The 277,744-nt window shown below is 45.1% G+C and overlaps 4 protein-coding genes across 9 annotated transcripts; 2 read left to right on the top strand and 2 right to left on the bottom strand.

Annotated features, from left to right (window-relative positions):
* Positions 1 to 41,016: 41,016 nt before the first annotated feature.
* Positions 41,017 to 96,275, top strand: PCP2 (Purkinje cell protein 2). 2 transcript variants are annotated; one of them, XM_060238352.1, is made up of 4 exons: positions 41,017 to 41,327; positions 67,704 to 67,827; positions 68,391 to 68,554; positions 96,057 to 96,275. In XM_060238352.1, the coding sequence occupies exons 1-4, from the start codon at positions 41,232 to 41,234 to the stop codon at positions 96,126 to 96,128; spliced, it is 456 nt and encodes a 151-aa protein (XP_060094335.1). In that variant the 5' UTR covers positions 41,017 to 41,231; the 3' UTR covers positions 96,129 to 96,275. The 2 variants fall into 2 exon arrangements, with proteins under 2 accessions (XP_060094335.1, XP_060094336.1); XM_060238353.1 differs by lacking the exon at positions 96,057 to 96,275 and adding an exon at positions 82,649 to 82,779 and having other exon boundaries at positions 41,026 to 41,327.
* Positions 96,276 to 100,118: 3,843 nt separating this feature from the next.
* Positions 100,119 to 102,824, bottom strand: LOC132573042 (protein PET100 homolog, mitochondrial). Its single transcript, XM_060240719.1, has 4 exons — positions 102,661 to 102,824; positions 102,045 to 102,131; positions 101,292 to 101,324; positions 100,119 to 100,542 (listed from the first exon to the last, which is right to left on the bottom strand). The coding sequence occupies exons 1-4, from the start codon at positions 102,685 to 102,687 to the stop codon at positions 100,462 to 100,464; spliced, it is 228 nt and encodes a 75-aa protein (XP_060096702.1). The 5' UTR covers positions 102,688 to 102,824; the 3' UTR covers positions 100,119 to 100,461.
* On the top strand, positions 102,755 to 139,084 carry XAB2 (XPA binding protein 2). Its single transcript, XM_060240718.1, has 19 exons — positions 102,755 to 102,838; positions 105,421 to 105,569; positions 106,645 to 106,768; positions 116,523 to 116,720; positions 117,351 to 117,485; positions 117,653 to 117,817; positions 120,441 to 120,585; positions 120,946 to 121,097; positions 121,950 to 122,069; positions 124,185 to 124,316; positions 125,226 to 125,357; positions 126,644 to 126,757; positions 127,734 to 127,896; positions 128,300 to 128,490; positions 128,649 to 128,771; positions 130,763 to 130,934; positions 131,017 to 131,143; positions 138,446 to 138,558; positions 138,743 to 139,084. Exons 1-19 carry the CDS (start codon positions 102,794 to 102,796, stop codon positions 138,802 to 138,804), a joined length of 2,562 nt encoding a protein of 853 aa, XP_060096701.1. The 5' UTR covers positions 102,755 to 102,793; the 3' UTR covers positions 138,805 to 139,084.
* A 1,094-nt stretch (positions 139,085 to 140,178) lies between these two features.
* CAMSAP3 (calmodulin regulated spectrin associated protein family member 3) lies at positions 140,179 to 209,781 on the bottom strand. 5 transcript variants are annotated; one of them, XM_060240712.1, is made up of 19 exons: positions 209,563 to 209,781; positions 169,055 to 169,320; positions 160,942 to 161,076; positions 160,502 to 160,600; positions 159,878 to 159,910; positions 158,779 to 158,826; positions 156,794 to 156,932; positions 156,238 to 156,377; positions 155,548 to 155,641; positions 154,329 to 154,380; positions 152,757 to 152,833; positions 151,918 to 151,990; positions 149,053 to 150,766; positions 147,543 to 147,679; positions 145,438 to 145,664; positions 145,133 to 145,229; positions 144,104 to 144,222; positions 143,710 to 143,828; positions 140,179 to 141,866 (listed from the first exon to the last, which is right to left on the bottom strand). In XM_060240712.1, the coding sequence occupies exons 1-19, from the start codon at positions 209,708 to 209,710 to the stop codon at positions 141,564 to 141,566; spliced, it is 4,020 nt and encodes a 1,339-aa protein (XP_060096695.1). In that variant the 5' UTR covers positions 209,711 to 209,781; the 3' UTR covers positions 140,179 to 141,563. The 5 variants fall into 5 exon arrangements, with proteins under 5 accessions (XP_060096695.1, XP_060096696.1, XP_060096698.1 ...); XM_060240713.1 differs by having other exon boundaries at positions 152,757 to 152,830; XM_060240715.1 differs by lacking the exon at positions 158,779 to 158,826.
* Between the last annotated feature and the right edge of the window lie 67,963 nt (positions 209,782 to 277,744).

Genomic DNA, 277,744 nt, shown 5'->3' with positions numbered 1-277,744 from the left:
ATGTCAGACAGATGTTGGAAATGTAAACACCATGAGGGTTCTTTTTTTCATATGTGGTGGACTTGTGAAAAAGCAAAAAACTTTTGGCGGATGATACAACAAGAAATTTCTAAAATTCTGGGTTATGATTTCAAGAAAGTTGCAGAGACTTTTCTGCTAGGATTACAAATAGAAAAATTTCCAAAAGAAGATAGGACTTTAATTTGGTATCTGCTCTCAGCTGCTAGGACATTGTATGCGCAGTTGTGGAAACAAGAAAAAACACCAGAGAAATGGGATTGGATTGTGAAAGTTTTATCGTGGAGTGAGATGGATAAATTAACAAGAACTTTGAGAGACTATGATTTGGAAGTGTTTAAAAAGGAGTGGAAGAAATTTAAAAAATATATAGAGTTAGAGTGGAACGTAAAAAGACACTGGACAATTTTTTAATATGAATGAGAAGAAAAGGACATTGTATTTTGATGGTTTTGGGTTACCTTTATATTCGGATTTAAATACATAACTTCGGGGTAAGTCTAATAATGGAGGGAGGGGGGATTGAAAATATCATATGGGTTAGGGATAGAAAAGACATAACTAAACATTGTAACCGTATGTTATTAATAAAGTGTTAAAACACAAAGGTCCAACAAAACTCGCCACTTTTTTTTGTTGAGTACCACCTGGTGCAACTCCTTGACTGAAAAGGACTACACTTACTTTTCACCAAGACATAATATCTATACAAGGATTGATTTTTTTTTTCTAGTTTCTGTCTTTCTGCTGAACTCTGTTCTGTCATCTGAAATAGGCCCTACCTTGTGGTCTGATCATGTGTGGGAGAGTTGCTCTTTGAAGACCCAGTCAAACTGCTCAACAGACTTCCATTGGTCTCTCAATAAGTCTACTATTTGTAATGAAGAATGATTGAAGCAAATTGAACTTAACAGCCAGAACTACCTGGAGTCTAATTGCAATGCATCTGTCACATCTTAAGCCATCCTCAGAGGACATCTCATTTCCATGACATCATTCCAGAAAAGAAGCATGGAGGCTTTCAAATCCGAATTGAAACAAAGAATTGCAGAATTAGAAAAGCTGCACAAAGAAAGAGGAAGCCAACAAACCTATAAGAAACTAACTGCTGAAAGAAAACTTTTCTAATTAGTTGAATGCCCCCAAACCAGAAAACATCTGACGTTTGTAAAGCAAAAGTACTAGGTCAATTCTCCAAAATTTCTGAAACTCCTTTCTTGGAAACTCAAAGGCAACACTATCTGTACTATCCTACGTCACTATTTTGCTGCATCATATTGTTATGCCATCTGGTCCTGCTGAACTATTCTGTTGGAGAGTATATTGAAATTGGTTTTACTGTAATGCTGTTTTATTGGTATGTTGATTTTATTGTGATTTTACTATTCATGTTGTACTCTGCCCTGAGCCCCTCTGGGGAATGGGTGGAATATAAATAAACAGATAATAATAATAATAATAATAATAATAATAATAATAATAGTCATCCAGATATGTAAATGCAGCCTGAGATAGTACTTGAAAACTGCACACCAATTAAACAAAACTAAAAAAAGCTTTGCTGACTTTTAACTGTCAGGTTCCCTGACAATATACTATATTTTTTATGTATTCACAAATCTATCCAACACACGTTGTAGTGTCTACCTTGCAGGCTTACTTGTAACCATATTTTTCCAAGCTGTGCAGGAAGCTGGCTATCAAGGGGAGCTGGCTTATCCAATCAAACCTGCTACTGTCATTTGCCTGCTATTGTCATTTGGCATCTGAAATCACCTTTATAAAGTTTATATCTCCGGTCCCTCATGTTACATCTTATGGCATGCATGATCCCTCCTGACAAAGTGACATTTATGTCAGAGCCGGCCCTCATAACAAATGAGTTTGACACCTCTGTGTTTAACTTAATAACCTGGACAGTTTAATTAGTACAGACAGGTGCATGCTTTAAGGCCACTGGTTCTATTGTGCTACTGTAATAGGAAGTAAGTTATCTTAGCAATTCCATGAACATTTCAGCAGAGCAACTATATTAGGGTTGTGGTGATATAGAAGCTTAAACTTAATCATCTGCCTTTAATTAATTTCAATGCTTTTTTTTCTTATTATTGAATACATCTCCCTGATGTTTACTGTTATCCATCATGAAGTGTTCGAAGTATTCCATCCCTATTATCCAAATAATAACAACAACAGATCTTGTAAGGCAAAAAAAATACTTTGCACTGCTCACCTGACTGAGCCATGAATTGCATGCAGTTCAGGACAAAGACAAGACCAGGCTAGGCCTGTTTTGTGAAATCAAAGAAGCTAAGCACGGTCAACCTTGGCTACTCAATAAACTCTGACATACAAATAAACACTACTAAGAAATCCCTTTTAATTAAACTTTTAACAGCTACTAAGACAGTAATCGCTCATTGTTGGAAAAGTCAGTCTAACCTAGCTGTTGACTCTTGGCTTCCCAAAGTCTGGGATCACATCATGATGGACAAGATTCTAGACCAATCTGATCCTTACCAGGCGTACACCAATTATATCGCTACTTGGTATCCCATCCTTGAGGGATAATGATCCATTTTATATAAACTCTATCTCAAAACAAAGTTTACAAAGATATTTCACTACTTTGATTATTTTCTAAAGATCATCATCTCTCCTTAATAATAATAATAATAATAATTTTTATTTATATCCCGCCCTCCCCGCCTAGGCGGCTCAGAGCGGCTAACAACAATTCTTACATTAACATAAATGGATAAAACTTTAAATTTAACAATTAAAAATTAAACATATAAAAATCAGTTAGTTAAGTTAAAATACACCTTAACAGAACCAGTCATGTTACAACATCTTGCTAATCTATTCCCCAGATTCCATTAGTTATGTTTATTTTAATTTAATTTATTGTATGTTATTCCCAGGATATATGTATGGGTTTTTTGTTTTTAAACTACTCTATTTAGTCTAACAAGATAAGACTCATACAAATATATATATATATATTTGTTTATATCCTTTTCCTTTGCATGTTTGTGTTGTTATGCTTATCACCTTTGCATTAAGCAACCATATTCTATATGATTTTTCTATGCAAGGTGAATTACTCTTTAATAAAATTGATGTTTATTTTTAAAAAAAAGATCCCTGGCTAGTATTTGGATGGAAGACCACCAAGGAATAGCAGGGGCTTGACACAGAAGCAGGTGTTGGCAGACCACCTCTTAATGTTTCTTGAATTGAAAACCCTGCGGGATCACCATCATTCAGCTGCGACGATGGCAAAAGAAACGACAAAGGACACTTTGTGGAAACTCAGCACTGAAGTCACCTCTGGCCCAAAAGGAATCAAGAGCAACACCACCTATGGCTGCAGGTGTTACTGTGAGTGAATTCTTTCCTGTCTCACTCAGTGGTTCTGTCTGTAACGATGTCTTCTTGTTCTCTCCAGGCAACAGTATCCATGCCAATACTGCCTATTTGCAGGGATCACAGTGCCATCTCTTTTAGAGATATTAGTTAGGTTGAGATTTAGAATTCACTATGGTCCTGGCAACTGATTCCTCTTGAGAGTGGGGATGGGGAGCGGCTTTTGCTATTTTTATAGTTTTGCAGCTGGGCACTAATGCCATCTAAAACCTTGCAGGACTCAAAGCTGTTTAAAGAGTGACTTTAGAGATGTTCTATTGCTTGAAATGAAATCTCATTTCCTAATTACTGGAGAGGTTCCAGCAATACCTCCTGGACTGCTCCTCTCTGTGCCAGCTAGTCTGTGTAACAGGAAGGTGGGGTTGTCACCGATTAATTTTCTGAATAACAAAAAAACTTTCCTCAACAACAGCAGGCCTTTGAATCTACCCAAGCCTGCCCAGGAGGCTAAAGGAAGTATTCTAAACCTAACACTCTGCATCTGTCCTCTGGATCACACCCCTCTTGCCTTACAATTCCTCCTAAACTGGTATCAAGTCTCCTTGAAATTAAGTTATTAATCATGAAGCTGAGAAGGGTTAACAAGCATTCAAACTCTTTAGAACAGAATGTTCAAAACCCAAAATGAAATGCTGCCATTTATCCTCATTTCACTTCATTTATGGATGGATTGTCAAGTTTCAGGTGGTAGTTGGAGATCTCCTGGGATTACAACTAATTTCCAGGTGACAGAGATCAGTTCACCTAGAAAAAATTCCTACTTTGGAAGGTGGACTATGTCATTAAGGCCCGTTGAAGTCCCTCCCCTCCCCAAACCCCATCCTCTTCAGAGTCCACCACCATAATCTCCAGGTATTTTGCAAGCCAGAACTGGCAACCCTATTTATGGTCTTCCATTGTGTTTGCTCTTCCAATAGTCTTGTGTGCAAGGGAAGACTGGGACCTGAAAACGACCCACAAAGAGCCAGCCTCATGGCCCCTGAGACATTGAAGCATAAGAACTGCTTCCCTCAGACCTGGTCAGAGATGATGACAGATGACGGCTTTCCTATCAGCTCTTTCTGAGTTGTTGCCAGCTGGGTACAAGCCAAGTGGCCTTTCTGTTACTGTCTGGTACTATCAACACCACTGGGCCACAGCTTGGCTAACTTCTGGTCACCAGTAGACCACTAACAACCAAATAGAAAAACAGGTGCTCAGCACCCTCATTTGCATTGGCTCTATTCAAGTGGATATTACCTGATTGGCTGGCTCAGCAAGGGAGGCCAATCTGAATGCAGCTGAAAGAAGCCTCTTAAACAAAGGATCTCCGAAGCTCTCAATACGGTTCTTAAAAAAAAACCCACGGACATAAATGCTCACAGGAAAAAGCACCCCATGGAAACATGTCCCCGTGGAAATAAACCCACCCAGAAAGAAGCCCACATGGAATTGGGTTGCCAAGTCCCATTCAAGAAATATCTGGGGACTTTGGGGGTGGAGCCAGGAGACTTTGGGGATGGAGCCAGGAGCAAGGTTGTGACAAGCACAATTGAACTCCAAAGGGAGTTCTGGACATCACATCTAAAGGGACCAAGCTCGTTTTAAATGCCTTCCCTCCATAGGAAATAATGAAGGATGGGGCACCTTCTTTTGGGACTCATAGAATTGGACCCCCTGGTCCAATCCTTTTGAAACTTGGAGGGTATTTTGGGTAGAGGCACTGAATGCTGTGCTGCAACTTTGGTGCATCTACCTCCAAAAACAGCCCCCCCCAGAGCCCAAGATACCCGTGGATCAATTCTCCATTATACCATTTTTTTAAATTAATTCCAACTATGTTTATTGATTTCTTCCTTCCAGATACTTGCCAGAGTAAGTCCTGCTTAACTTCTTAGATCTATGAGGCCTTAACTACTTCTTCTATTTAAGAAAGAGAAGCTATCACAGAGCAGGCAGTAATTTGCCTAACCCTAAAACTGTTAAGCATTGTGTATTCAACATATATTAAAGAAGCCAGATCTTAGAAGTGTTACCTTTATATTATAGAATTCAGATTGTAGAGTTGTTACTAACCCAAAGTTAAAAATGTGAGCACATCAAAGTAGCAGCCCCCACCTTTTTTCTTTCGCTTTTACTAACAAATGCAGGAATGTCCTCTTTGAAGATAAGTCCTCCTGGGACTTGTTCCCAGGCCCAGCCAGGCCTGAACCCAGGATGCGCTAGCCGCAATATAGATAAGAAACCCAGAGTGTGAATTTCACACGTGAATGTAGAATTGTTTATAGAACCTTTGATGTGCCATTTTAAAGCATGTATTCTAGTGTTACAAAGTATTAGTTCCAATCTTCAGGTCGAATGAGCCACATGGATTATCAATAAACCTAACTTTGTTTCAAACCCAAGGACTGGTTATTTTGAAATCTCATGCTTGACATTTTGGAACTGATCCTTTATTAAGAGTTCACCTGACCTGGCAACTTTTAAGCCGGATAGCTGAAAGAGCACCAGACAACAGAGAACCTACTGATCCAGTAGAAGGAGTAGAAGTGCAGACCCTCCCCCCCCCCAGCACATCGTTGGGACTCAGAGAGTCGGGGGCTGCGGATCCCCTCTACATGTACAACAATTATTCATCACCGCTCAGAAGTGGGAGCCGCGCACCTCCACAGCACTAATGGATGAAGTGCCAGCACGCCACGAAATCATCCTATCGAGGCTGGTGCGAGAGAGCAAAGGTGGCGGGAATCCCGAGGGAAGCTGGGAGGATTGCCCCATAAAAGATTAGGATGAGCAGGGTGGACCCCGACCAGAGGATGGCCGTCCAGCTGGGTCCGAGTCAGAGGAGGAAGATGGGGGCAACCCAAATGAGCCGAACATCCTGGAGACCGTGAGAGGGGAAATGACCGCTATGGCAAGGGAGCCATGGCTGGAGATGGACCAGACTCCTGGCATGGTTGACAGAGATGGAACCATTCTTTGATGGCCTTGTCCATGCCAGGCCACCAGACGTAGCTGTGGGTGAGTGTCTTCATATGCACAATGCCTGGGTGGCCAATGTGCAGCACCTCAAGAACTTGCTGCCATAGCTTGGGTGGCATGATGACTCAGTTTCCCCACAGCAGGCAGCCCTTGTGTACTGAGAGTTTGTGCTGCTGGGAGCTGAATGGCTGGAACTCTTTGGCCATGCAGTCCTCTGGCCACCCCCCTCCACACCCAGTTGAGAACACGGGCCAGGGTGCGATCCTTGGCAGAGCGGGCAGTGATGTCAGAGAAGTGGACCAGTGGGTGAGGCAGGTCCTCGAGCAGCAGGATGTGGTGGGCTGGAAATGGGGCAACAGCAGCGTCCAGTAGCAGGAGACAGGTGAGAATGTCAGTGTAGCCCAACACCTCGCACAATGTTGGGGGACACAATTGGCCGGGGACAATGTTGACATTGCACTGCAAGCACTTGACCTTGAACTTACCCCTGTGCATCACGATAATTTCAGTTCTGGTGGTGGCATCATCGACTGGCAGTTGTTGGTAGGCCTGGGCAAGGTTGAGTTTGGCAAAGATCTTCCTGCCGTTCAGCGATGCCAAAAGGTGACTGATGACAGGTACTGGGTAGGCGTGTTGCTGCAGTGCCTTGTTGATTGTGTATTAGTAGTCTGCACAGATTCTGACCACTCCATTAGGCTTGAGCAGCATGACGATGGGTGTCTCCCACTTGGCATGTGGTATGGGCTCCAGAACCCCCTGGTCGATCAGATGGTCCAGCTCCTTGTTGATCTTTAGCTTGAGCACGAAGGGGACCTGGTGAGCCTTCAGGCAGACAGCTGGGTTGAGGCTAAAGAACATGGGTGGCCTGGTGTACTTACCCAAAGAGCCGTCAAACACAGCCGGGAACTCATTGCAGACAGATGCGATGCTGATCCCAATAACACAGATGCCTAGTGGGCTGAACCATTCCAGACTGAGCAGGCTCTGCAGGTGGCTTTGGGCAACCACCAAATGAAATGGCCCATTAATGTCCTTGTAGGCAACCTGGAATGTGCCAGTGCTGTTGCCAGCTGTGTCCTGTTGCCAGCTGTGCTCGGTAGCCCTGGAAATCCTTGAGGAGCAAATTGAGGCAGCAGCCATATGACTTGGGGCAGATGCTCTGGAACATACTGGAGGAGACGATGGACAGTGCAGACCCAGTGTTGACTTCCATTTCGCAGGACATGTTTTGTAAACTCACTGTCACCTTGATTTTGGTGCATGTTGGTGGGTGTAGCATCAGGATGGGGGTGCTGTGGGTTTCAGCAGGCATGGCGGGGCATATAGAGAGAGTGTGGCAGTCTTCTTGGCTTCCTGGTGGTAAGTGGTTAGACTTCCTGGAGAGTAGCAGTGACTTGCGATTTGACCTTGGCAATGCGTTGTGGGGCTGTGCAGAGTAGCAGCTGTGGGTGATGTGCCCCAATTTTCCACAGTTCCAGCATTGCATTTCCTGGAAACTACATGTCTTCCTGTGGTGGGACCCTCCACAGCTGACACAAGGGGCCCACTGGAACAGCTGTGTCCCCTCTTGCTTCCTGCTGGTGACCTTTGTGCACAGGACTTCATCATCATCATCCTCATCCATAGAGGAGAAGTCCTTGATGCATCCCTGGTGGGCAGCCTCAGACTTGCAGGAAGGAGGTGGGCTGCGTGTCTGGTGCACCTCTTTTGTTGATTGCTCAGCAGCTTCTGTGGCAATGGCCTCCTCTCAGGCTGTCTTGAAGTCCAGCTGCTTTTTCACGAAGAGCCATTACTGGAGCTTTTCATCCCGGAGGCCACAGACGAGGCAGTCCTGGAGTGCCTCCTCCAGGTCGGAGAGGTTGCAGTGCTGAGTGGCTTGTCAGAGGGTAGTGACGAACCTGGACACTGATTCTCTGGGTACTTGTTCCCTTTTGAGGAATGCATGGTGGCAGGTGATCTTGGACGGCTGGGGACAGAAATGGTCTCGCAGCTTGTTCTTGATCTTGGGAAATGTCACTTTCTTGAGCTGTGCCAGGGCCACAAGTGCTCAGGTGATCTCAAAGGTGGCCAGACTGCAGAGGCTGAAGGTGGAATCGGTGATCTCTTCATCCGTGAACTCATTGGTGGTGAGGTAGAATTCGATTGGGTGATGTATGCTTCCCAGTTGGCAGCAGCTGGGTCAACTTGGCAGTCATGCTGACCATCCACACTGAAGTGATTGAGCAGTTGCATGACGGTTGGCCGAGGTGACAATTCCTCACTGGCGAGTGATTTCACTGTGTTCTCGAGCCTGCCTGCCCATGCATGAAGTGTGTGATTCAGCTGTGGTCCTGGGGCTGTATACCCAGGCAGAATCCCTCGTTGCCAGTGAATTGTAGTGGGTTCAGATGCTAGAGTGATTTCAGCATAGCTCTATATTTCTGAGAAATACTACTGAACACACACACAGCAAACCTCAACTATATAAACAGAAACTCCACCCAAAACACGCCTCTAGCAATAAACAACCCAATAGAAAAACAGGTACTCAGAACCCTCATTTGCATGGGCTCCATTCAAGTGGATATTACCAGATTGGCTGGCTCAGCAAGGGTGGACAATCTGAACGCAGCTGCAAGGAGCCTTTCAAACAAAGGATCTTCATTCAAAGCTCTCAATACACTACAAAAAGGAAAGCTAATGCTTAGAACAAGCTGAGGCTAGCAAGAGATGCTAAAAACAACAAAACAGGGTTCTTTTCTTATGTTCAAAGAAAAAAAAAGAGCAAGGACATAGGCCCCTTGTGGAAACAGGAAAATCTACCATGACCCCAAGATCTCTCTCTTGGTCAGTCTCTGCCAGTTCACAACCCATCAGCTTGTATTTGTAGCTGGGATTCTTGGCCCCAATGTGCATTACTTTGCACTTGGCCACATTGAACCGCATCTGCCACGTTGACGCCCACTCACCCAGCCTCAACAGATCCCTTTGGAGTGCCTCACAATCCTCTCTGGTTCTCACCACCCTGAACAATTTAGTGTCATCTGCAAACTTGGCCACTTCACTGCTTACTCCCAACTCCAAATCATTTATGAACAAGTTAAAGAGCATGGGACCCAGTACCGAGGCCCTGCGGCACCCCACTGCTTACCGTCCTCCACTGTGAAGACTGCCCATTTATACTCACTCTCTGCTTCCTATTAATTAGCCAGTTTTTGATCCACAAGAGGACCTGTCCTTTTACTCCATGACTCTCGAGTTTACTAAGGAGCCTTTGATGAGGAACTTTATCAAAAGCTTTCTGGAAGTCACGATAAACAACATCTATTGGGTACCCTTTGCCCACATGTTTGTTCACCCCCTCAAAGAACTGTAACAGGTTAGTGAGGCAAGGTCTTCCCTTACAGAACCCATGCTGAGTATTTCTCAATAACGTGTGTTCATCAATGTGCCTACTCATTCTGTCCTTGAGAATGGTTTCCACCAACTTTCCTGGTATTGAAGTCAGACTGACTGGCCTGTAATTTCCCAGATCTCCTCTGAAACCCTTTTTAAAGATGGGGGTGACATTTGCTACCTTCCAGTCCTCAGGAATGGAGGCAGATTTCAATGAAAGATTACATATTTTTGTCAGAAGATCCACAAGTTCAACTTTTAGTTCTTTCAGAACTCTTGGATCTATGCCACGTGGACCTGGTGACTTGTTTTTAAATTTGTCTATCAGTTGTAGGACCTCCTCTCTTGTCACCTCCATTTGACTCAGGTCTTTCAACACCCCTTCCAGAATAAGTGGTTCTGGAGCAGGCAAACACTTCTCATCTTCCACAGTGAAGATGGAGGCAAAAATGCATTCAGCTTCTCAGCCATTTCCCTATCCTCCTTCAGTAATCCTTTGACCCCTTGGTCATCAAGGGCCCCACTGCCTCCCTGGCTGGTTTCCTGCTTCTAATATATTTGAAGAAATTTTTATTGTTTTGGTTATTTTCCCATTTTTTTGTGGGGGGAAATATTAGAAAGTTTGTCAAATCTTCAACAAAATTCTCACAGGGGGGTTGAAAAATGGAGCCCAGAAATAAGTACCTTTTTTGGGGGGGTGGGGGTAAGAAAGAAAGAACACAATAAAATTTAGAGATTCTGGAGCTCCACTCTTGTGAGCTCCTGCCCAAAATGAGGACTGCTTCTCTCTATCCATCAGTTTTTTTGCTTAAACAAGCTACTGGGTGTTTGATATCATCATCTTGTAACAACACTGCACCTAAAGTTAGCTGTGGTGATGTAAAACTTTTTTGGGGGGGAGGGTAATTTGGTAGTCTTAAAATTGGTTATTAGTGCTTGTTTTGGCATGGTAAAAACTTCCTGGCATCTTTCATGCTAAATTATTTTGTCTAAATTTTGGCTCTTGGTCAACTTATATAAGGGTATTGCTATCTGTCCAAAATTAGGAATAACTCTTCTGTAATAATTCACCATTCTGAGAAAACATCTGACTTGTTTCTTTGTCTGGAGAATATCTAAGTTCTGGATGGCCTCACAGTGATGGTATTTTCCCATTCCCCACTCTGTGACTCAGATAGGTAACCTCAGTTAACCCAAACCGGCATTTGTTAGCCTTAATGTTAAGCCCTGCCTCCTTCAATCTATTAAGCATGATTTCTAAATGTTTTTAAATGTTCTTCTAAGGGTTGGCTAAAAATAGCAATATTGTTGATATATGCTAATACAAACTCATTAATTCCATTTAACAGTGAATTAATTACCGTAGTCTTTGGAATGAGTCTAGAGAGTTCTTCAAGCTGAAAGGCAAAACATTAAACTCATATAACCCATCAGAGGTCATGAAGGCAATTTTGCATTGAAATGCTTTCTGCATCCCATTCTCCATTGTTTATTGTGATTTTATTGTTGTGAGCCGCCCTGAGCCTTCTTCAGTGGGGAGGGCGGGATATAATCAAATGAAAATTTAAAAAATAAATAAATCCCTAATTGCCAAAACCCTTTACAAAGATCTATGCTGGATATGATCTTGGCTGCTCCTAAGGCTTCCAATAATGTATCCACCCTAGAAATCAGGTAAGCATCGGCAGGGCTTTTTTTTTGTAGCAGGAACTCCTTTGCATATTAGACCACACACCCCTGATGCAGCCAATCCTTCTGGAGCTTATGGTAGGCCCTGTACTAAGAGCCCTGTAAACTCTTAGAGAATTGGCTACATCAGGGGTGCGTGGTCTAATATGCAAATGAGTTCCTGCTACAAAAAAAGCCCTGAGCATCACATTTGTGATTGCATTCAACTTCCTATAATCTATACAAAAGTGGATGGTGTGATCTGGCTTAGGCACTGTAAAAACCTTGCACCTGGTAAACCGGCAGTTCTGGTGGCCATCCCTTCGAAGGGACGTGTCGGAATTTGTAACCAGCTGCCCGGTGTGCATAACGGCGAAAAAGAGAGGGGGAAAGCCCCTCGGTCTGCTGCAACCGCTGCAAGTCAGAATTCAGCTGACTTGACAGGCACTGGTGCCACTGGTGAAGCCCATGGACTAACAGATGGCTGTATAATCCCTAGTGCTAGCATTTCCTTCGTATCTCTTCATATGTTGTTCAGTATCTTTCCATTTACCTTATAAGGTGGCATTCTAATAGGCAGGTGGTCTCCCCGGTCTATGTGGTGCTCAGCTAAGTGTGTTCTGCCAGGTTTAGAGGAGAACAGACTACGAAATTTCTCTAGGAGCTTATATATTTATTTTTTTATCTTAGATTCTATTTGATGATCCCACACTAGCTGTTGAAGAGTATTCTCCCCCCCTCCCATCTCTTCCAATAAATCCATAAGGGTGATATTATTATACTACGTAATAGGCGACTTCCTCCACATCCACCTGTCCGACTAGTTGTAAGGTGCTGCCTTCTTTAGGGTAGTAAGGTTTCAACATATTCATGTGTACCAACTTCTATCTCTGGTCATCTTTGTCCCTAGAGATAGCATCTCTGAATAGGTCTCACCTGTCCCTTGATACAAACAGCCCTTCCCAGGCTGCTTTTAACTTATTAGTTCTTATAGCTAAGAATGCCATCACTTGCTCTCCCACTTCAAAAATTTTTTCCCTGGCATTCCCGTTATACCAGAGTTTCTGTTTGGCCTGTGCACTTGCCATATTACTCTATGCCTGCCCCATATTACTCTATGCCTGCCCCATCAATTCTTCATTTTTTCCTTTGATGTTTAACACTTAATCTACCACAGATGTTTTTGTTTCTGACATTTTCCCTTCCCATTCCTCCTTTACTAAACTAATGGGTTCCTGAGGATAATGCCCATACATCAGTTAAAATGAGGAGAATCATGTGGATTCTTGAGGTGCCTCTTTACATGCAAAGAAAAAATAGGGAGCGTTTGCTTTCGAGGCTTGGGCACTTTTGCCCTTAGTTTTTAACAAGTCAGTTAGGGGCAGGGTGACCTCTGTAAAATAGTTGATAAATCATCTATAAAAATGTGCAAAACCAAGGAAACTTTGGAGGTGTTTGCACGTCCTGGGGGCTTCCCACTTGACGACTGCTCGCACCTTAGCGGGTTCCATCCCCAATCCTACTGTCAAGACTCGATAGCTTTTGATAAAAGACTCCAGAAAGCTTTTGATAAAAGCTTTTGATAAAAGACTCCAGAAAGCTTTTGATAAAGTTCCTCATCAAAGGCTCCTTAGAAAACTTGAGAGTCATGGAGTAAAAGGACAGGTCCTCTTGTGGATCAAAAACTGGCTGAGTAATAGGAAGCAGAGAGTCAGTATAAATGGGCAGTCTTCGCAGTGGAGGATGGTAAGCAGTGGGGTGCCGCAGGGCTCGGTACTGGGTCCCATGCTCTTTAACTTGTTCATAAATGATTTGGAGTTGGGAGTGAGCAGTGAAGTGGCCAAGTTTGCGGATGACACTAAATTGTTCAGGGTGGTGAGAACCAGAGAGGATTGTGAGGAACTCCAAAGAGATCTGTTAAGGCTGGGTGAGTGGGCGTCAACGTGGCAGATGCGGTTCAATGTGGCCAAGTGCAAAGTAATGCACATTGGGGCCAAGAATCCCAGCTACAAATACAAATTGATGGGGTGTGAACTGGCAGAGACTGACCAAGAGAGAGATCTTGGGGTCGTGGTAGATAACTCACTGAAAATGTCAAGACAGTGTGCGTTTGCAATAAAAAAGGCCAACGCCATGCTGGGAATTATTAGGAAGGGAATTGAAAACAAATCAGCCAGTATCATAATGCCCCTGTATAAATCGATGGTGCGGTCTCATTTGGAGTACTGTGTGCAGTTCTGGTTGCCGCACCTCAAAAAGGATATTATAGCATTGGAGAAAGTCCAGAGAAGGGCAACTAGAATGATTAAAGGGCTGGAGCACTTTCCCTATGAAGAAAGGTTGAAACGCTTGGGACTCTTTAGCTTGGAGAAACGTCGACTGCGGGGTGACATGATAGAGGTTTACAAGATAATGCATGGGATGGAGAAAGTAGAGAAAGAAGTACTTTTCTCCCTTTCTCACAATACAAGAACTCGTGGGCATTCGATGAAATTGCTGAGCAGACAGGTTAAAACGGTTAAAAGGAAGTACTTCTTCACCCAAAGGGTGATTAACATGTGGAATTCACTGCCACAGGAGGTGGTGGCGGCCACAAGTATAGCCACCTTCAAGAAGGGTTTAGATAAATATATGGAGCACAGGTCCATCAGTGGCTATTAGCCACAGTGTATGTGTGTATATAAAATTTTTTGCCACTGTGTGACATGGAGTGTTGGACTTGATGGGCCGTTGGCCTGATTCAACATGGCTTCTCTTATGTTCTTATGTCCAAAATGGCTACACCATCCTTTCCAACTGTTCTAGGCAGGCCAAATATTTTGTGCGTGGAGAAAAGGCCAAGCAGCTTTGGGCACTCTCTGCTTTGCCTGAGCAAGCATCATGTGAGTCCTGTGACATGCTCTCTGCCCGACCAATCCTGCTCCCAGCACTCCGGGTCACTGACCTGACCCACAGCCCGAACTAGATAAAGCCCAACGGCCTCAACCAGGCCTAATCCCTCACTGCTCGCTGAGAGCAAAACAAGCACATTCCTCTCAGACTGAGCATCCACAAGGGACTGAAGAGAGGGGCGGAGGCTTGGCCGTTAGAATGCCCAAGCCCCACCCCCATAAAAGTGCGCCTGAGCAAGGCACGCAACATCCACTCTTCCCTCCAGGGCGGCAAAAGATCCCCGTCAGCCGAGCCACGATGCGGCCGGTCGACAGAAATTCCAACCTCCAGCCGAGATGTGGGACCTGTGAATAGCAATTGTGCATTTACTGGTCAAAACGACTGTCAATGCACATTTGAGTTCCTTTCCGTTTACTAGCATAGAGTTACTTATAGGGAAAGAGAGAGGTGGTTCATTAACAGGCATCAAATTTTGCAGCAAGTGTTGTGAGAATGCCCTAGAGTTCTTATTACAGTCCCACATCAATTCAGCACATTAGGACCCTGCTTTTCTTCCTACTCTCAGGAGCCAACCCCTCATTAAGTTATTCCCAACAGTGCACATTCAGAGAATATCACTTTAGCTATGCTGTGCTCATGGAAAGTAGAACTGGATAGTGGACAGCCAACCTCTCTGCAATAACCCTGTGGACTGCACACCTGGCAGAGAATCAATGCAACCAGAGCAATTTCATTTTATCAGCCATTCATAGACCAGTGATCAGTTCATCTGTTGGGACAGGGAAACTAGGCTTTGTGGTCTCTGCATAGTCACATCATTTGTATATGAGCAAGCATTAAGGTGGAAGGTTTTGATAGAAACAGAGTGCCCTCACATTCCCCTCTCTTGGCTGATGTACTTCATTCCATGCAGAACGAATACTTTTCTGAGTGTTTTTCTTATCTTATCTTCTTATCTTATCTTTTGCAAATGGTAGTAGGCAGCAGGAAAGATCTTCATCCCTTGTCATATCCCTTTAAAGAGAGAGAGGCTGAGCTCTCACATCTTTAGGACCAGCTTTGCTTATCAATCCACCAATTTTTCTTTTCTACCATCACTCTCTAGGGTTGTTAGGTACCCTAGAAACTTGCTTTAGATGGGTTGGCAAAATGCAACACTTGCTGATATTAACAAGGCTCTAGGGGTGTGCATGACGCTCTGCAGGCCTTGAAGTTAAAGATTACATGGTGTTGCAGACAGCAAGGAGAGTAGTTCACTACAGACAGTGCATATGCATAGTGTCTCAGGACCAAGGGGGCGCTTCGGTGAGTTCCTCTGTTATTTAGAAAGAACAGGTACTGTTGGTATTCTTTTTTCTTTGCAAACTGTTCTTAGAGTCTCTTTTCACGTTGTTTCTTATGTTAAAGATGGTGCAGAGTGGTAAAACTACAGTACTGCAGTTGGAGCCCTCTGCTCATGACCTGAGTTCGATCCCAGCGGAAGCTGGTTCAGGTGGCCGGCTCCAGGTTGACTCAGCCTTCCGAGGTCAGTAAAATGAGTACCCAGCTTGCTGGGGGGAAAGTGTGGATGACTGGGGAAGGCAATAGCAAACCACCCCGTAAAAAGTCTTCCGTGAAAACATTGTGAAAGCAACGTCACCCCAGAGTCGAAAACGACTGGTGTTTGCACAGGGGATCTTTTAGGCAAATAATAATAATAATAATAATAATAATAATAATAATAATAATAATAATAATAATAATAATAATAATAATAATAATAATAATGGCAGGGACATTGCCCTTGTTTACTGATACTTATAATGGGAGCGGAGGTAGCCTAGACCTCACTCAGGTTGATGTTTCTACTGCTTGATCTAGAAATTTAAGTGTTTTTTAGTCCATGGACCATGTCATCTGCGGTAAATTGGATCGCTGACTTTTTCAAGAGGCAAGGAAGTAACAAACGTATAGCAACCTGTAACAACAGATGGGATGTTGGTATGAAGAAGATATTGGATTTATATCCCGCCCTCCACTCCGAAGAGTCTCAGAGCGGCTCACCATCTCCTTTATCTTCCTCCCCCACAACAGACACCCTGTGAGGTGGGTGGGGCTGGAGAGGGCTCTCACAGCAGCTGCCCTTTCAAGGACAACCTCTGCCAGAGCTATGGCTGACCCAAGGCCATTTCAGCAGGTGCAAGTGGAAGAGTGGGGAATCAAACCCGGTTCTCCCAGATAAGAGTCCGCACACTTAACCACTACACCAAACTGGCACATTGATGTGTTTGCTTCTTCAGCACAATCATTTAGCACAACATTGCCTGATTGTACTAGGTCCATTTCCCTCAGTTTTCTCTCCCCCATGATCTCCCATGTTTATTAGTTCTATATAATCTCCTCTGCTAATCCCAAATCCTGATTATGTCCAAGGTCTCTGTCTGTGCCCCTCGGTCTCCTTCACCCTGCCCAGCAGTTACTTTGATGAATGTTTGTGAAAGCAAAGCATATTCACCCAAATGGATTTTGAGGGAACTCTGTAAGGAATGCTGTACACTGTGTGCTCAAAGGGCAGGAACCCCTTATGGTTGGCATTTGTGGTTTCTTAGGACTAAAATATACTCTTGTATAACATATTCCAATTAACTGGTAGAATAATTATTAATATTGTCTTTCATTTAGATGTATTAAATGGGCTTTTATATTACAGCCTGTAATGTTCAATAGTCCATTTTATATTAGTTCTAGGATACTAGAATCTGCAGTAGTTCCAGTCCAGGTTTTACTCCTATCTCTACAAAAGCTGCCTAGAGGAACTGCTATGAAGGACTCTGGTAGGCCTTGTGGACCTTCATTCACTTCTCCTGAATAAAGTTATTTATTAAAAAGACCATCAGCATCTTCCTAGATCTTACACATCTTGCAGCATCTTACACAGCCATTAAAATGTATTCAAACTGATGAAATATCTTTGGATAAGGAGATAGGTACTAGACTGACAAATAGCTACAACAGGGAAAGGGGGTTTAAAACATTGAAAATAGTTGTGGTGGCATGGATCCTATCTAGCAGATGTGTTGCCCCTCTTACTGCAGCCCCCTGGGTCTCCTAAGATAGTTTGGTGTGGTCAGTGGCAGACTGGGTCTAAAAATATTGGTTGACAGGAGACATTGGTGGCCCAACCACAACTCTAAGGCTATCATTAATTTTTATAAGAAATAAATAAAATTTTCAAAAATACAGAAGTGGAAAAAAGGTACATTTCAAACATTTGCAAAATAAATGTGTGTGTGTGTGTGTGTGTATATATATGTGTATATATATATATATATATATATATATATATATATATATATATAAATCTGACTACGTATAGCTTTTCCCTTCCCTAAGACTGTAAATTCCAACCCTACTAGAAGACTGGGAGGATGTGGCAGAATTTTGGATTAAGGGAGACTTGGCCATTTATGCATACCAGGGGTGGCCGGTAGCTATGTTTTTTGCCTACAACTCCCATCAGCCCCAGCCAGCATGGCCAATGGCTGGGGCTGATGGAAGTTGTAGGCAAAAAACATCTGGAGAGCTACCATTTGTCAGAACTTGGATGAACTTCAGACGAGTCCAATACTTGTTACAAGTTAGGATCTTTATCGAAGAACTACAGTACTAGAGCAACGAAATAACAGTAATGCTAATTCCTGGCAGTTGGTTACGTTTTATGCCATCAGCAAAGCACAATAAAACAATCATTCACACGGTCTCAGACAAGTGTCTCTTCTTCCCAGCCTTCGTTATCAGAAGGGAGGATGCTCCCCTGTTGTGAAGGCCAAACGGCCTGTCTTCAAAGGGCACCTGTGGATGTTAAGCAGAGACTATCTGCCGCCTGCCCTACTGCCCTAAATATTTGGCATAGCACAGGGGCCAGGGTTAATTGCTGTGGTCAGGCACGCTATGTTATTACTAAGTTACAGCATGGAGTCAGTTTGGTCAAGGCAAGTAAAGCAAAAGTTACAAGTTCTGACACCATTGACCACCCTTGATGTATACGGTATATTGAATACATTTATGTATACAGTATATTGAATAAATGCCAGTATAAGCAGACTTTGATGTCTTCCTATGAAGCACTGCAGTATCTCCAATGCATTCTTCCCAAGCCCTTTCCCCACACATAGCTCATATTCCTTTAGCCAAATACACTAAGCCTCAAGGCTGAATATCTAGATATTTTTGTTTATACATCTCCTGCTCTGGCTGGAGGCTGGACCAGGAGATACCAGAGGCCATACCATCTGCTAGAGGCCAGACCATCTATGTTTGCTTTAGATTCTCATTAACCACTCACTTTATCTATTACTTTATCTATTTATCTCATTAAACACTCACTTTATCTATTACGGTTTGTGTTTTTGCTTGTTTATCCTCTGACTGATTTAGCTTAATTTGGTTGGACTGTTACTTCAGTAATTTTGCACTTGTTGATAAAATAAGTTCATGACAATTTAGCATGAACACAGATCGCTGAAGTTATCAGTGTTGTGTTTAGTAATAATGCCTCGTGAGTTTGCATCTAGGTTTTCTATTCTTGCTCATTTGTTCTCTCTTGCTTCCTTACTCAAACTAGTCATAGGATCAATTTTTTTTAAAATTCCTAATTCAGCAAGGGAGAGTCATCTGCACATCTAATGCACATCTCTCTTTAAGTATTTGAAGGGCTGTCACTTAGAGGAGGGCAGGGAGCTGCTCCTGTTGGCAGCAGAGGAGAGGACTTGCAATAATAGGTCTAAATTAAGGGTGGGAAGGTCCTCGATGGATATGAGGAACTTTTTTACAGTAAGGGTTGTTCAACAGTGGAATCAGCTACTGAGGGAGGTGGTGAGCTCCCCCTCACTGGCTGTCTTTAAGCAGATGCTGGATGAACACTTGTTCAGGTTGCTCTAGACCAAGGGTGTTGAACTCATTTAGGGAGGGACGGTGGCTCAGTGGTAGAGCATCTGCTTGGGAAGAAGAAGGTCCCAGGTTCAATCCCTGGCATCTCCAAAAAAGGGTCCAGGCAAATAGGTGTGAAAAGCCTCAGCTTGAGACCCTGGAGAGCCGCTGCCAGTCTGAGAAGACAATACTGACTTTGATGGACCAAGGGTCTGATTCAGTATAAGGCAGCTTCATATGTTCATATATGTTCATTTGTTATGAGGGCTGGATCTGACATAAGTGAGAAACCTGTTGGGCCGGGCCATGTGTGTCTTAAAATGTATTGCAAGTATTGGAGATATAAATTTTATAAAGGACACAATCAAACACAATTAAAGATTTTGTATCTCTCCCATGTGATTGAGGGAACTGGGCAAAGAAAGTTCTGGCTCTTTCTCACTTTCCCCAGCAGATGAGGAGGGGACGGAGCCTCAGCCAGTACAAGGAAAAGAGGCTTTGCTCTGTAGCTCCTGTGCGATTGAGCAAGCCTGGCAAAGCAAGCTGTGAATCAGAATGAAACAAGAGAGAGGTAGAAGAAAGCAGACTTGCTTGCGGGCCTGTTGGGAACCCCCGGGGGGGCTGATCTGGCCCCTGGCTGCATGTTTGACACCCCTGCTCTAGGCTGATAATGTGTTGAGCAGGGGGCTAGACTAAACGGACTGTATGGCCCTTTCCAACTCCATGATTCTATGCAAGTATGCATCCTCATCTGAATCAACATCTGCATCCTACTGAGATTGTGAGGTGTGAATTAGAATGTGCACATTCATCCAAGGCAACCAACTGAATATGCCTCTGCTCAAGTAGGGACTGCAACTGTTAACCTATGTGCTTATCAGAAAATAGAAGGGAAAAGCAGTCACTGAATACCAGCCTCGCTAGGCTGGATGGGATCTGGCTAGAACCGAGTCTTTTGTAGGAAGAGAAAAGAACACAGGCGTGCACTAATCTGTTTTATTGAACCTCAAGCAAAATAACAGAAAAGCTCAGAGCATAGAAAACACAGTGTATACTGAATAACCTTAAGCTAAGAAAGAGAATTCTCTTGACTGCCTTTTGAAGGCCCCCAAAGTGGCAGTTAGGAGGTAGTCCCATACAATGGAACACTGGCAATATTTATACTTTTTTGCAAGATAAAAAGACATACCGTATTTTTCGCACCATAAGACGCACTTCCCCCCCCCCAAAAAAAAGTGGGGGGAAAAGTGTGTGCGTCTTATGGAGCGAAGGTACGTACCTTCCGCCGGGGGGGGGGTTGATCCGCTGCCTCCGCATCTGATCCTGGTGCTTCCCCCGCGCCTGCCTGCCTGGCTCCAGCTCTGACACTTACAGCAAGTGCCAGGATCGCTCCCTCCGATCCCAGCGCTTGCTTTAAGCATCAGAGCTGAAGCCAGGCAGACAGGCACGGAGAAAGCATGCCGCCCCCTCCACAGCCGGCGCTCGCGAAGCGCTGGGTTTGCAGAGGGGGTGGGTGCTTCCTCCGTGCCTGTCTGCCTGGCTTCACCTGATGCTTAAAGCAAGCGCTGGGATCGGAGGGCGGAGGGAGCGATCCTTGCGCTTGCTGTAAGCATCAGCTGAAGCCAGGCAGACAGGCACAGAGGAAGCACCCGCCCCCTCCGCAAACCCAGCGCTTTGCGAGCGCTGGCTGTGGAGGGGGCGGCGTGCTTCCCCCACGCCTGCGTGCCTGGCTGGGAGACAAGCGGCGAGATTGCTCCCTCCGCCCTCATCGCAAACCCAGCACTTCACAGGGAGCAATCTCGCCGCTTGTCTCCCAGCCAGGCACGCAGGTGCCTGTGTGCTTCCCCCGTGCCTGCGTGCCTGGCTGGGAGACAAGCAGCGAGATTGCTCCCTGCGAAGTACCGGGTTTGCGGTGGGGGCGGAGGGAGCGATCTCGCCGCTTGTCTCCCAGCCAGGCACCTGCATCTAATGGTCCGGAGTGTCTAATGGACCGAAAAATACGGTACATCAAAATGTTCCTTGGGAATGCCATGAGCTCACCAGTAGCCAGACCCTTTCCCATGATGGCACCATAAAACCATAAATCTTGTTATCAGACAGATGGAAAGCCTCTAGCCAGACCAGGAGTTGTATAAACAAAAATATCTAGATATTCAGCCTTGAGGCTTAGTGTATTTGGCTAAAGGAATATGAGCTATGTGTGGGGAAAGGGCTTGGGAAGAATGCATTGGAGATACTGCAGTGCTTCATAGGAAGACATCAGAGTCTGCTTTTACTGGCATTTAAATATACTGTACACATAACTGGCCAAGTCTCCCTTAATTCAGAATTCTGCCACATCCTCTCAGTCTCCTAGTAGGGTTGTCAAAGTATGGATGTGCATCACTAAAAATGAAAATTGACTCAGTCACAAAAACAGAGAAGATCCCTCCTCAGGTATTAGAACAGCAATCCATTTAAAGCTGTCAGTTCAAGATTTCAAAAGAAGAAGAAGAAGATATTGGATTTATATCCCGCCTTCCACTCCGAAGAGTCTCAGAGCGGCTTACAATCTCCTTTACCTTCCTCCCCCACAACAGACACCCTGTGAGGTGGGTGGGGCTGGAGAGGGCTCTCACAGCAGCTGCCCTTTCAAGGACAACCTCTGCCAGAGCTATGGCTGACCCAAGGCCATTCCAGCAGGTGCAAGTGGAGGAGTGGGGAATCAAACCCGGTTCTCCCAGATAAGAGTCCGCACACTTAACCACTACACCAAACCGGCTCTCCAAACCGGTATTAGAACAGCAATCCATTTAAAGCTGTCAGTTCAAGATTTCAAAAGCATAGAATAAAAAAGGGATTGTTCCTGTTCTATGGATTTCTATAAAGCTGTGGTGTTCCAAAATTAAGTGATATCATTGGCTATCCACGCTCTGATTAGATACATGTTAAAGTGATCTATGTAAGGCTGGTTTTGAAGATGGTCTGAAAACTTCAATTATTATAGTTAGTTAATTGGCAAGACTTTACAGAGAACATATCACATCTGTCTTAAAGAACTACATTGGGTGCAATTGTGTTTCCAGGCTCAATTTAAATTTATAATTGAAAAACTGGAATACATAGGACTGGAGTATCTGAAGGACCACTTACTCCAATATCAATCTGCCTACCACCTGAGATCAGAATTAAGTGGAAAAAGAGGTGCCAGAACTCTGAGTAGGGAAATGAAGAAATACATAGGTGCCCCTCATTAACTTTTAAACATTTTTTGAGAATTTTCTCTCCATAAAGAGGTTCCAGAACTCTGTTCTGCTGTGTCCACCCCCCCCCCCCAAAAAAAAAATCCCTGCTCCCTGCAGACACAAAGGTGATGCCTCTTGGGTTCATCTGAAGCATCTCCTGCTCCAGTACTGTAGAGGAAAGCCAGGATTGGTTCTCTTTGTTTGGGGAAAGGGGTGCTTTGTCTAAGAAGCCTATGGGCACAAGAAAACCCATTGGTGGGCACCATAGTGCCCATGGATTTCACAATCAGGACCACTGATCCAGGGGACAGTCAACTTTTCCAAGTCAGATTTGACTGTTGCTGGAAGACTGACACTGGGAAGGAGAGGAAAGCGAATACTTAATAGCATGTCCAAGAGAGTAATAGTTCAACTGGGGCTTGTCCAGCTATTTACACTGCTCAGTTATGTTTGTCTTTCAGCGTACCAAATCCCAGGCCATTATTGTGAGGCACCATAACATCACCAGCAAACTTGAAGAAATGTCTGCCCAGGTAGGCAGCCAAGGACTGTGAGGCTTTGGGAGGGGGGTATTCTAAGAAAACATTTAAAATTGTTCTTATCATCTTGAAGAGCAGAAATCAGGAGCCTTGAGAAGTTTATTGCTGGCTCCTTATGACAGCAATGGGAAAATCCAAATGGTCAACAGGGAGAGGAGCAAATGGGGAGGAAAGTGACAAGCACAGTGTATAGGAAGGGACAAGGGTTGTTTTGTAGAAAAATAGGTGGTGGAGCTCATCCAGGGATTGTTATGCACCTGCACCTACTATTCACCGGACAAGGTGGGGAGAAGGAGGGGGAATCCTCAGAAAGGTTCAGGAGCTGTGCTCCTGAGAGCTCCTGCTGAATTCAAGGCCTGGGAAGGGATATTGTGTAATATAGAGGGGGAATAAGGAGCCAGAATCTCAGTTCCTCCCCCATCAATCCATCATTCAGTTGATCTCCTGATTTTGACATTTTCTAAGGTGCTGAAGAAGAAGAGTCTTGAAAGTCCACAGAGATCCTTCCTGTGCTCACTCAGAGTGCTTTCCTTGCCTGGCTATCAATATCAAGTTCTGCCAAGTGCCTTTCTTGGTGATGATGATACCAGCACCTGCTATGCCAGCACTAGGACTGCAAAGATGCCTCTTTCAGTGAGTGAGTGACATGACAGCATAAGACTTAAGGGGTTTGAGAAATTAAAAAAGACTCATTTAGGAAATGGGGCCTTATAACCAAGGATGAATATATACAAATAACCAGTGGTTATGTAGAGAGAGAGTTAGGAAAGCTAACGCTCAGTATGAGTTGATGCTAAAAACAAGAAAAAAGGGGTTGTTTTTTATGTTCAAAGTAAGAAAAAGACCAAGGACATGGTAGGCCCATTGTGGGAGCAGGAAAGTGAAATTATAACAGGTGATGAAGAACTGCTCAGTTCCTACTTTTCCTCAGTCTCCTCTTGTGAGGGAAAACGTGCTCAGCATGGCAAAACAGTCCTCATTTTGGGCAGGTGCTCACAGGAGCAGAGCCCCAGAACCTCTAAATTTTATTGTGCTCTTTCTTTCTTAACCCCCCCACCCCAATACTTGCTTCTGGGCTCCATTGTTCAACCCCCCCCCCCGTGAGAATTTTGCTGAATTCTAAGATTTGACAAACTTTCTAATATTTTCTCCCACCAAAAATGGGGAAATAAGCAAATCATATAAAAAGCAGACAGATGGAAATCATCATCATGCCACTGTGATCACACAGGAGAAAGTAATTTAAAAAGTATGATGAGAGTAAGGTTTTATTATGACAATTATAATTCAACAAGCATTTTAAGGTAGATGCTGAGCTGACATAATTTAGGACACCTTCCAGTGATGTCAGGGGTGTGTGGCATATGCAAATGACTTATGCAAATGAGTTGTGCTAATGAGCTACAGCACTCTCTCTCTCGGCTTGGCTTCGCGAACGAAGATTTAAGAAGGGTGCAATAGTCCACGTCTGCTGCAGGCTCGCTGGTGGCTGACAAGACCAATGCGGGACAGGCAGGTCTGGCCACAGTGGCTGCAGGGAAAAGTCTGATTTAGGGTTGGTGCTGTAGCAGTGCGATTCTTCCTCAATCTCCTTTTGTCCTCAAGACCAGCTATGCGTGCGTTCTCAAAAGAAGAAACAGCCTGGTGGATGGTGTGCCTCCATGCTTTGCGATCTGAGGCTAGGTCAGACCACTGGTGATGGTTGATGCGACAGGTGCCAAGGGATTTCTTCAAGGAGTCCTTGTACCTCTTCTTTGGTGCCCCTCTATTTCGATGGCCGGTGGAGAGTTCGCCATACAGGGCAATCTTGGGAAGGCGGTGGTTTTCCATCCTAGAAATATGCCCTGCCCAGCGCAGCTGCGTCTTCAACAGCAGTGCCTCGATGCTGGTAACCTCCGCCCGCTTGAGAACTTCAGTGTTGGTCACAAAGTCACTCCAGTGGATGTTGAGGATGGTGCGAAGGCAGCGCTGATGAAAGCGCTCAAGGAGTCGCAGGTGATGACAGTATAAAACCCACGATTCGGAGCCGTAGATGAGGGTTGTCATCACAACCGCTTTGTAAACATTGATCTTTGTGCCTTTTTTCAGATGCTTGTCGCTCCACACTCTTTTGTGCAGTCGGCCAAAGGCACGGTTTGCCTTTGCCAGCCTGTTGTCAATCTCCTTGTCAATCTTAGCATCTGAGGAGATGATGCACCCCAGGTAGCTGAACTGCTGGACTGTCTTCAGAATTGATTCACCCACAGTGATGAAGGGAGGGTGATAATCTTCCTGGGGTGCAGGCTGGTGGAGAACTTCTGTCTTCTTCAGACTAACTTCTAGGCCGAATAGCTTGGCAGCCTCTGCAAAGCAGGACGTCATATGCTGCAGAGCTGATACCGAGTGGGAGACGAGTGCAGCATCATCAGCAAACAGTAGCTCTCGGATGAGTTTTTCCATTGTCTTGGAGTGGGCCTTTAGTCGCCTCAGGTTGAACAGGCTGCCATCGGTGCGATAGCGGATGTAGACACCATCGTCATCATCTAGATCTACTGCGGCTCTTTGAAGCATCATGCTAAAGAAGATCGTAAAGAGAGTTGGCGCGAGAACGCAGCCTTGCTTTACACCTGTGCCTATTGGGAAGGTCTCCGAGAGGTCGTTGCAGTGTCTGACTTGGCCTCGCTGGTCTTCGTGTAGCTGGATGATCATGCTGAGGAACCTTGGGGGACATCCTAAACGTTCCAAGATTTGCCACAGGCCTTTCCTGCTAACGGTATCGAAAGCTTTGGTAAGGTCGACAAAAGTCACATACAGAGCCTTGTTCTGTTCCCTGCATTTCTCTTGGAGCTGCCTGAGAACAAATACCATGTCGGTGGTGCTCCTGTTAGCTCTGAAGCCGCACTGGCTCTCTGGGAGGAGTTCTTCTGCAATGGCGGGCACCAGTCTGTTCAGGAGTATTCTGGCAAGGATTTTGCCTGCAATGGAGAGCAGGGTTATCCCCCGGTAGTTGGAGCAGTCTGACTTTTCCCCTTTGTTCTTGTATAGGGTGATGATGATTGCATCGCGAAAGTCCTGTGGTAATTTGCCTTGTTCCCAGCAGGTGACAAGTACTTTGTGAAGTGAGCTATGTAGTACTGTGCCCCCATGCTTCCAGATCTCTGGTGGAATTCCATCAACTCCTGCTGCCTTGCCACTTTTCAGTTGCTTGATGGCTTTAACAGTCTCTTCTAGAGTGGGGATCTCATCCAACTCTGTTTTCACTGGTTGAAGTGGGGTGAGGTGGATTGCTGAATCTTGAACTACGCGGTTGGCACTGAAGAGAACCTGAAAATACTCCGACCACCGGTTCAATATGGATGCCTTGTCTGTGAGGAGCACTTGGCCGTCTGCACTACGCAAGGGACTCTGAGTCTGATATGATGGACCATATACTGCCTTCAGGGCTTCGTAGAACCCTCTTAAATCACCAGTGTCTGCACACAGCTGGGTTCTCTCAGCAAGCTTGGTCCACCACTCGTTCTAAATGTCTCGAAGCTTGCACTGGAGGTTGCTGCATACAGCGCGAAAGGTTGCTTTTTTCCCAGGACAGGAGGGCTGAGCAAGATGTGCTTGGTAGGCAGATCTCTTTTTCGCCAGTAAATCTTGGATCTCTTGATTGTTCTCATCAAACCAGTCCTTGTTCTTCCTTGTGGAGAACCCGAGAACTTCTTCAGAGATCTGCAGGACGGTAGTTTTTAGGTGTTCCCAGAGTGCTTCTGGAGAAGGGTCTGTGGGGCAACTGGGGTCCTCAATTCTTGACTGGAGTTTTGCCTGGAAGGCAGCTTTAACTTCGGCTGACTGGAGACTGCCAACCTGAAACTTCCTCCGAGGGATACCTCCTCTCCTGGGTGTGGGTTTAAAGTGAAGACGGAGATTGCAGCGTACAAGACGATGATCCGTATGACATTCTGCACTGGGCATTACTCGGGTGTGTAAGACATCTTGAAGGTCTCTCTGGCGCACCAGAATGTAGTCGATAAGGTGCCAGTGCTTGGACCGTGGGTGCATCCAGGTTGTCTTCAGACTGTTCTTCTGCTGGAAGATAGTGTTGGTGATGGTGAGCTGGTGCTCCATGCAGAATTCTAGCAGGAGGCGCCCGTTGTCATTGCAGTTGCCAATGCCATGTTTGCCAAGTACTCCTTTCCAGGCTTCCGAGTCTTTACCTACTCTGGCATTGAAGTCGCCAAGGATGATCACCTTGTCCTCTGTAGGGGTCTTCCGTACGAGGTTGTGTAGATCAGCATAGAACTTGTTCTTTTCTGCAGGATCTGCTTGAAGGGTTGGGGCATACACACTGAAGAGTGTTGCATGCTGCTTGTTTTGAAGTGGGAGGCTCATGGACATGATGCGATCTGAGTGACCTGTTGGCAGGTTTTCGAGTTTGGAGGCAATGGAGTTCCTGACCATGAAGCCAACGCCAGAAAGGCGGCTCTCAGCCTTTGACTTACCTGACCAGTAGAGGGTATAGCCAGCACCGTGTTCTTGAAGACTACCTTCCTCAGGGAAACGGACCTCACTGAGAGCTGCTATGTCGATATTCAACCTGAGAAGTTCGTGGGCAACTAGAGCAGAGTTCAGGGTGACCACTGTCTACTGTGTCAAGCATGGTTCTGATGTTCCAACACGCAAGCTTTAGTCTTTGCACACTTTGTGAGGCAGGTGCATGCCTTTTCTTTGTTGTTATTTTTTGACCGCAAGTAAAGATGCCCGTTGACCGTGGCTAGCCAACTGGGGTGGAGGAGACGAGCTTTGTTTAGGCCACCTTTTCTAGGCCCCTCTCCGTGTGGAGCAAGCAGTGCTGTCCCTAGATAAGGCTGCTTGGTCGTTCAGGGTGCTGCCGAAAAATGCTTTCGTCTCCGGGTTAGCATCAGGCGACCAATACCCTGAACCGCCTACATGCAGGATCGGGACTGCGGCTTCCAGTGGCACCTTCCACCTGCCGTTTCGCCCCTTGCCCATCGCTGCAGGACTTGATGCGTTGTGGGTTGTGTATGTGGATATGCCCTTCAGGCCTGCGCAGAGGAATTTTTTAGGTGAAGCCCAGTGTGCACGGTACTGGCTCCACCCTTTCACCTGGGGGTCATCTGCCATGGCCCAGTAAGCCGGGACGCCGGCAGCGAGTCCTCCAGGTGGTAGGTGTTACATTAACGAGCTCTATCTGCCCGGGTTTGATGTTAGAGTTTTCCTTCTCTTAGGCTGGCAAGGTTGGTGGGCCCAGCCTGCCCATCCGGTTATACCGCCGGACAATTCGGTCGCACCATGACGTAGCAAACTCTGTGAAAAACGGGGGGGACCAGCGAGAAGGTGTTGCTATGGATGCAGTAATGCAGGAGAGGCCATTGCAGTGACCATCTGCCAGGCATAGCCAGACAGTGACCACGCGGCATTCACTACACCGGGAGAGGAGAGGCTATGTATTGCGCATACACTTAACCTGGGGGGGTAGGATACCCAGAGGGAGCCCACCCCCCCACCTACAGCACTACTTTTCTATAAAATGACCCCTGCACGTGTAAACTTTATCTTCAGGATTTATGGATAAGGGAGTGTTTTTACTGGATTTTTCAGGTGTGTCTATTGATCAGTTGGAGTCCCTGGCTTATTCCCTCTCTGAACTGGTTCACAACAATGGCCTGGGATTTGGTATGCTGAAAGACAAACATAACCGAGCAGTGTAAATAGCTGGACAAGCCCCAGTTAAACTATTACTCTCTTGGACATGTTACTAAGGGGACATGTTCAAGTGTTTTTTATTTATTTATTTTATTATATCCCGCCCTCTCCACCAAAGGCAGGCTCAGGGAGACTTGGGTTGGTTCTTTGAACACTTGTTAACCCACATAAAAAGCACTATCTGTCCTTCCAGTGTCCACCTTTATTATCTTCTATATTCTTAACCTGTCTCTTTGTAATTTCAGTTCTCTCACACATTCCATTCCTTTCCTCCTCTTTCCTCTCTTTGATTTAGAAGCTGGTTTATAAGGGAAGTCTTTCTTTTCACAGTGGTCCCAAAAACCTCTATTAAGTGTTAATTTACCTGCCCATTCTGCTCCTGGTTGACATTCTCTGGAAGCTTATATATCACCAGAAGCCTGATCTCTGAAATAAAAATTGATCTAAAATGATTAGATCCCTTATTCCCTCTTTAGAGTTAGCTTTGGCACAGGGCTGGTGCTAAGGGATCTCCCACTAGAGGCAGACCCCTGCACCACACCCCCCCCTCCAGCTCCCTTTTGGGTTTTTTATAGTGTGCGCCACAACGACATCATCGTAAAGGGGAACTAAAAGTGACGTCATCGTAAGGGGGACTACGATAGTGCCGCCGTGCCACCACTTTCCCCCTGCACTACACTCTTTGAAGGCTTCCTTGGAAGCCTCCAAAGAGCGTAGTTTTTAAAAGGTGACCAGCCGCTTTCAACCTGAAGGGGCTGGATGGCTTTAAAACACCACGCTCTCAAGCACCCGGCGCGTTGTTTCTGCTTGCTGAGGGGCTGAAAGATTTCTCCAACCCCTCAGCAAGCAGAAACGAGGTGGCAGTTTCAGTTCCGAGCGCTCTGAAAGTTAAACCCCACATTGTTTCTGCTTGCTGAGGGGCCGGAAGATTTCTCCAACCCCTCAGGAAGCAGAAACAACATGCCCCTGAAGAGCTGGTGCCCTAGGCAGCTGCGGAATGTTGCCTAATGGATGTGCTGGTTCTGCAGATCAAATCCACTTATCAAAATAATCAGTTAGTTTGGCACTAAAGGAATTAAATGACTTCTCTTTCTGAGACAATAAGCTTCTAAACTTCTTTCTGAAGTGATCAGCACCTAACCTGAATCTGTCATATACTGCTTCTTTGTATTCAGCATAGGCAACAGGTTTATCTGAGGAAAATGTGTTATAGAGCTCAGCCAATTCCCCTCCAGTTAAACTGGGAAGCAGACAGCGTCTGAACAGTGTTGTTGTCTCACCACCATCCTGAATCCAATTGCTTCTCAGTCCTTATTCATTCAAAAAAAATGGCTGTGATTACTAAGAGCCATCATGATTTTCTGAAGAACAAATCATGTCAGACTAACCTTAACTCCTTTTTTGAGGAAGTGACTACCTTGCTGGATCAGGGGAATTATGTAGACTGTTTATCTTGATTTCAGTAAGGCTTTTGATAAGGTTCCACATACTATTCTTGTTGACAAGTTGGTAAAATGTGGTTTTGCTCCTGTTACTGTTAGGTGGATCTGTAACTGGTTGACAGATCACACCCAAAGAGTGCTTATGAGTGGTTCCTCATCCTCTTGAAGAGGAGTGACAAGTGGAGTACCACAAGGATCTGTCCTGGGGCTTCTGGGGTTGGATCATGGAGAATTGAGTCGCTTCTCAAAGAGGAGCGGACTGGAGCCTCTGTTCTGGGCAAAGAAGGCGACCCCAACGTCTGTTGCCTACTTTTCTCAGTGAGGGAAAAGGCCAAGACATGCTCAGGGAAATTCTGAGGGGATTAACTTTGGCTGACGAGGACTCCCAGTGGGGTTCCTTTTAGGCTTTGAAAAGTCCCCGGCAAAGAATTGCATTCCAGCATCTAAAGAGGGTCTCCATGGTCATTAAATTGACTTAAATTCATCACGAGTCAAACTTTCTTTGGACTATTCTAATATCTAAATATCTATCTCTGGAAAGAATGGTGTTTAGAAGGATATATTTGGCTTAAAGGTAAGAAGATCTTTATCTATCATTCCAGGACTAAAATAAACCTTATATGAGATAAGGATTAAAATTTGGGACTAATTACAACATTCTAAAGTTAAGAAGAAGGAAAGGAGGTAATTTCGGGACTTTTGATATTCAAGAAACAAAGTTATAAGCTGAAAAACAACTTATGTTTGGAACACTTGTGGTTTCTGTAAAAAAAACCCATTGTCACTGAGTTGCTGATCTGGAAGACGTCACAGGAAGTGGCATCATACAAGCATCGTGAGATTTCTCAACCATCGAAAACGAGACTTCGTGGCAAGAAAAGCAGGAAGGCGCCATTGAAAGAAAGGAAATTGTCAAGCCTCCTGACCTTCTCTAGGACTGAACCATAGAAAAACTTCGGCGGCCATTAAAGGAAGGTCAAAAAAATTAAAAACTTTTAAAAAGAAGAACGAGACTTTAAAAATCAGTGGAGCCAGCAGGTGTTTTTATAACAGGGTGAAATATATTGGACTATCTAAGTGAAAGTAAGTTTGGTGGACCTTAAGAGAAAAAAGGAAAACTTTTTAAAAGGGTCAGAAAAATCGTGGGCGCCATTTTGTGTAAATTATAAATTTCAAAAATTAATATCTTGAGCTAGGAAGCTCTGAGAACGATGATTTTGGGCTCACTGAAAAGGGCATGTTCTAATCTATAAGATCCTGTGGTTCAATTTTAATTTTGTGAGACCAACTTTGAAGCCTATTTTTGTGATGGGAAGACAGTAATGTCTGAACACAAGCCAGGACTGAAGCCAGCACGTACGAGGGCCAGTTCATTGGAGGAAGCAAAAATGGCTAAAGTACAAATACAAGAGCAATTGGAGGCTATGGAGGCAAGATTGGTCAAAGTGATAAAAGATTTAATAACTGATAATAAGAAGCAATTTATTAAAGAATTTTAAAAAGATACTGAAGCAAGTGCAGAGGTGGTAAAAACGGAAATTTAAAAAGAAATTGAGGATCTCAGAAATGACACACAAGCAACATTAAACAAAGTGCATGTGGTTGAAAATAAAGTGAAAGATCAAGATTCCATGATTAAAAAATTGCAGGAGAAAGTAGTTCTACAAGATTGTAAATTAATGGAAGACCAGATACGTCTGAGAGGGGTACCTGAAAATGAAGAGTCTGATCTAAGGACATATATAATAAGAATCATTGCTGAATTTTTGGGTATGGATGCTGATGAATCTAGCTAACTTTATGACTATATATATAGGGTCAATTCAGTGTATGCCAAGAAAAATAAGTTGCTAAGAGACGTGGTAATAAGATTTCTATCAAGAGATATGGTGGGAAACATCTTAAGTAAACAATTTGAAAAAATATTGGACATAACATTGGAAATAGATGATAGCAGAGTAAGAATCATGAAAGAGTTTCCAAGAAAAGTCATAAATGACAGAAGATTGTATAAAAAATTAACTGACAAATTGCAGAAGAATGACGTGAGATACAGATGGATACTGCCAGCGGGTCTAAGTTTTGAATATGGAGGAAAGAGGATTACAATTACAAATGTTCAAGAACTGAGGAGGTTTTTTGAAAAACATAGGGGATTTGGGGATACAGAATAAAAGAAGAATCACTATGGATTACAAATTAATATCTTGGAATGTAAACAGACTAAATTCACTGCAAAAAAAAAGAAAGGCTACATTTCATTGGATTAAGAAACAAAAATGTAGTATAATTTCCTACAAGAAGTGCATATTAAACAAATGGATTATAAATTTTTATGGAATAAACAATTGGGAATGGAATTTTACTCGTTGGCTAAGGAGAAAAAAAGGGGAGTGGTTTTTATATTAAACAAGAATTGGATCCAAAGTTGATTTTTAAAGACAATGATGTGAGATATTTAGCAGTGGAAGTGGTGTTGAATGACAAAAAGACGTTATTGGGACTGTATGCCCCAAATGGGGTGAAAGATGCCTTCTTTATAGATATTATGCAACAATTAGACCAAGTGACATATGAACAAATAATGGTAATGGGAGACTTTAATGGCACAGTTAAAAATATTTTGGACAGATCTGGGGGAAAAAATGAGGGGAAATTACCAAAATCATTTTTTTAATTAGTGAAACAAGAAAGTTTGTAAGATATATGGAGGAAATTTAATCCTAAGGTGCGTGACTATACCTTTTACTCAGCAAGGCACAACTCTTTCTCAAGAATTGATATGCTACGGACTACAAAAGATCTTGGACTTATAACGAAAAAAATAGAGATTCTTCCTAAAGTGGAGGCAGATCATAATCCATTAATGTGGATGGCAAAATGTGCAAAAAAGACAAGGAGGTGGAGGATAAATGAAGATTTGTTACAGAAAACAGAAATAGTGGAGTCTCTAGAAAAAGAAACTAAAGCTTTCTTACAAATAAATGAAAATGAGGACATTCAATTTCAGACAGTGTGGGATGCTTATAAAGCTGTAATGAGAGGTATTTTAATTACAATAAACAATAAAGATAAAAGAGCTAAAGAGAAACAAATGCTGGACATACAAAAAGAGATTGCAAAGAAAGAAAAGGAACTCAAAAAAAGACCGGGAAAAAAGAAATTTATAAGGGAGATTACAATATTACAGAATCAATTGAGACATCTGTTAAACAAAGAGGTTGAATGGAATCTCAAAAGACTGCAACAGAAAGTATATAAGTTATTATTGAAATGGTCTACAGAAGAAGAAGTAGTAAAGTCTCAAATGGTCAAATGGGCAATCAATGTGAACAGAGAAATACAAATGGAAGCATGGGAGCACCTTTGGAAGAACTCAATGAAGATATCAACTTGTCAAAGTATCAAAGAGAACTGTTTTAAGATGATGTATAGGTGGTATATGACTCCGAAAAAACTGGCTAAGATAAGTAAGAAAATGTCGGATAGATGTTGGAAATGTAAAAAACATGAAGGTTCTTTCTTCCATATGTGGTGGACATGTGAAAAAGCGAAAGAATTCTGGAAGATGATACAACAAGAAATCTCCAAAATTTTGGGCTACGATTTTAAGAAAATTGCAGAGACGTTTTTACTTGGATTACAATTAGAAAAATTTCCAAAAGAAGATAGGACTCTAATTTGGTATCTGTTATCAGCTGCTAGGACTTTATACACGCAGCTTTGGAAGCAAGAAAAAATACCAGAGAAATGGGATTGGACCATGAAAGTCTTATCGTGGTGTGAAATGGACAAATTAACCAGAACACTAAGAGACTATGATTTAGAGATATTCAAAAGGGAGTGGAGAAAATTTAAAGGATATATGGAGAAAACTTGGAAAGTAAAGAAACATTGGACAATTTTTTAGTTGTAAGAATATATATATTGAACTTTGAGCAGTTAGAAGTGCCTTTAGTATTGGTTTGAATTTATAACCTCGGGAAAGTCAACATTGGAGGGAGGGGGGATGGAAATGTCATATGGGTTAATGTGAAAAAAAAATTAAGAAATAGTTAAGTTTTGTAACCATATGCTACCAATAAATTGTTTAAACCACAAAAGACTGCAACAGAAATCTTTTGAAGGAGCAAATAAGCCTGAAAAATACCTGGCTTGGCAAATGAAAAAAAAGGAGCATAAATTTATTAACAAAATTGTTTTAGGAGGTAAAGAAATTGTAGACCAAGCAGGAATTAAAATGATAAATTATAAATATTATGCTAAGTTATTTCAAGGCCAAAAGGTGGAAAAAAGAAAAATAGATGCATATTTACAGAAAATTCAGGTAAATCCCTTGACAGTAAATATGCAAAAAAATTTAAATGAACCAATTGAAAAAACAGAAATTGAAATTGAAGCAGCAAATAAATTCAATTATATTGGAAAAAGCACCGGGTCCAGACGGTTTTACAGCAAAATTCTATAAAGTCCTCGCAGAGACATTAATACCAAAACTTCAGAAACTGATGAATATTATAAGGATTGATGGGAAGGAAGCAGTAATTTCATTGATACCAAAAGAAGATAGAGACAACACAAATGTAAAAAATTATAGACCAATTTCACTACTTAATAATGACTACAAAATATATGCTAGGATATTAGCAGAATGACTCAAACAGCATTTGAATAATTTCATCAAAGAAGAGCAAGCAGGATTTCTTCCCAGGAGACAAATCAGAGATAATATCAGAACTGTTATAGACATTGTTGAATACTATGAGAAGCATCCTAAAAAAGAAGTGGCATTATTCTTTGCAGATGCAGAGAAGGCTTTTGATAATGTGAATTGGGACTTTATGTTTGCAGTGATGGAGAAATTGGGACTAGGAGAAGATTTTATAAGAATGGTTAAGGCGATATATATTGAACAACAAGCAAGACTTTGTATAAATGCAGATTTGATGGAAAAAAAATGATAATTAGTAAAGGAACAAGACAAGTTTGCCCTCTGTCTCCATTGATATTTATAATGACACTAGAGATTTTGCTTATGCAAATACAAGAAGATAAGGAAATAGAGGGGTTGAAATTGAAAGGATTTTCTTACAAATACAGAGCGTTTGCTGATGATGTAATGTTTATTAATGAAAATCCCGTATATGTAACACCATTGCTGCTTCGTAAGATACAAGAATATGGAGAACTGACAGGCTTCTATATAAATAAAGAAAAATCAAAAAAATTGTGCAAAAATATGACAAAAGTCAACAGGAAGAACTGCAGAGTGCAACAGAGTGTGAGGTTACTTCAAAAGTAAAATATCTAGGTGTGGAAATTACTATGAAAAATATAGACTTGTATAAAAATAATTATGAGAAGCTCTAGCATAAAATTGATGGAGATCTGATAAAATGGAATAAATTGAACTTGTCTATGCTGGGCAGAATTGCTGTAATTAAAATGAATGTTCTACCAAGAATTATATTCCGATTTCAAACAATTCCAATTGTGAAGGACAATAAACAATTTAGTAAATGGCAAAGAAAAATTTCAGAATTTGTATGGGCTGGGAAAAAACCAAGACTCAAAATGAAAATCTTAACCGATGCAAAAGTAAGGGGAGGTTTCCAATTGCCGGATCTAAAATTGTACCATGATGCAGTGTGTTTGGTGTGGATTAAGGAATGGATGAAGTTACTAAATAAGAAACTGTTAGTTTTAGAAGGCCCTGGAAATATTTTTGGTTGGCATGCATATATGTATTATGGGAAAAATAAGATGGATGGTTTTTTCTCACATCATTATATAAGAAGAAATCTGCTAAGAACCTGGTTAAAATACAAAAAATATGGTGATGAGAGAAAGCCGCTATGGATTGTGCCAACGGAAGTAATAAAATTATCTTCAGAAACTGAAGAAGGGATGTGGTTAACATGTTGTAACATGTCGATATCTTCATAGAGTTCTTCCATAAATACTCCCATGATTCCATTTGTATTTCTTTGTTAAAATTGATTGCCCATTATATTATTTGAGATTTAACTACTTTATCTTCCGTAGACCAATAAAAATTTATAAATTCTTGAAATCAACTTTTCATTATCAACCAACAGCATTCTTTCCAATTCTGTTTGCTCCTGTATTATACCTTCATTTTTGATGTCCTGTTCCACCAAACTCTTAATTTGTTGCAGTTGGAACCAATTATATTTATACAGTAATTCTTCAGCTGATTTTAGTTCCACCTTTCCTCCCTGAATTTTTAATAGTTGATTAAACGTTAACCACATCCCTTCAAACGTTTAATCAACTATTAAAAATACAAGGAGGAAAGGTGGAACTAAAATCAGCTGAAGAATTACTGTATAAATATAATTGGTTCCAACTGCAACAAATTAAGAGTTTGGTGGAACAGGACATCAAAAATGAAGGTATAATACAGGAGCAAACAGAATTGGAAAGAATGCTGTTGGTTGATAATGAAAAGTTGATTTCAAGAATTTATAAATTTTTATTGGTCTACGGAAGATAAAGTAGTTAAGTCTCAAATAATATAATGGGCAATCAATTTTAACAAAGAAATACAAATGGAATCATGGGAGTATTTATGGAAGAACTCTATGAAGATATCGACATGTTACAACATTAAAGAAAATTGCTTTAAAATGCTATATAGATGGTATATGACACCTAAGAAACTGGCAAGAATGAATAATCAGGTGTCAGATAGATGTTGGAAATGCAAAAAGCATGAAGGATCTTTCTATCACATGTGGTGGACTTGTGAATAGGCAAGACTATTTTGGCAAATGATTCAGATAGAAATGTCAAAAATTTTAGGTTATGACATCAAGAAGTCTCCAGACTTTTTTCTGTTGGGATTACAAATGGAAAATTTTCCGAAACAAGATAGAACGATGGTGTGGTATCTGCTCTCAGCTGCAAGGACATTATATGTGCAGTTATGGAAGCAAGATAAAATACCAGAAAAATGGGACTGGATTTTAAAAGTTATGTCTTGGAGTGAAATGGACAAACTTACAAGAATCTTAAGAGACTATGATTTGGAGAAGTTTAGAAAGGAATGGGAGAAATTTTAAAAATATGTTGAAAAGTATTGTAAGGTAAAGGGACATTTAGTGACTTTTGACAATAGCTGAAGCTTTGTGGAATAATGGACTAAATCCTATTAAGAAATAATTTCCTTTTGTTATAAAGAAATAATTTCCCTTGTTTTTATTATAAAGGTGAAAGGATAAGAATGAAGATGGACATATAGGGTTTGACTTCTCATTCTTTTTTTTTATTGTGATAAGGCTTTAATATGGAGATTCTTGGTTTGATAAAATTATCTTGTATTTTTACCAATTTAAGTAAACACCAGCGGGGGTCAAAAAAAGGGGGGAGAGGAGGAGGGGGGGAAAGTGTAATGTATTGGTATAAATTTGTATTGATTCTCTTATTTCTTTAAGAATGTTATAACAATATATTGCAAATTAATACAATTGTTTTACACAAAAAAAGGATCTGTCCTGGGACCTGTTTTGTCCAACATCTTTATTAATGATTTGGAGGAAGGAATAAAGGGAATGCTTATTAAATTTGCAGATGATACTAAACTGGGAGGGGTTGCAAACACAGAAGAAGAGAGAGAGATAGGATACAGGATGGCCTTGACAGGCTGGAAAACTGGGCTAAAACAAATAAAATGAATTTTAACTAGGATAAATGTAAAGTTCTGCATTTAGATAGGAAAAATCTGACTGCCTCATTATAGGATGGGGGAGACTTGTCTTGGCAGTAGTATGCGCTACAAGGATCTAGGGGTCTTAAAGGACCACACACTGAACCTGAGTCAACAATGTGACGTGGTAACTAAAAAGGCAAATATGATTTTGGGCTGTATCAAGAGAAGTATAGTGTCCAGATCACATTAAGTGATAGTATTGCTTTACTCTGCTCTGGTTTGACCTCAGTTAGAGTGTTGTGTTCAGTTTTGGGCACCACAATTTATGAAGGATATAGACAAGCTGGAATGTGTCCAGAGAAGGGCAGCGAATATGGTGAGGGGTCTGGAGACCATGTCCTATGAGGAAAGGCTAAAGGAGCTGGGTAGGTTTAGTCTGGAGAGGAGATGACTGAGAGGTGACATGATCACCATCTTCAAGTACTTGAAGAGCTGTCATATAGAGGATAGTGCGGAGTGGTTTTCTGTTGCCCCAGAAGTTTGGACTAGAACCAGTGGGTTGAAATTCAATCAGAAGAATTTTCAACTAAACATTAGGAAGAACTTCCTGACAGTTAGAGTGGTTCCTCAGTGGAACAGGCTTCCTTGGGATGCGGTGGGCTCTCCTTCTTTGGAGACTTTTAAACAGAGGCTAGATGGCTATCTGACAGCAATACTGATTCTCGGAAGTTATTCAAATCATTAGAAGGTGGGCAGGAAGGATAGCATTAGTGCTTAGTTCTCGTGACCCTTTCTTACACTCCCAGGGAAATGCTGTTTGCCACTTTAGGGTCAGGCAGCAATTTTTCTCCAGGCCAATTTTGTCAGGGATCCTTTTGTTTTTGTTTTTTTTGCCATCTTCTGGACATGGAGCAGGTGTCAGTGGGCAGTGTTGGGAGAAGTATTTGTTAATTTCCTGCATTGTTCAGGAGGTTGTAGATGATTCTGGAGGTTCCTTCCAACTCTATGATTCTACGTGTCTCCTGTGTCCCTCTATCATGCTACTGTGCTTATCAAACACGTTTACAGGACAGCTCCATTCCCCCTTCGTTATAGATTGCCCGCAAAGGTTGATTTCTCTTCCCTGGCCCGATGCTGTTTGGGACCCTGCAGCTGAAGTTTTTTGATCTCATTGCCTGTTATTGCAATGTAGTCCTTCCTTAATCCTGAGCCAAGAGTTAATGTGACGGTTGAGCTTGCAAAGCTCCATTAATCCCTTGGCATCTTTGTGCCCTGGAGGATTTGTGTGCCACCTGTTGGCCCAACAGTCAGCCAACTGCACTGACTGGGCCAAGCTAACTGTTGACATTCAGCTGCTCTTCCTCACACCCTAGCAGCAAAAATCTGAGGCTCAATAGTCTAGACTCTAGCCTAATTTCAGGGTGCCTGCTCACCTACCTTTACTCTAATCTCGTTTGTATCTGGAGAGCCAGTTTGGTGTAGTGGTTAAGTGTGCGGACTCTTATCTGGGATAACCGGGTTTGATTCCCCACTCCTCCGCTTGCACCTGCTAGCATGGCCTTGGGTCAGCCGTAGCTCTGCCAAAGGTTGTCCTTGAAAGGGCAGCTGCTGTGAGAGCCCTCTCCAGCCCCACCCATCTCACAGGGTGTCTGTTGTGAGGGAGGAAGGTAAAGGAGATTGTGAGCCGCTCTGAGACTCTTTGGAGTGGAGGGCGGGATATAAATCCAATATCTTCTTCTTCTTCTATCTGTGAAAAATTGTCTGGTAACACCTCCTTTTGTTTCCACAACCAAGATGTTTCCCAACTACCAATGAGATTTAAAAGTTTTTGTTGACAGTTCTTTCCAACTTTAATTGCTGCACAATAGTTTCCCACAATATAAAAATTAGACTCTGAGTGTATCATGCAGTGCCTAAAGACCAAGATTCTTGAGTGGTATATTCTTTATCCCTTTGGCCTAAGTTCTGTGGTGTGCAACAGTGCCTACAAAAGGAACCCTAGTTATTTCCCATGGTCTTTTTGCTCCTAATGGAACATGGGCAGAAAGAACATCATCAGAGCTCTCTGAGGTTAGGGGCTAAATATATTAGAAGGATAGTAACTCTGGGAAGGAAGAAGTTAGCAGTTAATGCTAAGAGAACTTAATTGGGCCATTTAATTTGCTCCCTCCTGGTTAGTCCATGCCAACGTCTTGTTATTGTATTCAGCATTTATTAGCATAGAGATCAGTAACAGGTCTTTTACAACTCTGGGAAAGGTGGTGACTGTATGCCCATCTCAAACAGGTAAGTTGTGTGTTCTTGATAGGTCCCAACTCCTGGCCCAGCACTGAAGTTCATACCTGGCTCAAGCAGGGCCAGCACAATCCAGTGGGCCAAGTAGGCAGCTGTCTAGAGTGCCACCTGGCCACAGGGGCAGGTGGCCAGTGTCCTGCCGCCCCCAGTGCCCCTTCCCTGCTGCTGCTGCACTCACCCTTGCCGCCATCCACCTGTCCGCGACCCTCCTCTGCTTCAGCGTTCAGCCTGGCAACCTGCAGGTGTGCAGCAGCAGTGAAGGGGCTGAGAGGGGGTGGCAGGGCAGTGGATGGGCTTGGAGGCACTCGGAGCCAGACCTCCCTTGCTGTGCACCCTGCTGCCACTGCACTCGCCCTCGCTGCTGCCTAGGAAAGTGGCAGACCTAGGAAGGCTGAGCAGGGTGGCACATGCAGTTGGGGGTGCTTGGAGCCAGTCCTCCCTTGCTGCCTAGAGCACCAAAATCCCTGACGCTGGCCCTGGGCTGAAGACTGAATTCAAATGAGAGGGGAAATATGAAGTGGAGGCTAGTGGTGTCCTGGCTTTTTTAGAGGTCTGACTGCTGGTGGATTAGGACAATGAAGTACAGCCTGGTAGACTCTGCCAACAGCCTGAATGACACCAGATCCTAATAGGATTTCCAGCCTCGTGGAGAAAGGAAGGATGCTTCCTTGAACTGCCTAGCAGCATAACACATGTGCATGGGACGCATACACTGACAGATAAATACAGACACATATATACACACAAGTTCACTAATGAAGTGTGTGTTGGCTGTTTTGATACAATTATCCAGGATAATCTTTATGCAGATTATAGGGATCCATTGGACAAGCCAGATTGGATGCCTGTGTTTATTAAAATATGGATTTTGATCCCCATGTAGAGAATGAGGTTGTGCGGGGGAGGGGTGGCACAGAGCTGCGGAAGGGGGTACTTAGTGCTGCAGTTCCATATAAATCACTAAAAGCGGCAGGCATCAGGGCTGTCACAGCGGGTGGAGGGCAAGCCAAGTGCACAGTGCTGAGGGGTCCTGCATAAGCAGCCCTGGGCATAAACAGTTTTGTCTCTGGAGGAAAGAATCTATTTCCAGCAGCACACGCAGAAGACTTGTCTCACAATGACAACAGTAGAAGCCAAAGCTGAAGAAGAGAAGAAAGAGCCAGATTCAGAGCCAGCACCAGAGCCAGCACCAGAATCCAATTCATCCAGTGGGGTAAGGTTAACCCAGGGCATGTTGTGATGGAATATTAACTGAGAATTCCAACCAATGGGTCCAATTTCTCCACTGTTATGGGATTTGACGTTTGGGGCTGGTCTGTGCCAATCACTGAATTTTGGCCTCCGGGTGGAGAGTGACATGTCTTAAAACAGGGTTTTGTGATAGAATTTAAAGAGGTTGAAGTAGCATGAAGACAAGTTTGTCAAACAGTTTTTTTAAGACTCATCACCCACACTGTGCTGGAAAGGAAACTATGTCCTCTGGGGCACTCTCTTCTAGTAGTAGTGCTAGTAGTGTGTCTTAATACCTTACCAATATCTGTTGTTGCAGATGCTTTTGCTTCAATAACACTCATACTTTCTTGTGCAATGGCTGATTCATATACGCGTGTTGACCTCTCAGTGCCTCTCCGCTCTGTGGCATCACCGGATGGCTGACTTGCAGCAGAAGGCATGAATTGCTTCCACTGAAAAATATTATGCTTGATGGGAGGGGAAAGGATAATACTCTGCGTTAAGCAACTGAGTCTTTAGCTGTTTTTTTGAGCATAACTTAGAAAGTTGTCCATATGAGCTCTGAAGTGGGACTGCATGTGCCCATTATGCACCTGAAATCCTTCCTCTAATTGAGATCAAGGAGGACCCTTTCCTCCTGCTGTGGAGAGCAAGAGAGCCCTGACCTTACACACAGGGAGCAACAGAACAGCCCTGCTTTTGAAAAGCAATTTTCTCTATTAATAAAAGAGAGTTCTCTCCTTGCATGCTTTGATCCTCCTGTGCTTGTGAAAAGAGCTTTATTAATCAGATACGAGGGTCAAATAGTTGCCAAGTTAGTCATTGTTTTGATAAAATTAGATGCATTTGACTAATCTGATTTAACCTAAAATATATATAATTGTATTAAGGATTCTTGTGTATGCAGCAGAGGTACCTTCTTTGGAGCTTTTTAAGCAGAGGCTAGATGGCCATCTGACAGCAATGCTGATTCTGTGAATTTATGTATTTAAGGATTACAGCATATTGAACATGAGTACAAAGGAAAATTAGCTGTAATAGCATCTCAACAAATCCCATAACCCACCATAATATGTGTGTATTTTTAATTAATTATTTTGTTAATTATTTTACGTAGAATATTCTTTTAGAACAACAGGAATGCAACAATACAAAGACAATTCAGAATACTGCCTCAAGGGCACACCAAATATAAGTTACATAGTGGCAGTTTTCATACAACATAGATGATATCAGAATCATCCAATATATTCAATTCAATATTCCATATTTAATATCAATCAACATATTCAATGCAGCGTTCAACATTCACTCCATTCGAAAATTCTACATTTACATCTCGTTGCAAATACTCTTCCTCAGTGAACTACGAGAACAAAGCAAAACTGTGAACCATTTACAGCCACATAAAAAGTTACACTGTGGGATAAACACTGAAACAGTTACCTTTAGTGCAATTTTTTATGTAGCTGTAAATGGTCCAAAGATTCTGTGAACTTATCCAGGTAATGAGGAGGAGGGCAGAAAGGGCTGCATCAGTGCTTAGTTCTCATGGCCCTTTCTTACACATCCTGGGAATGCTGTTCACCACTTTGGGGTCAGGCAGCAATTTTTCTCCAGGTCAGATTGGCCAGAGATCCTGGAGGTTTTTGCCATCTTCTGGGCATGGAGCCTGCAGGGGTCACTGGGGATGTATGTGGTTTGGTGTAGAGCCAGTTTGGTGTAGTGGTTAAGTGTGTGGACTCTTATCTGGGAGAATCGGGTTTGATTCCCCACTCCTCCACTTGCACCTGCTGGAGTGGCCTTGGGTCAGCCATAGCTCTGGCAGAGGTTGTCCTTGAAAGGGCAGCTGCTGTGAGAGCCCTCTCCAGCCCCGCCCACCTCACAGGGTGTTTGTTGTGAGGGAGGAAAGTCAAGGAGATTGTGAGCTGCTCTGAGACTCTTTGGAGTGGAGGGCGGGATATAAATCCAATATCATCATCTTCTTCTTCTTCTTGGTTTTTGAAACTTCAGAAACAGATCCATAATATCTGAATCAAAGAGAAAATATGGCATGGGAGATAATCCATGAAATGGCTCATGAATCAAAGAGATTGAAATTGTCTTTAGTACTCCCTAAGAAGTGACAGTATAAAAAAATTCTAGGTGAGTGAAAGAAAGGAGAGAGTCTGATACATATTAATACATACTGATGTTACACTGACCCTGAAAGGGGGATTTAACTCTTAGGACCTAAATTGGAAGGTGCATATTTGCAGTATTTTATTTGCTGAATATATAATTGCTCTTAACATAAGACCAGATACATTTGTGGCCTTTCAAAAATGGTGTCATTCATTTCCATATTGGAACATTCCATTTTGGGTCCTATATTAATTGTTTATTGATTTAATAATAATAGAATAATAATAATAAGTGTAACAGGGACTTTTTTGTATTTGATCACTGAAGAAGGCCTCTGCAGGCCAAAGCACATCTAGTCATATATGTAACTTTCTTATGCATTTGTCACTTCAATGATTTCATGTGGCTTCATTTGGGCCCCTACCAGGTTTTAATATGTTTTTCTAATAACACATGTACTTTTGTCTGTAACTATTGATGTTTTTAACCTTTTGGCCCTTAGCATTCTAAACTTCCCTTGAATTTATGTATTTTTTTTGCTTGCTTAGTTTAGTTTCTCTTCCTATCTGTTTGTGGTCATCCAGTCCAACCCCCTGCACAATGCAGGAACTTCATAAGAAGACTGAAGAAGACTGCAAATTTATACCCCACCCTTCTCTCTGAATCAGAGACTCAGAGCGGCTTACAATCTCCTATATCTTCTCCCCCCAGACACCCCGTGAGGTGGGTGGGGCTGAGAGGGCTCTCACAGCAGCTTCCCTTTCAAGGACAACTCCTGTGATAGCTATGGCTAACCCAAGGCCATTTCAGCAGCTGTAAGTGGAGGAGTGGGGAATCAAACCCGGTTCTCCCAGATAAGAGTTCACACACCTAACCACTACTTTCCCCTCACAAATACATCCCCAGTGACCCCTGTTCCATGCCCAAAAGATGGCAAAAACCTCCAAGATTCCTTGCCAAACTGGCGTGGAGAAAAATTGCTGCCCCCAATTGACCCCAAAGTGGCAAACAGGATTTCCTTGGGCATGTAAGAAAGGGCCACGAGAACTAAGCGCTGATGCAACTCTTCCTGCCCTCCTTCTCATGAACTGCCCAAGATCACAGAATCAGCATTGCTGTCAGATGGACATCTTCTGGGCATGGAGTAGAGAGTCAGGTGGACATCTAGCCTCTGTTTAAAAATCTCTAAGGAAGGAGAGTCTACCACCTCCTGAGGAAGCCTGTTCCACCGAGGAACTGTTCTGTGAGGACTCTTCCTAATCTTTAGTCAGAAACTCTTCTGATTGAATTTCAACCCATTAGTTGAACCTTCACAGTTCAATTTCAATCCATTGGTCCAACCTTCTGGTGCAACAGAAAACCACTCCACACCATCTTCTATATGACAACCCTTCAAGTTAAAGATGGTGATCATATCACCTCTCAGCCATCTCCTCTCCAGACTAAACCTACCCAGCTCCTTCAACCTTTCCTCATAGGACTTGGTCACCAGACCCCTTTAAATCTCCATTGCCCTCCTCTGGATACATTCCAGCTAGGCGAGGTCTAACCAGAGCAGAATAAAGCGATACCATCACTTCACTTGATCTGGACACTGTACTTCTGTTAATACTGTCGGAGCGGGAGTAGCAGAGTGAGGGAGATGACTTGCCCGACACAGGGCTTCAGGAAAGAAAATCAGGCAGACACGTGCAACTAGTGCCAAAAGGTGTATTAACATATATACACAACAAGTGCTCTCTTGTGCAGTCTATACAATATCACCTCCACGGACAAAGTGCTTCGCCTAACCACCATCTCACAGGGAGAGACCTGTGTGATGCACACACAGATCATATATAGTCCAAGCAGCCAATCCTGGCCATGCTGACTCAGCAGATTGCATCACTTGGCTTCTGCCGGCTCAAGCCGGTCTGCTGATCAGGTCACTGTGACCTAGCCTGGCAGCTAGATCACCAGCTGTCATACTGTGGCTGTCAGACTGGGTTTATGTAGATTCTTGCTCCAACACACCTCCTAATCTATTTAAACCCAGTGCACCAAAACACTTTACACAGTTTACATACATGTCCACCAGCAACATTACAGTTCATACTGGCAGACACCCGTGGCCCTGTGCTTGGACCAGCTTTGTCTTCTTCGGGTTGCTCTGCCCCTGTAATTGGGTGTTGAACCTCCTGACTCTCACACTTTACCTCCAGTTCCTGCATTTGAGGCTCTGCCTCCTGACTCTGCTCGTCAGGCTCTGTGCCAGCATTCGGCTCACCTTCTCCAGCCCCACTGGGTGCCACCTCCTGGGCTGGAGTTCTGGGCTGCGCTCCAACATCGTTATCGCTACTTGGCAGCAGGACAAATTGTTTCTGCAAGGAGTGCAACCTTGGCTAGCTGCTTTCTTCATTGAACTGGGCACTCTTACTAAGTGTTATCTTGCTTTTGCTATTGCAGAAACGATAACACCTGGCCCTTGGCTTGTAGCCCAGAAAAATTAGGCTCTCTGCCCGGACATCCCCCTCCCCGCTACTCGTGGAGTGGATGCCAACCCGAGCCCGTGACCCAAAGACTTTTAAAGAACTCAAATCTGGGGTCTTGTTCAACAGTAACCTGTAAGGCACATTTTTCACAGTATTACACCAAACCCTATTTTGCAAAAAAACAGCTGCATGTATGGTTTCTGCCCAATAGGTCATTGGCAGTTGTGCATCCTCTAACATGCAATACATCACATTCTGCAATACAGCCCCATGCCCATTTTCTCGGGGCGTTGCCGGGTTCGTCAGACGGTGGGCGATGCCCTTGTTCTCCAGCCAACGTTTCATCTGGTTAGATAAGAATTCCCCCCCTCTGTCGGTTTGTACAGCTAGGAGTTTAACCCCTAATTGTCTCTCCACTGCTTTGACCCACTTGGTGAATGTCTTATACACCTCAGACTTATGCACCATGGTGAAAACCCACGCGTACCTCGTGTGGTCGTCGGTGGCCACCAAGCAGTATCTCCTCCCCGACAGACTCTTTGGCAATGGGCCAATAACGTCTAAATGGACTAGTTCCAGGGCTCGTGTGCTTTCCCTTGAGCTTTCTTTAGCAACAGCACACGCCTTGCTTTTGGTCTTCTTGCAGACCTGGCAATCCAAGTAACATTTGCAAGGATTTACTTTCAAACTAGGCACAAGCTCCAGGGTTTTCTTTAACGCCCTAAATCCGCAGTGCCCAAGTCTCCTATGGAGCAAATGTATACAATTATTGTGCACAGGCTCATTCGACACCTGAGCCACCTGGGCACAATCACTCTGGACCACATACAGTTTACCTTCCCTCTTTCCTGTCACAAGCAACTTTCCCCCACCTCCCAGGATTTTGCAGCAGGTTTTCTCAAATCTCACCTGGTATCCCTGGTCAAACAGTGTGCTAACACTCAACAGGTTAGACTGCAGTGAGGGTACATACAACACATTTTGCAACATACATTTCAGTGCAGGAAATTCCACATTGCCTGAGCAAACAGAATTGGCAGTGGTCCCATCAGCCAATCTCACATACTTATGCTCAGGACTGTCAATGTTTTTCAACAACTCCTTCTCGCAGCAGAGATGGCTCGTTGCCCCGGAGTCTAAAATCCAAGCAGACCCTGTGCTCTCTACTGCAGACGTGACCAGCCGGGTTGCTTCCTCACACGGGCTGGCGGTCCTCCGCTCTCGCCGCACACGCCCCCGCCTCTTCTCCCTCTCAGGGCAAGCTCGGAGCAGGTGCTGCGACGACCCGCATCCATAGCAGCGACGGACTGCAAACGCAGTCGGCTCCACTTCCTCCACCTTCGGACGCCTGCCAGCAGCAAAAGCTGGCTCATTCTTGGCTGTCTTCCCGGACACACCGATAACAGCACGCTGCCCGGCCGACACCCCCGGACAGCTCACGGCCGCAATTCTCTCTTGGAAGTCAAGCAGGTGGGCACAGACGTATTCCATGGTCAGGGTCGCTACGTCCACCGTCTCCAGAGAAGTTATCAGGGGAGTGTACTCAGGTGGCAACGACGACAGCAAAATGTACACTCTGTCGTCTGGAGCTACAGTCTTGCCTCTTGCCTCCAGCTCAACGAAACAGTCCGTTAGCCGTTTGATGTGATCTTTCACACACCCTCCAGCCGGCATAACGGTGCGGAACATCCTCCTTGTCAAGGCCATGAGGGAACCAGCAGTGGTGCTAACATGCACCGCACTCAACGCGTCCCAGGCAGCCTTGGGAGTGTCCTTCCCTCGCACATAAACCAGCTGGTCATCTCCTATAGATAGCACTATGTTGGCCAGTGCCTTATCCGATAACACAGTCTCGGCAGGAGATAAGTCAGCAGGGGGGTTACTCACGAACAGCCATTGCCCTTCACGCTTGAGGTAGTGTTGCATTCTCAGGCTCCACACCGCGTAGTTGGCTGAGGTGAGCTTCTCAACGGCTACTCCAAGCTGTTGCTGAGCCATCGTGCCGACTCCTCCTCACAGCTGGCTGCCGACGTCCCTCTGGCTCTCAAACAGAGAACGGTGGTGCTTCTGTGTCCTTCACCGGCGTTCCTCGCCTCCGGCTCTTTCCAAACTCACAGTCAGCTCAACTCTCAACTCTCTCCTCCGCGCAGCGGAACCGCCCTGGGCCCATAACCCTGTCGGAGCGGGAGTAGCAGAGTGAGGGAGATGACTTGCCCGACACAGGGCTTCAGGAAAGAAAATCAGGCAGACACGTGCAACTAGTGCCAAAAGGTGTATTAACATATATACACAACAAGTGCTCTCTTGTGCAGTCTATACAATATCACCTCCACGGACAAAGTGCTTCGCCTAACCACCATCTCACAGGGAGAGACCTGTGTGATGCACACACAGATCATATATAGTCCAAGCAGCCAATCCTGGCCATGCTGACTCAGCAGATTGCATCACTTGGCTTCTGCCGGCTCAAGCCGGTCTGCTGATCAGGTCACTGTGACCTAGCCTGGCAGCTAGATCACCAGCTGTCATACTGTGGCTGTCAGACTGGGTTTATGTAGATTCTTGCTCCAACAAATACAGCCCAAAATCGCATTTGCCTTTTTAGCCACTGCATCACACAGCTGACTGAAGTTCAGCGTATGGTCCACTAAGACCCCTAGATCCTTTTTGCACATACTACTGCCAAGACAAGTCTCCCCCATCCTACAATGATGCACTGAGATTTTTCCTACTTTACATTTACATTTATCCTTGTTAAAATTCATTTTATTTGTTTCAGCCCAGTTTTCCAGCCTGTCAAGGCCATCCCGTATCCTATCTCTGTCTTCTACTGTATTTGCTACCCTTCCCAGTTTAGTATCATCTGCAAATTTAATAAGCATTCCCTCTATTCCTTCCTCCAAATCATTGCTAAAGATGTTGAACAAAACAGGTCCCAGGACAGATCCTTGAGGTACTGCACTTGTCACTGCTCTTCAAGAGGATGAGGAACCATTCACAAGCACTCTTTGGGTGCGATCTGTCAAACCAGTTACAGATCCACCTAATGGTAACAGGAGCAAAACCACATTTTACCAATTTGTCAACAAGAATAGTATGTGGAACCTTATCAAAAGCCTTACTGAAATCAAGATAAACAATGTCTATATAATTTCCCTGATCCAGCAATGTAGTCACTTCCTCAAAAAAGGAGATAAGGTTAGTCTGACATGACTTGTTCTTGAGAATCTCATGCTGGCTCTTAGTAATCAAAGCCATATCATCTAAATGTTCCAGGATTGACTGTTTGATGATTTGTTCTAAAACTTTTCCAGGTATAGATGTCAAGCTGACAGGTCGGTAGTTACCCAGATTCTTCATTTCTCCCTTCTTGAAGATGGGGACAACAATTGCCTGCCTCCAGTCTTCCAGCACCTCACCTGTTCTCCAAGAATTCTCTAAAATAGTGGACTGAGGATCAGAAAGTACATCCACAAGTTCTTTTAGTACCTTTGGATGCAGTTCATCTGGCCCTGAGGACTCAGTTTCATTTAAAGAAACTTGGAGTTTATGTACTACCCCTCCTATGCTGATCCTGCAACTCCCTTCCCTCATAATATATTCTGCTTTTGCCATGAGAAGCACCACTTTCTTAAGAAAAAAAGACTGAGGGCGTTTTCACACTCACCTTCAGCCGGCATGGCCCCCCTCTTCACCGCGCAGGATCTGCGCGGATTTCGCACTAAACGCCGCGGAGCAGCCGGAAGAGCCGGAAAGTCCCGGCGCTTTTGCCGCGCAAACGGAAACTGCTTTTTGGCGGTTTCTGTTTGCGCCGCAAAAGCTCCGGGACTTTCCGGCTCTTCCGGCTGCTCTGCAGCGTTTAGTCCGAAATCCGCGCAGATCCTGCATGGTGAAGAGGGGCGTCGCGCCGGCTGAAGGTGAGTGCGAAAATGCTCTGAGACAAAGTAGGAATTCAGCAGTTCTGCCCTTTCTTTCCTCACAATTTCACTTTCCTGTCCTCGCAATGAGCCAACCATGCCCATGCTCTTTTTCTTCTTTTGAACATAAGGAAAGAACCCTTTTTTGTTGTTGCTTTTAGCATCTCTCACTAGCCTAAACTCATACTGAACTTTAGCTTTCCTAAGTCTTTCTCCACAATCACTGGTTATTCTTTATGGGTAATTTCCTGAGACAAAAAACTGGGCTTAATTATACTCATGAGTAAATATGAAAAGTGCAAGTTGAAAGTCAGTATGGTATATTGGCTAAATCCAGGGGTCGTTTTGTAGAAAAATAGGTGGTGGGGCTCATTACCATAACTCATTAGCATATGCCCCCCCCCAGACAAAAGCAACCCAATGCAAGAAAGGAGAGCCCCAGGTGAGGGAGATCTGCTTGGACTGGCTAGAGATCTAGCCAGCCCAAGCAGGCCTCACTTGCCTGGGGCTCTTCTAGGCCACTCCTCAACCCAGTCAAAAGGCCAGCAAGCCACCTGCCACCTAAAATAACACAAGAAGTGAAGAAAGGGTGGTGTGGGCTTCTCCAGGGGTTAATGAGGGCTGCTGGGGGCATGGCAAAGCCCCTGCTGGCTGGCTGGCTACCCGCTCTCCTAATCCAGGGATTGATATGCATCTGCACCTACTATTCAATGGACAAGGTAGGTGGGGAGGAAGAGGGGAAACTGTCAGAAAGATTCAGGAGCTGCACTCCTGTGAGCTCCTGATGAAACTGAGGCCTGGCTAGATCAGTGTGTCTTAAGCTTTAATTCACTGCTACTCATCACATTTGCAGTTTTATCACTGAATTCCCCTCAAGGTGTAAGTAAAGAATTAAGGCATAAAAACAGCAAGACAAGACAACTTTATCTATATGGGTGTATTTGCAATCTTTGCATATAGTATGCAGCTCTTGAGTTCACATTAAATGAGACCCCCTGTGCCTGATGGCCATCAGCCAAATTCTTAACATTAGGTTTGATTCCCTTTTGCTGTGAGTCCCACAGTATCTGTGGGAGAAATCTGGCATTTTCTACCTCTGGGAAGGGTGAGCACTGTAAAATAACCCTCCTCCATTGGGTGTCAGAAGCCATTGCAAGAAGGGAGAAGAGGCTGCTTAAAATCTCAAATGCCCCGTTTGCTCCCCAGGATTTGTAGATTGCTCCTTGTGGCTGAGAGGCTTTCATTATAACAACTGGGCAAGGATTGGGCTGTGACTTTAGGCTGAGAAAATGTGACTGGTTCAATCAACCCCAGTTTGTTAAGAAATCGAAGTGAGAGGAAGGAGTATCCTGAGTGTTATGTATTGAACATAAGGGACCAGGCCGCATGGCGATCACTACTGAAGGTGACCCTCGGGTCCCCGGATGGAGCTCGCCTGTGGCGGGAAGTTTGACCGACCAGGATTGGCCTGGTCGGATGAGGGGGCTGTTCCGAGTAATGTATATAAACAGGGCCCAGCCCGTGTGTTCCCTCTCTTGTAATGTGCTACTGAATAAACTATGTTGCCTTCAAACCGTCTCGGTTCTCAGTACATTACAGTGGCGATGAGATCCTAGCGAGCCCATTCCAGAGGGGCTTCGCGGATCCGGCCAGAGACGTCGAAGGCAAGCGGTTGTAGACCGACGCGCCCGCTGCCACAGCCACCATGGCTAACCAGAGCGAAACCACGGGCCGGCTCGAAGACTTCAACCCCGCTACCCCGGAGAGGTGGGAGACCTACACGGAGCGGGTCATGTGCTACCTGCGAGCGAACAGGATAACGGAGGACAGCCTGAAGAGGGACGTCCTCCTGAGCGTCTGCAGAGAGGCCACGTTCGAGATCGCCAAGGGTCTCTCGGCCCCCGCAAGGATCATGGAGAAGACCTATGAGGAGATAATCAGAGTCCTCACCAGGCACTTCTTGCCCCAACCCTCACTCGTTGCCCGCAGGTTCCTCTTCCACAAGAGGGATCAAGAGGCGGGCGAATCGGCAGCGGACTACCTGGCCGCCCTTCACCAAATCGCGGGCAACTGCAGCTACGAAAAGCTGGAAGAGACCCTGAGGGACCATTTCGCCTAGGGCCTGAGGGATGAAAGACTGCAACAGAAGCTCTTCGCGACGGAAGAGCTCACCATCCAGAGCGCCTTCAATGAGGCCATTGCACTCGAGCGGACCACGAAGACCTTCCCCAAAATGAGGGCCGAGGCCGTCCACCAGGAAGAGATGGGCCCCAGCCAACCAGACAAGGAAGAGGCACTCCAGCTATGCCACCAGACAGGGATGGGCCCACGAGCGCCCCAGCGACCCTGAGTGACCGACAGACCAGCCGCCACCAAGTGCGCCAGCTGTGGAGACCAACACGAGCGACGGGACTGCCCCTACCGCAACGTGGACTGCAGAAGCTGCGGCAAGATGGGCCACATCACATAAGAACATAAGAGAAGCCATGTTAGATCAGGCCAATGGCCCATCCAGTCCAACATTCTGTGTCACACAGCAGCCTATATATATATATATATATATATATATATATATATATATATATATATATATATATATATATATATATATATATACACACACACACACACACTGTGGCTAATAGCCACTGACGGACCTCTGCTCCATATTTTTATCTAACCCCCTCTTGAAGGTGGCCATGCTTGTGGCCGCCACCACCTCCTGTGGCAGTGAATTCCACATGTTAATCACCCTTTGGGTGAAGAAGTACTTCCTTTTATCCGTTTTAACCTGTCTGCTCAGCAATTTCATCGAATGCCCACGAGTTCTTGTATTGTGAGAAAGGGAGAAAAGTACTTCTTTCTCTACTTTCTCCATCCTATGCAGGGCCTGCAGGGCCAAGAGCAACCGCCGCTGCCAGACCACCCACCAGGAATCGACCAAGGACCACTCGATTGCCTCAACCTCCGTGCAGGTAATGAACTTGCCCAACGATACCCCCCAAAAGGTCAAGGTTTCAGTCAGGATCGAGGGCAGCCCCTGCCTGATGGAACTGGACTCGGGTTCCTCCAACTCCATAATATCGGAGGAATCCTTAAGGAAGCTGTGCCCACGTGGCCTGCCTAGACTGCGACCGGCAAGCTTCGTGCTTCGAGACTTTCAAAAAAATCCCGTGGAAATCCTGGGGTGGGCGACGGTGGGGGTGGAGTACAATGGGTTTAGGGATAAACTCGACATCTTGGTGGTTAAAAGGAGTCAGCTCACCACCTTGTTGGGCCTGGCCTGGTTCTGACCACTGGGAATAAAGATTGTGGGGGTACATCAGCTGGGGATGCAGGAATTCTAAAACGTGTGCCGGGAGTTCCCGGAGGTGTTTGACGGGGCCCTGGGATGCTACAAGGGGCCTCCCATATCCCTACCTCTAAATCCCCATGTGCGACCCGTGAGGCTGAAGGCCCGGCAGGTTCCATTTGCTCTGAAACCCAAAATCGAAGCAGAGCTGGACTGCCTCACAGCCCAGGGTGAAGCCGAACGGGGAGGTGCGCATATGCGCCGACTACAAATGCACCATTAACAGGGCGCTACAGGGCAACCCCTACCCTGTTCCAGTAATCAGCCACGTTCTGGCAGCACTAGCGGGGTCCAAGATCTTTGGGAAACTTGACTTGGCCCAGGCGTACCAGCAGCTGCCTGTGGACGCCACCACGGCAGAAGCGCAGACCATAGTAACCCACAGGGGGGCGTTTAGGGTGCGGCGGTTGCAGTTCGGGGTGAGTGTGGCCCCGGGGGTATCTCAGAGCCTGATGGATTCTCTCCTCAAAGGGATTCCCGGGGTGCAACCTTTTTTCGACGACGTTTTGATCGCCACACCGTACACGGAGGAATTTAGCACTACATCCCTCTATCTACTCTATGAACCCTGCAGGCCTGGAACCAATGTAAACCCAGTTGCCAACGTCACTGCCACACAAAACACAATCTGCAGAGCAGACCTGGCTGCAGCAAACCCAGATGCCAGCTCTCCAGCCCTGCTCCAAACAACATGGGGAGAGCTGGCCAACCACACAAAGCCTGCTGGTTCTGGGTCTCTCACCCAGGTGCCAGCTTCCCTGCCACAGAACACACAATCTACAGATGCCAGCTCTTCAGCCCTGCCCCAAACAACACGGGGAGAGCTGGCCAACCACAACAAGCCTGCTGGCTCTGGGTCTCTCACCCAGGTGCCAGTTTCCCTACCACAGAACACACAATCTACAGATGCCAGCTCTCCAGCCCTGCCCCAAACAACACAACTCTCAAACAAGAGAAGCGGTGGACCACCACACCTAGCTCCACATCATTCTGTATCTGACACAAAGCAAGAAGCATTTTGACTTACCTTGAGTGATGGATGGTTGGCTGGTCCAGGCTCTTTTGCATTACCCAGGGCGCACCACGAGGAGGCGAGCCAGAATTGCACCCCAAATGAGGAAGATCACTGGGAGGGCCTCAGATTGTGTGAGAGGAAGGGAACCATTCCTTCTATCTCAGCTCAGCAGTAACACACCAACATCACTGTCCCATTAGAGGGACCTCAGCATTGGTATGGCTGTTGGCTGCCTGTCATCATCACTGGCACCTCCCTCTTTCTTCCTCCTGCCCCTGAAAAAAAACTGGGTTATCCTGGCTGGGCCTGTGGGTGCTGTCGGTTACAGTTGGGGGCTGCAATGGCCCTTTCAGTATTATTAGGCATGTGTGGATGGAGGACTGGAGAAATTTGGATCACTTTGCAGTTTTTAAACCAGCATTCACTTTTGGTTTGGAGAGGGATGGGGGGGGGATGCACTGCCAATCAATTTGTGAGTGAGTTTTTGGGCTGTCTTTGGACTCTAGTCAATTTTTAGTGGAGGAGCGTTTTACAACCACCTTCCAAGCGCAGGCCAAGAGAGGATGCAGACACAAGTAGGTGCTCACTTCATTCACTCTCAAAGTCCAAGTTCAGGGAGCCGAATATTGGCAAGTTGACCTTCAGGAAGACCAACTGCTCAACTGTCCAGGGTTGCAGGCGATTGCGATGTGGGCAGACAATGTCGCCCATATGTGAAAAGAGGTGCTTCCGCAGGTGATTCCGCATCCCCCCCGGAGTCAGGTGGGCAGGGTCCCGCCCACGACTGATCCGGGCCCTGCACAGCTGGCACTGCGCATAGCGTGGATCCTCCATAAGTTGGAAATGCTTCCATACTTTGGAGGTGAACGGATGCCCAAACTGACTGGCACCTTGGGTGCCGGAGCCACCTCCTTTGAGGTGCTCGGGGCAGACACATCATGTCACGGGGTGGCAGGAGGGGCTGGCTGCCGGGGGGAAGTGGGCGGAGATGGAGGCACCTCGTGTGACTCCATCTCTTCCCCCTCCACCCCATGCGGCCTCCCCTCCTGGCCATCCCCTGAAGCACTGCTGGTGCCCGAAGGAATCGAAGAAAGGGGCTGGTCCTCCTCAACCAGCTTCTCCTCCAGCTCCTGCACGACACTCTGCACCCTCCTTGGGGTGATCGTTTTGGACAGAAAACTGTCCCCGAAGCTCATCTCCAAGGAGGGCTGCTCTTGCTGCCCCTCCTCCAGCTGCTGAGGCTGAGCGATATCAGCTGGAGGAGAGACTGCCTGAGCAGCAGACCCCTGCACAGTGCCAGCACCTAATGGCACCTCTGCTGGGGGCGCCCCAGCAGCAGCCTTGATGAAGGGCCCAAGGCGGGCCTTCTTCTTCATCACACTCTGGCCAGAGGTCGGAGTGCTGGTAGGCGGCTGTGGAGTGGCCCTACGCACAGGTGGGGGGAGACCTGGGTCCTCCCTCTCCCCTCCACCCCTCTAGTCTTCTCCTTGGCCTTGCCCCCAGGGCCCCTCTTCTGCTGCCTGTCACTCATGTCACCCTTGGCCAGTCTCACAGAACCTGAACTGAGAGTGGGGTTTTTTACAAACCTGACTCACTGCACTGTACCCTGAACCAACAGGTGCCCTGACTTCTTTTTAAAAACCCTCCCACCAAAGCTTGTTTATTTGTTTTTTTGGTCCCTAACCTGTCCTTTTTTGGGTTGGGGTAGTAGTCTGGTAAAGTTTAGGAGACTAGGTGATCCTGCCTCTACCTGGCTGCAGTTTTTAAAAGGCTACCTTGAGATGAAGGCAATCCTTGTTATATCCTCCTAGTTAAACTTCTCCTAACTAGATCCTGAGACAAACCTGATTTCCTTGCAAACTAGAAATCAGGTGTCCCCTATAATGTGAGAGAAGCTGTGGTTTACCCTATGGAAATCTAAGGATGCACCGGCTTTCAGTGGCTGAAAGCCAGATGCACCACTGCTGCAACCCTAGTCTCTTTAAAAGGGAGCCTGATGTGGCCTAGTAGTCACGCTGCCTTTTATGAGAAACCTAAAATCTTTTTAAAGCACCCCTATCTGGCCTACTTGAATTGTGAAAGGAGATAAAGCCCTAAACTGGATTAATTTTGTTTTAAATTTCAAAAAAACACAATCCCTAAAAACACCCTTATTAGTGGGGCAGCCTATCTAGTGGCCCTAGCCAAACCGAGAGCACACTCAGATTCCAAAAATCACTCTATAACAACAAGAAAGTGACCCAGCCCACACACACCCTCGCCAACCCCCACACCAACCAGTGGTAATTAAAAAAAACCAAAACAAAACCAGCAGAATCACAAAAGGCCAAGGAACTCAAGTGTTTAAAAAGTGGCCTTTCACCAATAAGAAAACTCAGGAAAAATCAGTCAACAACACCCCCACCCCCAGTCCCCCACCCCCAAAGCAGGAAAAGGGACAACAGGAAAAAAGGCCAAGCAACTCAAGTGTTTAAAAAGTGGCCTTTCACCAATAAGAAAGCTCAGGCCAAATCAGTGAACAAGACACCCCCCCCCCCAAAACCAGAACCAGGAAAAGGGGGACAAAAGTGGCCTTTTAAACAATGAAAATTAGGCCAAACAGCACCACACCCCCAAGAACCTGAAGAGAAAAGTAACAGCAGCAGCACAACACAGCAGCAACAAATCAAACACTGAATACTTTTAAAACAGTAAAAAACTCAACTTTTAACAATACAGGAACTTTGCCAACCCCTCCCCCCCCCCAAAAAAAAAACCCCTTCACCCTAACCCCAAGAAATCCAAGCCACCCAAATCAGGAGAAGTAAAAGGACACTGCACTTTTAAAAGTCCTCTCATTAAATTAAGATATGGGCAAATTAGCAAACCCCCCCCCCCGCCCCAGGCCCCCACCCCCAGCAGAACCTAACCCCAACCCCAAATAAGCTACTCAGTACTCACCCACCCAAATCTGGATAAGTAAAGGGACTCTAGTCCTTTTACCAACAAAAACTAAAACAAGAACCCCAAAACTGTCTTACCTTGTCTCCTCTACTCCAGGGAAGTCTGGTAAGGCTGAGTGAGAGAGCAGCAGGCAGTAGCTGAAGCCAAGGCCCAGCCAGCAGCAGCACAATCTCTCACACCAACCAACATACACATCAACACAGCAGCAATGGAGGAGTCCAGCCAGGAAGACTCCTTAAAAAGGTTCTCTGGCCCTACAGAGAGCAATTTCAAAAAATAGCACTGCTCTCTGATTGGCCAGACAACAGTGCTTACTTGGATACCCAAGTAAGCAAAAGATCAAAATAACAACAATGTTGCTGATGGCTGGGCCATCAGCTACACAACAGCCATGCAAAGCATGCATTTGCAATGCATTTTGCAAATGCATGCTTTGGATTGGCTGCTGGGGCTCCTCTTCCCCCTCCCCCCCTCCCTGATCCCAGGGAGGCTATGGGAGAGGCGGGAAAAGGCTACTAAAGGTGGGAAAGTAGGCAAGCAGCTCCCCTGAGGCTGCAGAAGCTACTTTCCCGCCTTTTGCATTGACAGCCGTATACTTCCGAATAGCTATTCGGCAGTATACGGCGAGCCGTATTTGGCTGCCATATAATGGGCTTCAATGGGAATCGGCTACAGCCAATTCCGTATATAGCCGAATCAGTGGTGATTCGGCTGTAAATACGGTTCGGCCGAACCGAATGCACACCCCTACCTATGATTGCTACTATCTCATCTCTTCATTGCCTTGAACCCACTATATTATAGGAAATATGGCTAACTGGGACAGAATGGATCAGGAACTGGGCAGAAACACACACCAGATGTGACTATGTTTGGGGTAAAAATTTGTATCACTGGGTCTCATTTCTTCTAAAATGGGGATGAGACCTGAGATTTATCAGATCTTTCAAAACAAACTTGATGGATCCCCAGGATATAGTAAACCTTCAATTTAAACAAGTAGAGGTATGTTCAGATGAAATGCAGAGAGATCTTGATTGCTGGTCAGCTGGAGTCTTTCCAGCCACATAGAAGAAAATAGAATTTGCAGTGGCATTTTTATTGTATTGAAAGTTAATTTGAGAATTAGAAATTATCCAGTCTATGATTTCTGGAGTATTCCTTGGAGCTTGGGTAGGCTGTCTTTCTTTTAATCAACAAAGTAAATGCAAAACAAAATTGCTGACAAATTGGTGAGACAGCAAATCCCTCTTAGTTTTCTCCAGACATCTAAGTTATCTGGTAATCTGGGTCCTTTCTGGCTACATGTAAATCAAGGTATAAAGAACACAGGAAGCACCATCCAAATATGAGGCTGGCATGCAGTAGGCAGGAATTCAGAAAAGCATTCAAGGGCCACAGTAGAGGTATCATTCCATTCTGCCTTTGAGTATCCTGGCAAACATAGTGGCACAGAGACCAAGTGCAGGAGAAAGAATGAGAAATAGCAAGAAAGGGAGCTAAATCCATGGCACTGATGAGAACCTACTAAGAACGCTACATGACCTGTCTTGGTGCCTTCACTTTAAAAGCTGGTTTAAAAGGAAGAAGAAGAAGATATTGGATTTATATCCTGCCCTTATACTCTGAATCTCAGAGTCACAGAGTGGTCACAACCTCTTTTAACTTCCCCTGTCACAACAAACACCCTGTGAGGTAGGTGGGGCTGAGAGAGCTCTTACACAGCAGCTGCCCTTTCAAGGACAACTCTTGTGAGAGCTATGGCTGACCCAAGGCCAAGGCTGACCCAGCAGCTGCAAGTGGAGGAGTGGGGAATCAAACCCAGTTCCCACAGATAAGAGTCCGCGCACTTAGCCACTGCACCAAATCCTGTAATTTTAGGGTTAGAAAATAAAAACATCTGACCGTGAGGAATGGGGATGCTGCCAATTTTTCCAAAATATGTTCAATTCTTGAACTCAACATGCTTGAAGGTGGCAATCATATGTGATCACTTGATGTGCTCAGTCTGTGGTGAGCAGCGATGTGCACCTTCCAAACTGGTTTACAACAGATTTCCCAAAAACTGCACATACACAAAGACACTGCCACACTGCCAAGTCAAAGCAATTGCCAGCCATTCATGTCACTAAGGACTACAGAGAAAACATTGAAGAATAAAACATTATTGTAAACTGGCATTTACTGATGACTGATTTCTATTATTTGTGAGTGATCTATTTTGTCAATTACATGCTGAGCAGACCTGCTATGCAGTGAGGATGGATGGAGCATCGTAAAACACAGTGTGTGAAAAGCCAGTTGCACTGTACCACATGGTTAGTAAGGAACACAGTGAAACAACCTGCCAAACACCCACAAACCAATCAACAAACTATCAAACCAACTTTTGAAAAATCAGTTCAGTGTTTGCTACTGGTGAACAGAATGAGAATCAGAGGTGGTTGTTCAAGCATCCCTAGTGAGGAACTAAAAAAGTCCTTGTGATTGAGCCATGGGACAGCCTCCCCAGATAAGACATATCAGACTACCGTCAGTGGTCATTTTAATGCTTAAAGTTTGTGGTTGTAAAAGGGTCACAGCAGAGCAAAATCTATTATCCTACTGCCAGACATAGTATTTATCCTTGCATACGCACAAGCTATCTAATCATGGTGCATTTCCTATCTTTCTGCAACAGGATGACCAGAGCACACTGTTAGAAAGGCCAACCCGGATGAGATTAATGCTTTAATTCCTAACACTTGCTGGCTTTTCTCCAGTGCTGATATTCCCCTTCCCCCTGTAGTCCTGTCACTTCCCCTGCAGTTTAGCCTCAATCCTCTCTGCATCAGCTTAAGTCTGCCAGTTTTTGTTTGTTGGTTTTCAGCAGGATGCTTTGCTTTTTGCCATCTCTGGCTTCAAATGGTACCCTTAGTTTCTTGTGCAACCCAAATATGCCTTGGGATTTCTATTATGTCTGCAGGAGGGAGGGCCTCCTTTGAACATGTAACATCCAGATATAGTGCTTGTGGAGAAACGCCATCTTAGTCAACGTTGGTGCTTCATTGGAAGGGAACATTAAACTACTAAAGTAGGCTTTGGCCTAGCCTCCCTCCATCCCCTCCTCCCTTCCAGAGTTAAACCAGCACCTCTAGGGGGAAAGCCTCCTAGAGGGGCAGGAAGTTCTTTAGCCTTCCCCTCATTGCCTCCCCCCTGCTGGAGTTAAACCAGCAACTCTAGGGGGAAAGCCTCCTAGAGGGGCAGGAAGTTCTTTTGTTCTTTTTATTTGAGTTAGGCGGGAAAAGGCCAGTTCTCAGCTGGCGCTCAAAGGAAGAGGTGGCCAGTGTGTGAGCTCCTGCCTGTGGGAGAGGCCTACTCAAGAGGAAGAGGACCCCAGGCAGTCAGACCGAGTAAGTCATCCACAAGGCAGGGTAAGTTTAGACCAGGGACAGTAGGATGCGTTTAAATCCACCTTTTATTTGTCATGCTGGTTGCTGTGCGGGTGCTGTGCTGTGCTAAACTTTTACACACAACTGTTTTTGTTTTGTTTTGTTTTTCTTTTCTTTTTTTCTCTTTTAATTAAATATTTTTACTGTTTTGAATGCTGGCAGTCAAACTCTGTACCACATAGATCCCCAACCGCTTTAGACCACGTTGCTTTATGAAGGGGGCCCTGGGGAAGGGGGGAGGCATGCAGTTGGATAAGGTGCCAATCCTCCAGGGGTTCCCCGAAGAAGTGCTGTGGTCTCTGTGATACCCAAGTACTGGGTGGCAGAGGACCTTGAGGCCTGGCCTCAGAGCTGGAGAGGGGGATTGGGAGTCCTGTTCCTCTCAATCTGAACCCCTAGACTGAGCAGGTGGTGGCAGCGAGTCCAAGTGGCCGGAGGAGAAATAGCTCCCTCCAGGAGTTGGCGACTCAACAGGGAGTTGACGGAACCGGGTCTGAAGGCAGAATTGGGCCAGTTCCGTCACAGTGCTGTATGTTCACAGGTGACCCTATGTGTCATTTGTCCCACAGACCTGAAAAACTATTATTATTTCAGTCCTTGTATTCACCTTTCTCTGTCTCCCATGATTTCTATAATGTGGTTTAATCTTACATATTGTCTTGTCTGAGGCCTTCTTTTGCTGTCTTCAATAGATTTTGTCACAAATTCAAACTCCTCCATTAGTAGCTCCTCCATATTTCACCTTGTACTCAGTTCCCTACTGTTCTGTATTGTGTTTTACTGGGTTCTTGTTGCATCATCACCCATTCTTCTTGCAATAAAGTGTTCTTGCAAACCAGGATCCTGAAGCCTGGAAGAACTGGCCAATCAAGATGCTAGGCATGTAACAACTTGTAACAAAGAGATGCAAATGAAGGATTCTGAAATGAGTCAATAGGAGTTACTGTTGCCTGCTAGGGGTGTGTGGTTAACTATGGCCATAGTGTATATAGTTGCAGATTTGCCTGTGACTGTTTCTTCTTTCAATAAAGAGTTCTTGGTTGATTCAGAGCTTTATTTCCCTGGCAATGAGGATGGGATATGCTTGGGTATGCAGCCCCAAGAACCAACTGAATCACTGAGCTGAATCACTGAGCTTAATTGCTTGCTGGCAAGGAATTGTTGGGGAAAAAAGGGGACTCCCTGAGTTTAAGCAAAACTAATAGTAAAAACGTCAGGGTGAAACTACTATCAAAACATTTATTACAGGAAAAACAATTTTTGATAGGAAAAACCTTGTGGCCTATACTTCTGAGTAGACTCTACTTCTAAATAATCTAAGATAAAAAATATAAATGTTCACACAGGCACTGTAATATTCCAAAGCTTCTACCTCTAAACAGACTGCAATATGAAACGCAAGAGTGCACACAGGCACTTCGACATAACCTTTTCCCCCAAACAATCTGCACTAAAATGAATTCAAACAGTCTGCAGAAAAATAAATCAGAGTGCATTCATTCTTTGAATGAGCTAGAGCCTTGTGAGGAAGAGACAGGATTTTTTGGTTCCACTTAAAAACCATTAGTCTTGAAAAAGGCAACAAAACGTTTGACACCAGCTAACGTGGACTGGCTTTTTGTGGATGAACTTTATTCTTTATCCTACATCTCATTGAAACAATAGTGGACTGAATGTGCAAGACTGTGAAGTGGGATAATTTGTTTGTTAAAGTGCCTGTGTGCAATCTGGATGAAAGAATTCATTACAGACTGTTTTCTAATGATTTTGGTTTATGAGTCAAAAGCAGACTCTTAACCTTTAAAAAGTGCCTGCGTGCTCTCTGATTTATTTTTCTGCAGACTGTTTGAATTCATTTTAGTGCAGTCTGTTTGGGAAAAGGTTATGTCAAAGTGCCTACGTGCACTTTTGTGTTTCATATTGCAGTCTGTTTAAGGGTAGAAGCTTTGGCCTGTGTGCACATTTATATTTTTCATCTTAGATTATTTAGAAGTAGAGTGTTAAGCCCTGAGATTCCAATAATAAGATCTTTTGTTATTTCAAATAGATACATTTATTAGAATAACAGGAGATGCTTCACTGACACTTGTCAGTGAAAAGACTGAGAAATACAAGTTACACATTCACTATATAAGATCACATAAACCATTACCAAATGGCAGCAGCATTAAAACCTAAAGGTTAGCAGGTTAACATAAACACCATAACTTCCCACTACAAAGCATTCTAGCAAGGACCTGTGACTAGATAAAGGCTCTGGGAACTAGGGAGGTTGACACGATGCATTCCACAGGAAATACAACAGGCACTATCTTGGGTTATAAACATTGGCCTGCCAGATGGCCAGGCCAGCTAAGCAGTAAATAACAGAAAATAACAGAGGTCTTGAGCCACAGTTACAGAGAAAATTGGAAGGACTTGAGTCTACTCAGAAGTAGAGGCCACAAGGTTTTTCCTATCAAATCCCCCCCTCCCCCCGGTAATAAATGTTTTGATAGTATAATTTCACCCTGATGTTTCTTCTATTATAGGCAAGGAATTGTTTCCTTGGCCAACTGGCACACAGTCACCTGATTGCTCCAGTGTGGTTGTCAACACAGCCTTCAAGGGCCACTTTGAGCCATTCAAAACATAATCCAAAGACTCACCACCATTCATTGGGATGCCCTGTGCCAGCTGTGAGGGTTCCTGTCTCTGAAAGACCTGCTGTTTCTGATATGCCCAGTGTCAGGACCGCAATAAAACTGGGCACATAGCACATGCCTGTCAGGGTGCAAAGTCAAAAGACTGCACACAACCAGCATCTCCTCTCCTGCAACCGGCCCACAAGGGTGCATCAAATTGGAGGAGTGCCACACCATCTTGCAGTGCTCCTGCCGGTCTGACTGTGCCTGGGGAACCACCATTCAGAAGGTCCAGCTGTGACCACGAAAGAAAATCAAGGTGACAGTTTGCATTGAGGGTGTGCCCTGGCTCAGTGCGTTCCATCATTTCCATGGACACTTACTGCTGAGACTGCCCACAGCAGCCTGATTGCCACTTAGAGCCATTAGGGTCCACTTTACAGACTTCCAGGGTCGGCGTGTTTCTGTAGCTGGCATCAGCTCCTTCAATGTCTGCTTCAAAGACTTTAGTGGCCCTTTAGATCTTGTTGTTGCTGAGAGCTGCTGTGCTAGCCCGCTACGACTCAACTGGTTTGAGGTGTTGGGCATTCAAGTCACAGATGTCCAACAAATCAGCCAGTCATCCTTTGTCTCCCTCCATCTGTTCTGCATTCGCAGATGTCTTTGATAGGTCATTGGGACACTATACAGGGCCTTAGTATCTTTTGACCTTGACCTAACAGTGATGCCAGTGTGCCTCAAGGCTTGCCAGGTATCATTTGTGCTGAAGCCCAAGATCTATGCTGAACTTGATCAACTGATCACTCAAGAGGTTTTGGAACTGATATCTCACACTTGGTGGGAAACCCCGATCGTCACTCCAATCAAGCTGAACAGGGCTGTCTGTATCTGTGTGGATTATAAATGCACCATCAACAAAACACTTCAACAACACACCTATCCTGTTCCAGGAGTGAGCCATCTACTCACATCCTTGGCTGGAGGAAAGATTGCCAAGATAGACCTGGCACAAGCATACCAACAGCTGCCATAGATGAAGCTAATGCTGAGGCTCAGACCATTGTCACCCATCATGGTGCCTTTAAGTTCAGGGTGAGCATGGCTCTGGACATCTTTCAAGGACAAATGGAAGGACTATGGAAGGGAATTCCAGGTGTCATTCCTTACTTTGAGGATGTCCTGATCTCAGGAGGCTCTACTGTCAGAACTTGTAACTTTCCTGTATGCTGTTAGCCTAACTGACTCCATGTTGGAAACAAATACTAACTCAGCGTGCTTCATGCCAGGCCACTAACTAAAATAGTATACATTCCAAGCAGCCTGTGATCACTGGAGGGTGGCAGATAGCCTCTGGTCAACATCTGCAGGTGGCCTTTGAAGCCAGCCGCTCAGGACAGCTCAGCAGTGCTCCATCCTCCCTAGCTGATAACAGACCCTGAGAAACAGACAGTTGTCTCTGACCGTGTGAAAGATCGTTTTATTGTTGCTGCTACAACCACATAAAATGTAACCAATGCTAGCTTCGTTATCAGTGTTATCCTGTACCTTCAGCACTATAGTTCTCAATAAACGCCTATACTTTTGCAACAAAGTCTTGGGCCTCGCTTGAAGTTCTTCCAGTTCTGACATCTACAACTGAACTGACCAAATGCCCCTGAGAGGTCGTTCAAAGACTACAAATGGCCGGCCTGAAAGTCCAGAGGGGAAAGTGCCATTTCAGGGTGCTGCAGGTTGAATTTCTCGAGTTCCTGATTGGTGCCAATGGCATTGACCCAACCACTGCCAAGGTGAAGGCCATCCAAAGTGCACCTTCTCTGACATAAAAAATGAGCTCCAGTCCTTCCTTGATCTCCTGAAATTCTACCATTTGTTCTTGCCACATAAGGCATCTCTCTGCACAGACTCCTGGATGCCAAGAGACCATGGGTTTGGGGTCCAAAGGAACAGAATGTCAAGCATGCTATTTCTAACTGCTGAATTTTTCCATACCTTTCTTCTCTCATCCCCTCTTTCTCTCCCTTCCCCCCTGTGGCTGCATAATAAATCCCTCTCTTTCCAGGATGTTTAGAGTAACCTTGTATTAAACGGTGTAAAGTGCCTCTCCCCCAGATTCACACAGCCATGTCTTATCAGCTAGCAGAGAATGTGTGAGAAATGGAGATGTGAACATTCCTTAGTCATAAAAGAGATAGTGCCCTTGAAGGGCACCATTTTTCAGCTTACAAAAAATATATTACAAGAATTGTGTGCAACACAAAATAAACAATACAATAATGAAAAAGGTCGGCGGTGCTAGGACAGAAACCCCAAAGGGGCCAAAATCCCCCATCCCCAAATGAATAGATATAAGTCCAAACTTGGAAATAGTCCAATTGAAATTCACAAGGTGACTCTGTTTGCACCCACTTGACACAGGTCAGCCCAGATCAAGGCTTCTTTTCCTGTTGTCTCCAGGAAGCTGCTTCCTAAAGCCTATCTAGCATTTTGCACCTCCAACCCTCTGCTCTCTGCCTGAAGAGGGGACAGAAAGGGGGAAGACTTAGCCGTCCCATTGTCTTTCCTGCTGAAGTCATTAGTACTTGAGCTGATGTGCCAGTGAACCTCCCTCCTCCTTTGACTAAAAAAACTGGTAAAATCCAAAGGGAAGGCATTTGCTGCTTGCCAACCCTCCAGGAGACAATGCATTTCTCCACAACATGCATCAGAAAGCCCCAATCAGATCTGAGTTCCCTTGACATGTATGCATGATGAAAGACAGCCATGTGCATTTGATGCGCAAGACGGTATGCATACAATGTTCTGCACTGAAGATATAGCCATGCAGGAAATTTGCCCCAATATGTAAAGGATTCCTTGGATTGTAGAGTGACAAGAAGTGCAGGAGGTGGATTGTTGATCCAGTTATATGATGTTAACACCTGAGCCAAAATTCGAGTTGCAGTTACATATACCCTGTGTAGGCTGGCTCTCCCATTAGGCAAGTTGAGGTAGCTCACCTCATAAGACAATTTTTGGCTCACGATTAAAGTGCTGACAATATTATCTTGTTTATTACTTTATTTTTCTTGTCACAGGAGGCACTAATAATATTTTCTCTCACAATCCATGTGAGTCATGTCGAAGTACAAAATCAGTTATATTTTAGTGCTGCAGAAATTATACTAATTCCAAAGGAATGCTGTGCATTTCCGTAATAAAGACAGACCACCCCCTGCTCCAGCTGTTTTCAGATTTTCTGGTCCCATTAGCTCTCCAAAAACAGCTTCCACAATCTTTATTTCTCTGCAACTCATCACTTAAGAGAGTGAGAGTCTGATTGGATTTTCTTCCAATCTGGCATCCCTAGCAGTCAGTGAACAAAGCCAAAACATCCTCAGACACATGGAAACACTCTCACACCATCACCATAGTTTAAAAATCACAGATGTGGATCCCAGATATTTTCTTAGCATTTCCCTCTTTGCCAGAGAACATAAAACCAAAAGCTCAAAAAATAACCAACAAAAAGGCTTGCATTCTTAAAAAAAAAAAAAGTGATCTATCTTGTAGGTACCTGAACTCTATACAATATTGTTCTCTGCTACAATTGGTCCAGTGAAGTCCTCAATTTAAAATACTACTTCAGGCACAGGGTCACTAGATAGCTAAGCAAATCACCCAAAGTGTGCAAATGGAATACAGATGAAGTGGATCATAGTGATAAGTTCTGCTTCTGACCTATGTATGTTTGTTGTATAGTCTGGAGATACATACACATACATATATGGCTCTTCTCACATTTTCAGGAAACCCTGAGTCCCCATTCACACAAGCATAGCTCTACATATGGTAAACAAATGAAGATTTTGTTAAAAAAAACAATATCTGTTAACAAGCAAGACAAATAAAGTACATTAAACAAGAAAAAACAAGATTTTTAAAAAAGGGGGAAAACCCCACATGTAACGAAATTGCACTGTATTCTAACAAAGATATACAAAACTACATGAATTAGTGAAAACCAATTACCTAAATCTATTCTTGATGCAGAAAAACCAAACTGAATCTAGTTCATGTAAGCATTTGCCTTTCTATAGATTATCTAATTTAACTAAGACATACAAGTGTGGGTCCATGATACTTGCAGGAGAGAAAATCCCCCACAGACTATCTCACCAGGCCCATGGCAATTCCCAGGCTTCAGCACTGCTGGCAGACTCAGTGTGACTCCCAGGTTGCACTGCTGGTGGCAGCATGCCTAGTGCAGCTCCTGGACAGCACCACCACCATTGGACCCAGTGCAGCTCCCTGGTGCTGCCATGGTTTCTACTGGTACTGTGTGTACTTCTTACCTGCCAGTTCTGGATAAGCAAGGAACCAGAGAATCACTCAATTGTGCTCTAGATGTTGTTGACAGTGACTGGCTGGAGGGGAAGACCATGAGTATCTCAGGACACCTGGTGTTAGGATTTGTCTCTAGTCTTTATTTTTCTGTTGCAGAGTGGCTCCCCAGAACAGGAAGGATTCTTTAATCTGTTGACCCATGTACAGAGCGGGCGTATGGATGAGCAACGTTGTGACATTCAGATCGTTCATAGCAAGAGCAGTCCAGACCCTGAGAACAGTGAGTTATTGAAGGCACTTTAAAGGGGGGGAAAGTTCAAGAGCTGCTTGTTTGGATGCTGCATGTCTGGCAAGAGCTAGCAAAGCTCTTGACTCTGCCTAACCGCCCCCCCCCCCCACACACCCTCACACACACACACACACACCTTCCCCACCAGCAGAAGTCCATCTAGATTATTTGGCAGCTCTGAATATGATCCATAGAATTCTCAGCTGAACAAAAAATTCAGCATTCTGATATTGCTTGCACAGGAAGTCTGTTTGGAAGTTCTCAAAAGTTGGACTCTTTAAAAAAAAAACCTTCCTGTGTCATAGACTAAAATCTGACTCCACAGAACAATCTTACACAAATAACAGAATTACTGAGATCATATACAACTGGAATATTATCCAGTTTTGTAATGTGTTAATTACAGTTTAGAAGGGTTATAGTGCTAAGTGGGGGCACGGGAACATTTTGAGCCTAGGACATATATAAATCCTGATCCCTAGAAAAGGGATGCCAACTCTGCTTCTGTATTATCCCTGCCTATTTTCCTCTCATGAGTTCTGTTTTTTGGACAGGCAACAGCCCCAGTCCACCACCAGAGATGGATCATTTAATGGAAATGCTGGCAAACACACAGAGCCGGCGGATGGATGATCAACGCGCCAGCTTTAGCTACCTCCCAGGCTTCCAGAATATTGAAAACAATGCCAGCAGCAAACCAGCTTCTGGGGCCACCAAGGTGAGGGCAATTGAAAGAATGTCTGGGGTGGTGGAGTCAACTTACCTACAATGTATTTAGCATATCACACAACTGGGCTTGCTACAGCCCCATCCTGTTTGCATATATTCAGAGACCTCTTGCCGTTAAGAATGGAAACAGAAAATAGATGTTTAAGAGGTGAAACAGGCCTGGTGTCTTTTTCCCTCGCTATCATCACATACATTTTAAAAGATTGCTGAAGCATTATGAAAACTTCCAAAGCCTCTCATTGGCAAGTTGCTCAATGATCCTTAAAGCAGGGCACATATATTAAACGGACTGATTGACGAAGGACAGTAGCAAGACAAATATGCTGTACAATCAAGTGGAATTATGCCTATATATAATCTTTAGTGGTCTACAAAAAAAATCTACTTAAAGAAACAAAATTATTTCATCTGGGCACTCACCATTTGGTTGACATACATTGTGTGCAAAAGAATCCTGAACTGTCTCCTGCACCCACAGCCCCTAAGCAGAATTCCCACCTTTGTTACGACATCATGCCTGACTGTGGTTGCTTACACACAATCATTTAGTCTGGAATTGCTATGATTTATTAACGTAAGCCAGACAACACCACAATCAGCTTATTGTAGTGCAGTGTTTTCTGTGTTGCTTTCATGTCTCCTTTTCCCCCTGGCCCAATTTTGGGGCAATTTCCCGCCATATTTAAAATGCAGCTGCAGAGTTGGCTACCCATATGTGACCTGACAACGCTCTATTGAAGCATCTCTTCTGCACATTCTTCTTGCCTGTGCTTAATTACTTCCAGTGCTTGGCATGGCATTCCTGAACTGGTTTTTCTAGGGAGTAGGAAATTACTCCTTTGCAGCAAGGGTGATTATTCAGTATTTTATTATCACAGTTGCACAAGCTCAGAACATAATTGTTATGTATTGAAGCGGCTACCCTGAAGTGACTGCACTGAATTTACTGCTTTGCAGTAGCTTTTGCGAGCACCCGGGAAATCACAGGATTGCCTATGACTCGGGTTGATTTGAATTCTGAGCAACAACTAATGAGCGGTCGTGGCATGTTGGATTGTATGTATATATAAGCAGGGTCTCGACCCCGTCATGTTGTCTTAGTATGTAGTTGTTAATAAAGCAAGTTTTGTGTGAACTCAAATGCATCAAACTCAGTATATTACACTGCTGACAAGGATGGGATTGTAGCCAGGTCCATGCCACCGGGTATCCACTTTCTGATACCTGCTGACCAGGCTGGAGAAGAGGCCATTCAGCCCGGTGGGGAAGAAGCTGCCGCTGCTGCCATGGCTGCCCAGAGGCCAATGTTCAGCCACATGGCAGAGTTTGACGCTACCTTCCCTGAGAAGTGGGAAACCTACACCGAGCGCATCGACTGCTACCTACAGGCAAACACGATCACTGACGACAGCAGGAAGTGAGATGTGCTCCTCAGCGTCTGTGGGGATGCTACGTTTGAGATCGCCAAGGGTCTCGCTGCCTCAGCAAAAGTCACAGAAAAAACTTACGAGGTCATCACCCTCCTGACCAGGCATTTCTCACCTCTGCCGTCCATCACTGCTTGCCAGTTCCTGTTCCACAAGCGAGATCAGGGAGAAGGGGAGACAGCCGTCTATCTGGCTGCCCCCCATCAAATTGCCGGCAACTGCAGTTTCGACAAGTTGGAGGAAACCCTGCAGGATTGATTTGTCTGGGAAATCCTGGAGGAGAGGCTGCAACAAAAGCTTTTCGCAAAGGAAGAGCTAACTCTACAGATTGCCTTCATTGAAGCCACTGCCTACAAGAGAGCAGCCAAAGCTCGTACCAACAAGAGAGCAGCAAAAGCTCGTACCAACTGCCAGACAGAAGTCTTCCACCAAGAGGTGGTGGCATTGGATAAATCTGAGGAGGAGGAACAGTGCATCCCCCAAGTTCCCCCCAGGTGGATGAGCTGGTCAGGCAAAGCTGGTAGATGGCAAGATTCCACACTGCACCTCCAGGTCCCCTGCACAAGCTGCGGAGAGCCCCATGAGTGCTGGACCTGCCACTTCCAAGATGTAAAGTGCAGGAATTACTGGAAGACGTGGCACATCGCTCACATGTGCCGGGCTAAAGGAGACCGGAGGCACCCAACGGCACACCAAGGAGAGGGAGAACTGCACACCACTTTCCTCCACTGGCTTCAGGCCCAATACTGATGACAAAATAAAGGTCGCTGTGTGGAGGGTCTTTGGAGTGAAGCAGCTGCAATTTGGGGTGAGTGTGGCTCTGGGGATTTCCCAGAATCTAATGGACAGTGTTCTTAAAGGGACCCCGGGAGTCCAGCCCTTTTTGATGATGTTTTGATAGCGGCCCCCATCGCAGAAGAGTTCAGCTGCTGCCTGTGATCCGTGTTGCATCTCTTCAAGGAAGCTGGGTTAAGAGTAAAGCGGGAAAAGTGCTCCCTGGGCGTTCTATGGGCGAAGTTTCTTGGTTATTTAGTGGACGTGGCTGGCATTCATCCTACACCCAAGAAAGTCCGTGCCATAGTTGAGGCTGCCACACCTGCTTCCAAGGCAGAACTCCAGGTATTCCTGGGATTCTTAAATTTTTATCATTCATTCCTCCCACACAAAGCTGCCCTTGCCGAGCCGCTCCACAGGTTGCTGGATAAAAAAGCACCATGAGCTTGGGGAAGAAAATAGGTGGCCACTTTCTAAGCTGTCAAAGACGTCCTTGTTTCCAATGAGGTTCTGCACCATTTTGACGAGACCTTGCCTGTGGTCCTCACTTGCGATGCTTCCTCCTACAATGTTGGAGCAATCCTCAGTAATCAGTTGCCAGGTGGCTGAGAGGTGCCGGTGGCCTACTACTCATGCACCTTGTTCCCCAGCAAAGTGGAATTACTCCCAAATAGACAAGGAAGCTCTGGCCATCGTAGCGGGGGTGAGAAAATTTCATGATTATGTTTTTGGGCAGCCTTTCACTTTTGCAACCGACCACAACCCCCTGCTTGGTTTGCTCACCCCAAGCAGGCAGAGCCCACAGATCTTGTCATCCACTGGAACCTTTTCCTCAGCGCCTACCAGTACAAACTAGTCTACCGCGCTGGGAAGTCGATGGGCCACACGGATGCCCTGAGCCGCCTTCCACTCAGAGCCATCAACCCTGACCTGGCTCCGGTGTACCACATCATGCTGAAAGAGAATTTGCCAGATCGGCTCTTACATGCAGCAGATGTGGCCAGATACACAGCCCACAATTGCCTTCTCTCCCGAGTGCTGGACTAGGTGGGGAGGGGGTGGCCCACCAGTTGGGTGGACCCGTAATTTACAGCTTTCGCTTCCCAAAAGGACAAACTGTCGACCCACAAGGGGCGCTTACTCTGGGGAAGCCATGTAGTGGTTCCCTCACTGCTGCAGAAGCAAGTCTTAGAAGGCCTACATGAGACACATCCGGGGATCGTGCGCATGAAGGCCCTCACCAGGAGCTACGTGTGGGGCCAGGGCCGGACAAGGAGATTGAGACATGGGTGAAAAGGTGCCTGAGCTGCCAGGAAATGCAACTGGATCCCCCGAGCGCCTCAGTGCGCAGGTGGGAGCCCACACACAAACCCTGGGTGAGGCTACACTTAGACTTTGCCAGTCCCTTTCACGGCCAGATTTTCTTTATACTGGTGGACTTATGGCTGGAGGTAATACTCGTTGCTTCAACCTCATCTTGAGCCACCATATGGGCTCTCAGGCGGGTTTTCTTCACCCACAGCCTACCTGACACGGTCATAACCGACAATGGAACCACTTTCACCTTGGGGGAGTTCCAGGAATTCTTGGGGCACTACCTAATCCACCACATCTGATCCGCTTCCTTCCACCCTGCTACAAATGGACAGGCAGAGAGAATGGTGCGCACAACAAAGGAGTCCCTAAACCGAATCATATATGGGAATTGGGACCACAGGCTTGCCACCTTCCTATTTGGCCATCAAGTAACCCCGAACATGGCCACCGGCTACAGCCCAGCGGTGCCTCACAACTCAGCTGGACAGGCTGCACCCCAACTGGGCTCCAGAGCAGTGACCTAACCCAGTTGACCAAGAAGCGCCCAGAGGTTTTTCCCAATCTGGTGTACGCCCGGAACTTCGCAAGTGGCTCCGCATGGATCCCAGCTCGGGTGATACGAGTCATGATACCCCATTCCTAGGAGGTGTCAACAGAGGGGGGTCAGCTGCTCTGCTGGCACATCGACCAGTTGTGATGCAGGGTGTTGCCAGAAGAACCAGTGAGTCTGGGGGAGACAGAGGGGGACAGCAAGATGGAAGAGTCAGTGGGGGCGGGCTGGCGACTTCGTGCATCGGCACAAAGTCTAATAGGGAAGCCATCCCATGGCACCCCGATGGTGCTGAAGAGGCCCCAGCTTTATCACCACTGTCAAGCACTCCAGCGTCCCCGCAGCAGCCATCACTCCCATTTCCCCACAGCTGCAGAGAGCAACTCAAGCAACACCTCCCCCACTCACAGAGCCATGGCGCTCAAAGAGAGAGCACTGTCGACCAGAGTACCTGGACAACTATGTGTGTTAGTGCTTCATAACCAGGGGGGTGGGGTGTTATGTATTGAAGCGGCCACCCTGAAGTGACTGCACTGAATTTACTGCTTTGCAGTAGCTTTTGCAGGCATCCAGGAAACCACAGGATTGTCTATGACTCGGGTTGATTTGAACTCTGAACAGCAACCAATGAGCAGTTGTGGCACAAAGCTTCCCCTTCTGGTTCAGTAGAGTCTTCAGAAGGTAGACCTTCCAGTTCACCAGTGGTCACTACAGGTAACCAACTATACCAGTCTTCAGAAGCATCATCAGTAACCTCAGGATCAGATTCAGGAACACAGGGTGCTGTAGTCTAGGCAAATTACTGTCATTCACAAACACAACATTACAATGTTTGGTCTTATTCAGCTTTGGATCAGCTTTGGACTCTGTAGCCTTTTCCCACTGAGGGATATCCTACTATGAATCCAATCTCAGTCACCGCATCAAGATTCCCTCTATTTTCTCTAGGAACATATGCACCAGCTTTTGCTTCAAAAGTTTTAATATGCTTAAGTTCTGGCTTCTTGCCAAACCAAGCCTGGAACGGAGTAATTCCTGCTACTTTTGAAGGTATTCTATTGTGGCTATACACTGCTGTATTTACAGCTTCAGCCCACAGGCCTTTAGGTAATTCAGAATGCATGAGCATTGCTCTGGTCATTTCTTGTAACACACAATTAAGTCTTTCTGCACTCCCATTCTGCTGCAGAGTGTATGGGACAGTCACTTTGTGTTCAATCCCTTCTGCTTTCAGAAACTTCTTAAACTCGGTATTGCAATATTCACCACCTCCATCTGTCAGCAAGCTTTGACGTGCACCCCAAATCTGTTTTTAACCACGGCAACATATTCTTTAAATTTATCAAGTCTCATCTTTTGATTTGAGCATATAGACAGTGCTATATTTTGTCTTTGCTTCTGTGAAAACTGAGAAGAATTTATTTTTCCCAATCAAAGCTTTTATAGGCCCAACTATATCACTAAATATTGTCTCCAAAAACCTTTCATTATGCACATTGCTTTTTCCACTGAAGCAAGGTGCGGTTCCTTTTGCTCTCAGACAAACAACACATCTTTCCTTGGATTTATCACAATGCACAACATCAAGTCCACAATCCTTTAGTAACTTCTCAACATTTTGCATGCTTCTGTGTGCTAACTTTACATGCCAAGCATAAACACATCTCCTGTGATCACACTTTCTGCCTTCAGTCTAGCAAACAGTCTTTTCCACAACATCAACAGCATCTGACCTTTCACTTAAGTCCATAATATAATGAGCTCCTTTTCTTTCATCCAGTTTAAAACTAACTCCAGAATTCTTCTGAATAATTTCACCTTCATCTCCTTTATCAAGATATGCAGCATAATTATTTCTTATAAGCACTTGGCTAGAAAGTAAATTCTCAGTTGATTCAGGTGCATAAGCTACATTTTTCAGTCTTACTGGCATTAAATCTCCATCAGTGGTAAGTAATTCCATTTTGCTCTCACCCACACCACAAACTTGTAAGGGTTTCTGGTTGGCACCTATCATTTCAGGTCTCTGACTTTCATCTAACTCTGAAAACATGCCCTTATATTGATAAATATGCATAGAAGATCCACAATCAAAAATCTTCCTCTTTCACCAATAAAATTCACATTATTAACATGCATAGTACTTTCTCTGTTCTTTTATTTTTTTTCAGCTGGGCCATGTGGCTTGGAAAATTTCTGCTTAAAAAATTTCTGGCTGCTATTATTTCTATGGCCATGAGATGGCGCCGGTGTTCCCTCATTTGAAACATGTGCTTTAACATTGCTATTCCTTTGTTCAGCGGCAGCATCACAATTATTACAATATCTTGCGATATGGCCGTTTTGCCCACATCTATGGCATATTATCGCTCTTCTTGACTTATTCCTATACTGTGTGTCAGACGTTGGAACTTCAAATAAGAACAAATCATTTTGTTTCAAAATTAATCCATTTATTTGAGAACAAGTGGTCTGGTGTAGTAGCAGATTGAGTTTGATACTTTCCAAGGCCAAGCCCTGTGCTTTTGTACAGTACATGCAAGCATAACAATAAAACCGTTCTCACACTCTAAGAGACAGTTGACGCTTCCCATACTCCCTTATCACTTTCTCAGGGAAGGAACCCTGCTGGTTACCTTGGGGCATGCTAGCTTCAAAGGCCCCAGATGTTCTTTGTACCAAGTGAGAAATTCCTCCCTTGCGGTTAACAACTGCTCTTGTTTGAAATGCATGTCTCTGTAGTATATTCTATGCCCTTAGTAGAAGGGCATAGAATATAACAGCCTACAAAATGGGGTTAGTCGTGTCAAGCAAGCATGTCTATCTACCATAGAAATAAAGGTGAGTTACAATGTCTGACACTGTGGTTTCAGGCTTAAAGCAGACAGAATCAGACAGTTCAGTGTCCTTGTCCCCAGATCTGGAGGCTGCTTCCTCCTCGATAGCATTTAACAGGCCTTCCAGACTCAAATCCTTTTGCAGTCTCAAAATCATCTTAATTGGCTTGTAAGTACTGGGTAGAGCTTTCAGTATAATCGAGATTAAGTCTCTTTCTGCAATAGCCTCACCAAGCTCCTGTAGTCTGGATTGCATGCACATAAATTCCTTCAGACGTTTAATCACATTCTCCCCTTCTTGCACTTGAAAACCAAATATTTTGCCCTTTAAATCATGAATAGTGCTTATGGGAGTTTTGTTATATTTATCTTTAAGGAATTCAAACTTTTTTTTTTTTTGCAGTTTTAAGAGTGTGCAATTCAGGAATTTCATATGCCTCAATAGACTCTAAAATGAGAGTTTTTGCAAAACCATCTAGCCTTTTAAAATTTGATTTTTCTTGCTCATTCTCAGGGGGATTTTCAGACAAAACTCATTCAGCTCCATAAATCTCAAGTCTTTGGGTTAGGAGCGAGAGCCAGAATGAGAAATTATTCTTAGTTAACTTCAGGGTACTAAATCCTATCACTGGTAGGTTACTCACGGTACCAAAACCAAGATTTGCAGTGGCTGTTCCTGAAGACGTGAAAACAGAAGATCCAGTGGCTCCTCTCTCTGGGTTCGACATTTTTCACAGCAATCAGGCAGGGCAGGGTTAAAGATCCTTCCTTCCTCAATGGAGAGAAAAGGCAGCTGAATGCGCATGCATGGTTGCAGCAAGGCTATTCCAAGGTCTCCGGTGTAATCCACAGAATAAGGGTTAAAAGGCTCCAAAAATTCTCTTTCTAGCACATCTGAGGCTTTTAGACAAAAGTAGCAGCGTTTCCAGATCGAGACAATCTGAATTCAAAGCACATTTAAGTCAGAATGCTCTCAGTAATGGCAAGAGAAAAAACACATCATTTTAAAAACTGAGGCTTGACTGAACAGCATTGCAGCTTTTGCTTTCCAAATGCTCTCAAAGGCGATGCAAATTAAAATCATTTAGAGTTTAAAAAAAAAAACCCGTCCATGCTACCAGTTTTGTTCAGGAATTCTGTTTGAAATTCTATTTCTTTATCTCAAACAGTGTGATGGATCACTGGATCAAATAATCATTAAGAGGCATTTAACATGAAAAAGCAAAAACATTTATTTCTACAGGGAAAGGGTATTGGGAGGTGAAAATAATAAGCACTATAGAACTACATGCTTACACTAGAAGATCATGTGCTTAATGGAGACTACTTCCTCCTTCTTCTTGACCTCTCTGCCTGGACAAAGGAAGTCACCTGACTAGCTGACCAAACAAACAAAACAGGTTTTCCCACGTCTAGACCTTGATTGACAGCAGTCAGTATCTTCTTCCCAGGTCATGCAGACAATAAGGAATGAGGCACAGTGTTAACCCTATAATGTCTGGAACTTTATAACATTGCAAAGTACTTACAAAACAGATATGTATTTCCAACACTACCTTCTGGGGTCACAGAAAACAATTCCACACCATCCTCTAGATGATAGCCCTTCAAGTACTTGAAGATGGTGATCATATCACCTCTCAGCCGCTTCCTCTCCAGGCTAAACATACCAAGCTCCACCAACCTTTCTTCATAGGACTTTGTCTCCAGACCCCTCACCATCTTCGTTGCCCTCCTCTGGACCCGTTCCAGCTTGTCTATATCCTTCTTAAATTGTGGTGCCCAAAACTGAACACAATACTCCAGATGAGGTCTTACCAGAGTAGAGTAAAGCGATTCCATCACATCACGTGATCTGGACACTATACTTCTGTTGATACAGCCCAAAATTGCATTTGCCTTTTTAGCCACCACATCACACTGTTGACTCACGTTCAGCGTATAATCCTCTAAGATCCCTAGATCCTTTTTGCACATACTACTGCTAAGACAAGTCTCCCCCATTCTATAACCCTGCATTGGATTTTTCCTACCTAAATGCAGAACTTTACATTTATCCCTTACACAGGATCTCTTTATACATGGCGGGTCGGGCCAGCTGGAGCCCTGACCAGCCCAGGCAGAGCTCCACTCCTGTGGGCTCCAGCAGAAAAAAAAAACCCTGTTCAGGAGTGTATAGAATAGAACAGATCTTTTGCAAATCAGAGGTGACAAATTTACAGGAGATCTCAGGTAACTCTCCTCTACCTGCTCTCCAAGTTTGGTGAGGGTTGAATTTATGGGGTCCAAGTTACCCTAAGAATTTAAAGAGTAGAATCCCCCCTCCCAAAAGAAGGTGCCTGCAGGAAAGTGCTTTCTAGGGAAAATGGCAGGCGGGGTACTTTCTTTAAGGGGCCATAGCTCAGACCCTGTGAATCCAATCCTCACCAAACTTGAGGAGAGGAGAGTAAGCTGGGAGAACCCCTGCGGATCTGGTATCTCTAGTATGCCTGGAGGCTGTTCTACTGCCTCATAAACCTCATGAACCAAAGCAGTTCATGAGGTGGCTAAGAATTTGTAACACTCCATGGTTCGTAAACAGGGCTGGCACATCATGAACCGTGAACCAAGCCACATTTTCTAGTTCATCCCCATCCCTAGTCATGGGACATTTTTATATGCAAGACAGGTTGCCTGTCTACTTTCCCTGCCAGATTAATTGCTGCCTAAAGTGAGAGGTGGTTTCAATCAGCAAAATGGCCCAGAGATTAAAAGCTAATGCACACGCACATACACATGCGCTGATCACATATTTCCAACATAATGTATAGGTCAAGACCTCAAATCAGCTTCCTTTTAAATTAGCACCTAAAATTCATGTATAATCTGCGCTGACTGCAATGTACATTTCTTTTTAAATCTAAATTCTCTTCTGCCTCAATAGCAATTGCGTGAGGCACAAACAGCTCAAGAAAAAAGCTCATGTGTTCCACTTAGTGTGATCTCTTTTAAAAAGTCCTCACACTCACATATTCACGTATTCTCAGAATTGCTTCAGTTCTATTTATATCCATCCAATTGTAATATGGACCCACATTTCCACCTGCCTGTATCCTACACATACATACAGAAGAGAGCCGGGAATGGTCACTGCCAGCTACCAATGGAAGGTTGCTGAGGATTGTTACATTTTTTCACTTAGTTTTTCTTTCTCTCTGAATCTTCTCATCTTCCAGAGCTGTAAAACAAAAGCAGGTATCTTGACTACTCTTTGTATACTGACCAGTCCCTCAGGGCTTCTACTCTTTAAATTTTTAGGGTATCTTCATCTGTTGTCTCCGTGATATTATTCCACCCTTCCTGGGCAAAGATCCCAGTCTACTACAACTTCCTTCCATGATAGAGGGAGGAGCTGAGCCTTTGAGTCATGAAGAGACACTCTGCAGAACTGAGCACTTTTGCCTTAACCAGGTCTCCTCTTCACACAAACGCACTATGTCTGTTTCCTGTGACCTTGTTAACACTACCATGATGCAAATATTAACTTTGCCCGTTGGGTCTCTTTTAAAATACTTGAACAAAGCAGGAGTCAAGTTGCACCTTTAAGACCAACCAATTTTTATTTAGAACGTAAGCTTTCATGTGCTCTTAAGCACACTTCATCAGACAAGGAATCCAGCACAGGGAGCAGAGCCATACATAGCTGGTAGGCAGTGGCCCAGAATGCAACATGGTACAGATTTAAGAACCAATGACAGTAAAGTGAAATTATCTGGTAGGCAGTGGTTTAGAATGTAAAATGGTACAATGACAAAATAGTAAAATTAACAAATTGAGCAAACCTTTGATCTGAGTAGCATGAGCATGCGAAAGCAACAAAACAGCAATATGCAGTAAAATTAACAAATAGAGCAAACCTTTGATCTGAGTAGCATGAGCATGCGAAAGCAACAAGTCAGTAGTATGTCAGAATGTGAGATTGTCTGTCAGTGACAATGGGAGATGGGTTCAATATATGTAATGGGATAAGCAACCAAGTCCCTGTTTGAGTGTGTCAATACAGCTAAAAGAGAAATACATTGGATAGTGATGTTCTTGTCCACCTAATTTACTTTTTAACATGTAAAAATAATTCTAGTTTGCCAAAGGAAAAAGGAATACAATAAAATATAGTGAAAATGGGTTAAGCATATGTGATGAGATATACAGCCAATATCCCTATTTTGAGTATGTCAATACAAAAAATCATTCTGATACACTGTTCTAAAAGAGACACACATTGAAATACTGTGGATGTATAGCTATACTCACTGAGAGTGGGTTTAGCATCTGTAATGAGATAAAAAAACAATATCCCTGTTCAGTCCTGGGGAGGTGTTTGTTCCAAGTTTATTACTTGGATATGCTGTCACTAACCTTGCTCTGTTATGTATGTTCTTGTAATACTATCCTCATTATTCAACTGATTAACTCTGTTTTTCTCTTGTGTTTTCTGACTGGATCTACATGAGGCCATGTCTGTGCTGTGTCCTGTCATGTCCACAAGAGGCTGATCCTGGCTAGCATACCTTTTAAAAATCTTAGACTAGTTGACTTTGTGGCAGGGATGCAAAGAGAGGGAAAGAGCCATTTCTGGGTGCTCTGAAGCTCTTGCAAATCTAGGTATATTCCCTGGAGTTAACAGAATGGAACTGAAATGTTAAGAGTCTGCACCAAACAGAGATTAGGAGCTAACTCTGGGGAAGAGAGGCACAGAGCCAAAGGGCAAGCCCAGCCTTTCCCTCGTATCTCAACACGGGTGGGACAGCCACCAAGCAGCAGCACCAGCCTGGGTGGCTGTGTTTTCAGTGCTGCAGGTGAGCCAAGCCTCTAGAAAAGGCAATACTAGAAGAAGTCATTATTTACCTATGCTAGGGTAAGCAGTCCCATTTGGAAGGTTTGGATAGCACACACCCCTTTTCTTGCAGGCATGTTAAACTATAGGCTACGAAGTACAAGTCACTAGTTGACCTCATCTTCTTCACCGGATGGCAGTTGCATTCAGTTGTGCCTGCCGCCACAGAGATTTCCTTCACCCCATCCCCAATAGCACAGTTATGGAAGACAATGTATCACAATAGCAGATTCAATAAACACACACTTAGAAAGGATGTAATCAGACTGAAGTGCTCTTCACACCCTCTGTGGCCCTCTGCAGATGATGGAGGAGGGAGGCAGTACTGGTGTTTCTGGTTGAGGCTCAGCTGACAGAATTTAGCCTCCAAGTCTTACCACTGCAGGAGGTTTCAAGGGAGGGAGAATGCACTGAAGTTGAGGCCTGTCGCTATCTTCTTTGCAGCACCATTTTGATGATCACTCCAAGAGTTTCAGAAGCTTTGATGGCAGTTCAGCATGCTGGACTTGAAGTACTCACATGTAAAGTGCACTGTAGCAGATTTACCTAAAATACTAATCTTCACCCACTGCAGACTTGGAACCCAGCTGAGTTGCCAGAACATGAGAAGGAGACACAGGTATCAAAATTATGTGCCAAGAAGAGGGGACACAGAATTATGACCTCACTAGGGTCTAGGCCAGGGCCACAAACTACACATCAAAATTTCTGGGGATGGGAAACAGAAGCCAGGCCCCAGGAGGCATACTACAGTTAGGAAAAAGCTACAGAGCCCAATGGCACAGAGTGGTAAAGCTGCAGTACTGCAGTCGGAGCCCTCTGCTCATGACCTGAGTTTGATCCCAGCAGCAGAACAAGATATTGGATTTATATCCCGCCCTCCACTCCGAAGAGTCTCAGAGCGGCTCACAATCTCCTTTACCTTCCCCCCCACAACAGACACCCTGTGAGGTAGATGAAGATATTGGATTTATATCCTGCCCTCCACTCCGAAGAGTCTCAGAGCGGCTCACAATCTCCTTTACCTTCCCCCCCACAACAGACACCCTGTGAGGTAGATGAAGATATTGGATTTATATCCCGCCCTCCACTCCGAAGAGTCTCAGAGCGGCTCACAATCTCCTTTCCCTTCCTCTCCCACACAACAGACACCCTGTGAGGTAGATGATGATATTGGATTTATATCCTGCCCTCCACTCCGAAGAGTCTCAGAGCGGCTCACAATCTCCTTTCCCTTCCTCCCCCACAACAGACATCCTGTGAGGTGGGTGGGGCTGGAGAGGGCTCTCACAGCAGCTGCCCTTTCAAGGACAACCTCTGCCAGAGCTACGGCTGACCCAAGGCCATTCCAGCAGGGGCAAGTGGAGGAGTGGGGAATCAAACCCGGTTCTCCCAGATAAGAGTCCGCACACTTAACCGCTACACCAAACTGGCGCTGGTTCAGGCAGCTGGCTCCAGTTTGACTCAGCCTTCCATCCTTCTGAGGTCGGTAAAATGAGTACCCAGCTTGGTACCCAGAAAACCGCCCTGTAAAAAGTCTGCCGTGAAAACGTTGTGAAAGCAACATCACCCCAGAGCTGAAAACAACTGGTGCTTGCACAGGGGACTACCTTTTTGTTTACCTTTACAGAGCCATTAAGAAATCCCCTCTTCCTGAGTGACCTCACTTCATCCTGCTGCTCCTTGGGGGGGGGGGTGTGCAAAGGGAGTTAGGAGGCGGGACACTCTTGCTCTCTATGCATGTGCACTAGCAACATGAACCTTCCAAAATGCAATGGAAATCAGTACTTCTGTAGGAGTTCCGGTGGAGGTTCCATGACATACCTGAGGGTCCCAACCCAACCCATATGGTGTTGGCGAGCGAATCAGCCTAGTGTAATTAACTATCAAGAATGATATTCTAGTCTGGCATGGGTAACCAGAATTTCCAGCAGCAGATATGAGACATAGTGAGAGGTTCTGGGTAGGTAAATTCAGCACTGGGAGGAACAGGGCACTGATAGATGTACCCCGAAGACTTTTACAAGGGCAAAGTTATGTTGGCAAGTTCCCTTGGTAAAATACTTAGAACACATGTCTCAAAAGACTGACATCACTGACATGTAACAAAAAGCAATGTTACAGCAGGCAAATATAGCCAAGGAACACACTACACCCTCTCAGCCTCTTGGGAGCTTTATTCAAACTGTGTTCAATCCGTATGTGTCTTACTTGTATCTGTGTTTAATATTGAAACTCCATGGAGAGTGGTGAGAGAAGGTCCCACCTTCACTACACTACCGCCATGGTATCTTCTTCTTTGCAGAAATGAGTATCTCCTCAGCCCTGGTCAGGGAAAACAGCAGACAAACAGAAAGACACCAGCCGATGCCGCCACCAAGCATAGCGCACTGCCACTGGCCCCAAACACCCCCTTTCTGCAGAAACGTGCCCCACTCATTCTCTGTACAAGTCCTGCCATTCCAATAAAAGCAAAATTGGTTTCTTCCTTGTCAGTTTCCTTAGTAGATGAACCTTAGAACTAGGGGAGCTATGCCACAGGAACATGAAACCACTGCTGCTGCTAAGTGTGATATGAAGTTGTACTAAGGAAGAATATATTGGGGGTTTTTTGCACACACACAGTGGGGAAAGCATTTTGATAAACCACATTTTAACATCATAGAATGCTCTTAGAATCCTCACTTTATCTTCAATGCACTGATGAACTCATACTACATTTCAGTACTTGAACGGAAGTGTGTTTCTGATACAAATGACCAATGCCCTTCAGGACACATCCTTCTCAGTATACATGTCTAGTACACCCAGTTTCTTTTCTTAATTATGAAGTGAATCATACCAGTGAAGCAATCAGAATACACATCGACTCTGCTTGCCACAATTAATTCTGATCACACATACCTCCCCACTTGCAGCCCAAATTCATGTTACAACTCCTTACACTACATAGGTTAATCGTATGTATTCATAACAGTAAGAAAGGTGTGGAGAAGGAATACTAATGTGTTCTCTAGTTTTAAAGGTTTTATATTTTTCTTCATCTATCTTGATCTGTCCGTGAGAAAGGCATGGCAGACGCATATACTCATGGCATATTATGTCCAGATTACAGGGTGCAGAAGACATAACTGAAAATATTATTGGAAAAGAGAGATATCTACATCCCCAGAAGATCCGCTATACTTGCCACTGGAAGCCAGGCATACAGAACAAACAGCCCATCCTGGTCCAGTGCTGGTCTGCGTTAGCCAAAAAGCAATGTGGGCTAACATCTCACATGTCAGAACTGTGAAATCAGAAATGCTGGAACAATCTGCTCCCAAACAGCACACATGGAAGTGCCCTATAGTGAGGCTGACAGGCCTCGGATTCAGTGGGAACTGACAGGAGCACAGCTCCTGAACCTTTCTGAGAGTTCCTCCTCCTCCTTCTGAGATTTCCATCTCCTCGTCCAGCTAAAACCCAGTTTATGTTTGCTACGCAAAAGCCGCGGCACTTCCTGTAACTCCGGCACAGATAATGGGAAATCTGACAGACGCTGCAGAGAGAACAGGAACGTGGTAAGCTGTGTGCGAAAATGGTCTTAGTCTATCAAGATCAGTGTGACCTATTCTGACCTGACCAGCTCTTCAGGGTCTTAGATGAAGATCTTGTTCCAGTTCCTTTTAGTAGGAGATGCTAGGGATTGTACCTTGGACCCTCAGCTTGTAAAACAGATGCTCTACCACTGAACCATCCCCTAAAATATCCCTGAAATGTTTGTTAGCTGCTTATGTAACTGAATTTCTCCAGACCTTTATTTGTATTTTTAAACTAGCTGCATGGGGTTCCAAATTTTATCATAGCAGTAATAATGGGTAAGAAAGTACCCAACGTTCCTTCGTGCTGCCTTTCCAGGTTGTCAGTGTAATCCTAAACAGAGTTACACCCTTCTAAAGCCATTGAAGTCAGTGGGTTAGAAGGGCATAATTCTTCTCAGGATGCAATATAAATCATATACATGCAAAGTTGCTGTTAGTTCTGACTGGGGGAAAAAACCAACATTATCCACACTTTCCCCAATGCACTCAAAGTAAACACAAACCATTGAGACTCCCCCACTACCATCCTAAGAACAGTTACTCCCTTCTAGTCCACTTAGAAGTTAATGGGCTTAGGAAGACATACATCTGTTTATGGCATTGTGAATCACCCTCATAAATATTTAGCTTGGCCCATATACCCGCCACTCTATAGCCATAGGCTCTGTTGCTAAGAGGTGGTTTGATACAGTCACAAAAGGCTGTATTGATTTATGGTCTGTCTCTCAAATCCCTTTTCTCCTTTTTGGCTGAAATCCAGTTCTGTTTAGAGGGAATGGAATTCTAAGATCATAATAGCACCTGCAGCACCTCCTGCTAATGCTCGCAGTTCCCAGCAATGACCATGCACCTGCATGAATTGTAGATCCTTGACCCAGCATCTGTACGTTTTAAATATAAAACGGTCGAAATCTGTGTTCTTGCATGCATGCATGGGGTAAGTTGAGGACACGTGTCAGCATCTAAGCTTGTAAGATTGGTTTATTGTACTGTACAACTCCTGGCAATGGACTTCCATAGACATGTATAAAAAGTAAAAAGTGTCTAAGGGTGAAGTTAAGAAGGCAATCTTAGTGGCAGAGAAACATAAAAAGCAGTATTAGTCTGCTGCAATTGGAAGTGTATCTTACTATTAAATTTGAATAGTTATCAATTTCATGTACCTCATATATATGAAACTTCCCTATACCAAGTCAGAAAACTGGTCCATCTAGACCCATAGCTTTAGCAATGCCATGATCCCCCCCCCCCCATTTCAAAGTTATTCACACACACATGTGCACACACACCTCTTCCCTCTTCCTTCACCAGAACCCACCATGCACTGGACAGCCCCCTTTCAAAGTCCATGGCAAGCCTTCAGAAAAAGACAAACCAACTTTATCTGCTTTCCAAGAGATCTTACCTCTATTTTCTAGAAAACTGAAAAGGCTCCATTTTCAAATGATCTGGGTGGATATGAAAGGAACTTACCTTCTGACCTTACAAAGGATTCATGGACTCCACTGAATATCCTTCAGGGACGGTGGCTCAGTGGTAGAGCATCTGCTTGGGAAGCCGAAGGTCACAGGTTCAATCCCTGGCATCTCCCAAAAGGGTCCAGGCAAATAGGTGTGAAAAACTTCAACTTGAGACCCTGGAGAGCCGCTGCCAGTCTGAGAAGACAATACTGACTTTGATGGACCAAGGGTCTGATTCAGTATAAGGCAGCTTCATATGTTCAATATGTTCAATATGTCCTTGTGGACCCCTTGGGTCCCTAGAATGCCATCTGAGAAAATTCTGTTCTAGCTCAGTATTTTCTACTGTGACTGGTGATGCCTCCACAGAGCAGAAGCATTTCACATCACCTGCTATCCGATCCTTTAACAGGAAAAGTCAAGACTGCTTCTTCTGCAGGCAAAGCAAGTGCTCTGTCACTGACCAAAAACTTTCACCTGAAAAAGCTTGTGCTTCCCATATACTTTGGGTTACAGATGCTAGAGAACCTACATCACCTGAGGTAGATTTTTACTGTTATGACCATGAGTTCTGGTAATCTCAGGTATCTGACAGAAGGACTGTAAATGAAGACAGAACGAATCAGGGAGAGAGCTTTGTTAGTTTATCATATAATTTACTTTTGAGGGGAAAGATCATACCATTGTTGATGCATGTTGGAATAAAAATGGCAGGTACATAAAGATATGGAGAATGAACTACTCTGGAGGTAAACAGAGTTAAACATTACTGCACAATAACGGGATTTCTCTCTATATATCTCTGTGTAAACCTTGTTCAGTATTAGAGATGGGAACAAAAGTGGGGTTCAGGGCAGCCCACAGACTGAACCACAATCCAAACCGAACCAGTCCAACAAGTTCAGTTCCCTCTTCCTCCCAGCCAGGTGGGATCACCTTGGAAGGGATTTCCCTCCCACCTGTCTCCTGGTTCTGGCATGCCATGGCCATGAGAAAGTGGAGGGGGGCTTGCTATGGAAACGACTTCCTTTCCCCCTTTCTCCCGACCACAGTAAGGCTTGGCCAAGAGATAGGGGGTGAAGATTACCTGGGAAGGGGCTTCACTTAACCTTTTGGTTTTGCTCCCCCCTTCAAAGAGGCAGGGAGCAAAAACGGAAGGGTCAAATGGCTGCCAGACCCTGTGCAGTTCAGCTGTTAAGTTCAAATGGCTGGCCCCAAACAGCTGAATTGGCCAAAAGTCCAGTAAATGTTCAGGGAATACACCTTTCCTAAACATTAGTTCCTGACCTCCAAACCAGCTCAAGTTTGGCCCAAATTTTGGCTCACGAGCCACTTTATGCTCATTCCTATTCCATATCTCTCATTCGTGGGACACACAGAAAAGCATAGGAAATAGTACATTTTCTTCACATACTTCTCATTTGGCTTCTTTACCTCTTAGGCCCTTTCCCCAGCTCTCACTTTTCATCTGCCTGCAAACAATAAGACTGTTTCAGGCCCATAGCCAGGAAATTTTCATTTAAAACAATTTATTAATAGCATATGGTAACAATGTCAAATTATATCGTTACAATCCCTAACCCATATGATATTTTTCTAATCCCCCCTCCCTCCTTTACTAGACTTCCGCCGATGTTATATACTTAAGTTCACTTATAAAGGTACCCTTAACCCATCAAAGTTCAATTTTCCCTTTTTCTTAAATTCATGGTCAAAAAATTGCCCAATGTCCTTTCAAATTCCACTCTTTTTCTATATATCCTCTAAATTTCTTCCATTCCCTCTTAAACACTACCAAATCATAGGCTGATTTCGCACTGACCTTTTACTGGCGCGACCACCCTCCTCACGCCGGCTGATCTGCAGGGATTTCGCACCAGAAGCGCCGGCGCAGCCAAAAGAGCCGGCAACTTCCGTCCCGAAACCAGCTCAAACGGAAACCGCCAAGAAGCAGGAAAACGTTTGAGCTGGTTTCGCGACGGAAGTAGCCGGCTCTTTTGGCTGCGCCGGCGCTTCTGGTGCGAAATCCCTGCAGATCCGCCGGCGTGAGGAGGGTGGTTGCGCCAGTAAAAGGTCAGTGCGAAAACACCCATAGTCTCTTAAAATTCTTGTTAATTTCTCCATCTCACTCCTATAGCCAGGAAATTTTCAGGGGGGGGGGGGCACTGGGGAAAGTGATGGCCCACCTCAAAAGCCCCAGACATGTGCACTGAGGTCACAAAAAATAAAAATTACATAAGAATACACTGCTGCAGCTGCCATCCTGCACACAGGCAGCTTCTCCTCCAGGAATCCTGCTGAGCCCAGGAAGGGAGAGAACAGGACAGAAGGGGCTGCTGGGCACTGCAGTCTCCACTCTTGCCTGCCAGCCTCCTGCTCAGGATCCTTGCCCATCTCCAGGCACAGGCAAGATGGCCAGAAGAGTTGCGGCAGGAGGGAGGGAGAGCCACTGCCACTGCCGCTGCCACTGATGGTATTGCTCAAGCAGACAGGCTCCAGGAAGAAGACGTAGTGGCTCTCCTCCTTCCGGCTGCTCCCACAGGCAGAGCTCAGCTTGGCAGCCAGCAGCATCTGGAGCAGCACACCCTTCCAGAGGCTGCCGCTTTTCCTTGGCAGTGGTGATGTTGCTTCTTCCCCTCCTGCTGTTGCTGCTGCTGGCTCAGCCACACTGTGAGCCCGCCCCTTGCCTTCAAGCACCACCAAGGTGTGCCTGGCCAGCCCCTGCAATGATTCCACACTGGTGGTGAGAAGTGCAGCATGGCCACCCCCACCAGGGTCCAAGTGCCCAGCCACAGCAGAAAGCACATTGCCCAGCAGGGAGCCATGGCTGGCTGGCAAGCAAGGGCAGCCCCATGCTCTCCTGGTTGCCCCACTGCCCCTCAGCCAACACCACCTGCACACCTTTTGCCCACACCATCACCCGCTCTCCCTCCCTCCCCAATGGGAAGTCGGGGAGCCTGAGCTGGATAGGAAGTCGGGGGGGCCTTGGCAGGAAGTTGGGGGCTGGGCCCTGAGGGGCCCCCTAGCTATGGGCCTGGGATGTTTAGGGACATGTTCATCTTGCGTGTGGAGAAAAAGTTCTAATGGAAAGCTGCTTTAGAAGGGTAACAATTATGGGATGTGTGCTCAGACCCCTCTATTCCTAATCAGCCTCACAATTTCTTTCTTCCTGTATGGTATTTTGTGTGATATATGTGCATGTATGAAACATAGCAAGTATAAGATTCTTTTGAGGGGCGGAATGTATGCTCAGATTCTTTACTGAAATTTGAATGGAATAAAAGCTGCCAGAATAAGCAAATACCAGAACACTAAAAAGGACACCAAAGGGGAAAATAACCTTTAAATTACCCCCAAAGCCACAAATCCCACCCTGAAAAGCTAACTAAACATTGTTCCAATCCAGCAAATTTCCAGAAGTCTGTACATATAGGATTTTCTTGTGCCTACCTATCAGACCATGCATGGAACTCTGGTGTGGCACAAACTTCCCATTATTCAGATATACCAAGTTTCCTGTGCCAGTGCAACCCTATGAGACCTGTGGGCACATTCATATGAGCATCTGATAATTCCAATATTTTTCAACCCTTTAATTTAGATTGAGAATGCAAAATTAGCTTTCCTACCATGGCAACCTCCAGTTTCAAAGATGCAATTAATTTTCCCCATCTGGCAAATGTCACAAGCATTGGCAAATGCCTAAGACGAATGACATTAAAACAGCTAAATGCTGTAATGGGCACTTCCCAGATTACACTAACTTTTCCTAGAAACAAAATATGACGGCCTCTAAAAAGAGAAGTAAAATCTTGCAAGTACACTTCTTGCTATGAACTGGGTGACAGAGTTGCTTTTTTAGATATGCCACTGCACTGACTGGAAGAGCTTTAGGCTACTTCCAGCACTATGAACAAGAATTTGTGATCAATTTCTCCCTTCTTGGCAACTGGAATCTATTCCCAACAAGAGGGATTTTTTTTTCACTTTCTTTGTACAATAATATCATAAATCCAACATCCTGATTCCTACTCTAGAAAACAGTTGTTTTAAAAAATCTGGTGAAATATCTGCATATTAATTTCTTCACACTCACAATGAATTGCTTCCCTCCTCTGCATACAGAAACCAAACCATGGAAATAATTTCTCCAAAAAAGTTAAAACTAAAAGCTACCAGCTGAGAGTGACGGGACCACCATGCCTGGATCGTACAGCTATAAAATACACGAAAAGCCCCAGGGTAATAAAAGACTTAAATATTTAACAACACTCTAAAGTATATGACATCTGTAATTGAAAACAATATGTAAAATAACAAAGCTCACTCAAACAAGGAAAAATTCTACTAACAAGTAATACTACAAACAGTATAACATAGTGCAGTAATCAGTACAAAAGCAGGTTGCTCTTAACAAATAGATAAATATCAAGCCAGTCCAAAAGTGTGGCTCAGCCAACAGTATTCTTCTCTGGCCATTTCGGACTTGACCATCTTAAAGAAGCAAATCTATACTGGTGATTGAAAATATCCGGTTTCGGGTAGCAGTCTCCACCTTGCATAGATCTCAGAGCAACGTCCCCTTGCCTGAAATGCATTCTAAGAGGGGGGGGGATATATTCTAGCCGTCGGGACGTCTATTGCCTTCCTCTGGATTGAAATACGATCTTTCTGCTCCTAGGCTCAGCGTCCTGGATCATACAGCTAGGCTGTTTGTTTGATTGCAGCACTACACAGCCACACACACTGCAGTTTACTCCATAGCATGGTTGGAAGGTTGGGCTCAGAGTGAAATACAGTATGAAATACAGTTATAAGTCCTATTCCATGCCAGCAGTTAAGTTTAAGCAAATGGGCCACTGTAGAGCAGGCCTATGGTGCTTAATCTCTTACCAGGTTAAAGCAGAAACTATTTCTCTGACCCCCTGCTCTTCACTGACTCAGGCGCTTCAACTGTTGACCCTAACGTTAATGTATATCTACCCCCCCCTTGTCTAATAGAGGGGACCTTTTAGCACAATGGAACAGTTTCAGCATGTATATTGAGAACCTTGAGCAGGAATTTATAATAATGGGCGACTTTAATGCTAGAATAGGTAAAGATAATTACGCGTTATGTTAATCCCTGGGTCTTGACCTGCACGATTCCCTCCCTGAATTCTTGATTTTTCCAAGTAACTCCAAAGACCCCCATGTTAATGCAGTGGGAGTATTCATGGCAAACTTTTGTATCTCCTCTAACAGATCTATATTAAATGGGTCTATACCACGTGACTTGCTGGGGGAGTACACATTTAGTTTCAGATTAGGCAGTAGTGTTGTTGACTAAATTATTGTTCCTCCCAATCTGAGAAAATTTATTGTGGTTGGAAGGCCCTGAGGCAGAACTCCTGCTAAAGCTGTGCAGGTCAAAGGCTACTCAGGGCCTGAACAAGAGATCTCCTGGAATCGTGTCAGCTGCTCTGTATTCCGGAAGGATAGAAGGCGCCATCTCTACAGGCAGTACATATAAATGTATACATGTAATATATGAATAATAAAATATAAATTATTATATTCTATATATAAATAAATGTAATAAGTAAATTTATTTAGTGAGTTATGCATACCCCACTTTTCCCTGTGGCTCAAAGCCACAATCCCCACTATAAATGTCAGCATCGCACACCCTTTTAAAAGACCTGGCAAATAAAATGGGACAGGGTATGGGCTCCGTTCGATGAATTAACACCATTTTAGTAAGTGTGATAATAATTAAATCACTGCCATACACACAGAATGGTCCTAGTCTGCATTATTGATAGGCCTGCTAGAAGACGAGGCAACTTCTGTGTCAATGTGTTTGCTGACCCATATGCATAGCTCATAGAATCATAGAGTTGGAAGGGACCTCCAAGGTCATCTAGTCCAACCCTCTGCACAATGCAGGAAACTCACAAACACCTCCCCCTAAATTCACAGGATCGTCATTGCTGTCAGATGGCCATCTAGCCTTTGTTTAAAAACCTCCAAGGAAGGAGAGCCCACCACCTCCCGAGGAAGCCTGTTCCACTGAGGAATTGCTCTAACTATCAGGAAGTTCTTCCTAATGTTGAGCTGGAAACTCTTTTGATTTAATTTCAACCCATTGGTTCTGGTCCTACCTTCTGGGGCCACAGAAAACAATTCCACACCATCCTCTAGATGACAGCCCTTCAAGTACTTGAAGATGGTGATCATATCACCTCTCAGCCACCTCTTCTCCAGGCTAAACATGCCAAGCTCCTTCAACCTTTCCTCATAGGACTTGGTCTCCAGACCCCTCACCATCTTCATCGCCCTCCTCTGGACCCGTTCCAGCATGTCTATATCCTTCTTAAAATGTGGTGCCCAGAACTGAACACAATACTCCAGGTGAGGTCTTACCAGAGCAGAGTAAAGCGATGCCATCACATCACGTGGTCTGGACACTATACTTCTGTTGATACGGGCCAAAATTGCATTTGCCTTTTTAGCCACCGCATCACACTGTTGACTCATGTTCAGCATATGATCCACTAAGACCCCTAAATCATGATTGGCATCAGAACACTGTATCATTCAACAAATATAAATCGAGGAAAATTGATCATGCACATGTAGTAATCACTCTAAGATGCTACTAACTTAAGCTGGGGGGGAGCACATATTAGAGGGTAGTTGAAAGATGACTGCATACCTGTACATGTAAAAGAATGCACATATTCAAGCAAATCTGGGGATAAAAAATAAAGGAATTAACTAAGATATAACATAGCAAATATAAATACAATGTTTGTACATGCACACATAAATAATGTAGCAAGACAGATAAACCATGTGGATAAGTGAACTACTAAGGATAGACTGTACACCACAGAGGAAAATGCAGTGGGAATACATGCAGGCAAACATACATGATGGCAGTTAGGATAGCTGTACTTGTACGTGGCAATAAGGAATTTGGCTCATAAAACTGACCATGCAGGGATTACACAAAAATAAATCCTGATTTATCTCTTCCCCCATTCTCCCTGCTGAGGGGAAATAGGCCTCTTCTTCTGCCTTCTGGATGCCACTTTTTGCTCTGGAGACATTAGACTTGGGCGCATCCTTTGAAGATACCTGTGGTGGGTGGAGGATGATAAGTGGTGGGTGTCTGAGCACCTCTGCTTTTGGATATTGTGCACCTGGAACTCTGTCACACATAGGTCACTGGGAAGGATGTGGAAATGTTGCCAAATCACAGACTGGAACTGGACCCAAAATTGGGGTAGGTGGGAGGCATAGCTGCTGCGGTGTGGTGCTAGGCTGGGAGGACTGACGGGGTGAACTCGAGGTGGGAGCAGCCCCAAGGACTTGGGATGTAGAGGGGCTGGATGTTTTCCCACCAGCCCCTTATTCACCACTCTCAGATTCCTCCTCTTAAAACAGATTAAGCTATTGCTGTGGCTTTGCTAGTAATAATAACTGTTCTGCCTCCGAGTCCATCCCCCAAGAACACATGGAGGGAAAGAGGCTCTGCCTCCGAGACTCCTGCTGACACCTAGCTAGGCACTGGTGGGCTGGCAAGATAGGCTTGTTCCACAGGGACAGGAGTCTATGAGATGGGGGATGGACCTCTTCCCCCCATGACAAGTACTCCTGCCCCCCCTCACCCTCATGGCACAGAGGGGTGTTGTTGACAATTAGGTGGGAGGGTGGATCTTTGGCAGAGGCACATGCTGGTAGAGCCCCTCTGCTTGGTGTGAATAGAGAAATGGGTGGCTCAGAGCCATGAGTCCACTGGATACCACTCCAGCCAGGAAGATATCACAAATCCCAAAGGAGGAGGGTGTGGGTCCTCAGCTGAGTCCAGTAGCTAAGCCCCTCTGCTCAATGTGAGCAGAAGGACCAGTGCCTCAGAGGCAGAGCCCAGTACCAAGCACAATCCCTGCCAGGGAGAGGGGTTCATAAATAAGTATGAAAGGGGAGGGGGAGATGTTCTGGCAAGGCAACTAGCAGCTAAGCTCCTCTGCCTAAGGTAAGCAGAGAGAGAGGTGGCTCAGAGCCCCGAATCCACTCCACTTCACACAATCCCAGCCAGACAGAACTAGCAATCACACAACAAAGCCCAAGGGGGGTGGAATTCTCAGCCAAGGAACCAGTGAAGTGAAGCTCCTCATCTCAACACAACCAGAACAGGTCCTTAGAGCCCTCAGCACAAACTAAACCCACTGTTCACACCCCACCTCCACTGTTCACAGGAGAAACGTCTTCCTTCCCTCTCTGTCTCTTTGCCTCTAATTCATTTGTGGCATGCTGATGCTGACTGAAAACAGCTGTGTGTGACCTGGCAGTATATCGTCATTATAGATAATTCCCCTATGGTGGTGGTCAAATGGAGCACTCCCATTGGCTGATGGGTGCACTCAACGAACTATTGGTCCATCACACATCAGTCACCACCTCTGGGTTCCCATTGGCTGACTCCCCTGTCCTCCACCAACTGCAGGCCTGGGAACATTGAACAAACCACCAAAACAGTCTTACCTCAGAGATGGACACATCTCCGACACTTTTCTGTGTCGTCTATCAACTGGCCTCAAAAAAGGCTGCCACTCTACTACAGCAGCATTTTCCCAGAGGTCAAGCCAGCCACTTCTTTCCTGTCACTCCCCCTTTCCCTCCTCTCCACTTGGAAAGCTGCTAGCCAGAGGCTGTTGCTAGGCAACCAATGCCATAGAGTCTACCCTCCAAAGCAGTTATTTTCTCCAGGGGGAGAGAGATCTGTTGTCTGGAATTCAGTTGTGATCCCAGGAGATCTTCAGGCTCCACCTAGAGGTTAGCTACCCTAGGCCAGGCAGCACCCTCTGGGTGACTTGATGCCACCTGACGGGCATGACTTAACTAGGCCTGGCAGCTTGCTCCTGTGCAGCAGCAGCCCCCCCCCCCCCCCAGACAGGCAGTGTGACTCAGCTGTTGCCAACTCCCAGTTGGGGAATTCCTGGAGATTTGAGGGTTGGAGCCTGGAGAGGGTGGGTGTGAGGAGGTGGAACCTCAGACAGACACAATGCCATAGACTCCACCCTCCAAATCAGTCATTTCCTCCTGGGTACCACTGTTGTCAATCTTCAGGTGAGAGCTGGAGATCACACAGAATTATAACTGCGCTCCAGATAGCAGAGAACAGCTCTTCTTGAAGTGGTGGGGGGAGTGAACACTTTCGCTTGGGTGGGTGGGAAGACAGCAACAGGGGGCACTCATCCAGAGCCTTTTCTAGAGCCCAATGTATTTTTCTTCACGATGGTACTTATTTCTAGTATATAATTCTGCTCCCATAGAGCAGAACGGGCACTCTCTTATTGGCAGCCAACACTGCTTGTCAAGCTCTAGAGGGTGCAGAAGTCCATTCTCCCCTCCACCCCCAATTTCTTAGCTGCCAACACGCTCCATTCATTGTCTGTGCCATGTTCTCCTCATCAGGGCAGTCCTCCTCCCAGCATTGTATCTCCCTCTACCTATCAACCTAATTGGGACCCCATCTCCCCACGGCCCCCCATGCATGGCCCACAGAAGCAGGGGAACAATGAGAGACCTCAGCCTTGTGGCATCCTGAAGCGGCATCTCTTGATGGCAGCCTGCCAGCTAGCAGCAAGCCTGCTTTTTTTTGCCAAAGTGGAGCTGCTGGAATTGCAGACTTGATACAGGCACTCAGCCCTGATGGACTGTGCTGGGGGGAGAGTCAAAAACTGGAAGCTGGAAAGTGGAGATCTCAAAAGGCCATGCAACAGTCCTGTTTCCCACCAGACCCCAAGCCCTCTCACCAGTCCCTGTCCTGGGTGCAGAGCGCCCTGACCAGAGTCTTCTCCAGACCAGCAGTAGCAGCAAGCCTGCTTCCGTGCCAAGTCTGAGGTGGGGGTGCTAGAATTTGAGGCCAGGTCCAGCCACTCAGCCCTGATGGACTGTGCTGCGGCTGGCAGGGGCAGATGCAGGCACCAAAAATCTTGAGTACAATAGCAGGAGATCTTAAAGTGTCTCCCTGCCAGTCCCCAGGTTTCCTTACCAGTACCAGGTGCGGAGATCCCTGGTCTAAGTTGCCTCCAGTCCATGGCAATGAAATAGAAAATTCATCAATAATATAGATTTTACAGATTTTACAAAATGAACATTTAGAATCAGCAAAGTGCACAATATAAAACATAATTTTATTAAAATCCTCCTCTTGTATCTTAAATCTAAACACTCCCAGATGAAACTTCACAACTGAGGCTGTGATGGTGAGATCAAAGCCACCAAGCAAAAGCTGAAGCTTATTTGCCGCAGGCCGATCAGTATCGGAAATAATGAGTCGATAAACTGGCAAATAGTCTTCATTTGATGTGATCCTGTAGGCTGCAGTCCCTGGTGCTCACAAGACCGAGAGGTTTTGTTTGCTGAGTGCCAGGAACCCTCAAAATGGAAGTGCAAACCCCAAAACTGCCCAAATTGGTGGTGATGACAACAATGGGAAACTAGAGCAAGTTTATTGCATGAAATTTCTGCAATCAGGACTCTGATATCCAGGCAGACATAAGTTGTGTTCACTCATGTCAGGGTAAGGTGTATCAGGATCACTCTGAACCTAACTTTTGAGGCTAGATGAGGACACAGCAAGAATTAGAAAAACTAACATTTGTGTTTGCTTCAACAGGAAGATATGGCCTTGGCCTTATCAGAAGCTGCTACTCCAGATCTCCGTTGTCTCCATCTTACCCATGGATAACTACTTCACTTTCATCAACCGCATCCATAACATGCAGCTGGAAGTTGCTACAGGAAAACTAAAAAGCCCAACTCTCAAATCTGCCAGTGCCCAGGATCCTAGCACCTCCTCCTAGAGTTCTCCAAGGACTCCTCTCCAAATCTCATGGTTCATCAAGATGTAGCATGCCCTATATTAACCTATATTTCCACCCTTTCAGACCCAAAGACTAATCTGCAAACACCTTTGATAACCAGCTTCTCTTCTCCCTAGAAGTACTTAAATTTATTGACTTCATCAAAACCAAACATGACATCACTTTCTCACAAGTCCAACTACTTTTAACAGTGTGCACATGCTTTCTGTTTTCCAGTGGGACATATGCAACTCTGTACCTAAAGGTACCTAAATATCCCATCACATACACCCGACAATCCCATGTTTCTTTCCCTTACTGATGTTCCCTTAGCTTTAGCAAGCTTTGCTTCAGCATAAAATTACAATAAAGGAAGCTTGTACAACAGGCGGCTAATTATGGAACCAGACTGTATCCTGAGACAGCAGAACATCATATACATACTTTCTAAACTGCAGATCAAAAAGCACTGACTCTAGCTTTCAATGTGTTTACTCATGTAAAAGCACTGGAGAACTGAGCAGGAACTGAGTGGGAAAACAACTAGAGCTAGGATGGCCAAACTTGCTTAATGTAAGAGCCACATAGAATAAATATCAGATGTTTTGAGAGCCGCAAGTCATGAATGTCAGATGTTTGAGACCAGAGAGGGAGGGAGAGAGAAAGGAAGGAAGGAAGATGGATGGACAGGGGAAGGAGGAAGGGAAGGGAGAGAGGTGGAAAGAAAGTAACATTGACTTTAAATGTATTCTCCAAGCCACTGGCTGATGAGACAGTGGGGGCTTCAAGAGCCACACAATATGTGTGAAAGAACCACATGTGGCTCCTGAGCCACAGTTTGGCCACTCCTGAGCTAGAATCACAGTTCTGAAAATAAGCATCCTAGTATGAGGCCAATAACTGGGGATAAGAAGGCTAAAGTTTTGCAGGGAGTGGGACATATGCTAGATAACATTAACTCATAGCTATGTACAGAACAAAAACCTCAAGGAGCAGAAAACTTGGATTCCAATGTATCTACACCAGTGGCTCCCAACTTTTTTGGCACCAGAGAGCAGTTTCATGGAACACAATTTTTTTTTACAGACGGGGGGGGGGGGGCAGTGTTGGGTTTTTTGCTACCCTAGGCTGGCCCCCCACCGTATCCTGTTCCTGCCCCCATGGGGGTCTTTAAATGGGAGGTGAGACGGGGGCTGTTTCTGCTGCCTCCCCGCTAGCTGGCCAGCAGCAGGCCAATCCCCCTCTCCCTCCCATTTAAAGACCTCTTCCAATCAGCTGATCAGTGGGGGTCTATAAATGAGGGGTAGGCAAAGGTTGCAGCAGTGCTGTCCCTTCCGCTGGCCCAGAACCCAGACAGACAAAGATGCAGTGTGGCCTCACTCCGAGGCTGCCACCCCTGCAAGGGAAATAAGCAACCACAGATAAGGGTGGCAGAGATGCAACGCAACACTTCAGTGTATAAAATTGCAATTGTGTGTTAGCTTTCAGAAGCACAATTGAGACTAATTTATACGCAGAATCATTGCTTTGTATCTCTTTGGAGTGAGGCTGCACTGCCTCTTTTGTCCACTCAGGTCCTGGGAAGGCGAAAGGGGCAGAGGGGCTGCTCTGCCTCAGAGCGAGGCCGCACTGCCTCTTTCGTCAGCCCAGGTCCTGGGCGGGTGAAAGGGGCAGAGAGGCTGCTCTGCCTCACTCCACAGCCTGGTTGCTAGCAGGCCACGGACCGATACCAGTCTGCGGACCGGTGGTTGGGGACTCCTGCTCTACACTAAAGCACAGAGAACTGAAAGTTCTAATTCAAGAAGAGAACCATGACCTAATAGGCATTACTAAAACTTGGTGGGATGACACTCGCCATTGGAACATTAGGGTTTAGATACAACTTATTTAAAAGGCACAAACAGGGGAGCTGCATTATATGTAAAGGAGGTATAAAGTTATGAGTAAATACATGAATCTGAGCATGGAAGTGCAGTTGAGAGTCTCTGGGTAAAAATAAAAGGAGTAAGAGACAACAGTGATATTATGGTGGGGGTCTGCTATAGACCACCAAGCCAGGCAGAGGCCCTGAATGAGACTCCACGAGCAATTACAAATTTCTCAAAGAGACAGGACACAGTGGTCATGGGAGATTTCAGTTACCTGGATATCTGTTGGAAGTCCAACTCTGCTAAAAATGAAAGGTCAAATAAATTTCTGACTTGTCTTGCTGGAGTTCATTTTCCAGCAAGTGGAGAGGGAAACCACGGGGGTCTGCTAACAGTACTTGTACAGAGAAAGATAGAAAAGCTAAAGTTCAGTATGAGCTTAGTCTAGTGAGAATTGTTAAAACCAACAACAACAACAAAAGGGTTTATTTTCTTATGTTCAAAGTAAGTAAACGAGTAAGGACATGGCAAGCCCCTTGCTGGGATAGGAAAGTGAAATTGTAAAAGGTGACGAAGAGGACAGAACTGCTCAATTCCTACTTTTCCTGTCTTCTCTTGTGTGGGAAAAAGTGTTCAGCATGACAAAACCAGAACACATGATGAGGGAAGGGAGCTGCAGCTTAGAATTGGCATTGGTGTAGTACTTAAAGATCTAGTTTAAATGAAACAATATCCTTGGGGCCAGATAAACTGTATCCAAGGGTACTAAAAGAACTTGTGAATATAATTTCTGAGCCTCTGTTATTTTTGAGAGTTCTTGGAGAATAGGTGAGGTGCCAGAAGATTGGAGGCAGGCAAATGTCCCCATCTTCAAGAAGAGGAAAAAGGAGGATCTAAATAATTACCAACCTATCTGCTTGATGTCTATACCTGGAAAAGTTTTAGAACAAATCATCAAACGGTTAGTCCTTGAATATTTGGAAAGGATGGCTGTGATTACTAGGAGCCAACATGGGTTTCTCAACAACAAGTCATGTCAGATTAACCTGATCTCTTTTTTTAAAAAAGTTAATACCTTGCTGGATCAGGGGAATGCTGTAGACATCATTTATCTTGATTTCAGTAAGGCTTTTGATAAGGCTCCACATACTATTCTTGTTGACAAGTTGGTAAAATGTGGTTTGGATCCTATTACCGTGAGGCAGATCTGTAACTGGTTGACAGATCAAACCCAAAGAGTGTTTGTAGATGGTTCTTCAACCTCTTAGAGAGGAGTGACAAGTGCAGTGCTTCAAGGATCTGTTGTGACCTGTTTTGTTCAACATCTTTATAAATTATTTGGATGAAGGAATAGAGAGAATGCTTATTAAATCTGCAGACGATCCTAACTTGGAAGGGGCTGCAAATACAGAAGAAGACAGAAACAGGATACAGGATGACCTTGACAGGCTGGAAAACTGGGCTAGAACAAATAAAATGAATTTTAACAGGGATAAGTGTAAAGTTCTGCATTTAGGTAGGAGAAATCATTATAGGATGGGGGAGACTTGTCTTGATAGCAGTATGTACAAAAAGGATCTGGGGTCTTAGTGAACTGTAAACTGAACATGTCAGCAGTGTGATGTGGTAGTTAAAAAGGCAAATGAGATCTGGGGCTGTATCAACAGAATCATTGTGTCCAGATCACGTGAAGTGATGGTATTGCACGTCATAGATCTATTTGGAGGATCAAGGTCAACAACCCAGTCCGCCTTACGGGTTACCAAGCAATGTGATAAGTTCTAGTTCAGCCTCATTTCAGTTTCCTCCCTAGTCCACCTGCACATTTTTTAGAAGTTACATAGTTATGTCTGTTACCAGGCTGCAAGTCAAAGCGAGAGAATTCAAAGTTCCAAAGCATAATCAGCAAATGAACCAGGATGCCTACAGAATAACACGTTACAGAGCCATCATGTCAGGCCCATCCTGACACTGTGTTAGTCTGACACACTAGGCAGAACACCACACTGGCTGTATACCATATTGAGTTTATTAGAAGTTATTCAAGTGAGCCCGTTTTCTTCAGCTGATTCAAGGGCTTTAAACAGTTGCACAAGACAGAAGAACAGCCACAAGAAGTCAAAGCCTACGGTCATTCCTGACTTAGTCTTGTCTTGCCTGAGAAAGGCCGCAAAGCCCTAGCAGGCAAAGTGGAACTGCGTTGCGATTATTTTCACCCCATTGTCCACAAAGTCTTTTGGAGGAATACTTGAAAATAGTAGGGCTGAAGCAGGAGGAGGATGTGGTAACTTTTGAGGAGTGTGTCCTCTGCTCCACAAGAACACAGCGGGGAGAAGGGAATGCCACACTCTTACTCCTTAGCCCCCTGTAGCAGCAGTCGCTCCTCTTGCTTCTTCCTCATTCGTTCTTTGAAGGCTTCCAGCTCTTTTCTCTGGAAAAGACAAAAACAAGTCAGTTCTCTATGTCACAAACGCATCTCTAATCTAGTACAAGGTTCCTCACAGTGGAATCCTAAACAAAAGTACATCAACTGCAATACAGAGGATGTACCTCTGCTTTGGACTGCCGTGTCAGGCTCTTTCTAGTAGCTAAGCTCAAAGGCAAGAATAGATGTACTTGTACGCATCCCACAGATACATACATATAACAGATGTGCCTGGCAACACTTACTCTCTTAACCTCAGCCCAGGGAATAGCAATCAAAACCAATGAGGAAAGCCATAAGAATGAACATTAGCATAGATGTGCAGCATTCTTTAGAACCTATGTAGAAAGCAACAGCCAGGGGAGAAAAGTGTTACAAAAAAATTAAGGGTTGCTCCCTTGATGTCCACCTTTCTCAGCAGTAGCCATATATTACTTTGTGTGCATGCATGTTCTGGGAGAGGATATACCTTACTTGGGCTCATTGTATCATGAAACTGGTTTTTTTTCTCTCTTAATAAAAACCTTCAGGCAAAGTTATATGCAGCCATGTATCATTTGTAATTTGGCTCTGAATATCTAACAAAAGAGGCAATTCAAAAGCTGTGTCAGCTCTTTATTTACAAAAAAGACACATATGTTGCTAGGACACATCTTCTCCGCAAGACTCTAAGACAGACACAGTGCCATCTTAAGCACTAAATCCATTTAATGCTTAGAATGGCACCAACAATTTTTATAACTGAAGCATATTACCTGGAACTCATTTTCAGGTGGAAAGATCTCTCTCTGCAGGTAAAAGATCACAAGACATCATACAATTGTAAGGATTAGCAGAATGTCAAAAAGACATGCCCTTACCCAAGCAGATTGGTCCACATCTAATTATACTGTATCATATAATCAGACAGCAAGTGACCTACCAAAGATACCAACAAGGTAAGAAAAATAAATCTAAGAGAAGCAACCAAGCAAACCATGCCACATGCATGCCACAATAATTCGAAACAAACAAATAACACTAGCAAAACAGCCAATCTCACTTGAGATTTTTTTCTTGTAATCCTTAATGCAGTTTAAAAAAAAAAGTACACCAAGCGGAACATTTTCCCTTAGCCTCTAACATGACAGTCCAGTAGAGAGATTTCTTAATTTCAACATACTGCCAATAAAGTCCTATCTAGCCAATGCATCATTGAACAGAGGGAGTTCTAACTTTTCCCTGGGAAAGATCCCAGGAGTTCTGACTTGTATTCACTATTAGCTCAGTACATACAACCCCGTTTATTCTCTCGTAACACTTTTATCAAATTCTGGAATAGAGCTAACCAGGTCAAATATGAGTTATGGGCAGTATGAGCTGTAGCCTAATTGAGGAAACAATGCGGTGAAAAACTGCCAAGGGTTTTTCAATACAATATCAGAGTAAAATCCACAAGAAAAAATAAAACCACACAAGAAAAAAAAAAGTTAGTCCAAACTGTCATTCTGCACACACACATCAATTACCTTTCGTTTGATTACATATTCTTCAAAATACTCTGCTTGATTTGAAACCCAGAACATGGCAACAGGGAAAGACAGATACAGCACCATCTGGACCAGAAAAAAGAAAACATACTAAAATGTTAATATGAATTCACTGGTTAAGCCCAATCAAGGATACAATACAGAATTACATTAGATTTGGACTGTTCAGACACCACAATCATTTTTGGTGAGAGGATAACCTATGGAGAAGAGGAAAAGGCGCAGCCAGCAGGTTCCCTTTCCCACGCATGTCAGAAATGAGGAGAATGTCTCAGCGCGTAGGCCTGCAGCAGGGAAAACAGGAACCAGACGCTGGCAACATCCCAGGTTGTGTTGCTTTAGGAAGAACCAGGGGGAAAGACCCCAACGGGACTGTCCTGCGGGGAGGTGACCACAGATTGCAATATAAAGATTTACTGGGATGCTGGACTCAGCAGGGGTGAGAGGGGCACTTCTGAGCAATTAAATAGCATTTTGCAACATTTCTGTATAGATGCAATCAGTTATTTATTGGACCAAGGAGGTAATAAAATAACAGCCAGTTCAAGCCATCTTCCGAGCCCAAAGCGAAGCGTGGCGGGAGAGAGCGACGCACCCGGAACACCTCCAGCTTCACCCCCATGCCCTCTCCCGGGGAGCGTCACCGACGCGGCCGTTGTTGATGACGTCGCGAAGCAGGGCAGCGGAAGGGCGTCACTGGCGCGCGCCCGTGTCTGGAGGAGGCGGCGATGCCGGAGCTGGAGACGGCGCTGGGGAAGCGGGAGCTCCTCTTTGTGAGTAGGGCGGTGTTTTCAGTCGAAGCTTTGTCGGGATGCTGACAAGTAAAAGCGACGCTGCCTCGAAGCATGTGCAGAGCGCTTTTGCTTGAGGCCTGCACGGAACGGGACTGTGCCCCCCGCACGTGGCATTAGGAGGCAAGGCTGTCAGTTCCGGCAAAGGGACTCGCAAATCCCTCACGGCTCTCGTTCTTGCGAACAGATAGTGTTTCTGAGTTGTGAGGTGCCCAGGGCTGTGTTTCCTGCAAGAACTTTTTTAATGCAATAAAATGGAATCTTTATTGTGACAAAACATTCAGTAATTGAAAACAAATCAGCCAGTATCATAATGCCCCTGTATAAATCGATGGTGCGGTCTCATTTGGAGTACTGTGTGCAGTTCTGGTTGCTGCACCTCAAAAAGGATATTATAGCATTGGAGAAAGTCCAGAAAAGGGCAACTAGAATGATTAAAGGGCTGGAACACTTTCCCTATGAAGAAAGGTTGAAACGCTTGGGGCTCTTTAGCTTGGAGAAATGTTGACTGCGGGGTGACATGATAGAGGTTTACAAGATAATGCATGGGATGGAGAAAGTAGAGAAAGAAGTCCTTTTCTCCCTTTCTCACAATACAAGAACTCGTGGGCATTCGATGAAATTGCTGAGCAGACAGGTTAAAACGGATAAAAGGAAGTACTTCTTCACCCAAAGGGTGATTAACATGTGGAATTCACTGCCACAGGAGGTGGTGGCGGCCACAAGCATAGCCACCTTCAAGAAGGGGTTAGATAAAAATATGGAGCACAGGTCCATCAGTGGCTATTAGCCACAGTGTGTGTGTGTGTGTGTGTGTGTATATATATATATATATATATATATATATATATATATATATATATATATATATATATATATATATATATATATATATATATTTGGCCGCTGTGTGACACAGAATGTTGGACTGGATGGGCCATTGGCCTGATCTAACATGGCTTCTCTTATGTTCTTATGTTCTTAATGAAGCAGGGCACTAACAGCTTGCTTAGTGGACTCCGGAGCTTGCCCGTCCACCCATATCTTTAACTCTATCCGTGCTCCAGCACCAGTGTTACTTTTTTGTCCCCTTCTCGTCTCTGAAGTTCACGTCACCTTTGAATGTTAAAAGAAAACAATGATTTTTAAGTGTTGGTTTTGTGGATTGTGTTAGTGCCCTGTTCAGCAGCAAATCTGGCCAGAGTGTTCTGACTTCTTTCCATTTTCTTTTGTAATAAACAATTTTTATTAGTAACATATGGTAGCAAAACTATCTCTACAACTTATGAAAACTTAAAATGAATGAAAAAACTCTCCACCCCATATCTTACTTTTCCCCCTCCCCTCCCCCCCCCGTTGCTTGACCCCCGCCAGTGTTATTTACTTAAAGGAAACAAATATTAAAGGTACACTTAACTATTAAAGAAAAAAAAAAACCAACAGTTATCTTCTTATTTTAAAAAACCTTAATCATTATCAAAGATTGTCCAATGTCCTTTTATTTTCCACTCTTTCCATTTTCAAAGTGAACTGCCAGCAAATGCTATTTCCACTATCACCTCTCCCTCCGTATACCTGTCTTTACAGCTGATTGAGGAAAGGGCCCCTGTGCAAGCACCAGTCGTTTCCGACTCTGGGGTGACATTGCTTTCACAGCGTTTTCACGGCAGACTTTTTACAGGGTGGTTTGCCATCGCCTTCCCCAGCTGATTAAGCAGCTTGGTACTCTGGGTATGCTCACACATTATCTTTGTGCCAGACAGTGTATTATAAGAGGTATGAAGCTGCTGTGCTCCTTGTCTTTTGACAGGCTGTCTCATAATATTTAGTGCAAAACAGCATGTTGGGTGTCACTGCTACCAGTCAGTGATTTGGGCAGGGAGGATCTGAGAGGCATGATAGCATGTCCCACATTGTTTTTATTAGATGTTATCAAAAAGAAAGAATAAAGTGACCTGGAGCAGTGAAAGTTCCGTGTCTCTTTAAAAATTTAGTTTGGTTGTCAATTCTTTCAACTGCCCTATGAAGTGGACCAGTAGTATTCTCTTTTTGCAGGTTTGGGCAGAGCAGTGTTGTGGGGAATGTGTATTAAATATAGTTACTTGCTTAGGGTTACCCAGTGAATTTGTGATTAGAATGGGTTTTTACTTCCCAGCTCACACTTTGTACCTTTGATTCTGAAACTCAAGATTACAACTAAAAGCTGTGCAGTAAGTATAGTAAAATACACATAACCAACAAAATTAGAGAATAGCACATTTAAAATACAGTATGATACAAACAATAAAGCAGGATTACAAGGAAGGAGAACAACACAGTCATTCCTTTATATAAAATAAATACAATGGATTATGTCATTAAAAATGCAATAAAACCTGCATAATATACATAGTGAAAACTGTCTTAAATTTCACATATGTTAATTACAACTTTATTGACTTATTAAAAAATGCCCCCTTGAACTATTCCAATACTGCACATAAAATTATGAAATCTTACCCATTCAGTAGTTGAGAGTTGATAGCCTTTCTGTCTCTGGAATTTCCATTCTCTTCCCAACACAGGAGGAAGAAGACCTGCAGTATGAGGAAGAGATCTTGCGGAATCCCTTCTCTGTCAAGTGCTGGATCCGCTACATTGAGTTCAAGCAGAATTCTTCCAAGCATGTTCTGAACCTTATCTATGAGAGAGCTCTTAAAGAGTTGCCAGGCAGGTGTGGATCTTTCTTGCTTCAGCAAGCTCTGCATTGGTGAAGAGAGGAGGAGAAGCTGAGGTTTTTCCAATGTAGTTTTTAAATACATTCTTATGAAACCTGTAATTATGCAGAGATATCTGATTCATGAAAACCTGTATCTTGGGCCCGTTTCAATAGTCCTGGTCTCACAAACCATGCTGCAACTCACCTCTCTGGACACTTGTCAATGGGCCCAGGCAAGCAAAGGCAGTTGCCCAACAAGGAACAAGCAGGTGACTCAGGAAGCCCAAGGAAGATGAGTTGTCCAATTGGGGCATTTGAACATTGTCCGTAGGAAGCAAGATGAGCCTCCCTGCAGGGGCTGATCATGGGCACCTCGGCAATCCGACCAGCTGTTCACCCATTACTGACAGGGAGACATATGAGGGAGGGAGGCAGGACTCCTTGGCAGAGTGGGGTTGGGATGAGAGGTATAAAGGGGAACAAAATGCCCAAGGCTGTGGAGCAGAATCACAGTGTTCACCCGCAGTTCGTCAGGACAGCCAGCCAGAGAGAGAAGTTCAGGGGCCCGAGAGCAAGGAGACTGTGTTGGAAGAGGGGGAGCTCTGACCCTGGAACCACCTCCCTTCTGAGGCCTAAGGCGAATGGCTCTCCTCACAATATGCCCTCGTCTTGGAGCCCGGATCTCTTGAGGAGTCCGGCCCCACTGGACCTACCATGGTGAACTTGCTGTGAACTCATTTCTCATCTCTACCAGAATGAGACAAATGCAAGCATTCTAGACAGATGGAACCCTTTGCTGACCTTGTCAGCCTTTCCATGAGGCCTATTTTAGCAAAAAGCGAGCAAGATTCCCTGACTTTTATGTGAAAAGGACAGTTTTGCTTTCTTTGTGTACATCTACCCTTCCTCCAACAAACTCAGAGCAGCATAGATGGGGTCTTTGTCTTTGAACTCATCCTGTGAAGTAAAGTAGACTAAGAGAGAGTGACTATCTTGAAGTCACTCAGTGAGCTTCCGACACTCTAGGCACTGTGTAACACTGGCTCTGAGTTCCTGTGATGCTAATGGCTTCTTCCATTATGTTTTGCAGCTATAAACTGTGGTATAACTATCTTAAGCAGCGCCGGAAGCAGGTGAAAAGCAGGTGTGTCACGGACCCCAGCTTTGAAGAGGTGAACAACTGTCATGAGCGGGCTCTGGTCTTCATGCATAAGGTGCAGTAGCAGCAATAATATATTATAATTATAGACCACTAGTATAAAACCTACAGTAGCAAAAATCTTTACAGAAAAACGTTGCATAAGAAGAATAAAAATATACAAGGCACGGTGGTAAGCTGAGGTGGCTGGTAAAGACTGAGAGGAGGGAAATCATTCTGACTTGTATTCTGGCAGTGTTGCTATGGACAGTATTTTAGCACCCATTTTATATATTTTATCTATTTTAAATTAATTTATTATACAACTGATATATTAAAATTGTTTACATTGTTTTATATGAATCATGGGATTTCCATGTCTGTTAGCCGCCCTGAGCCCGCTTCGGCGGGGGAGGGCGGGATATAAAAATAAAGTTATTATTATTATTATTATTAAGGGATCACATGAGTGGTGTTTGCCACATATATACTGAGGTGTTTGCTACATATATACATTATATACTGATAATGTTCTGATTTCAATGAAATTGCTGAGCAGTCGGGTTAGAACTGATAAAAGGAATACTTCTTCACCCAAAGGGTGATTAACACGTGGAATTCACTGCCACAGGAGGTGGTGGCGGCTACAAGCATAGACAGCTTCAAGAGAGGATTGGATAAGCATATGGAGCAGAGGTCCATCAGTGGCTATTAGCCACAGAGTATTGTTGGAACTCTGTCTGGGGCAGTGATGCTCTGTATTCTTGGTGCTTGTGGGGGGGGTGGGCACAGTGGGAGGGCTTCTAGTGTCCTAGTCCCACTGGTGGCCCTCCTGATGGCACCTGTTTTTTTTGGCCATTGTGTGACACAGAGTGTTGGACTGGATGGGCCATTGACCTGATCCAGCATAGCTTCTCTTATGTTCTTAATGTCTATATTGTGTATAGCAGGGGTGGCCAAACATGGTTAATGTAAGAGCCACATAAAATAAACATATTTGAGAGCTGCAAGACATGAACGTCAGATGTTTGAAAGCCGAAGGAAGGAAGGAAAATAGATAAAGAGGTGGAAAGAAAGCAACTTTGGCTTTAAATGCATTCTCCAGGTCACTGACTGGCTTGGTTTGGAGACATGATTTAAAGAGAGAAATGCCTTTGCCAAGCTGGCTTACAGGGCGGTGGGGGCTCAAAGAGCCACATGTGGCTCCTGAGCTGCAGTTTGGCCACCCCTGGTCTACAGGAAAGAGCGTTTGAAGTCATACTAAAAAGGTCTCTAAAATGTTATTTCAGTGAGATGCTGCCAACAGGAAATGATCTGAAAACAGTTCAGGCATAGAATCACAGAGTTGGAAGGGACCTCCCAGATCATCTAGTCCAACCCTCTGCACAATGTAGGAAATTCACAGATACCTCCCCCTGCAAACTCCCAGTGACCCCTGACAAAACTGGCCTGGAGAAATATTGCTGCCTAACCCCCAAGTGGCAAACAGCATTCCCCGGGCACTTAAAAAGGGCCACAATGCAACCTTTCCTGCCTTCCTTCTCATCATCTGCCTAAGTTCACAGACTCTGCATTGCTGTCAGATGGCCATCTAGCCTCTGTTTAAAAACCATCAAAGAAGAGCCCACAACCTCCCAAGGAAGCCTGGTCCACCTATATGACAGCCCTTCAAGCACTTGAAGACGGTGATCGTATCTTCTCTCGAGGCTAAACATACTCAACTCCTTCAGCCTTTCCTCATAGGTCTTGGTCTCCAGAGCCCTTACCATTGTTGCTGCCCGCTTCTGGACACATTCCAGCTTGTCTGTATTCTTCTTAAAACATATTGTCTGGAAACAAGCAATAGTTTTTTCGAAGTCCATTGAGCATGATATGCATGAGGTATTGTTGTCTATTCAATATTGTTTTGTTCAATATCTTTATAAATGATTTGGATGAAGAAATAGAGGGAATGCTTATTAAATTTGCAGCTGATGCTAAATTGCAACGGGTAGCAAGTACAGCAGAAGACTGTCAGAATACAGGATGATCTTGACAGACTGGAAAACTGGGCTAAAGCAAATAAAATGAATTTTAACAAAGATAAATGTAAAGTTCTACATTTAGGTAGGACAAACCAAAGACACTCATTATAGAATGGGTAGACTTGACTTGGTGTGAAAAGTATCTAGGGGTCTTAGTGGAGCATACACTGTCAGCAGTGTGATGTGGAAGCTTAAAAGGCCGATGTGGTTTTGGGCTGTATCAACAGAAGTAGTGTCCAGATCACACAACGTGATGTTATCACTTTACTCGTTAGACCTCACTTAGAGTATTGTGTTCAGTTTGGGGCACCACATTTTAAGAAGGATATGGACAAACTAGAATGTGTCCAAAGCAGGGCAACGGAGATGGTGAGGGGTCTGGAGACCAAGTCTTATGAGGAAACACTGAAGGAGCTGGGTATGTTAAGCCTGCAGAGGAGATGACTGAGAGGTGACATACCACCATCTTCAAGTACTTGAAGGGCTATCCTATAAAGCAGAGGTCCCCAAACCCCGGGCTATGGACCGCTACCATACCGCTACCATACCAGCCTGTCTGCAACCAGGCTGCGAAGCCTGGCAGCCCCTCTGCCGCCGCAACAGAGTTTAGCTCCGTTGCCTCCCTGCTGCCGCCTTCCTCTCTCCCCGGTGCTGCGATGCAGTGCAGCGTTCCATTGTCATCGTTGTTGCTCTCCCTTCCTCAGATCACGTCGAGTAGCGCCGAAACTGGGCCTTACCAGCTTCGATGTGGTCACGCCATCTAACACTTTGAAGTTCGCAAGAGAAACGGCTTCTCCCTCCTCCTTCCTGTAACCAGAAGAGAAGCCTTCTCTCACATGAACTTCAAAGTGTTAGATGGCGCTGCTGCATCAAAGCTGGTAAGGCCCAGTTTCAGTGCTGCTCGACGTGAACTGAGGGAGGATGACGATGATGGAGCGCCACGCTGCATTGCAGCACCAGGCAGAGAGGAAACACGGTGATGGGAGGGCGGACCTGAGCCTCGTCGCGCGGGGGGGGGGGGGGTCGACCGAGCTAAACTTCTTCAGTGGGTTGCCCGCTGCTGTGGAGGCGCTGCGAGCGGGGTGAGGCTGCGCAGCATGGGGGGTGGCAAGGCTGTGCAGCGCCATGGGGGGCCGAATTTGGTGCCCCCACCCTGCTGGCCCTGGGGCCACGGTGGGCGGGTTGGCCCTGGTGCTGGTCCCCGGTACCAAGAAGGTTGGGGACCACTGACATAGAGGATTGTGCAGTTGTTTTCTGTTGGCTCAGAAAATTGAACCAGAACCAACGGGTTGGAATTAAATCACAAGGGTTTTTAACTAAACATTAGGAAGAATTTCCTGACAGTTAAAGTGGTTCCTCAGTGGAAAAAGCTTCCTCGGGAGGTGGTGGGCTCTCCTTCTTTGGAGGTTTTTAAGCAGACTAGATGGCCATCTGACAGCAATGCAGATTCTGTGAACTTAGGCAGATCATGAGAAGGAAGGCAGGAAAAGTTGCATTTTGGCCCTTTTAAAGTGCCTAGGGAATGCTGTTTGCCACTTAAGTAGATCATGAAGAGAGTAGGATGAGTTGCATCATTGCTTAGTTCTCATGGCCCCTTCTTTCATGTCTTTTTGGGGTTTTTTGTTTTTGTTTTGCCATCTTCTGGGCATGGAGCAGGTGTCATTGGGTGTGTGTATCGGGTGATATTCGTGAGTTTTCTGCATTGTGTATGGGGTTCAACCAGATGACCCTGGAGGTCCTTTCCAATTTTATGATTCTACTGAAGAGCCAACCACATTAATCAAAGGGTGGTACATCTTCCTTACAAACAAGGACTGAAGGGTCTATGGGTTTGTTTTAAGATCTATGTAGAAAACCATTAAGAGAGAACTTAGCAGAGTTATAAATTTACTAGGAATAAGGCCCGTTATGAAAAAAAATACAATGCGCTCTAGAAAGAGGCTCTGAGCAAGTACCCCCTCCCCTTCTGTCTTCCCACCCATCCGAGTGAAGGCATTCACTTCCTCCCCCTCCCACCTCCAGGGAAGCTGGGAGTTGGAGTTGGGAGTAAGCAGTGAAGTGGCCAAGTTTGCAGATGACACTAAATTGTTCAGGGTGGTGAGAACCAGAGAGGATTGTGAGGCACTCCAAAGGGATCTGTTGAGGCTGGGCGAGTGGGCGTCAATGTGGCAGATGCTGTTCAATGTGGCCAAGTGCAAAGTAATGTACATTGGGGCCAAAAATCCTAACTATAAATACAAGTTGATGGGGTGTGAACTGGAGGAGACTGACCAAGAGAGAGATCTTGGGGTTGTGGTAAATAATTCACTGAAAATGTCGAGTCAGTGTGCGACTGCAATAAAAATGGCCAATACCATGCTGGAAATTATTTGGAAGGGAATTGAAAACAAATCAGTGAGTATCATAATGCCCCTGTATAAATCGATGGTGCGGTCTCATTTGGAGTACTGTGTAAAATTCTGATCACCACACCTCAAAAAAGATATTATAGCATCGGGAAAAGTGCAGAAAAGGGCAACTAGAATGATTAAAGGGTTGGAACACTTTCCCTATAATAATAATAATAATAATAATAAGTTTTTATTTATACCCCACCCTCCCCGCCAAGGCAGGCTCAGGGCAGCTTACAAAGCATGATATAATATCATGATATAACAATAAACAGATAATAAAATCAATCAACGGTATAAATACAATATATAAATTAATATTAAAATTAAGCTAAAAACAATACAATGGTGCTACAATCTCTTTTTGTCCAAGATAGCGTAATATTAGTTCTGGTTCCATCTTAAAAGGCTAATTGGAAGAGGGCCATTTTGCAGGCCCTATGGAATTGATTAAGATCCCGCAGGGCCCGCACCTCTTCCGGCAGCTGATTCCACCATTGGGGCGCTTTTATGGAGAAGGCCTGCTCCCTGGTTGTTTTTCGTTTGGCCTCCTTAGGCCCAGGGATTTCCAAAAGATTCTGTGAGCTGGAGCGCAGTGCTCTCTGGGGAACATAAGGAGAGAGGCGGTCCCTAAGGTAGGCAGGTCCTCGGCCATATAGGGCTTTAAAGGTGATAACCAGCACCTTGTAACGAACCCGGTATACGATTGGCAGCCAGTGCAGTTCCCGCAGCCTAGGCCGCACATGTTCCCACCGAGATAGTCCCACTAGTAGCCTGGCTGCTGCGTTCTGCACTAGCTGCAGTTTCCGAGTTTGGTACAGGGGCAGCCCCATGTAGAGGGCATTACAGTAGTCCAATCTCGAGGTGAAGAAAAGTTAAAACGCTTGGGGTTCTTTAGTTTGGAGAAACGTCGACTGCGGGGTGACATGATAGAGGTTTACAAGATTATGCATGGGATGGAGAAGGTAGTGAAAGAAGTACTTTCCTCCCTTTCTCACAATACGAGAATGCATGAACATTCAATGAAATTGCTGAGCAGTTGAGTTAGAACTGATAAAAGGAAGTCCTTCTTCACCCAAAGGATGATTAACACATGGAATTCACTGCCACAGGAGTTGGTGGCGGCTACAAGCATAAACAGCTCCAAGAGGGGATTGGATAAACATATAGAGCAGAGGTGCATCAGTGGCTGTTAGCCACAGAATATTGTTGGAACTCTGTCTGGGGCAGTGATGCTCTGTATTCTTGGTGCTTGAGGGGGCACAGTGGAGGGCTTCTAGTAATCCTCGCCCTACTGGTGGAACCTTTTTTGTGGGGGGCCACTGTTGGACTGGATGGGCCATTGGCCTGATCCAGCATAGCTTTTCTAATGTTCTTATGAGCTGAGCTCTGCCATTTGCAGTTGTAATTCTGAGTGATCTCCAGTCCTTGCCTGGAGATTGGCAACAGTGGTTCCCCAGGAGGAAATGGCTGGTTTGGAGGGTGGGGTCTATGGCATTGTACCTGTCTGAGGTCCTACCCTCTCCTGACTCCACCCTTCAAATCTCCAGGAATTTCCCAACTTGGAGTTGGCAACTTCTAAGTCACACTGTCATGGGGGGCTGCTGCTGAACAGGAACGAGCAGCCAGACCTAGTTAAGTTGTGCCAGTCAGAATAATAATTATGGGGGGGGAGGCAGCGCAGGGGGGCATGATGATGGTCACACAGATGCTGAAGGTCAGAATTCCTTTTGTTTGCAGTGCATTGTTGCCTCTTTTCCTGTCATATTCAGCCTTGCGGCCTTTAGCATCAGTGGGAGCTTTTGGCATGATCTGCTTTTTTCTGGAGGGGGGAATCTGGCCTTATTGTGTTATGGTATACCATAGAATATGCACCTCAAGGTAACCATTTTCTGTAGGGGAACTGATCTGACTTCAGCTTTCCCTCTCCCTGTGGCCTCTACCTAGGAAAAATACAGTCCTTCATGGTGGGGACCAAAGCAAGAGGGAGGTGACCTCAGCAGGGTATAATGACACAGAGTTTACCTTGCAAAGCAGCCATTTTCTCCAGTGGAGCTTATCTCTTCAATCTGAAGAGCAGTTGTAATTCTAAGTGATCTCCCGCCCTCACCAGGAGATTGGCAAGAATGGCTCCCCAGGAGGAAATGGCTGGTTTGGAGAGTGGAGACTATACCATTATACATTCCACCTCAAACCCACTCTCTCCAGGCTCCAGTCCTCAAATCTCTAGGAATTTGCCAACCTGAAGTTGGCAGCTGCTAAGTCACACTGGCTATAATAGCGGGGCTGCTGCTGGAGCAAGCAGCCAGGCCTAGTTAAGCTATGCCAGTTAGGTGGCATCCAGTTACCCAGAGCGTGCTCCCAGGCCTAGGGTAGCTAACCTCCAGACAACAGGTCTCTCTCCCCATCCTGGGAAGAATAACTGCTTTGGAGGGTGGACTCTATGGCATTCTGTTCAGCTGAGACCTCTCTCTTTACTGACAGAAGCAACCTTGGTTGCCTAGCAGTAGCCTCCGGCTAGCAGCTTCCGCAGTGGACCAATCCTCATCTGTCTTTGGGCAAGGCTGAGGGGTGGGGGTGGGGGATTGACAGAAAAGTGGCGACCACCATGCCTTCTGAGGAAATGCTCTGGGTGGGGCCAGGCCTTGCCGCATAGTTGCATTACCACATTCATTCCCTGTCACTTCACCATTTCCCCGCTGCTGCTGCCTACTTTCTCTTTCGAATGCCACAGAGTGGGTAGGCAACAGCAGGCAGGATTGAAGAGTGGACCCAGCCAGTGGCATGCAAGTTCTCATGATTAGCAGTTGATGGGCCAGTCACTGATGGAGTGCATACCACAGCCAATGGAATTGCCAGATTTGGCCAATTCCATTAGGGAATTATTATCTATGATCCATTTGAAAAAAATAGTAGAGATAAATTAATGTCTTTGAGAAAATAAAGAGAGGTAATCAAATGAAATTGATTGGCAGCAGGAGGGTCAGGACGAACTCACGAAAGTGCATCACAAGTACTTCATCAGAGCATATTTGTCTATTAAGGTCAATATTGTCTATTCCAGTCAGCAGCTGCTTTCCAGGCTCCCAAGTGAAAATCTTTCACATATTCTACAGCCTGATCTTTTTAGATCAAGATACCAGAAATTGAACCTGGGATATCTGCATGCAAAGCAGATGTTGTACCACTGGGCCACAACTGTTCCTCAAAAGCAAAAGGAAGTATTTCATGTAATGCATGAAAAGGAATTATTGGTTAACTAGAAATAAGGCCCATTGTGAGGGAAAATACAATGGGTTCTAGAGGAGACTCTAGGGGAGTGCCCCCCCTCGCTTTCTTTTCACCCACTCACTCAAGTGGAGGCATTCACTCCCTCCAATCTTGGTGTCTTCCCACCCACCCAACGCAGCCATTTTCTGTAAGGGAATTGATCTGACTTCAGCTCCCCCCCCCCTGCAGCCTCTACCTAGGAAAAGACATTCTTTCTCCACAGTGTGAACCAAGCAGCTTACATCATTCTCCTCTTCCCCTTTTGAGCTGCATAACAACCCTGTGAGGTGGGTTAGACTGAAGTCTGTGACAAGTCCAAAATAACAGTGTGGACCAAAGCAGTAGAGAAGTGTCTTCAGCAGGGTATAATGACAGAGTCCACCATTTTCTCCAGGGGAGCTGATGTCTGCCATATGTAGAGCAGTTGTAATTCTGAGTGATCTCCAGCCCTCACCTGGAGATTGGCAACAGTGGTTCCCCAGGAGGAAGTGGCTGCTTTGGAGGGTGGAGTCTATGGCATTGTACCAGTCTGAGGTCCCATCCCTCCTCAAACCCCACTGTCTCCAAGCTCCACTCCTCAAATATCCAGGAATTTCCCAACTAGGAATTGGCAACCCTATCTCCCTCCCAGCAGCAGTAGCAAGCAGCCATGTGTAGGGCAGCCAATTTCCAGGTGGAGCCTGAAGATCTTTTGGTATCACAGCTGAACTACAGACAACAGCTCTCTCCCCCTGGAGAAAGTAACTGCTTTGGAGAGTGGGCTCTGTGACATTATATTCACTTCCCTCCCCAAACTCTGGTTTCTGTATACTCTATCACAAAATCTCCAGGAATTTCCCACCAACCTGGAACTGACAGCCCTAGTCAGGACTGGGCCCAATGAGTTCTCCCTCAAAGGCCAAAGGAGGCCTGGAAAGCCTCTGGCTTTCACTGAGAGAACCAAGCTTGGTTACTGACAGAAGCAAGGTCCATTGCCTAGCAACAGCTACTGCCTAGTAGCTTCCCCAGTGGTCCAATCCTCATCTGTCCTGGGTCAGGCAGTGAGCAGGGGAGAGGAGCATAGCTAGCGAGTGGCACAGGAGAGTGATTAATGATTAGCATGGGGGGGGGAGAGAGTGGGCCAATCACTAATGGAGTGCACATCACAGCCAGTGGGAAAGCGGGATTGAACCAGTTCCATTAGGAAATTGTTATCTATGGTGATGATGTGTTGGTGGCAACTATGCTAGGCAGCTTTTAAAATAAAGGTCTAGATCACTGGTGTCAAACATGAGGCCCAGGGACCAGATCAGGCTCCTGAGCAACTCACTGTTGTCTGCTTTCTTCTCCCTCTTTTGCTTCCTTCTGCATCACAACTTGCTTTGCCAGGCTTGCTCAATCACACAGGAGCTACAGAGCAAAGCTTCTCCCTTGGGGAGGAAGTGGAGAAGGGAGCTAGCTTTGCCAGGCTCTCTCAATCACACAGCAGAGTTAGAGCCAAGCCTCTCTTCCTTCTGTTGGCTGAGGCTCAACAAGCCAGTAAAGTAAAATTAGGTTGAGTGTGTGTGTTTGTCTGTATAAAGTTTATATATCTCCCCTACCTGGCATTACATTTTTTGACACACATGGCCCAGCTCAGCAAGGTCACATTTATGTCAGATCCAGCCCTCATGAGTTTGACACCCCTGGTCTAGATTTATTAATGGGGGATTCTTTGAGACAAAATAACTAAGCATGGAATCTTTATGAACCAGTGTGGTAAAGTTGTTAGAATGTTGCATTAGGAAGACCCAATTTCAAGATCCCTAGTGTGCCTGGAGGCTCATGGGATGGTCTTGGGCCAGTCGCACTGTCTTGACCTAACCTGTCTCAGAACATTTTTGTGAGGATAAAATGTGGAAGGAAAAACTATGTGTACTACTCTCAGTTTCTTGGAGTAAAAGTGAGGTAGAACTTTACTAGATAAACTGATATGTTCAAACACCATGTCATGCTTGATTACATACCATATTCTGGGGCAAAACAGCCATCTCCATCACAGCCTGGTTGTGAACCTGTCAGTAGCATCTGGAGGGCCATTGTTTGAAATAGAGCGCTGGGTTAGTGGACCTTTGGTCTGATCCCACAAGATGATTATTAACATACTTAATGTCCCATGTACCTTCAGATGCCTCGGATATGGTTAGATTATTGCCAGTTTCTCATGGATCAGTGTCGAATCACTCGCACACGCAGGACCTTTGACCGGGCACTCCGGGCTTTGCCCATTACACAACACCATCGCATCTGGCCACTCTACCTGAAGTTTGTGCGTCTGTATCCACTACCTGAGACAGCTGTACGGGTCTACCGCAGATACTTGAAGGTGAGTGGGTCACCTGGTCTCTAACTAATGTGTTTCTTACCTAGGAGCCGTGTAGGTGCTCACTCTAAAGCAGGTATTCTGAGCTTCATTCTGTTAGTGGCATCAAGTGGAAGAAGAGAAACTGTTTACAGTTGTGTATAGAACACTTAGATTGTTATTCAAATACTGCATTTGGTGGGGGCATTTTCTGGAAGGTGTTCTGAAGCTGGAAAAAGTTAAAAGAGAGGAAAATAAAATGCAGACGTGACCATGGAAAAATGATCACTGATGAACTGGGAGTAATCAGGAGCCACAAATTTCCCTAATTGTCCTTGATCTATTATGGGCTGTTGTCTAAGTACAATTCTATGCTCTTTAGACTGCAGTAGCACACATTAAATAATGCACTTTCAATCCACTTTCAAACTGGATTTTACTGTGTGAATTAGCAAAATCCAGTTGGAAAGTGCATTGAAAGTGGATTGAAAGAGCATTATTTAGTGTGTGTGATCGCAGCCTTAGTCTTCTATCCCAAATAGCAGTCAGCATCACTTGAGTAGCCTGTGTATATAGAAGAGTGGCCATTGTATTTACCCTTGGGGAGCCATGGGTTGCCATTTCCAGCTGCCACTGGATGTGTTTATGTTGCAGTTGAGCCCAGAGAATGCTGAGGAGTATATTGAGTACCTGTGCTCCATTGACCGTCTGGATGAGGCTGCCGTCCGCCTTGCAGCTGTGGTTAACGATGAATGCTTTGTCTCTAAGGAGGGGAAATCCAACTATCAGGTGAGGTTCATAGAGAATCTACCTAGTTCTACCCTGCAAAATGGTACGGAGGCTCCCTCTCCTGTTCTTCATCTAAACATGACTTCTGTAGGATCTGTGTACTTGTCAATTTTCTTGCTTCCCAGTGGCTTCAAGATCTTCCTGATACTTTGCATTCTCTATTGCAGCTGTGGCATGAGCTGTGTGATCTTATCTCTCAGAATCCAGACAAAGTCAAGTCTCTTAATGTGGGGGCCATTATCCGGGGTGGCCTGACCCGTTTCACAGACCAGCTGGGCAAGCTGTGGTGTTCCTTAGCAGACTATTACATTCGCAGTGGGCATTTTGAGAAGGTAGGCATATGGGACATGTATGGTTATATGCCAGGGCTCAGCTGAAGCTAGGTCCAAGTGACAGATTCACAAAAGCATAGAGATTAAATCCTTTAACTCCTGAGACATCTGCTCTGATCAAGAGTTTATGGGGGAAATTGCAGATAGGCAATTTTCAGCCCTCTGACAAAACAAAATCTTCAGTCCTCTGACAAAACAGAATGTGTGGCTTGTGGTATGTACATTCATCCCATTTACTGGCCCACCCAGTAAATAGGTTTTTCAGGGTTTTGTACTGATGCAACAAAATTAAAAGCTGTTTGACTAAAGACCTTTCACTGCATGAATGTGCATTATGGGAAGGTAGGCCCATGGGACACAAATGATTATATGCTAGGGGTTAGCTGAAGCTAGGTCCCAGTGACAAATCCACAAAATTTGCTCAAACTACTTTAATTTCAATTTGTTTCCATTCTTGGTTTTCTTCTGCCCACCTACACTTGTAAAACTGCTTTATTGATTTTCATACATATCAAGGAACAAATGGTAAACAAAATAACTTTCAGAATCCATTCTAACCCACAAAATCAAAAGGAAATGGAGAAGTGTAGAAGGTTGCCAGGCAGCCAGATAAAGAGAATAAAAAGCTAGTGAGCTAAGAGGAGACAAAGACTGAGGAAAGGCATTGGCAAGAGTGGAACTCTCTAATGCATAAGAGATGAGGATATATTGCTACTCAAAGAAAATATTGTATCCATGTGAATATCAGGGTCTCAGAGCATCCCTCTTGCTGTATGTCATCAAGCATGGAATACAGTCAGTTCATCACCTGAGTCTCTGCACTTTTCTGAGCCTGCTTAATTTTTCCGATTAAAGCCATCAGTCGAGCAACCTGCTTAGTTACAGTATTCCCAAATTACACAAGAGCATCTTAATTATGGGCTTCTTAGTCATGATGCTGCCGCAAGAAGCATAACAGCGTGCTCTTCAAGCTGCATTAAAACGCTGCTCAAGGGGTAGGAGAGTTACTCTCCCACTTTTCTGCAATGCTTGGTCAGAGCATCTTTGCTGATTTGCCATAAATAAACATCTTAGTGCTCTCTTGGTATGTTTGTATGAATAACAATGTTCAGTCTTCTTTCTGGGCCACCACACTTTTTTTTTTTTAAAAAAAAATGCTCTTTTGTTTTCTTGGATGGTGCATAAAGTCAGGAGAGAAATGGGAAGCATAACATGTAGATGCAAATGATGTTCAGGCTAAACTGTCTGGCTAGTCTTGACTTTAATTCCCCCAGATTGAGACTCAAGATTCTGTTTTAGCAAACATACTTTGCGTTTGATTGAAGGTTTTAGTTGATGATTTCCAGTGCTCTGAACATGGCTTTTAAATGGCTAGTCAAGGTCCCAGCCATTATAATGCAATTATCACATCAGGGTGAATTATAGGTGGTTGTTTAATAAGAACATAAGAGAAGCCATGTTGGATCAGGCCAATGGCCCATCCAGTCCAATACTCTGTCACACAGTGGCCAAAAATTTATTTATACACACACACACACACACACACACACACTGTGGCTAATAGCCACTGATGGACCTCTGCTCCATATTTTTATCTAACCCCCTCTTGAAGCTGTCTGTGCTTGTAGCCACCACCACCACCTCCTGTGGCAGTGAATTCCACATGTTAATCACCCTTTGGGTGAAGAAGTACTTCCTTCTATCCGTTTTAACCTGACTGCTCAGCCATTTCATCGAATGCCCACGAGTTCTTGTATGGTGAGAAAGGGAGAAAAGTACTTCTTTCTCTACTTTCTCCATCCCGTGCATAATCTTGTAAACCTCTATCATGTCACCCCGCAGTCGACGTTTCTCCAAGCTAAAGAGCCCCAAGCGTTTTAACCTTTCTTCATAGGGAAAGTGTTCCAACCCTTTAATAATTCTAGTTGCCCTTTTCTGCACTTTTTCCAATGCTATAATATCCTTTTTGAGGTGCAGTGATCAGAATTGCACACAGTATTCCAAATGAGACCGCACCATTGATTTATACAGGGGCATTATGATACTGGCTGATTTGTTTTCAATTCCCTTCCTAATAATTCCCAGCATGGCGTTGGCCTTTTTTATTGCAATCGCACACTATCTTGACATTTTCAGTGAGTTATCTACCACGACCCCAAGATCTCTCTCTTGGTCAATCTCTGCCAGTTCACACCCCATTAACTTGTATTTGTAGCTGGGATTCTTGGCCCCAATGTGCATTACTTTGCACTTGGCCACATTGAACCGCATCTGCCACGTTGACGCCCACTCACCCAGCCTCAACAGATCCCTTTGGAGTTCCTCACAATCCTCTCTGGTTCTCACCACCCTGAGCAATTTAGTGTCATCTGCAAACTTGGCCACTTTAACAGCCACTGTTTCTTAGTGCAGAAAGTTCATTATTTATTCCAAACAGATTCTCTCTCATGTTGCTGTTCCAGTGGCATAAAGGCAAGAGTGCAGAAGTGGCTTATGCTATCTTGAAAGACAAGTGCCTTTGAAAGACGCATGGGAGCTGATGGGTGGCTGGTGGCTAGAAGAGGCCACCTTTCCCCCCTTTGTGCACTGGAGCAGTTGCCGGTGATCCCTTTGTCTGTCTTAGGCTCGAGATGTGTATGAAGAAGCAATACAGACAGTGATGACAGTGCGAGATTTCACTCAGGTGTTTGACAGCTACGCCCAGTTTGAAGAAAGTATGATTGCTGCTAAGATGGAGACACAGTCTGAGATGGGCCGTGAGGAGGAAGGTAAGAGCTGTACGGCTGGTGGAAAGCATGTTCTTCTCCGGCTTTGTAGGAGACGGCTTTGTCAGACAACATCAGGGGAAGAATACTGCAGGGTTTCCCTAAAACCTTTACATTGTGGCAGATTTTGCTCACTGCAGTTTTGACTCTGCCAAAGCCTTATGTTAACAGGGAGCTTCTGTTCTGCTTTCTTTTGCCTTTTTATACTGGTTGTGGGCACCACGAGCCCTAATTCCCTTCCTTCGATTTGAGTGCTTTGGAGCTTGGCTAAATGATCACTAGAACATAGGGGTAAGAAGATAGAGATGACCTCTGGTTGCCTTCCTACACTGTCCCTTGCTTTCCTTCTTCATGGGGATATAGATGATGTCGACCTGGAACTGCGCCTGGCTCGTTTTGAGCAGCTCATCACACGTCGGCCTCTGCTTCTCAACAGTGTCCTGCTGCGCCAGAATCCTCACAACGTTCATGAGTGGCATAAGCGAGTGAAGCTGTACGAAGGCAAACCCCGGGAGGTAGGGAAGCGTCATGTCAGCAGAGCGGTTGCAGACTTGAGAAGCCAGCCAAGGCAACGGGTTATGCATGTGAAGTTCCCTTTTGACAAGTGCTGGATTATGGCATGGAATGTGGAATGTTCAGAGTTTGGAGCCGCCTTCTGAGAGCCGCTGTCTCCCCTCATTCCCAGGCCAGTGGAGATAGTTAATTATTTAGTGTGTGCTTGGAAAACAGGGGTGGCCAGCCTGCAACGCGGGAGCCGTGTGGGGCTCTTTCAGGTATATTGTGTGGCTTTCAAAGCCCCCACCACCCTGTTGGCTGGTTTGGAGAAGGCAGTTCTCTTTTTAAATCATTTCTCCAAGCCAAGCCAGCTGTCAGCTTGGAGAAGGCATTTAAAGTCAGTTGCTTTCTTTTCACCTCCCCCTCCCTCTGCCATCTATTTTTCTTCCTGCCCGCTTGCCTGCCCGCTCTCAGACATCTGACTTTCATGTCTTGTGGCTCTCAAACATCTGACGTTTATTCTATGTGGCTCTTACGTTAAGCGAGTTTGGCCACCCCTGTTGGAAAACATCGTACAGTTCTACTGGGATTCCATATTTCTGTGTGTGAGAGGCTGAATGCTTCTGTCTGTTAATAGGAACTCAGGCAGTACATTTTATTTTGGAATCTGTGCAGCTGGTCCACAAGGGTGCTTATGGATTACAGCTCTTATTAGTCCAGTTGATCTGCTAGCTTGAAGGCTGTCATGAGGGCCTAAACTGAAAATGTGGCGTGAAGAGGCTAGCTCAGGGGTGCGGATATACCCAGCTTCATACTGAGAAAGGGGAGAACCTTCTGATGCCTTCTCTGATTCTTCTCATCACCCTTTGCAGATCATCAATACTTATACAGAAGCTGTGCAGACTGTTGATCCCTTTAAAGCCACTGGAAAGACTCAGACCCTGTGGGTTGCTTTTGCCAAGTTCTACGAAGTTAATGAACAGATAGAAGATGTAAGTGATGCACTGGAGTGGGAAGCAAATGCTGCCTTACCTGTATCCTTAGAAAAGTTTGCTCCTTCACTTTAATGCTGCCTAGATCGAGAGTGAGCAGGATTTTGGCTGGGATATTGCCAGCTGCTTTGAAGTAGTAGATCCAGAAGGCTTCTGATGCTCCTCCACCAGTTTTGATGGGCTGGCTAAGAATGGGTGTGCCTGCACCATTTTCATTCTCTCTCACATCTGTAGTTCCCTGCCACACATCCTCTTTGCTCCCCTGCTTCCCAGGATTCATCAGCTGTGGAACCTCTCTGGCCAAGGAGAAAAGCTCACCACCAACCTGCTTTGGCTTTATCTAGCTGCTGCCTCCAGGAGCAGATAAACTGTTCCGTTGCAACAAGTCAGCAACCCAAGTTTTCTATACTTTGAGAAAACGAGGATTGATTTGTTTTTTTCCTGGAGCAGAAGCACTGTGGTGCTGCTGTTTGGTACAAAAAACCAAATTCCTGCTTGGTGGCAGGAGAGGGAAGGAATTGTGTGTGTGGGAGGGGGGGATGTATTTTTATGAAACCCTTCTGCATACGTTTAGGAGAAATGAGTGGATTCTTGTGTAGACTTCAATAGAATATGTGCTTGCTCACTCATCTCAAGGGCTGTCCATGAGACTTCTGGTTGTCCAAAATGCAGCTGCCGGGCTTCTGACCAGAACATCATACCTGAGGGACCAGCTCCCCTCAGTGCCTGCAGTCGTCATCTTGCTTACTGGTGGCCCCAGGCCCTCGGGTTGCATGTTTGGCATCCGCCAGGGCAAGGAGCATCCTGGTGGAACACCCTCTCAGATGAGAGCCAGGCCCTGTGGGACCTCCCTAAGCTCTTCAGGAGCTGTAAAGCTGAGCTTTTTCTGTCAGGCCTGCCCTGGTTAAATGTATTTTTGGGGCTTAATGCTGGATGCACAGCTGTCAATTGTAAATTGTTTGCTTTTTATACTCTGCATTTTATAATGTTTTACTATATTTATTACCTCTGTTTTTATACTGTTGTGAACTGCTCTGAGCCTCACTTTGTGGAGGAGGGGCAGTAGACAAATCGAATATTAAAATAAAATCTCCCACCTTTGCAGCCACTGGCGATATTTGAAGTGGGTGAGTGCAGGGGGGGGGGGTTTCCCTGCTTTTCATCACTTCCCGTTGAGCAGTCTGGCTGATCTTTAGTGCTGGCTGAAAAAAGTTGTAGACAAATAAAAACTTGCCTACCTGCTACTAGGTTTCTTTAAAAAAAATCCTAAGTAAAAGGCTGATGGGTGGAATTCATAGCAATATCTAGTCTTTAATCGTCAGCCTCACAGTAACTCTCCTGGGTTTGCTGTGCATACCGATCCTTAGGAATAAAACCCACTGAAGTCAGCGTAGTCAATTTCTGAGTAAACTTATAAAAGGATCAGACTGTTAGTTTGGTTTTCTTACTGAGGTGGGAGGAATAAGGACATGCTTATATATTGTCTGAAGTTTTCTGCATACTACTTGCCTGACATATGAGCATGTTGTCTTTTTTTGAGCCTTAGTGTTTTCTTAGTCATAATATGGATTTTTTTGTGCTTTTAAGTGTTGTTTCTTAAACATTTCTGATTTTAAAAAACCTGCTGTGGAGCCTATAGGAGGCCTTGAACTATTCATTTATAAAATATCCGTATTAATTGGTTGCTTGTAACCATCACCCACCTGTCCCTTTTTGGGGTGGAGGCTGGTGTTAGACTGTATCGTAAGTCAGGTATAAATTCTCTGCAGTTCATGCCCATGTATGGCTGGCGTGGTGACTAGCCCCACCTCTGTTTCCTCTTTGTCTTCTGTCGATGATCCTAGGGGGGTCCCAGCAAAAAGAAAACCAAACTAGGTCACTGAATTTTGGAGTCCACCCGCATTTACAGAGAGAGGATTAAATTCTGCATCCCTATGATGATCAACTCCCTGGAGGTTATAGAGATGCAGCAGTTCTGGTGGCACAGCATGACCCAGAAAACTGAGGGCATAATCTGCCTTGCACACTGCAGCCAAGCCAGAGAATAGGTACTCAAATTGGTGGCCCCTTCTGGACTGGACTGCCATTCATCTTACCTTCCTTTACTTGCCCCAGGCCCGGACCATTTTTGAAAAGGCCAGCAAGGTGAATTTTAAGCAAGTGGACGAGCTGGCCAGCGTGTGGTGTGAGTACGGTGAGATGGAGCTACGACACGAGAACTATGACCAGGCTCTGCGCATTCTGCGGGTGAGGCAAACTGGGGATCTTCTAGGGAGTGGCGGCTGGGAAGGGCTACTTTTTAAGGTGACAGAGGGATGGCCTGGTGGTCAAAACACAGGGATGCTCTCTTCCATTTGTATCTTTAGAGTGGGATCTGCTGGCTGGGGTTCCCTTTTGCTCCACAACCTGAATAGCACGCAATGATTATAAATAGGATGCTAGAAGCCAGCACTCCAGATCTTCTGTGCCTCAGAAGGTCAAGGAAGACCATCTTCCTTCATGGCTCTGTGCAGACTAAAGGTGGCTGCATGTTTCTGTGGGCAGTCAGATCCTTCCCCCCTTGGTGTCTCTGTTCTCTTCACAAGCTGCAGCAATGCTGGAGGGAATGAGCTATGAGTTTCTCCTGTTGCTTTAGTCCCGTTGATACCAGCAGATCTAAAAGAAGCAAGAAAGAGTCACTGTGGTTTACTGGTTAAGAGTGTCAGACTAGTATCTGGAAGACTCAGGTTTGAATCTCCAGTTGTGCCATGGAAGCTCACTGGGTGACCTTGGGCCACTCACACACACTCAGCCTAACTTACCTCACAGGGCTGTTGTGAGGAAAAAGTGAAGGAGCAGAATAAAATGGTGCAAGCTACTTTAGGTGTCCATTGGGGAGAAAGACAGGGTATAAATGAATTAAATAAATAAACTCAGTGCAGTAGGCCTGTGGGCTCATTGGGGGTTGTGCCTGCAAGAGGCAGCGAAGCTAGATTTGCTTGCATTCTCCTTCCTTCAGATGTACCAGTTTGATGTGTGGCCTTTGACTGGAAGCAAGTATTTACAAATGAGCCCAGTTTTTAATTTCTAGGGCTTCTTGACAGTCTGTTATCTCACCACCGTGTGGGGATCTGTCTCCTGTGCATTCACCAGTTCTGTCGTCTCTTCCCTCTACAGAAAGCCACAGCTATTCCGGTTAAGAAGGCAGAGTATTTTGATTCCTCAGAACCTGTGCAGAACCGTGTATACAAATCCCTCAAAGTTTGGTCCATGCTGGCTGATCTGGAGGAGAGTCTAGGCAGCTTCAAGGTAAGTGGTCCTTCTTCACTCCTGTTGTCCCACCCCCAGTTCTCAGTGCCAGGATCCTTAGTTGGAGCAACTGCAATGGCTCCCATCTCACACAGTTGGTAAAGAGGTCCCTTTTGGGGGGCTCTCTTTCATTACCTTTGTTACTGTTGCCACAAAGAGGAGTACATTCTCCCTGACTGGTCTAATGATTAAAGCTGAGCAATAAAGGTCTCCTTGAGACTAAGGAACTAGTCTCCTTGGGCTAAGAGACAGAACAACATCTGGGAATTAGACTAAAGACAAATTAGAAATCTGGCCCCAGTTTAGCAGACAAAAGGATTAACCGCCGGGACAATCTGTCCTTGCAGTAAATAACGTTTACTGCTTAAGGCCTCCCAAGTGACCTTTCAGCCAGGCAGAAGTGCATTGATTTTGAATTCAGAAAATATTTTTTGTCTTTTGCTGGAAGCCAAATCTGGATATTCTGTGGGTCTCTCTGCTTCTTGTTGCTGGATTTAGAACTCTTTTGGGTATTCCAAAATAAAAGACTTCTCCTGCTTCCTTGACAATAAGCCATTCTGCAGACTGCTCCCCTCCAATTCGCCGTCACTCCCATATCTGTGAAATAATCCCATGAAAAGGCACTACAGCCACAGCAAGGCTGCTGTAGCAGAGCCATGGGCTTGTGGTGTGCGTAGCGCTGAAGAATCCATCACTGGAGTTTGCTCCAGAGAACTGGCCTCCATTTTATCAAGCAGGCCTCATTCAGTGGCATGCTTCTCTACTGCTTGGGCCAGCCTTCCACAGCTCAGACATACCTCTGGCTCCCAGTCCTAGCAACTGAATCTCTGCTTACAAAATGCCAGTTTCTTGGTACAGGTGCACACGCTGTTCTAAATAAATTCATTAGGTCTCTGGACTTCCTTTTCTATTTCCTGTTTTTGCTTTGTATGTTGTTCATACAAGTGGATACTCTCTGTGAAAGCTACCCTTTTAGCATGCTTCCACACCTTCCCCCAGTGCTTCTGTTCTGCTCCCAAGTGCTCTCCCGATCTGACTGGAGTCTGTGGAGAGCCCTTTGTTCCTAGAGTAAAGCCTTGGTTATCTGTCTAGATTGACACGCTGTGGATAGCGGACCTACAGGCTATGCTGCAAAAGGCAGACTTATTTCCTTCTTGCTGATCCCCTTGTGCTCTGAGTGTTGTTGGGAGAAGGAGTAGAGACTGAAGGTTGTACCTGATCTTCTGATCGTTGTTTTTAGCGGCCCAGCTTACAACTAACATTCCTCTGTTTTGGCACCCCCCCAGTCTACTAAAGCTGTGTATGACCGCATTCTGGACCTGCGCATCGCCACCCCTCAAATCATCATTAACTATGGTCTGTTCTTGGAAGAGCACAATTACTTTGAAGAGAGCTTCAAGGTGAGATGACCCTGTTGATACCTCCTTGTAGAGACCATGTGGCCAGTCTGGGCGCCACTCATCCAGTAGAAGGGGGGCCTTTGCTCTCAAACAGCTAGAGTGTGCTGAGGCACTGCCTCCCTATGCAGGAAGAGGGAGCTGTGCAGAACACTTGGCCTGAAGAATGAATTAAATTCCACTTTGGATTACTGTTAGAGTGATACTGAAAGCTGTAGAAGCAGGGATATCAAAGAGGCAGCCCGCAGACCAGATGTCCCCCTCAGGGGCCTGATCCATTCCATGAGCAACTGACCTCCCCCCTGCCTCTCTCAGACTGTCCAAGACATGCAGGCTGACTGGACTTTCTTTCCTGCAAAACCAGGAAAAAGATTCCACACCCCCCCCCCCCCCCAGACACCTCTCAGACTCTCTGAGAGGAGTGGGCTGGTTGGGCTTTCTTTCAGCTTTTGTGGCCTGGACTACAAAAACAGGAAAAAGATCCCTTCCCCACTTCTTGGACTCTCTGAGAGGTGCGGTCTAGCGGAGTTTTCATCTCCTCCCTCATGCCTCTTGAACTGTCTGAGAAGAGCAGGCTGGCTGGCTTTTCTTCCTCCTTTTGCAGCCCAGCTGCAGAAGCAGGATGAAGACCTTGCGGACTGTCCAAGAGGCACAGGCTGACTATAGTGTAGAAGCTAGAGGGGCTCAGCAAACAGTTGAGAAGGAAAAAGATATCTCATTGGCAGAGAAGGTGTTCTGCATACAGAAGCGCCCAAGTTTGTTTCTTGGCACCTTCAGTTCAAAAGATTCTTGGGATGCAAAGCTGGGAAAAGACCTCTTTTTTCTGGAGATGGGCTGCTAGTTGGAGTAGATTATACTGGTCTGTGTGCACCAATGATTTAATGCTTTGCTTGGGCTAGTCGAGTGAGTTTTCTTTTTCTCTTGAAAAGTTCAAGAAAGGTCTGAATGTCTCATTTCCAGCATCTGTTCTCTGTGGCAGGCGTATGAGAGGGGCATCTCCTTGTTCAAGTGGCCAAATGTGTATGACATCTGGAATACCTACCTAACCAAATTCATTGACCGCTATGGTGGCAAGAAGCTGGAACGTGCTCGGGACCTCTTTGAACAGGCGCTGGATGGCTGTCCCCAGAAATATGCTAAGAGTATGTGGTGTTATGGTATCTTGCAATAGACAGAGATACTAATCTATTGCACGTGTGAGTGCGAGTTGACAAGAAAAGCGAGTTCCACTATCCCACGAATTTGAATAATGGAAAATTACAGGGCCCAAGAGGCAGAACCAGCTGTGTTTCCTTTGTTGATATTCTAGATGCCAGTCCCTGGGGGTCTGAGTCCAATGGCTTACCTTTCTTGAGGGCTGTTTCATGGAGGAGGAAATTGTGGAGGAGGGCAATTGTGGAGTAGTCATTCCTGTGTTCACTGAGGTGTTTTTGTCACTCTGGAATGGGCAGAGCAGGCCATAGAAGGTCAAAGGCCTTGGTGAGAAGTGTTGACACAAAGATAGGAAGAGGCAGAGTCTAGCTCTAACTTCCCATCTCTTCACAGCTATCTACCTGTTGTATGCCAAGCTAGAGGAAGAGTATGGGCTGGCACGTCATGCCATGGCAGTGTATGAGCGGGCAACTCAGGCTGTGCAGCCCTCAGAGCAGTATGATATGTACAACATCTACATCAAGAGAGCAGCTGAAATCTATGGAGTCACTCACACCCGTAGCATCTATGAGAAGGCCATCGAGGTCAGTTTCTGAGTACAGGACTTTATGCACTCAGCCTGAGGCCAGGTTGCCTGGTTTTGGTTTGCAAGGGATGGCGTTTGCTATTTAGGGGCTAAATAGGATTGAATTCCGTTGTTATCGACCATCCTGGACCTTCTCACAGTACATTCTGTTTGCAGGTTCTGTCAGATGAGCATGCTCGAGAGATGTGCCTCCGGTTTGCAGACATGGAGTGCAAGCTTGGCGAAATAGACCGAGGTCGTGCAATCTACTCCTACTGTTCACAGATGTGTGATCCCCGAGTAAGTCGCCTCTCCTCCCCCTCATTCAGATTAGTCAGATGCACCACTGGCAAGTTCTGTTTCCTTGCAGAGAGAACAAACTCTTCCTACTAGCTTCCCATTCATAGAATCATAGAATTAGAAGGAACCTCCAGGGTCATCTAGTCCAACCCCCTGCACAATGCAGGAAATTCACAAACACCTCTCCCCCAAAAACACATCCCCGGTGACCCCTGCAGGCTCCATGCCCAGAAGATGGCAAAAACCTCCAGGATCCCTTGCCAAACTGGCCTGAAGAAAAATTGCTGCCTGACCCCAAAGTGGTGAACAGCATTCCCAGGATGTGTAAGAAAGGGCACAAGAACTAAGCACTGTTTAGCCTGGAGAGGAGGCGGCTGAGAGGTGATATGATCACCATCTTCAAGTACTTGAAGGACTGTCATATAGAGGATGGTGTGGAATTGTTTTCTGTGGCCCCAGAAGGTAGGACCAGAGCCATTGGGTTGAAATTGAGTTTCCAGCTCAACATTAGCTAGACCGTTAGAGCGATTCTTCAGTGGAACAGGCTTCCTCGGGAGGTGGTGGGCTCTCCTTCCTTGGAGGTTTTTAAATAGAGGCTAGATGGCCATCTGACAGCAATGAAGATCCTGTGAATTTAAGGGGAGGTATTTGTGAGTTTCCTGCATTGTGCAGGGGGTTGGACTCCTGGAGGTCCCAACTCTATGATTCTATGACCCTTTCTTCCCTCCTTCTATTATCTGCCCAATTCACAGAATCAGCATTGCTGTCAGATGGCCATCTTTTTTGTTGTTCAGTCGTACAGTTGAGTTCGACTCTTTGCGACCCCATGGACAAAGTCACGCCAGGCCCTCCTGTCTTCCACCATCCTCCGAGGTCTGCTCAAATTCGTGTTTGTTAAATCAGTAACACTGTCCAGCCATCTCATCTTTTGCCGTCCCCTTCTTCTTTTGCCTTCTGTCTTTCCTAGCATCAGGATCTTCTCCAGGGAGTGCTCCCTTCTCATTTGGTGACCAAAGTATTTGAGCTTCAGCTTCAGCATCTGACCTTCCAGGGAACAGTCAGGGTTGATTTCCCTTAGGACTGACTGATTTGATCTTCTTGCAGTCCAAGGGACTTTCAAGATTCTTCTCCAGCACCACAGTTCAAAAGCATCTATTCTTCTGTGCTCGGCCTTCCTTATGGTCCAGCTCTCACAGCCATACATTACTACTGGGAATACCATCACTTTAACTATACAGACTTTTGTTGGCAGGGTGATATCTCTACTTTTTATTATACTGCCCAGGTTCACCATAGATGTCCTCCCAAGCAGCAAACGTCTTTTAATTTCATGGCTACAGTCACCATCTGCAGTGATGTCTCTGAGCAAAGCTAGATGCTTATAGCCTCAGTCCTAATCCCATCTGTGGTTGCCTAGGCCAGAGCTGGGCCTGGAATAGACATGTATAGTGGAGGTTGGCACTAAGGTCCACCTTCCTTCAGTCACTGAAACCTCTAAACGTTATCTGCCCTGCTTCTTTAGCTCCACAAGGAACTCTGGCCAGGGCAAGAAGGGAATAGGCTCTGCTGAGCTTGGCACATGGCTGGGAAAAGGCCATTTGTCATGCCCAGTACAATGCAGTGAGAAAAAATGAGCCCTCACACCACAAGTATGTTTGGAAACTTTTGGAAACTATGTACTTCCTGGGATTAGGCTATGTTTGTTAATGTTCTTGGCATTATTTAATGCAGTTCTCTTCTCAATGATAATTGATGTGCCTGTAATTATTTCAAAGTGCTTATGAAACAGTTATACAAAAAGACTGTGAGTGAGCCACATGCTAAATTGAACAAAATAATTACCTCTCCCCTTTTCCCCATTTATTCTCTGTACTCTCCTGCCATCAGATGTTGTTTTAACAGTTTTCTGAGGGAAAGGCAAGTGAAGTTAGGAGGAAGAGGCTCCAGTCTATCAAATGGTGAAATCACTATCTCCCTATTTTTCTCTTCAGACCACTGCCAGCTTCTGGCAGACATGGAAGGAATTTGAAATCCGGCATGGGAATGAAGACACCATAAGAGAAATGCTACGCATTAAAAGAAGTGTGCAGGCCACCTACAATACCCAAGTCAACTTTATGGCTTCCCAGATGTTGAAGGTTTACAGCAATGCTACAGGCACAGGTGAGGCTTGGCCCTTGAGATGAAGTCCTGTTCCTTTCTGTATCTGCTCCCACTCCCGTTTATGCTTGTCTTCTGGTTTCAGTATCTGACTTAGCACCTGGACAGAGCGGTATGGATGACATGAAGCTGTTGGAGCAGCGAGCAGAGCAGCTTGCGACGGAAGCAGAACGAGATCAGCCTCGAGCTAAGGAGAAGATCTTGTTTGTCAGGTGAGGTGGTATGGCCCAAAATGATTTGCTTCTTTTCTGAATGGATTCGGTGATTTCAGGGGGTGGAGCAAGAGTTAAGCCCTCTGTTGTATGCTTGGGTGTGTCCTGTGCCCTGAATTCTATTTTGAGCAGACTGGAAGGAAATGGGATCGTGTGGACCCTGCTGTTGTCATGAGAAACTTGGTACCTCCTCAAAAAGTTTGCCTTCTAATGTGAGATATGCACTGAATTGTGCATGTAAATGTATTTCTGGTCACAGGTTTGAGAGAGGTACTTCAATGATGGTGGCATTGGGGCTATTTAGAAGCCTTTCTTTATATTTTGTGTGCAACACAGCTGTGAACATTCTGAAGTATTATAAGAACATAAGAGAAGCCATGTTGGATCAGGCCAATGGCCCATCCAGTCCAACACTCTGTGTCACCCAGTGGCCAAAAAATTATATATACACACACACACACACACTCAGAGGCTAATAGCCACTGATGGACCTCTGCTCCATATTTTTATCTAACCCCCTCTTGAAGCTGTCTATGCTTGTAGCCGCCAACACCTCCTGTGGCAGTGAATTCCACATGTTAATCACCCTTTGGGTGAAGAAGTACTTCCTTTTATCTGGTTTAACCTGACTGCTCAGCAATTTCTTTGAATGCCCACGAGTTCTTGTATTGTGAGAAAGGGAGAAAAGTACCTCTTTCTCTACTTTCTCCATCCCATGCATTATCTTGTAAACCTCTATCATGTCACCTCGCAGTCGACGTTTCTCCAAGCTAAAGAGTCCCAAGCGTTTCAACCTTTCTTCATAGGGAAAGTGTTCCAGCCCTTTAATCATTCTAGTTGCCCTTTTCTGCACTTTCTCCAATGCTATAATATCCTTTTTGAGGTGCGGCGACCAGAACTGCACACAGTACTCCAAATGAGACCGCACCATCAATTTATATAGGGGCATTATGATACTGGCTGATTTGTTTTCAATTCCCTTCCTAATAATTCCCAGCATGGCGTTGGCCTTTTTTATTGCAAATGCACACTGTCTTGGCATTTTCAGTGAGTTATCTACCATGACCCCAAAATCTCTCTCTTGGTCAGTCTCTGCCAGTTCACACCCCATCAACTTGTATTTGTAGCTGGGATTCTTGGCCCCAATGTGCATTACTTTGCACTTGGCCACACTGAACTTCATCTGCCACGCTGACGTCCACTCAGCCAGCCTCAACAGATCCCTTTGGAGTTCCTCACAATCTCTGGTTCTCACCACCCTGAAGAATTTCGTGTCATCCGCAAACTTGGCCACTTCACTGCTCACTCCCAACTCCAAATCATTTACGAACAAGTTAAAGAGCATGGGACCCAGTACCGAGGCCCTGCGGCACCCCACTGCTTACCATCCTCCACTGCGAAGACTGCCCATTTATACTCACTCTCTGCTTCCTATTAATTAGCCAGTTTTTGATCCACAAGAGGACCTGTCCTTTTACTCCATGACTCTTGAGCTTTCTAAGGAGCCTTTGATGAGGAACTTTATCAAAAGCTTTCTGGAAGTCAAGGTAAACAACATCTATTGGGTCTCCTTTGTCCACATGTTTGTTCACCCCCTCAAAGAAATGCAACAGGTTAGTGAGGCAAGATCTTCCCTTACAAAACCCATTCTGAGTCTTCCTCAATAACCCGTGTTCATCAATGTACGTACTCATTCTGTCCTTGATAATGGTTTCTACCAACTTTTCCAGTCAGACTGACTGGCCTGTAATTTCCTGGAACTCCTCTGGAACCTTTTTTAAAGATGGGGGGGTGACATTTGCTACCTTCCAGTCCTCAGGAACGGAGGCAGATTTCAATGAAAGATTACATATTTTTGTCAGGAGATCCACAAGTTCAACTTTGAGTTCTTTCAGAACTCTTGGATGTATGCCATCTGGACCTGGTGACTTATTAGTTTTTAATTCGTCTATCAGTTGTAGGACCTCCTCTCTTTTCACCTCAATCTGACACTGGTCTTTCAACACCCCTTCCAAAATTAGCAGTTCTGGAGCGGGCAAACACTTCTCATCTTCCACAGTGAAGACAGAGGCAAAAAATGCATTCAGCTTCTCAGCCATTTCCCTATCCTCCTTCAGTAATCCTTTTACCCCTTGGTCATCCAAGGGCCCCACTGCTTCCCTGGCTGGTTTCCTACTTCTAATATATTTGAAGAAATTTTTATTGTTGGTCTTTGTTTTTTGCAATATGCTCCTCATAGTCCCTTTTTGCCTGCCTGATCACAGTCTTGCATTTGATTTGCCACAGCCTGTGTTCCCTTTTATTAATCTCACTTGGACTAGCTTTCCACCGCTTAAAGGAGTCCTTCTTACCTTTTACAGCTTCCATTACTTGTGCTTTTCCTAACTTGTGGTATATATTTTATCTGAGCGTCTAGGATTGTAGTTTTAAATAGCTTCCAAGCTTCTTTATGGTTACAGGAAAAATTTAGGAGAGTTGTTTTTAAACACTTCATGCACTCCTGTTCTAGTTGTAGCCAGAAAAGGTACTGGGACTGAGCTCGTCCCAACTCTCTGTTGACAATTTCTATCTTAAAGGAGATGGAAGCAGCCTTTATGTGAACTGCCAGTGTTGTCCATTAAGACCTGTGTTGGGAAGGGGAGTAGCAGTGTCTTATGGGAACCCATGATGGAGCAATGGGATGTCTTAAATGCTGTTCTCTACTGCTTATCCAAACTTGTTGGTTTGGGAGAGCCAGTTTGGTGTAGTGGTTAAGTGTGCGGACTCTTATCTGGGAGAACCGGGTTTGATTCCCCGCTCCTCCACTTGCACCTGCTGGCATGGCCTTGGGTTAGCCATAGCTCTGGCAGAGGTTGTCCTTGAAAGGGCAGCTGCTGTGAGAGCCCTCTCCAGCCCCACCCACCTCACAGGGTGTCTGTTGTGGGGGAGGAAGGGAAAGGAGATTGTGAGCCACTCTGAGACTCTTCAGAGTGGAGGGCGGGATATAAATCCAATATCTTCTTCTTCATCTTCTTCTTATTATTATGTTTGTAACAGTGGTTTTTAGGCCATGGCTATGGGCCAGTGAGCTCTAGAGATTTTGGTACAGTGTAGAATCATAGAATCATAGCATTGGAAGGTACCACCAGGGTCATCTAGTCCAACCCCCTGCACAATGCAGGAAACTCACAAATACCTCCCCCCAAATTCACAGGATCTTCATTGCTGTCAGATGGCCATTTAGCCTCTATTTAAAAACCTCCAAGGAAAGAGAACCCACCACCTCTTGAGGAAGCCTGTTCCACTGAGAAACCACTCTAACGGTCAGGAAGTTCTTCCTAATGTTGAGCTGGAAACTCTTTTGATTTAATTTCAATCCATTGGTTCTGGTCCTACCTTCTGGGGCCACAGAAAACAATTCCAAACTATCCTCTAGATGACAGCCCTTCAAGTACTTGAAGATGGTGATCATATCACCTCTTAGCCACCTCCTCTCCAAGCTAAACATGCCCAGCTCGTTCAACATTTCTTGATAGGACTTCGTCTCCAGATCCCGTCGCCCTCCTCTGGACCAGTTCCAGCTTGTCTGTATCCTTCTTAAGATGTGGTGCCCAATTTGCCCATATCTTAATTTAGTGAGAGGATTTTTAAAAGTGCAGTGTCCTTTTACTTCTCCTGATTTGGGTGGCTTGGATTTCTTGGGGTTAGGGTGAAGGGGTTTTTTTGGGGGGAGGGGTTGGCAAAGTTCCTGTATTGTTAAAAGTTAAATTTTTTACTGTTTTAAAAGTATTCAGTGTTTGATTTGTTGCTGCTGTGTTGTGCTGCTGCTGTTACTCTTCTCTTCTGGTTCTTGCGGGGGGGGTGCTGTTTGGCCTAATTTCCATTGTTTAAAAGGCCACTTTTGTCCCCCTTTTCCTGGTTCTGGTTTTAGGGGGGGGGGGTGTTGTTGACTTATTTGGCCTGAGCTTTCTTGTTGGTGAAAAGGCCACTTTTTAAACACTTGGCCTTTTGTGATTCTGCTCGTTTTGTTTTGTTTTGTTTTTTTAATTACCTCTGGTTGGTGTGGGGGTTGGCGAGGGTGTGTGTGGGCTGGGTCACTTTCTTGTTTTTATAGAGTAGACTGTGGGTTCTGTGGCAGGGAAGCTGGCACCTGGGTGAGAGACCCAGAACCAGCAGGCTTGTTGTGGTTGGCCAGCTCTCCCCGTGTTGTTTGGGGCAGGGCTGGAGAGCTGGCATCTGTAGATTGTGTGTTCTGTGGCAGGGAAGCTGGCACCTGCGTGAGAGACCCAGAACCAGCAGGCTTGTTGTGGTTGGGAAGCTCTCCCCGTGTTGTTTGGGGCAGGGCTGGAGAGCTGGCATCTGGGTTTGCTGCAGCCAGGTCTGCAGAGCAGACCTTGAGCAGATTGTGTTTTCTGTGGCAGTGATGTTGGCAACTGAGTTTATATTGGTTCCAGGCCTGCAGGGTTCATAGAGTAGATAGAGGGATGTAGTGCATTTGGGTCCTATAGAGATTCTCTGGTGTGAAGTTAGGTTTGGCTTTGGGTGCCCCAGGAATTGGACCCCCTGGTCCAATTTTTTTTTGGCCTTGTGGGTTTTGTGTGGGACAGTGCCCTGAAGCTGCACAGCAGTTTGGGGGGCTCTCCTCAAAACCCCCTGCTCCCCAGAACCACTTTTCCCACGACAATTACAGTGAGGAAGTGGCTAATTGGGCTTTCCCCATCATTGTTGGCAATGGGCTTTTTGGGGAGCCCAAAGACAGGGACCCCCTGGCCCAATCTTTTTGGGACTTGGGGGTTTTGTAGGGGAGAGTCCCCTGCGGGTTCCCTGCAGTTTTTGGGGCTCTCCCTCAACCCCCCTGCCCCCCAGTAGCCTCTAATTATGCCCTATGTTGCCATTGATTTCAATGGCCCATAGGGTATAATGATGGAATAGGGGCACCCTCTTTGGGTGCCCCTGGAATCGGATCCCCTGGCCCAATCTTTTTGGGACTTGGGGGGGTTGGAGGGGAGAGTCCCCTGCAGGTCCCCTGCAAATTTGGGGGCTCTCCCTCAAACCCCCTCCCCTCCAGGCGGCTTCAAATATACCCTATTTGCTATTGATTTCAATGGCCCATAGGGTATAATAGGGCCATATATTCGGAAATAGCCGCGCATCTACCGTATATGCAGCTATTCCGAGTGCGGTATTCGGCAGTATATGGGGATTCAGAATTTTTTCTCCCCGTATACTTCCGAATCTGTGTAATTCCGAAAATTTTTTTTTTGCACATCCCTAGTCACTTTCTCAAAAAAGAGATCAGGTTATTCTGACATGACTTGTTCTTGAGAAAACCATGCTGGCTCTTAGTAATCACAGCCATCCTTTCTAAATGTTCCAGGACTGACTTGTTCTAAAACTTTTCCAGGTATAGACATCAAGCTGACGGGTCGGTAGTTACCTGGATCCTCTTTTTTCCCCTTCTTGAAGATACAGACAACATTTGCCCGCCTCCAATCTTCTGGCACCTCTCTTGTTCTCTAAGAATTCTCAAAAATAATAGCCCGAGGCTCAGAAATTACACCCACATGCTCTTTTAGAACCCTAGGATGCAGTTCATCTGGCCCTGAGGACTTAGTTTCATTTAAAGAAACTAGGGGTTTATGTACTACCGCTATGCTGATCCTAGGTTGGAACTCCATATCCTCCTTATATGTTCTGTTTTGCACTGTTTCCCTCAGAAGAGAAGATGAAGGAAAAGTAGGAATTGAGCAGTTCCACCATCTCTTCGTTACCTGTTACAATTTCACTTTCCTGCCCTCGCAATGGGCCTACCATGTCCTTGCTCTTTTTCTTACTCTGAACATAAGAAAAGAACCCTTATGTTGTTTTTAGCATCTTGGGCCAGCCTAAGCTGATACTGAGCTTTAGCTTTCCTAACTTCTTCTCTACAAGCACTGGTGATTTGTTTATATTCATCCTTAGTTATAAGGCCCTCCTTCCAATTCCTAAAGGGGTCTTTTTATTTCTCAAGTCTTAAGAGAGCTGTTTATGGAGCCAACCTGGCTTCTTTAGACTTTAGACTTTTCCCATTTTTTCTTCTCAGGAATCATCTGTGATTGCGCTTTCAGTATTTTGCTTTTAAGAAACTCCCACCTCTCTTGAACCCCCTTCTTCCTAAGTATTTCTGACCATGGGATTTTACTCAGCATAGTTCGAAGTTTGCCTTTCTGAAGTCCAGTCTATGACTATGTATAGCCTTTCCCTTCCCTAAGACTGTAAATTCCAAAATCCCGTGGTCACTGCTGCCCACTATTTCCACTTCTTCAATCAATTCTTCCTTGTTGGTGAGAATCAAATCTAAGATAGCAGATCCCCTTGTTTCCTTCTTCACTTTCTTGAAAAGGAAGTTATCAACAAGACAAGTCAGGAATCTGTTTGAGCTTTCATTTTTAGCAGAGTTGGACTGCCAATAGATGTCCAGGTAATTGAAATCTCCCATGATCATTGTGTCCCTTCTCTTGGAGAACTTTGCAAACTGTTGTAGGAGTATCTCGTCCAAGTCCTCTGCCTGGCTTGGGAGTCTAGAGCAGACCCACACAATAATATCACTGTTGTTTCTTACTCCTTTTATTTTTACCCAGAGACTCTCAACTGAGCTGCCATGCTCCGATTCACATATTTCCTCACAAGTATATACCTCCTTATATACTGCTATACCTCCGCCCTTTGATTTGTCTGTCCCTTTTAAATAAGTTGTACCCCTGAATACTAATATTCCATTTTTGTCATCCCACCACGTTTCATTAAAGCCTATTGTCATAGTCTCCTTCCTGTATTAGGACTTCCAGTTCCTCCTGTTTGTTTCCCATACTCTGTGCATTAGTGTAGAGATATCCGAATCCATGTTTTATGCATCCCGAGGGTTTAGTTTCCATACAAGCCGGCAAGTTAACATTACCCTAGCGTATGCGCCACTCTCTGCATATCTTCAATGTTCTTATCCCCAGTTTCTGGCATCATGTGAGTGTAGATCAGGTAATGCTTTTAATTTGGTTTTGCGAATTTTTAAAAGCAATGCTTTGAGAGCAGCTGCCACAACAGCACTGCATGGCTGAAGGTGAACTGTGTGTAAGCAACTAGGTAATTTTTAAACAGCATGTTCATTTTAAAAGGCAAGCAGAGCTTCTGCCTGAAGTGTCACATTTAGTGACTCTGCCCAAAGAAGGCGGCTTAACCCTTAGGTGTCCAGGGAGAGAAAGTGCATTTTGAAAAGGGTCAACTTGAGAACAGGCTGTAGTAGGGCTCTCTTGTGCTTCAACCCTCTCTCTCCTTGCTCATTTCCAGGAGCGATGCTTCCCGTAGTGAGTTGGCTGAACTCTCCCGGCAGGCCAACCCCGACGAGATAGATATAGACATGGATGACGATGGAAACGAAAGTGAGGATAATGAACCTGATGGTAAGAGGGAGTGGCTGTACGGTATTGGGACCTTTTTACGGTAAGGGTTTGGTGGTCACCAAGTGGCCATCATGGCTAACTGAGAACTTGAACCCAGTTGTGTCCTCTGCCTACTACACTACACAAGTTCTAATGTGGCTTATTTTGTACTCCGCACTGACTGGCGTCATCTTCTCTTTGGCAGAGGTTCAGCTGGAGCAGCAGAGTGTCCCTTCTGCTGTGTTTGGAGGTCTGAAGGATGACTGAACAGGTCTCTGCACAAGCAACTGCTTCTCCCAGATCACTTGTACTCATCATTTACTTCATTGTGTTTCTTTTGGGAGCCTGGCAAATTACTGTTTGTGTAATAGCAGCTGCTGGTACCTCTTGCAGGCTAACTCATGCACAGACCATGGTTGAGTTTCATTCCCAAACATCATCATATGCCTTCTACTGAAGAGTTTAACTTTTCCTTCCAACATGTGATGGCTGCTGCTCAGCTTTACTTGTAAAAAAAATTGAGCACATTAAATGTCCTCTGATAGCATGGGTCTCTTTGTCTTTATCATTTCTACGGTATAAAACTAGAACAAAAAGCCAGGCTCCATTAAATCTTCTCAGCTAGCTTCTAGGCCAACTGGACAAATGATTTTATAACATGGCTGCAAGACTAAGCCAACATTCAGGGGTAATGAACATCACTTAAAAGGCACACTCAACTCTAGAGCTTAACTTCTACATCAGTCTTCTGCCCCTACAGTATCTATCCTTCCTCCTCCAGCAATTACTCCAGATCTTGTTTCCCAACACTGTCAGTTGGATGAGTGGGTAAGGGGTTGGTATGACTCTCAGAGTCAGTTTCGTGTAGTGGACTCTTATCTGGGAGAACCGGGTTTGATTCCCCACGCCTCCACTTTCAGCTGCTGGAATGGCCGTGAGTTAGCCATAGCTTTTCAAGGAGTTGTCGTTGAAAAGGCAGCTACTGTGAGTGCCCTCTCAGCCCCACCCACCTCACTGGGTATCTGTTGTGGGGGGAGAAGATGTAGGAGATTGTAAGCCACTCAGTCTCTGGTTCAGAGAGAAGGTCGGGGTATAAATCTGCAGTCGTCTTCAGGTGCACATATATACAGAGTGATGGGAAAGTATACCTATCCTTGCTTGACAAACAGGTAATTAGAGTACCTATCAGTCCATTACTACTACACTCAGACACCAGAGTAACCAGAAGTAGGAATTTTAGAAAGAGAGAATTTTAGCAGAGATGTAACAAAGTCAGTGGGTTTTTTAAAAATAAAATAAAATAAAAAGACACCTAAGCCGCCCTGAGCCTGCCTTGGCGGGGAGGGCGGGATATAAATAAAAGATTATTATTATTATTATTAAGCCAGAAATAGCAGTTTTCCTGCTGTATTTGGGGAGGGGGGGAGTAAATTTGTACTAGTGTGTTCTGCAGCTTTTTCCATAGGCTTAAGCCCATTATGCCCTCCCCACAGTTCAGCAGTGGACACAGCTGGCTACAAGGGCATGCAGTGTTCAGAATTAACCATTTGTGAAGGTACAGACAGGCCCTGCTAATCAATGGCACAGACCCAGGCTTCTCTCTATAGTCCAAGCCCACCAAAGTAATGACCAACAGAAAGCTCATTTAAGTTACTTTATTAAGCAGGGCAAAGTTCCCAGCTGCTTTTACACTGACCCCTCCCCAACCCTGCACTATACCATACCCACCCAAAACACCTACTTGACATTCAGTCAGCAACAGGTAACCACAGGAGACCAAGAATAAGTTGCAACAAGACAGAACTGGGCTGGGGGATTTTGAGCTGAACAGCCTCGTTTCTTTTTTTCCCTCCAGTCTGAGAGCAGCTATGACTCCAGAAGAGCAGAGACAGACATAGGAAGGAGAAAGATACCCAAGCAGTGGGGGGTGGGGAGGTGCTCAGCCTCCCTAACAGTCCTTTGGAAGGGGACTGAAGAAAGTGTATCCTACATTCATTGCCTACTTATGCTCTGAGTGGCTGGCTGGGGAGAAGGAGGAGGAAAAAGCTACTCTGCTGGCAGCTCCATGACCACAGTCATGACCAGCTTCTTGGCACGTAACAGAAGTGACTGACTGAAACTTTTCTCTGTCTCAAGGAGGAACTGGTTCCCTACTCATATCCTGCCTCCCTCAACTACTACTAAGGAATTATTACACGGAAATAGCCCTTTGCCTTTCACCAGAGCACCCTTGTGAACAAGGGGATCAACAAAAAAGTTGGCAAGAAAAAAACATTGAAACAAAAGACTCAAGGGGGGGGGGGCATACACACACTCACTCCCCCATTCGGTGCGCTTCCCACCCCCCATCATGCCAACCACATATACAAATTCACCTTGCCCCACTGTTCCAAATGATTTGATCCTTTTTTATATACAAATAATTGAAAAAATCATTAAATAGCTCATATATATATATATATATATATGTGTGCGTGTATATATATATATATATTAGTATGTATACTATAAACAGGGGCTGCCCTGGGCAATGAAAAACCCAGCACAGAACCAGGAAGGGCCTGAGCACCACTCTTCAGGCATGAAGGAATCGCAAAAAGAGGCCCCGCCACCTCCTTGCCCCAGCTGTGGACTGACATTCAGAGATGATGACTGGGGGCAGATGGAGCATGCAGAGTCCAGGCTCCAACCCCCAGGGCCCGAGTTGTAGGGGAGCGTGACTATGGCAGATTTGAGCCTCTAACTCATCATGGGATTTGGCAGTTCCCAGAGCATCTTTCTTCATACCCACCCCCACTAAAAGCCAGGATCAGTCTCCTACTCATGGCAGGCACCAGAACTACCCCCCCCCCCCCCGCCCCAATGATCCCTGTGCGGTAGCTGGCTCTGATCCAGCCAGAGTGAGCGCCAGCCCAGGGCTAGATATGCACTCCTGCCTAAAGACCCCATCTACTCGAGCCATCTATTATGGAAAGCTGCCTACAAAGTCCAGGCAGGGAGTTGGCATAGAGCTTTTCAAGTCCCAGTTATTTTGGTGTGCCTGGTTTCTTGGGTGTGCCAGGCTTCTTGGTCTGCCAGAGGTGCCCCTGAATGGTGAAGGCATCAACACTCATGGACATGGTCTTGCTGGGTATCTGAGTGAAGCGTTTGCGATCAGAGCTATACTTGTAGATGCCCTCAATCATTGGCATGGTGATGGTGCGGGGCCCATAGCCAGCCAGGCGCGTCAGCTCTTCGGTCTCTCCTGAAAGGGTGTAAAGTGCCCGGAACTGGCAACTTGAATCCCGGAAGAGGATAAGGAAATGGTTGGCTTTGCTCTTCTCAACTTCCTAAAATTGAAAAAAAAAAAAAAGAAGAATTGAAGAATTGCAGATTTATACCCTGCCCTTCTCTCTGAATCAGAGACTCAGAGCAGCTTACAAACTCCTGTATCTTCTCCCCCCACAACAGACACCCTGTGAGGTGGGTGGGGCTGAGAGGGCTCTCACAGCAGCTGCCCTTTCAAGGACAACCTCTGCCAGAGCTCTGGCTGGCCCAAGGCCATCCCAGCAGGTGCAAGTGGAGGAGTGGGGAATCAAACCCGGTTCTCCCAGATAAGAGAGCTCTGGCTGGCCCAAGGCCATCCCAGCAGGTGCAAGTGGAGGAGTGGGGAATCCAACCCGGTTCTTCCAGATAAGAGAGCTCTGGCTGATCCAAGGCCATCCCAGCAGGTGCAAGTGGAGGAGTGGGGAATCCAACCCGGTTCTTCCAGATAAGAGAGCTCTGGCTGATCCAAGGCCATCCCAGCAGGTGCAAGTGGAGGAGTGGGGAATCCAACCCGGTTCTCCCAGATAAGAGAGCTCTGGCTGGCCCAAGGCCATCCCAGCAGGTGCAAGTGGAGGAGTGGGGAATCCAACCGGGTTCTCCCAGATAAGAGAGCTCTGGCTGACCCAAGGCCATTCCAGCAGCTGCAAGGGGAGGAGTGGGGAATCCAACCCGGTTCTCCCAGATAAGAGAGCTCTGGCTGACCCAAGGCCATTCCAGCAGCTGCAAGGGGAGGAGTGGGGAATCCAACCCGGTTCTTCCAGATAAGAGAGCTCTGGCTGACCCAAGGCCATCCCAGCAGGTGCAAGTGGAGGAGTGGGGAATCCAACCCGGTTCTTCCAGATAAGAGTCCACGCACTTCACCACTACACCAAACTGGCTCTATCAAAGGAAAGATAGGAACAGCTCTGGGCCACGCCTTACCAGAAATTAGTTTTTCAAAAAAAATATGTTTTTGTTTTTTCTGGGGATTGCCCCACTATCAAAAAAGTGAAGCTGGAAAAGCAATAGCCTCATACACTGTTCACTTTTTTCTCTGCAGAAGCAAGGGAGCCTTGTTGTGGCCTAAGGGGACAACTGCTTGCCTAGATCACCCAATGGGGTCTGCCTGAATTCCACTAGTTCAAAAAAGGACCAAACCTTTTGCAATTAGTATTGCTATGAATCCCAGTGGCATGGTGCCATGTGATCCGTTTGACATCCATATTGTAAGTAAAAAACCAAATCAGCACAGACAGACGGCATCTTGCCTTTACCGAGTGAAAACTTCTGCCCGCAACCCCAGATCTAGCCACAGATAAAGGAGCTGCAGCCAGCATTCTGCACTTCCAAATTTACATGGGAAAAAGGGAGATTCACATGAGTAAGATACCAGCACAGCTTTCAACTAGTTAGGAACCAAAATAATTGAGTTCAGTCACATAGTGTTACATAACTTTATCATGTTTTCAATCTTTCAGTGGAGAATTTAGTCAAATTTGGATCAGGTTTGATGGGTTGAAATAAAGCGATAGCTTAGCAGAGGACCATGCGATAAGGTGAGCGATGGGAACTATAACAGAGTTCATGAGTTTCCTTTTGCTGCTGAGCCATCATGATAAAAAGATGACATATTTTCAACTCATTCTTCACAAGCATAAGGACTAGCACCTTTCCTTTAAAATAACCTGCTCTTCATGGATACTAAAGTTCTACCACTCGCCACATACAGTCCCATAAACTTCAGCCCAGTTCTTCATTCCAGCTCTCACACACACAGCTATACACGACGGGGGAAACCAGTTAATGCGAGATGCGAGATGCGAGAACAGACTCTTCTATGGCCCACAGTCATCAAGGCAATCTCCCAGCACAGCTCCACTATCTTACCTCCAGGATGCGGTTTTTCTGGGGCTCGTTGACTTTGCCAGCAAGGCAACAGTGTGATAGTGCATTGTGGATGATGTACTTATTGGACTTGGCACTGGGCTCCTTGTACAGCTTGGGCCCTGCAAACGCAGAGAGAAGGAGAGAACAGCAAAGAAATGTCTTCTCCTGAAGGGGAACAACTCCCTGCAGTGACACATTGAGGGGCTTGGAAATCCCTCACTTAGCAAGCAAAGGGATTTCGAAATTCTTGAATACAATCACAGCCAGGTCAAGGTAACAGGCTTTACCTGTGCACTTGGGAAAGAAAGGGGAATTCAGTGGAGCCACCCTCTGAAGGGATTGGGAAGGAAAGCTAAAGTACGTGAACGCAACAAATGAGGCAGCAAGGGCTTACCAGTGTACTCTGGTATGGAAGCAGGCGATGAAGCCGTCGATGCATTCTCCCAGTCACGCTCCCGGTTCTGGTTTGGCAAAAACCGGCTGGGGGACATTGGACCAGAAGGAGATGCAGCTCTGGGAGAAAAAAGAAGATGAAAGATGAAAGAAGATATTGGATTTATATCCCGTCCTCCACTCCGAAGAGTCTCAGAGCGGCTCACAATCTCCTTTACCTTCCTCCCCCACAACAGACACCCTGTGAGGTAGATGAAGATATTGGATTTATATCCCGCCCTCCACTCCAAAGAGTCTCAGAGCGGCTCACAATCTCCTTTACCTTCCTCCCCCACAACAGACACCCTGTGAGACAGATGAAGATATTGGATTTATATCCCGCCCTCCACTCCGAAGAGTCTCAGAGCGGCTCACAATCTCCTTTACCTTCCTCCCCCACAACAGACACCCTGTGAGACAGATGAAGATATTGGATTTATATCCCGCCCTCCACTCCGAAGAGTCTCAGAGCGGCTCACAATCTCCTTTACCTTCCTCCCCCACAACAGACATCCTGTGAGACAGATGAAGATATTGGATTTATATCCCGCCCTCCACTCCAAAGAGTCTCAGAGCGGCTCACAATCTCCTTTCCCTTCCTCCCCCACAACAGACACCCTGTGAGGTGGGTGGGGCTGGAGAGGGCTCTCACAGCAGCTGCCCTTTCAAGGACAACCTCTGCCAGAGCTATGGCTGACCCAAGGCCATTCCAGCAGGTGCAAGTGGAGAAGTGGGGAATCAAACCCAGTTCTCCCAGATAAGAGTCCGCACACTTAACCACTACACCAAACTGGCTCTCCACAGAGAACACCCTAGGCTTTGCAGAAGCCTCTTTGACTTCTTGGCTATACTCCACCCAGAATCTCCTGGCTGCAAACCAAGCCCCATTCACTCACTCAGACCACATGGACAGAGCCCATGCTTTGCCATAGCCTTTCCATACTGGAATAGAAATACAAGGACAGACTATGGAGAAACAATGCACACTCACCGAGAAGATCTCTTAATGGAAAGTGTATTGGCAGGGTCATTGGCCACCGTAGAGAGAGAGAGTGTTGACTGGGAGTACACCTTGCTCAGCTTGGAGCCTAGGAAGAATGTACAACGTTAAGAGCAGCACCCTTCTCCATTAAGATACTGCTAGATTTGGAAGTTGAACCTTCTCCAGAGCAGCTATCCCTGCTCTACTACACAGCATTCTGCCCTCCAGTCCCCAAAGAATAGAACAACCTTCTTCCCTGCCCAGCTTGCTCTGATGGCCACTCAGCAGCAGCTGGGACTCAGGCCCCTTCTTACCTAGGAGCCCTTTAACAGGGCTGCGGGCAAGGGCAGAGTCATCACAGAAGACTGTCTTGGGCCGCCCTTTCTTCAGGGCACGCACTGTGGTGGGCTTCTGCCGCAGCACCTTGTCCAGATCCTCCATCAGCTTGAGCTGCTGACGCCTCAGGTACTCCTGGCGTGTGAAGTCCCCACGCCTTGGACCCACTTCCTCCTCTTGCCGGCTTCGCTCCTCCGTCTGCAGCCTAAGGAAATACAGACCCAAAAGAAAGAAAGAAAAGTATGGAGATTTAGAAAGTCTGCCCGGGCTGGAATTAAAAAAAAATTAAATTATCAATTAATTAATTAAACAATTATTATGTGATTACTATACTGTGCAATTAAATTATGGCAGTGGTTTTCAAACTGCATTCCAAAGAACGCTGGAATCCTGGCGTTCCTCCATGAGAATTATCAGTAAGGGAAAAACTTTCTTATAAAATAGCGGGATTATTTAGAACCTCTCTTCCTTGCAAAGGGAAAGTGGCCAGGTTTGTTGGGTGCATTCCAAAAGGTCTAGCCAGTTCCCTACCTGAGCCTCTAGAATATACCTAAAATCCTCTCCAATGCACAGAGATCCCGTGGCCAACATACAGGCATTCCTCAGCAGATCCTCTATGGTTTCCAAAATACAGAATGTTTCAACGCCACTGGGCTTCATGTTCAGTCAGTCACTACAAATTATGGCTTGGATCCCATGGAGGCTTTCTACAGGAGCGATTTCTGTTCACAGAGTACAACTTCCCTGCTTCCCGCAGCCCACGATATCCCACCAACTGCCGCTTCTGAGGTAAGTATGACTGGGGGAGGGGAGAATCAATGAAAATCGCCCATCTTTCTGTAGGATCCGAGCCTATGTTTTGAGTTTATTTACCAGTTTCTTTTTGCCTAACACAGTATGGGATAAAAAGTCTTGGCCTAGATGCAAACAGTGTACAAAGAATTAAAAGCAGCTGAGCCAGAAGAATGCCTAGATAGGCAGTCTTGACATTTGGTTGTGAATGCAAGTTAAAAGCTTGCAAAAAGTAGATATCTGGTGGTGAAAGCACATTACCCTAGATATCATTCCTGAGGTCAAAAGAGACAACTCACAAAGAAACAATTTACTTCAGTTATATCCACCCTTCTCCAGCATGGTTTCACCTATGGTTTATACTGTTCTCTTCCATTTTATTCTCACAACAACCCTATGAGGTTGGTTAGGCTGAGTGTACTACTGGTCCAAATCACCCATGAAGCTTTGAATCTTAGTCCTGCAGATCTTAATCTGACACTTAAACCAATGCACCATACTGACTCTCAGCTTCTTGCCAAACATCCCATGACCGGAGTCTTTACAGAAGAGCCTTCTTTGTGCTGGACACATCACTTACCTATTCCAAGCAGCAGGACTAGTTCAGTAGAGATTTTCCGTAGACTCTATTCCAAATTTTTTAAGTAACCAATTAACTAATATCACAGTTCTCCAGATGGAACATTTGAGGATGACTGTGTCTAGTCTTCAAGAACAACTTGGCCCCGGTCAGACCATCAAAGGGGTTCCCAAGTTCCCTGATCAATCCCCTTCAGCTGATCAGCAGTCTATTGCAGTGTTACTAGGAAGGCTCTTGAATGCAAATAAGGGCTCAGAGAATGGAAACAAACCCCCGTTTTAACTGAGCTGATTGATTTAGCTCCAATGCCCAAAATTCTGCTTTAAAAGAAGGTGGTGCTCTCAAAATAAATAGCAGATTCACATAATTTACTGCCATTCTGTTTTTTTTTTCAATTTCTGAATTATTCAGTATTTTATACCTTTGCCATAGAACCTCCACCTTGCCATGGAGCAGTACTATGCAGTGACAATAACCATGCAAAGTTTGGAGACAGGTGGGTATGGCCAACTGGACAGGTCTTCCTCACCCATCCATCACCAGCCTGCTGGGTGAGAAAGGCTTGTGTGTCCATATGGTCCCGTCATTCCTGTGCATACTGCAACAATGCAAGATTGCACCACAGCTAAGCAGCTTCCACACACCAGGTGTGCTCACGCTGGAGGTCAGAAACGGGAAGACGGCTGTGGCCCACTCCTCTCTCCCTCTCACCTGGCCTCCTCTTTCTTCTGCTCCTTCTCTGCCTCCTGCCACTGCTTCCTGCGCCGTGCCTCCTCACTGCGCCTCTGCTGCCTTTCCAGGAGGCTGGCACGTTTCTGTGCCATCTCTTCTTCAGCCTTCTCCTCATCCTGTACAAACACAGCACAACAGCATAAAAGAAGCTTTCCAAGGGATGATGCTCCCAGATTCCAAGATGAAATATGCACTTCACAAGCACACACACAGAACCAAGACATACCTTTTCTTACCCTCCTTTGGACTGGCACTAGCCTGCCATCTCCTCTGAAAAAGCCTCATGTTGGAGCCTTTCGTAGGGCACAGTCCCATTCTGCTCCCTGCTTCACCACTGCTCTACCTGTTCCTATGTACAGCATGTTTGCTTTGTTTCCTGCGTAATAGGGCCAGCTATCAGTTTTGGCCACAATGGGGTTCACTTCAACTGCAGATAGGACCAGGATCCCAATTGTAAGAGACAAACTTCACATGTCCGCTGACAAAGGATTACATCTTAAAATTAGTTCAAGAAAAAGGCCTAGGATCCCTGCTCCAGCTCCTAAACTGCCCTGGCAGAGGTCAGCCTGCACATGAGCTGCATTCCTAGAGTCTCTAATCTGAGCCTGAACTGCTGCTCCAGAGCTCACGTATGTACATTAATAGTCTTGGTGTCAGCACAGGATACTGCAGAGATCAGCAGGTTTTGATACAATATAATGTCACCTGCAACAAAGTACCTATAATCTCTGAAATATGACTCTTCTTGACCCAAGTGTCTTAAAGCAGGATTTAAGTTTTAAGAGGCACATGTGCAAATGATATTGTATAGCTGATGGGCTCAAAGTGGAGAAGAGAAAGAGCTGTACACCTCATGGACACAGTTAAAAGTTAAAAGGCTTCAATTCCCATAAAGGTACCACATGGGACTAGAGGATTACGTGAATGAGCACGTGTGCATGCGCACATACAAAGCATTGTCCTAAAAAAAACCCCATACGATCTGCTAGCTATTAGTGCTTGCGGATCCAATATATCGATGGATTCCAAGGATGCTTTTGCAGCACCACTGCACAGCTCACACAATATCCTAGTCCAGCATCTTCAGCCAGTCAGCTAGATCATGTCAACATACAAGTCAGCAGTGAGGAGAACTTATATAGAAACGTCTCCAAGCTCCTTCATCCAGAACCCTCCCTCCCTTTTCTCCAAAACCCTTTTCTAGCTTCTACAGAGAAGTGGGGGACTCTAGGAGGTCAACAGTAACCCAGGGATTGCCCTGACCTGGATAACTCAGGCAAGCCCGATCTTATCAGATCTCAGAAGCTAAACAGAGCTGACTCTGGCAAGTACAAGGAATACCAGAAGCTGGGAGGTGGGGGCAGGCTTTATTCAGCCACCTCTCTGAATATCCTCCAGGCTCCCAGTAGAACTTATTATTAGAAGTTGCCATGACTTCCAGGTGCACACATACACCAAAAAAAGGTAACCCAGGAGTTTAAGTTCTCACCTTGAAAAAGAAGCCCAGGCCAGCGCAGGGCTCCGTATCCAGTGCCTCAGTGATAGATTCCTCCAGAGAATCATCACCATCCACATCTTCATCCTCCCCCTTCAGGCTAGACAGAGGAATTTCAATCAAGCTACTGTGCCGGTCACTGGGTGAGGAAACATCACTGGTGCCATCCCCCGAGACACGGCCATTGCCCCCCCCTTGTGGAGGGACAGAAGCCACAGGTCTCAAATTACCCTGGGCTTCCATTTCTGGCACCGGTGGCTCCTCATCTTCAGCAAAATGGATGGAGGAACGGGTCTGCACAGGCACCTGGCTTGGTGAGAATTTGCGAAGGTGTGGAAGGTTGTCAACATTCTGAGGAGGTGTCAGAACACGTGTTAGGGGTGGCAGCTTCAGCTCAGCAGGCCGTGTGTGCTTGGGGCTCTTTGGAAGAGCTGGAGCAGGAGACTTCTTGGGGGTGGGCTGAGGTGATCGAGACTTGCGAGAAGGAGATGGCGAAGGTGAGGACAGCTCCAGCGAAGAGCGTGGAGGAGTCCCATCACGGCTAGTCCTTGGAGCAGGGATCACCCAGGCTTGTGCACTGGGCTTCTTCTCCTGCATGAGACGCTGCTGCTGTTCACTGAGGCGCTGCATGTCCAACTGCAGTGAACTCAGAGCTGTGTTCAGCTTAGCCACTGCCCGATTGTAGTCACCCAGGTTTTCATCAAGCACTCCCTTGGTAATATCTGGAGAGAAGGTCACCTGCTTGTTATCAAGACGAGCACGGGGACCTCCAGCCTCTTCCTCAGTCTCCAGTTGGGCAAGCCGTTCCTCCAGACCAAGTCGACCATCCTCCAACTGAGATTCTGGCCCTTTCTGTAGCTGCAGGAAGGCACTCTTGCCCAAGCGCTGGCGGTGCCGGGCAAAGATGGCCTCTATGCGTTTCTTCTGGGCCTCAATGGCACGCCGCTTCTCCTCTAGCCTAGCACCCAATTGGCTCATCTCTGAACTGAGGGCAGGACTCTGAGCAGGGCTTTCCTCTGCTGGCACAGGGCCAGCCTCTGAGCCTTCAGAGCTGATGCCACTGGATTTGCTGTCAGTAGCTGCCAACTTCTTCTTGCGCTCTGCAAAACTGGTCATGCGTACCCCAGAGGTGGATGAAGCCGTACTGTCAGGCTGTGAACTCAGTGAGCTCATGCATGATGTGGAATCATCTGGGCCACCTGCTGGCCGGGATGGCTCCTCAGCATCAGAGTCCAGGCTGCCGTCCTGGGCTGGCTCTGCACCGCTGGGAGGCCCATTGTGGCAACGGTAAACTGCAGACGTGGGTACCTTTCCTGGGACGGAAGCTTTGGGTGGTTCTGGAGAATGCAGGTAGAAGCCATCAGGAGCCCCCTCTGGAAGCAGCCGCTCACTGCTGTGAATGATCTGCAATGCTTCCTCAATGGTGGGCAGGTCAGAGTAGCCATCACTCAGCCCGTTTTCTACAGCCGGGCCTTCTTGATCCTTGTGCCTCGCTCCGTGAAGTGATGGTGTCACTAGCCCGTTGGATGCCTCAGCCATATCAGCAGGTCGTGGGCGGGGGGAGCGGGGCAAAGAGGAATAGAGACCAGGTGCCAGGCTATCAGAACTAACAGAGCGGAAGATGCCCACTGGATTGCCCATCACAATGTCCACATCGCTGTCCAGACCAAAGGGGATGCTGAAGGAGACTGCTTGGGACAATGGGTGGCTACAAGAGGGGAGGAGGAACATATTAGGAAGGGTAAGAAAAACTTCTGAACAACTGGAATATCTGATGCCCACTTCTCGCCCAAAGCCAACTTGTGGCCCCTCGTGATCTCCTTTCTAGAGATGTGGTGGCTGGGGGGGGGGGGGTGAGAGTGAAACTTGGAAAAAAATAGGGAAAATAAACTTCCCAAGGTCTTTTTCCCCTCATTTTTCTAACAGAAAAACACAGGAAAGAAACTCATACAAAACAATATCTGTTATAGAATGAGTCATATGCATCTCAGGGCATTCAAAACATAACATGAAAGAATTGGAGCACTTTCTCACCTTTTCCAAAGGAAAAATCGGGAAATTTGGAAGAACGCTGGGTGGGGGGGAGAAACCTCTTATACTGTAGATAATATTTTAGATAATTTTTTGTTTAAATAATTTGGGCAACCATCAATGTGCTATAATGTGTTTAACGTACTACCATTATTAAAGAATCCAGCGTTTTCAACAATATAATGTTTAGCTGGAGTCGATATGGGAAAGCCGGACTATAAATAACATAAATAAATAAATATTTAAAGATGTTGGCAATCTTACCAACAACTTTCTGCCCAAAATATACTTCCTTGTGTTTACTACAAAATTTGTTTTCTACCTTCCACTTTTTTCTGTTACTCCTCAGAGGGGAAAAATTAAAGATACGTGTTGTATGGTAACACACGGTTCAAAGTTTATTTTGATACAAGATCAGTAATGATAACCCAGGGTGCAGAAGTTTGCAGCTCTCTCAAGTATTAGGTATACTTGCAATTCTCTTCATAGAAAATTAAGATATGCCAAATAAGTATTCCAAACAGTATAATTTTATATGTGGACAGTTATAAATAACACATTTTATGTTGTAAAATAAGTCAAAAAAGATCTGGCTTGACAGACTGTAACGACTGCATCCATTTCAATTTCCCCAAAATTTTCATTTTTTCTTGAAAATAATCCCCCCTCCCCCGGTGGCTTAACATTGTGGAAATTTCACATCTCCCTCAGAACTCTATACCTGAATCTCTAGCTAAAGAAGAAAATGGAATAACACCCCCACCCACCCACCCCCCAACATGCACACAGGCGAGGGTCGATCTCAAGGTCCCTCCCCACCCCTCTCACCTGAGCTGCTTCTTGCTCCATGATTTACCAAAACCTTCTACATGGGACATGGATGTGGAGTGGTGCAGGGAACCTAAGGAGATAAAGAGAAAAGTTACCACCAGAGGACCACAAGCGTTGCCTATAGACATCGCAACACCATTCTAGGCCCTCATCAGGGGGATGGCAGGAGTCTGAGGAAATCACCACCTGGGGACAGGAGAGATAGTAAACCCATGTCCAATCAGACTCAGGAGAATGCCTATGGAGAATGGACTATGATTATAATTAAAGGACCTTTGTAAGATTACCCACTCCTCAGCAAAGAAAGCAAAACACTGTTTCTGCAGGTGAGTACACAAAAGTTATCAGTGCAAGCTTGGATCTCTTTTAATTGTTTACACTGCTAACAATCCATCTTTTGAGTTTGAATTTTGTTAAGGTTTATATTCTCATGCTGAATCTTTTTAATGAAACCAGTTCAATTACGTTACACTCAAAGTTCAATAGAAACCACCCTTGCTCGTGCGATTAAGCTAAGGAAAACAAGCAAGGAAAATACAAACTTAAGACTTCTGATACAGACTTTACTGTAGCTATATATAACCCCTGAAAAATGAACAACACTTCCTCTGGGACAAATGGAGAGCTATCTAGCATCAAGAGCTTTCAAGACCACAATAATAAGTCCTTAAGCTGGTCTAGTCACCAAAGCTACTTGTTGGCAACACAAGAATGGCTGCCAAGGATTCCCGAGAGGCTTATGATCAGTTTAACCTTGTAACTCAACAGACTGAAGTGGTCTTTTCATTTCCCCAGGGTGGGGTGAGCAGGGGAGGGGAGGAAGAGCAGTCTCTCACCTAAAGAGCCACGGAGGGGGGACTGGGACTGACCTCCAGGCAGCAGTGGATGGTGGAATTTGAACACTGGGGAACTGCTGGGAGAAAGAGAAGAAACAAGTAAAAATCAGATCAGAACAGAGACATTCTTCTAAAGTGGTAGCCAGATGCAGGGAAGGTGGCCAAAGAGAGCTGGGTCAGCCCTGGAGGCAGAACTTAAAGGGCTCCCAAATTTCTGCTTGGAGAGGCAGGTTTGGCAGAAACTCAGGGCGGAATATACACAGCCCTGGAATCATGACATTATGTTATATGTGCAATCTGCATATCAAGCAAAATGCCAGTCTGTCTGTTCATGTTTAGATCTCTGCAAATGGAGTGCACAAGCACTCACAAACTTGCAGGAACAAGTTCCTATAATTTGCCGCCTAAAGGCATTCCCATAGCTTAGGAATGGGAGGAGACATCAGTCTACCCAAAGATCACAGGCTTTCCCTGTCCCCCAAGAAGAACTACAATTTCTGCTGGCTTGGAGCAATCTGAAGAGAGAGTTTTTTTCCTCAGCCAGGCACAACTCACTCCAGATACGTCAAAGAAGACTCCCTCTCAACCAGCTTCTAGAGCTGTTCATGCGAGAAAACACTCTCTTCCCACATGAGGTCAACCCGGCCTGAACTTTCTCCCTGGCGTGAAGGGAGCCCCTCCCCAGCAGCTTGAAATGTAAAGTGGCAATGAGCCAACATAAGGTACAAGACGTTTTCCCCCACCCTAATTGCTCGAATTATTTCTCCTAGATCCACTTTCTTCAAGTGGCATCTGATATGTCAAGAGGCCTCTGGGCAAAGAACAATAGCAAAGCCAGTCCTTGGAAACTGCCTCACTTGAAAGGCAGCAATCAAACACAGAGGACTCCCAGGTTCTCTGAAAGCAAAGACTCCCAGGTCAACAATAGCACAGGGCTACCACGGGCACTCTCCTGCAACCCCAAGTCACATCCCACTCGGTCTTCTCCTTTTTAAAGTGAGCTGAGATTCTTCAGGCACTACTGAGAAGGGAACAGCTACACCACTGGCTGCTCCTCTTCAAAGCCCACAAGGTTGTTTAATTTTCTCTCCACCCTCTCCTTTTGTCAGTATTAAGGCCTCCTGGACAAATGGGACTGACAGGTTGTTATTTAGATGGTGTCCCCATCCAAGTATTCCCAAGTAGCAGACCTATATTTAAAGCCTGAGGTTTGGTTTACCAGGCTGCCAGCCACTGATGCCGGTGATGGTACACATCCAGCTAAGATAGTTTTACTTCATGAACAGCAACCAGAGTTGACAAGGAAGGTTCTGCCAGGGAAAGTTAGTTTCCCTTAGTGGAAAGTTAAGGTAACAGTCCTGCAGAAAAGGACCCCACTAGCGAGCCATCATCCCTCCTCTGTAGCTCCATAAGCCTTAGCACAACACTGGGATGAGTCTGCTATTCAAAAAGACACCACCACCTTGCTTGCTAAAACACAGAACCCAAGTCTCAGTCCCAGCACTGGCAGTTGAAGGAGAGCCTGAAGAGGGCTCTAAGTGGTAGTGGGTGTTCAAAGAGAAGCTGGCTTACCTGTTGTTGTTTCCGCTGTTGGATACCAAAGAGTCATTCATTCTAGGGGAATCTAGAAGAAACACAGGTATTTTAATGAGCAAGCAGGGAGGGGAAGGAGCAGAGCTACATATTAAGTCAACAGAAGGTCAGGAGAGGGTGGGAATGCCAACCACATGTACTGAGGTGCAAGACAGAAACCTGCTCAGATCTCAGCTCACACAGCAGGCCATTGTTCCAATACTGAGGCATGCCAAGTCCCGGCTGGCTCTGCTGCAGCTCTACTTACTCAGTGAGGCACCAGTTTGGGGGAAGGCAGAAGCACTCTGGCTTGAGATGGACTACAAAGCAGAAACGCTATTACAGCAGCAGGCTGAATGGGTGTGGCAAATGTGTAGCGCAGAATGTTTGAGCCTAACTGTTTAGGGCATGGAATTTTACCCCATTTGGTGTACAGAATATACTGGGAAATGAAACATAACCACAGAATATACTTGTATAGGCAGTGCAAACTGTGGACAAAGCACACAACGTAAGGAAAAGGCAGTACAGCAAAAATGTATGTCCTATGCACAAAATGATTCTACAGTCGTAAGGAAAGAGGAACTACAAGTGTGTTCATTTCATGAAGTGTGAAAGGGACCATTATTAGGTGCAAAAGAAAAAAACAGATCACTCTGCCACAAACATTGAAGGAAGTGGCTCTTAGCTGGTAATCATGAAGTCCAGAACCTGGCATGAGCTGCATCTAATTCCTTGTGAAGCCTGGCAATCTTTGAGAACCCTTCAGCTTTTTGCTTTAAGATGCAGAAGTATGGACCTCAGTCTTGCAAAAAGCTGGAAAAATGGTGCTGTGTACCATAATGACTCCAAGAATCTAGATGTGACTGTGATCTAGGCGTTTCTGGACACCTCCCTTTCTCCATGGCACCCTGCCTTTGTTCCCTCAGGAATCCAAACACTGTAAAAATCTAATTCTCACACTCAGAAATACTCAAAGAAAAGGAAGCACACCAGAGGGTGTTTTTGCTGTTGTATGGTTCTAAGGATATTGGGAATTTCTGGTGAATAATATGCCCAACCCTCCCCAAAAGGGCTATACAAACATAGTCCCTTTCATTGTAATACTTACTACAGGATAGTAAGTGTAAGGTAGTCACCCAAAACCAGGCATTCATCTCCTCACTACTAGCTCACCAAGCAAGCCACCAAATATAGATAGCGCATGCTACCTTCTTACCTTGGAGACTGGACAGCTCCTTGGGACACACAAATTCTGGTTTAAGCACCTCAAAGCATAGGAACAGCTCTGCCAGAAATACCCCAATGTTCACCTGGGGGAGCAGAGTAATTAATCAGTGAAGGGCTCTGCACAGAAGGCAGTCTTCTGTCCCCTTAAAACACTCAGACCCAAGACTTGGAAGCTTCCACTTCCTTGGATAGAGTCTGAGCCAGGGGAGAAAGCAAACGGAGTCTTTAGCACAATCCTCTGTATAACCTGACGCCGACCTCTTGCGGACCGCAGTGGTAAATCCAGGAGGAGAACACCTTCATAATGCCTGAACTTCTCCCTCGCCCCCTGCCATTAGCACTTTGTCCCCCACCACAGAAGAACCCCTTTGTCCCTGCAACATCTAGTTCTAATTAGTGGGGCTGGAGGCCCCAGCCAAGGCTCATTAAAGCCAAGGCAGGCTGTGCTGTCCTATTAGCTGCGAATCACCCACTAGTTCCACATGAGCAGCCGCAAGGAACACGGAGCCAGCCTTTCCTCTCCACCGTAAGGCTGCAGTCCACTCTTTCCCAGTAGCCACTATGCCCTGAAACCACGGCAAGCCTCCTTACCAGCCATGCTACCGACATCCCCCTCTAGCAGCACGGCTTCCGCGGCCGAACACGGCTCCTGCTGCTCTCAGGTTCAGACTTCACTCACCCTAAGTGCAGGCGGCATGTACAGCAGATCCTCCAGTGAGAGGAAGCAGCAGCCGCCCAGGTAGTCTGAAGAGAAGCCCTGGATCAGCTGCAAGTTATACAGGCTGTCTGCTACCGACATGGTCTCCTTCAGGCACACATCTGCCAAGCAGAGGAAGCACACAATAGCAAATCAGTGTGGGAGTCACCGACTCACAGAGACTTGCCCTACCCTGTGCACCAGGAAGCCATGACACCTGTCAGCGCCACACTTGGGACCCACCAAGTGCTTTCAGAATGAAGGGGGGGGGGGTCAGAAGATCTGATCAGCGATGCAGGTTAAAGCGACATGGTTTAAGTGGTAGCTGCCACCACAGTGTTGGTCTCAGTGCCTCTCTTTCTCTGATTACCCTTCTTTCCCCCTGTACTTGGGCATCCTCTGCATGGGGAGGCACTGCTCCCAGAGGCAGCCATTTTGTATCACAACGATGTGCACAAAGGCTCCGGAAGTCCACCTATATGGCAAGCCCCAAAGCAGCATTTGCCCCCATATGTGCCCCCTCCCAAATCAAGCTCACCCTCTAGGCGAAGAAGCTGGGGGCAGTAATAGTGGATGGTGGCAGCGATGGCACCCCCATTGGCCAGATCCTTCATGCCTGTGATGGCAGGGAAGCACGGAGTCTGCTTGGGCAGTGCCTTATCCTTCCGATAGCGAATCTGGGTAGAAAAAAAGGTGAATGAAGAATTCACTATGTAGATGGGAGCTCACCATATACAAGGGCTGCCCTAGAAGCTGCAACAGTGCCCTCATTACCCATGGCTCCCCATCGTAAGCTCCTCTGCCCAACACCATGCTGCTCCCACCTTACTATGCAGCAGCCCTTGCAAACTCTCTTCAGGGTTAGAGACCCAATGCATTAGTTAAGGTGCCAGGTAACATGAGGCTCACTGGCCAACCAAAAAGAGTGCATGCACAATATGCTATCTCCCATCCCCACCCAAATACCAAGACCAGAGTGCATGCTGGGAGGGAGAAGGGCATAAAGCAGGGGGGAAGGGACAAGCAAGAACTCTGACAAGAATTCTTCTAAGGCAGCTGAAGAGAGAAGCTGAGGGAAGGAGGTGAGGGAAGCAGCCAGTAGAGAGGAATGGACAGGAGACACCCTCCCTTCTACAGGAGCTCTGGATCGCCCCAAAGAATAAGAGCTCTCTCCACTCTTCACCAGTTCTGCTAGGGAGGCTTTGGCCCCACACCCAAACCAATAAGCTAGATCACCACTAGAGTCGTGTGTGTGTGTGTGGGCAGGGGTGCTAACTTGGACACTGTGCACTGCAGAGGAGAGGAGCAGTCTGTCGATTTCCCCCTCTATTAAACTATTACAGGTTATTAGTTCCCACTCCATACATGCTTGTCCTCACCCCAGGACACAGCAGACAAGACAACAAAGGCAGCCCCCCCCCTCACACCCCCCCCCAGAGACATATGCAGGCCGTGCATCAACAGAGCAAAGAGAGGAAGGGAAGAGGTGCACACAGAGACACAGACACCCAGCAGGCCAGCAAAAAGAAGAAAAGAGGGAGGCAAATAATTAAGTGTGGCAATGCCCCCATTCCTGCTGCAATGAACTGAAGGAGGGAAAGGGTTAAATCTTTGCACAGTGGAAAAGAGTTGGCCGTGTATAGCAAATGCTGGAGACCTACCTCTTACTCCACTTCCTAGCGGACTACAGAAACAAAGAAACTGGCAGAGAAAATCTTCCCAATGACCAGGTTTAGTATTACCTTCAGGAGGGGGGATAAGGCCCCAACCAGAATTTGGCAGAGGAGTCACCTGACTGTGAGGACTGAAGCAGATCAGCTCCCAGTCCAGCAGTGTCTTTAATGATGATGACTCCCTCATCCATTCAATTCCCCTTCCCACCCTGTACCTTGTAACTCTGAAGGGAAAGGAGGATAGATGCCTACGACACAGGGTGTTCAATAAAAAAAGAAGCCTCTGTAAGGTGTGGGGAAAGTGCACTGCTGATCATTTATGTGTAGATCCCCTCAGCAGTACAAGAGCAAGAGGCAGCTAACTTCTTGGAGATACTGCGGACAAGTGGCAGATCTCTTGCATCAGTGCCAAAGAATCAGTACAGTGTGGTTATCAAAGGTGTTCAACTAGGATCTGGTATGCCACGGTATGAATCCTTCATACTGCCATGAAAGCTTGGACCAGTCACATGCTCTGCCTACCTTACTTCACCAGGTTGTTCTGAGGAGAAAATGGAGGAGAAAAGAACTATCTGTCGGGTCCCCACTGGGGAGAAAGGTGGGTAAATAATGAACTAAATAAATAAATGGCTCCTGAAAGCAGCTGCTGGTTGCTGTGAACATGGGGGGAAGTCCCCTTTCAAGTATCCAGGAGGGTCCCCTCCTGAAGCCACAAGGAAGTTGGCAGCACATGAGAAAGGATCAGGGCCCATTGCAGCAGGAACATCCAGAAGGCCAAGAACAGCAACCCAAGAAGATGGCACGGTGGTGCAGGCGAGCGGGCAAGCACACACGCCGACGGATACATTACCACAGGAGGCTTATTCCCCGACTCCTTCAAACAAAAAGCGATGGCATGCTGGATGCAATAGCAAAGAAAAGAGAGAGCCTGATCAATGCACCCGCCAGGAGTGAGAAAGGAGGAAAGGGCTGCTGCCTTGCAAGACTGGGGGTGGGGCACGCAAAAGGGGAGATGGGGACAGCTGAGGCCTCACATCTTTGCTTCTACTGTCTTCCAGCAAGTACTTGGGCTCTCAAGACACCCTCTCCTAGAGCATTCCCACACCCTTACACACTTTGTGGCCTACTCAGACCTTTTTTGACAAAGCATTCACTGGTCCCAGCTTAGACTGCATCAAGCACTGTAGGGTAGAAGGCAACAACACACAGAGGGGAGGTAGAGGCACATCATGTAACTACCATGCTTTTCCTACTTGGCAGCTCCAGGCATGAGCGGTCCTGCTCTGGTTGTCTCTTAACCCTTCTACGCAAGAACAAGTGGGCTGTTTTGTTTTACTTCTGAGGTACCACAGGTTCTGTTGCCCTTGCATTAGACTTCAAGGAGGCTGTGTCATTTGGGAACGGAGTAGACTGGCATCCCACACACACAAACATACACATGCACAGCTAAGTAATTTGAAAAAAACAAACAAACCACAGGACCCCTTAGATACAGAGCTAAGAGAGACCAAAGCAGGCACATATTTTAGAGGGAAAGGAGATGAGAACAAAGGATGCTGAGATATACCAGCATCCCAGCAGCTGGTGTCTCACACAGAACACCTCTACTCCCCAAACCCAGCGTATCCCTCTGCCCTCAAATTCTCCCACTCTAGTCATGGAGCCCATTCCACACAGAGCAGAGCAAGTAACGAGTCCAGCCATATGCAGGGACTTACACCTTCTTAGTCCACAGACTTAAATGGACTTGGACTGAAAAGAGTGCAGTTCCACAAAGGGTTGTACTGTAAGTCCCTCCAAAACGTTATCCAAGGGAAGCCCTCATGACACACACAAGCACCTCTGGCTCCAAGGTCCTAAACCCCCAGCATCCTTTGCTCTGGGCCCCCCCAACATGCAGCACAGGAGCTGAGGTAGTGGAAAGATAATAAGTAAAACCACCCACTTACAGGAACCAGTTTCCAGTACCACCTTGTGGGACACTGAGGCAGAGGAAGGAGAGAGGCCACGGGAAGGAGAAGAGGAAAAAGATGCAGAAAAAGACAGCTCCATCATATACCACACTTTGACCATACAGCACCCAGAGCATGGCAGCCAGGCAGGCAGCTTGGCTGGGATAAGGTTACCTGCCCATTGGGATCGGAGATGCACCCCCACCCCTTGCAATGTCTTTGAGGGGAAATATCCAAGAAGATAACTGGCTACCCAGAAGGAAAAGCAGGGCTAAAGCAGATGGAGTCCACCTCACATCACAAAGAGGAAGCAACAGGTTTTCAAGTGTGTGCATGTGGGGGGGGGGGGGGGGGAAGAGTCCTCAACTCTGAGGAGGGGAGATCAGGAGGGAGGAAGCAGACTGTCCTCTACGGCACGAAGAAACAAAGGTGCTGCTCATACGCAGAACAAAGCCAACATAGACAGAGCCACCCTTTCGTCTTTGCATGCTGCTTTTAGAACAAAAGGCAGGGCCCATTCCCTGCCTACATCCCATGGTTTTACCCCACATTTCAGATACTAATCCCCAAACTCTCCATCCCTGCACTCAAAAGGAAGGTGCAACAGCAAGGCACACACACCTTTGGACCACTCATGGAGGCCTGGGTCTGGCCATCTGTACCAGGAGCAGACCGTTGCGAGCTCTCCTGCTCAGTGCTTTGCTGCATCTTGTGGATGACCTGCAAGGAAGTTGCAACGATTAACTCATGGATGAACAACATACTCCATTACTCATAATCCCTGTACTGCTGAAACTCCCTTTCCCATAGGTCACAGCATCCATGTCTCCAAAGACACAGGTGTCTTCCTAATCTCAATCAAAGATAGCATCCAAGGAACAACCCTTATCACACTATGCCAGCCTCGTATTTTACGTGTCAGAGTCAGTGTGTTGTAGTAGGTACAGTGTTGGACATTATCTCACAGGATTTTTGCATAGATCAAGCGACAGACCCCTATGTGTGCCGTCCTGAGTTGCTTAGAGAAAATGAAGATGAATAAGTGTAATAAGATAAAGTACCACGTCTATCCAGTGAAGCAGCTTCTGGTCCCAGGAGCTGGCAGTTGGATCAGGGCCCGGTATAATATTTAAAGAGTTGGTGGCTTCCATGGCAAATGCTGTCATTAATGAGTCGATCAAAGCCAGGTGCACACCCTGGAAAGAAAGAAGAGAAGGGACAGGTTAGGGAACCTGTGCTGGCTACGAAGGCTGCACTAGCCAAGAATTAGGAACTCACCTGATACCACTGTCAAAGCAAGAAATGCCAAGGGAAGGAAGGGGGAGCTATCTGCTCATTAATGCTCCTTCAGATCAAGACAATCATAATCTTGAGTTACGATGGCTGCATCAAATATAGTTTGTCTTACTTCTCTTACTGTCAATCCACAGAAGCACAGATCAACCTTGGAGGGTTCTACCATTAGTGAGCTATAGCTATCCCTATTGGTATAGGTGGAACTGTTTTGTTCCCAGTGAAACAACAAAGCAGAAAAATAGGCCATTGGCATATGCTGGAGCTTACTACATCGGACAATGTCGCGAAGAAGGGTGGAATAAGCAGATGCCATGAGCTTGAGCTGGTAAAGAAGAACACCAAGGACTGGAAATCCTGGCAACACATCAGAACCCTCCTTCTGACCAAGAAGGCTCAGTCCTATTTTAACTGTAGGCTGATACCACAGGGTAGCTTGGATTGTTTATTTTAAGCATTTAATGCAATTAAGATGAACCTGGATGAGGTAAGAGTAGCTTTGGGGGCAAAAGGCAGTCAGCAGATATGGGGCAATCTTCATTATCAAAGTCATCATCATTAAGCAGTCTGCCTGCACCAACTACAAATTCTGCTTGCAGCACTTCTTAGTGCCAGTCACAAATACCTGGATTTGGAACATTGCTGGTCTAAAAGCAAAAATCTCTTGGCTTCTGAGCAGTTCTATTAGTAGAGCTCACAATCCAGTCATCTCTGGGAAGATATTGGTCTAGCCTTTATGAACACCTTTTGGTATCCCAAAGAAAGACGTTAAATACAAGCAGTCTTGAAACGGTTCTCCCAGTCCTCATCTGAAGTTGAAAGCAACTGACAAAAGCTTACTCTCAATTGGTTGATGTCATCACAATACCCATCAGAGCACAAAACATGAAGGGAAAGTGAGGAACGCCATTTCACTCTCCAGCTCTGAATATTGAGAACAGACTGAAGAAAAAGGATGAAAGTCTGCCCATGCCAAAACCAGACTATCTGACTGTGAGCAGGGATTTCTTCCATTAGAAGTGGGCCAAACGTGAGCTATTCCACATCTTCCAGTGAAGAAAGGTCATGATTATTTAACTAATCAATTAGAGGGAGGATTAGGGTGGGCCCTGATACTAATTAAATTGATTAAATTACAGTGAGACGGACAATTAGGAGTGGAGGATAGAGGGTGGAGGGTGGACTAGAGACTTACGCTGTGAATTTAGATAATCTAACTCAGTTAGGTGTTAGATTATCTAAATCCTATTATAATTATAATTAACAAGATCATACCAGGACATAGGTGTGGATGCCCGGCCAGGGGATCCCAGTGCTCCTGGGGGGGGGAAGGTGTGACGGTGGGAATAGACAGAAGTACAAGGGAAGGAGGCCAACACAAAACAGTGTTCGGCCCCTTCCAGTCTACTTCCCATCCCAACGGTGACAGGTAGTGGGACCAAGAGGAATTGCCCGCGTCCATCATTGGTGTTATGCAATGCCAGGTCTGTAAATAATAAGACTGAGACCCTTAGGGAATTCCTGCTCCGGCAGGATGTAGACCTGGCTTGTGTGACTGAGACCTGGTTGCAAGAGGGGGAGATGGTGGCTCTCTCCCAGATGACCCCCCCGGGTTACTCGGTCTTTCACCAATCACGGATTGGCAGGCGGCAGGGAGGGGTGGCGCTATTTATAAGGGAAGGTTACTCCTTCCAGGCTCTCCTGGCCCCAACGATCGATGGTATTGAATGTGCCAGCCTGGCGTGGGATGTTGGAGAGGGGTTGGCGATCTGGCTGGTGTACCATCCGCCTAACGCACCGGCCAGCGCCTTACCTTCCCTGATGGAGGCGGTGTCGGGCTGGGCATTGGAGTACCCAGCGGCATCTGGATCGAGGTGGTGTGGCGGTGCTGATGTTGTTAGATCTGTCGGCTGCATTCGACACTGTCAGCCATCGGCTACTGACCCGCTGCCTCGCCGATGTTGGGGTTAGGGGGCTGGCCTTACAATGGCTCTCCTCCTTCCTCAAGGATCGGGGACAAAGGGTGGCAATCGGAGGTGAGCTGTCCCAGAGGCGCACACTACATTGTGGGGTGCCTCAGGGAGCGGTTCTCTCACCGATGCTATTTAATATCTATATGCGCCCCCTTGCCCAGATTGCCCGGAGGAATGGGCTCGGGTGTCACCAGTATGCGGATGACACCCAGCTCTATCTGCTAATGGACGGCCAGCCTGGCTGCGTCCCAGAGAATTTGGACCTGGCACTGCAGGCCATGGCAACCTGGTTGAGGCTGAGTGGGCTGAAACTGAATCCAGCGAAGACAGAGGTCCTTTGCCTGGGTCGGGGCGCTCTGGGGAGGGAAATACCTCTCCCGGTTTTTGACCGGGCGCCGCTGAAAGCAGCGTGCCAGGTCAGGAGCCTGGGAGTCCTACTGGAACCTTCATTATCAATGGAGGCCCAGATAACAGCCACTGCTAAGTCAGCCTTTTTCCATTTGAGGAGGGCAAAGCAGTTGGCCCCCTTCCTAGAGCGTCAGGACCTAGCAACAGTGATCCACGCAACGGTCACCTCAAGACTAGATTACTGTAATGCCCTCTACATGGGGCTGCCTTTGTGCTGAATCCGGAAGCTGCAGCTGGTGCAGAACGCGGCTGCTAGACTGCCTTTGGGGCTCCCAAAGTGGGAGCACATACAGCCGGGGCTGCGTGGACTGCGCTGGCTGACAGTTACATACCGGATTCATTACAAAGTGCTGGTTATTATCTTTAAAGCCCTATATGGCCGAGGACCTGCCTACCTGAGGGACCGTCTTTCCCCATATGAACCCCAGAGAGCACTGAGGTCAGCAGGGAGGAACCTGCTGAATATCCCCAGGCCGAAAGAGGTAAAACTACAGAGTACCCACACTCGGGCTTTCTCTGTAGTGGCCCCACACCTATGGAACCAGCTCCCCGAAGAAATGCGGGCCCTGCGGGACTTTGAACAGTTCCGCAGGGCCTGCAAGACCATCCTTTTTAGGATGACCTACACCAATTAAAGAGAGAGACTGCTAAGGAAAAAAACAAAAATTACCATCTGTTATCAGATGTCAATTTTATTAATTTTATTAATTTTAGAATTCTAATTGTTAAATTAGTTATTGTTTCTAATATTATTGTACTTAATGTATTGATTTAATGTTGTTAGCCGCCCTGAGCCTGCTTCGGTGGGGAGGGCGGGATACAAATAAAATGATGACTGAATGAGCCTTTCGAGGCCCTTCTCACTGTGGGACGGGAAACTCTCTTCAGAACAGCAAAAGGGGTAGCCCAAGAAGCCGTCCTCTCCATCAGTCTTGATGCTTCTTGACAACCTGACCTGTCTGCTTTTTGTTAAACTGCACAAAGATGTGGGCAAGGGCCACTTCAAAAGTCCCACATTTATACTGACAGCCAGCCAATTTATACAATCAGCAGTATCAAGTCTTGGAGCTGGAGGGAAGGCCTTTGAATTTGCAGAGCCTCTGTTCTACATGCAGCCTGAAGTGATATAAAGCTGAGGGAGAATGCCACCATTTTCATTTGCTGGCAGTCTATATTTATTTTTGTTAATTTGTATTCCACCCTTTCCCCTGAGTGGGCTCAGTGGTACATCTTATGCATAGTTTCGTTGAAACCACCCAGATAAACTTTGGGAAGCCAACCCATCCTTGTCTTTTTTTTTCTGGGTTTGAATAATTTTATTAAGTTTCAGGTAAGATAGGAATGGGGGAGGGAGGTAAAAGGATAAAGTAAATAAATTTTATAACATTTCTACGTATGCATTATTCATTTCATGTCTTCATACTCAACATCACTCCTCTTATAACATTTTTTCTGCATTTCCATCTTGTGATTCAGTAATCATCAACAACTTTTAAAACTCCTACTAAGACAAGAATGCAGCCCCATGGCACAGAGTGGTAAAGCTGCAGTACTGCAGTCCAAGCTCTCTGCTCACGACCTGAGTTCAATCCTGGCAGAAGCTTGGGTTCAGGTAGCTGGCTCAAGGTTGACTCAGTCTTCCATCCTTCCAAGGTCGGTAAAATGAGTACCCAGCTTGCTGGGGGGAAGTGTAGATGACTGAGGAAGGCAATGGCAAATCACCCCGTAAAAAGTCTTCCGTGAAAACGTCGTGATGCGACATCACCCCAGAGTTGGAAACTACTGGTGCTTGCACAGGGGACTGACTACCTGTACCTTTTTAAGACAAGAATATATTTTTATACGCCAATATATGTCATATATTGTTATCTTATTTTGGAAGTTCATATAGTATATCGTAACCAATTATATAATGGTTCCCATATTTTCTTTGTTTCACACAGATTAACATCTTTCAGTCTAGCTGACAAGGTATCCATTTCTTCAAGGGCTGGTAGCTTAGCTAATAGTTTCTCTTTTGTCGGTATTTCATGCGATTTCCAATATTTCGCAAAGATTATTCTACCTGCAGTCACTGCTTGTATTAGAAACACTTTAATCTGTCTGGAATAGTTTTCTGGTAACATATTTAATAAGAAAAGTTCTGGCTGAAATCTAATTTGTACTAAAAAGTTCCAGTTGTAGTCTTACATTTCCAGCACTTATCTGACATATTTTGATACATTTTTCCTAATTTGTCCAGGGTTAAATATCATCTATAAAACATTTTATAAATACTTTCTTTTAAGTCCACTGATCTAGTCAACCCATCCTTGTCAACCGGGGAAGATCAAGATGGGTAGCCATGTTAGTCTGTCCATAGCAGCAGAAGAGAGCAAGAGTCCCGCAGCATCATAATGACTAACAAAATTTGGGGCAGGTTATGAGCTTTTGTGAGTCATTGCTCCTTCAGATACCTGTCTTTAGTCTTTACGGTACTGCTGGACTCTTGCTGTTTCTTCTTCTCTTAACCAAGGCTGTAGTAAAATAACTGGAGGAAATCATACCATCCCCACATTACATAATATTTCAGAGTACTAACTTGCTCTAAGGAAGCAGTGGAAGGGGAAACGATCAGTAAGCACATGGCACTAGTCCTGCAGAAGAACTACAGAGAGTGGGCCCAATGTGTGCCTAACATCCACTAGGTTCTGCAAGCAGAGGCAACAAGACAAACCAGATAGATGGTCATCTATAAGCCCCAGATACATTTAATATCACCACCCAAAGCTCTCCTGGCAGCCTGATCTTCTATACCAAAGAACTGCAGCAGTGGGAAAAGGTGATAAACTAGACAGTGAATAAGGACTGGAAGTGTGTTAAGGACAAGCTTATGGAACGAGCTCATTCTTAGGCACAGAGCAAAGGGGAGGGAATACAGCATGTGTCAAGCTTAAGAATGAATCTCAGAGATCTCTTCCCCTTCAGGATGGCTCACACCAAACACACACACAAAAAGGAGATCTTTAGCTGCAGCACAATATTCTAGTGACTTCCTCTATACTTCCCTCTCACACACACACACACACACGCTCTCTTCAGAGTTTGGGCTCAACCCACAACCAAAGAGGCATAACCCTCCCTAGCTCAAGCCACACTGCACAGATCTCAATAAGTGCTGTGTCAGAGAAAAACAGAGTCTGTACCAAATGAGGATGCCTGCTCTCCAGCATCATTACTGGCAGTATGCTGCCACTGCCTCCCTCCACAAACCATCTAATCCTTCTGGGGAGGGGGCGAGTAATCCAGCTCCCTGTTCAAGTGAGAGAGCCCATGGGCACACTCAGGCATTCCCCTGGGAGTTTCCAGAAATTATATTAGAATCAAGTGTCGTCATCTCTCTGCCTCCCTTTTCAACTTTCTCAACTGGCAGCATTTTTCTTTTGGCAAAGGAGAGGAGGGGCTACCCCCTGCCTTCAGCTAACTGGAGCTCCCATTCCTCTTTTCAGCCTCCAAAGACTCAAAGCAAATTTAATAACCATCAGTGACCTGTTCAATGCACACCAATCCCATCAGCAGCTGGGATTCCCTTCTCCCCACCACGTACACACACAATTATACTTGCTGATAGCAGAAAGCAGCCATCTCAAGCCTGAACAATTCAAACATCCTCCTTTGCATCAGCTAGCGAGAACCAGAGAGAAGCAACAATTTTAGCCTCACTGAAAAAATGCACAGGTCAGGGAGACCGTCACTCTAATACCAGCCAAATCACACGGCAGAAGGGAATTTTGGCCATCTGCAGGGCAGCCAGATTATTGACTGGAATTCCCTTCTCCAAACTCTCATACAGCAGGGGTAGCCAACGGTGGCTCTCCAGATGTTTTTTGCCTACAACTCCCATCAGCCCCAGCCATTGGCCATGCTAGCTGGGGCTGATGGGAGTTGTAGGCAAAAAACATCTGGAGAGCTACCGTTGGCCACCCCTGTCATACAGGGAGGAGAGGGAAACACCAAACTACTGCCTCCTGTTGTACTCCTCTTTTTATCTGATAACCTCAGACATTTCAACCTCCCCTTTTTTCTTTTTAAAGAGGGATTATTCAGTCTTTCCCACTCCGTGTGTGGCACTGTCAACAGACAAGGCAAGGAAGAAGACAAAACTCCTTCTTCTGTCCCATAGTGCTATGGGTGCTGCTTATGCTATGGGCAAGCACAAGAAATAGGGATATAAAACTTCAGCCACCCATTGCTCCTGACTAGGGCAACAGCAGTAGTAAAACAACAACAAAACAAAAACTTCCCTCCGGCACATCCTTATATTTATGCTCTTAAGTGGACTTGCCAGCAACTGCTACTGTGCGGCCCACACTAAGCAACCATGAATTATCATCTGTTAAAGCAAGAGAGTAGCACAGGTCTAGCACCTGGTTCAGAGGTCCCTGCTTCTTGTACATACCTGACAACAATAGCCACCTGCTGCACATTATTACCTGCTTTAGCTCCCTGGTCTATCAAGCTACAAAAACATTGATGCTTCAGGCTGTTAGAACAGGTTCCTCTCCCAGCAGGTAATGTAAACCCTGGGAACAGCTATTCCTGGGGTGGCTTCAGCCACACCCCAGCCTTCCCCACTCACAGGGAAATGAAGAAAGGGGTTCCCACGGTTGGCTAGGATTTAACCTTGTAAAGACCCCGTCCTTACGCTGTGGCGCCACAGAGGACACTCCTACTACTAAGGCAGCAATGAAAGAGAAGTTTGGGGATTTGTTTGTCACCCTCAGAGCCTTCATCAGGCCCCTCACACAGGACAATCCTTGAGGGTGTCTTTCTCACACAAAGCCATAAACTACAGCTGCTCTCTTTTTCCCCTGTTCCCAATCCATAGCAGGCCTAGCTTTGGGAGTAGGAGTTTTTTTCAGAAGAACTTCTCCAAAAGAACCCTAGTAACCTTGAATACCAGCACACATACAACCCCTTACAGAAGCATCAGTCACTAAGGCAAACAGGGTTCCCACCAACTACAGCAGCTCATACTGAAAACACTTACAAACTCTGCTTGTCAGGCAGTGCTATACCAATTTAGTAAAAAAGTTACCTATTGTAAGGTATGAATTCCACAGAGCAACCACCTTTTGAAAAATAAAGCATTCCACAAATGCAAATTTCCCCATTGCAGACTTGCACTAGTGGGGAAACGGTAGCTACAGAGCTCTAAAAAGGACAGAAAAATTTGAGCTCCACTCTGCACAACAAGCATTCCCTGCGCAACCCAGTAAACCCTACAATTTAAAAGAAGGTTCTGCCAAGGAATTCTGGAAATAAAGATTTTATTGTGCCCCTTCATCTCTTCTTCTCATGCCTCCAGCCCTCTTTCATCTGGTAATCCAGGGAGAACCTCCTCCCTCCCTCCCTCCCTCCCTCACATTTCCAAAATGATATATGCCCTGCTCCTGCAACAAGAGCCACCAACAGGAACATCAGATCAAGATGGCACATTGAGAACTGCATGCAGACTTACCAGCCTGATTGGCTTGTGGTGCAAATCAGCTTCCTTGATAGGCTTGTCTTGGAAGGTGGGCACCAAGCCATGATGGGTCAGAAGTTGTAGCAAGGCAGCATTATCCTTGGGGGCTGAGGCACCATCAGGGCCTGGGGGCAAGGCCTGATGCCAGGCACGGCAGTAGATGTCAGACGAGAGCAGCAGGCGGATAAGAGGAGGCTTCATGTGCTCCTGTTCATATTGGTCTGTATAGAAGGGCTCGTGTAGCTCAACAGGAACATGCTCTGTAAGAGGGGAAAAATTAGTCATGCTACTTGTGCCCATTCAGCTTCGCTCAAAGCATAACATATATCTAAGCTTATCTTCTGCACTCCAAGTCCTAGAGCCTCTTTGGTCCTTGGTAACTCTTGTTAGTTTCTCTCTCTCTCTTTATTCTGCATCAGTAAGGCACTGTTAATAAGGTATTCCCTTCTGCCTGAGTATGCAGGGATCAGGTAAGCAGGCTGGAAAACTGAGCTGAAACCAATAAAATGAATTTTAACCGGGATAAATGTAAAGTTCTGCATTTAGGTAGGAAAATTCCAATGCATGGTTATAGGATGGGGGGAATTGTCTTTGCAGTAGTATGTGTGAAAAGGATCTAGGGGTATTAGTAGACCATACACTGAACATGAGTCAACAGTGTGATGTGGTGGCTAAAAAAGCAAATGCAATTTTGGGCAGTATTTAACAGAAGTATAGTGTCCAAATCACATGAGGTGATGGTATAGCTTTACTCTGCTTTGGTAAGACCTCACCTGGAGTGCTGTGTTCAGTTTTGGGCACCACATTTTAAGAAGGATATAGACAAGATGTCAAGCTCAACTGATTGTGATCAATAACTGCTCCTGCCACAAGTAGGCCTGGGTAAGATCATACTGAACCAAATGCTGCTAGTTTATTATCCTTTCCTGGCCCCTCTTTGTTTTATGACCGGTAATTACTGAGAGCAAGGCAATCAGCACCTTCCCATGAATCCTCTTGTGGGAGGAAGCGCCATCTGGGTGATACAAGGCCTAATGCCTGATAATGCCCTGGGAATGTATGTAGTTTTGTGGCTTATGTGTGAATGCTCCCCTGCTTCCCCTCCCCGTAGGAATTTCTTTGAAGTGTACCTTAAAACTTATTTATCAATGTATTGGTTTCATTCTTCTCAAGCCAAGGCTTGAGCCAAAGTAACGGTCTATCAATAAATGTAGTCTTTGTAGCAACTTTGACTCGTCATTGAATCCGTCTGCTTGACACAAGCTGGAACGAGTCCAGAGGGCGATGAAGATGGTGAGGGGTCTGGAGACCAAGTCCTATGAAGAAAGCTTGAAGGAGCTGGGCACATTTAGTCTGGAGAGGAGGTGGCTGAAAGGTGATATGATCACCATCTTCAGGTACTTGAAGGGCTGTCATATAAAGAATGGTGCAGAATTGTTTTTGTGGTCCGAGAAGGTAGGATCAGTTGAAATTAAATCAAAAGAGTTTCTGGCTCAACATTAGGAAGAACTTCCTGACAGAGCAGTTCCTCAGTGGAACAGGCTTCCTCGGGAGGTGAACTGAACACAGCTCTCCTTCCTTGGAGGTTTTTAAACAGAGGCTAGATGGCCATCTGACAGCAATGCAGATCCTGTGAATTTAAGAGGAGGTATTTGTGAGTTTCCGACTTTGGGCAGGGGATTGGTCTAGATGACCCTGAAGGTCCCTTCCAACTCTATGATTCTATGAAATCTCCATTCAAGCATAAGGCTCAATGGCAGCCTTAAATATGACACTGTCTGCTGTTAAGAATAAAAGGAGACATCCCATGTACATTTGCCAAGGATGTGAACAAGGGTGGAGAACAAATTTAGTGAGTTTTCCCCAGGGCCCTCCAATGTCTCTTTCTTTTATCTTCCCCCATTTCCATGGACCTGTCTTATGGGTTATAAAGAAAAAGAAAGAGCCAGGAGGAGACTGGCTCCAGCCCAACTCCACAAGATGAAAGGAGTCAAAACAGTCTTCAAACTCCTCGAGGCCTTCATCAAAGATCCTTGATGCTAGAGGTTCTCTCTTCCTTCTGCCCGAATGTGCAAGGATCAGGTGAGCAGCACAACCATCAAGCACTGTGTAAGCATATATCAGGAAAAAAAAATCCCTGTCAGCAATCTCCGAGATCAGTACTAGAAACATCTCATATTTGACATTCACCTGCACAGCTTGAAGAAGAAGAAGAAGATATTGGATTTATATCCCGCCCTCCACTCCGAAGAGTCTCAGAGCGGCTCACAATCTCCTTTCCCTTCCTCCCCCACAACAGACACCCTGTGAGGTAGATGAAGATATTGGATTTATATCCCGCCCTCCACTCCGAAGAGTCTCAGAGCGGCTCACAATCTCCTTTTCCTTCCTCCCCCACAACAGACACCCTATGAGGTAGATGAAGATATTGGATTTATATCCCGCCCTCCACTCCGAAGAGTCTCAGAGCGGCTCACAATCTCCTTTCCCTTCCTCCCCCACAACAGACACCCTGTGAGGTAGATGAAGATATTGGATTTATATCTCGCCCTTCACTCCGAAGAGTCTCAGAGCGGCTCACAATCTCCTTTGCCTTCCTCCCCCACAACAGACACCCTGTGAGGTAGATGCAGATATTGGATTTATATCCCGCCCTCCACTCCGAAGAGTCTCAGAGCGGCTCACAATCTCCTTTACCTTCCTCCCCCACAACAGACACCCTGTGAGGTAGATGCAGATATTGGATTTATATCCCGCCCTCCACTCCGAAGAGTCTCAGAGCGGCTCACAATCTCCTTTATCTTCCTCCCCCACAAGAGACACCCTGTGAGGTAGATGAAGATATTGGATTTATATCCTGCCCTCCACTCCGAAGAATCTCAGAGCGGCTCACAATCTCCTTTACCTTCCTCCCCCACAACAGACACCCTGTGAGGTAGATGAAGATATTGGATTTATATCCTGCCCTCCACTCCGAAGAGTCTCAGAGCGGCTCACAATCTCCTTTACCTTCCTCCCCCACAGCAGACACCCTGTGAGGTAGATGAAGATATTGGATTTATATCCTGCCCTCCACTCCGAAGAATCTCAGAGCGGCTCACAATCTCCTTTCCCTTCCTCCCCCACAACAGACACCCTGTGAGGTGGGTGGGGCTGGAGAGGGCTCTCACAGCAGCTGCTCTTTTAAGGACAACCTCTGCCACAGCTATGGCTGACCCAAGGCCATTCCAGCAGGTGCAAGTGGAGGAGTGGGGAATCAAACCCGGTTCTGCCAGATAAAAGTCCGCACACTTAACCACTACACCAAACTGGCTCTCTCTTGAGATCCCAGGGAGTCAGGCCTTCAGAACCAGACTGAGGTGGAAGTTCTCTCACAGGCTCAGCAGTGCCCTCCCCCCATATACTTTTTGATGTGTACATTACTATCTAAGGGGGGATGTGTAAGACCATTAAGCTAGAAGTCTAAAACTACCTGACTCCATCAGTACACCCATGCACATGCCTGTAGCCCATTCTCTGTATTCACAGTTATGTTGTCAATTCAGTGTACATCCCTAGCATACTTTGCAGGTAGTTGAATGAATGTTGTTGACACCTCATTCCTAAAATACATGCTAATTCTAAGAGAAAAACAGGTTGCTTACCTATAATTGATGATCTTGAAGTGGTCATCTGTGCATTAACATTATTGGGATTACGGCACCTGCGCTGACTCCAATCGGTACTTACATAGCTTCAAGAGAGGGATGCTTGTGTCCCTGCCTCTGGGCATACCCAGTGACCTTGCCACGCATGCTCAGAGGGTGGGGCGCCAAGATCCTGCCAGTTCCTTCTGACTGCTGACTAACCCAATAGAAAAGTGCAACTAGGCTGACAGCATGGGGGAAGGACGGGTGGGTGGTGTGAATGTACAGATGACCACTAGAAGATCATCAGTTACAGGTAAGCAAACCATTTATCTTCTTTATGGTCTCTGTGCATCACACCTTTGGGAGAATAACAAGCTGTAGCCTTCCTGGAGGAGGGAGCTGACAGTCAGATAGTTGCAGCCGGTAGAACTGAACAACCAACTTGCATCCACTGTCACTTGTTGTCCTTGAAAGGGCAGCTGCTGTGAGAGTCCTCTCAGCCCCACCCACCTCACAGGTTGTCTGCTGTGGGGGAGGAAGATAAAGGAGATTGTGAGCCTTTGAAGGCCCAGAGTACGTGACAAAAAGGTGAAGGGTGAAACAAAACTCTTTAGTCTTAGCTAAACAGAAAAGCAGAGCTCTCTTGACATTGTGTGCGGAGAGAGTGCTCCTCAGGAGTTTGAGGAGTAGGGTAGAAAGCAGGTAACATTGTCTCTGAGTGCACATGAAAATTTGAGACCACCTTCAGGAAGAATTTTACAACGGGGAGATAACCATCCCTGATGTAGGTAAGGTGGGTAAGGTGTAGGTAAGGTGGATCAGAAGGAAATGTAGGTAAGGTGGATCAGAACGGAGCAGTGATAGTTTGCTAACCCGTTTGGCTGATGTGATCGCGACCAGGAAAGCAGTTTTCCATGACAGATGATGTAAGGGGCAAGTAGCCAGAGGTTATTCAGCATGTGTGATCACAGCCTGTCTAACAGAGTTCGGAATGTTCTGAACAAGAGCAGAAAACTGTGCACATGGAAATCCTATGACTACAACTGGAGTAAATTTGTGACGTTCGTCTCTCCCTCTCAGGTTGCTCCAGATAGCAGAAGATCCGGTTCCGGTAGAAAGAAGTACATCTGACAGTTGGAGAGGTGGAGAAGAAGCAGAAACCACAGTTGCCGAAGTCACACTGTGTGATCAGAATGCATCTCAGTTTTTCTCTCTAAAGTTTGGCGATGATTTGAGTGAGGAATGGGATGAGAGAAGACATCATGTATAGGAAACAATGAGACCAATTCAGTAGGATTCTATCCCCCATCAAAAGAGTGCCTGCATACACACCCCAGGGAAGAAACGTGGGCATTTTGAGTTCATCTGAGTAGCAAAGACATCAATATGAGGTGCCTCCCAACACAGCAAACACAGGAATTAGGTAAGTTGGATTCAGTTTCCATTTGTGGAGGACTGCTCCTCCCCTGCTTAAGAGGTCTGCCAGGGTGTTCTGGTCTCCTGGGAGGTGTGTGGCAATTAGGAACATGTTCTGATTTTGAAATCACAACCAGAGGTCTATTTCTAGGCTACAGAGTTTCTTAGAGACTGTTCCCCTTTGATGGTTGATGCAATTGAGTGTGATGGTGGCGTCTGTGATGACAGAGGTTGTCTTTCCTGTGAGGATGGGGAGGAAAGATTGCAGAATAAATTGTATGGCTAAAGGTTTGGGGTAGTTGATATGATGGTGAGCCTAAAAGGAGCCCCAGAGAGAACATATCCCTGGAGTGAAGCATTGGTTGTCAAAGTCTCTGAAGGATTTGAGCCTCAGAACAGTGCTTTTGCTAAGAGGTTGCATTGGTTCTCCCCAATCAAGAAATAGCAGGATATCTGCAGGTATGCGGAATGTGCTAGTCTGGGGATGGAGAGACGGACAGAAGACTTCCAAGAACCATAGTTGTAACAGACACATTTGCAGTTTTTCTACAGTAACGACTGCAGTGGTGACCACCATGAGGCCGAGGAACCAGGGCTGGCACGTGGGAGTAGGTGTCAAGCATGAGATTTCAAAATAACCAGTCCTTGGATTTTGAAACAAAGTTAGGTTTATTGATAATCCATGTGGCTCATTCGAGCTGAAGATTGGAACTAATACTTTGTAACACTAGAATACATGCTTTAAAATGGCACATCAAAGGTTCTATAAACAATTCTACATTCACGTGTGAAATTCACATGCTGGGCTCCTTATCTATATTGCGACTAGCACATCCTGGGTTCAGGCCTGGCTGAGCCTGAGAACAAGTCCCAGGAGGTCTTATCTTCAAAGAGGACATTCCTGCATCTGTTAGTAAAAGCGAAAGAAGAAAGGTGGGGGCTGCTACTTTGATGTGCCCATATTTAATTCTCGGTTAGTAACAACTCTAAAATCTGGATTCTATAATATAAAAGTAACAATTCTGAGATCCAGCTTCTATAATATGAAACGAGTATACAATGCTTGACAGCAGGCAAACTAGGCAACTGCCTAGGGCTCCAGCAGGTGTGGGGGCCCCCTCTCCACTCGTGCCATCCCCGAGCCTCTCTGACTTGCTTCCCGTCCACAGCACCCACCAAACTCAGGAGAAAGAGTATGTGCAATAGAGTTGTCATCCTGAATTTGTGGTAAGTTATGTTTGTTTAGGGTGTGAAGGTCCATAATGAGACAGAGTCCTCCATTCTTCTTGGGGACAGTGAAATACCAAGAATAGAACCTACTGCCCTTTGATGCAGTGGGAACCAGTTTGATGGCCCCTTTGAGAAGGAGGGTCTGGACCTCATCCCAAAGGACCTGGAACAATGGAGTAGTGACAACCTGTTGTGTGGATGTGGCATCTCCTGGAATTCGATCGCATACCCTTTGTCAAGTCTGCAGATTCAATAACAAGTCGATGTAGATACAAAGAACTAGTTTATTGATACTGGTTACTTGCAGCCTTGGCCAGAGCTTGAAAAGACTGAAGACCGTTTAATAGATACATTGCATATAAGGAACACTTCAAAGGGATTCCTACGGGCCGGGGAATCTAGCAAAGGGAACATTCACACATAGTTGTTACTAATACATTCTCATGTTGATTAGAGGCCCACGGCCTTGGTACTCCCAGGCTTCCTGTCTTCCCCGAACCTGAGCTGAGAAGGTTCAGATAAGACTTTTCACACATCACCATTTCAAAGCAGGGACATTCTCTACGGAGGGGAGGGGGAACAAGGGACAGCTAGCTAGCAGCATTTGGTTACACTTTGGTTCTACCCAGCATGCTCCTTGAGTGAGCCAGAGTTAAAGCCAGACTTGACACCCTTGGGCAATGATGGAAAGCACCCATTTGTCTGATGTTATACTCCTCCCAAGCATGGAAATAGGGAGAGAGTCAGGTGGCCATGGGGACTAGTGAAGCAATTCGAGTATGGTCTGGTAAGAACATAAGAGAAGCCATGTTGGATCAGGCCAATGGCCCATCCAGTCCAACATTCTGTGCCACACAGTGGCCCAAAAATTTATACACACATCTCTCTCTCTCTCTCTGCTCCATATTTTTATCTAACCCACTCTTGAAGCTGGCTATGCTTGAGGCCGCCACCACCTCCTGTGGCAGTGAATTCCACGTTAATCACCCTTTGGGTGAAGAAGTACCTCCTTCTATCCGTTCTAACCCGACTGCTCAGCAATTTCATCGAATGCCCATGAGTTCTTGTATTGTGAGAAAGGGAGAAAAGTACTTCTTTCTCTACTTTCTCCATCCCATGCATTATCTTTTAAACCTCTATCATGTCACCCCGCAGTCGATGTTTCTCCAAGCTAAAGAGTCCCAAGCGTTTCAACCTTTCTTCATAGGGAAAGTGTTCCAGCCCTTTAATCATTCTAGTTGCCCTTTTCTGGACTTTCTCCAATGCTATAATATCCTTTTCTGAGGTGCGGCGACCAGGACTTCTTTCTCTACTTTCTCCATCCCATGCATAATCTTGTAAACTTCTATCAAGTCACCCCGCAGTTGACGTTTCTCCAAGCTAAAGAGCCCCAAGCGTTTTAACCTTTCTTCATTCTAGTTGCCCTTTTCTGCACTTTTTCCAATGCTATAATATCCTTTTTGAGGTGCGGTGACCAGAATTGCACACAGTATTCCAAATGAGACCGCACCATCAATTTATACAGGGGCATTATGATACTGGCTGATTTGTTTTCAGTTCCCTTCCTAATAATTCCCAGCATGGCGTTGGCCTTTTTTATTGCAAACGCACACTGTCTTGACATTTTCAGTGAGTTATCCACCACGACCCCAAGATCTCTCTCTTGGTCAGTCTCTGCCAGTTCACACCCCATCAACTTTTATTTGCAGCTGGGATTCTTGGCCCCAATGTGCATTACTTTGCACTTGGCCACAATGAACCTCATCTGCCACGTTGACACCCACTCACCCAGCCTCAATAGATCCCTTTGGAGTTCCTCACAATCCTCTCTGGTTCTCACCACCCTGAACAATTTAGTGTCATCTGCAAACTTGGCCACTTCACTGCTTACTCTCAACTCCAAATCATTTATGAACAAGTTAAAGAGCATGGGACCCAGTACTGAGCCCTGCGGCACTCCACTGCTTACCGTCCTCCACTGCGAAGACTGCCCATTTATACTCACGCTCTGCTTCCTATTAATTAGCCAGTTTTTGATCCACAAGAGGCCCTGTCCTTTTACTCCATGACTCTCGAGCTTACTAAAGAGCCTTTGATGAGGAACTTTATCAAAAGCTTTCTGAAAGTCAAGGCAAACAATATCTATCGGGTCTCCATTGTCCACATGTTTGTTCACCCCCTCAAATAAATGTAACAGGTTAGTGAGGCAAGATCTTCCCTTACAGAAGCATGCTGAGTCTTCCTCAATAACTCGTGTTCATCAATGTGCCTACTTATTCTGTCCTCGATAATGGTTTCTACCAACTTTCCCGGTATTGAAGTCAGACTGACTGGCCTGTAGTTTCCTGGCTCTCCTCTGGAACCCTTTTTAAAGATGGGGGTGACATTTGCTACCTTCCAGTCCTCAGGAACGGAGGCAGATTTCAATGAAAGATTACATATTTTGTCAGAAGATCCACAAGTTCAACTTTGAGTTCCTTCAGAACTCTTGGATGTATGCAATCCGGACCTGGTGACTTATTAGTTTTTAATTCGTCTATCAGTTGTAAGACCTCCTCTCTTGTCACCTCAATCTGACTCAGGTCTTTCAACACCCCTTCCAATATAAGTGGTTCTGGAGCAGGCAAACACTTCTCATCTTCCACAGTGAAGACGGAGGCAAAAAATGCATTCAGCTTCTCAGCCATTTCCCTATCCTCCTTCAGTAATCCTTTGACCCCTTGGTCATCCCAGGGCCCCACTGCCTCCCTGGCTGGTTTCCTACTTCTAATATATTTGAAGAAATTTTTATTGTTGGTCTTTATGTTTTTTGCAATATGCTCCTCATAGTCCCTTTCTGCCTGCCTGATCACAGTCTTGCATATGATTTGCCACTGCCTGTGTTCCCTTTTATTCATCTCACTTGGACTAGCTTTCCACCGCTTAAAGGAGTCCTTCTTACCTTTTACAGCTTCCATTACTTTGTTTGTTAACCATGCAGGCCTTCTCTTATACCTGTTTGTGCCTTTCCTAACTTGTGGTATATATTTTATCTGAGCTTCTAGGATTATAGTTTTAAATAGCCTCCAAGCTTCCCCAAGGGTTTTGACTGTATTTACCTTTCCTTTCAGTTTCCTCTTCACATGCCTCCTCATCTCAGAGAATTTACCCCTTTTAAAGTTAAACGTGGTTGTGCTGGTAGTCTGACAACAGGAAAGTCAAAGGTGTTCCCATCACTTTCTGGCAGGATTGTCTGAAAATTTAGACTTGCTGGAGCACGGTCTATTATTCTGGCCTTACAAAATTGGAGTTCCAGAATAAAATTTAAAAACTGCAGTATCAGCTTAATTTGATATTGGTGGAAGAAGTGGAAAAGAAATTAAAATTTGCCAGACAAAATTATTTTGAATATGCTAATAAACCAGGAAGATGGTTGGCATACAGACTGCGAAAAGAAAATGCCAAGAGAACTATAACTGTACTGAGAGATCAAAACAATATAGAGAAATTCAAAAGACAGGAGCTACATCATATAGTGGAGCAATTTTATAAAAAAAAACTATATGAAACTGAGCAGATGCCCAAGGAAGAGTTAGAGGATTACCTTAAGCAGAATAAACTTAACTTTACAGAAGAACAACAGAAAATTTTAAATGAACCCATAATGATAAAAGAATAAACGATAATGTCACCAAAAAATAGTTGATCTCCAGGACCAGATAGTCTCCCTGCAGAATTCTACAAAACTTTTGAAGATAGTGTCTTGATTACATTTAAATATCTTATAGCATCATTTGTAAAGATGCTGAAATACCTCTCTCATGGCAAGAAGCCACTATATCTTTGATACCAAAAGAAGGGACAGATCTGGAAAATTATAGGCCCATTTCTCTTTTAAATGTGGATTACAAGATTTTTGCCTCAGTTTTGGCACAACATTTGAAGAAAGTTCTGTCGGACATCATATACCAAGATCAGGCAGGATTTCTCCCAAGGAGATATTTGAAGAATAATGTTAGAGCAATATGTAATATATTGGAATAGTATGAGAATCATCCGGAAAAACAATTAGTATTAATTTGCTTAAATGCAGAGAAGGCCTTCGATAATGTGAATTGGCAGTTCATGATACAACAAGGGAATATCATGGAGTGTGGTAAGGACTTTCTAAAGATGATACAATCTATATACTCTTCTCAAAGTGCGAAGGTTGTGATAAATGGTGAACTGTAAGAATCAATTACTATTCAGAAGGGGACCAGACACTCTTATTTCAAAAATCATTTGTTACAGAAATCTCTTTGTCACATGGGCTTGGCTAAAACCGAAAATTTACCAAAAAATACCGAGATGGGTTTCGCCATTTTTTACCAGTTGAAGCATTCACTCAACCAAAGCTTTTAAGTTCAAATAAGATTTGTAGGTATGAAGACTTACTGAAACAAAACAATGAGTTGAAATCCAAGGAGGAACTGGAATGTATGAATATTACTATGAGTTGGTGGCTGAAAGTACAACTAGAATTTAGATATGTTAAAGATAAAGTAGTAGACTTTAGTACTCAACAATATGCTTTTGATAAAATTCTTCTAGGTTCTCAGGAGAAATTGATTGCGACGTTATATTCTTATTATTAGGGTTTGTAGAATCTTTCGGGCTCAAGTGCCGTGTTCTACTAGAGAAAGTTTTTCTTCCAGACATTTCGTTCTCAGCTGCGGAGAACATCCTCAGTGGCGTTGCAGCCGGAGCAGGCGCTCTGACCTTCTTGGCTGCTGTGCATTGAGTGGGGCCAGGGCTGCTGGAGAGCTGCTATTTCTAGGCTGGAGGGGGTGTGGTGAAAGGGCAATTGGTTTGTGGATGTGTCCATTGTTTGGTGGGGCTTCCTGGAAGGGTAGTGATAAGGAAGCCCCTTCCAAACAATGGACACATCCACAAACCAATTGCCCTTTCACCACACCCCCTCCAGCCTAGAAATAGCAGCTCTCCAGCAGCCCTGGCCCCACTCAATGCACAGCAGCCAAGAAGGTCAGAGCGCCTGCTCCGGCTGCAACGCCACTGAGGATGTTCTCCGCAGCTGAGAACGAAATGTCTGGAAGAAAAACTTTCTCTAGTAGAACATGGTACTTGAGCCCGAAAGATTCTACAAACCCTAATGATGTTACCAGCCGTGAAAACCTGAAATCTTTGATATATTCTTATTTATTACAAATGAAAATGGAAGATGAAATTGTAAAAGATTGTATGATACAATGGGCAAAGAATATAGGCCATAATATTACTTTTGATGTGCGGAAGGCGTTATGGAACCTCAATATTAAATTGACTAAGTCAACGGCTTTTAAAGAGAATGTTTATAGAAAAGCTATCCAAAATGTATGTTAAAATGTCTAATAAGTGTTGGAAATGTACATCTCATGCTGGGTCTTTGTATCATATGTGGTGGACTTGTGAGGTGGTTAAAGACTATTGGAAGATGGTGCAGTACTACAGAAAATACTGAAAGGACAGATCCAATTTAAACCAGAACCATTTTTATTGAACATATATTCTAATGAATATACAAAAGAGACAAGAGATCTAATGGCACATATCAACATAGCAGCGAGAATACTGCTTGCGCAGAGGTAGAAGCTCCAGGGACTGCCTACAAAGGAAGAACTGATAGTGAAAATATTGGAGACAGTAGAGATGGACTATTTATCTTCTTTACTTGGTGGCAAGTCTAAAGAGGAAGCAAAAAAGCATTGGGAGCCAATTGGCTTGACATTTCTGGTTAATTATCCAAATGGTACTAACTGATGGTAATTGCTATTGTTTACTATGGTATATTGAGAGTAAGATCCAATTTAGATATGTATAAGCATGAACTTACAGTATTCATATAATATTTCTAAATTTAACTGTATTTTGAATTTACTGAATTACTTTATTGCCTTTCTATACTTGATGGTATATCGATATGCAGAATGTAATATTCTTCTATGTATTTTTCATTCCTACCTATTTCCTACTCCCTTATCCTTTCTTTATGGAAAACTTAATAAAACTTTAAAACTATTATTCTGGCCCCGGGAGCAACCATGCCAGGAATGTTCCGGCAAGGATCGACTCTGGGATCGTCTGGAATAGGGTCTTGCATAGGGTTTGGATTGAATTCCTTGGAGGTGGAAGATACACTCAGTGTTCTAGGGACCTTGATGCTTTTGTCCATCTCCTGGACAAAGATGTCTGTAGTGGCATGAAATAAACCAATACCATCACAGGGTAGGTTGTCTTATCACTGTTTTGGTATCTTGAATGAAATAGGTGGAATGTAGCCAAGAATACCTGTGAAGAGCCACAGCCAATGAGCAACACTTTGCAAAGGTGTCAATGTTGTGTTTGGCCGAGTTAACTTGCTGCTTGGCCGCTAACATGCCTTCTTTTTTAATTTTCAACAGGGTGTGACGGTTTTCCTCTGGAAGAGACTGCAGCAGCAGGGATAACCAATCCCAGAGGGCAAACTGGAAGCAAAAGGTATTTAGCACTTTATATTCCTAAGGCTGTCGTAGAGTAGAATTTTCTGCATCACCCTTGTTCGCCGGCGCCACAACCGATTCAAGTGGAGGGGCAGAGTCACCATGAGGTGCAGGAGATACTGGATGCAAGGCTGAAGAGGGGAGTGCTTTACTTTTTAATAAGATGGAAGCATTTTCCCCCAAGTCACAATGAGTGGGTAGAAGCATCCAATGAAAGGGCACCCAGGTTAATGAAGTTTTACCTACTGCATCCAGAAAAACCCCAGGCTGAGGCTTGGGGGGGGCAGTATGTCAAGCATACAAGTTATTCTCAATATAAAGCTGTATTATTTAGTCTGTTACTTTGCTGGTGCATATCAAAGCTATGTAACCCCTTCCTTAGTTCTCACCTCATGTAACAAATGCAGAAATGCCTGCTTTGAAGATAGTGCCTCCCGGGACAGTTCCCATGCCCAAGCCTGGGACTCAGGATGTTGCTAACTGCAAAAGATAGCCAAACGCATAATTGTAGCTTTTCACACGACTGTGTTAGAATTCCTAGTTATCTCTAAGGTCTCTTTGATGTATCCCTTAAAGCCAGCTGCTATACGTTATACTATATCACTTTCAACCTGTTCCATCCATGAGCACAATGGATTATCAATAATCTAAGACTTTGTATCCAAATCATCGCTTGGTTCTTTTGAAACTCCTATACTTGACAGCCAGTGGTAATAGCAATCTTCATTGAATTGATCACAGTAGTAGGTGTCTTGATCCCTTGGATGGATTCAGGGTCGTTGGAGGTCCATATCTGGTGGCTGGTACTGAGGAGAGCTTGCTCTGCTGGCCAATGCCAATCTGGAGGATTGTTGGGACTGCTGGGTCAGGTCAAAGCACACAATACCAGAGGCAGGATGGGAGCCAACTGAGAAGCCTGAGTCAGTTGTGTCAGCACCAGGGAGTCCACCCGAAGCAGAGAAGCCAAGATTTGCTTGGACATGGACTTCAGAGGCGTCAGGTCCTGCAGAGTGGCAGACAAGATTTGATGTACGCAAGCCAGTGAGGCTGCAGGGGGCTCAGGATGGCTTGTGTGCAACTGGTGGTCCTTGGTCAATTTATGCTCCTTTTCTTTTTTATGTTTCTTAGTTGAGGATCTTCGATATAGATCCCGACTTTGGCGCCAGGGTGCCAGTGTCAACAGTCTGTGCGGTGGAGGAAGGTTTCGACAGTAAGGTGAGAGAGAGTGACGCAGAGGCGGCAGCACCCTCTGCTGCAGAGCTAATGCCCATTTGGGGATGTGCTAATGCAGAAGTGACGAGCACAGTTTGGAGGCAGGCTACTTGATTTTTCCATGTCTACCTGCTGAACTTCAGGCAATGGATGCAAGTATCGGTACAGTGTGATTCGACAAGACAAAGGAGGCACAACGAGTGTCCACCTGAGGGGGTGAGTTTGTTGCCACACTGAGAGCACCACTTGAAGAACCCCCACATATGACAGAAGGCTTGAGAAGTTGGGAAAGGGGGGCAGGATTTCCAAACTCACAGTTCATGTTCTTCTGATGTAGAGTTGATAACAGGATGAAGAGAAAAAACAGGAATGGAGCTACAGAGATGAAGAAAAATTTTAAAAGACTGAAGGAGGAAGGGTCACTGACTGGAGAGCTGAGGAGGAAAGTCCTAAATGCACAGTGGTCAGAAGAGAACTGAAGGGATCTTGTCAACCCACCCTCTGAGCATGCACAGTGGAGTCCCTGGGTATGCCCAGAGGCAGGGGCACAAGAATCCCTCAATGTAAATACCAATTGGAGTCAGTACAGGCACCATAATCCCAAGGGTGTGATGCACAGAGACCACAAAGAAGATAAGGTTTTTCCTGCACAGACCACAACTCTCCCACCCTGCCCACTAGTTTAGACATACTGCATGAACAAGTTGCTAATTTGGATGCCTTTGCTACTCCAGCAGAAGCCCTTCTAAGAGACCAAAAGTTACTTAAAAAGATTAAAAGGTCCTGTGAACACAGACACTCTTCACAAGACGGTCCTCTAGAGAAGATCTATACTTGGAGTTCGTTCCTTTTGAGAGATACAGCAAGAGATGCTTTTTAACTAGGTGGATGAGGAAAGAGACACCCTAACTGCAGAAGCCACTTAAGGTATCCAATACTACATAGTGTATGGGCACAGGTCTTAGCACAGCATCCTCAGAGGCATGATGTGACTCAATAAAATCTGTGACTGGAGATGAGGAGTTTTCACTACATTTGTTTCTACAGCACAAGCCTCATCTTCTGTGTGGACATTTCCATAAGCCCAGCCTTCTCATTCCTAATTTTTATCTATCTAAATGCTGCAGGTATTCTCACAACAACCCTAATAGCCCAGCTTAGTCTGATCTCAAGAGAGCTCAAGAGCTAAGCAGGGCGAGTCATAGTTGGTATTTGGCTGTGAGACTATCAAGGAAGACAGGGGTTGCTAACGTAGAGGAAGGTAAGGGAAACCATCTCTGCTCATCTCTGGCCTTGAAACCCACAAGACGTTCTACATGGATAGGTTGTGACTCAATTGCGTACTTTCCCTAGGTGTACACAAAAAAACCCACCCATTTAAAAACCCACCCATTTAAAAGGACAGGTCCTCTCGTGGATCAAAAACTGGCTGAGTAATAGGAAGCAGAGAGTGAGTACAAATGGGCAGTCTTCGCAGTGGAGGACGGTAAACAGTGGGGTGCCGCAGGGCTCAGTACTGGGTCCCATGCTCTTCAACTTGTTCATAAATGATTTAGATTTGGGAGTGAGCAGTGAAGTGGCCAAGTTTGCGGATGACACTAAATTGTTCAGGGTGGTGAGAACCAGAGAGGATTGTGAGGAACTCCAAAGGGATCTGTTGAGGCTGGGTGAGTGGGCGTCAACGTAGCAGATGCGGTTCAATGTGGCCAAGTGCAAAGTAATGCACATTGGGGCCAAGGATCCCAGCTACAAATACAAGTTGATGGGGTGTGAACTGGCAGAGACTGACCAAGAGAGAGGTCTTGGGGTTGTGGTGGATAACTCACTGAAAATGTCAAGACAGTGTGCGTTTGCAATAAAAAAGGCCAACGCCATGCTGGGAATTATTAGGAAGGGAATTGAAAACAAATCAGCCAGTATCATAATGCCCCTGTATAAATCGATGGTGCAGTCTCATTTGGAGTACTGTGTGCAGTTCTGGTCGCCGCACCTCAGAAAAGGATATTATAGCATTGGAGAAAGTCCAGAAAAGGGCAACTAGAATGATTAAAGGGCTGGAACACTTTCCCTATGAAGAAAGGTTGAAACGCTTGGGACTCTTTAGCTTGGAGAAACGTCGACTGCGGGGTGACATGATAGAGGTTTACAAGATAATGCATGGGATGGAGAAAGTAGAGGAGGAAGTCCTTTTCTCCCTTTCTCACAATACAAGAACTCATGGGCATTCGATGAAATTGCTGAGCAGACAAGTTAAAACGGATAAAAGGAAGTACTTCTTCACCCAAAGGGTGATTAACATGTGGAATTCACTGCCACAGGAGGTGGTGGCGGCCACAAGCATAGCCAGCTTCAAGAGGGGTTTAGCTAAAAATATGGAGCAGAGGTCCATCAGTGGCTATTAGCCACAGTGTGTGTGTGTGTGTATATAAAAATTTTGCCACTGTGTGACACAGAGTGTTGGACTGGATGGGCCATTGGCCAGATCTAACATGGCTTCTCTTATGTTCTTAATTCTTAGTTCTATATGAAACAACAAAAACTGTTTCCTAAGGAGTAACCAAAACAGCAAGCAAAAGTTCTTCAATTAATTAACCCAGGAAAGGATGTACGCCAGTTTGGTGTAGTGGTTAAGTGTGCGGACTCTTATCTGGGAGAACCGGGTTTGATTCCCCACTCCTCCACTTGCACCTGCTGGAATGGCCTTGGGTTAGCCATAGTTATCACAGAGGTTGTCCTTGAAAGGGCAGCTGCTATGAGAGCCCTCTCCAGCCCCACCCACCTCACAGGGTGTTTGTTGTGGGGGAGGAAGGTAAAGGAGATTGTGAGCCGCTCTGAGACTCTTCGGAGTGGAGGGCGGGATATAAATCCAATATCATCATCATCATCATCATGTAGAGAGAATTTACTTCAAGATAATACAGAGTGATCTCAGAGAGCCAGCAGGAGAGTTTCAGAGCATGCGTTGATCCGTGTTGAATATTAAGTTACTGTGGCTCCGGAAAAAGAGGAGAAAAGAAGCTGAGGAAGCAATCGAAACTGTGAGAACTCCTTTACAAAACGGTTCTTCTGATTCTCTTCAATAGCACGTCACAAACGGGACCTTTAAGGACTCCACCCTATAGCACTTTTCATTGAACTGGACTTAGGTTGTTTCCCATGTTAGAAGTCCTTAAGTGCATATATTGGGGAAGTGTTTTACCTTTTTGTTCCTTTGTCTAATATTTGCACTAAATGATTGCATACACACAATGAGAGTGTGATATCATTGCTGACCGGTGAATTTTGCTTGAAATTACACCTGGAAAAGGGAGAGGCAGATACTTCAAGCAGTTACTGGTAACTGGCTGGATCAGTTACCTCTCCATACCTCAGGCAAGTCTGCTTGGAATCATAACATCTGAAATTATAACATTTATTTTGCCAGAACCATACTCCTTGTACCTCCTCTGCTTTGGGGGAAGAATGGGGTATAGTGGGAGTTAGGGACAAAGCTTTCAACATGTTCAAGACTGAACTGTAGCAGGCCAAGACATCCCTTTCATCACTTGAGAGCCAGAATCACAAACTCCGCTCAGGGCCTTCAACACTCTGGGTTGTGACTAGCAAGTGTAGAGAAAGCAAGAAATTCATCCTAGCCTCCTGAATTCTCTCTGATAATGCTAAAGCTAATACACACACTCTATAGCAGAAGTGTCAAGCATGTGGCCCAGGGGCCAAATCAGGCCTCCAAGCAACTCCGAAGTTATCTGCTTCCTTCTCCCTCTCTCTTGCTTCCTTCTGCATAATAGCTTGCTTTGCAAGGCTTGCTCAATTGCACAGGAGCTACAGAGCAAAACCTCTATTTTCTCCATTGGCAGGCTCCTCCCTTGGGGAGGAAGGGAAGAGACAGAGCTTGCTTTGATAGGCTCTCTCAATCGCACAGCAGAGCCAAGCCTCTCTTCCTCCTATTGGCTGAGGCTCCCTCTCTCCTGGTCCCCTGGGGAGGGAGGGAAAGAGCCAGAGCTTCCTTTGCCAGGTTCCCTGGATCCCACGGGAGAAATACAAAGAAAGTACCTTTAAGCCCAATCAGTGCTAATGTTTTAAGCATGTTTTATTTTAAGTTTTTTACAAAAGTCTTTAATTGTGTTTGTCTGTGTCCTTTATAAAGTTTATCTCTCTGCTACCTAAACTTAAATAGGTACACACATGGCCTGGCCCAACAAGGTCTCATTTATGTCACATCCTGCCCTCATAACAAACCAGTGTGATGCCCCTGCTCTATAGGTTGTTTCCTCAAGAGGCAAAGCCACGAGACTTAAGCTCTGTGTGTCAGCTCCTGCCCGTGATTAGGCTGGGAGGGCCAGGACATTCCTGAGAAAGCAAGCATGCACAGGGAACAGGTGGAACAGCTTTAACAGCTGATTCAGCATCATCTGATCACAACCACACCTGCATGAGACCTGACTTGAGTCTTCAACCCCAGCTCCTGCCTGCCCCATGGCTTTGAGCCCAAATAATCCTGGCAGAGTGCCCATCACACCCACCTCCAAGGACTGGGAACAGCTTGCTTAGGAGGAAGAGACAGGAATCCTTAGTGAGAAATGCTCAGATTGTGAACGCAGCAGCCCACTCTGCCCCTTGGCCCTAGCACAGCTTTAGTCAGAAGGGGGCCACATGTTACAACTGATTTCCAGCACAGGGAAGAGCTGGTAATAAACCAAGCATGGGTAAGAGAGCCACAAGTTAAGACTCGTCTTCAAGCCTATCCCCACTGAGGAGAGTGCATGGATGCTTCATATGTAGAACTTGCTCCAACCAGCACAGAACTAACAGGCCAATGAAGACTCATGGCAACATGCAACAAATCTGGTTTCCAATCCTCAGGACACTGCATGCCCCAGTTCTTCTCAAGGGCCAGCACGGCAGCTACTCCCTGTGTATACTCTCTTTTCCTCAACTGCAGCCAAGATGGGCAGTTTGCGCTATACAGAGACCTGCCTGGTACAATAAACAAGCAATACAAATCAAAATATTATCAAGATTATAAAGGCAACCTCCTTTACACCTTCTAATGTTTGCACCACTTTCATTTAGGGAAGGAGCCACTCATAGAATGCCAGGATTAGAGCAGCAGTTTAGAGCAGCAGGAAGACAGTCCAAACATACATCAGCCTGAACCTACATTTGTATTCTTCCACCTACCCATTTTTCAGAAGTCAACAGAGGAAAGGTGCACAGTATAGGCTGGATCAGGGAATTAATCCTGATGGCATACAGAGCTCTTAATCTAGACCAGTGTTTCCCATTTGCAGGGTCATGACCCAGTACTGGGCCATGCAAGCCTCAATACTGGGTCACCGGGGTGGCCTGACAGCCTCTGCCCCTCCCCTCCCCTCTATATCTTTGGTGCTGCATGCCATGCTCCAGCCCCTGTGCTGACGCCGCCTGTAGCACTCAGAGAGCACTATGGACATGAAGCCCTCCCTCATACCTCTCTCATGTTTGGAAACATCAGAGAAGGATGGGGAAAGGTCCTGGCCGGTGCACAGTGTCTGTATCGCTCCCTGATCATCCTCTGCCCGGACCACAGGGAAAGAACCGAGCCACGGGGAGGAAAAGTTTGGGAAACCTTGATCTAGACAGAAACAAGAGGAAAGTGCTTGGTACCAGTAGGGAGCTGCCAAGGCCCTGCCTGTAACCCAGCTTCACTGGCTTTGCCAAAGGAGAGTATCTCAGCACAAACTGATTGCTCAGCTTGGCCTCCACAGTCCTCAAAAGATGTTGGGCTATCTTCAGGAAGGTTTCTACAGAGCAAACACAGACGAGCCCCTTCCCCATGATGGAACCAAAAGGAGGGGGGTGTTTCTGGTGACTTGACGTGTTTCTGGATCCAAAACACATGCAACATTAACACAAGAATTTAGTTCAAATAACCTTCCCCTGTACAAAGATAGGAAAGGAGATCCCCATGCAAATATTAGGCAGTTGCAGTGAATGGAATGTTGTTATGGTAAAACCATCTTGGAATGGGCAAGATGCACATTGAGCCTTTCTGTCAAGAGTCATCAACCCTGTACTCCTCTTGCCATGTATTTGGTATCGTTGCTTCGGCTATGCACATTCTTTTGCTTAGCTCTCCCTCCCCCTTCCCGCTTGCACGCTTATCTGTGAAACTTATTACTCAAGCCACTTCCACCAACCTCAAGGTCAGATGCTGTAGGAGGAAAGATTATGCACCTGAACGTTAAGACTTGGGGGTAGGAGGGAGTCCCGCCGAAACCTGTTCCCGCCTTGCTTTAGCGTGCTTATGTGCTTGAATTGTAACAGCTGGGGCAAAGGGTTAAAAGGAGGGTCACTGTGCTAAGACGCCAGCAAAGATGGAGTACTGCCTTAAGATGCTTATGGAATAAACTGCTGAGAAATTGGACTGTGTTATTCCTTGACTCAAGATCCTGACACTTTCTCCTTTAACCTGCTGGGTTACTCAGAATGTCAAATGATCTACAGAGCAGAACTACAGTTGACAGAGAGAGACCTTTCTGTGAGATGGCATGTGTGCTGTGAACAATTTTGTTGTGCACTCAATGAACTTTAAATGACAGCAGCCTAATTCTGCAATGTAGAATGAACGCTTTTTGTGGTATGGGAACTGTTCTCATGTGGAAAGAGAAATGCTCCTGCTCAAGTGCAAGTCAAGGAGCAGTTTCAGCTAGAGAAGAGGGAGTTCAGCACCAAAGTCTCTATGAGCATCTTATCCACACCAAAATATGAGAAGCAGGAGATGAAAAGCCCCCAAGAACGTGGGTTGTACTGAGACTTCCAGGTGTGGCATCTGAACATTCAGGTGAACAAGTTGCAGTACTTCTGGTCAACCCAGTCTAATTCAAGAGAACTATGAGGCATGGGTTTGTACTTCACAGGATTCAGAACTTCACCAGTGTGTGAAAATGTATCACTATAGTGTGGGAATGTAGATTTGTTTAGAAACCCTTTGATGTGCCTCTAGTTAAAACCATCTATGCTCTAGGAGAGAGTATCAGTTCTAATGTATCCATGCTCAGAAACCATGAACTATCAAATAAAGTCTTAACATTGTAACAAATGGAAGTCTGCTTAATTTGAAGTTCCATTGTCTGACAGAGGGAAGCAGTTGAGGCACAGAGGGAGGCGGGGTTTTGGGGGGGGGGCTTTACATCCCAGAACTGCAAGTGACATTAAGAGACATTTCAACATTTCTCAAACCCAGATGATTTAAGATAACTCACAACAGTTTTGTTTTAAAACAGCTGCAGATGGAAAATTTCCCACTATTCTGAGGGATTTTAAAGTGTCGAGTCCTTATTCTAATCTACATGTGCTATCTTTGGGGGGAGGCATAAATGAAGATAGACCGTTGAGGACATGTAAGCAGCTTTAAGAAAAACTGGAATGTCACACAGGTTTTACTCAGGCTCAAAACTACCTCTTATCTTCAAATGTGTAACAGTCTTCTAACAGCCCTATCATAAGAAAAACAGGAAAAGCTACTTCTCAGGAAGGCAATCAGGAACAAAGAAGCAATACATGCATCCATCTTTTCCCTCCCTGTATTTATCCCTGTTCCAAACTGTTCTAACCTATGGCAAGCTTGCCCTCACAAATGTGATTTCACAGGCTCACAAGGGGGAAAAGCCACTTGGGAGCTGAAGCAGGGAAACAGCATTTGGGGAGAGAGTGGATTTCCTTCTCCATCCTTCCCCCCATCAACACCCTCTATTCTTTTCCCCCTGTTATAAAAAGATTGCCAACTTCCAGGTGGGATCTGAAGATCTCCCACTGTTATAATTGATCTCTAGAAAACCATGATCAGTTTCCCTGGAGAAAATGGCTGCTCTGGAGGGTGGACTCTATAGCTTTATACCGTGTGGAGGTCCCTCCTCTCCCCAACCCCACTCTTCTCAGGTTCCACCTCCAAAATCTCCAGGTATTTCCCAATCCAGAGCTGGTAACCCTAGTTGGTATTCTGAGCTACCATTTAACTTGAGGAAACCACAAAAAGTTTGATTATTCAGTGAAGAAATACATTTAGAAAACCTTGAACATTTCCTTTATCCATGTTAAAGAATCACAAGCATATGCCACCGAAGTGTAGAGTGGTAATTCTAACACAAGTTAATGATTATAGGAACACAGGAAGGAAGTATTATTTGTCAGAGGTAACAAAATCCATCCTGACACTTCACAGCACTGTACTCTGCCCACCCCCACCCCCATAAAGTATAACCAAAGAGAGACTAAGTCAAGTAACACTTCTCTTCTGCCCCCCCCCCCCATCAACAACTGCTCTAGTGTGTCACACAACACACAAAAGCCTCAGTAAACTTATTCTACTGCAGCATGAAAGCACAGAGGTTTGTGCAAGTACATACAACAAGTGCATCCCAGGTACTGTGAGGAGTCAGAAGGGCTAAGGCAAAACCAGTCTCCAACACAGGGAGACATACGCAAAGTCATCAGACCCTAATGAGTTGCAAAGGCCCCAGGATATACCACACAGTGACCTAAAATGACACACACCAATTTTCCTGTCACCGTCACTTTAATCTGCAGCTTGGATTGTACTTCCCATCTGTATTCTACTTCTTCTAATGCAGACCACAACTCAGATTAAAGAAGTTTTGATTTCAAATAATCCTGTACTATATCTCCATGGGTGCGGTCACATGTACCATTAGTGGCGACACAGCTCCGTCTCGCTGACGGATTAAATATGTTCGTCCAGACATCCACATCTGGCAATCGAGCGTCATCCAGAGTCATTCCAACTTGCTGCGGATCAGTGCCGCATTAATTTGACTGCGCAGAAAGTCCGGGCCTTTTTCAAAACAGCGGCACAAGATCAGCTTTTTCCTGTTTGGACAGCTCACGCGCGATACTGCCCCTTGGAATGTTTACCGCTCCCCCCACCTTTAAAAAAAAAAAAAGCCCCATACCCGGAGTATAGTAACAGATGTTGGAAATGTAAAAAAACGAAAGGAACCATGTACCATGTATGGTGGCAATGTGACCAGGCAAAAAAATATTGGGCTTTGATTGGTACTTGGATCAAAATTTTTTTGAAAATTGACTTACCCCACGTACCAGAACTATATCTGTTAAGTATTTGTACAAGTAATCTCTCTAAACCCATTATGAAACTGTTACTACATATTGTAACTATAGCAAGAATTCTCTATGCCAAATACTGGAATACAACTATAATACCTAACAGAGAAGAGTTTATTATTAAGCTATTAGAGGCCGCAGAAATGGATATACTAACTACTAGATTAAGAGAGGGGAATATCCAGAGATGTAATGACACGTGGAATCCAGTATATCAATGGGTTAAAGGAAAAGGTGTTGGTTTGGAATAATAGAACTTATAATTTGATAACCTCAACCACTCCTCGTATGAATGAGGAGTTAGTATGATGTTAATATGTTGTCAGTCTGTTAGTATGTTGTGTTTGTTGATTGCTTCTTTTTTGTGTGTACTTTTCTTTTATTATGCAATAAAATTATCAATTGTTCACAGAAAAAAAAAAAGCCCCAGCAGACATGCGCATTGCCAGATCATCCGGGAATCTGAGGTGACGCTTCTGCTTCTCCAATCACAGGATTGGAGGGGGGGGGGGGACATTATCCCACTATTCAGAACAGGAAAAAAAATCTTTATTTTCAATGTGGAGGATTTCCAGATATCATTGTCACTGCCAATTTCTAGGAAAGTAATTCCTGGCAGTTCCTTGGTTTGAATTGGCGTTAATTCCAGAAACTCCCCCCCTGCCTCTGAAGCAACGTTTCATTTCCCACCTCCAAACAGTTGGGTGCATGTTCAGTGGACCCCACCCCCTCCCAGAAATCACCATCTGATCACGCATGCTCCAAGAAAAGAGCGTGATAATATTGGATGTCTGATGGCTCAACAACAGAATGAGTCGCATTCTTGGATGCTCGTCTGAACAACCCTGCATCGAATCAATATTCAGCGGTTCAAGTTTGAGCGCTACACACCCGCTTTTAATGTGACGTGTGACCGCACCCCATATACATATTTGCTATATCTCCAGAAGGATACTTTTTTTTTTTTGCTGTCAAGTCACAGCTGACCCAATAGGGTTTTCAGAGCAAGAGATGTTTTGCCATTGCCTGCCTCTGTGTAGCAACTAGGGATGTGCATTCGGTTCGGCCGAACCGAATATACAGCCAAATCAACACTGATTCGGCTGTATTCGGAATCGGCTGTAGCCGATTCCCATTGCCGCCTGTTATGCGGCAGCCGAATACGGCTCGCCGTATGCTTCCGAATAGCTATTCGGAAGTATACGGCTGTCAAAGCTGTGTCAAAGCAAAGGGCGGGAATGGCTTCCGCAGCCTCAAAGGAGCTGCTTTCCCGCCTTTAGTGGCCTCTTCCCGCCTCTCCTATAGCCTCCCTGGGATCAGGGAGGGTGGGAGGGGGAAGAGGAGCCCCAGCAGCCAATCCAAAGCATGCATTTGCAAAATGCATTGCAAATGCATGCTTTGCAGGGCTGTTGTGTAGCTGATGGCCCAGCCATCAGCTACATTGTTGTTATTTTTGATCTTTTGCTTACTTGGGTATCCAAGTAAGCACTGTTGTCTGGCCAATCAGAGAGCAGTGCTATTTTTTGAAATAGCTCTCTGTAGGGCCAGAGAACCTTTTTAAGGAGTCTTCCTGCTGGACTCCTCCATTGCTGTGTTGGTGTGTGGCTTGGTGTGTGTGAGAGAGATTGTGCTGCTGCTGGTGGCTGCTGGCCCTTGGCTTCAGCTGCTGCTGCCTGCTGCTCTCTCACTCAGCCTTACTTCCCTGGACTCAGAGAAGACAAGGTAAGACAGTTTTGGGGTTCTTGTTTTAGTTTTTGTTGGTAAAAGGACTAGAGTCCCTTTACTTGTCCAGATTTGGGTGGGTGAGTACTGGGTGGGTAGGGTAGCCTATTTGGGGTTGGGGTTAGGTTCTGCTGGGGGTGGGGGCCTGGGGTGGGGGGGGTTTGCTAATTTGCCCATATCTTAATTTAGTGAGAGGACTTTTTAAAGTGCAGTGTCCTTTTACTTCTCCTGATTTGGGTGGCTTGGATTTCTTGGGGTTAGGGTGAAGGGGGTTTTTTTTGGGGGGGGGGAGTTCCTGTATTATTAAAAGTTGAATTTTTTACTGTTTCATTGTTTGATTTGTTGCTGCTGTGTTACTTTTATCTTCAGGTTATTGGGGGGGTGCTGTTTGGCCTAATTTTCATTGTTTAAAAGGCCACTTTTGTCCCCCTTTTCCTGGTTCTGGTTTTAGGGGTGGGGGTGTTGTTGTTGACTGATTTGGCCTGAGTTTTCTTATTGGTGAAAGGCCACTTTTTAAAAACGTGAGTTGCTTTGCTTGGCCTTTTTTCCTGTTGTCACTTTTCTTGGTTTGGGGGTGGGGGTGGTGTTGTTGACTGATTTGGCTTATTTTTTCTTATTGGTGAAAGGCCACTTTTTAAAATCTTGAGTTGCTTTGCTTGGCCTTTTTTTTCCTGTTGTCACTTTTCCTGGTTTGGGGGTGGGGGGGGGGGTGTTGTTGACTGATTTGGCTTAATTTTTCTTATTGGTGAAAGGCCACTTTTTAAACACTTGAGTTGGTTTGCTTGGCCTCTTGTGATTCTGCTGGTTTTGTTTTGGTTTTTTAAAATTACCTCTGGTTGGTGTGGGGGTTGGCGAGGGTGTGTGTGGGCTGGGTCACTTTCTTGTTGTTATAGAGTGATTTTTGGAATCTGAGTGTGCTCTCGGTTTGGCTAGGGCCACTAAATAGGCTGCCCCACTAATAAGGGTGTTTTTCGGGATCGTGTTTTTTTGAAATTTAAAACAAAATTAATCCAGTTTAGGGCTTTATCTCCTTTCACAATTCAAGTAGGCCAGATAGGGGTGATTTAAAAAGTCTTTAGGTTTCTCATAAAAGGCAGCGTGACTACTAGGCCACATCAGGCTCCCTTTAAAGAGACTAGGGTTGCAGTGCATCTTGCTTTCAGCCACTGAAAGCCGGTGCATCCTTAGATTTCCATAGGGTAAACCACAGCTTCTCTCTAGTTATAGGGGACACCTGATTTCTAGTTTGCAAGGAAATCAGGTTTGTCCCAGGATCTAGTTAGGAGAAGTTTAACTAGGAGGATATAACAAGGATTGCCTTCATCTCAAGGTAGCCTTTTAAAAACTGCAGCCAGGTAGAGGCAGGATCACCTAGTCTCCTAAACTTTACCAGAGTACTACTACCCCAACCCAAAGAAGGACAGGTTAGGGACCAAAAAAATAAATAAACAAGCTTTGGTGGGAGGGTTTTTTAAAAAGAAGTCAGGGCACCTGTTGGTTCAGGGTACAGTGCAGTGAGTTAGGTTTGTAAAAAACCCCACTCTCAGTTCAGGTTCTGTGAGACTGGCCAAGGGTGACATGAGTGACAGGCAGCAGAAGAGGGGCCCTGGGGGCAAGGCCAAGGAGAAGACTAGAGGGGTGGAGGGGAGGGGGAGGACCCAGGTCTCCCCCTCACCTGTGCGTGGGGCCACTCCACAGCCGCTTTCCAGCACTCCGACCTCTGGCCGGAGTATGATGAAGAAGGCCCGCCTTGGGCCCTTCATCGAGGCTGCTGCTGGGGCGCCCCCAGCAAAGGTGCCATTAGGTGCTGGCACTGCGCAGGGGTCTGCTGCTCGGGCAGTCACTCCTCCAGCTGATGTCGCTCGGCCTCAGCAGCCGGAGGAGGGGCAGCAAGAGCAGCCCTCCTTGGAGATGAGCTTTGGGGACAGTTTTCTGTCCAAAATGATCACCCCAAAGAGGGTGCAGAGTGTCGTGCAGGAGCTGGAGGAGAAGCTGGTTGAGGAGGACCAGCCCCCTTCTTCGGTTCCCTCGGGCACCAGCAGACCTTCAGGGGATGGCCAGGAGGGGAGGCCGCATGGGGTGGAGGGGGAAGAGATGGAGACACACGAGGTGCCTCCATCTCCGCCCACTTCCCCCCGGCGGCCAGCCCCTCCTGCCACCCCGAGGCACGATGTGTCTCCCCCGAGCACCTCAAAGGAGGTGGCTCCGGACACCCAACCTGCCAGTCAGTTTGGGCATCCGTTCACCTCCGAAGTATGGAAGCATTTCCAACTTATGGAGGATCCACGTTATGCGCAGTGCAAGCTGTGCAGGGCCCGGATCAGTCGTGGGCGGGACCCTGCCCACCTGACTCTGTGGGGGATGCGGAATCACCTGCGGAAGCACCACCCGGGGGTGCTTCTTAAGGGGGAGAAGCAGGCTGGTGCTGTGTTGTCCAAGCGGACAACAACACCACCCAGCCAGGGTGTCCGTCCCATCGCAACTCCCCCCGCTCTCCAGGAGCGTTCCGTGGGAGAACAGGGACGCCAGGCATCTCTGCCTGAGATGTTTGGTAGGGGCACCTCTGTGCCAAGAGGGGGAATCAGGCACGGCTGGAGGGTGATCGCCTGGCACCTTGCCAGGTCGGTCGCCCATGGGCTTCCGTTTTCAGTTGTCGAGAATCCTGGGATGCGGGGGTTGCTGGAGTACCTGGCGCCCTGATACAAAATTCCTGCTAGAATCACCCTTAGCAGGACCATTGTGCCAGCTCTTTTCAGGGCGACCAGATCTGTGGTGAAGGAGCATTTGTCCTGTGCTGCCGGGGGGACTGTTCATTTCACCTCAGATATCTGGACCTCCAAACATGCGTTCGAGGGGTATCTCTCCCTGACTGCGCATTGGTGGCAACCCAGTGAGGTGGTTGGGGGTGGCAGTAGTGACAGGCAGGGTCAGGGCCGCCGGGCCGGCTATCGCTGTGCCTTGCTGCACGCCGAAGCAGTCGACGCGCCGCACACGGCGGACACTCTCAGAGCCATCCTCTCACAGCAGTTAGAGGGCTGGGTAGGCAGCGGGGATGTCGCCAAGGGCTTCGTGGTGACTGATGGTGGCTCAAACATCAAGGCGGCTGTCCAGCGTGAGGGCCTAAAACGCCTTCCTTGCGTGGCCCACCTTCTCCACCTCGTGGTCAAGGACGCGTTGGGACAGACGAAAAACCAGGATCGTCTGTATCAAGCCGCGACCCATGAGTACCGACTTCTGCTCCAGAAATGTCGGTACATCATGGGTCACTTCTCACGCAGCAATACGGACTCGTATCGGCTGCGTGAGAAACAGACACTGACAGGCGTGCCATGGCACCGCCTGCTCGGTGACGTCAGCACACGCTGGAACTCCACCTGCGCCATGCTGGAGCGCATGGTGGAGCAGAGAGCAGCCCTGGATGCCTTTGTCTCTGAGACGAGGGTCTTTCGGGATGAGAACCGTCTCACCCAAGAGGATTGGGTGGTCATTTCTCAGACTGTGGAGGTTCTTGGGCCCTTCAAGACCTACACAGAAATGCTCTCGTCTGACACGGCAAGCATCACACTGGTTGTCCCCATGGTACAGATGGCCCGTGAGGACCTGGCCTCGTTTCTAGTGCCAGCTCAAAGCCGTGCAGACGTTCTTCCAGTGGTGCGCGCCCTGGTTGTTAGGCTGCAGGTTGGGCTAGAGGCCCGCTTTCAGACTTTCACCCAGGATAAGGTCTACATGATGGCGACCATGTTAGACCCGCGCCTTAAGGGCACAGTCACCGAGCGGGCCAATGAGCTCGATCGCTGGCGAGACGAGCTCTCCCAGAAGGTCGAGCGTTCCAGAGTCAGGGGGGGCCCAGTGCCGATAGTTGAGGAGGAGGGGGGTGGAAGCAGCTCATCTGCGACTTCCGCTGCTGTTGTTCATCCCCAGCCTCCCCAGCTAGGCAGTGTTTCCCACCAGACTCACGCCACGAGGAGTGCTGAGGTGACATTCATCGGGCGGGTCATTGGCCCCTCTAGGAGCGGTAGGGCACCGAGAGCAGAGATGGGTGCTGCGATGGTGAGGGACTATCTTTTTGAGCCCTTTGAGCCGCAGGAAGCGTCTCCTTTGGACTACTGGGTCACGAAGGAGGGGGTCTGGCCGGCCCTCTCCTCCGTGGCCAAGGCATTCCTCTCCTGCCCACCGACGAGCGTGCAGAGCGAGCGCATCTTTTCACATATGGGCGACATTGTCTGCCCACATCGCAATTGCCTGCAACCCTGGACAGTTCAGCAGTTGGTCTTCCTGAAGGTCAACTTGCCAATGTTCGGCTCCCCGAGCATGGACTTTGAGATTGAATGAAGTGAGCACCTACTTGTGCCTGCATCCTCTCTTGGCCCGCGCTTGGAAGATGGTTGTAAAACGCTCCTCCAATAAAAACTGACTAGAGTCCAAAGACAGCCCAAAAACTCACTCACAAATTGATTGGCAGTGGGTCACGAAGGAGACCCTCCCCAAACCAAAAGTGAATGCTGGTTTAAAAACTGCAAAGCGATCCAAATTTCTCCAGTCCCCCATCCACACATGCCTAATAATACTGAAAGGGCCATTGCAGCCCCCAACTGTAACCGACAGCACACACAGGCCCAGCCAGGATAACCCACCCAGTTTTTTTTCAGGGGCAGGAGGAAGAAAGAGGGAGGTGCCAGTGATGATGACAGGCAGCCAGCAGCCATACCAATGCTGAGGTCCCTCTAATGGGACAGTGATGCTGGTGTGTTACTGCTGAGCTGAGAGAGAAGGAATGGTTGCCTTCCTCTCACATAATCTGAGGCCCTCCCAGTGATCTTCCTCATTTGGGGTGCAATTCTGGCTCGCCTCCTCGTGGTGCACCCTGGGTAACGCGAAAGAGCCGGGACCAGCCAACCATCCATCACTCAAGGTACATCAAAATGCTTCTTGCTTTGTGTTACAGAATGATGTAGAGCTAGGTGTGGTGGTCCACCACTTCTCTTGTTTGAGACTAGAGTTGTGTTGTTTGGGGCAGGGAAGCTGGCACCTGGGTGAGAGACCCAGAGGCAGCATGCTTGTTGTGGTTGGCCAGCTCTCCCCGTGTTGTTTGGGGCAGGGCTGGAGAGCTGGCATCTGTAGATTGTGTGTTCTGTGGCAGGGAAGCTGGCACCTGGGTGAGAGACGCAGAAACAGCAGGCTTTTTGTTGTTGGCCAGCTCTCCCCGTGTTGTTTGGGGCAGGGCTGGAGAGCTGGCATCTGTAGATTGTGTGTTCTGTGGCAGGGAAGCTGGCACCTGGGTGAGAGACCCGGAACCAGCAGGCTTTTTGTGGTTGGCCAGCTCTCCCCGTGCTGTTTGGGGCAGGGCTGGAGAGCTGGCATCTGGGTTTGCTGCAGCCAGGTCTGCAGAGCAGACCTTGAGCAGATTGTGTTTTGTGTGGCAGCGACGTTGGCAACTGGGTTTATATTGGCTCCAGGCCTGCAGGGTTCATAGAGTAGATAAAGGGATGTAGTGCATTTGGGTCCTATAGAGATTCTCTGGTGTGAAGTTAGGTTTGGCTTTGGGTGCCCCAGGAATTGGACCCCCTGGTCCAATTTTTTTTTGACCTTGTGGGTTTTGTGTGGGACAGTGCCCTGAAGCTGCACAGCAGTTTGGGGGGCTCTCCTCAAAACCTCCTGCTCCCCAGAGCCACTTTTCCCACGACAATTGCAGTGAGGAAGTGGCTCTAATTGGTTTTTTTCTCACCATTGGGAGCAGTGTTCCTTTTGGGGTGCCCACAGATGGGTGCCGTTTTTTGGGGCCAGGGGGGTTGCATGCTGGGGAGTCCCCTGCAGGTCCCCTGCAAATTTGGGGGCTCTCCCTCAAACCCCCTCCCCTCCAGGCGGCTTCAATTATACCCTATTTGCCATTGATTTCAATGGCCCATAGGGTATAATGATGGAATAGGGGCACCCTCTTTGGGTGCCCCTGGAATGGGATCCCCTGGCCCAATCTTTTTTGGACTTGGGGGGGGGGGGTTGGAGGGGAGAGTCCCCTGCAGGTCCCCTGCAAATTTGGGGGCTCTCCCTCAAACCCCCCCCCTCCATGTGGCTTCAAATATACCCTATTTGCCATTGATTTCAATGGCCCATAGGGTATAATAGGGCCGTATATTCGGAAATAGCCGCGCATTACCGTATATGCGGCTATTCCGAATACGGTATTCAGTAGTATACGGGGAATCCGAATTTTTTTCCCCCGTATACTTCCGAATCCGTGTAATTCCGAATTTTTTTTTTTTTGTACATCCCTAGTAGCAACCCTTAACTTCTTAAGTGGTCTCCCAAATATTAACCAGGGCTGGCCCTGTTTAGCGTCTAAGATTTGAAGAGATCAAGCCAGTCTGGGCTATCCAGACCAGAGGAAAGGATACACTTAAAAAGTATAAGCACAGAAAGGCAAAGAACAGCATCAAAAGCCATATAAAACCTATCAGGGAAGAGAAGAACGCTGCTGTCCCAAGAAAGCAAACACACTTGTTTTCTCTCCAAAACAGACGGGGAAAGGGGGAGCAGTGTGGCTATTCTCACTCTAACATACCAGGTGATGTGACCAGGTGAACAATAAAAGCATGCAGCCTAAAGAGACCAAAAGAAAGGGTTTTCATTGATCTACTGATACTAACCCACAAGATTATGTCATAGGACAATAAAAGTAAGATACAGAGGTTGAACCTAAACACGTAGCTGAATCAGGCAGCAGAATCCTGATATGGTAAAATAGAGTGCATTGTTTCTGATGATGTGCAAAAACTCAGATCTTTAATGCTAATCTATAATTTAAAACATATAACCCTCTTTTGAAAGCAAGGAAAGGAAAGATCAGGAGAAGAGATTGAACTTCCCTCCATGATGTGCTTTCTTCTTGCATTCTAAAAACTGCATTTCTCCACACACACACACAGCCTGAAGTAGTACAATCTTCTCTACCTCAGCTGCCTTCTGTATGTGTAGACAAGGCCTAAATGATGGCTGAGGAAGGTCAAGGAATGGTCAATGTGAGAAGACTGAGACACTCGAGGCAGCAGGAAACACAACCAATATGGGCAAAGGACAGGGTTTTCCTGCTGGAGGACCCATCATCTAGATTGGAAGTTGCTTGCCAGCTTCCAAGACATGCCTGATGACACATAGATCAAGGTCTGCTCTTGAATACTTGAAACAGGCAACATGACAAAGCAACATAGGTAACTGCAGTGGAAGGGATTTGACTCAAGCCAGGAGACAGTTTTGGGGGGAAAACCACATGTAGAAGACTGAGCAAAGCAGCTGGATTAGAGAGCAAAACAAACAAGCAGGGCAGCATTTATCTCCCCACCTCCCTGAACACCAAGGTCATAGCAAGGCTGGAGGGGAGACGCTCAGGACCAGGATCCTTAGCACAGAGGTAGCAAACAACATGTAGGTGTCTGGAGATGAAATTCAAAGATGTACCAGTTTCAAGGCACATATAGCATGAAACATAAAGTGGGCATAATTACTCAAAACATCCTATTCCGCAGAGCCCCACGGGAAGGATTTCCCACAGTTGCTGGGAATGGGGGTGGCATGGGACAAAATGAGTTACTGAAGTGACTGATACACCTATGGTGTGGCCCTTGACAAAAGCTCTTGCGCCATCTCAGTACTGTGGCATGATTTCCAGTCCACATAGGAGACAAGTAAATCCAGGCATTCCCAGTTCAAGGGAACAAGCCACCAAATGAGTACAGTGTCACCCTGTATGGGAATGCTCAGATGGCAGCAAATTAAACTACATGGAAGCCAAGTGACACAGAGAAATGACAACACCCTTCCTGTTCAACTCCAGCCGGCCTGTCATGGGTCAGAATTAAAATCTCCTCCCATCTACATGGAAATTCTCCATCACACAGGGATTTTTTTAAAAAGAAAAAGAAGAAGCCCAGCAGGAACTCATTTGCATATTAGGTCACACCCCTGACATCACCATTGTTTCACACAGTGGGTCCAATTCACACACAAGAGATTATTTGATGACTTCATGCTCATTTTTACTTCAGTCTGCACAGAAAAAGTAAATGGTTGCCAGGTAATATCAGAAGGTATTAAAACAAAAAGCAACTATAAGGTTAAGAATAGAGGCATTTGAGGCAGCTAACTATTTGTATCAGTGCCCTAATGGAACTATGTCCACAAGTGTGAAAGGAAGCAGAGGTAGAAACCTCAAAGTAACTATCATCTTTGAGAAATCTCACAAGACAGGAGACGTCCCACAGACACTCATTGTGTCTGTATATAACAGGGTATACAGAAAAATTCTATAAATTACAAGTCTACTTTCTGCTTTTTAAGATATTATCAGAACAAAACAGCCATCAGAAAAACCTGTAAATACTTAGAAGAAAATAAAATGATTATTAACAAACAACATTAATCTGTCAAAATCAGACCACATGAAGTCAATTTATTCTTGTTCTTTGACAGATTGGCTTATATGAAGTCACTTAAAGCTTCTGACACAGTTCCACACGACATACATGTGAGGGAGAAATCAGAAAGCACTATCATGAGGTGAGTGCCTACTAGGCTTCAAAAAGCCACACCCAGGCAGAAAAACAAGAGGGCTTCCAATTTTTAAAAAACTGAAGGTGCCTATGTCAGTGTTCTCTCTCAGTCCTATAGTCACTGAGATTAAAAATTAAGTATGTTCAGCTTTAGGCAATGCAAAACTTCGTGTCAGAACTGAGGATAGGATGCAGCAACCTTGACAATTCTGAGGTGCAAGTAAAAAAATGAATGTCAACTACATTAAGAAAGTTGTTTTCATTCTGGTCCAACATAGGCACCTACTTCACAGTGTTCACTGGAGCCCATTGAATGGTAGGGGTAGTGTCTTTGGATGAAGACAAAGACGCACACTCCTGTTCATGGTCTCTACACAGCAGGAGAGACAGCATGGTGTAGTGGTTAAGAACAGTGGGTTAGAAACAGGGTTTGATTCCCCACTCCTCCTTCACACGAAGCCTGCTGAGTGACCTTGGGCCAGTCATAGTCCTCTCAGAACTCTTTCAGACTCACCTACCTCACAAGGTGCCTGTTGTGGAGAGGCGAAGGAACGGTAGGGTTGCCAAGTCTCCACTGGCTGCAGGCAGGGGACTTTTTTCATGAGGCGTGAGGATGTCACCCAGAAGTAGCACCAGTTTTCCCCAAAACTGCCAGAGCGTTCCCCCCCCCCCCCCAATTCCTAGAGCGTCCCTATACAACGTGCCCGGTGCGATACTTCCAGGTGACGTCATTGTGCCGCTGTGCATGATAAGGCTCTTCGGGGGCAGGGATTCCTACTCCATGCCATTGGGTTGGGGGCTTCAAAAACAGGGGAACCCCCTTCCCAAGCAGGAGCTTGGGAAACCTAAGGGAAGGTGGTTGCAAGCTGCTTTGAGACTCTTTAGGGTAGAGAAAAGTAGGGTATAAAAACCAACTATTCTTCTTAGCTGTGGATCAGTACCAAATGTATAATCACTAAACTGGCGAGGCTCTAACAGCACCAATGAAGACCTTAGTTTCAAAAACTGAAGCAGGAAGTTGCTGTAAAAAAAATATTAACTAATGGAAGCAAACCACCTACACACTGAGCAAGTGCTCTACTAAGTACTACCTAGTCTTTAAGACAAGATTCAGAGAAGCACAATGGAAGATTATGAAAATATCATAAAAAGAAAGGCTGAAGGAAGTTCAGCTTAACTTGAAGAAAACATAGGAGTGAAGCAGAGACAATTATTCCATTCAGACCAGAGCAGATGGTGGCAAGTCATGATATACTGAAAGGTAGCTGAGAGACCACCCCATGATTGCTATTGCTGAGCAAGGCTTTGAATCCAGAGCTCCCCAGTTCATGCCATCCACTCAAAGATGAGTCAACTACAATAGTAATTCACTGGGGCAGGAACGTCCAACCCACCATCAGTTCCAAGTACAGCAGAGTGGATATAAAATTGGGACATCAAACAAAAGGCAATTTAACAGTTGGATTAACTTGATCTTATTACTCCCAGTCCCCCCTTCATTTCTTGCCCTGCCCTTTGCCCTTGAGGGTGCTGAGTTTGCTGGTTTCGTGAACCAGCACATGTTAAATCCAAATTCACAAAGGAATCAACCCCAGGGTCACATAATTACTAGCAGCTGCCTTCAACTGACAGCAGTGTTGGACAGGAAGTCCTGTTAAGAGTTAGCCAGTTAGTGACCCAGTTATGGGGAAGTCATCACAGAATGGATGGCTAAGTCAGGTTAGTCCAACCCTATACACCACTGATGCCCACACCTGGGGATGTTCCAGGCCCCTCTGTAGAATGTCATAAGCCAGGGGTGTCAAACATGTGACCCGGGGGCCAAATTAGGCCCCCGACAACCGGCTGTCATCTGCTTCCTTCTCCCTCTCTCTTGCTTCCTTCTGTGTAATAGCTTGCTTTGCAATGCTTGCTCAATCACACAGGAGCTACAGAGCAAAGACTGTTTTCTCCATTGGCTGAGGCTCCTCCCTTGAAGAGGAAGGGGAGAGACAGAGCTTGCTTTGATAGGCTCTCTCAATTGCACATCAGAGCTACTGAGCCAAGCTTCTCTTCTTTATATTGGCTGAGGCTCCTCTCCACCCCGATCCCCTGGGGAAAGAAGGAAAGAGCCAGAGCTTCCTTTGCCCAGTTCCCTGGATCCCATGGGAGAGATGCAAAGAAAACACCTCTAAGACCGATGAGTGCTAATGTTTTAAGCATATTTTAAGGTTTTTTTAAAACTTTAATTATGTTTGTCTGTGTCCTTTGTATATATCTCTGCTACCTAATTTTAAATAGGTACACATATGGCCCAGCCCGACATGGCCCAGCCTAACAAGGTCTCATTTATGTCAGATCCAGCCCACATAACAAATGAGTTTGACACCCCTGCTGTAAGCCATCTTGTGTTCTCATGCTGTAGAAAGGGGGCTAATAAATGCTACACATAAATAACATTTAGCACTATTTAAATAAGGGTCTCTCTTGCAACAGAAGAAGAATGCTGGCAGCATTCTGTCCAACTGCTTAGTAAGATGCAAACTGGCTTCTAAGGTTCTGCCCAATGAGAGTTAAAACACACACACACCCCAAAATTATTTCATTACTACACATAATTCTGAAATGCTGGCTCCTCTGGCAATAGTGAAATCCAAGCAACATGGCAAAGCGCAAAGACGGTTCTGCATACTTGGGGAAAACCTCATATGAAGAAAAATGCAGCATTCCCATTCACTGCTAAGCTGGACTACCTACACCCCACACCAAAGGGTTTCAGAGATGCATCACAGACAGTTAAGATTGTAAAGGCAATCAAAACAGTACCTTGCAAGATTTCACATTCCTACGGCAATCCAAAATGATGCCTGACTGAAACCAAGGCCTCCAGTTCCCATTGTGCCATGGGATCTCCTCACACAGTAATTCTCTGAGCCATGAACTAGGCATCAGATGGAACATGTCTCGTTGCAGGATAGGACCTTGGCATCTGGTGCCAAGAAAATCGCATCTGAAGTATCACAAGGCCAAGTTGCTAGACTTCAGGTGCCAGAGCAAGGGGGAGGGAAGCAAACATTAAGAGGGGACAAGGAGGACCCCTCAATTGCTCATGGGCCATCCACTTATAAATTAAGTAACCAGATACATATTAAACTACTGCCATTTCAACTAGTCTTACAATACCTATCCTTGTAGGTCAAAACCTACTGATCACTGCCACCATCACCCTTGGCTTATTCTCAGAACTGCTAACAGCTTCAGGTATGGAGCAACAGGTGTCATGCGAAAAAACAGCTTAATTGGCAGACCAAAAGGTCCTCAGGGCTCTGAACCTAAAGCTTCTGCAAGCCCCAGAAAGTAACACGAATCCTCCAATGTTTACTGGCCACACTTTCCTGGACTTTGAACCCAGCCCTGGCTCAGCAAGGGCGATCTGGCCCACATCCAAGTCAAATGATGTCTTTTCCCCTTCACTGCAATGCACTGTGTGTGTGTCACTAATATGACAAGGAACAGCAGGGACATGGGGAACCTGTTCTTGCTCAGGGTTTGACCACATCACATATTTACACTCCCTCCAAGCTTAAGAGACGTCACCCGATTACACTCCTGTGAGCGCACTCCGGAAACACACAGACAGCAATTCTACATCAGCTTAGCAAAGCAACTTACCCTTCACATTGGTTCATGGAATGGGTCATACCTCACTATTGGGAAGAAGTCACATTTCCTCAACCAGGGTATTAACTTCTGGATGGCAAAGGTCTTAAGGCCAAACATGGGGAGAGGGAAGAAACATTTATTCAGTGCTACAGCCTCAAAAAATCTTCCCCCTGTTCCACTACTGCATTATTTCCAGGTCAGCAGCCTTAGAGTTCTCATCACCCACCCCTGGTGGTCCTGTCCTTTCTAAACTGACAAATTCAGCCTCCTGATCACTGACTCCCAGTGTTCCTGTCCTCTCTAAACTGACAAACTCAGCCTCCAGGTGTGCTGACAACATGGATCTCCAGGCTGAGGTCCAAGGTATACCCAGACCATCTTATCACAACCAGGGCTTTTGTTGTAGAAAAAGTCCTGCAGGAATTCATTTGCATATTAGATCACATCCCCTGATGTCACCAATGTTTCACACAGGGCTTTTTTTTGGCGAAAAAGCACAGCAAGAAGTAATTTCCATATTAGGCCACACACCCTGGCACCAACCCAGCCAGAACTGCATTGCTGCTCAAAAAAAGCCCTGGCCACAACTATGAAGAAGTAACCCCATAAGCTAGTCATAAACAAAAATGCACCTACCAGCACCACCTTCCACTGTTTACTGCTTAGCAGCAACAGGAAGGATTGAAAAAAAAATCATCACCAGAACCTCAGTTTTGGGAGAAAGCAGGGCTTTTTTGTAGCAGGAACTCCTTTGCATATTAGGACACACCCCCTTGATGTAGCCAATCCTCCAAGAGCTTACAGGGCTCTTATTACAGGGCCTATTGTAAGCTCCAGGAGGATTGGCTACATCAGGGGTGTGTGGCCTAATATGCAAAGGAGTTCCTGCTACAAAAAAAGCCCTGAGAGAAAGAAACAAGATCTGATGAGCAAGGGCAATAGAGCAGTGATGAAGTCACCTCAGAGCTTTGGTATAGCAAGAAGATCCATCCCCACGAGTGATTCTCTAGTGCAGAGGCCCTTGAGCCAGAATCAGCCCACAAAGGTCTTTAATCAGGCCCACAGCTCTCTTCCCCCCACTCCCTCTTCTACCTGTCCTCACCCTTTCAAGATCGAGCTGCAGGAAGCAGAGGACAGGACTGCCTTCATTGTCACTGGTTTCTCCTCTGGGCTCCACTGAAAAAGTTGTGAAGAAAATGTGGAGTGTTTTTTCCATTACCAGGGTAGTCTGTCTGTGCCCCGAGACCTTAATGGAAAATCCATTCTGCATTTTCTTTGCAACTTTTTTTATGTAACAGAAAAGTCTGCTCCCCACCCCCCACAAAATCTGTATGATTTAGTTTTGTCCTATTGGGTGCAATGTTTGTTTCAGTTTCCAGTTTTGTATGTTAACTCCAAAACCAACAGCTTCAGCTGACTGCTTGCAAATGGCTGATGCTTTGACCAAGCTTGTCTCTGCTGAATGGACCTGAGAACAGGTGCCTGAGTGAGTACTCTAACCCGGGAATCCACAGCCAAGGCCACAGGGGAACATCACACCTGAAGAACCACAAGCACTCTGAATAGGGGGAGAGAAGCTTGCAGTGCCCAGTCATTTCAGGTCTTCCTAGGCTCAGGGCATTTTATGTTTTTAATTTATATTTTTTGTGTCGGGTATGATCTTTGTGCTTTTTCTTCATGCTTAATTTTCTTAAATTGCATTGCCAAATCCCACTACTCCCCCACTTCTCCACTTTAGGCAGGCATCTTTTAAGGGCACAAGGGGGAGGTTTGGGACCAACCACAGTTAAAATATAGAGTGCTATAAACTGAAGGAACTCCAGTTTTGTGGAGAATAATAGTTTTAACACACACACCCTCCTAATATGGGGCTCCAATGCAGAACAAGTTCTGAAGAGGACAATCAAAATTATCTCAAGCCAACCTGTAAAAAACTCTGAAACTCTGGAAAGCTACAGTCACTTTGAGTAGACTATAAGGGGGGGGGGGGAGCTTGCAATGCCCAGCCATTTCAGATTTTCTTAGGCTCAAAGCATTTTATATTTTTAGTTTCTGCTGTGGTGCTTGTGCTTTTTCTTGATATTTTGTTTTTAAAACTGCGTTGCCAAATCTTACTATTCCCCATTTTAGGCAGGAATCTTTTAAGGGCAGGGGGGGAGGTTTGGGAGGATATAAAAGACTAATAATCAAAATATAGCAAGAGTGTAATTGTTTTAAGCGTGTTTTAAGTTTAAAATATCTTTTAAGTGTGTTTGTATCCTTTATAAGGTTTATCTCTCTGCTAAATGGTATTACATTTTATGAATCAAGTGCCCTGGCCACGAAGTCCCATTTATGTCAGACCTGTCCCTCCTAACAAATGAGTTTGACATCCTTGCTCTACTGCCAGTTTTTCAGCCTCTCAAACACACCCTGGAAATCTTCACAGTATATTAATTTCAGAACTGAAAAAGACAAAGAACATCAACTGCTGTCCAGGACTGCCAGGTGCAAAATGCTGGGCTCAGCACTGCAGGGAGTCGGACAGAATCGTGTTAAAAATACAAAGTAGCCCCCCTGCTTAGAACCTATCTAAACGTCCTCGTGCCAAGGGAAGATAAAGGTAGCATTAAATACTTCCTCTCTCTTTTGCCTTAAAGCAGCCACAGCCTGACCCACGAATAAAGGGAAGAGAAAGGCTCTACAGCTGGGGGATGTGCTTTCCCCAACAGCCCTGCATCCCTAGCAAGGAATTTCACACCGGCAATGGTGTTAGGGAACAAAAGGTAAACACACCACCATTGCTGGGTTCATCAAACCGGGTACTGCAGCAGCAATAGTACCCTCAGCCCTCACACACCCGCCGGACACTAGGTTGCTCGGTAAGGTGCACCTCGAGCCTCTGATCTCAGCTAACAGAACACTAGTCATGCAGGCAGACACTGACAACATAACAAAGGCAATAGGGCGCTAGGGGGGGACTGGAGAGCGTTGACGGTGGCGGGGGGGGGGGGAGAGACACACACAAGATTTATATAGAAAGCAGCGCATAGCACTCGATGCCATATCAACCGCCGCCTCCCAACTGAACAAGCACCTTCCCATAGTGGAAGGAAACCCCCTTCGACCTGTTCAGTCCAAATCATTAGGGGGCTGCCATCTGGAAGGAAGATGCAAACACACACGAATGTTTGGCCCAGTTGAGCTCGCCGGCCCAGAAGCCCGGCCCATTGTTAACACTCCAAGGATGGCCCGGGGGAAAGCAGGAAGATTCAGCGCCCGAGCCCCTCTCCCCCATTCCCTTTGCCTGCTAGCAGGTAGGGCAGTGGCGGGGGAAGGCGCTCTCTTACGCCAGCCTCCCCGAGAGAGAGAAGGAAGCTCAGCGAGCAGCCAAGCCCGCGGAGAGGGCTCAGGTCGCAACAGCGCCCCAGCGGGAGAGAGGCAAATCCCCGTTCCCTCCTCACGCCCCTGCTGGAACAATCCACCGGGCTCAGCCCCTCCGCCCGTACCTGCGCCTCCGTAGCCCTTGGCGAGCACCCAAGCGAGGCTGGCCGCGCTGCGCGCCCGCGAGAAGTCGTACTGATCCAGGGGCTTGATCTCGGGCACCAGGAAGCTCTTCCTCATGGCCGCGGCCGCGGCGGGAGCTGCAGCCACCATGGCCCCCGCACCGGGCTCTGGAGCGGGTTTCGGCCTGGCTCAGCGGCGGCGGCTGCGGAGACCCGAATGGCCCCAGCCGAGCGCATCCCCCGCGGCCCTCGCGGCCGCCTCCAGGTGCAAGCCCTCCTCTTCCCCTGCCCACGTGACCCCGGCCGTCAGTCACCGCGGAGGCGGGCCTTGCGGACAGGTAATTGCCCCGGGGAAGAAGGGAAGGGAAGGGAAGGGGAGGCGGCCGAGCTGCAGCAGCAGCAGCCGCGGACGGGGTGGGGCGCGTGCGCGCCTTGGAGCGAGCAGGCCCAGCGCTTGTGGGGGGAGCTTAAAGGCGCTCCTCTGTGCCTCGCCCTCGCGCGGTCGGGGGGACACGCGCGGCGAAGAGGGGGGCGGGCTTGCCTCCCCCTCGCCCCCGCTCTGGCTTCTGGAGACGCACAAAGGAGCCGCAGCCCAGGCGGCAGCAAGCGCGCGCGCGCTCGTTCTTTCGCATGCATGCACACCTCCACCATGTTGCGAGGCTGGCGGGACCCTCCCGGCGCGAGGGGCGGCAGGAGGGGATGGGGCATCCCTGTAGCACCCCGGCCCCGCCTAAGTGTGGAGGGATTTGCACCCATCCTGCCCCACTGCCAGGATTTGATCGGTGGACGTTTAGAGCATAATTATGTCTTTTCCTCCCCAACGAGCTGCACAGAGCTGGAAAAGAGCAGCCGGGCACTGGAGCCACGGAGGCACCTTCCCTAAGAGAGACGGCTGAACGGCCTCAGCTGCTGCCTTTTTTTTAAGTGAGGAGGGGCGGGAGAGATGTGGCGAAATGACAGACAAAGTCGGATAGAATTGGTTCTCTTCCCCTCGCCCGATTATGAGATCTCAGGGTTACCCAATAAAAGGGGTGGCAGCAGAATTCACAGCTGCTCTCACTACATGCGGTGGTGGTGATGGCTCCTTAAACTAGATGTAATTGGACACGACTATCACTGCGGCCACCCTGGTCCTGATTCCTATAAAGCCAAAGCCTCCAAGCGGCCTCTGCCTGTCTATCTGTGCCTGTGCGTGAGACAGAGAGAAAGTGCGGCCAAGTCCAAACCATTTATGGCACGAGCATTAAACATGTACCCTGGGGGCCGAATCAGACCCCCAGAGGGCTCCTATCAGCCCCCCCCCCCAGCAACTGGCTGTCATCTGCTTCCTTCTCCCTCTCTCTTGCTTCCTTTTGTATAATTCAGCCGGGCCTTTGGACCCTGCACTGGCTCCCAGTGATGTACCGAGTCCGGTACAAGGTGCTGGTTATCACCTTTAAAGCCCTATATGGCTTGGGACCTGTCTACCTGAAGGACCGTCTTTCCCCACATGTTCCCCAGAGAGTACTGAGGTCGGGAACACAAAATCTCCTTACTATCCCTGGGCCAAAAGAAGCCCGCTTGAAATCCACCAGAGAAAGGGCCTTCTCTGTTATGGCCCCTACATGGTGGAATCAGCTGCCGGAAGAGGTGAGGGCCCTGCGGGACCTTGTTCAGTTCCGCAGGGCCTGTAAGACGACCCTCTTCCGGCTAGCTTACACCTAGCTTGAGAATTTAATGCAACTTGCCAGATTTCTTTTTATATATTTGGAATATTTATTAATTTTTAATGTTTTATCTGTTTTTAAATGTTTAATTCCTTACATGTTTAAATATTGTTTAACTTTTGTGTCGGATTTATTGTTGGAAGCCGCCCTGAGCCACTTGTGGGAAGGGTGGGATATAAATTCTAAATAAAAATAAATAGATAAATAAATAAATAATAACTTGCTTTGCCAGGCTTCCTCAATGGCACAGGAACTACTGAGAAAAAGCCTCTGTTTTCTCCATTGGCTGAGGCTCCTCCCTTGAGGAGGAAGGGGGAGAGGCAGATCTTGCTTTGCCAGGCTCTCTCAATTGCACAGCAAAGCTACTGGGCCGTGACTCCCTTCCTTTTATTGGCTGAGGCTCCTCCCCCTCTGGGTCTCTAGGCGAAGGAAAGAGCCAGAATTTCCTTTGCCCAGTTCCCTGGATCCCATGGGAGAGATGCAAAGAAAACACCTTTAAGACCAATGAGTGCTAATGTTTTAATCAACCAATCAAACTAAATGTTTTAAGTTTTTATATATCTGCTATTGTTACACCTCAACTAACCTTTTATTGGGGAATATTAATATTTCTTAGGTCAAAATGGTGAGCCTACGAGAGGTGAGGTGAGCAAGGATCTCTGTCAATGTTTACAGAGATAGACCACTGAAAATCCTTTGGTTATTAATGGATTTTATTATAGGTATTGGTTTTCTAATAGTTACATCCCAATCAAACAATTTCAAGCATACAAGAGGAAAACAATGGTTAGCTGAATAAGTATGGATGGGGGGAGAGGAAATACAATACCTAGATCTTGCAGAGTAGGCTCAGTCAGAGGAAACACAAGGCCTCTGCAGGGAGATTTCTCTTGAGAAGGGAGGGGGGTGAGGGAAGGGAGGAGAGGATGGAGGAATTCCCAATCTTGACAGGTAGGAGTGCCTGTTTTCTAGGGTCACATCAAGCGATTCAATTACCCAATGAGGAAGCAGAGTGTCACACCAATGGAAAATCAGAGTGTCATATGTAGAATATCCAATCAGAGATCATTGTGTCATAAACCCATACCCCAATAGAGGACTTTTAATTACACTGGCCAAATGACTTTTTATGGCCCTGTTTTTCCAAACTGATTCCTTTGAAGCTCCCCAAAAGTGATAGATTTCTCTCTTAATGTCAAACATGGATAAGCATCCATCAAGTGTTCAGGAGATTGGTTGACTTTGATAGCTTTAGCAGTAATTAAAGAAAAATAGAAATTTTGTTAAAAGTCAGATTCCCTGGCAGAAATGTGAGACCAGTTTACAGGTATACCACACATTCACAACAAGATGGCCACTTAACCTTTAACCTTTGTGTTTCTGCAGTCTTGCCCTGAAGAATAACAGAACATATATATACAAGCCATTTATTTGTGTTGCAGGGGTCCTGGTAACCCTTATTTTTTATGTTTTGGTAACAGGACTTAAAAGGTTGCCAGAAGAAGTGAAGGAACTTTTACAGCTCTGCCCACTACGTGTCCCTCTTTGGGCCTGGAATTCTTCATTTCCAGGAGCAGAAAGATGGATGCTCCTTAACCTTTCAGCATGGCCACCAAATCTCTCCAGCCTGTGAACCAGTCCTGACATCATTCCAGCCTGCCTGGGGCCTAGAAGGAACTGGATTTTTCTCCCTTACGCACAAGAAAGACCATTCCAATTCAAATGGGCATTGCTGTGTCAATATTCTAGGGTTACATTGCAATATCACATTCCAGGGATGCATGGCTTGGGAATCAGTACAAGGGTCTCTTTCTGGATATCAGTCCCCCCCTTGAAAAATGGAGGCGAACTCTAAGTGAGACTTCTTTTTCATACCAAGGTACAACCATTCACACAGATATAGAAAGAGAAATGTTAGGCCATCAAATATAATAATAATTGAGAAAAAATGTTAGGGAAGCTTTAAAATCTTGCAGCCAATTCAAAAAAGAAATTGCAGGTCGGTTCAAAAATTAAATGGAACCATTTGTGTGTTAAGTTGAGTTCATGGAGTGTGGATATATGTCTTGATAATGAACACTGAGCCTGAGGTTACATGTACAAAGAACATGGAGTTATAAATTGTCAAAGCCATCTTTGGATCAGTACTTAGGGGGAAAACAGTTTTTGTCTTATAAATGTGAGAGTATACATCTTTCTGATAACAAAACCAATCCTCCTTCCATACTAGGTATACATATGCATATATAAGTTCACTTCTAATATCTAATATAAATGAAGTACAAAACTGTAACTAAACTTATATTGCTAATTAACAGGATATAAAAAGTTACATTGTTACACACAAAGAAAACATGTTCAAAATATATGCTCAATGTTTTGAAGATACCAAATACTCAGGCAGTCATTAACTCATGGCTAAAATATTCGTATCAAACTTGAAGACAAACATAGTATATAATTTTTGGGGGGAGGGGGGAGGAAAAAGAACATTGGATTTATTAAACTAACTCTTAATCTAACAGGTACAGCAGAATGGGATTCAGCAAAAGAAATACAGAGATATATTTACATTGGCACAGTTTCCTCTTGTGGCTTAGCTAGATAAACATTGTCCAAGTCCACCACTAGATAGAGGCTTTGTCTAGCATATACAAAATTAACAGGCACATAGTGAAATCTGTTATCACCCCCCCTTGTATTCTTGCAGCAGGGAGGATGTATGTTTGGAACCATCGTTTGCTGCTGCTGTTTCCAGAGGGGACACATTTTCAGATGCATGCTTTTATGGGCAATTTGAAGTCCTCAGGGCCATTTTTACTGCTGGCATGCATGCATATTTTTACTTGTATGTTTGTTTATTTGCTCTATGTTGTGATGTTACTAATGACCCTTTGTTAATCTTTATTCATTTGTCATGATCCATTTTTATGAAATAAAGTTTATTTTTGTTTTAATTTAAAAAAGTTCCTCTGTGTGGGAAGTAGCAACTTTTGTAAAAATAATTAAAAAAAAAGGTCTGGCTGGGTTTTTCAAAGTAATGCTATCAGTGTGTCTGCCACTCCTCTATTGGCATCAAGGCTTTTGGGGCTGTTTCTCTGTCTTCATTGCACAAGCCTTCTGTTTGTACTTGGCCCACCTTGCAGGGCTGGCGTGCAAGGTCAGAGCAGAGTTGTTGGTGATGGGGGAAAAAATTGGGTAGGTGTGGCAATTGCTTTTAGTTGGGTCTGGGTAAAAGTCGGATCTATACGAATCTTCATGAATTCATATGATTTATACATTGAAATGAAATAAAACCAGTATTATTCTGTAGATCCTGTCTTAGACTATAGGCAGGACTACAAAAACCATGCCTCCACGAATTCGTGGCGCCTCAGCAGTGCATAAACAGGGTTCCAAAGCATGGATCCTCATGAATTCATATGATTTTTATGGTGAAATGAAATCAAACCACCATCATGTTGTAGATCCTCTCTTAGACTATAGGCAGCACCAGAAAAATCATGCCTCCATAAATTTGTGGCGCCACAGCAATGAAAAAACATGTTTCCAAACTACGGATCCTCATGGATCCTCATGATTTTTGCTTTGGGCCACCCCAAGATCAGCAGCAAATCACATATGTCCATGGGCAGATTTTGCACCAGAGAAATCATGGCTCCATGGCTTCATGGCAGCACCATAGACCAAAAACTTGCTTTTGAACCACGGATCTTCTTGGATACACATGATTTTTGCCTTGGATCCCCCCAAGATCACCATCCAGTCACATATCATGTCCATGGGCAGAGTTTGCACCACAGAAATCATAGATCCACAGCTTCGTGGCAGCACCATGGAACAAACTTGGTCTTTGACCATGGATCCTCATAACTTTTGCCTCGGATCCCCCCAACTTCACTATTCAATTGCATATCATGTCTATGGGCAGAGCTTGCACCACAGAAATCATGGATACATGGCTTCGTGGGAGTGCCAGGGAACAAAAACTTGATTTTGGACCATGGATCCTCATGGATACACATGATTTCTGCTTTGGATCTCCCCATGCCCTCCATCCAGTCACATATCATGTCCATGGGCAGAGTTTGCACCAAAGAAATCATGGATCCATGGCTTCGTGGCAGCGTCAGGGAACAAAAACTTGGTTTTGGACCACAGATCCTCATGGATCCACATGATTTCTGCTTTGGATCCCCCCAAGCCCTCCATCCAGTCACATATCATGTCCATGGGCAGAGTTTGCACCATAGAAATCGTGGATTCACGGCTTCGTGGCAGCACCATGGAACAAAAACTTGGTTTTGAACCATGGATCCTCATAGATCCACTTGATTTCTGCTTTGGATCCTCCCACGCCCTCCATCCAGTCACATATCATGTCCATGGGCAGAGTTTCCACCACAGAAATCATGGATCCATGGCTTTGTGGCAGTGCCAGGAACCAAAAACGTGGTTTTGAACCACGGATCCTAATGGATCCACATGATTTTTGCTTTGGATCTCTTCAAGCTCACCATCCAATCACATATCATGTCCATGTGTAGAATTTGCATCACAGAAATCATGGATCCACGGCTTTGTGGCAGCGCCAGAGACCAAAAACTTGGTTTTGGACCACGGATCCACATGATTTTTGCTTTGGATCCCCCCACGCCCTCCATCCAGTCACATATCATATCCATGAGCAGAGTTTCCACCACAGAAATCATGGATCCACGACTTCATGGCAGCACCATGGAACAAAAACTTGGTCTTCGACCACGGATCCTCATAACGTTTATGTCAGATCCCCTCAACCTCACTATCCAATTGCATATCATGTCCATGGGCAGAGCTTCCACTACAGAAATCATGGATCCACGGCTTCGTGGCAGCACCATTGAACAAAAACCTGTCTTTGAACCATAGATCCTCATGGATTCCCATGATTTTTGCCTTGGATCTCCCCAAGCTCATCATCCAATCACATATCATGTCCATGGGCAGAGTTTCCACCACAGAAATCATGGATCCATGGCTTTGTGGCAGCACCATGGACCAAAACCTTGGTTTTGTGTTTAAACAATTTTATTGATAGCATATGGTAACAATATCCATTTAAATCATCTGTATCCCTGACCCATATGATATTTTCTAATCCCCCCTCCCTCCGTTTCTAGACTTCCGCCAAAGTTATATACTTAAAGTTCACTTATAAAGGTACCTTTAACTATAACAATCTAAATTCATATTCTACCTTTATCTAATACTCATTGTTAAAAAATTGTCCAATGTCTTTTTACGTTCCATTCTTTCTCTACATAACCTCTAAATTTCTTCCACTCCCTTTTAAACACTTCCAAATCATAGTCTCTTAGAGTTCTTGTTAGTTTATCCATCTCACTCCACGATAAAACTTTCAGAATTCAATCCCATTTCTCTGGTATTTTTTCTTGCTTCCACAATTGTGCATACAATGTCCTAGCAGCTGAGAGCAAGTACCAAATTAAAGTTCTATCTTCTTTTGGAAATTTTTCCATTTGTAATTTGCAAAATTAAAAGGTGGGAGTTGGATATAATGGAATCCTAAAAGGAGAAGAAGAAAAGGGGCTAAATTTGAACTTTGTAAATTTTAAAGACAGTGCTAAAAAGAGAAAGGAATTTATTGTTTATCTTCGGTTGAGGAAATAGCCCCATCGTCATAGATCTGCAGCACTCACAGTCAACACAGGAAGTATGTCAGACATCGCGAGATTTCTCTACCAGCAAAACAAGACTTGGTGGCAGGAAAAGCAGGAAGTACCAGAGGAAGAAGAAGGAAGTAAAAGAAGTAAACAGCCTACTCTAGGATTATAATATCAAAGAGAAACATCGGTGGCCATTGTTGGGAGGACAAAGTTTTAACAACGTTTTTAAAGTGACTGGGACATTAAAAATTGGTGGAGTTAATTGAGTTAGTAATTTTAAAACAAGGACTATTGGACAGTGGTGAAGAAGATTTGAATTGGATAAAGGGAAAAGAAGGAAATTTTTTTTAAGTGAAGCAAAAGTTGCGTCCGCCATTTTGGGGAAAATAAAAACTTTAAACATTAATATCTGAGCCTGTGAGGCTCAGAGGACGGCAAAATTGGGTTCATTGGAAAGGGCAAGCTTCACTCTATTAAACCTGATGGTTCAAATTTAATTTGGTGAGATAAAAATTTTTGATCTTTTTTACATGTCAGACCTGAAGCAAGTTCATACTAGGTCTGCTTCAATGGAAAAAATGCAAGCCTAACTAGATGCAATGGAAGCCAGGATAATGAAGGGGGTGAAAGAAATGATAACTGCCTTTAAAAAAAGAAATAAGAAAGGATATTGAGGACTCAAAAAAAGAATTAAAAAAAAGAGATAGAGAATCTCAGAAATGAGACTGTAGTAAATAACAAAAAAAGTACAGGAGGTGGAAGAGAGAGTGAAAACACATGATTCCACCTTATTAAAATTACAAGAAAAGGTGATAATACATGACTGCAAGTTGATGGAGACACAGATTCGTCTGAGAGGTGTACCAGAAGATGAAGAATCTGACTTGAAGGAATACATAATAAAAATAATTGCAGAATTTTTGGAGGAAGATCCTGAAGGGAATAGAAATATGTATGATTATATGTACAGAGTGAAAAAGAACAGTCTGCCAAGAGGTGTGGTCATAAGATTTATGACAAAAGAAATGGTGGGAAAAATCTTGAACAAAAATTTTGAAAAGACATTGATAGTGGGAGGTAGTAGGATAAGAATTATAAAAGAGTTGCCAAGACAAGTGTTAACTGACAGGAATGCATATAAAAAACTGACAAAAAAAATTACGTGACAATGGAATGAGATATAGATGGATAATACCTGAAAGTTTGAGCTTTGAACTTCAAGGGAAAAGGATTACAATTACAAACACATAGGAACTGCGTAGATTTTATGGAGAAAATAAAGAATTTGCACCATGATGGATTACAAATTAATATCTTGGAATGTAAAAGGACTAAATTCACCACAAAAAAGAAGGGCTACATTTCATTAGATAAAAAAACAAAATTGTAATATAGTTTGTTTACAAGAAGTGCATATTAGACAAAAGGATTATAAATTTTTATGGAATAAGCAATTGGGACTAGAATTTTATACATTGGCTGAATAGAAGAAGAGAGGAATAATTTTTACATTAAAAAAGAATTAGACCCAAAATTGGTTTTTACAGATAAAGATGGAAGGTGGAAATTTTATTGAATGCTAAAAAAACTTTGTTGTTGGGACTTTCTGCTCCAAATGGTGCAAAGGACATTTTTTAAAAAAATATTACGCAATGTAGTGTGCGCCTCTAGATGAAGTGACTTATGACCAAATTTTGTTGATGGGGGACTTTAATGGAACAATCCAGAACACAATAAATAGATCTGGGAAGAAAAAAAATGACAAAGAAGAGAAATTGCCAAAATCCTTTTTTTGAACTGGTTAAACAAGAGAGTTTGGAGGATATATGGAGGAAGTTCAATCCTGAGGTACGGGGCTACACCTTTTTTTCAGCCAGACATAATTCTTTTTCTAGAATTGACATGTTGTGGGGTACCAAAGATCTGGGACTTATAACAAAGAAAATAGAGATTTTACCCAAAATAGGAGCTGATCATAACCCAATAATGTGGATTACAAAATTGTCCAAAAAGTTGAGAAGATGGAGAATAAATGAAGATTTACTACAAAATAAAGAAATAGTGACATCTCTAGAAAACGAGACTAAAGCTTTCTTCCAAATAAATGACAGAGAAGATATTGAATTCCAGATGGTGTGGGATGCCTATAAGGTTGTAATGAGAGGAATATTAATAACATTGAATAATAAAGATAAGAGAGCAAAAGATAAGCAGATCTTGGATATTGAAAATGCAATTAAGAAAAAAGAAGGTGAATTAAGAAAAAGGCCAGGGAAAAAGAAAATTATAAGGGAGATTACAATATTGCAAACACATAAATTAGACAATTTTTAAATAAGGAAATGGAATGGAATTTGAAAAAACTACAACAGAAATCTTTTGAGGGAGCAAACAAGCCTGGGAAGTACTTGGCTTGGCAACTGAAGAAAGAGAGAAAGTAAAATTATTAAAATTGTGGCTGATGGGAAAAAGATGGTGGACCAAGAAGGAATAAAGAGAATTTTTTAAGTATCATGATAATTTATTTAAGGGTGTTAAAGTAAAGAAAGAAAGGATTGAAGCATATTTGCAAAAGATCAAAATAGCATCCTTAACTGAATATATGGAAAAAATTTTGAATGATCCAATTGAAAAAATAGAAATTGAAGCAACGATTAATGTAATGAAATCTGGAAAGGCACCTGGACCAGATGGTTACATGGCAATTTTTAAAAAAATGTTTAAAGAAGAATTAGTACCGAAACTTCAAAAATTGATGGATGCGATAAGATCAAACGGGAAAATACCTAATACATGGAAAGAAGCTGTAATTTTGTTGATTCCAAAGGAAGATAGAGATGTCACAAATGTAAAGAATTATAGACCAATTTCATTATTAAATAATGATTATAAGATATACACAAGAATCCTGGCAGAACGACTTAAACAATATTTAATAAATTTTATAAAGGAAGATCAGGCGGGTTTTCTTCCCAAAAGGCAAATAAGAGACAATATTAGAACTGTTGTAAATATTGTAGAATATTATGAAAGACATCCAGAGAAGGAAGTTGCATTATTTTTTGTGGATGCAGAGAAAGCCTTTGATAATCTGAATTGGGACTTTATGTTTGCAGTAATGGAAAAAATAAAGTTTGGGGAAAACTTTATAAGAATGATAAAGCAATATATATTGAACAACGTGCAAGGCTAGGTATAAATGCAGATCTCACAAAAGAAATGCAAATTAGCAAAGGCACAAGACAAAGTTGTCCACTTTCGCCATTGTTGTTTATAATGACTCTTGAAATCTTACTGATGCAAATACAAGATGATGAAGAAATAGAAGGAATCAGAATCAAAGGTTTTACTTATAAATATAGAGCATTTACAGATGATATAATGTTTATAAATGAAAATCCTACACAAGTAACACCGTTGTTGTTAGCTAAAATACAAAATTTTGGAGAACTGGCAGGACTTTATGTTAATAAGGAAAAATCAAAACTTTTATGTAAAAATATGCAAGTAAATAAACAAAAGGAACTGCAGAGGTTAACAGGATGTGAGGTTACTTCTAAAGTAAAATATTTGGGTGTGGAAATAACAATGAAGAACATTGACTTGTTTAAAAATAATTATGAAAAGTTATGGCGTAAAATGGATGAAGATATGATAAAATGGAACAAGCTTAATTTGTCATTGCTTGGGAGAATAGCTGCAATTAAGATGAACATTTTGCCGAGAATACTGTATTTATTCCAAACTATCCCGATTGTGAAAGACAGTAAACAATTCAATAAATGGCAAAGAAAGATTTCAGAATTTATATGGGCTGGAAAGAAACCAAGGATTAAAATGAAAGTTTTAACAGATGCTAAAGAAAGAGAAGGATTCCAATTACCAGATTTAAGACTATATCATGAAGCAGTTTGTTTGGTGTGGATAAAAGATTGGGTGATGTTATTGAATAAAAAACTTTTAACGTTGGAAGGTCATGGAAATAAATTCGGCTGGCAAGCTTATATGTACTATGGGAAGAAATGGATGGTTTTTTCTCTCACCATTACATAAGAAATAATTTGCTAAATACATGGATGAAATATAGGAAATATGGAGATGAGAGAAGACTGTTATGGATAGTGCCAGCTGAAGTAATAAAAATAACGGCTGAGATAGGTGAAGAAAAGTGGTTGTCATATAATCAATTATTAAAAATACAAAGTGGCAATAGAATTGAAAACTGCTGAAGAGTTGAATAATAAATATGATTGGTTCCAAATGCAACAAATAAAGAGCTTGGTGGACAATGATATCAGAACTGAAGGAATAAGAAAAGAACAAACAGAAATGGAAAAAGTTCTGATTGGAGATAATGAAAAATTAATTTCAAAACTATATAAATTACTTTTAAAATGGTCTACGGAAGATGAAGTAGTGAAATCTCAAATGATTAAGTGGGCAATTAATGTAAATAAAGAAATACAGATGGATACATGGGAATATTTGTGGAAGAGCTCTATGAAACTCTCATCATGTCAGAGTATCAAAGAAAACTGTTTTAACATGATGTATAGATGGTATATGACTCCTAAAAAGTTGGCAAAGATGAATAACAAGATGCCGGACAGATGTTGGAAATGTAAAAAACATGAAGGTTCTTTCTACCATATGTGATAGACTTGTGAAAGAGCAAAAATGTATTGGCAGATGATTCAACAAAGGATTTCTAAGATCTTGGGATACAAATTTAACAAAGTTGCAGAGACTTTTCTGTTGGGATTACAAATGGAAAAATTTCCAAAAGAAGATAGGACTTTAATCTGGTACTTGCTCTCAGCTGCTAGGACACTGTATGCGCAGTTGTGGAAGCAAGAATAAATACCAGAGAAATGGGATTGGATTGTAAAAGTTATGACATGTAGTGAAATGGACAAGTTAACAATAACCTTAAGAGACTATGATCTAGAAGTATTCAAGATGGAGTGGAAGAAGTTTAGAAGATACGTAGAAAAACAGTGGAAAATAAAAGGGCATTTGACAATTTTTGATAATGACTAAGTATAAGAGGGAGGAGGATATGAAATTTGGTTCTTATTAATTAAGGGTACCTTTAATAATAATGTTTTAAGTATAGTACACCGGTGGGGGTCAAGTAACGGGGGGAGGGGTAGGTAGAAAGTAATATATAGGATAGAGGAAAAAGTAGTTATTAAGGATGTAAGAAATTGAATATATTACCATATGTTACTAATAAAAATTGTTTGAAACCACATATTATGTCCATAGGCAGAGGTTGCACCACAGAAATCATGGATTCACGAGTTTGTGGCAACACCACGGAACAAAAACATGGTCTTCAACCACGGATCCTCTTGGATCCTCTGGGTTGATTTCCCTTAGGACTGACTGATTTGATCTTCTTGCAGTCCAAGAGACTCTCAAGAGTCTTCTTTAATGCAACCTTCTAAAGCAGGAGTCTCCAAACTAGTGATGCCTATAGGTGCCATGGTGCCCAAGAGCACCTTTCCTGGTAACAGTGGAGTGGGTTTTTTGGAATCAGGTGGCAAACTGTGCCCAGCTTGGCTTCTGATTGGTTGTTGTACATTTGATTGTGTGGATTTTGGTAGATGTCACTTTGGCAGCAGCTGCCTTCAACAGTACAAGGATATTCTCTGTGTGACTGAAGGTAAAACGTGGCATCCATTTTTTTTGCTGACTTTGCCCCTGCAGCAGTTGTTTTGTGACAGCCATTTTACTGGTTGCAGCCACCATGCTGTGTCATGATTCCCAAGATGCAGAAAGGCTTAGGGAAGTTGTACACCCTTGTTCTACATGCTGTACTCTTGGCTTGCCAGGTCATGCAAAGCCAGTATGATGTAGTGATTGGAATATTACTTTAGGATCTAGTAATCCTAGGTTCAAATCCTGACTGCCAAGGAAGCTTGCCGTGTGACCTCAGGACAGTCATCACTCTCCACCTAACCCACCTTGCAGGGTTTCTGTTAGCATAAAAGTGGAGGACAAGAGAATGATGTTAGCCCCTTTGCTTTCATTGGGGAGAAAAGTGATACATACACGAAGCCAGCAAACAAAGGTAGTTTTGGAGACTAATGGAATGAGATGCAAAAGGAGACTCCATCCATGAGTCCTCCCATATACATGTGGAATGTGGGATGCGGCTGGCCCTTTTCCCTCATAAAATTGGTGAGCATATGATTGAGGACAGAAGTGTTGCCATACATATGTGATATGTGTCTTGATGGGACACCTTGAGAGTGAAACATGGCCAGTGGCAAAGGGTTGACTTTTTTCCATACATCACTTACCTGCTCAGAATTAAAACATTAATTCTTTTAATTACAATAAATTAATTCTTTTAATTACAATAAAAACATATTGACTTTGCATAATCTGTGGTTTTCCAATGAAAGAGCAAGCTGTGCACTCTGCCTTGTATGCCTGAGGGCAAAAGAGCTTCATAGATGGGTTTCTGAAATGAGACCAGGAATTTCAAGGCCTGCTCTGTTGTGTGATATTCTGATGAATGCATCTCTCTCCCATTAGCTGAACCAGGATTGGATGATGTTACCGAATGACCATACTTTTCCTTACAGATATTCAGACTGGAGTACAGCTACCTATTCTTTGATTAGGTGCTTTTGGGAAGTGTACAAAAATGGCAGCTGCTCCTGCGTGAGCTCCCTGGATGTAAGTGGGGGCAGGATACGAGGATCATGCTATGGTTACACAAAAACAGTTTTGTGGACTGCTGGCCTATTTATAGTTCCTATTTACAGTTCTGGGTTTTATTTTTGAAGTCTCAAACAAGTGCAGGATTTTTTTCTGAACCTAGTTGCTTATTCATTATAGCATGGGGGAGACTTATCTTCACAGTGCTATGTGTGAAAACAATCTAGGGGACTTTGTGTGATGTGGTGGCCAAAAAGGCAAACACAATTTTGGACTGTATCACCAAAAACCAAGTGTCCACATCATGTTCAGTGATTGTGTCACTTTACTCTGTTGTGGTTAGTACCCTCCTAGGCTACTGTGTTCATTTTGGGGCACCACAGGTTAATAAGGATATAGACCAGCTGAAACATGTCCAGAGGAGGGCAATGGAGATGATGAGGGACATGGAGATCAAGTACTATGAGGAAAGATAGAAGGAGCACGGTATATTTAGCTTGGAGAGGAGACAGCTGAGAGGTGATATGATCACCATCTTCAAGTACTTGAAGGACTGTCCTATAGAGGATGGTGCTGTTGCCCCAGGAGGTTGGACCAGAAACAGCAGGTTTAAATTAAATCAGAAGAGTGTCTGGGTAAACATAAGGAAGAGCTTCCTGACTGAGCAGCGCCTTAGGCTTAGGGGAACAGGCTTCCTCCAGAGGTGGTGGGCTCTCCTTCCTTGGAGGTTTTCAAACAGAGGCTAGATGGCTGTCTGATGGCAATGAGGATCCTGTGAACTCAGCCAAATCATGAAAAGAAGGACAGGGGAGATATCTGTGAAGTCCCAGCATGGTTAAGGGGGTTGGATGAGGTCAACCTTGAGGTACCTTCAAACACTATGATTCCATGAGTCTGTGATCTGTTTGGAAGAGAACAGAGGGCAAACAATACAACTGCGGGGATGGTGTGCCTTTTATGTGACTGAAAGCAACAGAGTCTGTGACTGTTAAGTCTACAGAAAGGATTGATGAGGGGGCACATGAGAATAGTTTGTGAAATGATGTATGAGGTACAATAGTAGATAATCCCACCCCCAGCCCCACAACCCCATGGGTAAAACTAGTGCTTAAAGTGTGGAATATACTGCAAAAGCAACATCTTTAAAAATCTGCACAGCTGCTCAAATCTCCAGTATCCTGATAGAAGCCTTGCTGGGAAAAAGCCATACCTGTCCCCACCCACTCTCCAGGAACACATGACCGGTGCTAGGAAAAGTGTTGGCAGCCACCATGGCATGCCCAGGCACCACTATTGCGAACTTTTGGCTCACCACGTGCCTCATTTTTTCTGATCGTGTGAATTTACACTGTGTAATCTGCCTTGAGTCTCAGGGAGAAAAAAGGACTAAGCAGGAAGTGAACAAATATATACATATTCTATGCTTGTTGGCCCTTCAGTGCAATTTGTTTCCCACTGTGTGAGAGAGGATGATGGACCAGTAGGTTTATCTAGCTACGCTCAGTTTATGTTCCTCCCACGTCCTTCTTCGTTACCCTTTCCACTGGAAATATTGTGGGTGCCTATCCAGAACAGCCTTCTCAACAGTGGAACCCAGTCTCTTCAACTCTCTCTCAAATGAAGTTTGCATCAATCCCTAATGCCCCTCCTGGAGTACTCAGTTGGTTGCGATTTGATAATTTTGATACTGACTTGGATTGATTGTTAGTTGCCTTAGGGATTATGTGAAATTGAAAGATTACATGTTACCATCTGACAAGGATAGTAAAGCATGCAATGGTGCAATATGAGAACATTAGTTTTGTTAAGGCTCCTGCTCTATTTGAGGTGCAACAGCAACAGCTCTGCTTGCATATCTGAGTGGATCTAGTCTTCTTACTAGGGTTGCCAGGGCCAACTCAAGAGATGGCTGGGGACTTTGGGGGTGGAGCAAGGAGACTTTGGGGGGTGGAGCCGGGAGCAAGGTTGTGACAAGGATAATTGAACCCTGAAAGGGAGTTTCAGCCACTGCATTAAAAGGTACTGCACACCTTTTAAATGCCTTCCCTCCATTTGGAAATAATGAAGGCTAGGGGCACCTCCTATTGGAGCTCATAGGATTGGACCCCCTGGTCCAATCCTTTTGAAACTTGGATGGTTTTTTGAGGAGAGGAAATGAACGCAATGCTGAAAATTTGGTGCCTCTACAAAAAAAAAACAGCCCCCCCAAGAGCCCAAAATACCCACAGATCAATTCTCTATTATACCCTATGGGAATCAATCTCCATAGGAGACAATGGAGTCCCCAGGAGACATTTCCTTCCCCCTCCCCCCTGCTTTCTGATGACACTGAAGCGGGAGGAGGGCCTCCAAAGTGGGGGATCTCCTTCTCCCCCTGGGGACTGGCAATCCTACTTGTTACTATGGAAAGTGAAACTAGTGAAGCTTTAGTGAACTGTCTCTTTAAGGGGGTTGAGATTTGGGTGGAGCTCAGTTTAAGGAGCCAGGTCTTCAGAATCCAAGCTGGAGGTGCAGAACTGGTGAGAGATATATTTTCAGTGTATTTCCAAAGTGTGTGCAAGGAGGCAGATTCAGTTTATGTGACAGGCTTGCAAAACTCTTTGGAGAGGGGAAATCTTCAGGATGGTCTTATATTGTAAGAGAAGCAACCCTTTCACAGTAGAAGAAGCCCTTCATATTCTAACTCATCCTGATTATCAGAAGACTATAACTAATCCACCAAGCAAGCCACAGGGTGGTGATGTCTTCCTGTATTCTTTCAATGGCTCTCCTCATAAAAAGGATGATTGGTGCTGTGATCAATATTCTTGGATCAACTGTGGTGTCAGACTATGGCCAAAGAAGGATCCAAAGTTGAGAAAATTCTATCATAAAATCAAAGGTGGTTCAAGCACAGGCGACTTTGTAAGGCACAGTTATACACTGCTTGAACTTTCCTGTGAAATTGTCCTGTTACACTACATTGGAGATGAGAAGGAATTCAAGCCACTTCCTCCTGGCAATAGAAAGGAAAATTTGAAAAGGTCACATGTAAGGACAATGCCTTCTGTGTTAGAACATATTACAGATTGCAATGCTAAGCCTTCAAAAATCTATCAGCACCTCTGTAACAAACCTGTAACTGACTCAGCCAATATATCTGTATCTCAACCACAAAATCTGGAGCAGATAAGAAACTCTGGGTGTTTTCGCACTTACCTTTTACTGGCGCGACGACCTTCCTCACGCCGGCGGATCTGCAGTGATTTCGCACTAGAAGCGCCGGCGCAGCCCATTGCGCCGGCTACTTCCGTCGCTAAGCCAGCGCAAACGGAAACCGCCAAGAAGCAGGAAAACGTTTGCGCTGGCTTAGCGACGGAAGTAGCCGGCGCAATGGGCTGCGCCGGCGCTTCTAGTGCGAAATCACTGCAGATCCGCCGGCGTGAGGAGGGTCGTCGCGCCAGTAAAACGTAAGTGCGAAAACACCCAAATTAAATTTGAAAAACAATGTACACGAGTCAGCCATGATGATGTGTGCAGTATATTAGAATTTACAGAACTCCTTGAAGGCTTCATCCATGATTATTCCCTGTATCCAGCAGTGATTGTTCTTATGGGCCTACGGGATATTTTATCTGAAATTGGGAAAGTGCTGTCGCTGAAGACTGAATTACCAATGCTTTTCTCAAATGACACAACATTTCAGCTTGGAGACTTCTACCTATCTACTTTGTTATTTCAAAATGTGCTTTTCACTGAATCACCATTGATTCCAGTGATGTTTATGATACATGGTAGTAAGCACGAGGAAAATCACAGAAGATTTTTTGAAAACCTTTCAAAGCAGCGTCCTTCACTCAATTCAGAGAAGGTTGTCGTGGTGTCCGACAGGGAGAAAGGAATTGTTAAGGCTTTGGATCGTGTTTTGCTAAAGACCCACAGAGTGCTATACTGGAATCACATCCGCAGAGACATCATGTTTTGGCTGAAAAGACATGACGCCAAATCTGCAGATACCAAGATATACCTTACAGACTTTTTTGACCTCCTGAGGTCAAATTCTGAGGAGGAGTACACAGTCAAACTAGAGAAACTCAGCAGACAATGGAGCAGACCATTTGTAGATTACTTTGATGAGGAGCTGCGCCCAGCTTTAATCAGTCATGCTGATCCTGGGTTCTAAAGAGACTGAACATCTATAATGAAAAGAGTGGAATCACAACAAATGTATCTGAAAGTTTTCATGCTGCTCTAAAAAGACTTGCACAATGGAAAGAAATGTCCATGGAAGCAATGGTGTTAGCATTATATGCAATGCAAAATTTTTACTGGAGAGAAATTTTGCGTGGGCTATACAACACTGGAAACCTTCATTTGTGGCCTCAATTTATCAAACACTCAAGATCACCAGAACACACCGTCTTCCCTCATATAGCTTGTGATCCATCTGAAATCGTGGATCTTGTACAAAGGGGAGAATGTCCACGAGCCAAGAAAGATGAAATCTATGAGAAGGATCCATTGGTTTGTCAGGTAGTCCTTGCGGATTTCACTGTGCTGAGCAATTTAACAGCCACTTGTCCAGAGCTTGGTGTGTTTGTGGTGAGGGGTGTTAAGAATTATGTTGTTTCCCTTTTCCCCAAAGAGAGCTGCTCTTGCCTATCGTCCAGGACTTGCTATCATATCATAGCTGCAAAAAAAACTATTGTCATGCCACCAGTACCCAGGAAGCCTCACCAGCTGCAGCTCACACAGTTAAAGTGAAATAAAAGGCAGAAGATTAGATCAGGAAGAAAGTTCCCCAGACTTCAGGAAAACGTCACTGTAGCTGCTGCACTAGATTCAGTACAGACTGCCATGGAATTAGATTCCTTAAAAGCAGATAACCTTCTGACCTTGACACATCTAGAAAGCACCCAGCCTCAGATGACCTCCACTCCAAAAGGTGTGGCAGAAAAATTGACAGTGGTCACTATTGATTCTTTTGATAACAGCCCCACATTCTCAATTCACAGTGAGAAGTGTGCAGACACATCAGAGATCTATAAATCAGTTCCCCCATGGCACAACTGTACCTTCAAAACAGTCTTCAAAAAAGGGGGCTTCTTGCCTCCGTTGCCAACATCTGTGTGTATGACTACGACATAGACACACTGAGGGGATCAAAGTGGACAAATGACCGCATAATTGATGCATTTCTAGCCTCAAGGGTGATCTGTCCTGGGACCTGTTTTGTTCAACATCTTTAGCAATGATTTGGATGAAGAAATAGAAGGAATGCTTATTAAATTTGCAGATGATACTAAATTGGGAGGGGTTGCAAACAGAAGAAGACAGAAACAGGATACAGGATGACCTGGACAGGCTGGAAAACTGGGCTAAAACCAATAAAATGAATTTTAACAGGGATAAATGTAAAGTTCTGCATTTAGGTAGGAAAAATACAATGCATGGTTATAGGATTGGGGAGACTTGTCTTAGCAGCAGTATGTACGAAAAGGATCTAGGGGTCTTAGTGGATCATACACTGAACATGAGTCAACAGTGTGATGCGGTGGCTAAAAAAGCAAATGCAATTTTGGGCTGTATCAACAAAAGTATAGTGTCCAGATCACGTGAAGTGATGGTATCGCTTTATTCTGCTCTGGTAAGAACTCACCTGGAGTAGTGTGTTCAGTTTTGGGCACCACATTTTAAGAAGGATATAGACAAACTGGAACGGGTCCAGAGGAGGGCAACAAAGATGGTGAAGGGTCTGGAGACCAAGTCCTATGAGGAAAGGTTGAAGGAGCTGGGGATGTTTAGCCTGGAGAGGAGGCAGCTGAGAGGTGATAGGATCACCATCTTCAAGTACTTGAAGGGCTGTCATATAGCGGATGGTGTGAAATTGTTTTCTGTGGCCTGAAAAGGTAGGACCAGAACCAATGGGTTGAAATTAAAGCAGAAGAGTTTCCGGCTCAACATTAGGAAGAACTTCCTGACGGTTAGAATGATTCCCCAGTGGAACAGGCTTCCTCAGGAGGTGGTGGGCTCTCCTTCTTTGGAGGTTTTTAAACAGAGGCTAGATGGGCATCTGACAGCAATGAAGAACCTGTGAATTTTGGGGGAGGTGTTTGTGAGTTTCCTGCATTGTGCAGGGAGTTGGACTAGATGACCCTGGAGGTCCCTTCCGATTCTATAATTCTATACAATTCTATGATTTCAGTGTAGAACGGGGTGGCCAACAGTAGCTCCAGAAGTTTTTTGCCTACCACTCCCACCAGCCCCAGCCATCAGTCATGCTGGCTGGGGCTGATGGGAGTTGTTGGCAAAAAACATCTGGAGAGCTACCGTTGGCCACCCCTGGTGTAGAATGTCAGCTTGGGTACACGGCTAGACCAGGAATAAAGGTCTACTGTGAAATTGTTTTCCAAGACTCCTATCTTCTCATAAGAGGAACCATGAGGATCCGTGCCTCAAAATCATGTTTTGGATCCATGGTGCTGCCACAAAGCCATGGATCCATTATATCTTTCCATAGATGCAACATGAGATTGGATGGTGAGCTTGGGATGATCCAATGCAGATATCATGAGGATCCATGAGGATATGTGCTTTAAAACCATGTTTTTGCTCCATGATGTTGCCACGATGCCAAGAATCCATGATTTCCGGGGTGTAAACTCATGAGGATCCATGAGGGTATACACTTCAGAACCATGGTTTGGCTCCATGGTGCTGCCATAAAGCAGTGGAACTGTGATTTCTAGGGTGCAAGCTCAGCCAATGAACACCAAATGTGATTGGATGGGGATATTGGGGTGCCTCAAAGGAAAAATCATGAGGATCCATAAGGATCTGTGGTACAAATCCAACTTTTTTGGTCCATGGTGCAGCCATGAAGCTGTGGATTAATGATTTCTGGGGTGCAAACTCTGTCCATGGACACGATATGAGATAGGATGGTGATCTTGGGGGGATCCAAGGCAAAAATCATGAGGATCCATGAGGATCCGCGGTTGAAGACCAAGTTTTTGTTCCATGGTACTGCCACGAAGCCGTGCATCCATGATTTCTGTGGTGGAAACTCTGCCCATGGACATGATATGCAATTGGATGGTGAGGTTGGGGGGATCCAAAGCAGAAATCATGTGGATTCATGAGGATCCATGGTTCAAAAACAAGTTTTTGTTCCATGGTGCTGCCACGAAGCCGTGGATTACTAGTCTAATTCACCCAATTAGACTAGTAATGAGAACCAGAACTCCTTCCACTTAAAATATAAGAAGGATGCAGTTTATTTACAAGACAGAATAAAGAAATAGAGGTGTACAGACAAACAAGAAACACAGAAACAAGCTATCCTAGCTATCCTAGCCAATACTTGCTACAGTTAGCAGCTTCTCAAGGTTGCTTGCAGTTTCTCTCTCAGCAATACAGTTCAAGTCAGGACAGTGAAGAGTTCCAACTGAAGAGTTCCAACCTGCAGTTTTTTCCTCACAAGGTTTTCTGCAGAGCATCAAGCTTCTTACAGTCCTCTGGTTACCACGTGGTTGCTTCTGTTGATTTTAGCCGACTGCAATGCCCCAGACACAAGAGTGTCTTCTGCAGGGACAGCGCGTGGGAGTAGGCAGGATAGGTGACCGCCTAGGGCCCACCCTGCCAGGGTCATTGCTGGGCACCCCCTTACTCCCCCTTCCCATGTGGCACAATCTTGCCAGCCAGCAGGCAAGCCGAGAGCCCCGGATGGCGCTGCTGCATTGCCACTTTTCTTCGCAGGTCAAATGTTGCCTGTGCTTATCGGAGGCTTCCAAGGAAGCCTCCAAAGAGAGCCCCATTTTACCGCTGCCTGCTGCTTTCAGGTTGAAAGCGGCTGGGTGGCAGCACCTTCCCATTGCACTAGTCAGAGCTGATGTGCAATGGGAAGCTACCGCCCGCCCAGCCACTTTCAACCTGAAGCAGCAGGCAGCAGTAAAACTGGGCACTCTTCGAAGGCTTCCTTTGAAGCCTCTGATAAGCACAATGTTTGCCCTGTGAAAAAAGTGGTGGTGCAGCAGCATTTGTGTGTGCCACCAGGGCTCTCGACTTGCCTGCTAGCTGGCACAATTATGTCATCGCCAGTGTGCAAAGAATATCCCCCCTTAGGAGCGCACGGGGAGGAGCATGCCTAGGGCGGTGGAACCCCTAGAGCCAGCACTGATCTTCTGCTCCTTTTCTTAAGTTTTTATATTTTACTAATCCACTTATATCCCTGACTGGCTGTCAAAGTGCTAGAATTGTGCAACGAATCATTGGTACAAAACAACCAATTTAGCTGGGCCCATTTAGATCTTCTCCTGTCAAATACCTGTCAAACTAGATGGCCTCCTGTCAGCTGGAATTGACAGTTCATAGGCGTTTACTATTTTACAAGTGTTTACCATTAAGAACATGGTCTCAAGGCTTACTTAAGCTGATAGCAACCCACACAAACACTTAGAACTTGGGTATTGTCATTTTCCAGGTAATGATGCAGACAAACACACACATGGTTGATGAAACACTCAATTTCTTGACAGAAGGCTTCTGCGACTTGTGGATGTAGCACCATGGCAGTCTAGTCTGCCCTCCCAACCCAATCCTGTAGCTATGGCACAGTCATAAAAAACTAAGCAATACCCAACTGGCATTACATTAAAGAAGCCTCTTTCTCTCTCTCTCTCTTTATCTCCATAGTAGTAAAGCCTCTTCAAATAAACTTCCTTATTCTTTCATGTCATTCCGGAAGCAGTTAAGTGTTTTCTGAATTTCCTGAAGTCAGGAGCCCACTGCTGGCTGCCTGCTTCATTCATTACTTCATGTTTCCCACGCTCTGACCTTACTTCCCACGGAGCTGACTGAGATAACCAGAGATAAATGGCTGCTGCTTCAGACACTATTCTAATCTCTGCACCGCTGATGGTAAGTAATGATTTCAAAATTAAAGAAATTGCAAAGGTGGCCTTTTCCCAACTATTCATGTGGGGGTAGGGTTCCCAAGTCTGACTCAAGAAATATCTGGAGATTTTGGGGGTAGAGCCAGGAGACCTTGGGGTGGAGCCAGGAGCAAGGTTGTGACAGGCACAATTGAACTCTGAAGGGAGTTCTGGCAATCACATTTAAAGTGACTGCACATTGTTTAAATGCCTTCCTTCCATTTGAAACAATGAAGGATAGGGTCTCCTTCTTTGGGGCCTCATAGAAATGGACTCCCTGGTCCAACTGTTTTGAAACTTGGTGTTTTGAGTAGTGGCACTGGATGCTATGCTGAACATTTGGTGCATCTACCTCAAAAAACAGCCCTCCCAGAGCCTCAGATACCCATGGATCAATTCTCCATTATACCCTATTTTTATTTTAATATTATCCTTTGTTATCTTAATTTTCTGTGTGTATATCTTTCAAGTTGGAGACTGCAGGGCTGCCAGTTTGTTGGAACTGAATTTATTTGAAAGAGAAGTGGATGAACAAGACTGAGAAGTAGGACTTAACTGACCATAACGTTTTGCAAGTCAGAACTAATTGGTGAATTGAACTCAGACTGCCTGTTGCTTTTCCTGTTTACTGCTACGTGCATATTTTATCTTCATTGGTTTTGTTGCATTGTTCTGTATGATGGAAGTGATGCATTGTATACTATATTTCAACTGCTGTTACCTGCCCTGAGTCCACTTGCAGGAAGGGTGGGATAACAATTATAAAGAAATTTCAAAAATTCTCTGTGTATGCAAATGTTACTATGGTTGATTTTAGAAAATAATTTTAGAATTTCATGCTTCAAAGTGTCTTCTTTACAACATCTTTGTTTACCCTGTGTGCAAATATGTCACTGCATCTTTTAGTCCACTTCTTGAAGGTAGATTTCCAGGGGGGTGCTGAGTAATTTTTTTTTCTGAAAAGGGGATGTTAGGCCAAATAAGTTTGGGAACCTCTGCTGTAGATCATGTTCTTCTATGTTGTCCCTTCTATCAAGATGCTCGTACTAAGACCATCACCCCTTTGATTAACAGAATACCTGAAAGAACAAGACTGGGGTATATTAGGCTACTCCTAGAAGACAGAAATCCAACAACTACCACCTCAGTAGCAAAATTTTCTGCAGCAACTTAAAAAATCTGTATGTTGCTTTTGTTATAGAGGTTTATGTAAATAATTACTATTTATATTATTACTATTTATATTATTGTCTATTTTTAATTATATTGGGTTTTTTAAATTAATAACTTCGTAGTATTTTATCTATGCTGATCTACAAAAAATTAAACAAGTGACTGAAGAGATGTGAGGACCCAGGCAGTATAATAACAATAAGTTTTTTTGTACATGCTCAAGAACAAGTGGATTTGTAAGATTATTAGCACAATAGTGAAAGGAAAAGCAGTGAAGGTGGTACAAAGAAAATAAAAGCCCTTATGCAACTAACTAAATGTTCCCTCCTTCTGATTTCAAACCAACTCACCCTCCTTTGGATGAGAGAACTCTCCTGCTGCAGCCTCTCTCCAGCCTTTCCAGAGAGAACACTCCTACCTCTCTAGCTTGACCTTTTATTTGCTTCCTTCCAGGTCCCACCCTTGTGGTCTCTACTTAGCATGTTTTCCCTCCAAAATTTCTGCCCACCCAATCAGAGGGACAGAAGGTATCCTGGGAGATGCAGGTCCTCTAGTAACTTCAAGGTAGGCTTCTCCAGGTCCTCTAGGCCTCATGGCTTTGGTACAGGGAATGACAGCGCTCAACTCTGGAACTTGCAAAGTAATAATGATTAGTACCTCTAAGCCTGTGCAGAAGGATCAAATGACCATTGCTTACCTCTGAAATTAGGAGGAAAGACAGGTCTAACCTATTCTGGAGAATGAAACTGAGAGATGACCAACTGATGGATTAAGCATTCATTTTCTTTGAAGACTACTAAAACTTCCTGGAAAGCTGCTGCTAATGTGTGAGTGCCTTTTATACTAACTAAATGGGAGAAGAGACCATAAGGTGCTTGAGTCACAGATCTTGGGAAGGAGGCAAGACTGATAATATTTTCCAGATTGCTTAACCTGCTTGTAGGTACATGTGCACAGATTTTTATTTTTAATTCAGTTGCCCCACCTAATATACACAAATATTCTAAGAAAACACCTATAGCACTCCTTTTTTCTCCCACCCACTACCCACTCCATACCTGGAGCTTTGTAAAGCCTAGCAACTTACCCTGTTCACCATAGAATAAGCATCCTCTGCTATCAGGTGTTTTTTAAAAAGCAGAATGTATTTTACAACTTACCACATTTCCATTGGTTGGGTTTGTTTCCCATTTGAGACTGGAGGCGTTTTCCAGAGGTCTTCATTTTACAGGATGTTCCATATGTCAGCATGCAGAAGACATTCCATTTGAGGAGTAGGCAGTTCTGAAATTACCATGGAAATGAAACCTCATACTTCCATAAATCCATCTCCACATGATCTTGTTTTCCACATTTGATCCTTTGGAGTCCTCATCCTTGATATCTGCCTGTATCTAACCACATTACAAAAATATTTAAATTGTCTTAAAAAAGGGTAGTGATCTCTACAGGTTCCCTCTTCCTGTTGTCAAGATCTGGTTCTTGCTAATCATGAATGCATCAGTATAACCAATGCCTTTGTATTCTTTTTGTTTTTGCACTCTTATGCCTTTGAAACACTGTAGAAATATTCTCTCTGCCCTGGCTAAAGAAAGGCCTCGATGCAAGGTCAATGTCAAATGCCTTCCCCACACCCCATCAAGGATTTGTTGAGCGTGGCAACACAAGGACAAATCTTTACTAAATTGGATTTGAGAGCAGTATACTACAAAGTATGTATCAGGGAGGGTGATGAATGGAAAACTGCCTTCAACACTTGCTTGGCCCAATTTGAATATTTAGTCATGCCATTTGGATTGCTGGGAGCCTCGGGTGTTTATAAACTTGATCAATGAAGTATTGAGGAAATTCTTATATAAGGGAGTGATCATTTATTTTGATGACTTTTTGATTTATTCACAAGTTATGGAGTCACATGTGAAATCAGTGAGGGAGGTCCTCACCATGTTATACCAGAACAGACTGTTCGCAAATTATTTAAATGTGAATTTCACAAGTTGGAGTTAGACTTCTTGGGATACAGAGTGTCAAGGCATGGGTTGAGGATGGATCCAGAGAAAGTAAGATCTGTTTTAGAATGGGAATCAATCAGTTGCAATCATTCCTGGGGTTCGCAAACTTCTATAGGATTCTTATAAAAAACTTTGCCCAAGTGGCCTTGCCTCTGACTGACTTATCAAAGACTAAGGATAAGAACCCTGAGCATAAATGACAGGGGGCTAAGTTGACTTGGTCGGCTGAATGTCAAGAAGATTTCAATCAATTGAAGAGACTGTTCACTACTGAAACGGTTTTGCAACACCCAGATGAGAATTTTAAAACTGTGGTCTAATGTGATGCTAGTGATGTGTCTGGGGGATGCTCCTCCAAGAGGGGGAAGATTGCTTACTTCAACCATGTGCATCTGTACCGAAAAAGTTGATAGTACAGAATGAAATTGGTCTGTGTGGAATAAAGAGGTGTCAGCAATTAAATATCCCCATGTGACCTGGTGCCAATGGCTGCAAGGGGCTAAGGTGCTGCTTAAAATCTAGACAGACCATTAAAACTTAGAGGCATTAAGAACCCCACAAAAACTGGGCACCAAACAAATAAGGTGAACGGAGTTTTTCCTCAAGCACTTCCCAGGGAAGCGAAACTTCCTGGCTGACATTTTGCCCCTCCTTCCCCAGCATGAAAGCAAGAGGGAGGAGATTATTGACACTATGTTCACATTGGCCCAGTTGGGTGGGGCGGTAACTACACGGAGTCAAGCCAAACAAGGTAAACTCCTCCCTGACTACAACAGCCTGCTTGAACGTGTCAAAGCCGAGCTGGCAGCAGAAGGGAAGGCTGAATTTTAAAAAGACTTAACACAAGGGGCGGATGGATGTTTATACAAAGATGACAAATTGTATGTACCAGAAAGTCTCTGGAAAGAAATATTATAACAATCTCATGATGGTCAAATGGCTGGATATTTTGATTATGTAAAGACATTACTCTTGGTTCAGAGACAATTTTGGTGGCCAAGTATTAAAAAAGACATTTCACAATATGTTGCCACCTGTCCAGTGTGAGTTATGACTAAGAAGGGGTGGGGAGGGGAAACCTGGGGAAACTCCAGCCTCTGGAAATGGCTAAGAGACTCTGGGAGGTAGTCTTGATGGACTTTATCATTGACCTACCCTCGAGCAAGGTAGTAGATACGTATTCCAAACTGGTGGTAGTAGATATGTATTCCAAACTAGCACACTTCATTCCAAGCATTAAGTTTTCAACGGCCAAAAAATTGGCTCGGCTGTTCCTACAGCATATAGTGAGATTGCATTCTTTTTCTGACCTGATAAGATCATCACCGACCGAGGCCCCCAATTTGTAGCGAACTTTTGCGGAGAGTTTTGCAAATTGACAAACACAGAGCAAAGACTCAGCTTGGACTACCACCCCCAAACAGATGAACGATCAGAACACGTGAACTAATTGCTGGGTCAATTCCTTAGATGTTTCATTAACTTCCAGCAGGATCACTGGACTGGTCTGCTGCACTTTGCAGAGTATGCATATAACAATTGTGTACACAGCTCTACCTAAGCCAGCTTATTCATCATACTGATTGTGTACCAAGGAAAGCCCTTTCCAGGACTGCTGGGGGCACCCAAAAAAGAACAGAAGATTTTCATGAGTGGTGGACTGAGTTGTCTAAATAGTGGGAAACAATTCAACAGAATCTGGATAAAGCCAAGCAAGAGTATAAATCCCAGTTTGACAAGCACCATGCCCCGATGTGGGACATTATGAGCCTGCGTCAGTGGGGAGGGCAGGATATAAATGGAATTAAATAAAATAAAGTGGAAGATTCTGTGTATCTAGCCACAAAGAACTTACCTGGAATTCAACCCTCCAAAAAATTGGGTTGAAAGTATCTGGGACCTTTTCAGGTTAAAAGACTGATTAACAATATCACAGTAGAAGTTGTGTTACCTAAATCTCTGAGAAATGTCCTTCCTATTTTTCATTGCAGCTTGTTGAAATGAGACCCTGGCGCCAACAAATGACATCCCTCCTCTGATTATGATTGGGACTCAAACTCATCATGAGGTGGAAGAAATTTTGGACTCTAAAATAAAGAAGAGGGCATTTTGCTATTATGTGAAGTGGACTCATTTTCCTCCATCACACCATGAATGGGTGCGGGCTTTGGATATGCGAGCTGATTTAAAAATTCCATTTAAAATATCCCTAAAAACCAGGAGGCAAGAGTGGATGAGGTTTTTTTTTTGGGGGGGGGGCAGGATGTCAAAAACTGGTTTTTGCCAATAATGAATGCATCAGTATAACCAATGCGTTTGAGTTATTTTTGCTTTTACACCGTTATTTCTTTGATATATTGTAGAAGTATTCTCTCTGCCCTGGCTAAAGGAAGGCCACTGAGCCACTCGTGGGAAGGGCGGGATATAAATCACAAATAAACAAACAAACAAATAAATAAATAAATAAATAAGGCCTCTCTGAGACTGCGATTGCAGCTGTGATTGTCATCTCTTAGCCAGACACTCTTAATTTTGATTCTTTGGAAAGCAAGTTCAGGGCTGGTGCTAGGCTTTCTGGTGCCCTAGGCGAATCACCCCCTAGTGCCTCCCCCTATTAGTAAAAAAAAAAAAAAAAGGGAAAATGAAGAGCCCCAAACTTGAAACTTTTAACATTTTTAATTTACTGATTTTTAATTTTAATTTTTCAATTAAATTGAGAATAAGTGCTTGCCGTTCACACCAGAAAGGAGGGTGGCGGGATTGGATGAGGTGGGAGGCCAAGTCACACAGCGGGGAGAGGGGTGTGGCTTGGCTTTGTTGAGGGCAGCTTGATGATGGGAGAGGACAAGGTGACAGTGCTGAGGAGCCAGAGACATGTGTTGGGAGGGGGTGCCCAGTGGTGCCCCCTAGGCCAGGTGGCGCCCTAGGTGACTGCCTACTTTGCCTACTCTCACGCACCGGCCCTGAGCAAGTTTGAACTGGGGGTGGGGAACCTGTCTGGGAATAATTCTTGAATTATATCCACGCCTAAATGCTTGACACCATTTCTTTCGCACCTAAGTGCTTACGTGATTAATAGCCATAGTAATTATATAAATGTAATGCTTGGTCCTGAGGGGTCAGTTCTAACAAAAGACGTCTTGACTGTGAACCTGTTACTCATTTAATAAAAAGCCTTATTTGACTTGTATCAAAGAGGTTGAGTTAATGAGAGCTGTGCAGCACTTGATATCTATTACAGATCCCCACTAAACTTTCCCTAAAATTCCATTGACCCCCCTTCCTCCCCAAAACAAAATTTCATAGGGTTCAGTGGGCTGCAGCAGCAAGGGGAGGGGACTGGTGGAAATCACTGAACTGTTTTTTAACTGTGTAGTCAGTTACAGGCCAGTAACTCTGAACATATGATTATACCATGTTAAGCAGAAATTTAAGACCTAAACTTATTTTCAGTGTTCATACAGTATAGTAGTCATTTGGACCTTGACTTATAACAGTGCAGTAATAAGCAGAGTAACCGTCTTCACTCATCTTAGAAGGGTGTAACTCTCCTGCTCTGTAAGCAGTGTTCCCTCTAAGCCATGCATGTGAGCGGCCACTCATTAATACAAGAAGCCCTGTTCAGCCACAATCTGGAGCTATACAGGGTGTTGCACTGCCCATTGCCCATTTTAAGATTATAGCAGTTATATTCTATTTATGATGTGAACTGCTCCACTCAGTGGGGGGTGGAATTAGAGAGAACATTAAGTATAAATTGTTTATATCTTCATTTTAAGGACATTTACTTGGAAATGTTCCATTGATTGCACTAGAACTAGATTGCACTAGTTCTAGTGCAGTCTTCAAAGGTGGGGCCTGGAGTTCTCCTGGAATTACAACTGATCCCCAGACTACAGAGATCCATTCTCCTAGAGAAAATGGCAGATTTAGGGGCATCACAACCTGATCAGTTCTCCCTCTCAACTCTGCTCTCCCCAAATCTCCAGGAATTCCCCAAACCAGTGTTGGCAATTCTCAGTGTACATGAGTTCTTTGGCACTAAAGCAATCCAGTTGAACTTAAACCAGTTGGTGGGTAGACCATACTGATACATCTGGGACTTGGCCAATGCCATTTAGCTTCTAGCAGGCATTCAATCCAAAATATATAAAAGGAAACTGAGCTTTTTATAGAATTTTCAAGGAAATGGATTCTCATTTTTTGGATGCTCACTGTCTCAATTTGTGCAGATTGCTGGAGTGCAGAAGAATTCAAATACTTTGCATTAGAGCTGTGCTGCAAATAGGATTGCCAGAACCAACTCAGAAAATATCTGGGGACTTTGGGGGTGCAGCCAGGAAATCGTTCCATTCCCTAAAATAAATAAATAAAAATACAGCAGTGCCGTTCCCTTGAACACAGTCTTCATTTCCTCACCCCAGCAGCTGCACTTCCACTAATGAAAGTGAACACACACATAGCAGTCAAAATAAACAATATGCAAGCACACAATTTTGTGATCTCAATGGGGCAATCTACTCACAGGAGCTGATGACTGTAACCATCTGCTGTATTTCAACCAACATCTTCAAACGAATAGGAAAATGAAAGGAGAGCAGCCTAGGGGGTGGAGTTTTCCTCCATCCCATAACAGGTTCTAGTTAGCTCTTTTACTATACACATGACTTCTGAAACCAATGCAAAACAAACAGAGACTGTACTGGCTTCTCTTCCTTTCTCACATGATTTATATAGTCACCAGGAAGAACCACATTGACTCTGCTTGGTCACCCTGCTCATGCAGCTTTCCTCTAGCTGAGATTTAAAGGCACACACACAGTCCAAAGGTTCTTTTAAGCCTGCTGAGGTTTAAAGGCACATTGTGACTGTTGGGGTGGCGCTTCCTCCTGCTGGCCAGCTAGGTGGTGGTAGGAAGGAGCTTGCAAAACCTGAGGATTCCCTGCCAGGACCTTGGGGGCTGGCAAGCCTAGCTACAATTGACCAAAGCTCCAGTGTGTCCAGTCTACTAACTCAACACATGGGGATTCCATTTAGCTATCATGTGTAACAGCCATTAATGAATCTCTCCTCTATGAATTTGTTTAATATCACCATATCTAACAGTGCAGTCTTAATCAGAGCTAATCCTAAACAGAATTACACCCATCTAAGCCCATTGCCTTCAATGAGAGGGCTGTAACTCTAGGATTAGCTGACCCCTGGATGAGTGATAAAAGCAGCCAAACTGAGATCCATGCAACCAAGGTAAAGGAGGCTTTTGCATAACTGACAGAATGCTCAGGTATGCAGGATAGTGTGACTTTGTAAATTTACCAAAAAAATAAAAGCCTACCTGATGAGAACTGAAAATGATTCCAGAAGGAATTGAATATTGACAGCTGTGGAGCAGCAGTTAGGGATGGAGGCTTATGTACCTGAGGGATCATAGAGGGGACAGGAAGGAGAGATTTTCACATTGTTCTCCCCTGCTTGGGGTTCCAGGGACCCCCAGCTTGTGCTAAACCATCTGAATCCATTATCATCTTGTGGTTATGAATGTAATGTGTTGATCATGTACTGTACAAAGAAATGTTCTTCCCTCAGAGGCAGAGGACATCTCCATCGGTTATTCCCATAGTTCCTTTAGGGAGGCACGAAATACTTTTTTCCTCTTCCTGTTGGCGACTTCGGAATAACCCCTCCTCTCTGTTTTTGTCCTGCCTCTGAAGGGAGTAGCAGCAATGACCTTAGGCTTAGCCCTAATTCTGTCACCTTATTTCAAACTTTTTTCCTCACTTATTTTTCTTCTTTTACTATTTTTCTCCTCCTTCACCTCCATCTGTTTTCCCCATTGGGAATACTCAAGATGGGCTTACCACATCGTATGGTTAAATGACCTACCATGGTTAAATGACCTACCAAACGACCTTGTTCCGGAAACAAGCCGATGGTTTCCTTTCCGATGAGGAAAGCGACATGCACACCGTCACCGCAACAGACGCAAAAATCTTGGGAGTGGCAGAAATGTCCAGGCGGCTATCTCACACCCTCCCCACTGAGGCTGCAGAAGATGATGTGGCACGTGGTGCCAAGAAACGCTTATATACTTCAGGGGCTTACTTCAGTGGCCAGCAGCCATCTTGGAAGTGCAGAGCCTGGCTCCAACACCTTCCCGCCCTTTACTCCTTGCTTGCAAGGAGCATCGACTGATTGGAGGATCCCGCAACCGACATTGGGAGGACTTCAGTACTTCAGAGGGGTAATGTACAAGCAGAGGAAGACCCCATGAAGTTCTCTAAACCTTAAGGCACACTATGCAGGAGAAAATGGCCTCCTTTTGTGTCAGGATGGGTTTGACTCCTCAGGATCAATCATCTGTTCCCTGGTTTGACCACCCCTATTGCCCTGGCCCGCCAAAGCCGCATGTAAAGCGCCCTTGGGGAACTGTCAGTCCTTGGGACTGAGTCAATTGCTTCTGCTTCAAGCATTGAAGACAGAGAAGAGGGGGGATGCTTTTCTGAGGAGAAGCAGGAGGATTTTAAGGTGCCAGAACAGGGCAGTAGCTTCTTTAGACAGGAAGACTATCACTATCTGCTAATAAAAACCCTGTCAGCCTTTGAAATTCAAGAGACACTTTTGGAGGAGGATTCCAAGGCATCTGGCTCTAAACGTTTTAAATCTCGTACCAATTCAGAGTTCTTGCCCAGGGGAGAATCTTCAGAACAGGTTTTTTCCATTTCCTGAATGTTTTGGAAGACAATTACATATGGAATGGGACAAACCTGCTTCCAATAGACAACTTTCTCCCTCAGTTAAAAAAAATTGTATGCTTTACCCTCTTATAACAATGAGTTCTTGCACTACCTTGGACTTCATTACATTCACTTCTAAAGCATTGGCATCCACCACAGTCACTAGACGTCTGTTATGGCTTCAGGCTTGGCAAGCTTTGGAGGGCTCTCAAGCAGAAGCTTGGGCATTGGAAATCATCAGGCAGGGGTACTCAATAGAATTTCAATGCACTCCTCCAGACAGATGTCTATGGTCCCAGCTTTCCAAACAAGGCAACAAGAAAATGATTATGACTCAAGCAATACAACACCTCAAGAACATTCAGGCCATCGAACTGGTTCCAGATCCAGAGAGAGGTCAAGAGGTCTATTCGTTTTTCTTCACAGTACCCAAGAAAAACAGGGACTGGAGAGCCATCTTGGACCTCAAGTTTCTGAACAAATACATCAAATTACGACATTTCAGGATGGAGACCCTGAGATTTATCATGGACTCTCTCCAGTCTGGAGACTTCCTCACCTCCATAGACTTAACAGAAGCCTATCTTCATGTACCAATTCATCCCCTTCACAGGCAATTCCTACGCTTTGCAGTGAACAGCCAACATTTCCAATACAGGGCCATGCCCTCTGGTCTCGCAACAGCTCCGAAAGTGTTTTTCAAGCTGCTAATAAATCCAGTAGTACATCTTAGGAGGCAGGGCATTCACATCCATCCGTATCTCGACAACCTACTGGTATGTGCACCTGACAGCGAGAAGTCTCATGGCTTCCTTTTTTTTTTGGTTAAAACAATTTTATTGGTAACATTTGGTAATAAATCTATTTCTTACATCTTTAAAAACTTCTTTTATCTACCCCATATAATACTTTCTACCCACCCCTCCCCCCATTACTTGACCCCCACCGGTGTTATTTACTTAAAATGCAAATATTTAAAGGTACCCTTAACTATTAAAACAAAAATTTACATTCTTCTTTTTTTAAAAATTAATCATTATCAAAAATTGTCCAATGTCTTTTTATTTTCCACTCTTTTTCTACATATCTGCTAAGCTTTTTCCACTCAGTCTTAAAAACTTCTAAATCATAGTCTCTTAATATTCTTGTTAATTTGTCCATTTCACTCCATGTCATAACTTTTATAATCCAATCCCATTTCTCTGGTATTTTTTCTTGCTTCCACAACTGCGCATATAATGTCCTAGCAGCTGAAAGCAAGTACCAAATAACAGTTCTATCTTTTTTTGGAAATTTTTCCATTTGTAATCCCAACAGAAAAGTCTTTGCAACTTTCTTGAATTCATATCCCAAGATCTTAGAAATTTCTTGCTGAATCATCTGCCAATACTTTTTTGCTCTTTCACAAGTCCATCACATATGGTAGAAAGAACCTTCATGTTTTTTACATTTTCAACATCTGTCTGGCATCTTATTGCTCATATTTGCCAATTTTGGTAGAAAGAACCTTCATGTTTTTTACATTTCCAACATCTGTCTGGCATCTTATTGTTCATATCTGCCAATTTTTTAGGAGTCATGTACCATCTATACATCATTTTAAAACAGTTCTCTTTAATACTATGACACGTCGAAAGCTTCATAGAATTCTTCCACAAGTATTCCCAGGTTTCCATCTGTATTTCTTTATTTACATTAATTGCCCATTTAATCATTTGAGATTTCACTACTTCATCTTCCGTAGACCATTTTAAAAGTAATTTATATAGTTTTGAAATTAATATTTCATTATCTTCAATCAGAACTTTTCCATTTCTGTTTGTTCTTTTCTTATTCCTTCAGTTTTGATATCATTATACACCAAGCTCTTTATTTGTTGCATTTCGAACCAATCATATTTATTATTCAACTCTTCAGCAGTTTTCAATTCTATTTTGCCACTTTGTATTTTTAATAATTGATTATATGACAACCACTTTTCTTCACCTATCTCAGCTGATATTTTTATTACTTCAGCTGGCACGATCCATAACGGTCTTCTCTCATCTCCATATTTCCTATATTTCATCCATGTATTTAGCAAATTATTTCTTATGTAATGGTGAGAGAAAAAACTGTCCATCTTCTTTTTTCCATAATACAAATACGTGTACCAGCCAAATTTGTTTCCGTGACCTTCTAGTACTAAGAGTTTTTTGTTTAACAGCATTATTCATTCTTTTATCCACACCAAACAAACTTCTTCCTGATATAGTTCAAATCCACCTCTCTCTTTTGCATCTGTCAAAATTTTCATTTTGATCCTTGGTTTCTTCCCAGCCCACACAAATTCTGAAAATTTCCTTCGCCATTTATCAAATTGTTTACTATATTTTACAATGGGAATAGTTTGAAACAAATACATTATTCTTGGTAGAATATTCATTTTAATTGCAGCTATTCTGCCCAGCAGTGACAAATTAAGTTTATTCCATTTTAACGTATCTTCATCCATTTTACGCCATAGCTTCTCATAATTATTTTTAAACAGATCAATATTCTTCATTATTATCTCCACACCTAAATATTTTACCTTGGAGGTGACTTCACAACCCGCTAGTCTCTGCAATTCTTGTTGCTTATTTATTTGCATAGAAGTTTTGATTTTTCTTTATTAATACAAAGTCCCGCCAACTCCCCATATTCTTGTATTTTGGCTAACAACAAAGGTGTGACTTGTATGGGGTTTTCATTTATAAACATTATATCATCTGCAAATGCTCTATATTTGTAAGTAAATCCTTTAATCCTTCTATTTCTTTTTCTTCTTGGATCTGCATCAGTAATATTTCAAGAGTCATTATAAACAACAATGGGGAAAGCGGACAACCTTGTCTTGTACCTTTGCTGATTATCATATCTTTTGTAAGTGTCAAGCATGGCTGAATATTATTGTCAACTGATTGTTTTAGGGTCTGCCTAAATCTGATCTGTGAAGTGTCATGAAAGACCCAAGTCTGTTTGTTTATTATTCTTTCCCTTTTTCCTTTCCCGCTTTATGGCTGTAGTGTGAAGGGAACAAAGTAATCAGCACCTTCCCATATATTCTCCGGAGGGAGGATGAGACATCTGGCAGAAGCAATGACAAAGTTCTGATAAATGTCCTGGGAAAGTAGACAGTCTGATAGTTTAGGTGTGAATGCTTCCCCACAGCCCCCTCCCTTGGAATCCCTTTGAAGTATGCCTTAAAAGTATTGTATCAATGTATCAGTTTCATTACTCTCAAGAAATGGCTTCAGCTAAAGTATCGGTCTATCAATAAACATAGTCTTTGTATCAACCTCGACTCGTCATTGAACCCGCATGCTTGACACTTTGAGAGTAATCTTTCGAGAAGTTTAACCGTTCTGGCAACTTTATAACCGAATGGCTGAAAAGATTCCAGTAAATGGTGACTTTCCAGAACCAGAGGAAGGGGTGAGAGCACCGACACCACTGTGGCATGTGCTGGACGCCCAGAGAGGACCGAGCTCGCCTCTCCACATCCAACAGCTGCTGGTCACCCCCCGACAGTGGCAACCGCGTACCTCTACCACCACGATGGACGAGGCCCCAGCACGCAGAGAAGCCATATTAACCAGGCACATGCGCTGGGTGAAGATAGCCAACAAAGGGGGTGACAATCCGGGACCGGGAGAGGAGGAGATCGACATGATCATAATCGTACCCCTACAAGACTCCGACCCAACTGGAGGGGGGGGGGAGATCCGGACATGCTGGTCCCGAAAGAGGAAGAAGACAAAACAGCCCGCGAGTTCCGAGCGATGGTGAGAAAGGAAGTGGAAGAAGTCGTGAAAGGGCTATGGGACGAGATGCAGGTGATGACTACCAGGATGGCCGCAGAGGTCGCTAAGCAGATAAACCAAGCCTTGGGACCACTGGGGCCGCGGAGGGCTCCCCAACCCCCTCCGGCCAGGCTGCCGGCAGCCCCGGCACCACCACCAGCCCCGCCGGCTCCACAACCAGCAGCACCCTGGCTCCCCGCGAGGGGGGTCAAGGACAGGCATTGGACGCCACCTTTGATGGGGACCTGGATGAGGTGGAATACTTCATGATCCAGGCCAACAGCTACATGCACTATTGGGGGAACACCTTCCCTGACAAGTTCAGTCGAGTAGACTACTTGGGATCGAAGCTAAAGTGGGCCACCAGGAGATGGTATGTAAGCCTGTACGAAGCCATGAGCCCGGAGCTGGACTATGTGGCCACATTCTTACAGGCTCTGATGGCCCAGTATGAAGACCCCCTGCAGGAGACCCGAGTGCTGGCTGCGTTGAGAGACATTCAGCAAGGCTCTAAAACCATTAGGGAGTATGCTGTGGAGTTCCGAACCAATGCTGCTAAGGTGAGAGGTTGGAGCGAATTGATGAAAATTGAGCATTTCACGCGTGGGTTGAATGCAAGCATCCTGGATCGAGCCCTCCAGCAAACAAGACCCACTACTCTAGTAGCTGGAGCTAGGTGGAGAGGTAGAGACCAACATGAAGAGAGTGGCCATGCAGTGCCAACATCAGAGCAGCAGGTCAAATCGGGAGCAGAAGCCAGGGGGAAAGGTGGAGGTGAAGAAACCTCAAGGGGGGCACCAGTGGGAAGACCCCAGGGCCTCGCAAGTGTTTCTGATGCGGGGACCCAAACCACTTGGCAAGCAGCTGCCCGAATCCCCCCCCCCGACCACAATCAAGCGCCTCTAAAACAAGCACCCTGGCCCCTAAGAAAGCGGCTAGCCGCTCTAAGGAAGCAGTGAAGAGCAGCACCGTGACCACTTCAGCGAGAGATGACGACACCCTTATCATGGACGAGCTGAGTAAGATGTCGTGGACAGACGAGCCGTCAGGAAACGAGGACGACCTGCTCTAAACAGTGCCAACCAGCAGGTCTCTGAAGAACCGGCACCACTCAGGGTGAGAGTAACGGCGTCACTATATTTTGTACCCGTAGTTTTGTTAAACCACAAACTAAAGAGGTTCGTGCAGGTGAAGGCCCTAATTGACTCGGGGTGTAGGAGGGACATAATCACCCCCAAATTAGTGAATGCACTGGGACTAGCCACAACGCCCCTACCATTCCCCATCCAGTTTGAACAAATGGATGGGACGGTCATGAGGGGGGAGCCCTGTGTTTTAGAGTCTCAACCAGTACCCGTAGGGATCAAAGATCACTGGGACCAGGAGTTTTTTGTAATCGCCCCTTCATCAACTTACGATGTAGTATTAGGGATGGGGTGGTTGGCGAAGCATGAGCTGGACATACGATGGGGTGGTCAGACAATAGACTTCACCGACCCAAGATGCAAAACCCACAATTGGAAGACACACTGGGGACCCTGACCCCCTTCTTGCAACGAGAAAGTTTGTTTAATGATGGAGGAGGTCCAGGCAATCCCTAAAGCCTATCAAGACTTGAGGGGGGGTGTTCAGCGAGCAGGGGGCTGATGAACTTCCCCCGCACCGGAGCACGGACTGTGCTATTGAACTGATTCCGGGGCAAACTCTGCCTAAGGCCAAATTGTACTCCATGGGGTGGGCAAAGAAGGTGGAGTTGTGGAAGGTTTTGGACAAAAACTTAAAGCGAGGCTTTATTAGACCAGCCACCGCCCTCCATGCGGCCCCTGTCCTGTTTAGGAAAAAAGTGGACGACTTGCTCAGGCTTTGCACTGATTTTCGAGGGATTAATGGGATTTCTATTTCAAACGCTTAACCGATCCCCCTCATCAAGGACTTGCTCGGCACAGTGTCTGAGGGGAAGATATTCACCAAATTGGACTTAAGGGATGCGTACTTCAGAGTACGCATTAAGGAGGGGAATGAGTGGAAGACAGCCTTCAATACACCCATGGGACAATTTGAGTATTTGGTGATGCCATTTGGACTACAGGGGGCGCCTGGGGTGTTTATGAATTTCATCAATGATGTGCTAAGAAAGTTTTCATTTAAGGGGGTGGTGGTGTACCTGGATGACATCATTATCTATTCTCACGATCTGCAATCGCATGTGAAATTGGTGAGAGAGGTGCTAAGTACTCTATTGAAGCATAAGCTATATGCAAAACTGTCCAAATGTGAATCCCACAAAACTGAATTAGACTACTTAGGATTCAGAGTCTCGGCTCAGGGATTGGCAATGGACCCGGGTAAAATTCAAGCGGTGTTAGATTGGGCTCCCCCGAAGACACGTAGACAGCTCCAATCTTTCATCAGGTTTGCCAATTTTTACAGAAACTTTATACTGGGGTTTGCCCAAATTATGCTTCCTCTCACTGAGTTGTTAAAAACGAGGGGAAAGAGCCCAGACGCAAAAAACCGGGGGCCCGTTTAAATTGGACACCTAAGTGCCAAGAGGCATTTGACATACTTAAACGGCTGTTTACCAGCGAGCCGGTCCTGAGCCATCCCAATGAGTTAAGGCCCTTTATTGTACAATGTGATGCCTCCAATGTGGCCGTAGGAGCCATCCTTATGCAGAAAGATGAGGAGGGGAGGTTGAGACCCTGCGCGTTCATTTCAAAGAAATTCTCCCAGGAGAAAAAAATTGGCCGGTGTGCGACAAGGAAGCATTCGCTGTAACGTATGCTTTGAAAACCTGGAGGTCTTGGTTGGAAGGCACCAATCTGGACCGATCACAAAAATTTAGAGGCGCTCACAGGGAAAAGAAAATTAAGTGAAAAGCAAATCAGGTGGGCAGGGTTTTTCTCCAAGTTTGACTTTGTGCTCCGGCATATCCCTGGAACCAAGAATTTTTTGGTGGACACCCTTTCCCGCCTCCCGCAGCACAACAGTCAGAAAGAGGTAGTAATAGATTCTTTAATTCCCCCCTCCCAAGTGGTGGCGATGGTAACCACCTGGTCTAAGGTGAAGCAGGATCCCACCGCCTGGGGAGGGGAGCGTCTGGCTTCAGAAACAGAGAAAGACCCAAAAATCTCCAGCCACTGTTCATCGGTTCCACACATGGAAATTGAACACTATTTTGACTGCTCTCACTCGCAGGGCTGGCCCTCCCGCTAGGCAAACTAGGCAGTTGCCTAGGGTGCCAGGAGGTGCAGGGCACCGAATTGGGCTCCCCCCGTCCCGGCACCCATGGCAAATGCTTAGTTTGCCTGCCTGCCTGCTTTCCTCATCCTCATCGCCCGCCCGCAGCCCTCCTTCCCTCCCTCCCTACATCACCCCACCCCATCGCCGTGGCTGCTCCAGCTTCTAATCCTTTGAAGATGCCACAAGAAGAGACTTCGCTCCACCCCACTTCCGCTTCTGGGAAGGAGGGGGAGTGAACTCTCTTCCCGTGGGCTCTTCAAAAGATAAGATACCACGCTAGCCTCGTTGAAGCCGGGAAGGGGGGTGACGGCGGGGAAGGACCAGCCTCAGCGGCAAAGGAAAAGGGAAGGGAAAGTGGGCATGGGGACGAACCTCGGCGGGTGGGGGGGGGGGAAGAGAAAGTGGGCAACAGCGGCTGCAGGGAAGGACCAGCCAGGGGAACGAAGGAGTGTGGCGCTGAATGGAAGGAGGATGGCTGCGGTGGGGTAAGGACCAGCCGGGGGGAGGGTGAAAAGAAAGAAAGAAGGTTGGCAGGGAAGGACCAGCCTTGGGGGGGGGGGGATGAAGGGAAGGAGGGTGGCGGGGAGGGGCAGGGAGCCTGCCTGGGGCGCCACCCACCCATGGGCCGGCGCTGTTCCCTTGTTCACCCTTTGCACCACTCAGAAAAGTCAATCTCAAATGGCTGTGTATGAAAACAATAGCCATTAATAGCCCATTTTAATAGCCATTACTTCAGCCTATAGAGTGTCCAAGTGGGGAGCTCTATCCATCCATGTGGACCTGTATGTCTTCCACAAAGACAAAGTTGTTCTTTGGACTGATCTGACCTTTAGACTGAAAGCTGACTCAAAATTCCATCAAATGCAAGATATTTACTTGCCAACTTTTTGCACACAACCTAACCATCCCAAGGAATTTGTGTGGCATACCCTGGATGTATGCAGGGCGTTGAAGATTTACCTTCTATACTCTAGTTCAATCCGCAAGACAGAAGCTATGTTTGTTAACATCACACCGGCCAGACAGGGGGATAGGATGTCTAAGTCCTCTATCAGTGCAGTATTAAAAGCCTGCATTGCTAAGGCCTATAAGGCTACATGACTACAGATGCCGAAAGGTGTCACAGCCCATTCACTTCACAGTGCATGCACCAAAGCAGCCTTCCAAAATCAAACTTTAGTGGAGGAGATGTGCGAAGCAGCAAAGTGGTCTTCAGTCTCCATGTTTGTTCAACATTACAAACTTCATACCCTAGCTTTGGCGGAGGTTGCTTTTGGGAGAAAGGTTTTACAACACATCTTGAATGACTCTGACGATGATTCCCCACCGAAATGAGGGACACTGCACTGGGAGGTCCCATGGAGATGTCCTCTGCCTCTGAGGGAGAACAGCCCATTGGACTTACCGAGAGGGGCCTCCTCCTCAGAGGACACAGGACATCTCGTCACTCCCAACATCATTATCTTCTTCTTACCTCCTATACAGTACCTATCCTTTCTGATACTAATTCAGATATTTAGCATGTTCTTGCTCCCAAACTTTCTCTGTTATTATTCTGTTAAAGGACCAGGTTATAGCTACAGTTTGTAGTTAAGATTAATGTTAATGGTTTGAGAGTTTATTTTCAGACAAGTTTACAGTGATATTACTGCTTTCGGAGTTCCCAAAACTGAAGGAGGGGTTATTCCGAAGGCACGAACAGGAAGAGGAAAAAAGTATTTCCTGCCTCCCTGAAGGAACAATGGGAATAACCCGTGGAGATGTCCTCGTGTCCTCTGAAGAGAAGGATCCCTCATGGCAAGTCCAATGGGCTGTTTTGTGTGTTCTAAACAGTCAAAAATTACAGGTAGTTAAGCTGGCCTATTAGGGAAAAAATCAGCTACTGTGTGTTTTTTTTAATTTAGACTAACTAAACGTTACCAAGTAGTGAACAAGCTTTTGAGTTCCCAAGAACTCTTTTATAAGAGAGAATAGGGAGAAAGATGTTCCAAAGCATAATGGAAAAGCTCCGCAGTCTGCAGTTTTTAACAGTCTTGAAATACAAAAATTATGCACTTTATGGGCTGATTGTTAATATGTGATGATCATTTTAATATGTATCTACTAAGTAAATTGGTAAAAAATAAAGCTATAATTTTTAAAATTAATAATTTAAAAATAAGATAAAGAGGTAGAGGAGAAGTTATGCAGGTTTAACTAGGCTAGCCTGTACTACTAATTACAAAACATATTTCAGGCTGCACCAACAGCTTTTAGGACAGAGGAGAAAACAGCGGCTTTCTCCTGCAAAGATATACTGCAAGCAATAAGTGAATTTACTGCCAAACATTTTCATTCTTTTAACTGAAGTCTGGTATCATGAGAGGAAACTCATGGTCTGATTCAACCAAGATATAGATGTAGAACCAGAGATCAAATCAAGGATTTGCTTCAACAAGTTAGAATCTATTTATTTTTAGGAATATATGGGAGAACTTTTACTTCCTGCTTTTGTCTTTTTCCTAGTCTTTAGGTTTTCTAATGAAGTTGGACTTAATCACTTTTTAAGGGAATTGAGTCCATCCACCTGTGACCTATGGTCATAACCTCATAAGGAATCTATATCTGGTTTATGAGTTTAATCTTGTATGCCCTTGGTTTCCATGCTCCTTGGCTGAATCAGAAAAGCAAAGATCCACCTGTTGCAGGGCAAAGTCTAATATTGGCACTGTGGTGGAATGTAGTGCAAACCTCCTGCCTGTAAATCATTAATAGAACGGTGAGGGAGTTAGAATAAGCTCCAAGAACCTTTGGTCTCCTTCAAGGCAAGTAAGTCTGTTTTCTGCAACACTTTAACAGTTGCGTTTACCAACCCTTTAGAAAAGGACACCTTTAGCTAGAGCATATTTTACACACTTCCCACACTCTGGATGTCCTTTAGCAAAGATGCTGATACAGGGCTTGCTTTAATGTAGAAATTTTTGCCTCTTTTTGTCAGAGCCATTTCAGTACTCCTTTCTGAATCAGTTGTCTGAGCCAGATGCTTCACAGCCTAGCTAAATGAGAACTAACTGAGACTGTAGGGCAACAGAGTACCCAAAGAATAAGACCCCCAGTCCTCTCCTTCCTGCAACTAATCAACTGTGGTACTTTCCCATAAGCTCCCAAGAACCTTCTTATGCCATGTTACAAATTTGTGTGATAGATAGCAATCCTGTCCACACTTTTTTAAGAAATAAAAAAGTTCCTTTGATCTCAATGAGGCTTCCATTGAATTAAAAAGAAGTTTAGGGATCATGCCGGCAGGCTGATTTTTCACTGTGGATGCAATCTACAACCTGCCTACAACCTTTCAGAAGTAATTGAACTATAAAGGTCAGTTTTGTATATCCATTGCCATAAACCAGACAGTACCATCTGATTTTCTGTATACTAATAATTTTTCCTCAGCAGAGCCAAAACAGTGCAAGGGAGCTATTTTCAGAGAGGAATGGTGGTTAGTAAAAGGATTAAATCTCTTCCCACAGAAGCCTTCCCCTGTAAAATCATAGCCCCAGCAACTACAATATGTGTCTGTATTAAGTTGTTAAAATTGTAATGAGAATACACGTAACATGTAGTTCCACTCTTAGAGTAGCTGTACTAAATTCCAAGAGCCACTAAGAACGTTTCTTTGGACAAGGACACAAATTAAAGTGCTATAGTCAACAGCCTACTCTTAAAAATCCTAACTCCATCCAGAAGATGAAATCTCTCTGGTTCAGGATGACTCATCTGGTGTCTCTGGTTTGGAATGACAGGAGATGAAATGTCTATGGTTCGGGATGACTTATCTCAAAGAGATGAAGTGTTAGCTATAACTTTTCTACAGGGCAATGGATTAGAGTTGTCTACTGAGATGGTGACAAACAGTATGGACCGCCTGGCAAAGTCTCGAGGCAGCAGGAGGAAGGCTGCAGGCCTAGCATGCCTGGAAAATTATAGATGTGTATATGCAAATGCCAGATCTGCGGTAAAATCTGGCATTTGCATATACACATCTACATATACACATGGACTGAATGGGCCATTGGCCTGATCCAACATGGCTTCTCTTAGGTTCTTAACCTGGCCACCCTCATTACCACCCACAACCTCAACAAGAAACAAGTGAGGTGGGCGGACTTGTTCCGGCGATTTAATTTTAAGTTGGGCCACATCCCGGGGAAACTGAACTTCCTAGCCAATGCGCTGTCCCACCTCCCTCAACATGACAGCAAGAGGGAGGAGGTTATAGATTCACTGTTCAAGCCCTCCCAACTAAGCGCCTTAGTGACAACGCGTGCGCAGAGCTGGAAGGGAGCCGAGCCCCTGGTGGGATTTCTAATGGAACTGAAACAAACTGCTTTGGACAACCCACCCGGGGGAGAACTCCAATTAGAAAAATTCAAGGATGGGCTTTGGAGGAAGGGGGTGAAGCTCTACGTACCCCCTCCCCTACGCAAACAAGTGATTCAGAGGTTGCATTACTCCAAACTGGGGGGGGGCACTTTGGGTTTGGCAAAACAGTACACTTAGTACAAAGGCAATTTTGGTGGCCGGGGCTTAGAAAAGATACGGGGGAATACATGACAGGGTGCCCCACTTGCATCATGGCAAAGAAGAGGGGGGTCTTTCCCCCCCCCCCGGGCACCTACAACCCCTCCCTCCTGCCTCATGTCCCTGGGAATGTATATCAATGGACTTTATAACTGACCTTCCCCCGTCTGTGGGGAAGACCGTAATCTGGGTGGTGGTAGACACCTTTTCCAAGCAAGCTCATTTTATACCCTGCAAAAAACTACCCACGGCCAAGCAGTTAGCCCAAATGTTTATTCAGCACGTCTTTAGTCTACACACCTTTCCCAGCAAGGTGGTTTCCGACTGTGGACCACAATTTGTCGCTAAATTCTGGTCACACCTGTGTGAATTGGCTGGGACGGAGCAAGGGATCAGCTCTGCCTACCACCCTCAAACAGACGAACAAACAGAACGCACCAACGTGGTGCTGGAGCAATTTTTACACTGTTACACATCTTTTCAGCAGGACAATTGGGTGGCTCTGTTGCCTTTTGCGGAATATGCTTGCAATAATAGGTACATAGCACCACCAAAGTAAGCCCGTTTTAAGCAGTGCATGGCTATGAAGGCAAACCTTTCCTTGAGCTCGCCCTCCCCCCAATCAGCTCCAATAGACTTTGCAGAATGGTGGAAAGGAATAGCGAGGGGATGGACAGTTATCAGGCAACAACTCCAGAGGGCACAAGAGGCCTATAAATCCCAATATGACAAGAAACACTCTGAGCTGTGGGACTTGGTGGTGGGGGATAAAGTATACATTTCAACTAAGCACATACCCAATGCCCAAAATTGTAAAAAGTTGGGACTGAAGTACTTGGGACCTTTCCCGATTAAATGGATTATAAATAACGTACCTGTAGAACTAGAACTGCCAAAAAATCTTAAACATGTGCATCCTTGTTTCCACACCAGCTATCTGAAGAAGGACCCTGGGCCCTCATCATGGCACCCCCAGACAGAACTGCCGCCCCCCCCCCCCCCGACCCTGGTTTGTGGTCAGATTCATCATGAGGTGCAAGAAATCCTTGACGCCAAATTCAAACATAGTGAACTCTTTTACCTCATCAAATGGACTCATTTTCCACTAAGTCAAGCAGAATGTGTCAGAGCCATGGATACGAATTGTGAAGCTTTGATCAAGGACTTTTATAACAAACATCCCGACAAGCCCGGGGGAAAGGGATCTTAGGGAGGGCAGAATGTCAAGAGTCACTCCATTTTGTTCCTCTTGTCATATGTATCCAAATGGCTAACAGTTATACAATGCAAATGCTTGTGCTTGCTATGCTGGCTGACTGCTTTGCTTTGAACCATCCTTGCTGCTTATCTAGAGGGAGGGTGGTGTGTCTGGGAACTCATATGTTACTATGCAACCAAGGTCAAGGGAGCCGATGGAGATGTAGCTGAAGGGGTAGATAACAGACACCTAGGGTGATGAGAGAGTAGGAGGGAACCCATGCAAAATCCCCGCTGCAGCTTGGCGACCTTGGCTTGAATTGTAATGGTCAAGGCTGTCAAGCATGGTAAAATGTAATGGTGATCTATGGTTTTAGGGCCCTCCATAAAGCTGGTCTGTAAAACATCATGGAGGGCCGAAGTAACATCGCTCTGTTATTCTCCCCCCCCCTTCTTCCCTGCTTTATGGCTTTTGTAGTGAATTAGGAAAGGAAACTAGTAGAGAAGAATGTATGGGAAGCGACACCTTCCCATACATTCCTGCATGGGAGTGTGGACCATCTGGGGAAAGCAAGGACGAGATAACGATAACGTAGTGAGAATGTAAATTTTTATGATAGTCTATGCGCCGGCTGGCATTCCTCATTCCTTCCCGTGAGAACCCTTTGATGTATGTCTTAAAAGAGTGTATCAATGTATTACTGGCATCACGCTCAAGGTCCTGCACCAAGAGAGAGCATCTCGATTTAGCAATAAACTTAGTTTTGTATCAACTTGACTCGTTCTTTTGAAAATCGCATGCTTGGCAAAGGCAAGGGGTTATAAGAGCAGGGAACTGGCGGGAAAGCCAGTTCCAACAACACCTGAATCTGCCTATGATGCTGGAATAAAGATCTTGAACCTCACTTGCCTGTTCCTTTCCTCTGGGTCTGACAAGAGGGACTGCTGCTGAAACAGCCAGGCCTAGTTAAGTCATGCCTAGGTCAGCCAGCCTCCAGGTGGAGGATCCTAGAGTACCACAGAAGAAAGCAACTACCAACAAGCCAAAAAAAACCCTGTGGAACAATAACGAATAACTAAACGACATTCTATATATCAATTACACAATTTATAATTCTGTAATTTATGTATTACAAAACTAAATGAAAGAAATGTTATAATGTTATAAAAGTTCAAAATTTCAGTATGCGTGTCAGTTTCCGACTTCAAATGCTTTAAAGGCCATTCACCTGCTGCTGCGGGTAAATTAAAGTTCTAGTGCTCCAAACGATCCCGTATATGCAATTTCTTACAATCCCCTTTAGATAGCTTGATGAGTTCCAAGTAGCATAATTGAAAGCTTCATACTCTTGAAAAAAGGATTTCCTTTCAGTGGGTATCACAGTAGCCTCTACAGCAACGCTAGCGTGTGTTACCATTTCTGATTGCACCTTCTTTGAGGAGACATTCTCCACGCATCAGTTCACACCGGATCACTTCACACAACACTACACATGGAGAAAAGCGCTCTCTCCATGCGTAGTGCTGTGTGAAGTGATCTGGTGGGAACTGATGCATAAACCCTAAACTGAGAGTTCTTGTGGGGAAAAATTCTACTATGTGAGCTACTAGCATTAAAGTTGTGAGCAAGCCTATATTTGACTATCATGTCAACCTACCTCACATGGTTCGAAGATAAGACAAAGGACAAAAAACCAATGGACACCATTCTGTATATTTCTGATTCTGTGAATTTAGGCAGATTAGAAAGGAATAAGCCAGTGCTCAGCTCTCATGGCCCTTTCTTACATGCCCAGTGTAATGCTGATCACCACATCGGGGTCACGAAGGAATTTTCTTCCAACCCAGGGATACTGGATGTGTTTTGCTTTCTTCTAGGCTTCCCACCCCCACCCCCCGCTCTGGCGGGGGACTTCTGGGTTCGCAGCCTAATCTCCCGCCCCCCAGAAATCGGGAAGCGGGGGTGGGGGGTGGAAGGGGGGGAAGAACATACCTGCAGGCTTCATATTGTTGAGATCCTGAGCTGTTTGTAAAATGTGTGGCCCCTTTAAGGCTGGGCAGGAAGCAGGAAGAGCTTCGGAGAACAGCCCCTCCCTTTTTTTTTCTTTCGCTTTCACAGCAAGTAGAGTTCTCCAATCTGGTAAGTATTTGTGTGTGTGAGAGGGAGGGGGTAGGGGATTCCCTGGTTTGGAGGCCCTCCCCCGCTTTAGAAAGCGTGGGGGGGGAGGGAAATGTCTACTGGGCACTCTATTATTCCCTATGGAGAACGATTCCCATAGGGAATAATAGGGAATTGATCCGTGGGTATTGGTGGCTCTGGGGGGGGCTATTTTTTGAGGTAGAGGCACCAAATTTTTAGTATAACATCTAGTGCCTCTCCCCAAAATACCCCCCAAGTTTCAAAACGATTGGACTAGAGGGTCCAATTCTATGAGCCCCAAAAGATGGTGCCCCTATCCTTCATTATTTCCTATGGAAGGAAAGCATTGAAAAAGTGTGCCGTCCCTTTAAATGTGATGGCCAGAACTCCTTTGGAGTTCAATTATGCTTGTCACATCCTTGTTCCTGGCTCCGCCCCCAATGTCTCCTGGCTCCACCCCCAAAGTCTCCTGGCTCCGCCCCCAAAGTCCCCAGATTTTTCTTTAATTGGACTTGGCAACCCTACTTTCTTCTGAGCCTAAGGCAGGTATCAATGGGGGTGCGGGGGAATAGCTGTGAATTCCCTGCATTGTTCAGGGCATTAGACTGGGCCCCTTTACAGCTCTATGTTTCTGGGTTTTTCCATTTACTTAAAAATTATCTCATTTTAATGAGCAGAACAGCAAATGTGAAGTGAAATCTATATATTGTCTTTGTAAAGTCTGTGTTATTGGTTAACTATAATCTTTTTTACAGAAATGTAGTAACTGAAAGAAAAATAAGGACCAATCCTTCTTTGTTGTTTAATAACACCCCAAAAATGAACTTCCTGGTTTCTGTTTTGAACAATTGCATAACATGGGCCAGACTGGCCAAACTGACTCGGGAGCCACATGTAGCCCTTTCATGCATATTGTGGCTCTTGAAGCCCCCACCACCCCATTGGCTGACTTGGAAAAGGCATTCGTCTTTTTAAATCACTTCTCCAAGCCAAGCCAGGCAGCAGCTTGGGGAATGCATTTAAAGTTGCTTTCTTTCTACCTCTACCTCCCCTCACTCCACCTTCTATTTTCCTTCCTTCCTTCCTGCTCCCAAACATCTGATGTTCATGTCTTGCAGCTCTCAAACATCTGTCATTTATTCTATGTGGCTCTTACATTAAGCAAGTTTGAGCACCCCTGACATAGGCATTCACATTTTTAAAGCCCATTGTTTCTCTCTGGATTCCACCCCACCCCTGCACTTTTCTGGATTTCTTTATTTTTTTTTCTAGATTTCTGTTTAGGTAGTGGACAAAATAAGGAGCCCTGTGGCACTGAAGGGTAAGCTGCAGTACTGCAGTCCAAGCTCTGATCACAACCTGAGTTCAATCCCAGCAGAAGCTGGGTTCAGGTAGCCGGTTCAAGATTGACTCAGCCTTCCTTCCTTCCTTCTTTCCAAGGTCGGTAAAATGAGTACCTAGCTTGCTGGGGGTAAAGTGTAAATGACTGGGAAAGGCAAACCACCCCATAAAAGAAATCTGCCAGGAAAATGTCCTGATGTGACGTCACCCCATACGTTGGTGACAACTCGGTGCTTTACCTTTAGTGGACAAAAGACATTGTGTGTGTGCATGCATGAGGGGAAGCTATTATGGGAAAGGGGTAAAGTACTAGCCTATAAAATTATGTACAAAAAATTACAATTCAAACAATACCTAGAAGCCCATTCTTACTATTTCAACATTATTTTCCAAATGATTTTTCATACTTTTCATAGAGTGAATTAATTATATGGCATTTGTCAACAATCAAATTACTAACTGCACAGAACTTGAAGAGGAAATCTGCACCTGAATTTAATATTTAGTTTAACAAAATATGGGATATCTTAAGTATTCAGAATCTTGTGCATCAATTACAAGTTAGCATAACAAAATAGGAGTCGATTGTACCTTTATTCAGAACGTAAGCTTTCGTGTGCATGCCCACTTCTTCAGACAAGGAATGAGGTACAGTAAGCAGAGCCACATATAGCTGGTGGGGTTTGGAATGCAAAGTGGTACAAAGTTAAAATCCAATAGCAGGATAGTAAAAATAACACATTCAGAAAACCTTTGATCTGGGTTGCATTAGCGTGGGAAACCATAAAACAGTAACATGTCAGAATGCGAAATGCCTGTTAATTATTCTATTGCTAATAAACCTGGGTCAAAATGAGGGCATTTCTTTCCCAGAAGCATAAGAGCCAGCTCTGAAACTTTCTTACACAGTCCTTAAAATCAAAACAAGCTTGAGTTGAGGTGGTGGAGCTGCAACATTTGGTGGGGGAGTAACCACACCCTCTTCCTTTCAAAGAAACTAAACTTTGCAGAATGCTGTGAAAACTGTGACTATAGCTGCCAAGTCAGGAGTCACATGTGGCTCTTCCACACATATTGAAGAAGGCATTTATCTCTTTAAATCACTTCTCCTAGCCAAGCCAACTCGCAGCTTGGAGAATGCATTTAAAGTTAAAGTTGTTTTTTACCTCTTCTCCCTCATAAGAACATAAGAGAAGCCATGTTAGATAAGGCCAATGGCCCATCCAGTCCAACACACACACACACACACACTGTGGCTAATAGCCACTGATGGACCTCTGCTCCATATTTTTATCTAAACCCCTCTTGAAGGTGGCTATGCTTGTGGCTGCCACCACCTCCTGTGGCAGTGAATTCCACATGTTAATCACCCTTTGGGTGAAGAAGTACTTCCTTTTATCCGTTTTAACCTGTCTGCTCAGCAATTTCATCGAATGCCCACGAGTTGTTGTATTGTGAGAAAGGGAGAAAAGTACTTCTTTCTCTACTTTCTCCATCCCATGCATTATCTTGTAAACCTCTATCATGTCACCCCACAGTCGACGTTTCTCCAAGCTAAAGAGTCCCAAGCGTTTCAACCTTTCTTAATAGGGAAAGTGTTCCAGCCCTTTAAACATTCTAGTTGCCCTTTTCTGGACTTTCTCCAATGCTATAATATCCTTTTTGAGGTGCGGCGACCAGAACTGCACACAGTACTCCAAATGAGACCGCACCATCGATTTATACAGGGGCATTATGATACTGGCTGATTTGTTTTCAATTCCCTTCCTAATAATTCCCAGCATGGCGTTGGCCTTTTTTATTGCAAACGCACACTGTCTTGACATTTTCAGTGAGTTATCTACCACGACCCCAAGATCTCTCTCTTGGTCAGTCTCTGCCAGTTCACACCCCATCAACTTGTATTTGTACCTGGGATTCTTGGCCCCAATGTGCATTACTTTGCACTTGGCCACATTGAACTACATCCACCACGTTGACGCCCACTCACCCAACCTCAACAGATCCCTTTGGAGTTCCTTACAATCCTCTCTGGTTCTCACCACCCTGAACAATTTAGTGTCATCCGCAAACTTGGCCACTTCACTGCTCACTCCCAACTCTAAATCATTTATGAACAAGTTAAAGAGCATGGGACCCAGTACTGAGCCCTGCGGCACCCCACTGCTTACCGTCCTCCACTGCAAAGACTGCCCATTTATACTCACTCTCTGCTTCCTATTACTCAGCCAGTTTTTGATCCACAAGAGGACCTGTCCTTTTACTCTATGACTCTCAAACTTTCTAAGGAGTCTTTGATGAGGAACTTTATCAAAAGCTTTCTGGAAGTCAAGGTAAACAATATCTATCGGGTCTCCATTGTCCACATGTTTGTTCACCCCCTCAAAGAAATGTAACAGGTTAGTGAGGCAAGATCTTCCCTTACAGAACCCATGCTGAGTCTTCCTCAATAACCCGTATTCATCATTGTGCCTACTCATTCTGTCCTTGATAATGCTTTCTACCAACTTTCCTGGTATTGAAGTCAGACTGACTGGTCTGTAATTTCCCGGATCTCCTCTGGAACCCTTTTTAAAGATGGGGGTGACATTTGCTACCTTCCAGTCCTCAGGAATGGAGGCAGATTTCAATGAAAGATTACATATTTTTGTCAGGAGATCCACAAGTTTAACTTTGAGTTCTTTCAGAACTCTCGGATGTATGCCATCCGGACCCGGTGACTTATTAGTTTTTAATTCATCCATCAGTCGTAGGACCTCCTCTTTTGTCACCTCAATCTGACTCAGGTCTTTCAACACCCCTTCCAAAATTAGTGGTTCTGGGGCGGGCAAAAAGTTCTCATCTTCCACAGTGAAGACGGAGGCAAAAAATTCATTCAGCTTCTCAGCCATTTCCCTATCCTCCTTCAGTAATCCTTTTACCCCATGGTCCTCATCTATTTCCTTCCTTCCTTTCTACCTGCCTGCCTTCTCTCAAACATCTGATGTCTTGTGGCTCTCAGACATCTGACATTTACTCTATGTGGCTCTTACGCTAAGCAAGTTTGGCCACCCCTGGTTTATAGGTCAACAGTTGTATGGATTTAATTAAAGGGGCATGACAGTGAAACAATAAATATGTCAAAATAGGAGATAAATGTGTAAGAGAATTCTTTCTAATTGTGAGAAGTTAACTGAGAATTCTGTTGTGATGCTCCATTCATCTCCTCTCAAGCATGAAAATAACAGCATTTTTTGCTTTTGTTTGGGTCGGGTGCAGTGTTATGTAGGGAAATATATTTCAGTTTTCATTGCATTATGCTACAATCAGTATATATTGTTCTAAATACTACGTCTGTATATTGTTCTATATATAACTATATGGATTATGTATTTATCACAATTTATAGTAATTGTAATGTAATGCAATGAAAATTGAAATATATTTCCCTGCACAACACTGCACCCCACCCCAAAAGCTCATACCGTGAATAAAACTTTGTTGGTCTTAAAGGTGCCACTGAACTCTTCATTTTATCCCTTCTTATCCCTTCACACCTGAATCGCAGTGGAGGGAGGGGGAATTGGACTCACCTGGCCCATCCCTCCTTCTGCAACTCTGCTTATGGCAGAGGTAACAAAGGGGAACACAGGGTGACCCTAGGGTGCGGCACCCAAGGCAAGGCCCCACCACACTGCTCCCCCACCACACCACTGCCCTACTGCCTGCACCCTTCCATCCCCCCAAGCAGAGGAGGGCGGGGAGGGTGCATGTGGCTGCTGCACAACGGCCTGGCAAGCTTCTGAGCACCACAGAGGCTGCACACTATCTGGGGACTGTTGCTCCACCTCCTTTCCGGAAGTTCTGGAAGGAAGGTGGAGTGACAGCAGCCAGATGGCACATGGACCTCTGGGGTGCTCAGAGGCTTACTGGGCAGCTGTGTGGCCATTGTGCATGCCCTCCCTTTGCTCCTCCAGCTTTGCTTATGGCCCACAGGGGAGGCAAAAGGGTGTGGGTGCCAGGGCGGTGAGGGTACTGTGGAGGACGGCAGCAAGCTTCTCTCCTCCCAGGCGACATCAATTGCCCAGGAGGCAGGGAGGGGGGGATGGCTCCATTTGGCACACACACCCCTGAGACCCACACCCTAGGCAAATGCCTAATTTTCCTAGCTGGCAGGCCACCACTGGGTGGACAAATGGTTTGGCTCCTCCTATTTTCAGTTCCTTCTGGTTCCCACTTGAAGACTCGGATAAGCACAAATGAAATACCTACTCCTGAAGGAGAAACTGCAGTCGTGCAAGAGTCCCCTCCTCCCCTTCCTCTATTAAATGTAATTAGGCCACTCATTTAGACAGATTCTTTTGCTTATTAGAATTTAGGAAGACTCTTAAGCTGACTGCTTGAAATACAATGGTAAACATGGGTGAAATCTACTCTCAAGGCTGAAAAAATGTTGCTTCAGCCAACCACTATTACAATCTTAATGGATGCTGGTTCTAATTTTTCCTTTCCAGAAGAGCTGCTGCAGAGGATGCAGGCAGGTATATCTTTTGGCCTGTTTCCTGAGGGGGAGGGGTGAGCTGTGAGCAGCTTTATGGTCCTGTGCAGCCTCCTGCATTTCTGTTCCGTGAGCTCAGCAGAGGTTTTGAAAGACTGTTCCCTTAAAATGAGGATAGTTGGCAAGTCTCCTGAGATCTGGATTTTTTACCCTGTGACACATTTGCCAACACGTGTGGCCTAACCCCACCCTAGTACACACACAGGAACATTTACTGTGCAGGTGCCAGGGCTGTACAGGCCACAGCAGGCCCTGGCAGCCAGCATCCCTCCCACCCCTGAACACACATGTTGGCACACCCTTGACTTGTTTTCCAAAGTCTGTCTCCCAGCGGCTACTGCCTGCTCCTCCACACAACAGACAGGCTCATCTGGTGTGCCACTTCTGTCCAACAGGATACTACTGTAGAGGCACGGCACGTTGGTTGCTGTTGCAGTCCAGCATCCTCAGCTGATCTGAAAGACGAGCATTCAAAAAGAAGCATTCCTCCCCTGAATTGTAGCAGCTGTATTGGTGTTTGGACTATCAAACCCTCAGGTTGGCATTATATGGCTGCAAAGATGTTACAGATGATCCAACATCTCCCCCCACCCTTCTCGTGCCATATTCTAAACCCTGTTTTGCATAAGCATGTCCTGTCTTTACTTAGAAATCTTGTAGGCATGCAATGTGTTTTAATCAGACTGCAGGGGGCAGAGGAAGTTAATCCCCTGGCACGGGGTTCACATTTCCCAAAGGCTCTGTACCAGCCATGTAATATGCAGAACACATCCATCTAAAAGGTAAGAGGATTAACAGTGCAATCCTAAAATCACTTTCCTGGGAGTAAGCCCCACTGAATAGACTTTAGTAGAATTCAGAGTAGATCTGCTTAGGATTGTTCTCTAAGTAGCCCAGACATGTCCAATTAAAATTCTTGGAGCAGAGAAAACATCATGATAGGAAATGCGCGCACACACCCCACCTCCAGAAGGCTGCCACTTGGCTATCGTTCCTTAGAGGACAAGAAAACTGCGCAACCTCACAGCTCAGTACCCAGAGTCTGACCAAAAAAGCCTCACTCTCCTGCCCCTTCAATCTATTTTTTTCAGAGCACTTTAAAAACCAAATAAACCTAGAGAATAGTGTTGGATCTCTTTCCCTGGTTGGTTACCTTGCAATATACAGATTGGATGAAGAAGAAGAAGAAGAAGAAGAAGAAGAAGAAGAAGAAGAAGAAGAAGATATTGGATTTATATCCCGCCCTCCACTCCGAAGAGTCTCAGAGTGGCTCACAATCTCCTTTACCTTCCTCCCCCACAACAGATACCCTGTGAGGTGGGTGGGGCTGGAGAGGGCTCTCACAGCAGCTGCCCTTTCAAGGACAACTTCTGCCAGAGCTATGGCTGACCCAAGGCCATGCCAGCAGGTGCAAGTTCCCTTTCCACCAGCTATATATGGCTCCGCTTACTGTACATACGTCACTGAACTATGCTAGTTTATACTCTGCAAGTTTCGAACACTAGCTCTTGCTGAAAGGGAGTTTGAGTCCAATGACACCTTTAAGGCGAACAACTTTTTATTCAAGGAATAAGTTCTCATTTGCAAACGCGAGATATCTGTATCTGAGGAAGTGAGCTTGCACACAAAAATTTATAACTTGAAATTAAAAAAAGAAAAATTTAAAGGTGGCCGTGGACTCAAAGTTTGTTCTGCTGCTTCAGACCAACCTGAATCTACCTTGCTGAAAACAGCAAACAAACGTGTACAACTTGTGAGGATGGATAGCCACTGTACAAATAACATTGCATGAGCTTAGAGTTTGTATATATATAATTTGCCATATTTCAGTGACCTTTCCACCCCTTTGGGAGGAGTATTATATGAAATGCTTGCATACGGAATGAGCCACTTCTCACATAATGTCATTTTGTTGTGGCCGGAAAGCATGTGTCCCTGACTCCTTGACCTATAGGACCTCACTGCTGAATGTTAACCAGCTCTCTAAACTGAACCTGAAAGGAAGCTGAAGGTCAGCGTATCTCAGCTGAGACAAAAGACATCCTATGGGAAGGTTAAGAGGTCCAGATATGTAAGAACATGAGATAAGCCATGTTGGATCATGCCAGTGGCCCATCCAGTCCAACACTCTGTGTCACACAGTGCCCCTCCCCCCCAAAAAAGGTTCCATCAGGAGGTCCATCAGTGGTGCCAGGTCACTAGAAGCCCTCCCACTGTTGCCCTCTCCAAGCACCAAGAATACAGAGCATCACTGCCCCAGACAAAGAATTCCACCAATTCCCTGTAGCTAATAGCCAATGATGGACCTCTGCTCCATATGTTTATCCAATCCCCTCTTGAAGTTGTCTACACTTATAGCTGCCACCATCTCCTGTGTCAGTGAATTCCATACGTTAATCACCCTTTAGGTGAACTACTTCCTTTTATCTGTTTTAACCTGACTGCTCAGCAATTTCATTGAATGCCCACAAGTTCTTCTATTGTGATAAAGGGAGAAAAGTACTTATTTCTCTACCTTCTGTATCCCATGCATAATCTTGTAAACCTCTATCATGTCACCCCTCAGTTGATGTTTCTCCAAGCTAAAGAGCCCCAAGCATTTTAATCTTTCTTTATAGGGAAAGTGTTCCAACCCTTTAATCATTCTAATCATTGCCCTTTTCTGCACTTTTTTCCAGTGCTATAATATCTTTTTTGAGGTGTGGTGACAAGAATTGTACACAATATTCCAAATGAGGCCGCACCATTGATTTATACAGGGGCATTATGATGCTGGCTGATTTGTTTTCAATTCCCTTCCTAATAATTCCCAGCATGGCATTGGCCTTTTTTTATTGCAGTCACACTCTTTTCAGTGAGTTATCTACTGCGACCCCAAGATCTCTCTTGGTCAGGCTCTGCCTGTTCAGACCCCATCAACATGTATTTATAGATAGGATTTTTGGTCCCAATGTGCATTACTTTGCACTTGGCCAGGTTGAACCTCGTTTGCCACATTGATGCCCACTCACCGAGCCTTGACAGATCCCATTGGAGTGTCTCACAAACAATTTAGTGTCATCTGCAAACTTAGCCACTTCACTGCTTACCCCCAACTCCAAATCATTAATGAACAAGTTAAAAAACATTGGACCCAGTACTGAGCCCTGTGGTACCCCACTGCTTACCACTTCAACTGCGAAAATTGCCCATTTATACTCACACTCTGTTTCCTATTAATTAGCCAGTTTTTTATCCATGAGAGGACTTGTCCTTTTACCCCATGACTATTGAACTTACTTAGGAACCTTTGATGAAGAACTTTATCAAAAGCTTTCTGGAAGTCAAGGTAAACAACATCTATTGGGTCCCCTTTGTCCACATGTTTGTTCACATGTAGATTTCAATGTGTTAGAGAGGAAGGAGACAATGGAGGACTACCACCTGAAGACCTCTTTGTATCCTTCCACATGACAGTGCTTACCATACAAAGAGCTATTATGCAGCTTTAATGATTTTAACAGTAGGACAGATCTAAAAGTTTAAAATATTTATTAAAAAGAAAATGTTTACAAGCATAGTTTTAGCACAGGGCCAGAATGAGCAAGGAAAACAAAAGAAATTGGCAAAAATGCATATCCTGTGTTCCTTTCCTTATACATGCTGTATCAGCTGTTAAAATATAATAGTGTCCTTTAGCTTAGCTGTTCTAGTCCTCTACAGAGTTACCATTCATTACCTTAAAGCTTGCTCCAAGTCTCCCAGTGACCACATGGCCAGTGGTTGCCCTCAAAGTTCTCCTCCAAGCAGCATCCCAAAGAAAAGGGAGCTATTTCCTGTTGCAAGGTGTTATTATCTCTCTCCCCCCTCCCACTTGACCCAATCAGCCCAGGTCAAGGAAGTGTTTCCTTCAGCTTCTGCCTGGAAATCATCCCCAGAGCTGTTCTAGCCTACAATCTTCCTAACTCCACTGCCTAGAAAAGGGGTGGGGAGAGAAGGGGGAAGCTTAACCCTTCCATTGTTTCAATTCAATAGCAGTTGTATGACGGTGGGCTGAGGTACAAGCAAATGGACTTCTCCTCTGCCTAGAAAAAAAACTTCTAAAACCCACAGTGGAGCCTTTTGCCCCTTGCCAACCTCCCAGGAGAAAATGCATTTCTTCACATATTGTTTTATAGTTTTGCAGCTTCAGCAGCTATATATGCAGTAGTTGTTATACCACATCTTTCCTTTAAGTTCCTAGTGCCAGTTTGGTGTGGTGGTTAAGTGTGCGGGCTCTTATCTGGGAGAACCGGGTTTGATTCCCCACTCCTCCACTTGCACCTGCTAGCATGGCCTTGGGTCAGCCATAGCTCTGGCAGAGCTAGCTCAGCCAGAGCTCTGGCTGCCCTTGAAAGGGCAGCTGCTGTGAGAGTCCTCTCAGCCCCACCCACCTCACAGGGTGTCTGTTGTGGGGGAGGAAGGTAAAGGAGATTGTGAGCCGCTCTGAGACTCTTTGGAGTGGAGGGCGGGATATAAATCCAATGTCTTCATCTACCTCACAGGGTGTCTGTTGTGGGGGAGGAAGGTAAAGGAGATTGTGAGCCGCTCTGAGACTCTTCGGAGTGGAGGGTGGGATATAAATCCAATATCTTCTTCTTCTTCTAAGTGGAGGATAAGTGGATTCCAAACAGCATGGAAAAGCATCTACAGTCACTTCATTAAGACATTTCTCAGTTGGAAAGCAAGTTGAGTAATAAAGGTGATGCCTGAAATGGAGCTGAATGTAGTTAATAATTCTTGTAGAGATGATAAAGATTGTATTGGAGAGGAAAGAAAAACAGTCAAATCATCAGCATAAATTGCAAGTTTGTGATGAGTATCTCCTATGTTTATACCTTTGATTTCTTTATTTTTTCTGAAGGCTTCCAAAAGGGCTTCGAACACCAACAAGAACAAAAGGGGGGACATCGTACAGCCTTGCCTTGTACCTTTATGGATCAGGATGACTTGGGAAGAATATCCATTAACCAAAAGACATGCTGTCAGAGTATTATAAATAGCGTTCATTGCGTTTTTGAAATGAGGTCCAAAATTCATAAGATGAATAACTGTTTTCAAGTATGTGAATTCTACACTTTCTCAGCATCTAGTGACATTACAAGAATGTCTTTTAGGTTTATTGAGCAATGTTGAATCACATTTATAGTTTTCTGAATTGTGTCCATCATGTTATGCTGAGGAAGGGAATCCAGATTGTTCTGTTTTTATGTATGATGGGAGAATTGTATTTAATCTATTGGCTAGGACTTTAGTAACTATTTTTGTATCTAAATTTAAAAGTGATATCGGGCGGTATGACGTTGGGAGCAAAGGATTCTTATTTGGTTTTAAGATCACTACCATGTTTGCTTGTTCCCATGTAGGGGGCATGTCCCCAGTCTTTACTATATAATTACAGAGGTCTGTCAGTGGTTCTATTAGTTCTGGTTTGAATATCTTAAAAAAATTTTGGAGAATACCCATCGCAACTGAGAGAAGTTTGGTTTCTGAGTTGACTTATAACTATTTCTATCTCTTTTGAAGTTATTTCAACCTCCATAAGAGTCCTATGGTCTGAAGACAGTTTATTCAGCAAGTTGTTCTTTTGCAGAAATTCTTGTATTTTGAACATAGATCTGTCCTGACTGGAGCTGGTCAGGACTTGATGGGCCACCCTCCCCCACCCTGAGGAAAGCTGCTTGCCCCCATGCCAACCCTGAAGCCAACCACCCCACCCCACTCACCCATGACAAGACCCATGACCCACGTCAACATTGGAAATGCAGCCACCGGGACTCCCTAGCCAGAGTGCAGGCTGAGCCTGTCTCTGTGTTAGGGAGAAGAGAAGGGGCGCCCCAGCAGTCAGGAGGAAGGAGGAGAGAGGCGCAATGCTGGCAGGTGTGAGCAACTCTGGGGAAGGGAGGGGCTGCTAGCCAAGCACAGGAACCGCAATGCAACACTGTGGCAGCCCAAGAACCAAAGACAACCTCCCGGCACCCTCGCCCTGGCATCTGTACTTAAGAAGGGAGGAGGGGGTAGGGACACAGAAGGGAAATAAAAAGAGGCCACTTGAAGAGGTGGAGGAGGAGTGCAGGCAGACAGTGACAGAGAGGTTGCCCAGCAGAGAGAGAGAGGAAGGTGCCTCAATTTGTCAAGCTTGGGAGGAGAATCTGAAGGGTGAAGAAACCCAATCTCTTCCCATTCTGAGACCTCTGGCTGCACGGGAGTGGCGCCATAGGAGGCCCTGGGGCAATCCTGGGGACAGCAGAAGCATAACAAAATCAAAATTAATACTGAAAACCATTTACCAGAAACAAACTTTCAGATAACCTACAAGTTGGGGTTCTTTGAAGATTCTGACTTTTCAAATGCTGTGGCCTTCTTAATTTTCTTTTGTATAAAGCCTCAACAGCTTGTTACATTGTTCCCCAGGAAACAGATGTGGTGGTAAAAGTCTTCATAGAACAGTTTTGTTCTAGAACAATATTTTTGTTTCAAACTGAAATAAGTTTATTTGCCACAGTTTAGGGAGCATAGTTATGAAAGTTCATTCCAAGTGGACTTCCTGTAGCCTGCTCTGACGGAGCCAATTGCCGACTTGTAATTGAGCAGCAGAACTAGTACAATGCTTTTTTGAAGAGGGGTTCTTGAAGTCTTCCATAAATTATGTAAAATCCTTAAGCTAAACAAGAAATTACAAGCAGGTATTCAGATAAATAACATAGCCACTTACTCTTTTAAAAAAACAAGATGTTTAGTGGTATAGCTGACCCATATTTACAAGAAGGTATTCATAGCAAGCACACCAAAATCCTCTGGAATGGCATGTCACTGCAATGACGATCATTTACTACAGTGAATTTAGACACTGTCTCCTAATTACAAACACCTGTTACGTTATTGGGAAAAGGCCCAAATTGCTAAAAAATGCCAAAATTAAAAGTTTTTCATAAATAACGAATAATCTATGCAACTATTTAGTCCCTGTGGAGCAAGTGATTGAAGGGGAAAAATCCAAAAGGTCTCTTCCTTCAACAGTTGCCTTCTCACATTGTCATCTTGCTTATACAAAACCACAAATTTCATATCATCTATCGAATGATTGAATTCAAGAAAATGGGAAGTGAGAGGAGCTTCCAAATTTTTTAATCTGATGCGTGAGTGATGCTCCGCTATCCTGATCCTGGTTTTGTTGTGTTCCCAATGTAAATTTTTGGACAGGAACACAAAATTGCGTAGACCACATAGGAAAAGTTGCAGTTACTAAAATGTCTAAGAGTAATATTTAAATTCATATTTGGTGGTGAAAAAACTTTCATATTGATAGCTAAAGGGCATATCTGACTATTTCCTCATTGGTAATGTCGAAGGGCGCACTGTCCCTAGGCATATGTGAATGAACAGTCATATTTCTGATGGCCATAGTCCTCTGAAAACCAATATATGGTAAATTTTCACAGCCAGCTATTTCAGATAAAAGATGCCAATGTTTATGAATAATATTTCGGATGGCATAGGCATAAGCACATGTAATAGCATCTTGTTTTTATTTCGCCTTTCTAATAGACCAGCCCTGTCCCATAAGTTAGCTTTACTTCTAGTTTTTTGAACTACGTTTAGAGGATAGCCTCATTGTAAAAATGACTCAGATAATGCATCACATCCCTGTGCATAATGAAAGGGATTGGTGGAGTTACAGTTAACTCTTAAAAATTGTGAAAAAGGAAGATTTTCTTTCAAATACCTTGGATGAAAAGATGAAAAGTGTAAATAGGACCTGCTATCAGTATGCTTAGAAAAGAGTTTCACTGCCCCCTTGTGTTCAGTATTACGATAAACAGTCATGTCTAAGAAAGCAACAGCATCTTTATCCTCCTTTCCAGAAAAAGTAATGGTGTTACGTAAGCCATTCATCCAATCAATAATATCTTTAACACATGAATAATCCTTAATAAAAAGAAATAAATAATTTATGAATCGCTTATAAAATAGGATGTTATCAAAAAAAGGATTATTTTCAGGATGGCAAATAAACTCAAATTCCAACTTAGCCATAAATAAGTTAGCCATGCTAGGCACCATGCTGCTACCCAGAGACACCCCATATGTTTGAAAAAAATATATTCTCTTCAAAACAAAAATATATTTTTTCAAAAACAATATCTACTAATTCTAACAAAAAGTATGTTGGTGGAATTCTGTTGTTTATTTAAAGTCTCTTCCAGTACAACATATGCCTCATCTAAAGGTATATTTGTATATAAGGAGGCAACATCTAAAGCAGGGGTGGCCAGGGAGCCACATGTGGCTCTTTCATACATATTGTGTGGCTCTTGAAGCCCTCACCACCCCGTTGGCTGACTTGGAAATGGCTGAGAAGCTGAATGCATTTTTTGCCTCCGTCTTCACTGTGGAAGATGAGAACTTTTTGCCCGCCCCAGAACCACTAATTTTGGAAGGGGTGTTGAAAGACCTGAGTCAGATTGAGGTGACAAAAGAGGAGGTCCTACAACTGATAGACAAATTAAAAATGAATAAGTCACCGGGTCCGGATGGCATACATCCGAGAGTTCTGAAAGAACTCAAAGTTGAACTTGTGGATCTTCTGACAAAAATCTGTAATCTTTCATTGAAATCTGCCTCCGTTCCTGAGGACTGGAAGGTAGATCCAGGAAATTACAGGCCAGTCAGTCTGACTTCAATACCGGGAAAGTTGGTAGAAAGCATTATCAAGGACAGAATGAGTAGGCACATTGATGAACACGGGTTATTGAGGAAGACTCAGCATGGGTTGTTACATTTCTTTGAGGGGGTAAACAAACATGTGGACAAAGGGGTGCCGCAGGGCTCGGTACTGGGTCCCATGCTCTTTAACTTGTTCATAAATGATTTAGAGTTGGGAGTGAGCAGTGAAGTGGCCAAGTTTGCAGATGACACTAAATTGTTCAGGGTAGTGAGAACCAGAGAGGATTGTGAGGAACTCCAAAGAGACCTGTTGAGGCTGGATGAGTGGGCGTCAACATGGCAGATGCAGTTCAGTGTGGCCAAGTGCAAAGTAATGCACATTGGGGCCAAGAATCCCAGCTACAAATACAAGTTGATGGGGTGTGAACTGGCAGAGACTGACCAAGAGAAAGATCTTGAGGTCGTGGTAGATAACTCACTGAAAATGTCAAGACAGTGTGCATTTGCAATAAAAAAGGCCAACGCCATGCTGGGAATTATTAGGAAGGGAATTGAAAACAAATCAGCCGGTATCATAATGCCCCTGTATAAATCGATGGTGCGGTCTCATTTGGAGTACTGTGTGCAGTTCTGGTCGCCGCACCTCAAAAAGGATATTATAGCATTGGAGAAAGTCCAGAAAAGGGCAACTACAATGATTAAAGGGCTGGAACAATTTCCCTATGAAGAAAGGTTGAAACGCTTGGGACTCTTTAGCTTGGAGAAACGTCGACTGCGGGGTGACATGATAGAGGTAGGGCATTTCTTTTCCTAGTATCCTTAAAGGCAGAGAAAACCTTTCATTGAGGGCACAATTGACTAAATCCTTTGTCTAACTCCTCAGTAGCAGGCCTGTAGCTATGGTGGGGCCCATGCCCCACCAATCAACCCCCTGAGTAACTTTTCTTACTCTTCTTGCTTTTCCTCTCTTCATCTCAGGGGGAGACAAAGCCCTTTCTCCAGCTCAAGTGGCCCCAAGGGATCCCCTGCAATCCCCGAGGCACTAACAGCAAGGAACACCAGCCTGGAGTGCCCCACCCGCCCCTCTTCCAGCTGACAGGCCAGCTGGCATGGAGGGGAGGGGAGTTGGAGTGCCAATGGGTGGCTGAAGGCCAAGCTGTCCATGCCACATGCAGTTTGGATGCAGGGGTCACAGCTGTGAGACTGACATGTGGCTGGTGGCTCTGACTCTGGCACCTGGCTACTCTAGTCTATGGGGAAGGGGGGCAAAAGGAAAGGAGTTTGTGGCTTCCTTTCCTGGTGGCAGGGAGGCGAGAGGGAGAGCCGTTGAGGTGGAGGGGGGAATTGGTGGGCAAGCCATGGAAGTGCTACATGCTATTGAGGGAGGCTCAAGGTCCTTGCACAAAGCCTGTTAGATCTGTGTATCATAAGGATCCCTAGGAAGACCGCCGGTCTCCAATGGCAGCACTGAATGTGAGCACAGTCTAGCCAGTGGGCCATCCACTAGGAACAGCTGGACTCTCTTTACTGCCTCTAGTGCCAAGGGGTAGCTACAGCGAGAGGAATCCCAGTGGGGGGGGGGGGTTACCCCCCTTAGAGAGAGCTCTGATTGTGCCATCTGGAAATTATGAAATGGGTCTTCCCCCTCTTTAGGGATTGCTTGAGACATCCAATATATGTGGAACATGAAAAAACTGTCCTGTCCTGAACCAAACCATTGGTCCATCAAGATCAGTACTGTCTACTCAGATTCACAGCAGCTCTCTATGGTCCCAGGCTATCTTCCACATCACCCATTTACCTAGTCCTCTCAACTGGAGATGCCAGGGACTGAACCTGAGACCTTCTATATACCAAGCAGATACTCTGTCACTGAGCCATGGTCTATTCCTTGGGAAGTACATGGTGAACACCTACTGAAGGAAGGGGTGTGCCAGTGCAGAGGTAACCGTGAGTTCTCTGGCTGCTCCCCCTCTTCTTTAGGGGACAAGGAATCAAACACCTCAGTGTTTTATCCTGATAACCCAATGGGAGGGGGGTGTTGATCCTGATAGTGCAATAGTGTCAAGTTCTGTGCAGTTATCACCCAGTTCACCTCTTCGATGTAAGTCAAATTAGGCTTTTATTGGAAATTATACACATGGTCACAGCAAAGATGGGCTTTGCCCAAACTGGTAAACACTGGTCAGATCACACCTTTATAGTTAGCCAAATAAATGACAATAAGTTTTGAGTATGTAGATAATTTTTTATATTTTGAGTTTAAAAAAAACTTAGCCAAAGAAGCCATTAATTATGCAGTGCAAATAGGCATGCAAACTATGGGAGGTAGCTATTCAAAGACATCTTATCCATCCTCCCCACCACAGTCTGCAGATAACTGGTGACCTTCATCTCTCACAGAAAATGCAACTGAGGCAGAATAGTTATTTGTGAGCAGTTTCAAAGTATAAGAAACATGAGAATAAGGAGGTAGGCTGAGAACACAGTTCTTGACAAATAGAAGTGTTTGATCCTGATACCCCAGTAGGGGGCAGGACCCCCTGCTACCCCTTGGGAAAATAGCTGAATAGATGATACCTTCCCTATCAGGTGGGAGACCTACTGGCCTTCTTTATTTCCCTCCTTGATCCAGACTAGTAAACTGGCTTGGGCATTTTAAAAACCCAAGGTGGGAATCTGGGAATGAACCTCTTTCCTTTGTGCTTCCAGAAGGAAACCTGGGAATGAGTTGGAGGCTAGGGAATTAGGACTTCTCACTCTGAGATCATGCTTACTGGAGGTTGTGATGCAGAGAGGCCCGCCCACACTGACGTCTCCTGCCTAAATGGAGGCGTTCCTGTTCTTGACCGGGGCTCAAGAGAGAGTTGTAGCTGAAGGCAAGGCAGACTTGAAGGCATGCTGCCTGCAACCTCATATGCCATGTGGAGGGCTGAGGTGCTGCTGTATGGGTTCTCCCTGCACGTTAAGCCTCTTAGAGATGAAGAAAAGGGGGAACACTAGGCTTTAGGGCTGGAGACCCCAAAAATGTGCCAGATTGGGAGGTGCCACTGGCAAAGGAGGAAACTCCCTCGCCACCTTCTCCTACCTTGCAGAACTCCTTCCTCCAGAACTGAAGCTGAAAAGGAGCTCTCCTGTGCCATGAGGCTGGCCCTTGCAATAAACTCTACAGTGCTACAAGAGATACCCTGCTGCTAGGCAGGGCGAAAAAATCTGGAAACTTCCAGAACAAGCTCTTCACCTCTGGGATTGCAAAGTTTTATGACGCCGCCTGCAGAGAAGGAGCTATGTGCCACTGTCCCACTCCTAGGACCACTGGAGAAAAATTTGGAACTGGAGACAATAATATAAAGCCAGCTAGAATGTATTCTAATTACAAAGCGAGGTTTGCTTTTATGTGGTTTCCAGAGAGTAAACCTTTTGCTACTCAATCGGTCTGCAAGAATGAGCAGCCTTGTAAGAACATAAGAACATAAGAGAAGCCATGTTGGATCAGGCCAACGGCCCATCAAGTCCAACACTCTGTGTCACACAGTGGCAAAAAATGTTATATACACACATACACTGTGGCTAATAGCCACTGATGGACCTGTGCTCCATACACTGTGGCTAATAGCCACTGATGGACCTGTGCTCCATACACTGTGGCTAATAGCCACTGATGGACCTGTGCTCCATATTTTTATCTAAACCCCTCTTGAAGGTGGCTATACTTGTGGCCGCCACCACCTCCTGTGGCAGTGAATTCCACATGTTAATCACCCTTTGGGTGAAGAAGTACTTCCTTTTATCCGTCTTAACCTGTCTGCTCAGCAATTTCATCGAATGCCCACGAGTTCTTGTATTGTGAGAAAGGGAGAAAAGTACTTCTTTCTCTACTTTCTCCATTCCATGCATTATCTTGTAAACCTCTATCATGTCACCCCGCAGTCGACGTTTCTCCAAGCTAAAGAGTCCCAAGCGTTTCAACCTTTCTTCATAGGGAAAGTGCTCCAGCCCTTTAATCATTCTAGTTGCCCTTCTCTGCACCTTCTCTAAAGCTATAATATCCTTTTTGAGGTGCGGCGACCAGAACTGCACACAGTACTCCAAATGAGACCGCACCATCGATTTATACAGGGGCATTATGATACTGGCTGATTTGTTTTCAATTCCCTTCCTAATAATTCCCAGCATGGCATTGGCCTTTTTTATTGCAAACGCACACTGTCTTGACACTTTCAGTGAGTTATCTATCATGACCCCAAGATCTCTCTCTTGATCAGTCTCTGCCAGTTCACACCCCATCAACTTGTATTTGTAGCTGGGATTCTTAGCCCCAATGTGCATTACTTTGCACTTGGCCACATTGAACCGCATCTGCCACGTTGACGCCCACTCACCCAGCCTCAACAGATCCCTTTGGAGTTCCTCACAATCCTCTCTGGTTCTCACCACCCTGAACAATTTAGTGTCATCCGCAAACTTGGCCACTTCACTGCTCACTCCGAACTCTAAATCATTTATGAACAAGTTAAAAAGCATGGGACCCAGTACCGAGCCCTGCGGCACCCCACTGCTTACCGTCCTCCACTGCGAAGACTGCCCATTTATACTGACTCTCTGCTTCCTATTACTCAGCCAGTTTTTGATCCACAAGAGGACCTGTCCTTTTACTCCATGATTCTCAAGCTTTCTAAGGAGCCTTTGATGAGGAACTTTATCAAAAGCTTTCTGGAAGTCAAGGTAAACAACATCTATCGGGTCTCCTTTGTCCACATGTTTGTTCACCCCCTCAAAGAAATGCAACAGGTTAGTGAGGCAAGATCTTCCCTTGCAGAACCCATGCTGAGTCTTCCTCAATAACCCGTGTTCATCAATGTGCCTACTCATTCTGTCCTTGATAATGGTTTCTACCAACTTTCCCGGTATTGAAGTCAGACTGACTGGCCTGTAGTTTCCCGGATCTCCTCTGGAACCTTTTTTAAAGATGGGGGTGACATTTGCTACCTTCCAGTCCTCAGGAACGGAGGCAGATTTCAATGAAAGATTACAGATTTTTGTTAGAAGATCCACAAGTTCAACTTTGAGTTCCTTCAGAACTCTCGGATGTATGCCATCCGGACCCGGTGACTTATTAGTTTTTAATTTGTCTATCAGTTGTAGGACCTCCTCATTTGTCACCTCAATCTGACTCAGGTCTTTCAACACCCCTTCCAAAATTAGTGGTTCTGGGGCGGGCAAAAAGTTCTCGTCTTCTACAGTGAAGACGGAGGCAAAAAATTCATTTAGCTTTTCAGCCATTTCCCTATCCTCCTTCAGTAATCCTTTTACCCCATGGTCATCCAAGGGCCCCACTGCCTCCCTGGCTGGTTTCCTACTTCTAATATATTTGAAGAAAGTTTTATTGTTTATTGTACTATTTTCATGAGAACAGCTATACAAAGCAGCCACTTTATTCTTTGTGTTAGAGATGTCACCCACCCACACAAAGACAACATGTCCAAATAAACCACGGGTTGGTATATTCAGCAATGAGGACACAAATCAGCTCCTTGTTCTGCAGCAAACTGTGATTTGGAAGATGCAATTTTTGAAATATGTGCACACAAAAAGCATACAGTGGGGATTCCCAGTAACATGCTATGACTTAATAAGTTTCTTAGTCCCATCTAGGGAACAGTAGAATTCCTTAAATGAAACTGTTCAGGTCTCTCCTTTAAAGCAAGGGACTGAGATAACCCCCATTTCAACAAGGTCACTGGATGGTCCCCTACTCTTGCTGCTTCTGAACTCTGAATGCC

This window comes from Heteronotia binoei, chromosome 5, assembly GCF_032191835.1.
Source record: "Heteronotia binoei isolate CCM8104 ecotype False Entrance Well chromosome 5, APGP_CSIRO_Hbin_v1, whole genome shotgun sequence".
Taxonomy (NCBI): domain Eukaryota; kingdom Metazoa; phylum Chordata; class Lepidosauria; order Squamata; family Gekkonidae; genus Heteronotia; species Heteronotia binoei.
The sequence above is the reverse complement of the archived record's forward strand: the minus strand, read 5'-3'. Positions and strand labels throughout refer to the sequence as shown.

What these genes read in the sequence shown, in the direction of transcription:
- PCP2 (XM_060238352.1), top strand. Translation starts at nt 41,232, where the DNA reads ATGACAACAGTAGAAGCCAAAGCTGAAGAAGAGAAGAAAGAGCCAGAT. An exon ending in AATCCAATTCATCCAGTGGG is followed by an intron (nt 41,328 to 67,703) that starts GTAAGGTTAACC and finishes TTTCTGTTGCAG; the next exon opens with AGTGGCTCCCCAGAACAGGA. An exon ending in CAGTCCAGACCCTGAGAACA is followed by an intron (nt 67,828 to 68,390) that starts GTGAGTTATTGA and finishes TTTTTTGGACAG; the next exon opens with GCAACAGCCCCAGTCCACCA.
- LOC132573042 (XM_060240719.1), bottom strand. Translation starts at nt 102,687, where the DNA reads ATGGGGGTGAAGCTGGAGGTGTTCCGG. An exon ending in AATATGTAATCAAACGAAAG is followed by an intron (nt 101,325 to 102,044) that starts GTAATTGATGTG and finishes TTTTACCTGCAG; the next exon opens with AGAGAGATCTTTCCACCTGA. An exon ending in CACCTGAAAATGAGTTCCAG is followed by an intron (nt 100,543 to 101,291) that starts GTAATATGCTTC and finishes TGTCTTTTCCAG; the next exon opens with AGAAAAGAGCTGGAAGCCTT.
- XAB2 (XM_060240718.1), top strand. Translation starts at nt 102,794, where the DNA reads ATGCCGGAGCTGGAGACGGCGCTGGGGAAGCGGGAGCTCCTCTTT. An exon ending in GGAAGCGGGAGCTCCTCTTT is followed by an intron (nt 102,839 to 105,420) that starts GTGAGTAGGGCG and finishes TTCCCAACACAG; the next exon opens with GAGGAAGAAGACCTGCAGTA. An exon ending in TTAATGAACAGATAGAAGAT is followed by an intron (nt 122,070 to 124,184) that starts GTAAGTGATGCA and finishes TACTTGCCCCAG; the next exon opens with GCCCGGACCATTTTTGAAAA.
- CAMSAP3 (XM_060240712.1), bottom strand. Translation starts at nt 209,710, where the DNA reads ATGGTGGCTGCAGCTCCCGCCGCGGCCGCGGCCATGAGGAAGAGCTTC. An exon ending in GGAGCTGTCCAGTCTCCAAG is followed by an intron (nt 154,381 to 155,547) that starts GTAAGAAGGTAG and finishes TGTTTCTTCTAG; the next exon opens with ATTCCCCTAGAATGAATGAC. An exon ending in AACAGCGGAAACAACAACAG is followed by an intron (nt 152,834 to 154,328) that starts GTAAGCCAGCTT and finishes TCTTTCTCCCAG; the next exon opens with CAGTTCCCCAGTGTTCAAAT.